This window comes from Ixodes scapularis, unplaced genomic scaffold, assembly GCF_016920785.2.
Source record: "Ixodes scapularis isolate PalLabHiFi unplaced genomic scaffold, ASM1692078v2 PGA_scaffold3__209_contigs__length_174095766, whole genome shotgun sequence".
Taxonomy (NCBI): Eukaryota; Metazoa; Arthropoda; class Arachnida; order Ixodida; family Ixodidae; genus Ixodes; species Ixodes scapularis.
In genome coordinates, this window is record NW_024609868.1 from 46,623,279 (window position 1) to 46,909,827 (window position 286,549).

Sequence of the window (286,549 nt, forward strand, 5' to 3'; positions counted from 1 at the left end):
AAGTTTATTCGGAAATAAGCCAACAAGCAGATATTCCTACCCGTTTGTTCGGCCAAGTACACATTTTAGGAAGCTCGCGCCATCCCTTTCCTCAACTGGCGACGCTTCTGCCTCGAATACTTATCCATTCCCATTGTGTGACAATGCGCAATAGCTTGGGCTCTTCGGGTGTTTAGGAACAATACTCCCTAAGAGAAATAACCGGGAATACGTCGACTATTGCTCTTGGGAGAATAGGATTAAATTGAGTCCGAGGCGGAAGAGAAACGTTTCACGTGACGACTCTTTGTAAGAACGAGCTCCCGTGGCTCGACTTAACATACTGACACGCACTATAACTTCTTCTAAATAAGGAAGATGAACGCCTATCACCTTTCACCTAAGGATCTTCACCGTTGAATGAACAGCGAAACCGGTGAGTCGGCTGTCTTCGAGTCACATCTAAAGAGAGAGAGAGAAAGATAAAACGTTATTAGGCCCAAAGATTATGACCAGGAGGCCTCAGTCCCGGCCCCCTCTGGTAGCGCACTCCAGAGAGGGCTGGATGTATGCAGCGAGGTAAACTTAATCTAAGAGCGTGGTGGCCGTACTCAGCAACTCGGGGTTGGGGAGGAAGGACAGGGAGGTGGGGTTAGGGAGGAGTGGGGGAGGGGGGATGGCAGATCCTTAAGATGTGGTGGGTATATGACCGGTCGTTGCAATGGATGAAGAGGGTAGGATCCTCAGGGAGTAGACTTTGTAGAAGGTAGATGATGGCTGGGGGAAGGGTGTTACTTCAAATCAAATCAAATCAAATCAGTTTGTCTTTTTGCCACAAAAATACATTCGTGACAAGGGCGCTGGAAAAAACGCTGCACGTTTGCAGCTTAACCGGTCCCAGCGCCCTAACAGAAGGGTGCAGCGGTACTGACGTATGAATAAAACAATTAAAAAACTACATAACAATCACAAAAAAGAAGATATACATACACCTAAGTACACACATTTAGAGCTATCAGAAACGTAAATTATAATTTTGCGTTACAAAATTTCTTGTATTATACTATCGTTTACAGAGTATATATCAATGTCCCGAGAAAATAACAAGTTTAACAAGAGCGGTAATTGGTAGCGGTATCTTTGAGTGCCGAAATTTGTTCTAAATGCAGGAACACGCCAAGGGGGGGGGGGGGGGGGGGGCTATGACGCGATGGGTAAATGGACTCGTTCTCTTCTAGTTTAGCGAGGTCTAAGATTATATTAATATTTTTTGTTAAACATCGTTGGTAATTTAAAATCAATCTAGAGGAATGCATATTATATATATCGATGATTTTATGTTTTTCAAAAAGAGGAAGAAAGTGATGATCACGAGGCACATTTTTGATTATTCTAACGGCCTTTTTCTTTAAAAGACGCAATTTGTCTAAATTGCTCTCAGCAGTTGTTCCTCCACACTAAATGGGAACTGCAGATTACAAAATGAAAAAAAGGAATTGTAAATTAATCTTTCGTTGTTTACTGGGAGTATATGCCTGTATTTATTCATAATCCCGACAACTTTAGAAAGTTTTTTTAGGAATGTATGATACGTGATGATTCCACGACGTGTGACTAAAAAATATAACACCGAGAGTCTTAATGGTATCAGCAGATTCTATTGTGCATGACCCAAAACATAAATCGCGTGACCTCACTGCCAGAAGACAGCAAAAGCAGACCTGCTTCATCTTATATGGGATTGCTCCGCATTCACGACCGGCCGGGACACGATCGTACACATCCCTCATTCCGACCATGCAACCCTCGTTCAACACCTCTTCGATCAACCAGCCAATAGACACCTTCTCGCCGCTTTTGGTAGCGTTAGCGGTCTGACCAGGATGGTGTAGGCTGACTAACTCTTTCCTTTCGATTGCTCCAGGATACCCTGCATGACTTAGGTGCTGCAGAAGACACCGAAGACCAAAGACGGCGGAACTGATGACTATTTCGAAAGAACCAGACACTCCCCCCCTCCCCCAACCCCCTTACCCCCCACAGCGGCCTTGTGCCATCCTCCCTCCCCAAAGGATCAATAAATAAATAAATAAAATATTCGGACATATGATCCCGGACATTGAAATAGGACTGCCTTAGTTTTAGCGGTGTGAAGAATGAGAGAGATAATATTTATCCTTCTTTTCTTAATTTATATAGGAAAACGTTTGCTATAAAGTTAAGTAGGCCTTCTTTGGAACTTGAAAAAAATATGCTAGTATCGTCTGCGTACATAATAAATTTAGCGGAAGTTTCGATGCTTACAATATCATTCACGTATATACGAGAAACCATAGAGGAGCGAGATTACTACCCTGAGGAACCCCGGAGTAAATTCGTTCAGTAATAGATGCATAATTTCTAATATGAACACATTGGGATCGGTATTGTAAATAAGACGTTATGAGCGATAAAGTGATACCTTAGAGGCCATAGCGTTTTAGCTTGTTTAGAAGAATTTGGTGATTTATTTTTATTGAAAGCTTTGCTAAAGTCTATAAATATACCCAACGTTAGAAGTTTTTTTCTCAAAATGCTTTAATATCATTTCCTTCTCCACTAGTAACGCAGTTTCCGTAGATTTATGCTTCCTGAAGCCGAACTTAGAATCGGATAGTAGAAAGTACTTTTCAAAAAAAAAAAAATGTAGTAGTCCAGAATGCACAATTTTTCGATCGGTTTCGAAAAGACAGGAAGGATAGATATATGGATCAATAATTACTTTTGTCATTTCGATCACCGCCTTTATGCACTATAGATACGTTCGCAATTTGCATCCTTCAAGAAAATATTCCGGAAGACAATAAAAGATTGTAGAGATGAGTTATACATTATAAAAGCAAGTCAACTACAGATTTTACCGGCCCAATTTGAAAACCATCACAGTCATGGCTGCGACTGTTTTTTTTTTATATTCATGAAAGTAGATAGTACTTCTTTAGTATCACATGGCTTTAAAAACACTGTTTCGTTTGTTCTGCTAATATTATTTGCTGCAGGACTGTTACAAGTACTTCTCCCCACGCTCACAAAATAATAATTGAACTTCGGGTTGCTTTAAATAAGATATGTCGAATAAATCTGCAGAATATCGGTGTTTAGCTCGTTTCAGTTCTGTATTGACAAAGTATCTATTTTTGTTAATTCTAGCAACTTTTTTTTTTGTCCTTAGAAAATTGCAATAAAGAAAATTATTGTTTAATAAGTCTTAAGAGTCGTTTTGTGACCCATGGTTTTTTTTTTTAATTCTTATTACAGCGAATTATTTTGTACGGAAACGAAGAAAAGTATGCGTCTTTTATTATGTATAAAAAGAGGTTATATAGCACTCATTAACATCGGTTTCTCTCAACACGTGACTCCAGCTAATAGCTCCGATTTTTTCTCTAAACATTTTCATTGTTTTAGCGCTAATATTTCGGGACATTACTGGAAGGTTAATAGCCTTGTTACATGGTACATCGTTATTAATGAACGTAACTACAGTGAGATGACCGCTTAACCCATAGCCCAGCACACCAGCACCAACGTAGTCTTCACGGTCCTTAGTTACAAATGAATCGATTAATGTCGACGTTGCGCATGAAACGCGAGTTGGAGAAATTATGACATTACTGGAATTGTTTTATGTCAACAAACTTGGAAAGGCATCTGTGAGTCGGAAAGCTTTGAACATATTTATACGGAAATCACCACCCAGATACAATTTGCAGCCTTCTACATTAGCAAAAGAAATTAACTCCTCCAAAACTTTTATAAACACCGAAATGTTTCCATTTGCCCGGCGATATAAGACAGAGTAAATAGAACAGTTTTTTTTTTTTTTCTAATACAAGGCATTTCATAGTTCGGCATAACAACAGAGTAATCACAGAGGAGCACGTAGCCGGAAGCATTAGTCTGCAGTTACACACCGCCTCCACGACCATAGCCGCGATTTAAGAAAAAATGACAACCTGAAAAAGCAAAAGCATCATCATCGTCTTTATACCAAGTTTTACGTTAACAATATAACGTTAAAAGGAGTTTCGATTGAATCAAAAGCAATGTAATATCATCTCCTTTCGATTGTGCAGACTGTACATCTTTTCTAAATGCAAAAAGCTAGTTTGTGTATTGGTCTGGATTTTCAAGAAATCATTTAGATCTTCTAGTGTGATGGTACCGAGATTTACAGCCATATAAAAAAAAAGTGTACCAAAGCTTTTTTTTTTAGGATAAAAAGATCATATCAAGGTCTTGAAACTAAACATTTGAGAGAAATATCTCTGGTTGGGAAATACAATAATTAAAATATGGCAACCAACCAATCCTAAACATGTAGGAATGAACTGGATCTGTATTTCATCCGCAGGCAACTAGAACAACGCATGCGAGCTATGCTCCCTCACTTACAATCTTTTACTGAAAGCATTGCCTCCACCTCTGTGGAAAAGCAGTTGCTCAGAGTAAGAAATTCTCGAAGCTGATGGAGAGAAAAAAAAAACACGAAAACGATACCACCAGGTTTGTTATAAATCTCTCGTCCAGAAAACTCTCTTCTTGAGAGACCAAGGCTTTGTTTAAGCTAAAGGCCATGGATTCAACATGACTACACTCCGTTTCACCTTATGTTAAACCGCAGCGAAGGCTACAAGCACGAGCTCATAGCGTTGGCAGCTGCCCTTGGTCCACAAGAGCTTGTGCCGCCGATATGTGCTTTAGACTAAAGAGCTCGCGCTTGTAGCCTTTCCTGCGGTACGACACAAGGGGAAACAGAGTATACCACGAGACTGCCTCTGCCGAAAATGGAGGACGGCATCGCGCACCTGAATCCTAGCGATTGTGAGCGGGTGCGGCAAAAGGTGATCGATATTTGATCAAACATCCCGCAGCATCAACGACACAACCTCCCAAGAGAAGAATAAAGTGCGCTCCGGGCGCTTCACGATGATAGAAAGATCGTGCTTCTTCCAGCAGACAAGGGAAAGTCGACCATTGTCCTCGACCGGGATGTCTACCACCAGAAGATACAAGACCTGCTTGACACTTCTGCTTATGAAAAACTAGCAACGCTGAACAAGATCCTTACTGAAATTAAAAAAGAAAAAACATCTAGACTCGAGGAGCCTCCACCTACGCCTCCCTTGTGGATCTGCGCCTGGTTTCTGCGGTCTTCCCAAGATCCACAAGCCTAGCCTTGCTTTTCGGTTCATCGTGTACTTTAGAACCTCACCACTTCGAGCCGTGTCGAACTATCATCACCACACCTTCTCTCCTCTCGTGGGAAAACGACGACTTATATCAGCAACTCCAGCGACTTCATGGAGCGCATCTCGAAATTGAAGGTGAGCGCTGAGGAAAGCCTAGTCTCTTTCGACGTAATCTCACTTTTCACAAGTGTGCCGGTTCCCCTGGCATGCAGTTACAGCTGCCAGGAAGGCTCTCGAAAAAGACAAGGACCTGCACAACAGGACCACCCTTAGTGTGGAGGAACTGTGCCACCTCCTTGAGTTCTGCCTTAGCAACACCTACTTTAGCGTCAAAGGAGAGTATTTTAAACAGGCCAGGCGGAACCGCCATGGGCGCATCCGTCTCCGTTATTATGGCTAACCTGTGCATGGAAGCCACTGAGGAAGAGGCACTGCAGTCATTCGCCACTGCGCCCAAAATATTGGTGCGGTATGTAGACAACTGCTTCTGCATCCTGCAAAGATCTGAAGCGGACAGATTCCTCTCACACCTCAACTCAATCGAAGCGGCTATCCAATTCACAGCGGAACTTGAAAAAGACAATTCCTTGCCTTCTTCCGACGTGCTCGTGAGAAGAGACAAGGAAGAGTTCAAGTTTTCAGTTTACAAGAAGCCCACGCACACTGGACGTTATCTCCAATTTGATTCCAATCACCCAGCCTGCCACAAAGCATTGGTGTTTAGGACACTGCTGTTTAGGACGAAGACTATGTGCTCGTCTGAGGCTGACAGAAGAAAGGAGGAAAAAACCGTCTGTCCTGATCTCAAAAAGAACGGCAACGCGAGCACCTTTATCCAACGCGTTGCCCGTCGTCAAGCTCGAGATCACAGACCCCAGCAACCACGAGCATGTACGCAGCCACGCTGAACCTCGCGCATCTGCCTACCCTACATCAAAGGAACAAGCGAGCGCTTGCACGCGTGCTAGCCGAAGAAGCAATCAACGTGGCCCACAAGCCAATATCCACGCTTGGGTTACTCATGCCCCACCCAAAAGATCGCCCTCCGTAAGAAAAAACGCAGGGCGTCGTTTATAAGACCCCTTGTGCAGATTGTCCACCCACTTACATCGGCGAGACAGAGAGCTTTAATGACAGAATAGGCCAACACAAAAACGACGTTCGCAAGCTCGACCACGAGCGCAGCGCAGGCACTGAGCACTGCGAATTCAAATACCACCGGATTGATTTCGACAATACCAGCATTATCGACGCAGAGACTAACAACCGACATAGGCTTTTCATTGAGTCCTGGCACATTCAAACGACGCCAGGCAACATAAATATAAAGAGTATTCACTGGCGGCCATATCCGTGTGCGCTGCTGCTGAGCGCGTGGTGACGGCGAGCTTCCGCAGTCCTTTTGGAGTGTGCGTTTAGCACCATCAAGGTGGCAGGTCTTAGCAGGCTATTAATGTAAGCTCGCTCTGAGCATGCGCTCTAAACATCGCCCTCAAATATGGCGTCCGGTGAATACCTCCTTAGTGCCTTGGTGCTTTACCATCAGTGTATGTCAACGAGCTTCGCCATATCCGTGAAAGAAGAAGATCGAGAAATGCGCCACATCCCTGAGAGAAGAAAAAGAAGACCGAAAATTGACACTCCTCAACGGCCAAAGTCGCCCCTGACAAATAACCAAGTCGGTTCGAAACGTAGGGCTCCTACATGTTTAGAAATTGGTTGGTTGCCGTATTTTAATTATCAAGGTCTCCTCCACATGAAATTCGAACGATAGGGGCTCCATACGCCTTCCTTGCTAAAATCTTGCAATTTTTCACCCAGACATATCGCCACTGGAATTGACGCTTCCTCGGAACAGCCATTCCGAGCAACCTTTTCATAGAGGGACACAAATGCTCGTTCACATAAACGGGTGATTCTTCATTCAAGCCGAGGTCCTGGCAGGTTATCCGTTTTTGCTTTGCTTTGTTAAGAACGCTATCTCTTTTCTGCCGGCGTTGAAATTGAACTATCACGTTTGTCTTGCTCATTTCTTTAGTCGGAACACGGTGACATACTTCAATATCGGAGATAGCAGTCGGTTCTCGGATTATGTCTCCGAGCTTACTTACTACTTCAGTGACGTCTTCTTTTTCGATTTTGGGGATCCCTTTTATTTCAATGTTACACGCCGCGAGTATTGCTCACATTGGACGTACCTTAGTTCATTTTCTTTCAGCGACATGGCCATCGCATCACATTTTGCAGCCAGTTCCACATTTTTCTTCTTAAGAGCAGTGTTCTCGCTCACAACAGCATCAAGTTTAGTTTTTATGTCTTCCATGTCCTTATTTATGAAACTCATCCCCTCGTTGATATCTTTTAACTCTTTGTTTATCTCACGTAGTTTATTTCGGAAGTCCCTCTCTAATGACTTAAATTCTTTTTTTTTTCATTTCGTCTTTTAGTCCGTGGATTAACTTGATCATGTCCTTTGACATTCTCAAAAAAGAACACAACTATAACATTAGAAAGAATAATGCTAAAAACAGCACACAAAAACAGCAGCAGCAGCAGCTGCTCTGCTGTTTTGGGCGTTGCGGATGATGGTATCTTGGTGGCGTGTGAGGCAGAGCTGGCAGTAATGTAATTATTGTAATGAAATTACAGTAATTTAATTACTTGTTCCAGTAATTAGTAATGTAATTCATTACTTTTTGTAGCAGGTAATTTAGTAATGTAATGAATTACTCCAGCGACGGTAATTGTAATTAAATTACCTAATTACTTTTTCGCACCAGGCATATTTTTGTGTCCACAATACACAAGAGCGCTTTTCTTTTTATTTTACTTTTTCTTTTTCCTCTACACCTTTCCAAAAAATGCTCTTCGGCCGCCGCTACGTTGCTGATGCTCATGCGGCTGGTGCGACTCTCGCGCCCGCCATCAGCTAGACATTTTCTGCCACTCTCTTGAACTGTGAAAACCCGCTCAGCGCGATTCTCTACCTATGTTTTGCTGTTTTGCATTCGACGTTTTCTGGCCCCTCCTGAAAGTTGCCGCTTACTTTTTCTGATGCATGCTGCGTACCCTCTCTGTGTTATCTTCCACTGTGAGAAATAGGGCTGGTAAGTGCCTGCCTTTCGAGCTTTTCTGCTCGACATTCTCGGGAAACGAAGGAGGGGAAGTAGGTCGAACTAAGGCCCCTGGTAGTTGTCCTGGTTGGGGTGGGAAACGGATCAGTCGCGTGCGTTCTTCTGTCCATCGGTAAACATGCAACAGAGAGTTCTAGCTGTGTGCCATGAACTGTGTAAAAAATGTAAATAAAGTTATCTGTAAAAGGAAGTTATCAATAGCTCCTTTATATTTAAAAGTATACAAAAGTAATGCGAAAGTAATGTCATTACTTTTAAAAGTAATTTGTAATGGTAATTAATTACTTTCTGGCTGTGGTAATTTGTAATGTAATTTAATTACATTTCAGCAATTTTCAGCAAAGTAATTAGTAATGTAATTTAATTACAAAATATGAGTAATTTGGCCAGCTCTGGTGTGAGGTGAGGGGGAAGGGGATATAAAGAAAGAACTATTCATCATGCTTAACACTTATGTCGTGTGCACCGGCTAAACGACTCTTCGGTATGCCTCACTTTGAGACGCATAAGGCTGTTGCGGTGTGAACAGAAAGATATGAGTTTTGGTATATATACTGGAAATAAAATAAGCACGAATTACTGCCTCAAGGTATTGGAAAGTAATGCCAAAGTAATTTCATTCCTTTTGGAAAGTAATTGTAATGTAATGTAGTTACTTTCAGTCTGAGGTAATTTCTAATGTAATTCAATTACATTTTCAGTTTTCAATAAAATACTTAATAATGCAATTTAATTACCTTTTAAAAGTAATTTGCCGTTTCTGAGTTGAATAGATGCATCTGCCCTTTGGGCTCCTGATCAGATCTTTGCAAGTATTGGAGAGGAGATCGAAAAGTCACGCCTCTAGCGTGCCGCTAGAGGCGTGACTAGGACGAAAAAGCGTTTCCTTTGTTTTCAGATAAAGCTTCAGAAAACTGGCAACCATGGCTGAAGTGTCGTTACTCTGAAGCGTAGCTTATTTAATGAGTCTAGTGCTTATCGCATAAAATAATTAGCTAACAAAAACTCCTGTTTCTTTGGTATACCCCAAAAGAGTTCAAAATGCACAGCGATTAGATATGTATTCTGACGTTATGGCGTCACCTGAGGTCACGGAAACGTCCCGTGACCACGACGTAAAGTCAAGTTACGTTACGCTACGTCACATGACATTTTAACGTCACGATGCCACGCAAGAAAAACAAAAAACCCCGACCCGAGTTTGGACATTGAGCTCTATTGGATCGCGGACCGGGTGCCTGTCGGTGGCAACACCGGTGGCCATCGCTTGACATCCGGCAATACACGCAAGTCTATGGGAGAAACACACAAAAGTAGAATCATTGAAGCTTCTACGCGGTACTCGAATGCGAGTAATATTATGACGTGCTCCGAGCATTGTGTTCGGTGGTTGGAGATAAAATCGGTATTATGTCAAGCGCTCGAACGCCCAAAAAAAATATCAAACGTGCCAGAGCACCCACGGCTGACCTGGCAAGCTTCTTCTCGTAGTGGAGTAAACAAAGGAATTTGCCGTCAATGAGACTGTCCTCGGGAAAGCCCAAAAGTCGGTGAATCTCGAAAGAAGTTGCATGTTGACAACGGCTTTCCGGGAGTGAGCGAATTTCGTGTAGCAAAGCCTTCATGCTTGTCGTTTGCTAAACCCAACTCGTCGAAACCGCCACCGACTCCGCGGTAACTCTCGGTAACTCCTGTATCATTGAGCTGGACTACATTTTTCGCTCAGAGAAGTCACTCTTGACCATAAAACATTTAGTTATAAGAACTGTAAAGACTGTCAGTTTTGGTGTTTGTTCACAAGCTAGCTATTTGACAGGCTCCCCAAAGAGCATCCACAAAGTTTCATTGTCGACAAAAGCTTAGAAACGGGGGAAACGGCGCTTTTCTCGTTTTTCCTATAGAGTCCCACGCATCTGGTGGTGTCAAGCAACGGCTGCCAGTGGTGCCACTCTAACGAAGAAAGAAATGCCTCGATCCACAATCCAGCCTTCTATAATAGATCTCATGCAGTGGATTCGGACTCGTCACTATTCCACCCCCACAACCTACCGTTGTGAACACACCATGACGCAATCAGCGTGACCTTACCATCGTGGCTACACGTGAGTAAGGACACGAAAATTTAAAAAAAAAACTCCGTGAAGGCTACGAATTTAAAACGGGAGTGCTTTCTAGTTCGACCAAAGTTCCACGAGAGGATAGCATTACAGAGGAGAGAAAGCATGCTCACAAGGCATGCTTTCTGTGAGCATGCTTCCTGCAGCATGACCAGACAATGACGATGCAGTCCGGGACTCGTTTACTGTCTTCCGCGTCTTCAACACTCGACCTTATTTCAAAAAGTCTTGCCGGGAATCTTTCGCACACTTGTTCACAGTAATATCCAGCGGCGAAACCTTAAACAAGAAAGCCAAACATGTTTCTTTACTCCTCGTTTTCACACCCTGGTTTTTCCAACTATGTATGCGTCAGCGAACCGGCCTCTCTCCCGTCGTCCACAATCCCACGAAAAAAAAAAAAGTAAATTAGCCAACAAGAATAAGATCAAGTCACCTCGAGGAACTAACAAAAAAAGGTAAGCACGTTAAAAAAAAAAAAAAAAAAAAACGTGAGGAAAGAGAAAATTTAGGAAAAAAAAAACGAAGACGCCGCCTGGAAATCCCTGTCTCAGTTCCATAGACACGGTCGCATTGTGCTGCCTCCCTTAAAGCGTGCGCGTGCCGCGGAAAGGCTTAATCCCTGTCGCTTAATCCCTAATTAATCTCGACTCAGCGGCCGTCGTCGTCTCCTCTCTTCCTCTCCGACGATCAGCCCCTCCCCTCGCCCCTTAGAAAAGGGGGCGCTTTGAGCGGCTGAAGATAGAGACGCCCTTGCGTACGAGCAGCGTTTCTTTAGCCATCTCGCGGAGTAAGGATATTCTTCAACGCGCTTATAAAGCAACACTTTAATTTCTATATTTATTTATTTTTTTTTAACAAGAGTGGTTTTACTTTTTCTTTCACGAATAATACGCCGAACACCTCCCCAAACAACGTCCCCACCCTTCGCGAGCGTCTTCTCCTTTGTCATAAAAAGATCTCGCTTGCTGCTTTTTATTCGTGTTTTTTTTTTTTTTTTTTAATTTTTATTTGCACGTATAGATATGCTAAACCCAATAAAAGTTTTTTTTTTTTGCCACTTTTATTTACCAAAGCGTTTATTAAAAAATAGTAAAAATAACAAAAAGTGAGTTGCGCTATTTTCTTATTGCTTCCCCCCCCCCCCCCCCCCTTTTCCTTTATTTTCTTGCCCCTTAAAATCGAAAAATAAAAAAAAGCGTTAAACTAAAATATGAAGTGTTTAAAATAACTCCTCGAGAAGATGATGGAAGTGTTGCTTGCGGAACTCAAACGCGACACGTTACGGACACATTTTGGAATTAATTTGCGTGTCGCTTATTTTTTATTCTTTTTCTTTTGCGTGTGTGTTTTGCGTATATTCTGGAGGCAGAAGTTTGACAGATTATGACGCCCCCTTCAAGAATAAAAACAGTAAAAATAATAACGATAACAATAGGGTGATATGTGAAGTGAGTGCTCGAAGTAGAGTGGCCTCGTTAAAGCACCCAATAATACTGCTGTTACCGATAGCGATACATATACAATAGAGCGGCCGATCGGAAAGTTGGAAAAAAGTTTATGCTCAAGGTTGTTTTTTTTTTTTTTTCCCGCATTTTTTCGCATTACATTTGTGTAGGGTAAAGCCTTTTCTTATTCTTCCGTTAGTTTTCTTTTAGTGGGATTAGCGCCCTTTGATCGAACCTTCAACGAACCGGCCACCATTGTCCGGTGCTGCCGTAAGTGATTATTTGAATAACGCCGTATCAAAGAACCCATCGCATCTGTCCCTCTCTCGTTATAGACTTTTTTAAAGTCAATCGAAAAGTGACTCTAGCCGAACTAGCGTCGTCGAACGGACAAGCATGTTAATGAATGTGTTGCGCATAATTAAAAGTATGTATCGAACGGCGACCCTCGACATAGCTGATCCAGGATGACTGAAGGTTTGGTGGCCGGAAGTTATCCAATATTTATTGTAAAGAAGCATGGCAAGGCGTCACATTCAGATATTTTCGAAGGCTTCTCTGGAACCCTAATTAGTATCAAAGAACCTGGCTCCATGTCAGAAAGTTCCTTACAGAGGTCGCAGGAGGTGTTGGTTGTTAACGGAACAAAGGGCGCATGCAATAACATAATCAATCGTATCTGAAATATTACTATATTGATGTTATTCTATTGTGGAATTTCAAATGTATACACTCGCGGACGACGCGAACAAGCCCAGGCGAGTGTGTGGTGCCGAGAACATTATCTAACGGATAAAAGCTGAGTTATCATCCAGGCCAATGTCTGAACAAGTGGCATTTCGTTCGATGCTCGTCATTACTCCCCACTTGATCGACAAACGATCGCTGAGTCAACAACGATAGTAGTAGTGTTCGGTGAAATGAAATAAAAACCGCTTAATATTATTTATCCCGCGAACCTCTTATCAAACCCCCGAAAACTGATCGCTCAACCGGCCGGTCCAATGCATGCTTGATTTATTCCTTCGTCGCGGAACGCCTCTACATTCGGCGTTCAGATCAGCGTTCGAACGTCGTCGGGTGATTTTAATCGACTTTTGCCCCGACTGCCTTCAGACTTGTGTTAAATTAAAACATAGAAATAAAAAATAAAAATAAGAAACTGATCAACTCGGCGACAGATGGTCAAGCGGAGAGTGACGACAAAAATTGAAAAGCCGCCGAAGCCAGGATTATATTAGAAACTTCTTCTAATATATTAGAAGAAGTTTCTATTGTAAACATAGAAATAAAACAGCGCAAACAAACACAAGGACAAGTAGAAGGAGGGACACAGACACAGCGCTGTGTCTGTGTCCCTCCTTCTACTTGTCCTTGTGTTTGTTTGCGCTGTTTTATTTCTATGTTTACAATGCATCACCGACTAGCCCACCTCCAAACATTACTGAAGAAGTTTCTATCGCCCGCCTGGGTTCTTTCGCATCGTCCGCGACGGTATATAGTACAATATGACAGCTGCTAAGCGAATTTTTGGAATCGGTGCGGTTCTAATAACACTGAAGTGATAACGTGTTCCTTGTTTATTTTTGCATGTATAAGTTTTGTTCGTTTCTGTTTATGCGTACATCTTTCTTTAAAGGAGCTGTGCAACGATATTCAGTTGGAATGGTTTTCACTATACACGAGCTTACTGGCACCAGTGGGACTCAAGGATACTCGCACGCAACGCCACTGGCCAAGAAACTCCTTTGTTGCGGTAAAGTTTGTGGAGACTGAAGAAAAGACAGCCGCTTCACTGGTGTCTACGCCCGTTCTACCCGTGCTCGTCCTGAGCGCGCGCTAGCTTGACCCACCTCACGAGCCACCTTTATTGTCGTCCTTTTCAATCCCCACATCATTCCCCCTCTCGGGGGGGGGGGGGGGGGGGGGGGGGGGGCGGAGAGTTTTGTTCATCAGGTGGTTTTCGTTGGTCCCCTCCCCGAGCACACGCCATGATTGTGGAGTTTTTGGCAGGGGGCATAGTGATGCCGTGATTCCAGTCACTGCACAGCCTCCGTCGACGATAGGGTTGTGTTGGGAGCTGTGCCTCGGCAAGCGATGCTATGGTGGCCAGGACAGACGTGCTTTCCTGGTCACGACTCGTCGGTGGGGGGTGGTTGGTGAGGTCGTGGTGATGGGCGGTGGCCTCCCCAAGAGATGGCTTCTATGTGGCGAAAGATCTCTTGTATGTGAACGTAGCTCGACGGTTTAGGTATTATTTTGCTTGTGAGGCTATAGAGTTTGATGTGGTAGTTAAATTTCATCGTCGCTAAGTCTGATGTTCGCCAGTTCTGGTGGTAAGGGTAGTGTTCGGCGCAGGCGTTCGGGGCAGGCACGGCCAACGATAAGGAGGGCGGCCTCGATGTCGGCAGGTGTAAGGGCCCGTGATTCAGCTCGCACCAGCGCCCGCTGGCGGTCTTCTCGGTCGTGGTGAAGTGCTCCTTGATGATGTTGTTCGCATGAAATGAGTGGGACGCGGCAAAGTTCACAGATGTCGGCATATTCTTCCTCGTCGTAGGCGGCGGGTAGATCTGCAGCACAGCGCTCCGTCAGTGTCCGTCGCCGGAAGGGATGGGGAACGTCTTCTGGTGCAGTCCCTTGTGGCACTTGAGGTTGGTGTTCCCAGGCCATCCGGGACGCGAATGTGACCATTCGACCGGCCTCCATCACGCACCAGGTGGCAGCCTCGGCAGTGCGTGGCGGTTGCTGACGGCGGTTATGTCGCCTGGCGCGGCGCGAGTGGCCCCGTGGGTTGAATTGGGGGCGTAGGGAGGATCGGGAGCGGCTCCGAGAGCGTCGGAAGGAATGGGTGTTGCTGCGTCGAGGTGGCATGCCTGGATAGAAAATAACCATGAGCAACAATCTTTCGTGTGGCAAAAATTGACGGGGGACTGTGTTTCTTAGGACATCCCTAAAGGGTGACATGTCTAGAAACAAACGGCTTCAGATCACAAATGTTAACGGGTCCAGTTAACGACCCGTCTTCGACATGTCGTAACCTATACACCAAATGTGATACCCGTGAAACAACTTCCAAGGGACCTTCCCAACGAGGAGCTAGTGATGCCGCGAATCCCTTTGCTGCATTACTAAGCGGGTGCACGCGCCGGAGAACGCAGTCGCCTATTGAAAATTCTAGGGATCTCCTGCCTTGGTCATATTGGTTCCTCTGATCGAGCTGCGCTAACTCAATATTTTGTCGAGCCACTCGCACAGCGTCGGTGATTTTATCACGAAGTTGTTCAGCGAATCTCGCGTACGAGGTGTTTGGTCTTCGATTATCGTCGGAAAAGCTGTTCTCGAGGGGAAATCGCAGCTCGCGTCCGAAGTTTATTTGGGAAGGTGTGAACCCTGTCGTACGGTTCTCCGTAGTTCGAGTGGCGAAAGCCATTTCCGGGATGTAATTGTCCCAGTCTTTATGTCTCTCGGTGTATACCACTAGCATTGCTTTGAGGTTCCGGTTGACCCTCTCAGCTATGTTGGCTTGAGGGTGGTAAGGAGTGGTGCACTTGTGCTGGATGCCCAGTGTTGCGCAACAGTCCTCAAAAACCTTACTTGTGAAGTAGGATGCGTTGTCGGAAATTAATTGGGAACAGAACCCGAAGCGGGTGAAGGTGTCCCTCAATTTGTCCCAAATGGTCCTGGAACTCAGTTGGCGGAGAGGGTGAAGCTCCACCCACTTTGAGAAGTGGTCGGTGACTACCAGGAGATACCTGCTTCCTTTGGGGCTGCGTGGAAAGGGGCCCATTATGTCACATGAAACAATCTCCCATGGATAACGACTTTCCACTGACTGCATCAAACCAGGGGGTTTACCTCCCCTGGGTTTGGCTTGTTGGCAACGTAGGCAACTGCGTGTGTAGCGGAGAACATCCTGGCGCATCCTCGGCCAAGTGGCAACGCGACACAGTTTCTGGTAGGTTTTCTGACCGTCACTGTGGCCCGCTAGCGCACTGTCATGAAAATACCGGAGGAAAGTTTGCCTTAATGTACGGGGTACGACCACACGAAAAGGGGACATTGTAGGGTCGGCTTCGTCTGCCTGCGGTATGTAGCGAAGGAGGAGTCCATCCTCGCTGTGTACATATGCGTCTACCGACCCATACGTCGTGTTTCCATCGGTTTGATGGGGCTGAGTCAAGCACCGAGATACCTTTTGGCACATGTCGTCTTTTTGCTGGGCTTCTCGTAGCTCGTCCCGGCTCACAGAAAGACCCCAGGAGACTTCAGCGTCAGCAACAGCGACGAGTTCCGCTGTGTCATCCGCTTTTCGGGGGGGTAGGGGTGCTCGTGACAGGGCATCTGCTGCGACATTGAACCTTCCCGGTTTGTATTCAATGGAAAAATCATATTTCTGTAAAGCCAGAGCCCAGCGGGCAAGGCGTCTAGCGGGGTGTTTAAGGTTTTTCAGCCATGTTAATGCTTGATGGTCAGTCTGGATGGTGAAGGTCGCTCCATCTAGGTACATGTCAAACTTTCGCAAAGCGAATATTATAGCTAGACATTCTTTTTCGGTTACCGTATAGTTACATTCGGCCGCGGTGAGAGTATGACTCGCGAATGCAACGGGCCGCAACGCTGCGTTATGTTCTTGGAGTAATACTGCACCTATACCGTAATCACTGGCATCCGTTTGGAGGACGAATGGAGCATTGAGATTAGGAAGTCTCAGAGATGCAGTATCCGCAATAGCATTTGCTAACGCTTTAAACGCTTGTTCCTGAGCGGAAGTCCAGGTCCATGGAACTCCCCACAAGTTTCAAGGACAAAAGCAATTATTTTCGTTCAATCTCTCCTTTGCAAAATTTGATGACGTAACGTCTGGATCGCAGAACACCCGAGTGACGATATTTGAATGCTGTTCATAGATTGGACCCGAGCCCTGCGTGGGCACTCGATTTGGGCTCGTGATAATTACTAGCTCGAGAAGCATTCGGGTAGTGGCCCGCGTCCAATCGCTGCAATGACGACAATAGCCGAGCCATAACAATGTCTGGAACTCAGCGCGTGTCCTGTGCTTTGCCAACCCCAGCGCGTGGCTATGATCAAGATTGGCGAATATATAATGGGCTCCAGATCACGTGGCCGCTTCTTCTGGCTGCGAGTTGAGGGGGTGAACGCTGCTCGTTTTTCTTTAATTTTTTTTTTCTGGGACTTCTATTGCGTGAAGTTGAAAACGAACGCGTGTTTCATAGGTCATTAACGTCAGGGATCTGTTCTAAGCGGTATTTGCGCAAAGTACAAAAATTGTTGCATCACCCCTTTAAAGAGACCATGAAGGCAGTTCGAAGTTTTATTCGACGATTGAAATGGATGTCAGGCACGTCTCAGATACTGTTGACCAAATTCTAGCCCGAACAGAAGCTTGGGTGCCGCACCAATCGAGTAAACAGGCGCGGTAATAATAGCGCCGGGAACGATGCCTGAGACCCCACCGAGGCGGCGGCAGAAAGGTGAACTAAAGTGAGCCGAAGCGTGACGACAACGGGATCCTCGTCTGGCGATTGGTTCGAACGCTCTTGGTTTCGATTTTGGTGGTGAGATGTGATGAAAAATTTTTATTTGAACGATGGATAATCTTTTGAAGTTGTAGTTGGGAATTAATAGGTCTCATACCGTGTATAAAAGCATAATCTGAAGCGATCCCTCCGTTTGTCACTAGTTGAACGCATCCCGCACTGCTACCTCGGGCGCGTAACAAGCATCGAGCAACCATGGACAAAAAAAAAATAAAAAAATAGGTACGAGCGTTGGGGGCGGCGGACTTTTGGTTTTGGTTTCGTGCGTCGTCTCGTGTTCGCTTTGCGAACTGGTGTCTCGCCAATCATGCCGCGTTTATGTGCAGCAGTAGGTTGCGCGAAAGGTCGGCTAAAGACGTGCGGTCGATCGGGCGACGTTAGCTTGCATAAGCTGCCAACCGATGCATCGGTCGCCAATCCAGAGTTCTGCGTCCTTAGCAGCATCTCCCGTTCAGTCGGCGTGAGGTCGCTGAACGGGAGCTCAAACTCGTTTGCGAGCGCGGCGTTGTCATCCATTTCTTCCAGGTTTTCTTCACAGACCACCGTCCACTAGAGCGAACCACGGGAACCACACTGAGTGTGCACTAAATCCTACCGATGCCGACAGTGCTCCCTGACGTCACTTCTCTTTCCAGAGGCGAAAAAGGGAAGAAATCTGAATGTTTGTTTCGGTTTCGCAAATTTATTTGCAGGTACAGAAATAAGAGTCACAACGTCCTAGAAAAATTGTATGGCACGCCAGGACCACAATGCTCCCGAAACACCCTCTTTTTTTTAAAAAAAATTAAATTGCCTTCATGGTCTCTTTAAGGCCGGTTCTCACATGCAGTGAAGCGCCGATGCAGCGCTGCTCACGTGTCGTCCGATACTCATCGTCTGCCATGAGCCACAGTTTTGACGGAGCGATACAAAGCTGGTGAACGCTCCCGTCAGCACGTGCTTAGCGCGAGGTCAGCCCTATGCTTGTAGCACTCCGCTGCCTGTGTGAACAGCCTTTAAAGGAGCGATGCAACAATTTTTGTACTTTGCTCAAATACCGCTTAAAACGGTTCCCTAACATTAATGACCTATGAAACACGCGTTCGTTTTTCACCCCACGCAATAGAAGTCCCAGAAAAAAATTAAAGAAAAACGAGCAGCGTTCACCCCCTCAACTCGCAGCCAGAAGAAGCGGCCACGTGATCTGGAGCCCATTATATATTCGCCAATCTTGATCATAGCCACGCGCTGGGGTTGGCAAAGCACAGGACACCCGCTGAGTTCCAGACATTGTTATGGCCCGGCTGTTGTCGTCGTTGCAGCGATTGGACCCGGGTCACTACCCAAATGCTTCTCGAGCTAGCAATTGTCACGAGCCCAAGTCGAGTGCCCACGCAATGCTCGGGCCCAATCTATGAACGCATTCAAATATCGTCATATGGGTGTACGGCGATCCCCACGTTACGTCATCCAATTTTGCAAAGGAGAGATTGAATGAAAATGATCACTTTTGTCCTTGAAATTACACCGCAACAAAGTAGTTTCTTGGCCAGTGGCGTTGCGTGTGAGTATCCTTGAGCCCCAGGTGTGCCAGTAAGCTCGTGTCAAGTGAAAAACATTCCAATTGAATATCGTTGCACCGCTCCTTCAAGGTACGTTTATACTCCAACGCAACGTCGACGGGCGCGCCGTAGCGCAGCGCGCACAGATAATGACTGGTCACTGATATCGAGTTCCTGGTTGCCGGCCAATGAAAGGCGCGCGTTCTGCGCTACGCTGCGTTCACTACGCTCAACGTTGGACTATAAACAGCCGTTTAGTGTATAACATTTGTCTCTCTTAAGTGTATTCGTTACTTTTATTTTACTTTAGCGAATTTCAGCAGCCTATTCTTCGTGTAATGCCATATAGTAGGGCTTTGGAGTTAATAATAAGTAAGTAATCCTTATATTACTTGGTCATATATTGTCCCTTTGAGATATATTTCCCTTATTAGACGGAACAGGCGTCCGACGCGTGTGTAACAATTGTGTCCACTTTCATTTCGCGTTAATATCGCTGCGCATAATTTATTTTAAAAGGAAGAAAGATAACAACGAAATTATCCCCAATCAGATCAAAGCCACTTGCTGCATACTTGTGGTTTAAAAGTTCAAGGACACCAAATATCCGACGAGCCTAACATCCCGTTGATCAGGTGACAGGCGAGACGGATTATCCAACGAGACGGAAGCAACGGAAGGTCCAATCGAGTCGGAATGTCCAGCTTGACTGAATGTCCAACGAGGCGGGAGATCCGAATGAAACGGAATATCGAGCGTGTCTGAATCAGTGTTGGACAAAAGACCCGACAAAAGTATTTAATACCCAATTGACACGACAGCGTAAAGTTACCTTTGGCACAGATACCTGTAGTAAACAGAGCTGATGATCGTAATCACACGGCGCATAAAGGTCACTTTCTCTAAGAGAGGTCCTCTGTTAAATGAAGCTCGCCAAGCTCTCTTTACAGATATTGGAAGTAGCATCGAACACTCGAACTAAAAATAAAAATCACAGATATATAAATATATCTTGTTTAATATATTACAAGAAGTTGAATATATTTCGGTAGTAAATTATGAAATAATTGTGATGGAACAATACATTAACGAGGAACATATACTCCAGCTAGCAGGTAGCAAAGACGGTACGTGGAAAACACGCGCCGACGCTGCAACATGTTTCGTCTACTCTCATCTCGTCTACAACCTTTGTCGAAGTTGTAGACGAGTCGTCCTACTCTCCCGCCTAGGAACTTTTATCCACTATGGTTCCGGGGTCCTTCAGTCAGGTGAACGCGGGCGCAAGCACTAGTGGCGTCAGCACTAGCGGCACCAGGAAGAAAGATGCTAGAGTTCAGTGGCCAGAATCCGAAACCTGGGCCCTTATCGGCCTCTGGGAAGATAACATCGGCAAGCTCTGGCGTCTCGTCGTTGTCCATCCCTCTCGATGGCATGACTGGTGTAACCTTGAGACTCCGACGTGGCTCGTTCCTGCCGGGCACTATTTAGCTAGTTCAGTGAGAACTTTGTGGGAAAATGGAGCTGCTAAAAGATAAAGGTCACCCACCTCGCAATACTCGTAAGCGCAGATGATTTAGAGCCAGTCTGGTGACTCTGGCCAGACGGGTCAGACGTTTTAAAGCAAGACTCATTTAGGTAAGCCTAGAGCCACTCAATGAGTAAGTGAGCCCTTAGAGTAAAAAAATAAAATAAAATAAAGTGCCGCAAAAGCAAACACGAATAATATTTAGGCTTTAAGTGTGATATTTCACACACAATAGTCAAAAACTGCGCGTCAAACCGATTTCGAGGCATAATTGTTTATGACGTGCTCCTCTCGCGGTTTAAAAGGAATGCAATCGACATCAACTGAAAGTGCTTCGTTTATATATCGTGTGATTCAGGACGCCGCTTGCTACAGGTACTTTCAAGGGGCTGTGCAATGACATTGGGTAGGAATATTTCTTACTTTACACCAGCTTCCTGGCACTAGTGGGACCCAAGAATACTCGAACGCAACACCACTGACCAAGAAGCGTCTTCGTCGCGGCGGAATTCAAAGGACGAAAGCGGAGCTTTTCTTTCAGTCTCTCCTTCCAAAGCCGCCTTTTGCTCCTTCGCGAAATTTGATGGCGGAGCTGTGCGGACTAAAGCCCCTCGATGTGTTTGCGCTTGTCTTGCAAGTAGCGTCAAATGCGCGAGTGCACGAGGCCCATGTCTCGAGCGGCCCTTGGAAGCAAATGGCGGCGCACCACTGAAATGAGCGGGCCTTGGAAGCGAATGGCGGCGGAGCACCCGCTCATGGCACGTGTCTCGAGCGCTTCCACAACAATGGTTGGCGGTACTTGAGAAAAACGCTTTTATCAAGGGACTTTAGTGCGGACAATGGCAACAGTACGATACCCGGGAATGCGTCATCGAGCTTTGCGGTGACGATATTCAAAGGCTGCTCCCACAGTGGACGCGAAGACTGCGTACGCATTCGATCTGGGCTCGTGACAATCGATGCCTCGACATGCATTCGGGTAGTGGCCCGTGTCCAATCACTGCAACGACGACAATAGCCGAGCCATAACAATGTCTGGAACTCAGCGCGTGTCCTGTGCTTTGCCAACCCCAGCGCGTGGCTATGATGAACGTTGGCGGCTCCAGATCACGTGGCCGCTTGTACTGGCTGCGAGTTGAGGGGGTGCACGGTGCTCGTTTTTCTTTAATTTTTTTTTTTAACTTCTATTGCGTGGGGTGAAAAACGAAGGCATGTTTCATAGGGCAATAACGTCAGGGATCCGTTTTAAGCGGTATTTGCGCAAAGTACAAAAATTGTTGCATCGCCCCTTTCAGCTAAGGGATCTAACCTAGGGTGCCTCAATGTCTTTCTGTCTAGGGTGATGCCACCCTTTGTAGTACCAGATGCCGACAGCACGCGCTCACGGGAAAAATACAAAGAAATCGACGAAAACAAAATGTCGCCATAGCACAGTCAGCGCCACAAGCGCGTGCAAGGGCACGCTCTTTCACGCGCTTCTGAACAAAAAATAAAAACAAACGTGTGTGACAAAATGGCGAGATGCCACCACCCTAAGCAAAGCGCACATGAAGGCACCCTAATCTAACCTAAAGGTACCTTTACGCTGCCGTATGAACTGGGTATAAGTTAAGTTACTAAATACCTGCTTCATAAAGTATCTAAATTACTACTCAAGTTACTCTCACTGTAAATTATCTTGAGTAGAATACAAAATCTTAGAAATATCATTCAATTACTTATGAAGACACTTCCGGATAGCGTAATTTGTATCGACGTCAGTGACAAACACAATTTGTTTGTCACTGACGTCGAAATCTGGTTTACCAGAATGGTTTATTAGCGCGCAACAACACGAACGAAAAATTTAAAAAAAAGTCATTGTAGGGCTATTCTACGCAGTCCAACTATAACAAGCATGATATTACTGATACATGTTATAAAACATTTATGGGGAAAAAAAGAGGTCGCTTCAGCTATATCGACATTGCTGAATATCACGTCCTGCGGCGCACTTTAGACGCATCGTTTAACTACAATACATATTCCTTATATGGGGAGTTCACTATTAATGAACTTGGGATAAAGAAATGAGTGAATGGATAACAAAGAGAGGCCACGTAATAGCCACGGCAGTGGTAGCACTTTCTTCAAGCAGGTTGCGTTCAGAAAGGCACTCAACGTTGGGGGACGCTTTGTTGGCATTTTGAGAGGTCATTCTGCTCGTAGTTCGTTTCCTCTCCTGTTCCCTGCTCATCAGTGCTCCCTTACAGACAGTGATGCCAGAGCAACCATTGCGGAACTGACGACAAAAAAAAAACATGGACGTTTTGCAGTAGCGTTGTGAAATATACAAGCACAAAAAAGTGTCTTCTTTCTGTGTCCACTTCTCATTTTCTTCTATTTGTTATTTTCTTGACACTGAAGTCTGAATAGTTGTCGTGGGTCGTTTCCCGTTCTGCGTTACGCCTCAATGTGGCAGTATTAGTACCGTAAAAGTACCCCTTCTGTGTGAGGACCTTTTGGGGGAAACTCTAGGAAACAAAAGGCGCCTTTGGGAAGACGAGGGGAAAACCTTCATTGTACGAACTTTGAATTTAAATATGAGTCACAATCAGCACAAACGCGATGTTTTCACGAGGTTAATCGAAGTCACCGTAGCTAACCGGAGCTAGCAACACGATTTGGGTACTACGGGTTTTACTTGAGCTAGTTAGTACATACTTGAATATGTACCTGCAAGTGCTCTCCTAATTTTAACAACATCACCATTATAGGGCGGCACCGGAACGCATATGCACGTGAACTAATTGAAGCTCTGGCCATCGAAGACAGTGCTCAACTGTGTGTAAGCACCCCGTCTATCACAATCCACCCGAAAGAAAAACAATACTTGGGACGTGGCACGAGCCGCATAACACCCTGATGGGGGCATCGCGCGGACATGGCGGATGGCTGTCATCACTAGCTGTAGTAAAAGGGAAAAAAAGGAAGACGAAGTATTAAAGGCAGCAAGTTGATAGTCAGCGGTGTGTATGTATTTTCTCTCACGGTTTTTTCTAATTTGTAATTGTTCAGCTGACCATATTCAACGATTTGGGTGCTCGAAAGGATGTTCCTGTTTGCTCGTTTTCATTTTCATTTCATTTATTAGTTTTCCTTAAGACACACGAGGGGTATTACAAAGGGGGGGGGGGGGGGGGGGGCGTTGGTAAGAATAACAATACAATAATGCCACATGAGAAAAAGAAGAATGAATTCAATGGGCGTATCACAGATGTAGGTAACCAATAACACCTTTGGCGAATTGTTGAGGGTCTGTAATCGTAACAACGGCTTCTGGTAACATGTTCCAATTTTTAATGGCGTGCCACGCCCACGCCGCTTCATACCGAAAAACTCTGAAACTAGCGGAATGTCAAAATTTTAATTGAGATAATGAGCACAAGATACTCGGAAATGTAATTAAAATACAGTATCAGATACTCTGGATCAAAAGTATTTTAAAGATACCAAGATACTTTAAAACGTATTTGAAATACAGTATCTTGAGTAGAATATTTGAAATTGGCACAAATCTGGCCTGAATATACAACATGCGTGAAAGTCCACTGTTGGACTTTCCGTCTCGCTGGGTATTCGGGCTCGTTGGAGATTCCGTCTCGGTTGGATATTCTGTCTCGATGGATATATCCGTCTCGCGCCTGTCACGTGATCCATTGGACATTCAGTCTCGTTGATCATTCAGGCCGCTAGCGTAATTCCTCCTCCGGTCACGGGGCGGGTGCACGCTCAACGGTGGAGACGTCAGCTATATATAGGGTTCCGTGTTTTCGGAGTTTATTTTTCGCCGAAACTTCGGAATTTATCGGAGTTTATTTTTGTTTAATTCTCAATTATTTAAAATTCGGAGTTTAATTTCGCAGTGTTTTTTAATAAAAATAAGTAAATAATATCCGGATGTAAACAAGAAAAACAAAACGCCATTGTATCAATTAACATCTTTTTCAGTTGGATTTGGCGTTTGTGCACCCCTGCCATTGACAACACTAATTCGTCCCACGGCAAAAGTTGCACACATATGAGACTCCGATAAACGTCGATACCTTAAAATAAACTCCTGAAGGTAGTTACTGGGTAGCACTATTCATCTCGTGCTATTCTACGCTACCACGCGGCCGCGCGAGGTAGTGTGGTGAAGGATGTAATAGAGAAGTTTCAACTGTCCCTCTTCCCCACTTTATCCAATCTCAATGGTCCATAGCTTTTACTCTCGCAAAAACACAACCTCTGCTTCCTTTTAGAGAACAAATAGTATGACCCAAACTGGAAGCATAAACAGTGACTTTTGTCGTGACCCGAAGGTACAATGACCGATATTTGAAAGACAACTGTGGTGGGCTGGTGGCATGTTCCCAGGACCATTGACTCTACGCGTTGATCAAACAATTAATTGTAAAATACTTTTGTGTGTGTGTGTGTGTGTGTGTGTGTATGTGTGTGTGTGTGTGTGTGTGTGTGTGTGTGTGTGCGCGTGTGTCTGTGTGTGTGTTTGTGTGTGTGTCTGTGTGTGTGCGTGCGTGCGTGCGTGCGTGCGGGGGGAAAGGGGGGGGGGGGCGGGGAGGGGGTTAAGGGGATTGCCACGTCGAAATTCGGAGTCCACCGCAAATAAATCTGAATTGACCAAAATTTTACCGGTGGTTGTTTTTCGAAGTTTTCCGGATTTATCCGAAAACACGGAACCCTAGCCCTGCATACAAATTTACGGACGGGCGAGTTCACGCGTGGTAAATGCAGGGGTATCGCGCAGTGAGTGCAAGAAGAAAGCCAGGGCGCCAGCTGGAGCAACGCAATTTTCATTCGAAAAGCCGAGAAACGGGCCGTTGAATCGGGTTTACGAGCCTGCATGCATATTCCTGAGTCGAAGACAACACCGTGGCTGCTATGCGGAAAGCAAGTTCGTCTGCTTCTTGCACGGGGGTTGCGATGACGTCAGAACGCCGAGCTCTTATTGGTTAATTGAAACAAAACAGTGGATAGATCTCAAGGCATCTAGCATTGAGGTCTACCCACTATCCTTCAATCAGAGCCAATCAGAGCTCGGCGCCGTACTGACGTCACCGCAGCTCCTGCAAAAGAAGCAGACGATTTGCTTTCGTGTCTGTCCGTCCCTTTTTGTCCCATATAGCTCCAGGGTAACTAAGTCTGTGCTTTCAGCATAGTCACTGAAATCTTAAGAAAAGCAGAGCGTCGCGAGTTCCCGGCATCTCAAGATCTTAGTAGCCAATGAGATTGTGGCATTAGCCAATAAGAACTCCGAAGAAGCAATCTCAAAGCAAGAAGCGTGATTATAGTAGTCCGCCGTGCGTTTCTCGAGATGTCAGGGACAATAAAATGATAAAATTCGTAAAAGACTTCGACGTAGCCTGCAGGGAAGCACCAGAGAACACTACGCTCCGTTTAATTAATTGTTTTGTTCTTGCGTATTATGCGCCCATAATTACTCTTCCGCGCCACCACGGGCTACAGTCCCTCATAAATGGGTTGACCACACGTCCCGTTTTGGCCGGGACAGCCCCGTTGTAGAGGTTGATTTCTGCCGTCCCACGTCTTTTCAGTCTAACAAAGCCCCGATGTCCCGTTTTCTCAGGGGCATGCATAGTAGTCTCGAAATCCGTATACTAAGCGAATGAAAAGAGTTACAGACTTAGCTTTATGAAAATAAACATACTATGAAACAAACCGTAGTGGCATCTACTAATATATTGTGTTCGCATAAGCGTCCGTGTGCCGAAGAATTTTCGTGTTACTGAATTTGACGTGCTTCGGTTCGCAACATTTCTTCCTCATTGTTAAAAAAAGAAAAGCACTTGTGTTCTTATGGGAGAACTTTGGAAAACATTTGCGTGTTTACGCTTATGTGAAGCACAGTTTTTTTCTTATTCTCTCGGTACCCCGTTTCAAAGAATGAAATCTTTTTAACGCTACCCCCCCCCCCCCCTTCCAATCGCAAAATTTTGTACGTGCGTCGGTCCGTGCATTTCCCGCTAAGTTTAGCGGGGACAGTCGTGTCACATGACATCACGTGACGTCGCGTGACCCATACACCTGTGGGCAACTGACAGCACGTGACCTAAACCTTAACCCGGTTTCCTCGATAAATTTGTCGGGAAAATTCACTCCTTGTGGTAAAAACATCAATTCAGCTTTCCCGCTAAATTTAGGGGTAAATCGACGTCACGTAATTTGTACACCAATTCAGTTACGCTCTAAATTTAGCGGGAAAATTCGCGTCTTGCGACCCAGACACCAATCCAGTTTCCTCGCTAAATTTAGCGGATGAAATCGAAGTCACGTGACCTACCCAACCACTCAGTTTCCCCGTTTAACTTAGCAAGAAGGTATACGTCATGTGATACAATGATTCCCTCTAATGCATTTCGCGCATTGTAGGACATTGAAGGTAAAAGTCGCTGCCAAGACTTTTACTCCGAGGATTCTTGGTCACTCTACTATTAAGACCGACGTGGCGTGGCCAGCACCAATCAGCTCCTCATCAACTAGCAGCCAATCAGATTCCAGCAACATCCGGTAAGATTAGTCTAATCAAGACGTATCAATTATACCAGGCTATGCGGGCGACTGTAACCCTTTTAATAGGTGGTTAATATGCACCATCGTGAAATAGGGATAGGCTTGTGAGTGTTTTCTTTTTGCTGTTTTTTTTTCTTTCTTTCCCTTTCCCGACTTTAAAAAAAAAAAAAAAAAAAGTTTGATAAACGTGAAGAGAAAACGAAACACCCTGCAGAAAGAAAACACTCACAAGCATATCGGCACATATCCCACATCCCTGCGCCGGTGGGCGACAGCACGTATCGGACTATACTCCTTTTCATCTCATGTTGTACCGCAGCGAAGGCTAGAAGCGCGAGCTCATAGCGTTGGGAGCTACCCTTAATGCACAAGAGCTTGTGCCGCCAAGATGTGCCCTGAGCAAGGAACTCGCGCTTGTAGCCTTTCCTGCGGTACATCATAAGGTGAAACAGAGTATACCTCCTCATTACCAACACCGGCCACCTCGGAAATACTGCATTGAAAAGCAACCGCGAGCGCGTGACCGCCAGCTGGCCACGCGCTTCTCTTCTGAGGAAAACACGCGTCGCAGCGGTTGGCCTTAATCACGGTGGCCTTAATTAAGTAAACCGATAAACACTAATCAACTCGCATCGATATATGAATAAATAAATAGTCAACCTTCTCGCACGGTCCAGTGGTGCCAGCGTTCGGTCGAGGCTAGTTTGTGGTCCACTATCACTCAAAAAAAAGATTCATCTTTTTTCTTCCGTCTTTTCTTTTTGTGTTGTGAGGAAGGGACGAAGGGGCTTTCCTCGGTCGTGACACCTGATTGATGTCGCGAAGCAAGCGGGCGACGTAGCGGAGCGATAGCGCCTTCGGCGAGGAACAATCAGTGGCTCCCGGAAAGGCGGCCCTCCTCCCCGCAATGCACCTGAAAGGGCAGAGAAGGCGCAGATATGCAAATCAACCGGCAAACGGCTTACCCCCGCTTCTCGTGCCTTGGCGGTCTTGGCGCCGCACTGCAGAAGACGCTGGAGTTGAGGCTGGTTTTGACGTTCGAGACATTTGCGTTTGAGGGTGACCGACTACTTTACTACCCCTCGCGTTCCACTGTAACGCGTTGCGCGGACCTTGGTTGCCATAGCAACCCTCTCGTCTTAAACAATGAGAAGCGGTCCTAACCCTGCCGGTCAGACTCAAAGGCAGGGGTGCTATGTTGCGCTTTTTGCCCTCCCAGGAGACTTGGAAGAAGGAAGTGACGTCAACGACTAGAGCAAACGCAGATTGGATGTTGACAGTAGAAAACAAAATCAACATCCAATCTGCATTTGCTGCGTTGTTGACGTCACTTCCTTCTCCCTAGTCTCCTGGGAGTGCAGAAAGCGCAACATAGCCCCCCAGATGTCCTAACCAGACTTGACTGCATACAAACGCGTTGCCAACATGCCGCGAGTTCATGTCGCGTGCAGTAGGGACCATTATATAAACATTTTTGAAAGAAGTTGAAACTCAATGCCGCGTTTTCGAACGTTTCTTTTTTTTTTTTTTCTTTTTTTATCTGTTGTTTGTATTGCTTAGAAAAATGTGGCGCGGAATTTGTTGCAAGTAATTATGCCTATGACAAGATGTAGGGTCATGTATCCTGGGGTCCCCGGAGAGCACAATGTGCTAAAAAGTGCTAAAAAAAAACATTGTTTTCTTGTGTGCGTGTTTTTGTTGTTGTTTTTTTCCGACGGTCAATCTTTTTTTTTTTTTTTTTCGAACTTCACAATTAAAGGTTGCCAGTAAAATATTTTTTTAGAACCAAGAGGTGTGAGTGCATATATATGGCAGTTAATTTTATGTGAGGGGAAACGTTGGAGGTCATTGTACATGTCTTCTTGAACGCTTTGGGTGATTCCCTTTGCCGGGACGTGCTCAACAATACCATTACAGCATTCCACACGTAGAAATAGAACTGTGTGGAATCAAACATTTAACAATCTAGTACCGATTTTCAACAAAATTGCTTTAGAACTTTCTTGAAAAATCAAAATGGGCAAAAACTTAAAGATTGAAGAGGCAGCGGAGAGTGTAATAGAAGGATAAAGCAGTAACACAGGGTTGCTGCCAGTTCTGGAAACGCTGGTAACTTCGAATTCCACCCTTTTGATTCTTAGCCAAAACGTAAAATAATAGTTGTTGTTTTTGTTTTTTTTTTTAATTTCATAGCTATTTTGTTGTTTGGTATCTGTCTACTGCTGTTTTTATTTCAAAAAGGAAAGTAGGTACAGCGCGTCACCTGTGAGCATTAGTCATTGTCGATTCCTTTCTGGTTCGAAGCTCCGGAAAACTTGTTCAAGTTTTGAAGACAGGGCGGCAGAATGCGGCCACAGCGTTTTCTGTGAATGCATAAGAGTTGTTTTACTCGGTTCCCCATGATGGACTTTTCACCGCTGCTCGTGAGAGCATAATGCAGTCAGGTGAAGTGGGGTTCCAGGATTCTACGGGTGTTAACTTCGATCATTTTATGGCGCTGCAATAATTTTACTTGCAGTCCGCTGCCGTTGTTTTAAATGAGCAGTTCTACGTACAGAAGAATGGGATTTGCATTGGTTCTTTAATGGCACCCATTTTGTGTGACATTTATCTTTCTGCTATAGACAAGCGCATATTGGGGGCTATTGACGGGGTGAATGTGGTTAAGATTTTCCGCCATGTGGATAATTTTTTGTTATTTTGGGAGAATGTACAGCGAACTGTTTGGAGCATGCTGTGACAGAAACAGTTAATTTGTTTAGAGGACTGTCAGGCGGTCTGAACTTCACTTGGGAAATGCCTAATGATGGCAGTATTCAGCTTCTAGACTTGCAGTTCATTTTTACAAAGGATCATCTGTGCTGGAGCTATAATCCATGATCTAAGAAATGCCTATTTTCTTTCAGCAGTGCCCACCCGATGCTCGTAAAACGTGGGTTTTCATCCAGCTGCCTTTACGCAGCCATTACAAAAAGCTGCCAGCATAGACTGCCGATCAGCTTTGATTTGCACGCTTGAAGAGTGCCGGTTACCCGATGTGCTTAGTGTCAAGTGTTTGTGAAAGTCTCCTACAAAAAAGTGAAAGCTGCTTACAACTCCCTGTAACGCCGAATTAGAGCGCAGCTCTTGAGGAGGAGGAGGGAAGGGCACTGGGGGGGGGGGGGTTAAACTAACCAGGGGGGGGGGGGGGTCACGTGACCTTGGGGGTCACGTGACCCCCAATGCCGATGATGTCATCACTGAGGTCACTCATGACGTCATCATTGACGATGACGATGCGGGTACCGATGACGTCATTAGTGACGTCACTGATGACTTCACCAGTGATGATGACGATGACGATGCGAATGTCGGTGACGTCATCAGTGACGTCGCTGATGACGTCATCAGTGATGATGACGATGACGATGCGGATGTCGGTAACGCCATCAGTGATGATGACGATGACGATGCGGATGCCGGTGACGTCATCAGTGATGATGACGATGACGATGCGGATGCCGGTGACGTCATCAGTGACGATGACGATGACGATGTGGATGCCGGTGACGACATCAGTGACGTCACTGATGACGTCATCAGTGATGATCACGATGACGATGCGGATGTCGGTAACGTCATCAGTGATGATGACGATGCGGATGCCGGTGACGTCATCAGTGATGATGACGATGACGATGTGGATGCCGGTGACGTCATCAGTGGTGATGAAGATGACGATGTGGATGCCGGTGACGTCATCAGTGATGATGATGATGACGATGTGGATGCCGGTGACGTCATCAGTGACGATGACGTCATTGGGGGTCGCGACATCGGCGGGGGTCACGTGACCTCAGGGGAGTCACGTGACTTCGGAGGGTCACGTGACCTCGGGGGGGTCACGTGCCCCCCACGAGGTCACGTGACCCCGGTGGGGGGCTCGCGCGGTGCATTATGGGACATTTCCCATGATGCACCGGGGTCACGTGACCTCGGGGGGGTCACGTGCCCCCCACGAGGTCACGTGACCCCGGTGGGGGGCTCGCGCGGTGCATTATGGGACATTTCCCATGATGCACCGCGCGGTTACGCCGACGCCGCTCAAGCCGGAAACGGGCCCCTAAGAGCTGCGCTCTAAAATTAAACGAGAAGGCGGCGACAAATTTCGTGAAAGGACCGACAAGATGCCAGTGCAGGTTGTTCCATATTTCCACAAGGTGTCCCACAATTTCCAAAAGATGGCTGCTTAAAACAGGGTTAACGCTGAAAAATATCTCGTTTGTGTCTTTTAGAGCGCAGCTCTTAGGGGCCCGCTCCCGGCTTGAGCGGCGTCGGAGTAACCAGGGTCACCCCAAGGTCACGTGACCCCCCAAGGTAATCCCAAGGTCACCCCAAGGTCACGTGACCTCCCCGATGACGTCATCGTCACTGATGACGTCACCGGCATCCGCATCGTCATCATTATCATCACTGATGACGTCATCAGTGACCTCACTGATGACGTTCCCGGCATCCGCATCGTCATCGCCATCATCACTGATGACGTCATCAGTGACGTCACTGATGACGTCGCCAGCATCCGCATCGTCATCGCCATCATTGCTGATGACGTCATCAGTGACGTCACTGATGACGTCACCGGCATCCGCATCGTCATCGTCACGGATGACGTCATCAGTGACGTCACTGATGACGTCACTGAGATCCGAATTGTCATCGTCACTGATGACGTCATCAGTGACGTCACTGATGGCATCATCGGCATCGTCACGTGACCCCCCAGGTTACTTGACCCCCCCTCCAGTACCCTTCCCTCCTCCTCCTCAAGAGCTGCGCTCTAATTCGGTGTTACAGGGAGTTGTAAACGGCTTTCACTTTGTTTTTATAAAATTTATCATTCCAATACTTCACTAAGAACAAACTAATGTTAAATCCTGTTTTCATCTCGCCGCGCGTAGATCACCAATTTTAAGTCGGAATTCCTGATTGCATTACCTCAGCCTATTAGAACTATTTTATTCCCAGAACATCTTCAAGGTGTAATCGCCTTCCCGCGCAATTAGTAAACATACCGTCCATTGACCTGTTTAAAAGTGCGGTCACTGCTTACTTACGTTAATATTTTGCTTTGTTTGTTTGCCTTGTTCTATAATTTCTAAACTTGTTAACACTTTTTTTTACATTTTTTGTGCTTGGCTTGAAGTGTTTGTATATTGTTTGTATTCCAAATTTTTCTTGTACCACTCGCGTCTGTAAAGCCTCAGGGCCTTGAGGATACTGAAATAAATAATAAGTAAATAATTATGGTGTTCTCAGCCCCGTTCAAACTTTCAACTGTGCTCCACGATGTCAAAACAAAAACTTGTTTCGTGCTAAAAAAAAAAAAAAAAACGCGTAACAAGATACATCGAACGCGTGACTAAGGTGGTGTCAGAGGGTCATTCCATGCCAAAGGAGACGTCAATTATCGTCATATATTGGATATGCGTGAAAAACAATAATATGAATAAAGACACATTTGAAAGTAAGTATGACTAAGTTTGAGGGCTGAATTATGTTTATTTTTGCTGACATCATGCTCCAAAGTGCCGGGAATTTGAGAAAACCTCCTGTATTTAAAAAAATTGCTGAAAAAACGTTTTTCTTACCACATAATTTTACGTTTGTATGCAATCAAGCATAAATATATTCTATCTTATCTTGAAAGGAAAACACCTTACGCCGCCATTTTGGGTCCAGACAGGCACTCCAAACCGAAGTAAATTTTTAAGATTTCTTGATTTTTTTATTCAACTTGAAATTAAAATTTGACTAAGAAACGTTTTCTACTTATTTTCATAAACCTTATACTCGACGAGGTTGCAGTACAACAGTAAAAAATTATTCGGACAGTTTTTAATTAAATGGTGAATATGACACTTTCTTCAAAAACTGCCCTATAGAGGGTAAAAAAAAAATGCGATGTGAGCAACGGTGCTCGCATTTTCTGAAATAGCCAAAGGTTTAACTGACCCCGTCTGTTCAACATATCAAAAAATTGGAAAAGTACTTTTTGTTATTTTGGAGAAATTATTTTTTTTAAATATGAGGCAGAACGGCATCACCTCCAGGCGTCCACCTCGTCGGCAACGCACGCCGTCGTCTGGTACGGTCGAGTGAAACACTGCACGGGGTACTTAATTTCGTTAAGTATATTTGTATAGCTAAAGCTGAGGATCTTGACATTATAACATGTCTATTTATAGTGACTAGAGAGTGCATTTTTTTTTTCTCTAAACTATATGTCCGGGTGCGCTTGCAAGTTGAATAGCGACAACTCGAAATATTGTTTGGGATACTTTTTATCAAAGCCGGAACAAAGCACATTTGCAGCTCACCGACGTTTTTGTTTCTTATGTAGATAAATATAAAATATAGTCAAGAAATACTACATCACATTTAGAATATCAGTGTTTCATTAGCTTTCAGTTCTTGTCATAGGCTAGAACACTGCGCACGTCTGGAACGTCACGGGTGTGAACCGTCTGCCGCGATGTTTTAAATTCGCATGGAAACCTCTTTCTGCACGATGGACGTGGGTGTTATTTTAGCCACCACGTAATAATATTCTTTTGGCACGTTAATTTCAAGGCTTTAATTCCACTTTACATGTGCTCAGGTGACTGGAGACAAAGCCGTCGTCTACTAACCAAGTTTGTGAACGCAGACGGTTCATCAAAATTGGTTAGCAGACGGCGCGTCTTACCTTTTTGGTCATACTGCGTTTGCTTATAAAAAATGAAATAGTGAACGCTGGAGATCGTCAACGATGCCGAGCGATAACGGTGATTTTCCTCCTTTTTAACGAAAAGGTATTGGGGTGCAAATACATAGTGCAACTGAAATACAGAGAGTGAAACATTAAAAGAAGCAGAACATTAAGAGTGGATATTCAGGCCAACGGCCATTCGAAGGTTATAACACAACAAAAGGATGTTGCGTGTTTACCACTTGTAAAATATATGTCTCCCCTATATAAAAAAAAAGTTCTGTGTTGTGCTCCTATCGAAAACCCCTAAATATGAGTATTCGCCTGCTCTTTCTGGTATATTGATATCTTATCTGAGTGAAGAAAAAAAGAAATGTCGATGAGCTACAAATGTGCTTTGTTTCGGCTTTGATAAAAAGTATCCCAAACAGTATTCGAGATGTCACTATTCAACTTGCAAGCGCACCCAAACATATTGTTTAGACAAAAAAAAAAAAAATATCCCCTTTCTAGTCACTATAAATAGACATGTCATAATGCCAAGATTTTTAGCGTTAGCTATACAAATATAGTTAACCAAATTAAGTTCCCCGTGCAGTGTTTCGCTCGACCGTACCAGACGATGGCGTGCGTTGCCGACGAGGTGGACACCTGGAGGCGATGTTGTTCTGCCTCATATTTAAAAAATAATTTCTCCAAAATATCAAAAAGTACTTTTCTAATTTTTTTAAATGTTGAACAGATGGGGTCGGTTAAACTTTTGGCTATTTCAGAAAATGCGAGCACCGTTGCCCACGTGGCTTTTTTTTTACCCTCTATAAGGTAGTTTTTGAAGAAAGTGTCATATTCACCATTTAATTAAAAACTGTCCGAATAATTTTTTACTGTTGTAATACAACCTCGTCGAGTATAAGGTTTATAAAAATAAGTAAAAAAATTTTCTTAGTCAAATTTTAATTTCAAGTTATCTTAAAAAATCAAGAAATCTTAAAAATTTGCTTCGGTTTGGAGTGCCTGCCTGGACCCAAACGGGCGGCGTAAGGTGTTTTCCTTTCAAGGTAAGATAGAACATATTTATGCTTGATTGCATGCAAACGTAAAATTATGTGGTAAGAATAGCTTTTTTTCGGCAATTTTTTTTAAATACAGGAGGTTTTCTCAAATTCCCGGCACTTTGGAGCATGACGTCAGCAAAAATAAACATAATTCAGCCCTCAAACTTAGTCATACTTACTTTCAAATGTGTCTTTATTCATATTATTTTTTTCAAGCATATCCAAAATATGACGGAAATTGCCGTCTCCTTTGGCATGGAATGACCCAAGAGATTCCTTTCAGTTGCGGCCAAGTTTACATCGGTCAAACCGACCGATGTTTCAATGAAAGAGCGCAGGAACACAAGCTTGCCGTACGCAATAATTCAGGTGGGCTACTTTGCGGAGCGCTCCAAACGATGTGGGTGTGAACCAATGTTTGAGCGCACAAAGTTTTTTTTAAGAAAGGGAATGAGAAGATTGAATGGGAAAGAATCGAAGCTTTCTGTATCAAAAAAAGGGGCTGAAAAATGCGTAAGCATGTCTTCCCTTTATCTGCTGAACAAAGTTGCGTTTCTTGATAGCTGCGTGTGATGAGTGATATGAACCTTTATCTGGCTGCTTGGGGGTTTGTATGAGTTTTATGGACTGACAGTTTGACGATGTTTGGTGTTACATTAAAACAGTTGGAAGTTGGGACTTGTCCGTGTTGTATACGTGTATCTCTTTTCGTCCTGTTTCAGTTCGCGCCTTTTAATTTTTTAGTCGAAAAAAGACAGGAATTCCTGCAAAATTAGAAATATCAAGTTTATTTCATTTAGGTATTATTTGATTTATATCATATTAATTTGATTCAAATCACTGCAGTTAAAGAAAAACGAGACTCTTCTTCACAAGATGTACTTTAAACATGGCGAATTGATTTATGAATCCGTCCACCACTGAAAACAATGGGGAAGGAATAATTAGTGAAATTAAAGGAGTCTAATTGAGTAATATTATGGATTTAAACTCCGCCATACTAAAAAATGCAGGTTGATTTTTTTGTGTAAAAAAACTTAACTTTCTTTTTCTTTCGCGTTTTGGTTTCTTGCACTATGACCTTCCTTTTTTTGTATTTGTTTGTACCCCAATAAGACATTACTTATTTGACGAACGAAGCGGGAGGTAGAAAGGAAGATCGATCAACACTTTGATTCAAGTCAGAAGAGCACCACTTTTTACGTAGGTTCATCGTGCTCTAAATATTTCGTGCTTGATGATTGTTTAATTTAAATACAATACAAATGTGCATAAAAAACAAAAGAAACAATGACAGTCACACTAAAATATCTTGGCGATTATTTGTGCGGGAAAAGTTTGATAAAAATCATAATTAAAAAATCGGTGAAAATCGCGATTTAAATAAGGATTTGTATCAGGCTTTAAATCATCTCGACATTTATTCTCCACCCTTCTCACGCTTGTTCAGCTTCATTTCTTCAAAATTCGATGCAAGAGTCTGGTAATAGTGATAAAAAAAAAAAAAGTTGCCAACATGGCGCCTTTTTTTGCCACAATCCAATTTATACAATTTCACAGATTTTTTTTTTTTTTTTTTTTTTTTAATCTTTAGTTGAAGCATTTGTACCAGGACTTACGAAGTCCTTCGAGATGGGACAAAATTCAGAACGTGATAACAAGGATTCTTCTCGTCGGATGAGACCGGTAACAAGGGGGCAAATATTTAGTCTGTTCCGAATGAAACGCCCATCAGTGGTGCACTGGGCGAAAAGGATCATTTAGAGACGATAAGGCAACGTTGGCAAGCAACGTGAAATCGCGGCAATACTGGCAATAATATAAGGCCATGCCTGGCTAAAGTGCGCGCGACTTTGGCGACCCTGCCTGTCTGGTTGAGCATCGTATACCAGCGTGCGGTCGTATAGCCCCTCTTCGTGATGCACGTTAAAGGCCCCCGGCAAGCAGTCGTACTGCACTGGCTAAATATTTCACCTACAGTGCGGACCAGTGTTCCCATCTTATGTCACACCAGCCTCACGCGGTGTAAATATCTATACCTCGTTTCAGCTAAGACGCAACCGATGCTACAAGCGCGGGCATGTGGCCCTGAACTGTGCTTGCACTGCACGAGCGCTTTTGCATGGCAGATACGCTCAACTTTTACGCTGAACGACCGCGGAGCTCCCTCTTGTAGTTTTTGCTACGCTCACACTTAAAGTGAAACATAGTATAACGTCTAATTTTATTTGCCAACCTGAGACAACGCAGTGATCCCTTTCTTTTCTGTTCTCGTGTGTAAGACTCGGAACGGCATGTGCGTCCATACGTTGAAGCTTTGGACAAACGGTAGCGCCCTCAATTTGAGTAGTATCAAGCTCACCTGACTGGGCCTCGCACAACTTGTGGAGCCTTCGTTGAGCTTTTTTTTTTTTTTTTTTCTGTGTAGTGCCGAAAAACGGAAGAAAAAAAACTTTTGGGCGTTCGAAATAAGCTAGGTTCAACGCCGCAAGAAAATCGAGAGATTCATATTTATGCCACCACCGCTAGAGTACGCGTACGCCACAGCGTTTCTTGATTCACGCTCTTATCATTTTAGCTTTCACCTGTGTTTCGACGGCGTCCGAATTCTTGTTGTTTCTTTGTAGTTTCCTCGTGAAATCGCGTTCTGCACTAGATCAGGCACGCTTCTCTATGTGTGACATTTTGAGACGCTCAAGTGTGTACTACCATAGCCTCCTATATACTCATAAAGACTTTCAGTTTGATGACGGAGCCATAGAGTGCCCGGTCGCAGATTTGGAGCGCGAGGAGCTGGTAGCAGAGAGCATCTCAGAGCCGTCTCGGGGAACCTGGACTTCAGTGCACAGCTTTCGCAGCGGCGAGGACCTGAACCGCACTTGTTTGCTCGGGAGAAGTGTGTTTCGGCGTCTCGCCGCAGCGAGGCGCCAGTCACGTGGCTCTACTCTCATCTGTTGTCTGCCGCTACACCTTTCCATTTCTGCGGCCGCTTCTCGTGACGTTCTGCCAGGCTTTGTCGGTATATAGGAGGCTACTGCCCAAAAGAAGTCCTAAAGCCTGGATCAGGCAGCTGCGTTTGACTGCGTTTGACTGCGTTGAGGCTGCTAAAAACCGGGACATCCCTGCTGCTTATATCGCGTGCCAAGTTGATTCCTTGAATTGGATTCTACGCTTCATTCGAAGCACAGATGTGCCGGTGACTCGGTTCTCGACGCAACGCAGTCAAACGCACTCAAACTAACTCAAACGAAAGTGTCTGAACCGGCCTTAAGAAGACTTTTTCCGTAGCGCGTCCTGGGCAACGCAGGAGGTCTATACCCTATATGATAGAGCGGTCAAAAAGACCGAACTCACCAGGTGAATTCCACGCACGCGTGGCGCCGCCATAATTGTAGTTTATAGGAGGCAGGCGTCAGTTCTCGGGACAGCTCGTGCCGCCTCGTACCCTGCTTGCGCAGACCCCCAGCGGGGTTGTCGCATGGGTAGAAGAACTATACAGTTCCCAATATGCAAGGCGGCAGCGGTGGCGTTATGAAGCTGGCTGTGAGATCGGTCTAGTGGCACTAGTGATATTCATACGCACCTCGTGCACCAATCAAAGTTGTGCACGTGCACTCTTCGTTTCGACTGAAACCTGTTCCTCGCCTCACCTTTGCACCCCCCCCCCCTCTTCTCTTCCTACTATTTCATTGTTTTTGAATGGAAATTTCGTACGTCTGTTGGTTTTAAAAGGGGCACCCGGGTGTTTTTTTAGAAGTCCCCGATTCACCTGAAAATTAGCTAAACACACCAACATATATCGCTGATGTAGTACCCCGAATATTAAGCTAATATATTTTTTGCGAAGTTATTGAATTTACAATTTTGGTCCTCACCGTGTTTTTCAAAGTGAAAGTCTCTACTGGCAGCAATGAAAAAGTGACATGAGCAGAAGGCAGGGGCTCACTTTTTGGACCGTAGAATTTGTTCCAACAGATTCGAAGCAGTTTTATGCTGTCAAACGAATGTTTTGAATACTCGCCCCAGCACCCGCACAACAGCACGCCACAAATGCTCGGCACATAGTGTCTTTTTTTGGGTTTGACTTGCCGATTTCACAATAACTATTCTGAATTTCCCGATACTAAAATAGCATTCCGGAAAGGGTGATTCCGAAAGTGTAGTTAGTCGGGGCAGCTCAAAAAATTATCAAAACACTCCTTAACGTGATTTCTTTTTAATTGAAGCTTTGGACAACGCTAGGCAAAGACCTGTAGCGCTCCCTGCTGACATTTTTCCTGCGTTGGATCAATAAGAGCGACCCACGCGTACCATCGCGCCTCGGTCCTGGCATATGCGTGCAGGTGTATAAACGCGCCATCAAGTGGGAAACCGCTTATGATATCTCGATGCGTGCGAGCAATGAAGCACGGCGGCGTATATATAAGCGAGTGGAGGCGCTGGCTGCCGATAGCCGACGCCACGTCTTCCCCCATAAGAGATAGGTGTTGCGATTGCTTCTTAGAAAAATGGTGCCGCGTCTCCAAGTTGAACGGCTTCTATATAGCCTCGGCTGTTTTGAGAGGGAGTTGTGGTGATAAGCTCCCCGCGAAACTTTGTGCGAAGTCGGTCGTAAAACTGGCTCCTTCTGCGCATTAATAAAGAAACAGACAAAAAAAAAGTATATATATATGTGTGTGTGTGTGTGTGTGTGTGTGTGTGTGTGTGTGTGTGTGTGTGTGTGTGTTATTCGCCGCATCTTGAACACTTGTGGGAAAGTGCAAAATCGCGAAAGTTATACGACGCAAGAAAAAAAATATACAATAATATTTTGATATTGCAATGCCATTATAGTCCCTCACCTTAAGAAACGTGAGAGCCTTTTATAATCCTGACACTTAAATCTTCCTTCGGGGTTCATTCCTTGGCATTTATATCGGCTGCGGATCGTTGATGATATGAGTGGGACTCGTCACGTCCGGCGTTTCTTAAATAGTCAGTGAATATATAATCTATGAAATGCGAGTATAATACCTCCCGCATTTTTATTCCGAACAAAGCGTCAAGCTCACGACAAAAATTGATCGATTGGAAAACCCCTCGGGTAGGTTAGACGCTCAGCTCTATCACGGTTTCGAGATAAGAAGACGATCGAGAATCGTAAAGATTTGTTCAGATAAATTATAACCTCGACTTCCAGATTTCTCCGAATGGACATCTGTTGTCCTGATTTGGGAAGCAACACGCAAAGCTGAATTTGCGAGCTTCCTTCCAAAAAAACACCATGTTTTTCTTCTTTTTTTTTTTTTTATACCTGGTATGTGTATTCGTCTGTCTGCGGCTTTCGCGCATGCGCTGCACATTCATATACTCACACACACGCGGTATTAAACAAAAGCAAAAGAAACAAGAAAAAAGCTTCCGATATGTGAGCGTGACGCATGTTGGAAATTATTTGCAGAAAAAAAATTGGGGTGTGTGTATGTTTATGCAGCCTAGAACTTAGTCTGCCTCAGAGGGCGACTTGTCTCCTAGCTGTAGACGAGAAATTTAACCAGTGCAGCACAACCGCTAGCCCAGGATCTTTAACGTGCACCACGCAGTAGTGATACAGGACCGCACGCCGGTACGATGCTCATCCAGATCGAAAAGGGCAGGGCGGGGATTGAACCCAGGATCCCTGGGTTCTGCGGCGTGAGCTTTCGCTTCCAGTGCTGCAGAGCCAGAGTCACGTTCATTTCCCTTTCGCCACCAACTCAGGATTGGCAGGGAAGTGATCAAGTGCACCGAGCTAGATCCGGCTTCGTGCGGGAAAGCGACCTTGCAGGAGGAGAATTTCGGGCGGATCAGGTTTTTCGCTTTGCGTTTGCGAAAGATACATCCTACACACACAAAACAAAAAACGAACTGTAAGGTTCTTTGACCATTGAACATTATGTGCAGCCACTGGATACAGTATAATTGCGTTGTTTTATAACACGGGCGATGTTTTAAAACATGTTTTCAAAGTCTGGCAAAAAGACGAGACGGAGGACGATCGCTCAGCTCGCGCATCCGGCCGGGCACCTGCAGAAGCGACGGTCGCTTCCCGCAATGCGGCCTTGGATCCAACATGGCCGCCCTGGAAGCGCCATCGCGGTACCCTGCCCCGCAAGGTGGAGCATATACAGTTACTTTAGTGTGCGCTTGCCCACTCGGCCACCGATATCCCGGAAATTATTTGATGTAAACTCAATAATGCGATATTAAATCGAGACTCTATGCATTAGCTTACTCGACCAATAATTCTAAAGTCACTTTTAACGTACTCATATCTTGCTCTCAATGATCAAACCACTGATCTCTATGACTATTTAGTACTTTCTGGATCGTGTTTGCCCAGCTCCGTCTGTGCACGGGAATGTGGCCACGGTCGGCCACCTTTTTGATAGAGTTATATTATCTCTAGCCATCATAGTAATATCCATGGCGGACAGCGCTGTGGCGGCAGGCTGTCGCAAAAATAGCCGTGGGTCTAGTACACTGCACCGCGGGTGATACTTCGCGCCTGATTGCAGTCGCTCGACGAAGCAGATTCTTGAAAGTCAGTGGATGCGATCATGCGACAGAGGAAGGTCGACTGTACCGTAATGTTGTGCGGCGCGCTCTTCAAATCGCCCCGATCGCGAAAACATAAGAACTTACCATCGGTAAGTATTCCGTGTTTTGTGGCTATCCTAGCGCACAGGGATACGTTATTTGTTTACAAGTTTCCACGAAGTCGCCCCGCAACCCTTCAGCTGTGCGTGGGAAACGTCGGCAGGTGCAACTTGGGGCCTTCGGAGACGAGCGTGGTCTGCTCGGATCACTTTGAAGAAAATGGTTTGACAGGACGGAGAAAATTGTGAGCCTAAGGGAACTTGAGATACCCACTATCTTGAACCTGCCTGCAGGCCATAGAGTTATTGCAATGAGCGCTAGAGGCTAAGGTGGCGCTAGTGTGCGGTTGCACTGTGAAGCAGACAGCAACCAGTCTAAATTTGACTTCCTGTAATGCATTCCTATGGGAAACTGCAAAGGCGTTTTTTCTCCGCGCTCGATTATAAGAGCAAATATCGCTTAGTGCTGTGATAGAATAAAACGTTTGGAACATTTTACAATCGGATGTACAAATGCATGTTTCAGTTAGAGCGTTTTTCTTTAGAATTCATGGCGTCGAACGCTGCGCTAAAATAGTCCAAATACACATGTATAATACGCGTGTTGACGTTGCATACTACTATTACAGGGCACGTATTTACTCATATAGTAAATGCTATGAAGCAACGCAGAGGGAATCAGGTTAACAAAACACCAAATGGATGCTAATGTGTGCCAAATCAAACAATCAAAACAGACGACAAGAACGAAGCATGGGGTCATGGGGCGAAGAACACGTACTGGATTAGTAAAAAGCTGTGCATGAATAATCAAAATAAAGCAGTAACCAAGTGTTGTTTTTGTTCTTTTTACTTTTCAATTTTTCTTTTTGCTCCAACTGATAGGTTGCATTGACATATCATGCTGTACAACATAGACCTGGGTCTCAATTTTTGAGAACTTAAGCATCGCTCAGTAATACAAAAAAAAAATGCACTAAATAAATCACACTTTTATGATGCGAATAAAGCTACCTAGTACCTGTTACGAGTAAACAAACTACGCTGATTTCTATTATTCACTGGCGAAAAGAAATATCACGTACTCTTTCCCAAAGGAATACAGAATAAGACTGGAAAAGTAGACTGGTTGCTGTCTGCTTTAATTTGCAACAGGAAGTACCGTAGACACTAGCGCCAGATGAGCCTCTCGCGTTTATTGTGATAACTCTACGCTACAGACCTCGTCGAGGTAATATATAGTACCTCTGCCTCTAAAAATATAATCTTTATGACTGAAAAAGTTAATGTCACGTACATTCAGAATAAAAAAAATATATTCATTTATTTATTAAAATTTAGTCCATCCCATTATTGTTATCGACAATCTGATGTATTCCAAAGGCGAGCACTCGAAAGATTCTTTCAACACCATCAGATGCGTACGTATTGCACAGAAGCTTATAAGTCCCACCATGGTGGGATCTTGCAACCACCATACTACTATGGTGTGGCTACAGGTAATATAACTCAACCAAAAAGATGGCCGCCCGAGGCCGCATTCGCGAAGCGAGCAGAGGCGATCCAGCAAATAGTCATAGAGATCAGTGGACTAAACACTTACTTTTTTTTTAATCTTTAACTTGGATACTCCTTGGAGCGAAGTCGTTTCCTTCAAATAGTTTACCTCCTTTTCGGATATGAAACGTAAATGGCTGGTTACAAAATAAAGCAAGTACCGAAAAAAAAAGTTCAACGCAATATGTACATTCCTAGAAAAATCAAATAAATTAGCTCTACTTCAGGGCTTCCCTATGAAACTGGTGACTGCCACTCAATCCTCTTTTTCTTTTATTTTCTTTTACCTTTAAATCGGTAAATATGGCCCAGATAACGCAATAGTGCATCCACAAGTTTTTACTCAAATATGGAGGGAATGAAGGGAATATATCGCCTCTATAAAAACGTCGTTTGTGGGGAAATCGTTGCACGACATCACAAGCACCAGCGAGCTATTTCGCGCGCTTTCGTCTTGCGCGCTAACGACATTCATTGAAAAAAAAAAAAAAAAAAAAAAGGAAAACAAATATAGAAGCGCTGGAAATGCTACAAGCCGGCCGCGACATATGAAAAAAATAAAAAGAAAATGCGATTAGTAGAATCCTCCGCCGGCGGCTGATTTTGAGATTAAATTATCCGGGTTTCTTTCTTTCCTACTTTATTAATAATGTAAATCTCTTTCGGGATCGTAACAGGAGTGGATTAAAAACAATATCACCCAGGCTGCACTTGCCGCGATAAAACGAAACAAAAGTCTAAAACATTAGAAGAATCCAAAACATCAGGGGGTAATTCGTTCGAATCAATGATTGCTGGAAGAAAACAATAAGCACTTGAATGCGTGTTCTTTTTTCCCCGTATAAGTGTATGATTTTATTGTTCCGTCTTGAAAATGTCGGGCAGACCTAAGACAAAAATTATATTTGTTTTGTTTAGCTCGTCAATACAATTTCAGATGGTATCCTTTCCCGTAAGGCTTCCAGGCCCGCGTCAACACCAAGTTGCGTAGGACACACGCGCGCACACACACGCACGCACACGCGCGCGCGCACGTGCACACACACACACACACACACACAAAAAGAGTACACAGAAAGCGCAATGCTTGTCTCTAGTTTCGGTAATTACTAAAATTGTGCGAACCTAAAGCGGTCATGAAACGATATTGGGTTGGAATGTTCATGGCTTTGGCGAAGTGTATACTCGTCCTAGTCTGACCCAAGTATACTCGCGCAGACCGCCATTGATTCAGAAGCTTCTTTGTCGCGGTAAAATTGCGAGGATACAAGGGGACTATTTCTTTCAGTCTTGTCTTCGCAAAGCTTGATGACCTGATTGCGGGATCGAAACCACCCCCTAACGACAGTCGAGCGATGCTCATGGATTGGACACGAGAACTGCGTGAGCACTCGTCTTCGGCCCCTAATAATCAATGCCTCAAAGGACACTGCGGGTAGTTGCTCGTGCCAGTCTGCTGCGGTGATGAGTGTAGCCCAACTCTAACAATGCCAGGAGCTTAGCACGCGTTTTCCGCCTTGCCAACACCAGAGCGTGGGTATGATTCAAGGGCCACGTGACCGCTTCCTCTCGGTTGAGGGGATGAACAGTGCACATATTTCTCGATTTCTTTTTTTCTTTTTTTGCTACTGCTTTTGTTTAGAAAGGAACACTAAGGCAAGTTTATTCAGTTATTAACGTTAGGGAGAGATTCTTAGTAGTATTTAGCGAAAGCAGAAAAATTGCTTCATGATCCCTTTAATATCTGGAAAAATGTGCCCGTCCGTGTCTCGTGGTCTTTGTGTTTTCGTTGCGTATATGTTCTGCTATATACTTTCGTGCTTTGGCTTGACTTTCTTTCCGCGTTCATTAGAAAAGCATTCAGTTCAGAAGGCGTAAGTTTAGAGACATGGCTGTGAGGACGCGCCGCTGCCGGGGCTGCCCGGAATATTCCGTGTGGTCTGACCGGTTATCCTCACTCGTATAGGCGACAGAGTGACTCTTCTGTGACGCTGTCGGGTTCATATCACATGAGTGAATGGCGTTTTAGCGAACAGCGACATTTGAGCGAATCGACGTTTTAACGAGCGAATAACGCCCCCCCCCCCCCCCCCCACCCCTCCCCCCTCCTTATAGCGGAGAAGGGCGTGTAACCGAGCTTTCGGTTGCACGTCAAAAGATCCCCTGGTGGTCTAAATTAACCCTCAGTCCTCCGCTGCGGTGGCGTGCCAGATGTCCGTCGTTGGTTTGGAACGTAAAACTACGAAAAGCATCCACTGCTGGCAGAAGAAGAAGAAGAAGAAGAGGAGGAGGAGGAGGAGGAGGAGGAGGAGCAGCAGCAGCAGCAGCAGGAGCAAAAAATACTACCGACATTCACATACTTTACGCACACACACACAAAAAAAAAGAACGTTTATGAGGGCGGGAAAAAAAACTAAAAGTCTTGCCGAAACCCGGGATCGAACCAGGGACCTTTAGATCTTCAGTCTAACGCTCTCCCAACTGAGCTATTTCGGCTGATAGAATCGGTTCGAACTTTGCTGCTTGCCATTACTTCTTTTCTTTCCTTCTACGTCAATGTATCTGATACGGGGTTGCGTGTCTTCTCGGCCGGCCGACGCGGATCCAGCGTCGGAGTCGAGGTGTATTTCAACCGTCTGAGCATTTTCTCCGCGCCTCCGTCGTGGAGCTCGACGTCACCGCGCCACCTCAGGAACGCGTGACGTCAGCATTACTTGACGCGCTCTCCGTTAGGGGAACTGCTAGATTGATATTCGGAATTCTAACCACAGTTTAATAAACTGACAACCCAACCTGTATGAACTGACTTGGTCACGGTTGACTGACGCAGCTGAAGTAAGACGAAAGAGGTGCAGCTGGTTTTTCTGTCCGGGTTTTCCACCGATGTGGAGTAGTGAGTCGAGCTATATGCGCTTTGAAGTTCGCTACTTATTATTTTAGTTCTAAATATTGGTGCTGAAAGTTATGAACACGCATTCTCTCATACCGCACAAAACAACCGAAAGACGACATCACATATATCACCTTCACGAAGTTCTCTCGTCCCGCGGCCTCTCTTCCCCTCGGTGGTACGCCGCCATTTTTGAGCGAAAGAGCCGGCCAACGGACCGAATAATTTGGCTAAGCTCGGCACCAGGTGCATTTACGTCAAGCCTTTTTGTCGTAATCCCCCAAGCTAATGCCGGGAACACCATATTCCACTACACTAGACTTTCGATGGCTGCCTTTTAGGATGCGAGGAAACCAGAAAGAAACCTTACTACTATTACCATTTGCTATTACTACTAGTAACTGTTAGCCGCTGAAAGGCCAACGGAACTTCAGGGTGAGATCGAACGAAGATGGAAAAGGAGCGAGAAGGGGAGAGGTATAAGACCCTGGCAAAGCACAGTCCCTTGACTGGTGTTGATTTCGGAAAGCTGTGTAACGCTGCGCAACCTCTCTGTCCACAAGAAGCGTGAAAAAAAAAACTCCTTTTCCTAGAACAAATCACTTTCATCATTTACTTTTTGCTTGACCTCACTGCGCACGACGGAGGTCAAAACCCTAGCCATACATCCACTGATTTTTCATTTCCGTTTTTCCTCTTGCAAACCTTACCTGAGAGGGATCTGCGTTTGTCGCTACAAAAGGATTTCCATCAACCAAACCATTAAAGAAGAAAAAAAAAAGAGTTTTGGCGGCTTTTTAAATAGAACTCTTCCGTCCTCCTCCCTTCCAAAACTTCTTTTCGCGGGGGTCAAGTCAGCCTCAGAGCCTATTCTTAGGCACCGACCGCGGCGGGCGCAACTCCACTTTCTCAATGAGAACACCCCAAGCTGTGCCTTAATTGCCTTCCCTTTCTGGTCCACCTTCCCACTTGTTGTCTTCTGCGCGAAATTGCATTGTTCCTTTTCGTCCGTTCCGGCGATCCCAGCTCCTTTTTTTTCCTTGCCCGCCCTTCTTGCACACCCCAAAGCTGAGAGTACGGTGGTGGCTTCCCGCTCACCGGTCTGATCAACCGCTTTCCTTTCTTCGCCTGACGTCGCTTTCTGCGCATAGTTATATGGGTGGGGCGTGATCACGTGGCAGAAGATCGAAGCACGCAGCGATCCCACGAGCGCATAGCTTCCATCGCACTGTCAGCTCAGGGTGGGTGAACAGAGAGTTGTTCAGGGCGAGGACGTTTCCTCTCTCCCTCCATCTCTCTCTCGTCATCGCATAAATGGAAATACACGGGCCGAACACAACGGCCGTCTTGGTTGGGACCTCCTTTTCTTCCCTTCGCTCCCTGTTCCCATTGTCCGAATTCAGTCATTCAGTTCACCAACGAGAGCTGCGGGAATCAACAGGTCGGCGTATATTCCAGACCCGGGGCACAAGTCGAATGTGGGTCCGCGCCAGCGTACACCGCCATAATGGAAGGTGTCAGCGGCAGCAGGCGACTCTGAAAAGTTTTTCGTCGAGCTGAGGTTTTTCCTCGTTCTGTTGCTCTAACTTTCTAAGAGCTTTTTTTTTTTTTTTTTTTCTTTTTTGTTCTTTTTTTGACTCCTTGTAAGACTTCGTCGATAGTTTGCCGCTTGGTTATTTGGCTTCCAAACCTCACTTCTTTGCTGGCCGGCAGTTTTACCACAAAGAACCTACAGTCAGTTGAGTCATATTTAAAAGAGAGAGAGGAAAAGGTGAACACGAGCTAGTGCTGCAGAAATGTAGCCATATCGCCCCAACACCATGTGTGGAATCGTTACTTTTTTCGTTTTTTTTCTCCACTGTTTATGTGTCATATCGGACGACCCAAGGCTTTGTTCGACGTGGCGCATGCACGCTGTTGCGGCGTCTAAAACTTCTTGTTCATCAGTTTCTTTCTTTTTTGTTTTTCCCCCTTTGCACTGAGGAATAAATGCCCATCTGATAAATGCATCATAGCTCGATGCACCTCCCATGCAAATTTTGAAGCGTTGCACTTTTAGGTTGGAGCAGGGCGGACCATAAGAATCAATATGATTTAAATCAGACCAGTTTAACTTTGATGATTTCAATCAAAATTTTCCAGCAAAAATAGCCCCGAAAATAGTTTTTTTTTTTTTTTATTTACCATTTGTCCACCTTTTTATGCTTTTATGTGCAACTGTCTTTGTAATAAAATCAAAGAATTACTCAACAAAGAAAAACATAGATCAGGCCGAAAACGACCAAATCGGAGCATCGAGTTTTCTTTCTACGTTCCACTTTGATAGTCAGTTACGTAAAATTCTATTTTAAGCAAATCAAGACGCAAAATCAGAAAACACAGACTTGAAAAGTAATGTCTTATCGGCAAATAAGAACGCGAAAGAAAAAACAAATAAACTTTTTAGCCAACTAAAAATATCAAGCTGTGTTCTTTCTGTATGGTGGGGGTTAATCAATAAATAGTTGTTAATTAAACTGCACTTCAAATTTACAGTAATTGTTCATCCGCATTGTTATCAGTGTTCGGACGGATTGATCAATTCATCTGCCATGTTTAAAATTACGTGTAGCGATAAAGAGTATACTATTTTCTAGCTATACAGCGATTTAAATCAAATTATTGTGATTTAAATACAATAAAGATGATTTACTAAATGAATAAAATCGTGATTCTTTTCTCCCTGATAGAAAGTGAGTAACGTAAAAGTTTTTTTTTTCCCCAATAAACCCATTTTTCTCCACCATGAGAAAAAAAAAACAAGAAAAAAAAACGGACTGGGAACAGATAAAATTACGAGTAATCATATACCCAACGTCTCAAAGTGCTAGCCCACTTTTTTTTTTTTAATCTGTTTTCAGAGTTTGGCTTTTTATTAGAGTTAATTGAACTGCTCACCTCGATTTTTTCACGCGCATCGTTAACTATTTCTTTTTTTTTTCTTTTTGGACAATTCTTCATATCAAACAAAAGTATTCGCTTGAAAAAAAACAACTATGCTTTAGTTATATTTACGAACATTATTCACTCTTTTACACCTGTAGGCGCACATTACAAGTGCACCTCCGGGTTCTGGAGGCCATGGGCCGAGAAGTAGGTACAGCGAGGGCAGTCCGGGACGCCATCGAGAGACTGAGATCTAAGAACGGATATGAAGTAATGAATGGGAACTGGGAGGTATATCATAAATTCCCCCCCCCCCTCCCCCCGCCTTTCAGCCGAGGCGGCATCCATTTATGGGGAAACTAACGGGGGTGCGGATGAGGCGAGATCACGAAAACCGTGCAGTACAGCGAAAGCTGTACTGCACGGAGAGGGTGGAAAGAAAGAACAGGGGAATCCCAGCCCCTCTCTCACGTTCTTTCTTTTTCCTCCTCTTGAGCAGGTCGGCATACGCTCTCTCCCCTCTAGCTTCGGCTGTACTGCACGGTTTTAGTGAGACGGAGTGTAGGGCAAGGGCTTTTGGGGGAGCCGGGAGAGCCCTCGTGTAGCTGAGTGTTCCATTGCAAATAGGGAGGGTGGGGGGAAGCATTGCAGACGTAGAACAAAGAAGCAGCTCAATGTAGAGGGAGGGGATATATAGTATAAAGTGGGAAGAGATTGCGGAGCAATTAAATTATGAAGATTCTGTCGTGTATGGATTGGCAGAGACGGAGATATATGGAGGAACCACCCTACTCGTCAGGTTATTTTTGGGTGGGATGCAATCGGTAAGGAAACCGGAAAGGAAGCGGATTGGGTGTGCTAGTGAAAGGACGGGGCTGTAAAAGGGTGAGGGAAAGATGCAGATAACATATGTGATTAAAATGGAAAATTAGAGGTTTTGACACGCTCATTGGATTTGTTTATCTGAAAACGGGGACTGAATACACGAGAGGGGAAAATGCACAGCCTTTGACGTGTACCTCTAACAATGTGGGAGAAATTGGCATTAACCGGGAAATAATTATCTTAGAAGACTTTGGCGTATATACAGATTCACAAGGGAGGATACCACAAGAATTTTACAATGCTCTTGATCTAGTGCTGGTTAACGTCCATGTGATATGCGATGCAAAAATAACGTGGGAGTGAAACAATTCGCACTCAACAACTGATTACTATCTGATGTTTAGCAAATTGCATAACAAATTAGGACACTCACAAATAGGTGACGAAGGCACAATCAGCTTAAGGAGTGATCATGAACGACTGAAAATAACATTTGGTACATCAAAACCAGAATCACAAAATATTGAACGTGACGACACTATACGACGCCCGACTACAAGAGGTAACAGAACGAATTGAAACCATATGGTCCAGACAACCGGAAGGAGAACGGACATATGACGATTTAGTAAACACTTTTAAAAGAGAGTTAGGTAAGTTTAAAATCAAATAAAGAGGAACAAGGAGGAGGAAGAAGAACAGACCGAAAAGCTGGTGGAACAAAGAAGTTGATGCGGGCATAGCAGGGCGACAAGACGCCACATAAAAGCACAGCTGGGCGGGTAAGCAGAGAAAAAAGGGGGAGGGGGGGGGGGGGCACACCCACTGAAGTAGCATTAAAATGGGATACATTTCAGGAAAGAAAAAGAGAGGAATCCGCTCTGATCCAGGCTAAGATTGGTATAACTGGAACACAGTGGAGGTAAATAAAATCGATAGGAAGGCAGTAGAGAGGGCAAGGAAAAAAACAGAAATGTTACATTATTCATCGACTACACAGGAGGGGATAAGTGTAGAGGGCGAGGGGTCAAGGGAATTTATTAAACAAACAATCGAGGCAACATTCGCAGAACTTGATCTGAACGAGATTGGACAGAACCCAGACAACAACGCGACACAAGACGATACCACTAACGAGACAACTGAGACGACCACGGTGGAATGGGACAGAGCAGAAATCAGGAACGGCGACAGGCCCAGATGGCATAGGAATGAGACTGGTCAAGACACTAGGATTAACAAAAAGCAAATTAAAGTTAAGACAGGCAACTGATCAAATAATTATGGGGGACAGGTACAGAATGATTGGAAACTAAGCAGAATAAGATTACTATATAAAGGCAAGGGATAGCGTAGCATCATACCACCCAATAACAGCTACTTCGGTCCTGTACAGACTAGCGATGCAGGTAGTAAAAAAAAAAAAGAATGAAAGAAGGAGCAGAAAACATTCTAGGTGAGCTAAAGAACGGGTTTTCAAGAGACAGAAGATTAGATGACAAATTATTCATCCATAGCAGAGAGGGTAAAAAGAGAAAAAAATGCCCTCTCCCTCTCACCCTCGTGTCGTCTGCTCCGCCGAGTGGGCAGTACCTAGCATCCGGCTGGTGTGCAAACTCAGTTTAAAATCCCGTCATTTTGGAAATTTCAAGCGCAGATTTCGGTATGCCAGTTATCGTGTATTACTATGCTAGATAAAAAAGACTAACAGAGTCCAATTGCGCTGTTATCTGCGTGCAAACAAAAAAAAAATAAGGAAAACTGTGTCAGACTGGCCGGTCTCTCCGGCGAAAAGTGAATCCGGTTGCTGTACCTTTTTTTACTATACAAAGTTCGTACTGGTGTAGGCCTTTAGCGACGATGAGTGGATGTCTGAAATAATAAATAAAAACGCGCCCTCCTGCCGCAATACACGCAGTAGTTGAGGGTAGTACTGCCGGCTGACTCAACTGCTATTTAAGTAACGGAAAAAAGATATGTCAGTTGGTCATTTACCGAAGTAGAACAACAGAGAGCTCTAGGCTGATTTTGGAGTAGCCATAACTATTCCAAGAACGCGGACCACTTCACAACGGCAGCCACGAGCGGGAGTTCATGTTCCGTACAGCCCGCCGATACAGCCCAAAGATGGAGAATGGCAACCTCCCGTTTTGACGTCTGCTAGCGGAGTCGGGCGCGTGCCCTCTCTCTCGTTTTACCCCGCCGAACCCGCTGAATTTCCCGGATGTATGGAGAGGGCGCTGATGTCGAACAAAGTGGTGCCGCCCAGGGAGTAAAATAACCTTTATGGGTAGCATTTTTAGAGATTAAAATAATCGTACGACATTGTAAGTAAAAAAAAAATAACTGGTACACCTGAGGTAATATTATTTAGATGCATATTAGATTAGGCTTTTACAACAGGTATACAAAGTAATAAGGTTGTTATAAGACGGGACGCAGAAACAACTGAGCCAGCAGCAATAAAAAGAGAGCTCAGGCAGGGTTGTCTGCTATTCACGGTTGCCAGGTACTCTTAGGTTAACCCGCCAAATAATTGTGAGATATAGGAGCCCAAAAAATAGCCAAATGTCGGGCTATAAAGATCGCCCAAATAGCCCAAAACATAAAACTTTATACAAGGTATTTGAAACATCCCTTTGAAACGCTGATGCATGCATTTTCAAAAGAAAGCAAAAAGAAGAACAAACATTATCAGTTTTCAAAACCAATGGTGGAACACTGGGAAATCATTGCTGTCAGTGGCAGATTCAGAGGGGGGTCAAAATCTCCTGACCCCCCCCCCCCCCCCCCTGAATTGCGAATCTGGCAAATTTGGGCCGGGAAAAGGGGGGGAGGGGGGGGGGGGGACAGGTGTTTTCTGAAATATCGCTGCCTACCCCAGCACTAAAAACAGCTGCGTCCGCCTTTGACTGCAGTACTAAATTGAGCCCAAAACCAAGTACATAAAAAAAAAAGAAGGTCGCGTCTCCGCGATCAATACCAATAATGGCGCCCTATTGTATTTTCAAGCCTTTGATTTGTATATTTTTCTCTCCTGCTTTCTTGGGTTGATTGTAGTGTTCTACGTGGCTCAGAAACTTCAACGAAATAGGCCGAATATGATTCGCAATATCCGTAAATGACAATCGCACGTTTGTATTTTGACTCTGACGGCTGTATTTTTCGTTATAAACGGCCCACACTGGCAAGCGCTCGGAGAGCAGCGAGCGGAGACACGTCACATCCGGCGCAATCGTGACGTAGTTTGTCTCGGGATGGGTAAAGCTGCGGCGAGGCTGACGTCGTCAGGATGCCCTAGCCGTTCCAGTTACCGAAGTGGTCGAAGCACGCCAGCGATCGAGCAATCGCAACTAACCGCTAAGCTGCTTTTGTGTGAATTTTGAGTGACGGGTTAATCTTCTATAACCTTGTAGAGGGAGAATAGCGACTTCTGGGACCATACCTCGGCAAACCTCACTCATGAGGGCCCTCACTCACCCTCACTCACCCTCATCTTCACAGGTGAGGTGAGGGTGAGTGAGTTTCTGAACCAGGAAAATTCATGAGTGTGAGGGTGAGTGAGGGCCGTGAGGGCCGTGAGGGCTGTGAGGGCGGTGAGGGCCGTGAGGGCTGTGAGGGCGGTGAGGGCCGTGAGGGCGGTGAGGGCCGTGAGGGCCGTGAGGGCCGTGAGGGTGGTGAGGGCCGTGAGGGCGGTGAGGGCCGTGAGGGCCGTGAGGGCCGTGAGGGCCATGCAACTCGGAGCAATTCGAATGCGTTTGAAGCGGCTGCATCCAATCAGGGACGCAAAATTTTCACGTGATACCTCGTGCCGGTGATGATGACACCGAAAGACTTGGTTCTGGTTTGAAATCGATCGTTTTTTTTTTGGAAATAAACTGTTTCAGAAAGGTGCATTAGTATTCTTAACGAGATTTAAATGCATAAAAACACGTTTATAACGCGTAATTGTGTCTAAATAGTGCAAGAAATATAAAATTGTATGATGACGATGGCAAATTGCAGCAATTCGTTGCTGCGTGTGATCGCGGGCGGCCCGCGTTGCTGGTGTAGCGACGTAAAGTTTCTGGGCGAAATTGCCCCATCTGAAGCTGGCCTGAGTGGCGTGAGGGCCATCAGTGCGTGAGGGGCGTGAGGGGTGTGAGGGCCGCAAGGGCGGTGAGTGGCGTGAGGGCGGTGAGTGGCGTGAGGGCCGTGAGGGCGGTGAGGGCCGTGAGGGCGGTGAGGGCGGTGAGTGGCGTGAGGGCTATGAGTGAGTGAGGGCTGTGAGGACGGTGAGGGCCGTGAGGGCCGTGAGGGCGGTGAGGGCGGTGAGGGCCGTGAGGGCGGTGAGGGCCGTGAGGGCGGTGAGTGGCGTGAGGGCCATGAGTGAGTGAGGGGCGTGAGGGCCGTGAGGGTGGTGAGTGCGTGAGGGCCGTGAGGTTCAGTGAGGGTGAGTGAAGGGCTGAAGGTGAGTGTGACTGTGAGGGTGAGGGTGAGTGAGGGGCTGAAGGTGAGTGTAGCTGTGAGGGTGAGGGTGAGTGAGGGGCTTAGGTGAGTGTGGCTGTGAGGGTGAGTGAGGGCGACCTAAAATGCCGACCTCTGTCTGGGACACACAAAAGAGAGCTCCGTCGAAAGTGGAGTTCCTCCCTCCCCCCTTCTCTTGTACTGGCCGTAGAGTTGTCATGATGACGTCGAAACAATTATCGTCAATACCTGTCAAGGTCCCTAGACGGGCATTACAAACGAGGCTTTAGCAACATCCACCAGGTGCTCTCTGCTAATCGTTTAATTCGTTTTGAAATTATTTTTCGCGTCTTTTTTAACAAAATATTGGTGTGTCCGACGTGATGCTGCTCCATCGAACACGAAGGGCTAACACGCGCTTTTGTAATTCGCTAAAACGTCGATTAGCTCAAATTGCCGCTGTTCGCTAAAACGTCCTTCGCTCATGTTATATACAGGGTGTCACAAAAGAAAATTTACACGGTCTTTTTTACCGCAAAAATAAACTAGGCATCGCCGAACGCTCATTCTCCGCCCAAAGGTAGAGCTAGAGGTCACAACCAGATGCCAAAGTTTCAGCCCGATCCGATAACTTAATCGAAAGTTATAAGTGATTTTCTGAAAATTTCAATGGGAAAATGGTGGCCGACGGAGTTTTCGAACAGATGGGGCTCTATGGCACCAGAAACCGAAAACGAGCAAAAATGGGCTCCATTTTCCCATTGAAATTTTCAGAAAATCAGTTATAACTTTTGATTAAGTAATCGGATCGGGCTGAAACTTTGGCATCTGGTTGTGACCTCTAGCTCTACCTTTGGGCGGAGAATGAGCGTTCGGCGATGCCTAGTTTATTTTTGCGGTAAAAAAGACCGTGTAAATTTTCATTTGTGACACCCTGTAGAGCCATTTCCCACCGAGTTCGTTGTTAGGGTAACGCCGACAAGGTTTGACCAGAGGAATAGCAACAAATAATGTTATTAATCCTTTTTTCCTTTTACGATCTTTCAAAGGTTATTTTGGTGGTTTCCCACACCGTCTAGTGAAGTTACAAAATTGCACAGCGGAAGCAAATGGACCTTTTCCGCATACCGACGGCACCAGGCGGTGGCTGCACGAACTAAAAATCGAGGTGTGGGGGGCCGCGAGGCCCTGCCACGTTATTTAAAGTGAGGACATAGAACGAGACAAGCGAACGACGTGTCTGCCTGTGATGGCAGACACGTCGTTCGCTTCAGAGCATTCTCTTGCACGCGCTCTCCGAGGCGCGTGCGCGTGCTGCGCCTCGAGCCATCTCTTTTATTTTCATGAGAAGAATGGACCTGTGGGTGCGTTGCATCCTACAGATATGCCCCCCCTTAGCGAGGAGCCCCGACGAGCGATTAAAGAAAACGAAAAGAACAACGACAACACACAATTAGGGCGCTAGCTCTGGCCATGAGTTTGTCCAATGAACTTGAGCAGACTTCCTGCGACACTTCGGACTTTCCTCGCGCGTCTCACATGTGATGAGGTTCACGGGTGCGTGCTCGAGATGGGCTGGCTTTAGACGCTCGAGAGCGATGGTGTCTCGTCGTCCATTGATCTGTACAACGAAGCCACTTGGCTTCTTTTCCAGAACCGGGAACGGTCCCATATAGTGTGGTTGGAGCGGTTTCCGTCTGGCTGTTTGGCGCACGAACACATGCGTTGCACTGTGTGTCAGAAAACGATGTTTATTGATTCGATTAGTGAGCGGATTACATGTTGCTACACTGGCTACGCCATTGCTGGATCTCTGTCTGTGGCTTTAGCTCGGCTTGGCTTTCTCGACAGTCCAGTGTCTTTTGCTTGGCTTGGCTTCCTTGACATCCCCCTTTTTTCGTTTAGAGATCAAGCCTGACGACTGGTTTGATTATGCGACCTGATTTGGTAACGGTGGTTGAGTCTGCCGGGTTCTCTCGCTGGGGGCTGGGGCATACTCGGCTGTCGGTCACAGGCTGTGGCGCATGTGGCTCGATGCTGGTAGTATGAGTTTTTGCAGCGTGGTGTAGCTCAGCCTTAGTCGGACGAACAAAGGACGTATTGCGACGGTACTGTCCCTTTGGCGTCTGTACTATCACAGACCGAGGTTCTTCCGAAAGACGTACGACTGTTCCAGGAACCCATCTCCTGTTTTCTTCCCAAACTTTGACTTTATCGCCTGGGGCCATGGCAGGGGCTCGTTTGGAGTGCTGGTCAGCGTAAGCCTTCTGCTGGTTGCGCTCGTGACGCAGCTTGTCCGGCACGCTTTGGATTATTTCGGGCTTTAGTAGCTTGTTGTGTGTGGGAACTGGAGTTCTTGTCCTCCTGCTGTACAGTCTTTGTGCAGGTGAACCCAGTTCTTCACTCCTTGGCGTGTTTCTGAAACTGAGGAGGGCCATTTGTATGTCGCTTCCATCCAGAGAGCATTTTCGGAGAATCCCTTTTCCAGTCTGAACGGCTCGTTCGGCAAGACCGTTTGACTGCGCATACCTCGGACTTGAAGTCACGTGCTGGAAGCCCCAGTCTCTGCTAAAGTTCTTGAATTCTTGTGCTGCGTAGCAGGGACCGTTGTCTGTTTCAATCACTTTGGGGACGCCATGAGTTGCTAGCCACTCTTTCATGACGTTTACAACTTCTTTTGACGATTCTCCTGAGAGCTTCTTGAAGTCTAGGTATCCAGAGTAAAAGTCAAATTTGGGGGTTTTACGTGCCAAACCAACGATGGGCATCTGGCACGCCCCAGCGGAGGACTGAGGATTAATTTCGACCACCTGGGGATCTTTTGACGTGCAACCGAAAGCTCGGTTACACGGCGTCTTCTCCGCAATAAGCCTCCGTCAGATTGCGGGCACCTCGGCCGGGATTCGAACCCGCCACATGGGGATCCGTAGGCCGACGCTCTCGCCTCGGAGCCACCGAGGCGGCGGGTATCCAGAGTAGCTGTCGACAATGACAACGTAGGACTTTCCTTCGAAGTTGAAGAGATCTGATGCTACTCTTTCCCACGGGAGGTCTGGTATTTCTTTGAGATGAAGTGGCTCTCTCGCTGGTTTCTTGTCAGTTGCTTGGCATGTGGCACATCTTTCCACGTAGCATTTGATGTCTGTCGTTAGCCCTGGCCAGTATACAGTCTCGCGGGCTCTCTTTAGACAACTGTTTATGCCTAGATGTCCCGCGTGGATCAGGACGAGCAGTCTGTTTCTCCAAGTTTTCGGAATGACTATCCGATCGCTTCTGAACAACATGTCTTCATACACAGCAAGTTCATCCCTAAATGACCAATACAGCTTCATTGGGTCACTGAGCCCTCTTGTGGTGCTTGGCCATCCTTCTTTCGTGGCTTGGATCACTTCTTGGATTTCTTTGTCTTGGGCAATGTCCCTCTTTAGTTCTTCCATTGTTTCAGGTGACATGGGTACAATTGCCATCACTTGTATGTCATCTGTATATGCACCTGCCGACTCGTTCTTGATGCAGTCTCTGCTCAGTAGATCTGCGATCACGAGTTCTGTTCCTTTCTTGTAGACGATTGCTGGTGCGCACTGCTGTACGTCAAAGAGAAGTCTTTGTAGTCGAGGAGGGGCTTTGCTCAGCGGCTTCTTTGCGATGCTCTCGATCGGCTTGTGGTCAGTCTCGATGGTTAGAGGTCTTCCATAGATATATTGGTGAAATTTCCGGCAGCCGTATCGGATCGCTAGTGCCTCCTTCTCGATCTGAGGGTAGTTCTGTTGTGCTTCCGTCATTGCTGCTGAGGCGTAGGCAACAGGCTTTCCTTCTTGTAGGAGAACAGCTCCTAGGGCTTTTGAGCTTGCGTCCACTGAAAGGGTCATAGCACCATTAACGTTGTAGTATGCGAGTGTTGGTGCACTCTTCAGCGCTTGCTTGATTTCGGTCAGTGCCTTGCTCTGTTCCTCTGTCCACAGGTACTCAGTGTCCTTGGTGATGAGCTTTCTCAGTGGTGCAGTCTTGTCCGCAAGGTTGGGCACGAACTTCTGGAGATACTGGATCATCCCTAGCAGTCTCTGTAGCTCGGTCTTGTTCTTTGGTTCATTTAACTGGTCGATGGCGGCTACCTTTTCTTGGTCGATCTTGAGTCCTTCTGCAGTGATTTCGTGACCAAGAAACTTGACTGCAGGCTTGTCAAAGACACACTTGTCTTTGTTGAGTTTAGTGCCAGCTTCTTTCAGAGCATCCATGACCTTCTTTGTAGTTTCTTGCAGCTGTTCGCTTGTTTCGGCATACACCAGGATGTCGTCCATGGAGTTGACGGCGTTCGGAATCCCTTCCAGGATTCTGCTGATGACTTGTTGAAAAACTTCCGGTGCTGTGGCTATGCCAAATGGAACTCTCTTAAAGCAGTACCTGCCCCACGGAGTGCTGAAGGCTAGATACTTTTTGGTGCGCTCTGACACTTGCATTTGCCAAAATCCTTTCTTGAGGTCTAGCAGAGTGAACCGCTTGGATCCTCTGACATGCGCAACAATTTCTTCCAAAGTCTTGAGAGGATAGTTTCGTCTTATAAGAACTTTGTTCAGTTCCACTGGATCGATGCAGATCCTGATCTTTCCTCGCTGCTTCACAACAACCATTTCACTGCAGAATGGAGTTGGTTCTGTGATTTTTTCGACGATTCCTTTCTGTTCCATGCTCGTGAGCTCTTGCTTGACTTCATCCATAAGTGCATATGGGACCCTTCTTGGTGGCTTGTTTTCCAGCTTCTTGCTTGCTTCCTCTTTGACATCGGCATCATAGACAAAGTTCTTGATGCAACCGATGCCTTGAAATATTTCGTCATCTTCTTGCGTTGCTTGGACTGTGTGCACTCTCTTCACGAGGTTGAGGAGCTCGCATGCGTTCTGACCCAGAACTGGTGTCACGTCAGAGTTCACGACGAAAAACTTCAGTTTCGCCGGCTCATCACGGACAGTGCATGCTTCTCTCACCTCACCGATCACTTGCATCTTGTGATTGCTGTATGTTGCGATTCTTTTGACTGGCGAAGGAAACACTTGTAGTCTCATGGCTTGGACGTTCTTGTTTGGGAGGACGTTGCATTGCGCTCCTGTGTCCAGTTTCATGACAACTTTAGTTCCACACTTGAACTGGATCTCTTCTTGCCACACCGTCTTGCTTGTCTTGGTTCTCAGCTCCGACACATACATTTCTTCTTCAGGGTCTTCGTGGTTGTCGATGGCATGGACCTTGTGTTGCACCATACTTCTGCTTGATCGGCACACTGCAGCAAAGTGTCCTTTCTTTTGGCACTTGTTACACGTCTTGCCATACGCTGGACATTCTTTTGGTCTGTGAAATCCTCCACAGAAGCTGCATGCTTTTCTTGCCATTCCCGAATTCGTTGGCGCTTGCTCTTTTGTCTCCGCGACAGTCTTCTTTCTCGGTAGCTGCTTTGTCTTCTTCGTGACGGCGTCGACGGTCCTCGTTTCTTTGTTTACGATTTCTTTGAGCTGCTGTGACGCCTGTTCGCTCGCTTTGCAGAGATTCACGGCTTTCTGCAGGTCGACAGTCGGGTCGCTTAGCAGTCTTTCTCTGACATCGTCATTGGTGATGCCAACGATAATGCGATCGCGTAGTAGTTCATCAGTCAGCTCACCGAACTTGCATTTCTTTGCTTGTAGCCTTGCGGCCGTCAGAAACTCGTTGAAAGTCTCGCCCTCTTTCTGCTTCATTTGATTGAACCTGTACCGTTCGTAGGTGGGGTTGACCTTCGGGTGGAAGTGCTCTTTGAACCGTTGCTTTACGATGTCCAGGTTTTTCTTGTCGTCTTCGCTCAGTGGGAGCGTTCGGAACACGTTCTGTGCGTCTGGGCCGATGACAGTCATGAAGTTCGCTACTTGAACTTCGGGAGGTTTCTTCTGTAACTGGATCGCTGTTGCGTACCATTCGTAGCTCTGAAGCCAGTCGTCCCAAACGTCTGGCGACTGCGACGACAGATCAAGAGGCCTCGGCGTCTTTAGACCACCTTCCATAGTTTCGGAATCGGCGCTCACGTGCGTCGGCTTGTTTGTATTGTTTTAACGGCGTCTTCTTCGCTCCGTCGCTCGAATCAGTGGCTGTATCGTTTCTGCTGAGGTTCTTCTTTCTTCTTCTTGGTAGATCCCGCTTCTGTCACCATGTCAGAAAACGATGTTTATTGATTCGATTAGTGAGCGGATTACATGTTGCTACACTGGCTACGCCATTGCTGGATCTCTGTCTGTGGCTTTAGCTCGGCTTGGCTTTCTCGACAGTCCAGTGTCTTTTGCTTGGCTTGGCTTCCTTGACACTGTGCAAGTCCTGAGAGACGTAAGGAGTCTTGGCAGATACCGCGCGCGTAGGAACTGGTCGTAGGTCTGCAAAAACCTCCTTCAGCTTTGTGGCGTAGTCTTCTGGCCTCGTGTTTGGAGACGGGTCGACCTCGAAAAAGTCCGATGGTAATCGGAGGGTCGTCCCATAGACGAGTTCAGAGGTTGCACAGCCGAGGTCCTGCTTCAACGCCGTTCGAACTCCGAGTAAGACGAGTGGAAGCTGTTGTACCCATTCCTTGGAGTTCGCGTGGGCCATGAGCGCGGACTTGAGGTGTCGGTGGAAACGTTCCACCCGGCCGTTAGACTGCGGATGGTATGCAGTTGTCCGAGATCTCGTCATGCCTAGGATTCGGGACAACTCGGTGAACAAGTTGGATTCGAATTGACGCCCTCTGTCGGTGACGATTTCAGATGGGCATCCGAAGCGCGCCACCCAGGACGAGACGAATGCCTCGGCGACGGTGGCTGCAGTCATGTCGGGCAATGGTGTAGCTTCCGGCCACCTTGTGAAGCGGTCGATACAGGTCAGGATGTATCGTTGCCCTTGAGATGTCGAAAGGGGTCCGACCAGGTCGATGTGGACCTTGTCGAAACGGGCATCTGGTGGCAGGAAGCTCGTGGATGAAGGCACGGAATGACGGTGAACCTTGGCTCGTTGACATGCCAAGCAGGTCCGCACCCAGTCACGCACGTCGGACTTCAGCCGAGGCCAAACTTAGCGATTGGCCACTAGCTTCTGTGTTGCCTTCACGCCGGGATGCGACAACGAATGAATGGCATCAAAGAGCGGCCTTCGTAGCGCCATCGGAACGAATGGGCGATGCGTTCCTGTGGACGTGTCGCAGACGATGGTGATGCCTCCTGGGAACTCAACATCCTCTAGCTGGAGAGAGTTGTTTGATGTGCGGAGCTGCTGTAGCTCCTCGTCGGATGCCTGATGACGAGCCAGCAACGTGATGTCGAGTTGCGGAGCAGGCGAAGGTACGGCGTCAATTCGGCTCAGTACATCAGCGGGGACGTTTGATTTCCCTTTGATATGCCGGATGTCCGTCGTAAACTCCGACAAGAAGGCCAGCTGTCGGATCTCTCGAGGGGTATAGACAGAGCTTGAGTTGCGGATGGCGTAGGTGAGTGGTTTATGGTCCGTCCAGATGACGAAGGGGCGACCTTCGACAAAGTGTCGAAAGTGCCGGACGGCCAAGTACGCTGCGAGCAGTTCTCTTCCAAAGACGCTGTAGCGGGTCTGGGCGGGCTTTAACTTCTTGGAAAAGAAAGCTAGGGGCTGCCATTCACCGTCCACCTGTTGTTGTAGGACCGCCCCAACAGCCGTAGCTGAAGCATCTGTCATGATCGAGGTTCTGGCATCGTGTTGTGGATGTCGCAGAAGTACAGCGTCTGCAAGTACAGTCTTTACTTCGCAGAAGGCTTGCTCCGCGTCTTCACTCCAAGGCAGGTTGGTAGTGGCACGTGCAGTCTTTGCTAGTAGAAAATCAAGAGGCTGGAGTAGCCTCGCGCAGTTCGGAATGAACCGTCGGTAAAAATTTACCAGGCCGAGGAACTGGCGAAGCTTTGTGATCGAGCTAGGTCTTGGAAAGTCCCTGATCACTTGCACTTTCGACGGCAAAGGTCTGATGCCGTGTCGGTCCAGTCGATGTCCCAGAAACTCGAGTTCTGATCTCCCAAACTCACTTTTTGCGGCGTTGATGATGATGCCGTGGTCTGAGAGTCTTTGGAAAAGAAGACGGAGGTGGTTGGTGTGCTCCTCCTTTGTCGAGCTAGCGACCAACAAGTCGTCAACGTAGGCAAATACGAAGGGAAGCCCGCGCGTGACAGCGTCGATGAATCTCTGGAATGTTTGAGCCGCATTACTGAGGCCAAAGGGCATGCGGAGAAACTCAAACAGACCAAACGGAGTTGTAATAGCTGTCTTTGGGATGTCTTCGTCAGCGACTGGGATCTGGTGGTACGCGCGGGTAAGGTCAACTTTCGAAAAAATGGTCGCGCCTTGGAGGTTGACAGTAAAGTCCTGAATGTTTGGGAGGGGGTATCTATCGGGCACTGTGCTCTTGTTCAGTGCGCGATAGTCGCCACACGGTCTCCAATCTCCGTTCTTCTTGGACACCATGTGTAGGGGAGACGCCCAGCTGCTTGACGAAGGTCGGATAATTCCAAGCTCGAGCATGTGCTCAAATTCTTCGCGAGCGATGCGGAGTTTCTCTGGAGCCAGACGACGGGGTCGGAAGTGAACCGGTGCGCCCGTTGTTTCGATGTGATGGTGGACATCGTGCGAAACCGGTCTGGTCCAGTCAGGAGCTCGCGTGAGGCTTGGAAAATCCTGGAGAGGAGGTCGGAATGGCCCGTCGATGTTAGAGCAGACTGACGCGAATCCTGCGGTGTCATTTGTTGAGACGCCTTGCACGGAGAGTCGCGTTGTGGAGTCGAGCAGACGTCTCTCCTTGACGTCTACAAGGAGGCTGTGGTGTTGTAGGAAGTCAGCGCCGATGATCGCGTTGCCTACGTCTGCGACCAGGAATACCCATCGGTAGACTCGTCTGAGGCCAAGATTTATGGTGATGGACCGTTCCTTGTAGACGGGGATCGACGAGTTGTTCACAGCCCGAAGGTAGTAGATGGGCGTCTGTGATCGATCCGCGCGTTTTGCAGGAACAGCGCTTACCTCGGCCCCGGTATCGACGAGATAACGGGTTCCCGTAGTCCTGTCGGCGATGTAAAATAGGCGACTTCCTGGTAGGTTCTGACTACTCGTTGCCTCTATCGGTTTGCTCCAGGAGCAGGGACGAAGGCAGTGCCGAGCGTCGGAGCCAAAGCGACGATGGTATACGCAGACGTCCGCTGAACTTGCGGAGCGGGAACGGTCAGCATTTCTGCAACGAGATGTTGAACGTCCACGTCGTTGTTGAGTGCGTGGACGATCTCGCCGGTGAGTTGCCGCGGTAACACTCTCTTCCAACCGCTGGCAAAGCCGCTCGAGGTTGCCGTCAAACGATGGAGTGCCTGGCGGGGCAGGCATAGCTTCGATCACTTCCGTCTTCTGCCGCCGATGTAACGCTGGCGACGGGTGTAGTGGCAACTTCAATAACGGCGTCTGCCAGGGCTGCGAGGCCTGTGAGGTCGAGAGCCGTAGCGGTGGCCAACACCATCTGGACGTTGGTTGGGAGGCGCTGAATAAATAGCTCCCGCAGCAGAGCGTCGCCGACCGTGTTGGCGCGATCTCCAAGGAGCTGAGTCATCCGCCTTAGCAGCTGAGACGGACGTCGATCGCCGAGTTCTTCCGCCGAAAGAAGTTCTTGAAGGCGGGAGCGATCTGATGCCTCGGTTCTCTGCAGGAGAGCCGCCTTCAGCTGGTCGTAGGAAGCTGTGGCCGACGGTTGCGCAAGGATGTCGTATACTTCGTCGGCTGCTGCCAGCGACAGCGCCGAGACGACATGATGATACTTGCTCTCCTGGCTCGTCACACCGCTGAGATGAAACTGGGACTCAGCCTGCAGGAACCAGACCCTCGGGTTTCTGTCATAGTACGGCGGAAGTCGGACTGCAACCGATGAGATGGAAGCCGGGGATCCGGCTGCTGCTCTTTGGGGTTCGCCGTTGTCCATGGTCCTCGACCGGGTCACCAAATATGTGGGGGGCCGCGAGGCCCTGCCACGTTATTTAAAGTGAGGACATAGAACGAGACAAGCGAACGACGTGTCTGCCTGTGATGGCGGCTTCAGAGCATTCTCTTGCACGCGCTCTCCGAGGCGCGTGCGCGTGCTGCGCCTCGAGCCATCTCTTTTATTTTCATGAGAAGAATGGACCTGTGGGTGCGTTGCACCCTACAGAGGAAGTGACCTACTCGCGCTACCAATCGATAATGGGAGCTACGCTACCAGTTTCTTCGCTCTCTGAGCTGCTGCGAGTGCCGAACAGGACTTTAAAGAGGGGGAAAAAAAACACGACCCAAACGCCGTGATTTTCTTTCCCCAAGCGGCGGAAGTCATGCCGACTTCCGCCGCTAGGCATCGGGCGCTCGCGCGTGCGCAGAATGCGTCTCGGAAAAGGTCCATTGGCTTGGAGGGGCCAAGAAAGGAAAAGATTTACAATAGATATGTAAGGGTAATGTGGAAAGGAATCATGGTGAATCATTAAATGTTTTTAACGCTGCCTCCAATCCCAAAATCTGGTCCGTCCGTTCGTACATTTCCCACTAAATTTAGCGGGGAAATGGGTTCGAGTTCGAGTTCTCTCCCAGAATGCATCGCGCTCGCAGAGTGTTGCACGGAGAACTGGACTCAAACGAACACGCCAAATGCACCGAGTGGAATAGTGCAGAAGACTGAGGCTCCCGCCATCTATGTTGCAAAAAAGGTACCAACTTTAAACCGAAACTAGTGCATTTCTGTTCGGAGTGATGAGTGTGAATGCGAGAGTGCAGGCGCTACCAACGTTTATCTACAAACGTTGGTCGCTGCAACCTGTAGTTTATATTTGCGATGACTTCAAGCAACTCGGCTGTCGAAGAGATAGTTACAGACGGCGTAAATTTCCGCAACCAGCTGTCTACAAAGCAGCTGGTTGCGATCTCTATAACCGCTTACATTGAAGAAAATTGATGATGCTGTCCGAGCAGAAGCTTGATTCGTTTGAGCATGGTATTATGCGTGAACCACTAAAAGGGTACGGCTTAAAACTAGTTTGTTGAAACAGCCAGCAAAACTTTTCGTGGGACTTTCGATGTCGATCGTCACTACAGGTGGATCAGATATTAGACTTGGCGAGGGCGTCGAGAACGAGAGCTTTCTTGTACGAAATACGACAGGGCAAGTTAGCTGACGTAAGTAAATGTTAAACAGGAAAATGTTGCTCAAGCCTAGGGTAAAGTCACTATGTTTAACTTTCTCTGATGCTTATTGGGCAGTCACAGGTTTCTACTGGAGGAGTTTGGTCGACAAATGTTTAATTTTTCACCCGCACACGGATGGTGATAAACATCTCGGGGGCCGCTGATGCGTTTGTTCTTCGCACCATGGCATATTTCGGCGTCTGTACGGCAGCAGAGCGACTTAAAACATGCAAATGAAGCACAGTTTGTCAATTGCTTCCTTCATGAAATAACAGACACCTGCAATTCAAGCTCACATTTGATTCCGTTGCCTGCGGGACGCGATTTCTATCAGAAAATCTACTTTTTTTTCCTTTCGGTTCCGCGACACATCGTAGCAGACGTAGCAGACGAACCCTCGTCGTCTGCTCCCGCTCCTCGCCGGAGCGAGGCATGACGGGATTGCATTTTGGCGCACTCCCGATTTTCTCGGTGCAGCGAGTGCATGAACTCCACCGCACTTGTGGTGTGCCATCGCTGAAACGAACTCGGGGAGTGCAACCACTCGTGGAGTGCCGGCTGAAACGAACCAGCTCCACGCTGCAAGTGGGCGCGTGTGAGTACGAGTGCCGTGAAACAAACTCGCTATCAGTTTCCCAGCTAAGTTTAGCGGGAAAATCGGCGTCACATTACCCAAACGACCCAAACACCAATTCAGTTTTCCTGCTAAATTTGGCAGCAAAATAATGTCATGTGGCCTGATGTCACGTGACCTATAGACGAATTCAGATTCCCCTCTAAATTTGGCGGACAAATTAATATATATAACTTGACGTCACGTGCAACGACGTTTTCCCGCTAAGTTTAGCGGAAAGATTGACGTCACCTGACACGACGTGACTTGACCTATACTATACAAGACAGCATATAGTCCCTTAAAGAATTAAAATTATTACTTTTTAAGCACTGTATTTCTTGTATTGTAGAACTTTAAACATAAAAGTCGCTGCCAATTTTGTTTTTAAATTTTTGGAGTAGGTGGCGCAAGCTACCGCCCTTTATGAATATTACAAATTGCCGTTAACATTTATTCATCCATTAGAGTCATTCATGCATCCATTCATCCAATGCCCAAAATGGCGCTGGCTATGTCGTCCGCTCTCCGAGCATCGTCCATCAACAATCATGCGTTTACGCGTATATTAAGGTAAGATCTCATTGACTATGCATCACTGTCTTTATCTACAGTACTGCAAGTGCACCGAGCACTGGTGTCGGCAGCTGTTGCCTAATAGACCTTCAGAAGTGAGCAAACTGCCCGCTTGTTCAGAAAGGGAACCAACCCGTTCACGGTGTACAACCACATATTGTATTCGGTACGACGGCACATCATGGGGTTAAATTAGTAATTGGTTGTAAGCTTCGTCTCTTTTGTACCTGCCGGGCCTAGCGCCACACAGTAGTGCCCTGTAGTGCGCATTGGCTTTATTCGCCATCTCAGTGTAACAAACAGTTTACAGATTTGGAAAGCTTCCTGCAGTGATTGCTGTCTTCCCCCGTGCTTGTGATAGTTGGTAGTGAGGACATCAAACACGCACAATTTTTTAATGTTTACAGAGAAAAACACCAGCCATTTGTGAAAATAATGCTTTAAGGTATCTGAGCCCACAACAGTGTGGCTGTTTCGCAAGCAGCTTTTTGCAGACGTATGTTAAAGGAGTCACGAAACGATATTCCAACTTTTTCCTATTAGCTTTCCTCCGCAACTCCTAAACCGCGCGGTGTACCAAACAGTTTAGGAAGACAGAAAGGGGGGAGTCCCCTCTTGCTCGGAATTTCGTTTGTGTACCCGGACACAGCCATTCCCCCCCGTAAAAGATTAGCCTGTCGCTCAAAATTCAGACAAAAGTTGCTTTCCCCACCCCGTTCACCCCGAAGCTGACAGCGCTGTGGAAACTACGTGCTCCTTGGGCCAGCCACACTTTTGCCACGTGATGACACTCTCTCGCACATACCCACGCGCAGAGAATGAGGTCAGGTGATGAAAGGGAGGCGGCTGATTGGTCCGGCAAGCACGCAGCTTCCACCGCAAGGTCAGCTTAGGGGTGAAGGGAATAAGTGAGGTCTGGTGTCTGGACCCAATGACGCGCTTTGGGGACCGCAGATGTATCACAGTCAAAAGGCAGAGGTTTCACGAAGGGAAGGAGGTACGAAATAGTCTGCTGTGTTTTCAAATTTTCTAAAGTCAGGCTTTTGATTTTCTACCTTTTCTTTTTTGGCCCACTGAACCGATGTGCTATTAGTAAAATCGCAATCTAAACTGATTTATCCCAGCCCAAAGTGTGTTTAGTGGGCCCTTTAACAACGACAAGCTTCCTTTAGAAAACTGATGACCGGACAAAAACTGACCCAACAAATACCGACCCAGCAAATACCGGCCGGACATAAGTTCATTGAAATTTTCACGGACCCGGACATGATCTTACCGTTCTTCATAGTAAATCTAGACGAAATTTCACTGAACCTATGCCTCTGGCAGGCAAGCATTTGCGCGGTCTATATTTCCAACCAATTTCCAGATAATTAATACTTAAGACTCGGCTCTGGCAGCAGCGATTGTTAACAGGTAGAATTTTAATTTGAACCGATCTTGCTGCCCGGGCTTGCAGAATGTAATCAAACTTAAATAGAATGGATGCACTCTGATTGCATTGGAACACACTCCTACAGGTACCACAAGGGGGCTATGTTAGACAAATGTTTCGTTTCTCCTTAAAAGAAGCGGAAGTGACAGAAATGACGATCGCATCCGATTGGTTAGAGGCTCAAATGACGAAAGTTCCCTCTTTCGTCATTTGAGCCTCTTACCAATCAGACGCAATATTGTCACTTCCATCTCATTTTAGGAGAAACAAAACATTTGTCGAACATAGCCCCCCAGGAATTGTATAATGAGATGGTACAGAACAGCGATAAAGTAGCCTCTTAGCAGAGTTTCGGCATTGCTTGCTAGTTCTCTTGTTTATCGGCAAAAAGCTTCTGTCCAGCTGAGGTCTTGGCTAGGTCTCTTAATAAAACATATAAAGCATCAGCTGTCTCTTCTTTTGAGCTCATGCTGCCAATTTTTCTTACCTTCATGCTTTATGCAGTGTGGTTATGCAGCTTAAAAATTGGGATTATCTTTTTCAGCTTATAGCTATCATAAGGAAAAGACAAAACAAAAACCAATTTGCATGTTTTGTGACGAAAATTCACAGCGTGGTGAGGTGTGTCATGTCAAAACATGAAGTCCAAGTTTCTCATTTATCTGCTATGATGTAATATGAGAACCTGTTCAATGTGCTTTTCATTTCAGGATTACGTGCAGCGTGAACGACTCCGCTCACGAGAATGCTCGGCCATTTGCAACGCAAAAGGTCAGGTCCGACATAGCACTGCCTTCCGCACCCAAGCGCCCTCCCTCTGGCTACATCCTCTTCCTAAACGATACCAGGAAGGCCGTCATGAAACAGAACCCCGGTAACAGAAAATTGAAATATGCATCTTCTGCATCCAGTTGTTAGGCAGTTGTGTTGAAAGGCAATGAGTGCGCGACACATTTAGCTTGTCGGCACCATTGTAATGCAGATTGGCATTAGGTATCATCAAGGTTTGCCATTAGGTTTAGGCCACATGTATGTACATTGCATACATGTGGCCAACACGTGCACTGCAACAGCGACATGTACAGTGCAACATATGGCTGTTAGCTCAAACAAACAGTTGCCAGTTCTTTTGGTTTTTCTTTTCTCGGAAATCGAAGGGCTGTCATCATAACTAGTGTTGTGGTGACAAGTGCCAATCTGGGACAATTATCTAAGCGGTAAAGTTTGACGTCTGCCAATGCTAAGTAACATGTGAATAAGCGCCGATGCCATGTTTGGGCTAACAGTCACGCAGCATGCTTCTGCGCCCCGCTGGCCGGTTTCGTGCTATGCAAGCAGAAAGTGAGGGAGAGGAGGAGACGAGAAAGTACGGAAACGTCAGATCGCCGAGCTATGTTTCGAATCATTAGTGGGTAGGCTCAAAGCTAGCTGTCTTCGTCTCGACCGCACTCGTCGAATGCCGACGTTTGCGCTGGAATGCATTCGACGAGCGCAGTGGAGAAAAAGGCAGCTAGCCATGCATCTTCCCACTAATCGTTCCAATCAGAGCTGGGCATTGTGACGTCCGTGCGCTTTCGTCTCCTCCCCTTCCTCACTTTTGCCCGCATAGCGTGACAGAACAAGAATGGCAGGGAATCTCTTAGGGATCCCCGGCCTCCCTCATGTGCTCGTTGCCTCTGACTGTGCTTTAGCTATGCGTGCGCGCTTGGTGTCTGCCAGACTCCAAAGTCTCCATTCTTGCTTGATGCGAGTGGGCAGCAGCTGATGGCTCGAACTTCACAATAGGAGATGAGGTGCTAAGTTGTTTTGTATTTGCTGTAAAAAAACGATAGTTTATAAATTTGCTAATTTTTTTTTAATTTTGGAAGAGATTTTATTTTTAGGATATAATTTGATTACTGTCATGGTTATTGAGACAAACCTTGATGTGAAGTGGTGGTTCAGACTGGGACCACTTTTTTTTTTGTGAGGGGTTGCGAGCAGACAATTAGTACATCGTCTGCAAAATGAATCTACTGCTGTCCAGAAGATTGCTGCGAATACCACCAAAGCAACTTGAAACTATGGGGTCTAATACAGAAAATGAAACCCCGTTTTTCGGCCCGCACAAATCAACTGCTTTGCATTGAAGAAAGCTGAAAGTCCATTGGAATATGATGTGGGCAGTAACACACTGCGAATGCAACTTTTGCAGCTCTCAAGCCCACTGAGGTAGTCAAAACGCTGGCAGAAAAATGGAACATGGCTGATGAAATTACGAAGAAGGTAAGGCACAACCGCAGCCTCGGAAAACTTGGTCCAGCGTAACTAGTGCCTGGTACTGAGCTGCGTCCTCTTTTCTACAGAAATATGAAACCCTCTCACGAGAGCGCATGGAGGCGTTTGCCAAGGAAAAAGAGGCTTACACATCGAGGCTCACTCCACAGCAGAAGGAAGCACTGGCAGAGCTGTCGCTAGACAAGAAACTTCGTGTGAGCAAGAAAAAACTGCATGAGGTGAGAGAAGGGCTGCATACGTGTTGAAGTTTCGATAAAGATTGAGTAGGAACTTATGCACTGCGCATTTCCAGGGAATAAAGTGGCCATGTGTAGACCAACACGCGGCCGTGACGTCACGCAGCTGCGGTGGCGCTGTCAACGACACTGCGCGTGCGCAGACGATTCACTTCACGTGAATTCGGTTTCTGCGCACGCGCAGTGCCCACACCTGGTGTGGGCAAATGAGGGCTTGTTTGTAAACAGCGTGTCGGTCTATAGGTATGTGAGGTCAGGGGATGAACAAATGTCTTGCATGATAATCGGAAACTGAATAGAGTAGGCTGAAAGCCCTACGCAAGGTTATGTGTAGGTGTTTGCTTTTCGGGTGTTCTCAGTTGAAGCACCTAAAGCACGGCTTGTGCACATTCTCACTGCCAAAAGGTGTAACCAGTCAACTTGTACTCGTTTAAAGGGGGAGCAATGCTCAACACCTCAAGTGGCTTGTTTAATCTCTCATACGCAGAAACTAAAGGAGTTGGACAGGCCCAAGGGTGCCAGGACAGCATTTGTCCTTTTCTCCTCTGCCATGAGGAAGCAGCTGCAGGACAAGACTCCAAAGGTGAACAGCACGTCCCTGGTGACACCAGGCAACATCCAACAAGGCCGTCGGTCGTTTATACCTGAAATAGTTGAGCAGTTGCCACCAAAGTCGCCGTGCCATTGCACACTAAGTGACTTCATAGTGGACTGTATGATTCAGGAGGTACTTTAGCGTAAGATAAAAGCTTGATGTCTGAAAGTTTATCTTCAACTGAAGGAAGCAAGCAATAACCAAGTTGTAGTTAACTACTGCCATCTTCCCATGTTTTCTCTAGCAACACAGAAGCTGCTATGTTAGAGACCATGCCATTCTTTGTTTCGCCTTACGATAGATCACAGCGGACGCTGCAAGCCATCCTAATCAATCCTGCACTGTGAACTTTTCACATGACTACTCACCCTGTGCATTGCTGTGCCCCTTCAGAAGGTTACGTGACACTTTCACGGCGTTGGATTGGAAATTCTATGAGCTGTAGCGTCCTCTGCAGTTCATCGTAAGTTAAACCAGAGTTTAGCAGCTTTATTTTGTTCACAAACACGCGTGTGCAGGGCAGCAGTTTGTAGCAAAAAAGTGGCTGCTTAGGGCTTGTTGGGTGATCTTGTTGCCGACCCGCTTGCAATGGCTGCCTTGGTTTGCTAGCAACACTGCACCGCAGTTGGCTGCATTTTGCACATTGATCTTTTGGTTGCTCCATGTGCCATACCCGTCTCTTCTCCAGCACGCATTTGGCAGCAGTATTGCTTCTTGGATGCTTGGGAAAGCGCGTAGTGAGAGTACTGTCCTGACGGCACAGGTAGGCGCCTGCTCAGCAGCCATTTTTAGATTGTTGTAGTCTAGCTAGATGCTTGAATTTAGTTGACAGCAAGCTGTACAATGAACTATGAAGCTGTACTATACTATTAAAAATAATGTTCCGCAGAGGCAATTGCAGGGAACACGATCTCGAACGTCTTAGTACTATTCTATGCTTCTTGGACGTTTAGAAAGGCCTTGTCACTTGTCCTGGACGAAATTTTGTTTGTTTATGGTCGCATGAGTAAACATTTTTGTTGTGATAGAGCTGTGGATTTAATGAGGCTGTCTTTCTCGAGATCTACGGCAAGTGTGACAACTAAGCTTACAAGATCATACACCAAAAGCCCTTTAAAAACCAGTATACAACCATAACAGAGGATGTTTGCTCGATTCAGAGCAGACTAGCCAGAGTTCTGGCTGGGTACAATGCTAGTGTCGGAACCGTATGACTAAAAACATTATGTTTCAAACATTGGGTACAATTGCTAGTTTCTCGCATTTTGTCTAAGCACTTATCATTGGCACTGTCCCATTTTGTGGTTCTAGGCCAGAAACTCGGTGCAGTTTATGAAGTATCAGCCACACTCTGCAGGCTTGTTCACACACTTGCGACTGCTTACGACCGTGTGCCTTAAAGCATCTTAAAACCTCTTGTGACAAGAGAACACTGGCACCATCTGTTGGGTAGCTATGGAACACTTGCAGTTACCGTATGTTGTTTCGGTGTACTGCATTGTCATACCATGATATCTGATTGTTTGTGCTCATGCGTGCCTGTCTGCCAGGCACGTAGCCGGGATTTTGTTTCAGGGGGGCCCGCCCATGACAAAATGCTGTATGAGGGGGAGGGGGGAGAGGAGGGTCCCAGCAAAATCGAAGATTTCGGGGGGGGGGGGGGGGGGGGGGCTACGTGCCTGCTGTGTGCCATCGCATATGCTCTGCTTAGATAAACCAGAGCATTGTCCCCTGTTTGTTCACTTCATTCCTGCTCTTGTAACCTGACGACCTGACTGTGTCAGTAAAGCAGTAAGCCCTGGGGCCCTGCTGACGTCTGTTGTATTTCGCACCACGTTATAACCCTGTATATTTTTTTTTCTTCTTATCATTCTTTCTTTTTTGAAGAACTTTTGACAGTGTTATAAACAACCGTTTCCCATAGACGGTATGTATGTTTGATCTCACAGATACTGCAAAACCTTCGCCTTAGAGAGATGTAGTTGCATGGTCACCTCATACGTGGCGCCGGCATGCCATTGTGTTTTCTCGTCATAAGAGATCGCAAAGACTCGGTACTAAGCAGACGCAAGTGTGTGAACGGGCACCTGAAGCTTCCAGGAGGAGCTATGTTCATTTCATTGAAGAGGCTATATGTTACTACAGTGTGTGGTATTGTACTAGAATATTGCACAAAGATGCCAGCAGGGGCACAAATGATCACCACCTTAGCAAAACTTTGTAATGTTAGTGGATGAGTTAGTATATCAATCTGTTGACATTATGACTCTGTATTCAATTTGAATAACCCGATACGGCCTTTCAGCGACACGCCTGTTGCTTTGTACCCAGGTTACCTCCTGGGGCTAGAAGTTACCAGTGACACCAGGAAATTGAAATAATGCTAAAAAATATATTCTCGTCTTATTTCCTTCAGACCTCGAAGCCTAATAATCTATGTGGTATGTCAGCTCCTGGTCTGATGACTTGCTTTAGGGATCCTTCGACTAAAATGTAAAAATTGACCCCTTAGCCATTTTTTAATTTTGTTTTTTAATTTTTGGTAATTTTGGACCTTAAACTGCTTTTTTAGTTTTATTGCCTGTGTGGCCCAGGACGCACGTGTCTCCAGCACCGGTCGGCATTTTTAAAAAAACGTTTGCAGTAAAAACAATGTACAGTATGTGCTGCCATGTCTCGGCAGCACTGCAAACTAAGCTTTGAACAAGGCTGGATCTTTCAAGACAGCTGAGGGGTGAGTGAGGGTGCGCGCATGAGCTACACTCATCCTAAACGGCTTGGGGACAGCTTCAGGTGGATGAGCTAGGCTCGTCCAGAACTGTTAAGGGGTCAACACATATTCTTTTATTTTTATTGGTATTGGATTTGACAGCCACAAATCGTAAGTTTGCAGAGCATAGCTGCACCTGTGCTGGGGTACATCTGAATTCGCAATGTATCCTTGCTTTACTTTGCAGGAGATGATGATCCACCTTGCCACTTTGTGGAAGCAGTTACCAGAAGACAAGAAACAGGTCTCTGCCATCTCATTGTAGCCATTCGAAAAGTACTGTCGGGTGCTTCTGCAAATACTTTCAAAAATCCTTACAAAAAAGCAAATATTTTCGGGAACAAGCTGCCAACCACTGGGGACATCAGGGATTGCAAAAGACACACTAATTAGCAAAATAATTACTAATTATTTACTACTTAAAGCGATTGTCCAGTCAAAAGCGGAAGTACTTAAGTTTTTGCACTCTTTACATCAAGGGAGCCTTGATATAGACAAACATTGTTTTTATTTTGATATATGATGTCCTAATATTAATTAAAGCTTTCATAAGCTTAAGAAACTACACCCTGAATTTCGCCAGCATCAATGGCTGACATCCATAGCTGCTGCGTGACGCAAAGGATTGTCGGATGGTCGAGATAACAAGCGTTGGTCGGTGAATGTCTTGTGTTTTGTTTAGAATTATGTAGTCTCCTAGGCTGTACACCGCTGAAATATGTTTCTTGTGAGGCAGTTCTCAAGCATGTGCAAAAAAGTCTGGCCTTTTAGTAGGACTTTACTTGAAAACAGCCATTAGATTCGGGCAAACATATGCCGTTTTGTGCATACACAACTGCGACGGCCACCGATTGGACAAGGAGCACTTGCAAAGAGGACGATGCAGATTTTGCCCCTGAAGCGACATCTGGGTCCACGATGCGGCATTTGGGTCCACATGTTAGCGGATCCACTGGATCGGTAAAGCGGCTGCGGGTCGTTCCCTCGGAGGCGATGCCTGCAGGTCGAAGGAAAAGGCGAATCATTCAAAATGCTTTTCATATTTCTAGATCGTCACTTGACTGGGACGAGCTTGGCAAATCGTAGCCACGCTCCATTTTCATAGGCGGGTTAAACAGAATCGGGCTGCTCGTGTGCTAAATTTAACTTGGCAACGTTTCAAGATGGCTTAGCTGTTGGTTTCGGTTTCACTGCATAATCAAACCGATTCGATTTGGGCGAGGAGTGGGTGGACATAGTTGAATATCGTTGGCACAGCGTCACACCTCAGCTTACAAACCTTCTGTCCGCTTAGAGCTCGGCTCATAGCTCTCTTCTGTGAAATGATTGCTGCATAAGCAGGATCTCGATCTTGACGGGAACCCAGTGCTCTCTACATGCGGCGACGATCCATTTTGCTCGTCACTGTGCGTCTAGTCGTGGATTGCTGGTGCTGCCCGTAATGTGTGGCACCCAACCGCGCGACAAAAATCTCACCCTTCACGAAACGAGTCGAGCACAAAATAAAAATGAAGCACGCTGCAGCATTCACTCGCAGGCAAACGACGAGAGGGAAATGCTCGCGTGGCGTTATGTGACGTCAAAGCTTCAATATTGCCTACAAAAGCACCGTCTACACTAGGATGCGATTAAAGCAGTTTAAAATTCGATTACTCATGCAGAGGCGCATATAAAATACAGATATTGCACGGACGATGCATTTCGAGGCAGTAATAATATTGAATTGTTTTCTTGAACACAAAATTTTACCTGGCAATCCCTTTAACTTTTGAATTAGTGAAAATAAACACATGGTTCTAATTAAGAACTTGCTGAGCGTTGTCGAAAATGCCTAGATCAGTCAATTTTTAGAAAGACTTAGAGGACGTGTGAAGCGCGAGGGTGCACTCAAGCTTTCGCTTGTGCAACAGGCGGAATGGCTGGTGATGCGAAAATGTGGGCAGTATGTAAGACGATCGTCTGTGCTTTTGTATCACCAGCCTCCCGCCTGCTACACGAGTTGACACTTTAGTGCATCCCACTCTTCCCAAGGTTCTTCGAGTCGTCCCAAAAATGATTGATAAAGAGGTTTTCAATGACGTTCGTTAAGTTTCTAATTGGAGCCATATATATATTTTCACGAATTCAAAAGTGAACTAATAAATATAGGTAATCATTACTAGTGATGGGACGAATCACCGGAGATTCAAATTCGCCCAGATTCTGAAATTTCCGAACTTCCCGCGACGAATATTCGGCAGAGTCGGAGATTCGTCGCTGGTTGCAGATGGCAGCGTGAGCCTTCTCGTAAACCTCGCGAGTGCGGTCAGTTCTGTCTCTTCTAGGTACTGTTAATGCATATAACCAGATTTCGTCTTGTTTATATCAGCGTATGGTATGTACTGTACTGTTAGTCTAAACCCTGGCACGCACCCAGGTCCAGCTGAGCTGATCGGTGTGATTGACGTAGGCCTAACCAATCTCGATTGCTGTGCGGTTTCGCGGTGATCGGTAAAACGTCAAAAAGTCAAATTGGACGTTTTAGTGATTTATAGAGCGTAAGGTTGGTCTGCCAGTAGGGGCGACACTGGTTTACACTGTAGATGAGCAATTTTGCCAGTGCAGTACGACTGTTAACCCGGGGTCTTTAACGTGCACCACGCAGTAGTGATACATGACCGCACGCCGGTACGATGCTCATCCAGATTGAAATGGGCAAGGGTAGGGCTCGAACCCAGGATCCCTGGGTTCTGCAGCGCAAGCTTTTGCTCCACGCACGTCGAGCTGGGTGTGCGCTTCAGCCCACTCGGCCACTGATTCCCCTTGGTAAAATGTAGCGAAATGCTATGTTTTATACATAATGTGGCGCAACGCACAATAAATATATTCAGGTAAGGAACTGATTCGTCTCCTTCTCTAGAGCTGCATATGTCTGTACCTTTAAGGCATGCGAGCGAGATGAATGTTGCTCGTCACAACTTCGACAACGTACCGGCACCGGTGGCGCAGAAAAACGTCGCACTGTCGTTTCTCCGTTCTCGGCAATAAGTTTTGTGTACGTGAACTTTACTTGATGAAAAAGAAACCCAACGCAGGGGTGTCCAACGTAACTTTATTGTTAGAAAACAAACACTACCTCAATCGGATATCATTAACCAGAAAGACTAATAGTACGGCGCAAGGAATTTCAGATTGTTTCTCGTGTTTCGATAGCAATACCTCAGTGGACTCGCATTGAAGATAATCAAATCAAACATACTCACTTGTGTGGTGTGTGCCACTATGACCGTAATTATGAGCACGAAATGAGCCTGTGCCAAACAGCACGTACAGCATCAATCTCTTTTGTCGATGAAAACATGGGCTTGTATTTCCACGTGCACCAAGCATGCCGATTTTTGTCGTAATACGGAACCGAAACCAATTTTCCTGCGATGTCTGGCTACCGTTCTCGACAAACATCCAAAATAATATAAACAAAGCCGAACACTTTATTTATTACTACGATAATATATTACCTTAGCATTTTGTGCAGTTTGTAGAATTTAGTGAATTTAATATCACGAAAAGTTGAAACACTCGTCAACGTAATCTTGCAACCATGTCAACGCTCCAAATCTTTCCAAACTATTCCGAATCGCTTGAGATTCGGCTACCCTTCCGAATCTTCAGATTCGGCTCCGAATCTCAATTCGGATAAAGATTCGTCCCATCACTAATCATTACTCTCGGCGTATTTTATCTTTTGCTGTCCCCAGAGTCCGCCGTAGCTGACAGTTTGTTCCAAGCACTCTAGTTTTAGGAATTTTTGAAAGCCTTTGCAAAAATATTTGGTGCAGTCAGTGACAGATTAAGAACCCAGTTGATGCTCTGCCTTGAGCACAAGCTTTTTGCCTTTGATAACACTTCATTGCATGCGCCGTTAATGCCCGGTGGAAGGCAACAAGGACGTGCTGGAGGCAGAGCCTCTGTGGGTCTCTTAACCCGTCGCCAGTTATAGTAGTTTGTGTACTGTGGCATCATTTCCGACAAAGTCGCATCTTCATGAAGCGCTTTGTGTGGACTTGTGCTCTCTTGCTTGGAAGATCCATTCGCACCAAGAGTGCTTCTCGCAGCTTCACCGGCCAATGAAGCTCGATAGCGGTCGGTGAATACCTTCCATAAAATTGCTAGATCATGTCAGCTGTGGATTGCTTGTAGAGGTGTGTAAAATGGGCGGTATTTAATTTATGCATCTAAAAGTGCCCAAAGGGGGAGTAAAAAAATGAAAGCCGTGTACAATTCCCTGTAACGCCGGATCAGAGTGCAGCTCTTGAGGAGGAGGAGGGTGGAAGGGTACTGAGGGATAGGTGACTCCTCGGGGTCACGTGACCTCAGGGGGAGGTCGTCTGACGTCAGGGGGGTCTCGTCACCTGAGGGGGGTCACGTGACCTCAGGGGGTCGTGTGACGTCGGGGGGCTCATGTCACCTGAGGGGGGTTATGTGACCTGAGGAAGGGTCACGTGACCTCAGGGTGGGGTCACATGGACTCAGGGGGGTCATGTGACCTCGGGGGGTTGTGTGACGTCAGGAGGCGTCGCGTGACCTCAGTGGGGTCACGTGACCTCGGGGGGGGGTCACGTGATTTTGCGGTTATGCCGACGGCGACGCCACTCAAGGCGGAAACGGGCCCCTAAGAGCTGCGCTCTCAAAACAAACAAGATCCTACCTACTCAAATTGAACACAGAAACGCACCATACATACAAAAACAATATATGATGTCTTATATGCACAGAAAGAACATATACCAGTAGCTGCACACTGAACTAGCAGCTAAAATTAAAATATATAGATCTTTGCTTACACTTCCTGAGTTGTCCACAATAAAATGAAGTGTGCATTGCAAAGCTGATTGCACCACCAATTATAACTCGCAAGACGGTAACATGGAGCACAGGACTAATGCAATTGTTTTATCGTGTCATTTTTTTGCTATCATGTAAACCAGCATGTTTGTAAAGTACTTTGTGCACTTGAGCGAAACTGATCCCTGTCTCATGCTTTACAATCATGATGTGTTTATTTTGAGAACCAGTGCGGAGCACAAGTTCCTCTGCTTCTTGCGGTGACGTCAGAACACCGAGCTATGATTGGCTTTGATTGAAGGCTAGCGGGCAGACCTCAAGGCAGCTAGCATTGAGGTCTACCCACTATCCTTCTAATCAGAGTGAATCAAAGCTTGGCGATTTGACATCACTGCAGCCCCTACGCAAAAAGCTGGCGAACTTGCCCTCCGCATAGTTGAGCCATAGTGAAAATATTGTTTCATGGTCCTTTTAATCAGCAAAACAATAGTACATGTCTTTCTTCTCATTCATAACTTTGGCCCCTGTGCAGAAAAGCATTGTTTTGAGCAGTTTTGAGTAGAATAATAGTTTATAACAATAATTGGTTGAGGATTACACACGTTTTGTTGCGGTTGTGTTCAGCCCTACCTGAAGCAAGCCGAGGGGGACCGTCAACGGTACACCCGGGAAATGCAGGCCTGGACCAAGCGTCTGGAGGACCAAGGACAGCGGGACATCCTGGAAGACTTGAAGCAGGACATCAAGGATATTAGGAAGGGGAAGTACAGCCTTGAGCACAAGGTCAAGACATAGCTGCAGACGCATTGACAGCAGAATGGTGGCTGAAGATGAGGTTGCCTTCCTCTGCAAGATTGAATGCAAGATTTTTTTTTTAAAACGAGATAAAACGAGAAGTGTTTCAAGCTTGTAGCACTGAAGAATAAGACTCCTGGTTAGCACTTTCATTGTGTTTTGTGACTTTCTTTGAAATTCTGAGATGCAAGCAGCGCACTGTGTGTACGTTCTGTACTGAAGACTAATTGAAGGTGGAAGGTTTGCAAAGGTATTTTCACTGCCATTTATTTTCATTGTGTTTGGTTGCTTATATTCCACCAAATTGTGGATTTTATAAGATGCTGAATTACAATCCTCATCCTTACTCTGAATGCCTTGCACTTACTACTTGTTTACATTTTGTATTATATGTATATCCATCGGTGAGAAATAAAGCATTGATGTGTTGATTTACTGGCTACAGTTCACTTCTGTTCGCATCATAAAGCTGCAGTATAACCTTTGTAGATTTCCATATTCGACACTTAGTAGCCGAGCCCCGAACACACTCCTTGACTTGACAAGGACTGCAAAGGTGAACGCGTTGTTTGCATTCAAAAAAAAAACAAAAAAAAACGTATAGTATGTACCCTAATTTACTTAATGTTTTGTGTCTTTCTTGGCTCACGTTTAATTAAAAATCGCGCTGTTACTCAACAAAATCCTGGCAGCGCTAGTGCTAGCGCTGGAAAAATAGTGCTGCCCTCTCTACATAGGTTTAGAAACTAAACATGTAAACAAACCAACGAGGTTGAAACAAACTCGCAAAATTATGAGCGTGGCTTCCCTCACGAGGTTCGTTTGAATGTCTTTGTCGTGGCATTCGATCAATTCAAGAGCATTTTCCCGGCCGTGTAAATTTCTTTCAGAGCATGGGCACATCTGGTCCAAGAATGCCTCTTACGGAACGTTCGCTGTCTCGCGGCCAGAAAGGGAACACCGGGACTCGCCGAGCTTCCTCAGCCACCGAAGAAAGCACTTTCCGGCTACCAGATGTTCACCAAGGACAAGTGGACGTTTCTGGAAGGGCAATGCAAGGGTAACAGAGGATTACTTACTCCCGAAGGTCCCTTCAAAAGTTACGTGCAGCTGCGAGGGGGTGCTCCCCCTCGCTGCTGCACGTGAGTTTGGAAAGCGCTTTCGACGGTGCTTTTCTTGCCCCTGTAAACAAAACGTTTTGAAGAGCTCTCGTGCCTGTGCCTATTTAACACAGTTTGGTGAGCTACACCTCGATTAGGTGTACGGTTGTGTCCAAAGTCGTCTGTTGGCCTGCTTTCCAAATGAACGGTTCGAGGGTATATTTTGGCTTTAAAAGCCCTTGGGAGAAAGCAACGACATTTTATGTTTCTCTCCGCTACAGTTTTTCGCCTTTCCCTCATCTCCTCAAATATCTCTCACTCCTTCGTTTCGATACCGGTGCCACCCAAGTTCCAGCATTCGAGCCGTTACTTTTTGTTTAGGAGCGCCGTCTGGCCGCGGAGGCACGTCAGCTAGTACTGTCGGAGGCACTTCGACTGTTTTCACCTGCAACCAGCAGACAGTCTGACAGATGAATTGCCACACGTAGCCCCACACCGGTGTTCTCGCGGAAAGGGGTTAGGGAAAGGAATTATGGTGACGAACTTGACTTTTGGAAACAGTTCTTGTATGAAACTGGTCGTCCAAGGTAGGCTAGGATGATTGGCTTTGAAAGAACACCAAATCGAGGGGTGCAGGCTGATAGAAGTGGTTGTCATTCGTAAGAAAGAAGCATATCATAAGGAAGAATTTGTGAATGGATAAAGTGGGAGAAATGGACAAGGACAAAGAGTTTTTTTTAGCAATGTACAGGTCCCGTCAAAGTAAAACGGAGCGCCGGATCGGCGACCGAACTGCATCGCCGCGCTATCTAGCAGCGCCGGCTGGAACTGATAGGCTACATCTGCGCATGCAAACGTGCCTTCCGCTGGGGCCTCCGTTTCCTTCTTCCCACCCACACGTTATCAATGGTTCGAGCGGCGCAACACTCTTCCTAAAATTGATGCCTGATAGCACAAGGAGCGGTGCTCCTCGACAACACTGGCCCCTCTCTCCCACTTGCCTTCGGTGTTACCTCCCCATGCGAGCCCGAGCCGAACACCTAGCGGTGTTTATCGGAACAGCGTTTGGCAGCTCGAGAAGCCGATAATGCGAAGATCAAACAAAAAAGACGGAGGACACCGCGAACGGCAAGCGCGCATGCGCAGACGGCACCTATCAGTTGCAGCCGGAGCTACTAGATAGTTTAGTAAGGTACGTTGTTGGGCTAGTTGGTTCATCTTAGTAAAACATATAAAATATGTTTTACAAGAAGTATAGACGCTTTACAGCATCTGTGCATGGGCGCCGCCAATACTGACCTTCAGTTTTTGTTCCCTCTTATTCCGTTCGCTTCACTTCATCATTACCACAGCAGGACAGGTCATTGCCATTTTAGATGCTACTGTGTTCTTGTGCCCAGCATAGGCCCTTGTGAAGACCCGTCAACGCCCGCTTCACTGGCTCGGCATTTCGGTAAGACAAGGGAAGGGCGGCTATGGCGGCTCAATCTGGCGCGTGGGTAAAGCGTCTATACAGGACAGGTAGCGCCTGTCCTGTATACTTCCTGTCCTTGTCTTTCTGTTGCGCTATTTTATATGTTTTACTACTAGATAGCGTGGCGATGCAGTTCGGTCGCCGCTCCGGCGCTCCGTTTTACTTTGACGGGACCTGTACATGAGTGTTGACGCAAGATTGAGAAAGCGAACAAGAAAACACTGATTGAAATATTTCGGCAATAGTGGGGAGTATGGGACAAAGCATAAATTTGCGGGTTTTAGGTACCAAGCCAATGAAGGAAAAAAGGACTAAAGAATAATTTTGAATCTATCAACAACATCGCATAACTACATGGGGGTCGTTTGATGTGCAACTGAAATCTCGCTTACATGGCGTGTTCTCTGCAGTCAGCCTCCGTCAATTGCTGGCACCTTGGATGAGATTTGAATCTGCCAACTGGTGATTTGTAGATCGACGCTTTGTCTCAGAGCCGTCGAGGTAACCGAAAAGTATGGGAGGTAGATATGCAGACCATGGCGATAAAAATACTTCAAGCAGTGTTATGTTGCACCTCCGCTGCAGAGCCGTTGTGGCGAAGGTTGGCACGCGACTCTCTCTTCTGCCACCAGAGCGTGCCATCAATGCCGAGGAGAGGGGCTTTACGAGGATGTCCTTTCGTCAGCGGCAGTAGCATGTGCTGGGCTGCAACTCTGCGCAGTCTCCCGCGGTTATCATTTTGTTTTTGGCTAGTTTTGTCTTCCGAAAGGTGCCACCAATGGAGAAGAAGTGCTACATGCCATAGTGGAACGCAGGATACAAAACTGGGAGGACGCTTAAGCTTCGCCTTTAAGAGCGGAACGTGGTAGTGTTATCGGGCCTCGTTTGCATCCGCTTCTCATTCGCTGTGCAAGCGTACCTTTCATGGCCTGGTCACTAGCGTGTCTGGTTCGCAACCGAACCCCACCTAAAATTTTTAAAATTTTTCTTTAAGGCAAGTGAATTACAAACTGAAAGCATTTGAGACATGCAGCGACCTTTAATTCCCATTACATATCATGTTTTAATCACTTTCATTCCACGCGTGACATCCCGTTTTACGTGAGCGTTGTGGGTTTGAAATTTCTGTGCGAGGTTATCTGGCTGTAACGTCATGACCCTATTGACCAATCAGGATTTTCCCATCACGCCACCGACGCCGGCTTTTCTGTGACGCAAGCTCCTCAATGCTGTAACATCAAAATGTGAATGGAGAAGCTGTCTCTTTTTGGTGCTTTCAAAGAAGAGGACCGCCTAAAGGCATGGCATGGCGTGATCCTGTGCAATGACCGGCTGCTGCAGCCGACAGACTTTGTCTGCAAGTGACATTTCGAGTTGAAGTTTGGGAGCAGATTGTGTAAAGCCGTCTATAACAACAATGTCCACTTCGCAAGACGAAGTGCCAACAAAGTTTCCGTGCTATCCCTACTACTCAACGAAGAACGAGAAAGAACCGCCCTCACGGCCCTCACCGCCCTGACGGCCCTCACGCACTCATAGCCCTCACGCCACTCACTGCCCTCACGCCACTCACCGCCCTCACGCCACTCACCGCCCTCGCGCACTCACCGCCCTCACGCACTCGTGGCCCTCACGCCACTCACCACCCCTCACGCACTCACCTCCCTCGCGGCCCTCACATCTCTCACGCCCCTCACGCACTCATGCCACTCAAGCCAGCTTCAGATGGGGCAATTTTGCCCAGAAACTTGATGTCGCAACACCAGCAATACGGGCCACCTGCAATCACACGCAGCAACCAATCGCTGCAATTTGCCGTCGTCATCATAAAATTTTATTTTTCTTGCACTATTTTTATGCATCTAAATCTCGTTAAGAATACTAATGCACCTTTCTGAAATAGTTTACTTCCAAAAACGATCGATTTCAAACCAGAACCAAGTCTTTCGGTGTCATCATCTCCGGCACGAGGTATCACGTGAAAATTTTGCGTCCCTGATTAGATGCAGCCGCATCAAACGTCTTCGAATCGCTCCAAATTGCTTGTTTATTTCGAGCCGGACTCAATCTCAGCAATTCGTGTCGATCTAGGGAAAGCTAGAGAACAACCCGCCATCAACACCAAAATTGGTGAGAAAGATGCTGCGTCTGAAGGGGGATTCACGCACTCACCGCCCTTACGCACTCATGGCCCTCACACCCCTCATGCACTCACCGCCCTCACGGCCCTCACTCCTCTCATGCCACTCACTGCCCTCACGCACTCATGGCCCTGGCACACTCACCGCCCTCACACCCTTCACGCACTCATGGCCCTCACGCCACTCACCGCCCTCACTCCCCGCACGCACTCATGGCCTTCATACCCCTCACCGCCCTCACGGCCCTCACGCACTCGCGGCCCTCACGGCCCTCACTCACCCTCACACTCATAAATTTTCCTGGTTCAGAAACTCACTCACCCTCACCTCACCTGTAAGGTGAGGGTGAGTGAGGGCCCTCATGAGTGAGGTTTGCCGAGGTATGCTTTTGACACATCCAGTTTTACTTCACCTGAAAGTGCGAGAGTTGTACACCATCACTTTTTGTTCGTCAAAGTAAAGGATATTTACTTTCATGTTAATGAATTAGTTATTTGTTCAATAAACAAAATTTATAGATCAAAGCACATTTCTGCTGCATCCATTTCTGCCTTTTCTGTTTGTACACCTGAACTAACATTCATTGAGTCATGTGAACAGGTCAACTTTATGAAAGAGTTTCCATTGACATTCGGGCTTCGTGAAGCGATAAAAAGCAGTAGCACGCCAGCTAAAAGCTCTTTTCATGCATTAGTGCGTAAGTGTGATCCATGATCACGCTTCCACTCTAAGGCCTATCATAAAAAATATGCTAATAATGTGCCTTTTTTTTTTCTGCTTTAAAGTATGCTTGTTTGTGCAAACGTGGGAAGGGCGTTGCCTGTTGTGGAATTGGTGTGCACTTAACAAGCAAACGGACTTCAGCGTCCCATCCCTTGCGAGTGCGTCAGAGTACTTTGCATGCCAATAGTGTGCTTGAATCTGAGTGCCTGCCCTCTACACACTCCAACGTTTACCATTCCACAGCCCAGTGCGCAATCTCAATAGCCCAGCAAATATGAGTTCCTCACTTTACAAAGAAAGAAAGCATGCGCCATACGCAGAAATGCTGGAAATGACACGGGCCAAAAGCTCTTCTTCGGAAGAGCTAATAGCTTTGCATAACATCAGGAATATCCACCGCCGCATCAAAGTGCCACGTTTAACTGTCACGTTCAGTTTAGCACGTGCAAAGCTTCGCTGCAGTCGCTAAACGGTTAACTCCCCACGCAGGCATCAACGACCGTGGCGCCATCTGGTGGTGAGCATGAGAAATGGGGACGAGAGTTGGATGGCCCTGGAGATGCCGTTACTCGACTTGAGCCTTTTTACACTGTGGTGCAGACTATTTTAGCCTGGAAAATGCATGAATTATTCAAGATGGATATTGCCAGAGAAAATATCTGTGGCAATTTTAAGGGGAGCTTGTTGTTGTTCAAGGGAATCCAGGACGGGAGTATTGCGAAATAAGACATACAGAGCTGGATATCAGGAACTAGACACGGTGTGTGGAGACGTCTACAGTTGCCAAAGGCACCACTAGGATTTAAGGACAATGAGCAAAAAATAGAAAAGGAAGAGAAATAGGGGGAAAAATAAATAGTTTTTTTCTTCCTTTCAATTTGTGGGGTGGAAGGTGCATGGGCATGGTCGTGAAAAAGTACTGTTGAAAGGTTGAACTTTAACGTTTTGTAAGTTGAGTAAATTAGTCTAAAGCACATGCATTCTGTGATATGTGCTTCATGCGCTATACTTACAGGATCGAAAGATGGTCAGGAGCGTGTCAAACTAGCCGCAATGGAATGGAGGGCTGCTGACGCAGAAACAAAACAGGTTTGTAGAAAGTGTTTTCATATTTTGAGTCGTGTCATGACCTGTTTTTCCTCTATTTGCCTTACCCAAATTGGCATTCGTTTTACGCTTCCAGAAGTACCTACAGCTGGCACATGAAGATGCGGCGAGGTATGCCAAAGAGTACAAAAACTTCATATCTGGTCTTTCTGCCGGAGAGCTGCTGGCTTTCAAGGATACCATTGCACGAGCGAAACTGGCAAGGAGCGAGCGTCGCCTCAAGACCGTAAGGTCTTTTCACAACTACACTCGAGGGTCAGAAAGGAAAAAAAGTATTTCGTGTCACATACATACAAATAGTATTGCAGAAAGTGAAGATTGAACCCGAAGCTAGTTTTAGCGGTGACAGAGAGGCATATTCCTTTCTGCAATCATGAACCTGCTGCTGTCACTGATTTGTGCTTTGATAGCACAAAACTGATTATTTTGTTTATGGTGCCATAGCATTCTTGTTCCACTCGTGACTTATTCTAGCCATCTGAGAAGCTTTTACAGCCAGCATTTGTGTGTGATTTATGGCAGAATTTTGAAACAATGTTAGTATATACAGCCAGTATCTCCCAAACACTATCCCTCTTTTCCTTCACACATTACATTGCATCACAGTACAGTTACTTCCAGTTGACTTTTGTCATGCACATCAATCAATGTAGGCTGCCAGCCCTGGACTTGGGTGTGATACAATATTGGGCAATGACTACCTTATTTATTTAAACATACGGTAGAATGCCGCGCATCCGCCTATTCCACACTAAGCGCCCATTCCCAAATTTGAAAGATCTGAGAAAATATGCACAGTACATTTATATAGAAAACAGATGACCGGAATAGCGCCCATCCCCCATTTTTTTGCGATTATCTCTAAAGTTTGAGTGGGCCCTTGCCCTGTATTTTGCGGTAGGTTAATGTGTGTGTGTACATGCATGTGTGTGTCTGTATATATATATTTATTTTGCTCTGCTATTTAAAATTTAAGATTAAACTAGTATAATCATAACTAGTATATATATATATATTTATTTTGCTCTGCTATTTAAAATTTGGGATTAAACTAGTATAATCATAACTAAAAACAGTTGACCTGCGGTAGCGAGCAAAATTTCTGAGCCCTTCAAACTGTCCAAGAAGCTCTGCCACGTGGGATGTTTTTCCTAGCACGTTGGTCTGAAGTAGTGAAGCTTGACGCACATGCACCAGTACGAAGCGGTGAAACATTATGTGAGAAGTCTGGAATTCTTAAGACATTATATTTGCAATTTTTAAATGTGCAGAAAACTTTGATACTTCAAACAGCAAAAGTGCACCACGAATCAAATTGCAAACGCTAATTGGAAATAATGAGAAACGATGTTAGCCCAGCATTCAGCATTGTTAAATGATGAGAAGTTTTGAATATTTGTACACCTCTGCCGCAAACATTTTCTTATACAGACCCGGTGCAATATATAACGGTACTTCTATGAATATGAATCAGATGACTTACATAGCTGATGCTGACAATTATGAAAGTTTTAAAACACATTTAAAACATAAATCGGAAAGTAATCGGGCATGGTCACTAGTCAAATTGTTTCTGGTTTGAGCTTGCACTTGAAGAGCCATGCACTACTGTAAGATACCGGAGGGGCACCCACCCACTTTCACTTAAACTGGGTGGGCGCTTGAACGAGGAGGGCACTTCACAGTATTTTACGGTAGCTTATGCAAATAAACGACGAGGTTTTAAATTACCGTCAATCACATGTGAAGCCATAAATACATTTGTCACAGCTCTGCTCAAAATGTGGTGAATTTATTCTTTAGAAACTTCGCAAGCTGGAGAAACCCAAGGGACCCAAGACGGCGTTCAATATCTTCTGCCTTAAAATGAAGACTGATAACAAACCCATCACGGTGGGTACAAATTGGAAGTGATCATCCACTACGCCTGTGACCAAAACGCTTTGTGTGCCAGAAAATAGTGAGAATACAGTCTCAACATATGAGGGGCTGCAAGAGTCCACCCTCACTGGAAAAACCTGGCGACAAACCTGGAACAGCACGAAATTCTTCCCGATCGTATTAAGTATTACTTACACTAGTTATGTGCGGTTCATGTACTAGTAGTCACTTTCACCTGAAGAACGGCAGTAAAGAAAGTTTGTCTCCTCACAAAGTGGCACTGATATTTCGCTTTATATTAGCAATGTACAATTCTTGCGTGTGCAATTAAGATCTGTTATTTATTTTATTAAAACATGCCTAGATGTATGACACAGAAGAAGAAAAAAAAGTAATATGTTTATTTATATCAAAATACTGCCAATCCCTGTTGGGAGTTTTTCAGGTATTGGGACAAGGCAAATATAAATAGATTGAAAAACAAACGTTATATCTTTCTTGAAACAGGAATCGCATATCATTTCATAAATTGACAAAGTAGATGGGTTTCAACTGCACCAATAAAGAATTCAACACTTGCTAACTAAAAAAGTGCCTTCTAGACTGTCAGTCTTGTATACCTGAAGGCAAAAATGAGTATCTTAAAGTGCTATTATTAAAAGAATATACTCAACGAGTGCTTTGCTATACTTATGTCCAGTGGCTCTTGCTTCCAATAGCTTAATATACTTGTTTTTATCAATTTTAAATGTTGTTTAGGAGGAGGAACATAAATTTCAGTTGACCCAGTGCTGTGCAATCATAAATAGTCAATAAACCAGCATATTTTTAGTTATGCTGCCAACTGGGAACGGCTGTATTTGTGGTATGCAAATCTGACTGCCTTTCTTTGGACATCTTTTTATAATGCTTACATTCTTCTGTGCATGTGGGAACCAGGATATATTCCTGTATGCTAGTACTAGGGGGCTATGTTCGACAAATGTTTCAATTCTCTTAAAAAGAAACAGAAGTGACAATATCGCGTCTGATTGGTTAGAAGCTCAAATGATGGAAGCTCCCTCTTTCGTCACGTGAGCCTCTAACCAATTGGACGCGATATCGTCACTTCTGTTTCTTTTTAGGAGAAATGAAACATTTCTCCTAAAACTGGATTGAAAATTTCCTTTCAAACAGAACTCATAACGTTGTTATAGACAACAATTGTTTGTCACAAAAACTTGTTAAATCGGGAGTACCGCAGGGAACCGTGCTGGGTCCATTGTTGTTTTTAATTTACATAAATGATCTGCCGGAGCTTCTGAATTCCACTATTAGATTATATGCGGACGACTGCATGATTTATAGAAAAATAATGAGTGTAACCGACTGTACCCTCTTGCAAAATGACTTGTTACAAATTCAAGCATGGTGTCGAGAGGAAAATGGAGATAAAAAAACATTACTCAGATTGACTATTCACTTTCTACCATACCAATTCAAGCCGTAACATCCTACAAGTATCTTGGCATCAACTTTAACCATAACTTATCATGGGAGCCTCATATAAACTACATATCTGCGAAAGCAAACAGAAGTTTGGGATTTTTAAAGCGCCATCTCTATAAGGCCACGCAAGAAACAAAACTCATCGCATACAATTCTTTCATCCGTCCTCAACTCGAGTATGCATCCATTGTCTGGAACCCCCATCAGTTGTATCTGGAGGAAAACTTGGAAGCTGTGCAGAACCGGGCTACACGTTTCATTCTCCACAATTATCAGCCTACAAGTGTTACCGAAATGAAAGCAAAATTAAACCTCCCTCTTTAAAAACACAGAAGAAAAGTATTGCGTCTTACCCACCTGCACAAAATATATTATAATTTTCCCTTAAAAAAAGATGAATACTGCCCTCCGGCCACCCACATCTACCCCCGCACTGACCACCCACTCATAATTCAACTGACTACGCCTAGGACAAACCTATTCAAATTTTCTCCCTTACAATTGGCTATTACTGACTGGAACAACCTCCCGGAACCTATTGTGAGCATCACAGAATGTAATAACTTCAGATCTGTCATTTCCTCTCTCGTTACCACCTAAAGTCCTGTTTGCATGTGTTCATGAACATCCTAGTCTTTTTTTTTTGTTTGTGTTATTTTGAGTGTTTAAATTTGCCCCCCCCCCCCCCCCCTCCCCTCCCCTTATGTAAAGCCCCCTGTGGGCATTTAACGGTTAAATAAATGAAATGAAATGAAATTTGTCAAACATAGCCCTCCAGACGCACAAGAGTGGTGTATGCTAAAAGCTTTACTTTACCAATGTGCATTCCAGCTCAGGTTAGATCCTAAAATAATACCAAAATACTTGTATTCAGTGACCATGCACAAGTCTGCATCATTAAAACTGTATGTAAGCTCAAGCATCTTTTTTTTTTTTTTCTTGTTAGACATAAAACATTTTTGTCTGAATTTAGAGTCATTTTCCAGTTATCACATTAATTGGCTATCCTCTTTAGAGATTCATTTAGTAGAATTTGGTCAGCTTAGCTTGTTATCTCACGATAGATAATACAATCGTCCGCAAAAGGTTTTATATCAGCACCGATGCCATTGACAATGTTCTTTATATAGAGCAAAAATAAAAAGTGGTGCCAAAACAGAGCCTTGTGGGACCCCAGGCTTTACCTCAAAAGGTTGCGAAGCGTGTCCGTCATAATATACAAATTGAAACCAATTTTTTAAATAGTTCTCAGTCCAAGATATACTATGGAACCCTCAACCATAATGTGCATCAGTTTTTTTTTTTACGTTTACCATGTGAAACATGGTCAGAAGCTCTGGTCTAAAAATAATACATCTATCTGGCTTCCGTTTATACCAGTTGGAAGTCATGCAGAGTCCCGACCAGCTGTGTGACAGTTAATAATCCACTCCTGAAACTTTGCTACTGCATGCATAAAATATTGCATTTCTCATGAAATACTGTCATGAATTCAAGTATATCTTCAAGGAACTTACGGCATGCACATGTAAGAGATCTGACAGTCAAATCATGTAAGAACCACTTTGAACAACATATGCTCAAAACTTATTGTTCTTAACGTGACGAGTATGGTGGATGATGTAAAGTTTTCTAAATAAATAAATAAAAAATATCTGGACCTTTTGTTTCCCAGGAAAACATGAAGGAACTCGGTGAAGCTTGGAGAAACATGACAACTTTGGAGAAACAGGTAACCAACCATAACCAAGTAACTTCAGTGGGTTTCTATATCTTACTTGTCAATGCGGAGAGCACATTCGTCTGTTTCTTGCGCAGGGGTTCCGGCGACGTCAAAACGCTGAGCTCCGATTGGCTAGATTGGAAGGATAATGGGCAGACCTCAAGGCAGCTAGCATTGAGGTCTACCCACTATCCTTTCAATCGGAACTTGGTCTTCTGACGTCACCGCAATGCCTGCGCAAGAAGCAGAGAAACTTGCTTTCTTCATAGACCTTCCACTAAATTACCAAAGTGAAAAAGAGTATGTCGCAAGTGTAGTTGCATGCACTGCACATGGTGGCATTTGCAGCAGTAATTGTTCTGCAGCAAAAACCTAAAACAAGTGGCATTTTGCACGTGCGTTCGTCACTGCATTATCCAATTACTTAGAATCTTTTATATTGATAGGGCTAGTGCGTGCAGTGGATGTACCTATGTTTCCACCATACTGCTTGGAGTTTGGGTAATTTGTCATAACGTCTATAGGACTTGCACATAAGAAGAGTGAAAATGCTTGTTAGCCGATGATGACCCCAAAACCAGTAAAATACAGCTGGATAGACAGCTGCTTGTTCGACCCTAACCCTTATATCAAGCGACCCCATAATCAAGCGCCAATAACACTCATCACCCACCAAATGACTAAGCGCTAAGGCAAGAACAGTTTTATGAATGCATAGAAGCAGAAATCTCTGGTGCGGCGTTCAAGCCAGCGTCCAACAAGGTCGGAGCAGGCGCTTTTGGCGGAAAGCGTGTGTGCTTTGCTGCCATTACGACACTTTTTTTTTGTTTGCCTTTTTTCTTACTCGTGCCATCTGTTCGAAGGAGATGCTGTCGGCATAAGCTACTCTGGTTGATTGCGTTGCAGCATTTGCTGTGCTGTGTCTTCACCTAAAGAGTATCTTACACTGCAACTAGGGACATCCATTGGCTTTACATACTGGAGTCAGCAGAAATGCCTGCAATCATATCGGTGCATACGTGATGAACATGCAAGACTAGATTGGCATGTTAATGCGTCGCGATAAGCGCGGGACGAGATATAAACATGCGTGTCTGGGCAACGGTATGACTCGCAAGCCATCGACAGCCTTTTATTTGAAGCTTCAGCGGTACACAGAGCCGACTATTGTTGCTGAAATCGAGCTGTGCGTGCAAAGGCTGGTTCACACATTTGCATGCGAGTACGGTACAGTGCATTGCAAATGCTTACGACAAAAACAACATTGGCACCATCGGATAAGCCCGGAACACAACGAATCTGCACCCATTTCTTAAATTTTTTGCACATCGATCTTTCAGAAGGGGCTCAAAATATTTACGACAATGTTATGCGACCCTTTCTCGTAGACAGCGCCTAAATTTGTTCTCGCAAGGACCGAAACATCTTCCGTTGACACTGACGTGGGCCGTTTCGTGCTACGTCGTCGAGGCTAACGTAGCTTCCGCAGTGCTCCAACACTGCTAAAGCCAACGTTTTTAGATCTATCCGTTAACAAGCTCCACGGAAAAGCGGCGTTCCAAGACGGTTCTTCTTTGTGCCGGCATGCGAGCAGATAAGGGCAGATAGCATACCTAGCGCCACCAGAGTCAACGCCTCCACGTGCAACGGTGAAGGACATCTTTTCAACGTCGCTCTTTTTGCGTAAAGTATGGCGCAAACCTCATGTTTACTATAAAAACCACAATAAAATCTCTTTCCACCTCAGGTAATGTGTATCCGACATATCTCCAGTTTCGCCGTGTCTGTCCATAGGGCAGGCTGATAGTGTAGCAAGCGCCACCGAGCGGATGCGCCGCAAAAAGGCGACAGCCGTTTTCGGAAGCTTGTCAGCTGACTGAGGTCTAAGAACGTTGGTCGAAGGTGTGGCCAACATGTACCGGGATTTCTCTCTTTCCTATCGGCACTAATAAAAAATAAAAAAAAAAACGTTGGTCAAAGCTAGTACTTTCGTCACTCGCTGTTGCCACCCAGGTCTATCAGGAGCAGGCCGAGCTGGACAAGCGGCGTTACCTGAAGGAGATGACGGACTGGGAAGTTCACCTGGAGGAAACGGGAAATGCCAAGGTCCTCAGCCAGCTGTCCACGAGCAGAGCGAGGGCGTCCCTCTATCCCAGAACAAGACTAAAGACCGGCGGTAGAGACGTGGATGATGTGGAAGAACAGCCACACTGACAAAACCCCAGTGTGCACGTAGCCCAACCCGACGTTTGTTTCTTTAATACCACGGTCCTATGGCGGCTGCGTTTAATAGGCGGCAAGTTTTTATCGTTTAAAATATATTTGAGAAAAAGAATCTGGTCGCTCTCTCTTGCTCAACAATATTAGCGGCAGGCGCTTCTCTAGCTATCATCATCATAATTTGTGACATAACAAGTGGGACAGACCGCACAAATCTTGGATTCCTCAGCTCGTCAGCTCGCTTCATGCGCTGTTTGAGTAACGTGCTGCAAAGCCTGTTTCACGTGCTGTGTTTATTTGGTGAAGTGATATTTGTAGTAGGGCCAAAGAGTGTAGCCGTGCTAACAGACACTTTTGGTGCTGAGGTGTCAAAGCGCTCGGATGGTCGTATGCTAGTACTCTGTGTATCCTGTTGGTTCCAATGTGTTCTGTGAGTGCTGGTCTCTTATTAGTTCCAAGTTGATTTCTTTATGAATGTTGGAAACCAGTAAGCAAACATTTTCTAAAAATAAATGGCAGAAAGCAGTGCTGGCTGGCTTCTGGAGTTGTTTCAACTAAATCCTTGCTTTTTCACCCAGTGCACGTGAAATGTGCGAGACCCCCTCGCGATCAAAGTCTTCAATCTAGTAGTAGGCAAGCCTCGCGATCAGTCTTCAGTCTAGTAGGCAAGTCGGCAATACTTCAGTGTCCCAAAAAATGAGGTATATGCTATGAATTACTACTGTTTGTATGTTTTAATTTTGGAAACCCAAATGCGCATAATGCGTGATGCGCTTCTCAGCTAGCAATTTTGTATTTGTAAACAATTCTTAGTAAAAAATTGGATAAAAAAATTAACCAATGGCCTGACTTTGCCGGGCCATGTCGGACAATTTAAGAATTTATGACAATTTCTGCTTTTTCTTTAAGCAGAAGTCGCAATGTGACAAACGTTTTTGCCACATATTCGATGCAGGAGGAGCAAAGTGTCAGTTGCTGACGAGCATTTGCTCGTCAGCAACTGTTGAGTCACACTCGCATAAAAGCATCGGTATCGGCATGCTCAATTTAGCCAAAACAAGTGTGCACTGCCTTGCAATACAACTCTGCACGCGGGCACAGCTATGACGACAGCACGTCATTCACTCTGGTGAATGCAAAACCTTCTTCTACAGCAGCCTACTCGGATCCAAAGAAACAAGTCGGAGAGGCTGTGAATAGCCCTGACGCACACCATGCAAGCTGTAATGTGAAGCTCCAGGTTTGTTTTTAAACATTTTAAAGTTTTTTTAATACAAAAAGCAACTTCGAGGCACTGTTATTCATTAGAAAGATCACTCACAAAAAAACGTCATTCATGTTTCTTTAATAAATAAACCGTTTTTAATTGGCATAGATGTGAACTGACGAAGCCACTCTGTGCTTCGACGTAGTACGTCGTTTAGATAACTCTGAACGCCTGATTTGACCGGACAGGTGCCCCGTCTAGACGATCCAGTTTTTAGTGAAAGTGAGGTGGGGTTTTCTCAGTACTTTTGTGGTAATAACAAACTATTCTTAAACTAGGTCTCATTGAAATTTTAAAATACAAGAGATGTTACAACAAACTAACTGCTTTCCAATTAAAAAAAAAAGAAAAAGCAGATCAATATCGACAAGGTAAGGAGAACTGAGAAGATTCTTTTGTACAAACATACGTATGAAAATGATGCCATAAAATTTTGTGATGGCTTAGTTCACATTATTTGTTAGCCCAAAAATTAATTATACTAGCCTAAACTTCCTCTTTTTGTTAGCACACTAGTGGGCATGCATGAGACTGATGGTGCAGAAGTCGTAGTGATAGTGGTAAGGGGTCATTGCCGAGACCGCTCGTGCAAGCTGCTGCGGGGTGGGGCAGCAGCTGCTTCGCAAGAGATTTGCTAGGATTGAGACACTGAACAGTATGTCTACTAGACACCACCTTCACCCTCTCTTGTACCATTGGAAATGTAGTGACACCTGCATCGAAATATGCCTCGACCACTTTAGATTAACAATTATTTTTTCCGCTGCGGAAACCAGTCACTTGGAGGTGGGTACATATGGTCTACCTTCTCGACAGACTCCCCCCGGAGTCGAATCCCCTGCTTTGCGTGGCAGCCTCCCTCTTCATGGCCTGCTGAAACCACTTTTTGGAAGTGCCTCACACCCATTCCTGGACAGCTGCTCCCAGCTTTTCAATTACCGAGAAATGGCATCCTCGTGCTACCGAACAGGTGGCGGGAGGACGCCGTTTGCCACTGGGGGCCCGGTTGGACCTTACACATGCATGACCAAACACTCACAGAATGCACACAATGCAGCAATTGACAGGCACCCGATTTGGTTTGGCAGCCTTTCTGATGCGTCGTACGGCCAGTCGGACGTTTGGTCGTGCATAGGTATAGCCTGGCTGGAAACTAAACTATTGCGGTAGCTCGTGGCTGAGCACCTTAAAAAACAAGGCTGTTAAAAAAAAAAAAAGTGAAAAGATAAATTGCACACATTGCACCAACTATTTATACACATGTTATTGATTTTGTGCCTTTCACAACACCCTCACTGCAGCTAATTGTGTAAGGAAAACTGCAGGTAAAGCAAAGAAAGAGAACAAGCCAGCATTTGTTGTTCCTAGGAAGCTTTACTTTTTTTTTACAAGGCTGTACATGTCTAGAAGTTTCTTCACCCCCTGCTTATTTCAAAAAGAGCAGAGGGGATGAAATCCCCCGGGTTCACGTGGGTCCACCAGACTTCGAGAGCTGCCTCTTTTTGTGCAGTCAATAAATAGTGCAAAGAACACAATTGAAAGAATCCAAAGGCTCGTCCGACAAACTGGAACCAAAAGACGTTCGTGGCCAAGCAACCAGAAAGCGAAGAAGCACTGATAAAACTGGGACAAATGTACATTAACGCGGCCAATGAGTGTTTAAAAATCACAGTCCCTGTAGCCTTTTGTCCTCATCACTCACCCCACCGTTGCCCGTTCTGCACCATCCAAGTCTTTTTGGGGTATCCGAATCCTGCCCACATGCTTTCTGCAAGTCGCGCCAAGGGCATATTCTTGCACAAAACCCGAGGAGGCACATATGACTTCCGCTCCGCTCCTGCAAGATTTCTCGCACATAGGAAGGGTAAAGATCTAAGACCCGTACGTTTCCGCAGTAAGACTTCAGATTGCAGCACCACTACTCAAAGGCTACTAACGGGCCTCGAAAATTGAATGCACCAAATGTTCCTTTCGGGAAAAGAGGAAACAAGCAAGGTGTTGGGTCGATGCACTAGTACGGGTCAACGAAATGGTTGGGGGTTGTCAACCTGCTCTTCTAGTCCGTTTCCTCTGCCATGGCACACACTTGGTGCACACACACACCTCAGGACGCCTGGATGCGAGGAAAAAAGATTGCAACCGCTCTTTCGATGCGCCGGACCACTCTTGGGGACCCCTCTCTCGAAAACCGTGCCTCCCGCCGGAGGTCGGCGTCCACGCCCCAAGGCCGACGTGTCCTCCGCAAGAAGGCTGCACTCGCGACTTGCCGCCCCGACGCACGTCGATGGGTCGTTCGATTGAAGGCAGGCGCACGGCCGCAAGTGCAAGTTCGCCCCTGCGACGAAACCGGTGGCAACTCGGCCGCAGGTGCTGCCCTCAGCCGACCCAGTCGTCCCAGATGACGTGGAACACGACGAAGGAGAACGTGTAGACGGCAAAGTCCACGGCCACGTCGGTGAGTAGCTGGAGGCAGGCTGTGACGCGCGACGTCGTCTTGGGGGCTATCCCGCACAGCATCAGGGCTGCCGTCAGCAGGGACAGCGGGGAGCAGAGCAGTGCCGCAGGGCCGCGCTGAGGCGTGCTTGCCTGTGAGCAGTAAGGAAGGAGGGGGCTTGAGGGCACTGGACGTGATACTGGGTTCCCCAAAGTATGGTTGCTAAATGACGCCCGAGGCTGGTTCACACACTTGCATACGAGCGTATTCAAGTGCATCACCTGGAGTACAACTGGCAACTGTCGCAAATAGGAAATGCACTCACCGAAGCCTCGGATGTAGCATTGGGAAGCTTAGGCAATTTCGCCTTGCTCTGTCGCGGAGAGCTTTTAACGTTTCTAAAAGACGGAAAACCGTTCCCCGCGATTTCGGTAGACCGGCAACGATGCTCATGGGTACCGAGACGCCGGAAGCATCGTCGCTGCTGAGCATAGCGTGTGCGATGGGCTCTACCCCTTCACGCCCAATGTGTGCACAAATATGTGCCTGTGAACTAACAAACAAAATGGCTGGTTCACAGATTTTGCTTTTAAGTGTGGTCGATTTTGCAGCCACTGTGTGTATCCGCTATTGAGGAGAGAACACACTGGCGCCATTTGTTGGGTAGTCTTGGAATGTTTCCAATCTGTGTATGTTTCCTGCATCATTCAATTTCAACGTTAAAAGAGATAGTGCGCCGCTGCCTCGATGGGTGCTTTGTGATTCCCGGTAGGAACTAGGTTGTGATGTGAATGTGCCTTTTGTAAAATTTCACTGTGCACGGTTAAGGGGAGATGCTGCTCTTTAGGAAAAAAAATACCAAACACACTTTTCAAATTTTTTTTTTTTTTTTTACTGCCATGTAATTTTTATTTCGTCCTTAAGTATTTTCGAGAAAATAAATTTTTTTGTCTTAAAATATTGATGTGAAAACACATTAAAATAGGTCTATGCATTTCTTTTTACCAATTTTTCAGAATAAGCTACTATTTACACACTACTACTTTATGGAAGCCATATCTCCACTTGCACATATCATATCTTCAATATTTTTTTTATCTCTGGTAGGTGCATCTGCAAGCTATTTCAAGTGTTAAATATGGCATCAGTTTTTTTAGATGGCTTTTGTACATCTTGCCATCAATAATTTAGAAGCTGTTTAAAAAGATAAAACCTATAAATCACCTTAAACCTTTCATTTATACCTTGTTGAATTCCATAGACCTTTTTGTCAACAGAGATAGGCTAATTTTACAATTTCAGTATTTCAATTTGTCTCAATCCTTCTGATAATTTTGGAAAATAACTTTCAATATTAACAAAACTGTTTAGGCTATGTCAAAGCCAAGTACATATTTGTAGTCAACATGCTAAGACAAATGAGCTATGTAAATTTCAATTGAATGGGATCACAAGTTACATAAAAAAAAGCTCTACAAGCAGTGTTGCCCCTTAGATGGGTAAGGAGAAAAAATAAACGCAAAAAAAAAGGAACCCTTTCACTGCCACCCCCTGCTATTCCCAAGTACTCCTATACTTATTTTGCATTTTGAGCTCACTCCTGCCACTTCCAAAACAACTCGTGTAAAATTAAAAAAAAAAAGTATTTTTTGCTTAGAAAGCAATGGCTGTAGCACGGTCACGCAATGCGGGTGGAAATGAAGTCATAGGAACAATCTACTAAAACTCTCTATTGAATGCAACCACACCACACCCTTGCTAAATTACTGGCACAAAATAACCTCTAAAAAAAAAAAAAAGAAAAAAAAAAAAAGAAAAACAGTGAAAGGGGCAAAAGTAGTGATGGGACAAGTCTTTATCCGAATCTGAAGATTTGGAAAAGTTTGCAAACATTTGGAGCGTTGCCATGGTTGCCACATCACGCTGATGAGTGTTTCAACTTTTTGTGATATTATATTCACTAAATTCCACAAAGTGCACACAATAATAGAGAGTTTTAGTAGATCGCGTTTTCAGGCCACGCTAACCATAGCGGTAGCTCGCGCTGCCACTTCGATGCATGCTCTGAAGCGCGCGCTCGTAGCGGTAGCAGGCCTTTGAAAACTATCTACTAAAACTCCCTATTGTTGTAATATTATAATATCATAGTAATAAATAAAATGTTCCTCTTTTTTTATATGATTTTGGATGTTTGTCGAGAACGGTAACCAGACATCGCGGGAAAATTGGGTTCGGTTCCGGATTACTGTTGATTGATTGATTGATTGATTAGGGGCTTTCTGGCGCAACAGCGACGTGGCCATACTGCGCCAAACTTAAATATTTATGCAAAGCAAAGGGTGTTATTTAATGTAGAAGTAAAAAGTCAGATACTCTGACAGAAGACAAAATGCTGAGAAGAACCTAATTACCTGTGGTGATCACATACTATAGAAAGTGCATGTTGGAAAAGCTAGAACTTATGCAAAAAACCTGTTTTCTCAAGGAACATAACAACACGTTCAAAAGGAATAATCGGCTGCTCGCTAAGCACTAGTGCAGGATGAAATGGAATACAATACATTGCGAATTCCGGAAAACAGGAGCGTCTTTCTTGTGCAAGGGCAGAGCAGAGACCAAGAATATGCCAGACCGTCACGATCTCACCACAGTGTTCGCAAAAAGGTGGATCTGCCCCATGCAACAGGTAAGCATGGGTGGCATAAGAATGACCAAGCCTCAAGCGACACAGCAATATCTCACGAGACCGGGTTTTATGGGAAGAGCTCTCCCATATCCCTAAAACAGGCTTGATGGAGTGCAGCTTATTGTCATGCTGTTGATTCCATTCTGTTTGCCATTTTAGGAAAATTGCTGCCCTAAAAATAGGTTTCAGGTCTTGATGTGGTAGCTGCAGACGTGTTTCCGGCAAGTTTTTGGAAGAGGCCGCAAGCCTGTCAGCCTTCTCATTGCCACTGAGCCCAACGTGGCTGGGTACCCAGCAAAATATGATGTCATGCCCCTTTTGTAGGCCCTTATTTATTTTTGCACGCACAAGCTGGACGAGATTATGCTTTGAATCCTTTACAGAGCTGATTGCAGTTATAACACTTTGAGAATCAACAAACACGACTGCCTTCATTGTATGGCTTTCTATAATATAGTCCACTGTTGTTAATACACTTTGAAGTTCTGCAGTGAATATACTAGCAACACTGTTTAACCGCTGAACGCTCGTAAATGATTCAGAGTACACAGCAGATCCAACAAAAGAGGGGGTCTTTGCCCCGTCGGTATAAAACTGTGAATAATCTCTGTATTTTTTTAGTACCTCATGAAACTCCCGCTGGAGGATTATTGAAGAAATGTTGTGTTTGTTGAACCTGGTGAAACACCAATCACAGCTGATTGGCAGCAGGTCCCAAGGCGCAACAGTGTCGGTCCTTTTGAGTAAGCTTATGTCATTCAGTTCGAGACAAAGAGATTGACGGATGTCCTTAAGACGAAGACTGAGCGGCCGTACAATACTAGGCTTATTTTGAAAAATAAGGGAAGAACTAGAGTCATGCACACAGCGGTATGTTGGATGGTCAGGGTCGGACAGGACTTTGTAGGTGTAAATCAAGCTAATGTATTGCCGTCTTTTTTCCAGCGACATCTGATTTGTCTCTACATATAAACTGAGGACTGGTGATGTCCGAAAAGCCCCTGTGGCAAGTCAAAGGCCAAGGTGGTGAACAGGATCCAACATCTTGAGTGCCGATGACCTTGCCGATCCGTAAACTACTGCTCCATAATCAAGGTGGGACCTGACGAGGGAGTTATACAGGTGCAGCAGACACTTCCTGTCAGATCCCCATGACCTGTGTGACAAGACTTTAAGGATATTAGCGGCCCTTAGGCATTTAAGTTTTAGCTGTTTCAAATGTGAAATAAAATTTAGCTTCCTATCAAAAATGAGTCCTAAGAACTTGTGCTCATTTCGGATACTTATGGGAGTTCTATTGATTTCTAATGATGGATCCAGCGTTATTCCACGTTTTAGAGAGAATGGTACGCACACAGTCTTCTCAGGTGAGAACCGAAAACCACTTTCGTCGGCCCACTTACTCATTTTATTTATTGCGAGCTGCAGCTGGCGTTCACAGCTAGAGAGATTGCAAGAAGAAACCGATATTTGAACGTCATCAACGTACAAGGAGTAAGACACAGTGCGTGGTATTACCTTCGAAAGAGAGTTGATCTTCACAGCAAATAATGTAACGCTCAAGACCCCCCCTTGTGGCACCCCATTCTCCTGAATAAAAAGGTCTGAATATGTGGCACCTAGTCTAACTTTGAATGTTCGGCCAGACAGAAAGCTTTTTATAACACAAAGCATGCGACCACGTAAACCACATGCGAACAGGTCCCTAAGTATTCCATACCGCCATGCCGTGTCGTACGCCTTCTCCAAGTCAAAGAAGACTGACACGCAGTGCTGCCTGTTTACAAAAGCGTTACGTATAGTCGTTTCCAGGCGCACTAGGTGGTCAACAGTTGACCGCCCTCCACGAAAACCACACTGGTTCCGATCGAAGAAACCTTGCATTTCAAGAAAATACACCAGTCTCCTATTAATCATCCGCTCAAATATTTTGCCAAGACTGCTCGTAAGTGCAATAGGGCGGTAGCTGGATGGAACTGACCGAGTCTTTACCAGGTTTCAACAGTGGGATAACATGGGCCTGCTTCCAGGCTTGGGGAAAGCATGCTTGCGTCCACAAATGATTAAAAAACCAGAGCAAAGTTTCCAGAGATTTTGGGGCCAGCTGACGAATCATCTCGTAATGAATCCTGTCAGGGCCAGGGGCCGACTGCCTCTTCAGACTAAGAGCCAACCTAAGTTCGTGCATTGTAAAAGGCTTGTTGTATCCGGCAGTATTTCCTCCAGACATACTAATACGATGGCATTCTGCACGAGACTTAAATTGTCTAAATTCTGCCCGGTAGTTATCGGAGCTAGAAGCATTGTGGAACTGCTCTCCAAGGACATTAGCCACATCTCTAAGCGAGATTGTAGGAGAATGGAAAAGAGGAATCACAAAAGCATGATAATCACCCTTGATTTTGCGGTATCGATCCCACACTTCCTTGGACGAGACAAAACTGTTGACAGAAGAGACATATTTCATCCAAGTTCCTCGTTTAGCTCGTTTCCTCGTCCATCGAGCTTTTGCTTTTCTCCTTTTGAACTCAATTCTATTGAGAGGAGTAGGGTACCGTCTGAACGTATCCCAGGCTTTATGCTGTTCTTTTCTTGTAGATGCAGTCTTTGTTCCACCATGGCTTACACCTCTTCGGCATATTTTCAGAAGTCTGCGGAATAGCCTCAAAAGCTGCACTTAGAATATGTTCGGTGACATATAATGTGGCATCCTCTGGAGACAAACTTGCCAGGAGTGAGGCATTCAGCGTTGCCTTTAATTTAAAAAGCCCCCAATCTGCCTTTTCTAACTTCCATCTAGGAACGCGCTTTAAAATGGTAGGAAGTGCGACATTGCTTTTTAAAATGACCGGAAAGTGGTCGCTCCCAAAAGGGTTCTTTAAAACGTTCCAAGAAAAACAAGGAAACAATGAGGGTGACGAAATAGACAGGTCGATGGATGTGAAAGAGTTATGAGGTGCACTGTAAAATGTTGGTTCTTTGTTATTTAAAAGACACAAACCTGAAGACAGTAAAAGACGCTCTATGATCTTGCCACGAGAATCAAGTCGGTCACTGCCCCACATAGGATTGTGAGCATTAAAATCGCCTAGAATTAAAAAGGGTTCTGGCAGTTGATCAATAAGACCTTCGAGTTCATAAATATGAAGTGGAACTTGTGGGGGAAGATATAATGACACAATGGTAATGAGCCAGTCAACTAAAACACGGGTTGCCACAGCTTCAAGTGGTGTACGAAGAGGGACCTCAGCACATGCTACTCCTCTCCGCACAACCACAGCAACACCACCAGAAGAATGGGCTGACAAACGATCTTTCCTAAAAACACGGTGACGGCGTAAAATATCAGTGTGAGTGTTCTTCAGATGGGTTTCCTGCAAACAGACAGCAATAGGCTGCAGCTCGTCCAGAAAATAATGAACGTCATCTATGTTTTGTAGTAGACCCCGGCAGTTCCACTGCAGGAAGCCAACATGACCCATTTGTTTGCTTGCTTAAGATGTAGTTAAAATGTGGGGTTCGTAGCTGTGACCAAATGGACAAAGGTTAGCTTGGGTTAATTGGGGCAGTGACACGTGGAGGTTTTTTCTTCTGACCCCCTTTTTCAGGGGCAGATTTTGTGCCTCCCTTGGCAGGTGGAGGTGGTTCTGTCAGATCGACAGATACCTCCATGGCCACCTCCTCCCGCTGGGAAGTGGAAGGAGTGGGTTCCTCACTGCTGTGAGAGGGAGTGGTGTCTAGCACCACTCGAGGCTTCGGGCCAAGACGATGAGGCATCGTCCTGGCACGTAGAAGTTTTGGCGGGGCCGCTGGGGTCTGGGAACCCACAGGAGCCTCGCTGGGGGTTAGGGGGCTGGTGGAGCACCCAAAGTCTCGAGGACTGTACTGAGTGCCCACCGATGCCTTGAGTGGCGGCGCAGCCCCCCTGGCTGCCGCCTCGGCATAAGTCCCTCCTTGGAGGAAGGAAAATCGTTTCCTTGCCTCAGGGTAAGTCAGGTTCTCTTTTATCTTTAAAGCTAAAATCTTCTTTTCTTCTTGGAACTTTGGACAGGCTCGGGAGTAGGTGGGGTGGGAACCAGAGCAGTTGATACACTTGAGAAGTGTACCTTCGCATGTGTCGGCTGGATGGTCTGTGCCTCCACATTTAGCACACATTGTTTTTCCACGGCAGGGTACCGAGCTGTGGCCAAATCTTTGGCACTTGAAGCATCGCCTTGGGTTAGGTATATAAGGGCGCACCTTGCAGTGGAGATAGCCTGCTTTAATGCTCTCAGGCAGTACGGTGGATGCAAAAGTGAGGACCAGGTGTTTTGAGGGTCTCTCCTGTCCATCCCTGCGTATTGAGATTCGTCGCACAGCGACCACTCCCTGCTCGGAAAGGCCCTCCAAGATTTTGTCCTCGCTAGATTCTAGAAGGTCCTCCTCTGAAATGACGCCCTGGCAGCTGTTCAAGGTGCGATGTGGAGTGACAGATACTTTATAATCCGAGATCTTGTTTAAATCTAAGAGAACCACACTCTGAACTCCGTTTTGTACTTCAACAAGCAGGTCACCAGATGCTAACTTCTTTGCTTTAAAGTTTTGACCAATTAAGTTTTCTAGAGTCTTTGAAATAAGAAAGGGTGAAAGCTTGGCAAGTGGTTTTCCATTTTGTTCCGAATGCATTACCAGAAAGCGGCCGAAGCTATTCTGGGCTGTAGCTGATGAGTCTTTGGTAACTACTTCGGTCCGGACCCTTTTCAAGGTCCGATCGGGGGAGGTTTTTTGCTTAGAACCCATATGAAGGGCAAAAACTTCGGCATCCGTAGCGCACCACCCACCGCGGAGTCAAACAAGGGGATAGGTAACATCTCATAACAGGTCTGGCTTGTCTGAGTATGCTACTCTACCAGTGCTACTAGGAAGCTATAACCAAGTGTGGATCAAGAGAGAGTTCTGTCGCCACCCAAGGTTAGCCCTTACCGCCAAAGAAGGTGAAAACGAAGAATATGAGAAAGGAGGAAAGAGAAAGAAAAGAGGGGATAGTAGAAGAAATGGCGACTGACTGCATCATCCTGGTCGGGCCAAGCCAGGACACCCGTCTACAGGAAGCAGGGGCCAAAGTGGTGTGTTGCCTCGCCCGGGGGGCCCCGAAGGGTCCAAACCTACCCCGGGCTCAGCTCAACCACCAGGATGCCCTTTTCCCTGGACACGGGCTCGCCACGCACAGCCAGACGTGGGTGGGTCTTAGCCACTTTTTACTCAGGGTCTGTGGTGTCGCCAAAGTGGCTGGGGTCCGTGGTGACGCTACTCACCAAGCACCTAGCACCTAAGGTGCAGGCGCCCCCTGCGGAGCTCGGGGTCCGTGGAGACGCCACTCTCCAAACACCTGCTTTCACAGGTGCCCCCTGCGGGGGTTCCGGATTACGATGAAAATAGACATGCATGGTGCACGTGGAAATACAAGTGCATGTTTTCATCGCCGCAAGAGATTGATGCCATAAGTGCTGTTCGGTACAGACACATTTGGTGCCCATAATTACGGTCATAATGGCACACACCACACAAGTGAGTATGTTCGATTCAATTATCTTCAACGTGTCTCCATTGAGGTTTTGTTATCGGAACACGGGAAACAAACTGACACTCCTTGCGCCATACTATTAGGCTCCTGTACTGCATTTGTGCCTGTCTTGTTAATAATATCCAATTTAGTTAGTGTTTGTTTCCAAACAATAAAGTGGCATTGGACACCCATGTTTTTTTTTTTCCATCAAATAAAGTTCATGTATACAAAACTTGCTGCCGAGAACGGAGAAACGACAGTGAGACGTTTTTCTTCGCCACCGGTGCCGGCACGCGGTCGAAATTGTGACGAGCAACATTCATCTCGCTCTCACGCCTTACAGGTACAGACATATAAGCAGCTCTAGAAAAGGAGACAAATCATTTCTATGCCTGAATATACTTATTGTGCGTTGCGCCACATTATGTAAAATGCAGCATTTCGCTGCATTTTACCGATTACCGCGGAACCGCACAGAAACCGAAATGCATTGGTTAGGCCTACGTCAACCACACCGATCTGCTCAGCTGGACCTGGGCACATGCCAGGGTTTAGAATGACAGTACAGTACATACCATACGTTGAAATAAACAAGATGAAATCTGGTTATATGCAATAACAGTGCCTAAAAAAAAAAAAAAAAACTGATCGCATTTGCGAGAGGTTATGGACTTGCGTCTCTCGTCTCAATAAATTGTGTTTTCGGACTATGGTGGCTTGGACATCATTGCCCAACCTGTTCTTCCGCCGTCGCGATGTGTCACTAAGAAGCGCAGAAAGTACTCAACTATGACGCTAAAAAGGAGGGCTTCGATTCTCAAGCAAACAGAAAGTTGTTGAACGCAAACAGAGACGTAACCAAAAATAAGCCACATATGCATAACCTGAAGCAAGGCACTTTTTACGGCTTTTTTAAGCCCGCTTAGACGTAATAAGGGCAAGTTTCTTAATATGCTGATTTTTTGGACTGCTCTATTATTCGGACGTTTTTTCCATCCCTGCGAAGTTAGAAAAACGGCGACTGTAAATGCAAAATTTTATTTTATTTTGAATAAAGAAAAAAAAAAAAAACAAGCACAAATAATGAACACAGGTTGTTAAACATCACTGCCTAACACATACACTTGCATAATAGCCACAGTTAAATTATGAAGACTTTACTGCTATGCAAATATTAAGAATCACAACATTTCCTTTTTTTATTTTTAATACATTAGGCACACGGCTGCACTGCACCGAAGCGAGTCGCAAGATCGCTGTGTCAGCTCCGCGGGTGTTGCTTCTCTGCAGTGCACCGGTGCTCATGGAGAAGTGCATTCAAGGGGGCTAACCCACGGCGATCAACACTTTGAAAAGTATGAACATTGCAGTTTGTTTTGAAGCAAATATCAAATAGCGTATTGTTTGAAACTACTACTATTCGAAAATTTGAATATTCGCGCAACCCTACTTTTTGCGCATTGTACTGAGGCATCCGAAAAAGAAAGAACAAGTGTATGTACTTTGTTCATTTTCCGTGGCATCGCCAACAATGCCACGTGCCAGACACCTTGTTTCCTTTTCGAGGACAGCTCCCCTTTGGCGCAAACACAGAACAAATGCAGCTTTTGGAGCACCATGTAGCAGGTTATTCTGGTGCAGTTTGGCACAAATGGTGCAGCAGTTCTGCCACTGAGCTATGCTAAAGTAGGGGATAGCGCATCGTCTTACAGGGCAAGAGGTCGGTGGTTAGCTTCCCGATGAGGGACACAGTGTTTTGTTAAAACAACTGGCCATTTTATTATATTTTTGTTGCAACAACTTGCAACGCTCTTGACTTAGAAAGTAGTCAAGGGCTGCTTCCGGAGTCAAGAGCGTAAAAAATTCTCGCGACAAAAATATGATAAAATGGCCACATTCCGTGTTAAAGCTGTTATTTTTTAGCGGACTCACAAGTACTTTCGTAAAAAGTGAAATGGCACAATGGGGGTTATTGTGGCACTTGTTTTAATAAAACAAAGGTAGTGGACGAAAGCCAGATTGCTTAGTTCCGCAAGAAAGCGGTTCAAAAGGTAAACCAGTCGTAGCAAAAAAGGTCGAGAAACGAATTTTTGCGGCCCACTCAATTGACGGCGGAACAAAATAAATCCTTCTGTAGAAGGATTTATTTTCAAAACAAGAACAAAATAAATCCTTCTGTTCTTGCTCGAGAATTAGTGAACTGTAGCTGTTAAGAAATGCTGCTCAAACTAACAAATTGCCCTGAATTTCAATTACAACAATAACAGTTGTTTCTTCAACCAGAAAGTAAGACTATTTAATCAACCAAAGAGCTGAAAAACAACAGCACACCGACCTTCAGTAAATTGTTACTGATTAAGACAAAAGAAATTCAGAGGCTTACCTTTGTCAGGGATGTTGGGTAGCTATAAATGGCTGCTTCGAGAAGGCAGAAAGGCAGTAGTATTGTCTGCAAGTAAACCAGTAGGTAGTAAGTGCCACCATGATAACAAAGTGCCTAGCATAGTCACATTTAGCACACATTTTTAGACTTTCCCTTGAATGGATTCGTTAATACGCCGAAACTTTTTCAAGGACCCAGAAACTAAGAAGTTTAGCATTTCAGGAGCAACATTGTCACAAAGGATAGTTGAGTGCACAACACCAAAAAGGGAGACTATTTTTGCAAAGGTCACAATGCAATGATGCGCTGTTTTGCACTCCCAATTTTGCAGTTTTCGCTAGGCAGTCCAACTTTAGAATATGTAACTACCATTGGCCTCTGCCCCTGCCTCCAAGGGCACGAGTCCGCCGAAAAAGCCAAATTGCCAATCATAGGTTCGTATAACATTTTTGCTTCTCAATCCTTCAAAGTCCTTCTCAATGAGACACAGAAAAATTACCCGGCAACGCTTGAAAGTATTTACCCGAACAAAGCTAAAGCAACGAGACTAAGCATAATAATTCTAACAGGCTCAACAGAAGCCCTCCAACTCAAAATGTCACATTCAGCTATGAAACGTTTTCAAGTTCTTTCTAGCAGCCTCAACCACCTTCATGTTTTGTTTGGACTTCGCGTCCAGCTATAATAGTTAAAACTGAAGGGCCTTCGAGGGTTGCCCAGAAGTATGAGAGTTTGCGAAGCCGTAGAAAATGGTGATTTTGGAAATTTAAAATGGGATTTCAAGAACCTACTAAACATGGCCAGAGGAAAGCACCACATAGCCCAGGCTGCCTCCCACCACAGTACAACCTCTCTTTAGTAGACCAGTATGGCGATGAAAGGTTAGTGTGCTTGTACTATTGCAACTCACTATGGGCACTTGAGATACCAATTTAGTCACACTACTAAGGTAGTGAAGGATTTTTCCCGAAAAAACCTATGTTACCTGAGAGAAATTCTACTGCGCATAGACCAACACTGTTAGCATGAACGTGAAACTGCCAATTCCTCTTTTTTCTTTTTTAGAATCTAAAGGTTGTCGTCGTAACTATACTACCCAGTGTGGTAAAAAGTGCTCTTTTGGGGCACTAACCTAAGTGTTAAATCTATGCTCGTGTCTCTGACTGGCGAGTTTACCGTATCCTTATTTGTAATCTGTCGATATCTGCAAGGGGGCGTCGTACATGCGTCACGCCGTTGCCCACGGCAATCCTGAACGGCATTGGAACGGACACTCGTTCTGTGGCCAGACGATCAACGGAAGCTACAGCAAACGCAAGAAATGGGACACTGCAAGCACGGCGACCTCCACGTCCACTCGCCTCACTCGCCAGCAGCTCCACAATCAGTCGCCAGCATTGTGACCACCGACAGCTCGACACACTCACTTCTTGTACGTAGTCTGTTCCCACTTCGGGGCCGCTTCCTACGGTATGGGACGTCAAACACACCGGCAGAAGACACATTTTGGGCACCATAGCAAAATTCAATACCTGCCAATACGCTCAAAGTCAAACTTGAAGGATTTACACGCCAAACCAACGAAGGTCGTCCGGCACACTGGGGCAAAGGACCAAAGATTAATTTCGACCACCCGCGGATTGCTCGACGCGCAATTAAAGTCTCGGCCTTCTCCGCAACAAGCCTTAGCCCGACTGCGGGCACCTCAACCGGGATTCAAACCTGCCACTCTGGGTTCAATAGGCCGGCGTTTTGCCTCGAAGCCGTCAATACCCTTTCGAAATAATATATCGCATTCGCGTTGACGGCACTGTGTGGCGGTCGACGAGACGCTGCGTCCAAAGAAAAAAGTATCGGCCCTGCCCGCCGTGCTCACCTGCAGGCCGGACCAGGCGGTCCCGAGGGCCAGCCAGAGCCGAACGCAGGTGGCCATGAGGCCGAGCAGCCAGGCACGCACCAGGCTCGGCCCGCACGAACCCAGACAGTCCAGAAGGAAGGCCAGGGGGCCGCCGTCCTCACGCGAGTCCTGCTTGCAACGCGAGTACGACCGGGACTCGGTGTCTGACACCTTCTTGGGGAACGAGTAGGAGGCAGGGCGCTGCTGGGGCGCCGACGAGATCAGCCGGGGCATCCCGTTGGCCGTCTCATCCAGGGAACGCGTCCGAGACTCCCCCAACAGCGACGTGCGGGGCGGGGTGCCGGATGCCAAAGACTCTGGGAGCGTCTCACCTCTCCACAGGTCCGTCGGACTGGCCTGTAACAAGACGAGTGCCTCGTTATAGTCACAGATGGAATGAGAATGTAAGTGTGCGTCTTCCGAACGTCTAGCCTCCATCACATGCAGCCAAGGCTCGCCGTGATTTGGCTGCGTGTAATCAGATTCTGCGTGTGATAGGAGGTGACTGATTCTGAACAGATGTGTCCGGGAACTGCCTCAATCGTTCCTTCATATTTCCATAAATAAAAATGGCAATTTCAGTCGTATTGCCTGAGCTGCTCGGGCAAGAGGCTCCGTCATGGGTACAGGGCATATCTGTACGTGGGCACTATACTTCGTTTCAGCTTCCGTCCGAGAGCAGCCAAAGCTATGTGTGGCCGGAGCCAGTCACACGCCGGCAATAGGTCATGCGATCTCGCCTGCACTTTTGTATCACTCCGCTGTGCCGCAGGTCGTTCGCACCACCCATGGTCGCCAAGTTTGTCGTCCGCTACAGGTTTGAAAAGTGCCCTTTCACGTTCTGAAATTTAGTCACAGGGGATGTCAGTACGTAGGCTGGCCGCTGGCGTCTGTGTCCGAGCTTTTCACCTGTTCGGCATAGTTTCAAGATGTAAGTGCACTTTGCAAGGTGCCCGATGACCCGGCCGTGATTAAAATGGAATTAATGCAAAGGTGCAATGTTTTCTTGTATTGTCTGGATATACCAGGGCTCGAGGCACAATCCTTTTCACCAGCTTCTCGGTGTTCAATGTGATCGACAGGCAAAGGGGTGCCCTGATTTCAACGCGTATCAGTGAACTGTAGTGGCCCGGACGCTTTTCGTGTTTAGACCGCACTCGCGGTACTACGCGGCCGGAGTCTCCAGCCGAATTTGAAAGCAGACATTCATCACGACCTCTCACGCCTGACGCCCAAACGTTTTTTTGCGAAAGGACGTTTTGAAGCAACTCAGTGAGGAAACCAGCGAAGCGCATGATTTGGCCATTACGGGAACGAAATCACACAGAAAAACCAAGCGCAGCAGCCGTGCTGCCAGCGGATGTGCATGTTTTCACCAAACCACATGCATTTACATACATTAATAAAAACATAAACTTCAGGTATTGTATTCCCTTAGTTGCAAATCCTTCTCAGCAGTACACATCTTGAATATTGTGCAATGTTTATGCACAAAACAGTTATTTTAGAAAAATTACTTTTTCAAACTACTTTGTGGTGCGTAGGAATGCTCTTCTCAAAGTTGCAAACCGTCCCTCAGCCTTTGGATGCGCTCGGACGGAAGCTGAAACAAGGTAGTGTAAGCTGTGGGCAAAGCAACTTATTGTTCGACGACGATAACCGTTGGCCCTTACTGGTGTTAAGTGAATGTGAGGGAAGTGTTTACCCACTGCTAAAGCTACTTCCAATACTTCTGAGCATAGGCTTGCTAACAGCTCCCAGTTGATGCATTTCAACAAACACACTTGTCATTCTCCACAGACAATACAGTAGGCTCACAATAATCCAAACTCGGATATTTTGTACTTCCGGTTAGTTCAAACAGACATGAAAAATTTTGGTTGTCCCGCTATGTTTTTAATGTATTAATAAGCCACTTAATGTGAACGGTGTTTTCGCTTAATTCATACTTTTTTGTTCTCGTGGCCCAGTTGAGTATGCTCCTTTCCGATGACCGGTGCACCGCAAAGAAGCAATACACACGGAGCTTGCTTTCGCAAGTGTTGCTTCTCCGCGGTGCACCGGTGCTCGGAAAGAAGAGCACTCAACGGGGCTCAAGCGGGCAAACATTAGCGGAAAACAGCATTCACATTATGTGCTTCAAGACTAGCAATGATGACCAAGACGACATAGAGGACGAGGAACAGCTCACTGACATCATGCTTTCTGGCCTTGAAGCACATAATCTGAACACCGAGCTGGCAGTATATGCTAGTCTTGACGACGATGTGTGTGTTTGTCGCGATGACTCATTAGAGGACATAGTGCAGGAAGTAATGCCAGCACAGTGCAGCAGTGAGAGTGAAGATGACAATGAAGAAAGGGATGACCCACTATCAACTGTCACACCCACAGAGGTCTTTGAGCACATCGCTCAGCTTCGGAAGTTTTTGTCTGCAAAGGAAGAGTCCCGTAAAGAGTGACTTGCATTGGCTGTTATTCAAAATTTTGTTTTGAGATCTTATGTGCTGACGGAACAGTCCACAATCGCCAACTTTTTTGCCGAATGAATAAACTTAATGTCACAGTTCTTTCACCAATGTGTTATGCCTGTGCTTGCTTATAATTAGGCCTATGTAGAGGAAACTGGCAAAATTCTATGTGTAGCTATCCATGTAACAAATCATAATGTTGTCTAGTATCATATTTAGATAAATTTTTTATAATTCAAACTTCTGATAATTTAAACTAAAATCTGTGAGTTCCTGGAAATTGAGTTAATGAGAGTCTACTCTATGTCGCAGTACCCACACCTTGGATGACGTAAGTAGAGCCACTAACACGGTGTGAAGTAGCGTGCACGATACATCACTGTGTCTTTTTCTGACCAACATTTGAGTACAGCACTAGTGCAAAGTAAAAGCTTGAGCCTTACTTCTCACTCAGAAGTGTCAATCTAACGAAAACATAATTCGAACCAATGCTCGAACCAATGCCTGCGACATTTGTGCCCTTCACCCTTTACGAGAGGGGGCCAAATGACGAGAGCATCAAACTTTGCATGTGACAGAAAATCAAAAGTTCCCCCGATACTTTGGTAATTCAGCTGACGACATACATGGTTTGCACACATATGTACTTCTCATACTTAATGTACAACGCTATCCAACCTAGCATGTGTCCCAATCTAGCGCTTCATTTGTACATGCACTTGTGCAAATGTAGGGTGACCACCTCCCTGCTAACGAAATGCGGGACAGGCTGACCCGGAGGAAAGGGGGTGGGGGTGGGGGACGGGACGGGTTGTAGTTGTAAGAGAAGAACGGTATCACATTTCGACTGTGGCAACTGCAAAAAAGAACTTAGTGCACAGTTGAGCTGGTGGACGTTTACCATGATGCTTTTTAATCCGAGACGGACAGAAATTGCGAACCTTATGTTGTTGTTGACTGTTGCGAGTTTCTTTTTGCCTTGTGTAATCGTCTTCACTTAAAAAAAAAAAAAAGAAGAAAACTTTCTACAACATTTTTTTTTGCACTGCCGCAGCACGATTCATTACAATAATTTATTTACTTTTAACTTTTGGTGAGCAATTTTAATCTCGCAATATTTTGTCACCAAGGGAAGAGAGGCACACAGCGGAGCACGTCAGTCCTCCTACTATGGTGTACCATCGCGATTCACACGTTTACCAGCGACCTCCGCGCTTCCCCGTGCCCCATTTTTCGGCAAAGCCATGAGATCTGTGGTAAATTTTACGACAGTGTGAAATGTGGGACATTTTGAAGATTTTGATATTTCTTCCGGGACGCGGGACACAAGCCCTCAATGCGGGACAGACCCGCAAGTCGCGGGACGGGTGGTCACCCTATGCAAATGAGAAGCTAGATAAAGCCACACGCTCACGCCAGTTACTTTGTCGGCACAGTACACCCAGTACGACCCTTGCACCATTATCTCGTGCTCTTCTTGGTCGGCTGGAATCCCATATTTTTTGCCCTTGCTCGGCGCCACAACAATTCCACGTGCAAAAACACCAGTCAGTTCTTCCACCCGGATTTTCCCTTCAACGTTTGGTGGCCCAACTGCAGTCAACAAACCTCCAAGTCACGGCAAGACCACAACCATAGGTACGACCGATTGGCTTAAAAACAGGGAGGCCTTGTTACATGCTCAGATTTAAAAAAAGAAGCGACACTTGCCTCCCCAAAGGAATAAGACCGCCTGGACTGCTCCTCTGAGGCAGAGAATGTAGCCTCGAATGTAGAATGTAGCCCGGGAGACCGGGATGGCACCTCCTGCTGTTGAGACAGCCTTGGGCCTTGTGCCGATAAGGGTGGGGTCCCATCATCCTTTAGAAGCTCTGCAGAAACACACGGTCAAAAGCTTGTCACGAATAACTGTGGGCCATTAGGATTCATACGTAACATCATGACGCAAAGGTTACATCAGCCTCCATTAAAGTTGTTATAAAACAGTTTTCAAGAGAGTATACCCCGATTTATGTCCCTTGGGGTTCTGGTTTCCAGACTCTATTTCGCCAAGTTTCAGAAACACAAAATCGGTGTCATAATCTGTACTGGCGCGCAACACAAAGAAATAACTGCCTACACGTAAGAAAGCACCTGCATTTGCCTCTGCCGCTGCTTATCATTCGTTCCGCTAGCGCGCCCAGATATGCTAAACGCGCTCTCGTACCGTCTCGTGACGGCGAGTTCGAAAGGGCCGGTCGCTACGGCGCTCGATCCCGGCGTCATTGCCGCTCGTCAGCACATCCGCCCCGTGACTAACATGGCCCGCTCGAACGGCACGCACCGCGTGTCGCCGGACGATACTTTGCGTCGATGGCAAGCAATAACAAGCAAGAAATAATCGATACTTTTTTGTATACACGGTGTGTACACCGTTTCGTTGGCGTATCTCTAGGCAGAACCTCGTCGAACACGGGGCGAGGGGAACTATTCCAAACGCAAGAGTACAAAGAATACGACCGACTCGAATCAACCAGCGGGTGGTTTCATCGACCACGATTAGGTTTATATCGGAAACGATTCAAAAACCGCGACCGGCACGTCATTCTTCGCGAAAAGAAAGCTCGATTCGTTAGATGCACTCTCACGCTCGTTACGATTGAGCGCTTTCGAGGTGAGCACTTCTTGAAGATATTTGCTTCCATTTCGTGCCAGATGTACGAATCAATTCGCAAAACAGCCCAGATTTGTCATGTAACACACTATGTCGATGTGTACAACTCTCGTCCCGGCTTTAGGCTTACATCTGCGCCGAATGACAAAGAACCATCGCGAGGTAGACGTTCAAGAAAGGTATAAAGGGTTACCCGTGCTATCACGCCTCTCTTGTCCTACGATTTTCTTCCATCGGGCGTCAGAGTTTTCCAATATCTTCTTTTTCCGAATCTCTCGCCTGCGCGCAATCTGGTCAACGTCCTCCATTTTTCTTTCAGCGCTCGACGCGCCACCATCGGCACGCGACCACGCGACTTTTTCAAAGGAAACTTAAAAAAAAAAAAAAAAAAAGTTGTAGACATTTAAACAAATGTATTGGTGAAGTAGTGGATAATATGATTTATAAATTAATTAATTTAAATAATTTAAAAAAAGTTGTTTTAAGAGTGCGCTCGTTTTGCTTCACAAATTAAGCTTTAACATAAATATACTTACACTATGCGAGCGAAAAAGCATTTGTTGTCCAAGGTTTTGGAGTTTTTGCTTTCTTTCAGAATCAATTTGCTTACTGCCCTAAGATATTTTAACAAATATTCCGGGTTAAAAGTATTTAAGAAGACTAAAGGATTCGAAGCCAATGTTGGCCAAAGCAGGTGTGCTCGTGTAACTCTCAAAACTCGCGTCACCCTAGCGTCACTCACTGGTTCAAACGAACGCGCTCCCAGGTGGGATCTCAGCAGCACTCAGCAGAAAGAGGAAAGAGATAGCAGACGCGCTCGAATCATCCGTGGGTAGGGATGCGGCGTTGCCTTTCTTGAATATTTACGTCAAAACTAGGCCCCCAGGACACAGCTGATCGCGTCGATCAGCCCACGCCCAGACTGACCATGTCGGACAAAACGGCCCTGCGATCACCGAACTTTCTGCTGAAATCCTTCTTCGCTGGAGGTAAGCGCGCTGTTGTAGTGAGCTCGCACGCTAAAGTAGGTTGACACGGCGTAACATTCTCGCCCAATTCGCCGCAAGTTCACGGCCGCGCTGAAGAAAAAAGAGATGCTGACCCGAATCGGTCACTCGGCATTCCACTGTCTTCTTCCGAGGTCAAGGCTCGCGGGCATCCCTCGGGCTTTCCGTGCGGGTAAAAGCCATCGGCAACCAAATTCTGCATGCGCCACACCTGTATACGGTGCCAATGAAAGTAGCTAGCTAGGCGCGAAACAAAACAAAGTGTCAACCGTAGAAAAGCAGGACATCTCTGTTACTGAAATAAGAGTTAACGGGCAGGCGATGCTTTATTATTTTTAAAAATCCCGGAAACACAGGAAACAAAAACGGACAGGACAGCAAGAGTATCAAACACAGCTGTGTTCGAGACATTGTTCTGTAATAATTTCTGTTTCGTGTCTCTCGCGATTTTTTTTTTTTTCCTTGCAATTATTTTTTATATTAGTGCGAAATGTTTTCTATGGTACTGTTTCAAAAGCATCTGAGGCAAGCGCGGGTTTGGAGTTGAATATACCGGGTGTTTTTGCGAAGACTTTCAAAAATCCTAAAAATTAGGGCGATTGAAAAAAAAAAAAAAAAAAAAAAAAAAACTCTCTTCGGGAACAAACTACCAGCCACGGCGGACGTCAGGAATTGCCAAAAACCTACTAATTGGCCAGATAATTAATTAGTGGAAATAGACATATGATTCCAATTAGAAAGTTGTTGAGTGTTATCGAAAACCACTAAATCAGTCATTTTCTGAAAGACTTTGAGCGCGTGAGACGAGTAGTAGCGCACTAAAGTTACCACTCGTGGAGCAGGTACAAGGCTAGCGTTTGCGGTAAGGAGCCCGCGCGATTTTTCCGCCTCTTATCTAGCCCCAGCCTTGTACCTGCTCCACGAGTGGTAATTTTAGTGCGCTACTACTCTTCTCAAGCGCTTAAAGTCTTTCTGAAAATGATTGATTTAGTGGTTTTCGATAACGCTCAGCAACTTTCTAATTGGAATCATATGTCTATTTCCACTAATTAAAAAGTTAATTAACAAGTTTTAATTATCTGGCTAATTAGTAGGTTTTTGGCAATTCCTGACGTCCGCCGTGGCTGGTAGTAATTGTTACCGAAAAGAGTTTCTTCTTTTTTCAATCGCCCTAATTTTTAGGATTTTTGAAAGTCTTCGCAAAAACACCCGGTATATAAACCTGCGCCGTTTTACATCGACTGCACGTCTGTACGCTCCGTAAGCTAATTCCTGCTCACCGCTAGCTCGGTTCGATCGCAGTTATATCTCGTTGTTTGTTATCCGAAAAACCGCGCCAATCACGTTCGATCGGTTTGGACGTGTTAGCAGAGTTGTGTGTTACAAATATTTCCTCGTACAGCATCGCTGCAAATAATTCTGACCAACCATGCGGGTTTTCCGCCATTTTCCCATTGTTTCTTTTGTGTGTGTGTGTGCAGTTTTGGAAACGTTGACTCTTGCGTAGGAAGACACATCGGTATGAAATATACGTTCATCGGAATTCCCATCAACATACTTGTGTGCCCTTCAGTGTGACAGGTCGCTCTGTCTTTCCATAGCTAGCTGATAACGGCGAACGATGTGCACGTGCTGCATAAATGAATAAATAAAAAAAAAAAAAAAAAAAAAGAAAATGGGGGAGGGTGGGGGGCCCCATGAGCTGATGGGCTGTAAACATGACTACTGCAATTGATGGCTAAAGAGTGTCATTTGAATTGCACAATTGCAACACAGAGAAATTGATGGAACCCAGTTTACACAAAAGTTGAAAGCCACAGCTAACGAGTTTTATTCTAACTCCTCATAACCACCCACAAATAAATATACTTTGTCATATTTAATTTGTACTATTGAGGTGGATTAAGCAAGCATGTGGACATCCTTGGGGCGTCACACACTAAACTGGTTTCAGAGCTCTTATTTTTTATACTTTCTGCTGCTTTAGAGGACTTTGCAAGAGTTTCAGATAATTGGCTAACCAATTTGCATTTTTTTTTTTTTTTTTTTGTACAGGTGTTGCTGGCATGTGTGCAAAGACGACGGTAGCTCCCCTGGACAGGATTAAAATACTGCTGCAGGCACACAGCTGCCACTACAAGCACTACGGTACTACAAGGCTGACCCATTTTAAACTTGCTAGTAGTAGTAAAATTGACCGAATGAGTGTTGCATGGGTGCTGCAGCGATTTCGTTTCTTTGTGCTTAGAATCTAAAAGTATGCCGTTCTGAATCCTCCTTCACGTTTAGTTTAAAGAACATAAGATATCAAATCAAGAAGTACCACCTCAAAGTAGACTTCATGTGTGCGTAGGCCCACACTAGCCTCCTTTTTGTATTGCGAGAGCCATTAATGGCGAAAATGCTGTGATAACAGTGACAGCCTCTGTTAGCACCTTATATGTGTAATCTTTTCCATGTGCCCTTTGTCTATCTTAACACTGTCTTACCTTTTTATATAAAAAAAAAAAAAGGTAAAACAGACAGGGCATATTAGTAGATACCTGGGCATTTCATGTAGGATCTTGGCACTTTGCTAAATTTAGAGGGCAAATGCACACATGTAGTCTGCAGTAGATTGTGGAGTGCCTAAACTGTTGCCGCAGTTCACTTGCAGAACTTGCAATTAATTTTTTTTTCTCCTTTAATAGCCATTTTTGTTTAACTACCAGTCACTTGTCCACAATATTCTCAGTCAGTGTTAGAAAATACCTCCTCAAAGTTTTCTTTGTGCCAATTTGCATGGGTTGGCAGATCTTAGAACCTTGTTAAAGTTAGCTTCCAAGCTGTTCAGCTCACAAGGCCTGCAGGGTGCTGTTGTCATGACATATATAGTTCAAAGCCTGACCTGCAGTTTTTTCCAACACTTCTTGGATTATTTCATCTTTTGAAGTTTGTGCACAAGGGGCTTGCTCTGGGAGGCCCATTCACACAATGACGACCGAATGTGACAAGACCGGGTTTTAAGCCTCTTGCGTTGTCTTACGACCAGATATGCAGCTATGAAGCTGGTCGGGTGAGCCATCGTGAAAGGCTTAAAAAACAGTTTTTAGCCTCTCCCGTCCCAAGAAGTCACAAGTGTGTGAATGGGCCTTATATCTTGTTTACTAACTTTCAGCAAAAATGAAAGGTTTTCAACAAAGCCAAACATTCTGCAGACTGACCTTCAAGTTTGTTTACTGTACCTTGCTGCTTTTGTGGCCATTGTTGGTTATTCCATCCCCTGAAGTTTGTGCAGCAGGGACTTGCTCCCTATATCGTTCAAGAACATTATGCAGAAATTAAAGATTTTCAGCAAAGCTGAAGATTTTGCAGGTCAGCCTCTTAAGTTCCCCTTTATCAACCGTACTTGTCGCAGTGGGGATTCTCCCACCACGCCGTTTTTAGCGCGACATACTGGCCTCTCTTTCCCCAGGAGTCTTCTCGGGGCTCAAAGGCATAGTGCAGAAGGAGCAGTTCTTGGGGCTGTACAAAGGCAACGGAGCCCAGATGGTCCGCATCTTCCCCTACGCCGCCGTCCAGTTCCTCTCCTTCGAAGCCTACAAACGGGTGAGACGCTCGCTTCGCCAAGCCCACGAGTTTAGCGTGCAGCATGGAACCCGCATGTATACTTTGTTCAGCCGCAAGTCGGAGCACAGTTGAAGCTCGAGAGCATCCAAGAGTGCACACACATACTAAACGCGTTGCGGCCCATTCACTGCACTTGATTGGCTTTAGTGGATGGTAGCAGACGGGCAGGAGGACTACCGACACCATGGTGTTGTGCTTTTGGAGCTGGTTCATTGGCTCCATCAGCCTGCAGTGACTTCAATATAGAACAAAGTGAAGTCACATTCCTGTTAGGGCAAGAACCAGCTGGGTTTTCTGCCCTGCCATAAAAATAAAATGTTGTTCCTCTTTTTATACTACTTAGATGGTGCAGTTCAACAATTAAAGTTATTAATGTAACTGAATTAGTTTGTAATTATAATTCATTACCTACGAAAAAACTGGTCTTTTTTGGCATTATTAAGTGAAAAAATGAGACGTTTGCAATTCTCTGTAATGCCGAATTAGAGCGCAGCTCTTGAGGAGGAGGAGGAGAGGAGGGCATGCCCCTCCATAGCCTCCTCTCCTGCCCCCCTCCCATTTAGTGGGAAATCTCCTTCTGAATTTAGCAGGGAAAAATTCCCACTAAATTGGGCAGGAAAATTTCCCTGCTAAGTTTGGCAGGAATATTTCCCCGCTAAATTAAGTGAAAATACTTCCTTGTTAAATTTAGCAGGAAATTTTGCGCTATATTTAGCAGGAAAATTTCCCTCCAAATTTAGGCACAGTGTTACGTCACATGTGAAGTCAATTTGTGAAACATCCCATAACACAACGTGCGGTTACGGCGACGGCGCTCAAGCCAGGAACGGGCGCCTAAGAGCTGCGCTCTAAAAGTTTGTGTGACAATTAGAACTGCTTTTGTAACAATTTTGTGATGCTGAAGCTCATTCCTTAGTTAGTGAAAACATAGGAAGCACAGCGTCAAGGTGGGTAGATCGGTTAGTCGATACATTTTCGATTTTGTTAAAGCGTCACAGCACGCAGAAAGGAAACAGACTGAGTGCTCTGCACTACTTGCTTTTATGCCAGGGAAGGATGGCAGTCTTTTTTTTTTTTTTTTTTTCAAAAAGTCCTGGCGATATAGCCAAATGATAAAATGACCTATTTCTATGATGCTTCAAACTCAACACCCATCAGTCAGTAAAAAAAACATAGGATGTGACGAGCCTAATGCTGCATAATAAATTTTGATGTGTCAAGGAACAAACAAATTCTACCTTTCATTGCAAAAGAAGTCTTTTCTAACAAGTGCCGTTTACCTTGAGCAGCGAAAGTAACTGTAATTTAATTCCTCTTGTGCTGTCCTAACGGTAAACGCAATTCTTTGAGGGCAATTCCCACGTGCATGTCAGTCATCATGACACTTCACAAATGACTACTAAAGAGTAACGGAAATAAAAGTGTTCTTACGGAAACCTAAACACAAGGAGGCAGCTTTGGTCGCCTGTTGTGCCGTAATGCGCTTTCTTGTACTTCCCCGCAGGTAATCCGAAACTCCTTTGGAAACACGTCGCACGCGAGCAAGTTTGTGGCCGGATCCTGTGCAGGTGGGGTGCTTGTGCCATTACTGCCATTGAAGCAGGGTGATGCACGAGATGCCATTGTTTCAAGGCAGAAATTAATAACACTATTCTAGAAAGGCACTGCAGAATAGTTAAGGGCAATGCAACTGAACATATAAATAACTTAAAGTGTCTAGTGTTACTGGTAGGTTTTTTCCCGGGTTATTATCACCTAGCGAGATGTAACCTGAATAAAATGAATGCTATCTCAGGAATAATTTGTAATGGGAGCCTGGTGTGATGCACTTCCCTGCCAGTATCAGCATTGCATTCAATGTGAGATACAGCTTTATTGCGATTCCAAGCAAGGCGGGTTAACACTTCGGTTTGCTCCTTGCAAAGCTAATTACTTTTTTGGAATTTGCTTAATCTTTTTAAAATGCATTGAACGACCACGCTTCATTCATTAGGTTTCCATTAAAAATTAGAAAGGGCGCTTTCAAACTTGGGACATGCACTGACCTACCAAGGACGTGCGACATTTTATCCAGGATATGCTGCATGTCCAAAATCAAGACACTCCCCACTAAGGTTCAAAGCACAGAGAGAAGATACAGTACCGTGTCCAAACAGCCACTAGCATTTGTTTCACTTGCAGCTTAAATGCACAAACATCAAGCAGGAAAAAGCTAATGACAAAGTGGAACAGCCTTGGAAGAATAGAAATATGTATGATTGCTAAAAGCAGTTACCTCCAGCCTCTTGTTCCACAAGAACAATCATGTAATAAGGCCTGCTATGCAATGAGGCAACCAACAATGTGTTGCATGACACAGAAGGAAGTCAAGGGGATGATGGATGTACGATGCTATGTATATAATTCTTGCATCGTGCGATGCAAGCATGACAACTCTCGCTCACTAATCAATCGACGACCTACGACATTATGCTCCTTTAATTTACCTGCGCCTCCTGCACCGGTGCAGAAAAGTGTAGGGAAGTGTACTTCCGGTATGTGTATTGAGATACCACCGGAAGTACACTGCCCTACACTTTTCTGCACTGGTGCAGGTAAATCGAACAAGCCTATTATGTCGGACAGGCCCAGCGTGTGCCTTTGAAAGGCAATAGGAAACACAATATCGGATATCACCCGTCAGGCACATAGCCAGGATTTTGTTTCGAAGGGGGGGGGGGGGCACCTAGGACAAAATGCTGTATGAGGGGGAGGGGGGAGAGGACCCATGCAGAATGGAAGAAAGGGGGGGGGGGGCATGGGCCTCCCCCCTGGCTACGTGCCTGTCACCCGTGAAATAATAGAATTTCATGTATGTTAGCAACAGTACTGACCTTAGTAACGGTTTAGCAAGTGCTCGTGTTGAACAATAGCAGATTTTGTATCATGTGTGGCTTGTACATGCTTAGAAAGCTTTCTTTTTTGCTTCATAGTTGTCACTGCAAGGCACCATTATCTGTGTACCATATTTTTTATACACGTTTAACAGTTCAAATTTAAAAAATTTTATAAAATGCAAAAATAATTTTTTTTTTAGTTCAAATTTGTTTTTGCGAAAATATGGTACAATGTTGCAAGCACAATTAACGGCGTTTCCATTTTCCAATTGCAGGGGTCACGGCAGCTGTCACCACCTATCCTTTAGACATGGTCAGGGCCAGGCTGGCGTTTCAAGTGAATGGCCAGCACGTCTATTCTGGGATCGTCCACACCGTGACCTCCATCGTCAGGACGGTACGATCTCGCCGCCAGTGTGGATTTTACTAGCGTGGATTCGCAGCACGTCCGCCGGCGTGGCCCCTCGTGACAATTGCCGGGTCGCCCGTTTCTTTTCAGGAAGGGGGCGTGAGGGCTCTGTACAAGGGCCTCGCACCCACGGTGCTCGGAATGGTGCCTTATGCCGGTGAGGCTCAGATATTGTAACCTCCAGTCACAGGCGATCTCCGTATGACTAGACATAAGCTTTTGCAGTATACACGCAGTGTCGACGAGAAATGGTTGCTTTTAACTACGTCAGAATTATTTTGAGCACATAGTGAAAAGAAAAAAATGACATATTAAATTTGTGCGGATCGGAGGCAGAGCGGATCGCTGTTGCACTCTCATTGTAAGCGGTTACACACGGTTGTAATGCAGTACATCATACTTGAAAGCAAATGTGTATACCAGCCTTAACGCCTATTCATATTGTTTGCATCATCCTCGTTGAGGGGTTAGATCAAAGTCCACTAGGGAGCAGTCTGTAACTTCCTCAGGGGAAAGTAATGCACTGCTGTCGCTTTAGAAGTAATCGATAGCGAAGTGAGCGAGCGCATTGGTGGGGGACATGTGTGTGTCCTCGTGTGCAGGGCTGTCCTTTTACGTCTTTGAGCGCCTCAAGGCCCTCTGCCTGGAGACGTTCCCCACCAGCTGTGGCCGCCCCTACCCCGGCAACACCGGGAACATTGTGCTCATTGTGCCCGCCAAGCTGCTCTGTGGCGGCCTGGCCGGAGCCATCGCCCAGACAGTTTCGTGAGTTGCCTTCTCGATGGGATTTGTCTTTTCTTGTCTCGAGCTGTTTTGAGAGGCCGGCCGAGTTGGGGGAAAAGCTGATGGGATCCGTTTAAAAGCTTGCAATTTTTTATTAATACCGAATTAAACCTAAAGTCTGCTAGAGCTGCGAATAGTGCCACCATTCAATCGGTTGGATGGTCAGAGGCATGCGTGATAAAAACACTTGCTTTAACACCAGCTGTACCTGTTGGAGGATATAGCGCAGGGGTGGCCAGGCTGACCCAACCTAAGAGCCGCAAAACGAAACCACAAAACTTCCAAGAGCCGCATGGAAGAAGAAAGGCAGAAAAGGGGGGGGGGGGAGGGGGGGGCAAACCGGCTCGCGAGCCACATCTTGGCCACCCCTGATATAGCGCAACGTAGAGCTAGTTCACATATTGTTTTTTTTTTTTTAGGTGAGTCGATGTGAGAACCATTGTTTTTTTACATTCACTTTTACATAAATTCTTAATTTTTCATTCACTTCAGAGGTTCTATACTACACACTCACCTGTATTCACCAGGCGCAACTAGCGCCGTTTTAAGGTTAGTAGCACCACTAAGTAGTCGCGAGTGAAAAACTAGAAATCCGCGACTAAAAAGCGATTATGTTCTGCGATATTCACGAGCGTGAAGCGAGCAGGTGACTATTTAGTCAGAACTAACAGGCGGAAGTGACGTAAAAAAATTCGTCACGCATATGCATACTGAAACGCCGCTGCGTAAATGGGTATTTTATCGTATAAAAACTAAACTTTGAATGTTTATCACGGAAGCCGCATTGCCAGCGCCATAAACAAATAAGGAAGCGCCCGTAAATGTGTTTTTTTCTCGTTGTCCAGCGCCCTGCTGAGATCTATTTAGCGGTATCTCTGACCGCTGAACATGGCTATTTACACATTATTTGCTCCTCCAATTTTTTTCTAGATGTGTACGGCAGCATTCAGAGACAGTAAGTGCTTCGTTAGCACTGGCATTCAGCGGTGATATGAGTTGGCCGTGGCGCTGAGCTGCTATTCACCAGCTAAACTGGCCCTACCCAAATGACTAAGATTTGTTAGTCGACTTCTTAGTCGCGCAGGGCGACTAGGCCCTAAACACGACCGGTGAATACCAAGCGCTCACTTAGCGGCGACTATCGCTTGCCACGTGATCATTTTAGTCGATGACGTCTCTAATCAGTGGTTAAACAGGCGCTAATCGCGCCTGGTGAATACGGGTGAATGGGACCAAGCAGAACCAAGGGACCGAGGCAATGTCTTCTGCCATGATTGGTAGGCGTCGCACCACTGACAGATCGCAGCAGACAGAATTGTTTTGGTGCCTTGGTCCCACCATTTAGCATAGGGCACCTGTTGCCGCTCCAGTATACTCCTAATACATAGCTCTCTGCCATCTACTAACCTCCAAGATGCTGCCACATCCTATGCTTTCGACAATAATGCATCAATCCATTATGGATCTTTTTCGTGAGTGTTTGGGAAATCAGGAAGCACTTTCGGTGCTTTTCTAAAAAGACATTTATTACACTTGTACCATTCTTTCCAATAAATCCAGAACAAAATTACGGCGTACCATATTTACTCGAGCAATAGCCGCACTATTTATGAACAGGGCCCTTGTGTCTACTTCCCGCAAAGCATATATACGGCCAATCATCGCGTTGCGCCTAAATAACATAGCGAATAACTAGATAGAGAACATGAGTCTCCATACAAATGCAATCTTCACAGATGGTATCTTCGCACGAAGGCGTTATCTTTGTCCTGTAAACGGCTGGAATCACGCTGTCGATCGCGGTGATTGGAAATCCGCGTGCTTCACGGAAAAGTAAATACGGTATTACTATTACAATTGAAACTGAGGACTAAGCTTGAGCTATGGTGTTACTGAATGCCAGTAACACCATATAAGTACCACGGCCGCACCTGCCACCGCTATGCGTTAGCAGTGGCAACGTTGGGAAAGGCCCATTGCAATATATCTATACATCTAGGGTGCCAGAGTAAAAGAATGGGAGTCTTTCAACTTCCTCTCCAATACAAGCCAACATTTGACTCATGGACGTCTATTTTACACGTGAACTTACGTGCCACATACATCCCGAATGGGAGCCGGAATGATTCGTCGCTTGAAGAGCAGCCGAGGGTCGCACCTCCAAAACGCCGTTCAGACAAGTGCCGTTACTCAAGGTTGTTTTGACTGCAGTTACCCACTGGACGTGGCCAGGAGAAATATGCAGCTCAGCATGATGTATCCAGAGATGAACAAGTTCAGGTGGGACAATTTACCTATCTCTGTATCTAATAAACTCGGATGTGCAAAGAATGTGTTGCAAATGAGCTGGGCGCACACCATCGCGTCACATGACACCCTGCAACTCGACACCAAGGTGTCTCGACTTGCCAGCATCTCCTAAGGCCACGATGTCACACAACACCCCACCGTCATAGGCCCTGTCGGGCTCTGTTGCTTATTCTCTTTTTCTTGCAGGTGGTGACAGTGCGCAAATAGCCTTCAATACTCAACCACTTCCGGTCCTGAATGCAACGGCGGCGGGTTTTGTTGTATTTGCGAAATCAAATATACGTGCCATCTTCTGGAAATGGCCACTTATAGCACTGTCAGACTTAATCCATTCTTACGATAAAGGATGACGAGTCAAATATTAGGAAATATACTTGAACCGGAAGTGAGTGAGTTATTTGGCCGCCGAGTTTGTTGCCAAACAGAAAAGGCTGAATATGACATCGACCTGCACGGGTCCAGCGTAACGAGTCGCTTTTCTCGCTGAACCCATTCCCGGTTCACGCACTTGCAACTGCTTACGACCAAATGCCTTGGAACTTCTTCGGATCTCTCGCAACAGGACAATGCACTGTTGCCGCCTATTGAATAGCCAAGGAGCACTCTGCATTTCCATAATATTACTTTTTTTTTTTCGTGCATCGTTCTTTCTCCCTTGGCTCGAAAAGCTCTTGGCAATGTTATAGGCTACCGTTTCTCATAGGCAGCACGCACATTTGATCCCGCAAAACCTTTCCCCTAGTGAAATGCAGTTCCAGCGTCGCCTCATAAATGGCATCAGTGTTTTTAAGATTGCGGGAACTCGGCCGTAAGCAAACCCAAATGCGCGAACAGGCCTTGCCACATTCCGCGTTGAAACGACGACCGTAACCGTGGCTCACTTGTACCCTTCCACCCCGCGTCGCCAGCAAGGGACTGCTGAGCACGCTGGCCCTGACGTTCCGCGAGCACGGAGTGTCCAAGGGCCTGTACCGGGGCATGACCGTCAACTACGTCCGGGCCATCCCCATGGTGGCCGTCTCCTTCTCCACCTACGAAGTCATGAAGCAGCTCCTTGGTCTGGACACCGGCCTCGACTCCTGAGGGCCCGGCAGTCCTACAAGTCCCACTCCTCTCGGCGCAACGTTCCCGCAGTCTGAGGGCGCCGTTACCTCGGCTGGCGGACTTGCCGCTTTTCTTTTTCTCTTAGTAATTTTTTTTGCATTTTTAATGTTGGGCCGGTTTGTTGCACCTTGTCCATCCTTGACTGCCAGAAATGGAGGACCCCCTAACTGCCGACACGACGAGAATGGCGGGGCATCTTTTTCCGAGGCTTCCGGAATGCACTCCTGTGCATGCACACTTGGGACTCTCAGGATTCCGAAGTATTATCGAAGCTAGGAAGCTCTTGCTGGAATAGGAAGCTCTTGCTGGAAGCGCGACAACTGAAGGCTCTTTTTGCTGTCTTCATCCCGTCGGCGACTACGGCTGCGTTTCAGAAAAGGGATGTCTTCCCTCAACGACCGTCTTTTCACATTCGAGATTTTAGGAGGCCGTCCCCGTCACCTCGAACGTCGGCCACATTGTTAGGGCAGTGGCAACTCCGGCAGCCGTACAAAAAGCTCTTAACAGATCTGTTTCTCTGGAGTTCCTCCCCATTTTCACATTCTTTCCTTTCCTTTTGTTGCATTTTTATGTGTATTGCCTTATTTTGGTTGAAAGCAGAGAGCAAGAATGCATTAATGTTAATCAGTGGTGTTGAATATACTGCAGTAGGCAGTTTTCAAAGTTTGTTCCCAGAAACAAACTTCGAGAACGGCGAGAGTTGAAAGCCTGCGAGCATTATTTTAACATCACACGGAATGTTTTTCGACGCCTTCTTATCTATGCCTCTTGAATTTGTTGCTTTATAATGCATTGTGATCTTTTGCATAAATTCTCATCTGTCGCGAGCACTCGTGCTTTGCGTTGGAATGTTTTTACCTGCACAAAAAATGACAAAATATTTGAGACTGAATTGGGCTTTCGAGACAATGTCGGCTACCTTCACACTCTGATAATGAATACTTGCATGTACTAATGTCTTAATTATTGGAGGAACAATTATGTTCTGTCCACTGTTTGTTTCACAAGCTCCAAATCTATGTACTTCTGCATTTTTTGCGGGGGGAAGTCATCTATGTACCTGGAAACTTTTATAACTGTACTCGGGAGAGTGCATTATGCCGCACTAGGACAAACGTTTCTGTTGTATAGCATTTTTTTTCAGGAAAGACCAGTTGGCGTAATAATGTAATACTTTTTTTATTGTTCACTCAGGCATACTTGTGTTAAATACTAAGCTGACTTGCTTCTGTAAAAAAAGCAATGCTGTACAGACTAATATATATATATGTTTGAGCTTGTACAAGGTTTAGGATGTACAGTGCATTATAAACATCCAAATAACCATTGAAAGTTGCATAAAATAAAAACGGTGAGTGTTCATCACCAAGCAAGTGCACACTTAGATATAAATTACTAACTCGTTTACCAGATAAAATGAACTGTTATTTATATTGGGCGTTTTGCCCGGTATAAAGAGCAGCACTATCCGTTTTGTACAATAACCAGAGCATTTAGGAACAGAGATGCAATAAATATTTTTTGGAGAACACTCGTGACCTGCTGTTGAACCCTGCCTTTTTCCAGCCAAAGCTAATAAACACAAAAAAGCGCCGTGTTGCCAAGTCTTTGAGATCGAGCGACAACAGTGATATTCAAAGTCAATGGCTAGGTCATTTCTGAAGTATCTTTGGCTTGTCCTACCAAGCTGCTCAATTTGGGCCTCAGCTCTTGGCTTCTAAGAATGCGTGGCAGGACCATCCCACTTGAGGTCTTTAGATAAATATGAGATAAACCTTAACAATATTTGACAAAAACGGCTTGCAGGACGTGCCTGACCATCCACTGAAGAAACCTTAATCTTTTACAAACTTCACATCCCAAGTTTCTAGGGCAGCTTCCTCACATGAAAGGCACTTTCTTTGGGCTATGCTGTTTTTGGAGCCAAACCCCCTGCCTCCTCCTTGTAACGTCATGTGCAAAACAAGCTGTTTAAGCCAGGTGACTGCAAGTTTTAAAAAAGGCGACAAGAAGACTAGGTAACTTTTCTGGAGGTGGGAGTGGTGATGGTAAGAAATGTTGGCGTCTCCAGACTAACGGGGTTCCAGCAAAAGAATCGTTCAAGAGTCTCGGAGCTTTTAGCAGCAAGCTGAGACATTTTCAAGGACCCAACTACCACAGCACTTCCTCTTTTTTAAAGGATACTATAGCACATGACAATGACGAGGACATCTTCCCGAAGTGGCGTTTAAGTGCAAACTTTAAAATACCTCCTGTAGTTTCTTTTACTATTCTCACTAATGCTTAGCAGTTTCTGTGTTCCATATTTTCCTGATGCTCCAACATCACAGTAGTACAGGCAACACGACTCGCTACCTCGCCGTGTTTTCAGCACGCGTCCACCAAAATGTCAAACTGTCGACCGCGGCTCCAAGTTTCGTTCCTTCGTTCCTCGTCAACAAAACGCCTTATTGAATCAAATTCGAAAATTTTGAGAAAGTCCGAGAACCTGTGGAAACCCCGATAAAGATAGGAAAACGCAAAGTTTTGGAGAAATTGGCAAAGGAGAAAACCGTAAAAAAAAAAAAAAAAGAACCGTTAACAGGCCCATATAAATATTGCACAAACACACACACCCTGCCTCACCGGTCGGGCAGCTCGGAAGCCCGCAAGACGGGGCACCGAGGACGGCCTTCTTTGGCACCGACCCATTGACGGATCATCCAGTTCTCGGAAGTGCCACGGCCAGAGATTGGTCACTGGGGGACGCCCACCGAGACCTGCCAGACCCGTACCAGGCCGTCCGTGTAGCCCGCAAACAGCGTCTGCCCATCTGCCGACCAGGCCAATGAGATGCACTGGGGCAGTTCGGCCCTGGCGCTGGTTGTCAGCACCTCGGGACGCAGCTCGTCCACCTGGCTGTTGTCCTCCAGATTCTGTGGGGAAGCAGAAGGGGAACGCTAAGCAGCAGCATGGGAGGGGGAGGACAAGGATCACTGAACGTCCCCAGAATACCGAAACTCTCAGGCTCAATGGCGTCAAGGTGGCGGCTCAATCTTTTTTTTTTTCTTACTGTGGTCAACGCGAGCATTTAGAAAGCATGTTTCTGCGTAAAAACAAACGAAAAAAGCTCTTTTTGTAAGAACTTTTATTGGAGATTATTAGTACAGAATGACAGGAGCGTGACGTTTTCATAAAATTCGAATTTACAAGGTTTTGCGGTACAATTACTATTGTCTTTATACCACCATGTCTCACTGGTAATTTCAGGTAGCGTGTCCCTATCTAGGCACGGCCTAACTTCGGTGGCAATTCGCAGTGCGTCCGCTTGGAAGATGGGAGTTGGCATACCTGAGACCCCTTCCCCCGTATGTTTCGGTGCCAAAATGGCCGATCAAAGCCAAAATACAACAGTCGCAGCAGACCCTATCGGATGCGATACTCTGGAAACATTCAGTGACTCTAGAGGGGACAAGAGTGAGAGAGAGAAAAAGAGAAGGAACTACTACGTGACAAGATAAATCAATAATACATCTCTCCTGTCGAGCATTTGGCCGAATGGCTCTCTACTCCACTTTGGGGTAAAGAGCCACCTAGCTCTTTGCTTTGGTTTGAAGCCCACGCTGAAATCGCCAATGTGCTTGAGCACATGGTCACAAAACCTTGTCCGACGCATTTAAAAACGTTCGCAGAACAACTACCTTTGGCATAACAATGCACAAAGGTCCGAGCCCTTGACGGTTGCGTGCACATTACCGTGCTGCCCTTTCTTTCTTCGCTACGAAATGGAACCTTTTGATCACACCTCCTAATTTTGCCGATGCACCATCTATTCTTAAGGGCGGACTGCTGCTCAAAGAGAACAGCCCCGACCTTATATTTACTTTCTTGGCCTGCACACAAGGCCAGGGTGTCTACCAAATTGTTTTTTTCAAATTCCCTGACTTTTCCAGGTTTTCCCAGACTATCTTAATTAAATTCCCTGACCCACACCCAGAAACAACTACTGACACCAAAACGCAATATATTATAGATAGACACTATTCACAATGTAAAATATTTTATTTAAGTTAAATAAAGCAACTGTCTTCACTCTTGAAGATGTTTGGAATACAGCATTGACCAGGGCTTACTGTTTCAGGGAGTTAATTTCTTCTTCAAAACGAGAAGCCTGCAATTGCGCTTCGTTTAGGACCCTTTGCTTCTTTTGCTGAAGCTCCTTGACTAGAGTGGCCACTCTCTTCTTCCTTTCGGCTTCTGATGCATCCAATCTTTCTTGCCTCTTTTCTTTGTAGCTCCTCCTTCCACTGGGCATTGGCACCACAAACCATTTGCAGCATCCTGTTTGTAAGATCAACCTTGGCCACCCCTCCCATTCTGACACTCCATCATAGACCACTCTTTGGGCTATCAGTGACTCTTCCTTGAGGTTTTCGACAAGGCACCCCTTGTTCACAGAAACCCCGTTCCACAGCTGCGTTGCCATGAGACAATCAGGGTATTAGCTTGACAAACGAAAATAGCTCTTGGTGGTCCCGTGAACACAACTCAAACCAGAGGGCGTCCAGCCTCTCCTCTTTCCTGTCAAAGTCCTTCAATGCCGCCTGTACAGAGCTGGGTGAGCATGTATCTACATAGGAACGGTGGGTCCGCTCTGCTTCCAAGCCAGTCATGCACTGGCGCTCCGTTAGCACCTCCATTGCAATGCACAGTTGTTTCTCACCGACCTCCGGGGACAACGCACTAACCGGATCCAGGGATGGGCAAAATACATGCAAATATGCATCAAAATACAACTACAAAATACTTCGTCAAAAATGTATTTAATTACAAATCTAATTACATTTCCAAAAAAGTATTTAAATACAAGATACAAATACAACCAAATGTATTTGGTCTCCTCCAAATACTTTTCCAAATACATTCCTCAAAATCTGCGTCAGCGACTTCAGGGCACCTGCAACGGGTTTCTGGGTATCTCATCATAATTTTGCATTGCACACTCAGGAGTTAGTGTGCGAGGCTCTAGTAACGTAATAGAAATATAATCACAAAAAAAAAATGTAATCAGCTTGGACGTAATAGGTGAAAAAGGTACAGAGCCTCAAGCAGCTTTTTTTTTTTGTCGATTACATTTTGGTATAGACCAACAAAGAACCGAGACGACCAAGACGCGCAGCACTAGCTAGAGAATTGTTTATTGTTGCAACTCGCACCAGTTACAAAAATCTGGACGACCCGCGCATTTAGAATGTTCCAGGCGGAAATATGGAGGGAAATCAGGCTGGAAAGCTCACAAGTTGTCACAGGCACTTATTTAGCCAGCCTGCCTGTGAACGTCGATTTCATCACTATTCTTGCCCTGGACTAGCACCGTAATCGCAAAGTCACTAAACGCTTGTGCTTGATTGAGAGACACGGCATTCGGTGCAGGACATAGTTTTCTTCCTGCTCTGGACAGTGACAATAAATTTGAGGGATGTATTTTCGCCCACAAAATTGTATTTAATTACGATTGTATTTGAAATACCCACGTTTTAGTATTTAAATACACCTATTTAGTATTTAAATACACCAGCCACCTTACTGAGCAGAACTTCAACGGAAACAGAGCACTTCCCGTGAAGTGGATGTAGTCTGACCGACGTGCCGGCACACACTTGAACAGGTTATAGCTCCCACGAAGAAACACTACCAGATCCCAGTGCGTCGCAGCGTGACCTGCCTTGAATGCACCGCTGACGACGTGGGGTCCACAGCTTCCAATGTCCAGGATCTGGTGATTGGTGTCGGAGGCTCTAAGTTCTTCTTTGAGGGACCTCAGAAACTTCAAATTTACATTGGGTCCATCCATTGACACTTGTAGTATCTTTGTCTGCTTAATGACTTCTGTGCCTTTCCTGAAAGCAGATGCGAGCTCTTCTGCGCAGATGTGCCCCAGGAAACACGAAGTTAGGTAGCGTGTTTTTACAGTGGCGTCAGTTTGGTCCCAGTACCTGACCAGTACATCCATTTGTTCTCTCTGGGTTACTTTGTTCAGTGACTCATCAAAAGCAACCACCAGATGTGGCACGCTAAAGAGGCTTGCTAGCAACTTCTCTCGAAAGTATGGACCGATACCATGACATATGGTTAAAGCCCCTCACTTTATGCGGTGGAAAATTTGAAATACTGCAAATCCAGATAGAGGAATCTGCAAAATTCTGCTGTAACATTGAACAGACATAAGGTACATGTAACAGTTTATTTATTGAACGTTATTAAACACTTCGATGCTTGCTTGCATCAAAATAAAAGGAAGCTGTTGTGACTGAGCTTTAAATGATGCTTGGTACTCTCTTCACTGAGGGAGTGTCGCTTGTGAGACACAGTGTCACCGTATCGACTGAACGACCTTTCTGCATAAACTGAGTTGATTGGCATTGACAGGTATTTAAGGGCAATGGAAGAAAGTGTTGGAGTCAGGGGTTCCATCCCTGCCCAGAAAGCCCGAACATCAAAATCTTCACCTGGCTTTTCTTGTTTAGAAAGAAGTGGTGCTAAATCCCTGTCACTTGATTTGAGTTCTTGGGCGGACTTCAGGTACACTTGCCATTCAGCAGCTAGGGCTAGTGAGTCCTCGCCAAGTCTAGGCACACTTGCAAACTCTGATCTCTTCTCCGAGAGACACCCGATTTGCAGAGGATCCAAGCACCTCACACTCTTGAAGAACTTCCAAGTGTCAGACTTCTCCAAATATACTAAAGCTTTGCTAGCCGCTTTACTCATTGCAGCCTTCATTTTGTTTGCAATCTGATGGGCCTCGTCGTATGCAATGTTTTCTTTCTTCAGCTGTGTTTCAAAATCTTCCTGCGCAGCTGCTTCCAAATACCCCCAGAGTATAAAAAAAGCATTGTACGCTTTGTGGCAGGCTACACGCTGACCCTCTGCTGCTTTCAGCAGGCTTGCAACTTTTTTGCCAAATACTGCAATGCATCGCATGCTGTACTTAAGCTCGGTCGAGTGTTCATTCAAAAGTTCCAGAAGAGAATCAACACACGCTGCGTCTCCATACTTTTCATAGACTTGCCTTAGCAAAGAAGGATAGTGCTCAAAGTAAGCAGAATGCTGCTCAACAACTTCAATCCATGAATTCCACCTACTTTTGACAGGTGCTGGAGGTGTTTTGGCACACTCAACCTCACACTTCTCTAGGTCAGCTTTGTAGAAAGCTCTCTTCCTACTCAACAGACGAGAGGCCTTCTTCATACAGGCGACAAATTTGTCCACCAAAGGAAAAGATGCCTGCAATGTGCTGCCGACAATGTTTACTGTATGGGCTACACACGTAATGTGAACAGCACGCTCGCAAAGTGGCTATATGCACTCCTTAAAGGACTTCACCATATAAGCAGCGTTATCGCTTACAAAGCCCGTCACAATCTTGAATTCAATTCCGTACTTCGTCAGTGTCTTCGTTACAATGCGGCCTATCACGGACGAGTTCCCTTCATCCACGAATTTAACATCCACCAGCACTGGTTGTAGCGAAGCACTCACACTTCTGGCTGACTGGACGAACAGCACGTTCACAACCGATTTTGATCGGTCATCGGTGGTTTCATCATTAACTACCGACACCGTGGTACCTTCAAACATAGCTTTCAACGCTGTCTCATGCTTCTCCAACAATTCTGGAAGTCGTCAGCGGAGCGCATCAGATCCAGGCACCAACCCGCCGTTCCGAACGTGTGTCTGTAGAAACGTTCTCAGTTTTGGATTGTCCACCTTCTCTAGGGGAATATTCGCAGATATCAATGCATCCAGGAATTTGAGCACAATGTCGTGCCTAGCCTCGCCAGCGGTCATTGCCGATTCCAGCGTCTGCAGTCGACTTTTCTTTCTCGGCGTTCCTAAACCCCCAGCGACGTCTTCAGATGGTTCTTTGCCACTTTCTCGCTTGGAAGAGTCTCTTGTTTCGTCCTTCTTACGATGACGGTTGCTCTGGATGTGCTCGTCAATAGTTGACTTGCGACGATTGTCAACCGCTCTCGCGCAAGCTCGGCAAAAAAGGACTCCTCCATCTTCGTAAAAGCTAGCGTGCTTGTATTCTCGAGCACATTCTTTGGCTGTCTTTTTGCTTAAATGAGATCCTAAGGGAGCCATGTCGATCACGAACTCGGAAACAAAGCAAAAACGGAAAAAAATGGCGCACTTTCTGTTGCGTCCCGTTGCGCAAACGTTGGATGGATTGATGACTACGGCTACGGCTGAGCCCTTTGACTCGGTTGGCGGCTGCGCCACCTAGGCATTTTTCTTTTAAGGTTAGAATATTCGAATATAAAATTAAATTTCTTCGACAGTAAAGGCGACGAGAAAATATAAATTGTTTTGTCATTAACTAATAAGAAGATACTACTTTCCCGTCACGTTTTGCCACCTTTCACCAAAACTTTCTTTTTGAAAACGTGTAGCACCATCTTTTGGAAGAAACAGCCCCCAAAAATCCGTTTTTTTAATTTTCTTTTTGGATTTCCGCGAAAAAACGTTAATTCCATGATTTTTCACGGAATCGCAGAAAGCTAGGGCCTCTACATATGGTGTATCCCACTTTGTCTTTTCCAAGCTGCATTTTTCTGGCGGTCTCACACGTGGGGAACATCAACGGAAACAGCGAGGCAGACGCTGCCGCTGAACGGAAAGATCCATGAGTTATTATAGTGTTCAAGCACCACACAATCTCGGCCTTTGTGACTTCATCCTTCAATAAAAATCCACTCACCGACGTCTTCACAGACGGACTAAGAGCTTCCGTGGCGGTGGATAGACGCATTGCCGGAGCGCTACAAGCACTAGTGCTACCTCCGGACAAAACGCCTGTTGCTGTCGCGGAAGGCAAGTCCACAGTTGACGCAGTCTTGAAAAATGATACGACTGGGGTCCGGGAAACGCTTTGCAGAGATTTCATAGCAGCTTGATGTTTCTTACCCTCAAAATGACTCGTAATCGCACGTTTCCCCATGTTGCTCAGGGAGAACTTCTTGCAGCACATTGCGCAGCGGGCACTATTTGGATCGTTTGGAACTGGCTGAATCCAACTCGCATTCGTGGAAATGTCCAGGTTTGTCCAGCCGAGGTTGAAGGAGCACTTCTTCGACTGCGACATAGTCACTTTCACATGTCTCCACTTCAGGAAAATAACACAGTAGAACGCCAAACCCAAAGCCACAAACGCCAGTGGCAGAGCTCGCAGAGTGCAGGCGTTCAGTTGCGTTTACGGGGACCGAAAACATATCTGACAAACGAATGGATCGCTAGGCGCGCGCCATATACGGCTCTGGCACGCGCCTCTCAGAAGGTAGATGAAACGACGGCTGTTCTCTTCTGAACGAGTGGTGACTCGCGCCACCTAGTATCGGCTAGAGTAACTGTTTCTTCTGCGTCACAATAACGCCAGAGCGTACTAGAGCAACACCACCCGACAGTCCCGACTAGAGTCACGAACTAAGCAAAATAGCCGCTGCCACTCCGCTTCACTAGTAACTCTTTAGCCCACAGCGCTTTAGGCGTCATACTTGTGTTGCTACTCTAAAGTGTAGCTTATTTAGTGGCTCTAGAGTGTACTAGAAGAACGATGAACTGCTATGCCCTGCACGTGCTCTTGTGTGAAACGCAGCGCGTGGAAAGTTGGCGTGGCGGCGCTGCGCCTAGGGTGCCTTCATAAGTCGCACCTGGTTCGCGGTAGAGTGCCTTCATGTTCGCTTTCGCTGCGTTAGCGGCATCCTCCAGCGTTCGCATTGCGGCTGGCTCACAGCGCGTCCAGCTGCGTGTACCGGCGTTCACCAGCGTTTGCAATAGCCGCACTCCACGTTGCCGCATCGCGTCCCAAGCTAGCTCGATCGCAGCGCCGCCACGCCAACTTTCGACATTCAGCACTTCAACCAGACCCGGCGGCTCGTCTCATTCAGATGTTTCTAGCCGACTGTAACAAAGTGCAAATCACGCGCAGATGTCGCGCCGCCGCACTTAACTGCGCTCGTGGCTACGCCTGCCCGTGCCTGCCGCTTCTAGCATGAGTGGGCGAACGTGAGATAAATTCCCTGACCTTTTTTGGAAATTTCCCTGACAATTCCGTGACTTTTCTAGGTGTCTTAAAATTCCCTGACAATACCCGGTTTTCCCGGTCAGTAGACACCCTGAAGGCTCACCCATATCTTGATGGCAGACCCGGTGGCCACGCAGAGCCAGTAGCGGTTGGGGCTGTAGCACAGGGCATTGATGATGTCCTGGTTGTCGCGGGTGCACTTGAGCTCGCTCTTCTCCAGGTCCCACAGGTTGGCCTTGCAGTCCTGTGAGAGAAGTGCATGGCCCCTGGCACAAGGGACCCAGAGAGGCCGGCGACCAAAGTGGTCGCAAAGGGAATGAGCAGCCCTCAGCATTGCAGGACACAGAGGCCGGTCGACATAGTAAATTCCGATGCAATGAGTCATCATCGGGCATCTCGGTAGAAGCCGAATTGGGAAGTAACTAGGATGAGCTCCTGACACCTAGTGTTCTAAATACTGTAAATTACTTCATTTTCTTGAGGAACCAATTTTTAGAAATTTTGCATTTTGAAAAATATTGCAAAAAGAATGTCACGAGAATATATCGCACGATGGTAATGATTTCACAGCATGCAACTCCCATAGCATGCAACTCCATGCAAAATATTTTGGAAAACCGCACTTTGCAAAGGTTATGATATATTGACCATGTGAAAGTAAAGAGTAAAGTGTATGCATTTTACTGCCAATTTCGCCGAAAATAAGGCAACCTACGACAAAAATCGAAATCAAGCGTGGCTGCATCTGCCCGGTCCGCGGGTTGAATGATCAACTTTCAGGCGTTTGGTAATAAGTTTGCAAGATAAATTATGATAAGCGGTTTCTAGTTTATTTCACTGCATACTACTGCTATCGGTGTTGACTTGGCAATCGTTTGCCGACCAAGTGGGGAGTAATGGAGTCGAAGAGCCGCTAGATCACACAATCGATGATGACCCGGCTTTCTGCTGCTAGATACAGTGAAACCCATTTAGAACGAACCCACGTACAGCAAATTATTGACGATATCGAACTCACGAAAAATTTAAATAAAAATGCATGTAAAAAGTGTGTTTTATAACGAACAGCATATTGGTTATATCAAACTTTTCACCCCCGGGAAGGCTCCCAAAAACGCGAAAACAATCGTTTTCTAGCCTGTCCCGCCTCCCAAAAAAGAAGTAGGAAAGAACGAAAATTCCAAAAGCTCAAGTTGCGAACAAAATTGAGCGACGAGAAGTAACTCAGAAAGGGAAAAAGCTAAAAAAAAAAAAAGAATACACGCTGCACGCACGCACAGAAAGAAAAAACGCTTTCCATCCCAAAGCGTTTGACCACAAAGAGAAGCGACTCAAAACAAAAGATAAGACTTAAAAAAAAAAAAAAAAACTGCGCGGCATGCAAAAAAAAAAAAAAAAACTTTTTAGCACATTGTTACAAGGCGGAATGAAGAGATGAGAAAGAAAGAGTAGCTCTCGCTTTACAACAAACTCATCGAGAAAGTTCGTTGTAAATGTTTTTTTTCTTTTTTTTTTTGCTATATCGAACTACTTGCTATATTGAACTGATCGTAGCGCTTCCTGCTGTTCGTTATAAACGGGTTTGACTGTAGCACCGGAGGTCTTCAGAGCCACGTGCTCGCCTGGGCCTTTTCACATCGTCCGCGACTGTACCATCAGCAAGATGCACTTTTTGTCCGTAAGAGTTTCTTCAATCAAAACAAATATCCAGTTCAGTGACCACAAATAATGCAATGCCACAATAATGTGAATAACCACCTATTATACTTGGGTTTGTACCACTAAACCTCAATTATAAACACAGGTATGTTATCAGGCTTAATAATTTAAAAATTTGCCCAAGTGCTGCTTTATTCATAAATTCACTAAAACAAAATTTGGTGAAAGAAAGCAACCTGGTCCGTAGACCCCTTTAATTATTGGGAATGATTATGGTACTCACACAATACATTTCGGCAGACTGTTTTATGATTAGCAAAATGTGCAAATATTAAATCGCTCCAACACACCACCTCATTTCTGATACTCTCAATACTGATAGAAACAGTGCATTCAGGTTAGTTTGGAGAATATCATAAAGAGAAATCCGTAAACAAAGAAAAACAGGCTTGATCATGCTGACAAATACCAAGGAACACAGAATGTGTCCAACACAAACCACTCCGGTCTGGTGCAAATTTTTTTTTTTTTTTTTTATAATACACATTTTTTTAAGTGTTCTTATTTTATTACTTCATGTTTATTAACTTTATTTTATTGATTTATTTTTCTTTTGATGTTTACGTAATTTTTTATTAATGTATTTTCTTCGTTGATAATTTTTTTTTTTTTAATTTTCATTTATCTTTAATATTTTCACCCAAAACCTGCTGCTCTCACCAGCACATTTGCATTTAAATGAAAATAATTTTATCCTTTTAGACTAGTTGTGCTAAGACCTCATTGGCTACGATATCCTACTGCCACCACAGCAACCCAGGTTCGATCCCTGCCGGGGCTCAAACTTTATTTATTAACTTTATGCAAAGTCTGAACGGCAAACGAGAAAACTGTCGTGAACGAGTGACATGCTGGGAGCATGTCACTCGTTCACGACAATTTTCTTGTGGGATACACCCCATAAAACACATCTTTTGTTGATAATATCTGATTGTCCAGTTGCATTGCTGCCTGTGTCGCGGGGCAGATCTCGAGCACAAGAAACGCTAGTCTAACAGCTATGCCAAAGCCGCAGGCGCGCCAAGTGATCGAGTGGTATTTGCTGTACGGTGATCAAACATAGGTACGCATGCACAAAGCTCTACCCATAGTCACTCGCAACGTTTTAGTTTAGATTACTTCGACGCTATCATACATCGTAGCCGATAATGAAAGTATGAGGGAAGACAAAGCAGTTGCACAAAGTGGCACCGGCATCCCTAGGAGGCGTCCGGAGTTTCGGTCAAGGGTCGTAAAGCGTCGAGCCACGTGCTCGGTGCGGTACGGCTCGTCAGTCCACTATGATGAAGGTGCACCGATCGTCGCTCGCAAGGAGGTCCCTTCCACGCGAGGGGGCAAACGGGATGCACGCACCTTACCACCTGAGGCGCACAGGGTCCCGTCCGGGGACACAGTGACGGCGTTGAGGTATCCCCCATGTCCGTACTCGGCCCGCATCTTGCAGTTGGTGAGGTTCCACACCTTTACCTTGCTGTCCCAGCCACAGGACACCACCGTGGGGTCCCCGTGGTTCGGGGAGAAGCGCACGCATGACACCCAGTCCTCGTGCTGGTCCTCCTGAGCAATGCACCCTCCCGTGAGGACTTCTCCCGAAGGCACGACGTATTCGCATGACAAAGTTTTTCTCCGAGGAAAAGATTAAACGCCACTGAGTTTTAAAGAGCATGTTCGCTAATCCATCGAGCCCGCGGAGAGCAGCGGAGGATCTTCAACAGGCTTGCAGAATATTTGTTGATCGGTCGGAGAGACCGGTGCCCTCCTTTTGGCAGTGATGCGATCGATGCGCCAATTGTGCTAAACTGTGCCAAGGGGCTAACCCTGCTACATTTTGCCAAAATATAGGTAACCTGCGCCAAGCCTGCGCCACAGATCCAATTTCGGTCACATTTCAAAACTGAAACTAAACCGAGTACCGTAATTGAGCACGCGTGAGCTAGGTGGTGCAAGCTGCCACCCGACACAAAGTACCCCCCCTGCATGGTTTTCCCGCCGTCTCGCGTTTCGCACTCTTGTCGTCTTGTAAGTCTTATCTCGCATCTTTTTAAAAAAATTTTTAAAGATAGATGCCGGTGTGTGCGGACGCTCCGACGCTAGCATGCCAAGTACCAGCCATGCCGTCATACTGTGAAATGAAACCACGTTTTCGCGCGGCTGGAGTTTCTTTGTGAGCTGAAGCGCTTCCTCCTGAAAGAACAACCGTGGGAAAGCTATATTTGGTCCCTGCCTGCCAATCACAGTGGTCGTGCGATGTTGGGTGTTACCGTCCCCACGTCGCTGCAGATATGGCGCTCTCTAAACTGAAACGTAAGTACCGCCGCATGTTCATCAACATTCCTGTTCACTTAAATAAATGCTACTACAAAAATCCCTCTCTAACTCAAAGACTGCTGTGCCGAAGAACTGATTACCTAGGTTTCCTCAGTGGGCTTTCTTTTGAGAGGGCCCCTGGTAGGTGAAAAATCTGCTGCGAAAGAAAGTTGAAGAGAGGTGAGCTAAAGCAAAGAGGGCAATGTCTGCATGGTGAACCCACACAGCACACTTGTTTGTCTTGAGCTCAGTCGTTGCACAAAGTGCTCCAAGAACTTTTTGACCCTCGCTCGTGTCCTGCATCAATGCACTCAGGTTCTTTTTTTTTATGTGCTTAGCTTGTACCTAGCTTGCCAGCTTGGCAAGCATGTGCCGCTGAAGTTTTTTTGTCGTATGCTGGACAGTTACATTTTGCATGCAATTTTGGGAACCAGTTGGAGACGGAGCAGAGTGGCATGGTTTCGGTTTCGAACAAACAGCCACTGTTTCCGCTCGTGCGACAAAGCCCGTGCAACTGCAAGCCTGCCGAAGTTGCCCTTCAGTGCATGCAAACATAATTGCACGACAGAGACACCAATCGGGACTTTTGCAATCCATTGTTTTACGTTTTCGTACTTTTGATGAAAATCTGGCACATCGGGAACCAATATAAGGTGGCAAGCAGTTTTTCAGAATTGCTCGGCAACGCCTACAGCACTGTACACTTGTGGGATGTCTCGGCAGTAAAATCACAAGCAGCAAGTTCCATCACAATACATTGCAACACAACACAAAGGGCCCTTCGTTTGTCCAGCACTCAAAACAAATATTTTTATTTTTATAAGAATATCTGCTCCAAAAGCCATTTTTGCTGCTCCGAAACACTGTTTTGGCTGCTCCAGAAGCCACTTTTGCTGCTCCAAAACACTGTTTTGGCTGCTCCAAAATGGCTTAAGCCAATCACATCATTGTTTTGGGGAAAGATTACGGTCAGCAGTATTAAGCTGTGGGGTGCCTTTCTTTTCTTCTCCCTGCCTCTTGTTCAACAACCACTGGAAGGTTGCAAACTTGTTCCCAAAAAGAAGGACACCGTCAACAATGCTACGCGTGACTTCGTCGTGTGAATACTCGTTCGGATTTTCTGAACAGCTTCCTCCTCATTGCGGTGATTCCTCCTCGCTGCTCTATGACATACTCAGTTTTCTCCAGAGATAAAGGTCTGTCTAGCGAATACACCACAAGATTGAGACAACGTACATCGAAAAAACTGTTTCCTTTGTGTTGATGTAGATAATGCATAGTCCACGCTAAAGCTTTTCTATATCCTGTTCACCTCTAAGTTGAGACTGCAGTCAAAGCTACATGCACGAGCTAGCCCAAGCTCCTGGCTTTGAGACATGCATTTCTAGTGCAAGCACTTGTTATGCGGAAGAATGCTTCAAAGCAGTTACCTTGAGCTCTCGTGCTTCTGGCATTGGCTGCAGTCTCGGCTTAGGGGTGAACAAAGTATAGTGAATGCTTGCAAACTACCGGGGAAGAAATTTGACCTCATGATGGCAGACTCTGCAGCCTAGCCTTTGGTCCACATGCTGCTGAGCCATGAAGCATGTTTGTTAGTGATGGGTTGGCATGTCATTTGCCTGTAAAGCAAAGCAGCCACGCTGACTACAGTTCAGCCCCTTAATGGCCAAGCAGTGTTAGTGAAAGCAAGCTGAAACTTACATGACGTTTTATGTCAACCTACCGGCACAATATATGTTTTGTGGTGCACAGGGGCCAACCACAAACTATGCACTCAACCTTTGCTGAACAGCTGTAGGAGCAAGCAACGCTTCAAAGCTTGCCAAACACAAGTGCAGGGTGGCTCAGTAAGCACCCTGAAAAACGCTTAAACGACTCACTTGTTAGGGCAATGGCAGGTGGGTGCAATAGCAGGACATGTTAGAAAGCCGGTCATTGCGGCAATGGTCATGGGGACGGCATCTGCCAGGAAGGGAAATGCAGAGGAGCACTTGGCTTGGGCATGGCAGAGATGCAAGGCTGCTGGTATATATTATTTTGCAACTGTATCATTTGTCAGTAGCCTAAGATACGCATGCAGGAGTGACTTTCAAAAGCTGGATGGTAGCTTGACACGCAGAAACCACGCTTTATGCAAACACACCCCTAAAAAACAGATCCACTCAATTTTAAAAAAATTTTGTTGTTTTCATATGATGGTATCTGCTGAAATTATGCTCATTCTTGACTTACACATGATCACAAACCCAAACTTTGACTGCAATGGTCAACGCTGACATGTCAACACTGATGATAGCAACCCCATGGAAAATACAAGCATGGCCATGTGACCTGCCACACCCAAACAATGTCTGAAAAACAGGCTATGCTGAATCATAACCAAACTGTCTGTTGTCCAACTTTGGTCTTTAAGACATTTCGAAGCAGAAACAAGCAGCAGTAATAGATAAAATGAAAGTGTGTGAGCTGGTAGTAATCTTAAGTACTTTTTAACAATTTTAAGCAGAGGTGTTTGCAAATGTGAATCTCGTTTTAAGCACGCTTGAAAGAAGGATTGCGAGGTACATGCAAGCATGCTGCAATGAGTATGTGTGCTCTGAAAAATATATCTTGGGTGCCATGTCTAATTTCTGGCATAACCAAAGAGTTGAGTGCAGTGTGCTCATTATTTTTAAGTTTATGTGTTTCAACAGTTTTAGTTAATACAATTGCATGCATGTTTACAAAACACCATAGAGCTCTTTGTCAGGTTTTACGCTTAATCATTAATGACCTCTCCATCACACAGTTGACCGCTGCACAGCCGCGTGCAACAGCTACTGCAGAGCATTCTGATGAAACCGTGGTTTTAGCTCGTGATTTATTGAAGTCATTGGCAGGCGAAACTCGAATTCTTTAAGTAGTACTGTAAAACCCTTCATTTTCGCGGCACCTATTTTTCGCGAATCGGTCACGGAGGACATAACCATGGCGATTAAATTTTGCGAATTCCAGACGCCTGCATTGAAACTCTTAAGGACTGAAATTTTTGCGTGCTCTTAAATTTCGAGAATTTTTCCATTAGCGAGAATTGTGGGCTCGCACACACTAAGGGGTTTACAGTAATTGAGATCCCTGTAAAAACAGTTGTGCAACACAAAATTTTGAAAACACGATGGACAAATTAAGTGTGGCTAACCCAACGATAAGAATGACAATAATTCCCAGAACCACCCTTCTTGAAAATAATTATCTGCAGTCCCCCCATAGCAGCAAGAATGATTAATCTGAGAATGTACGCTTTGGTTAAGGCTATGCAGTGAAATCCGTGATGATGTTCAAAGGCAAAGACAAGAGAGCATGGCACCTAGCCTCGAGATAGGCAAACTTTGCTGAGAAGTCATTGTTGGACAGCAAACACTAACAAGGCTGCTTCATAGCCTTCTAGCGGGAAGACGTTGGAACGGATCGACAAGCGGCATCAGCTCAGAGTTTCCAATGCTCACTGTTGCGAGCCTGACAGTTTGAGCAGCCGTCTGCTAAGACTATCGGCATTACATTGTGCGACGCCGAGCCATCTGCCAATCATTGAGGAAAGAGAGAACCGCATTGCAGCCGCAAAAGAGTTATTGCACAAACACAGCCCATTTGGCCCAACTAAATAGATGATTGACATTTTCGCACTGCTTATAGGATGTTTTCTATGACTTTCGGTCAGGATTAAGGGTTTGAAAACCTTGAATTTATGGCGATATTGCCGCACCAGTTGGGTAAGTGGAGCTTACCTTTATGGTGTACTTGCATTCGGCCAGGGTATTCCACAACTTGATGGTCTTATCCCGAGACCCAGACACAATCTGGCGGTTGTCAGCCGAAAATGCAACGCTCAGAACGTCTTTTTCGTGTCCCTCGAAACGACGAGTGCTGCTGCCTCTGTGGACGAGACGGCAACCAAAATTGTTGATTTGCTCTGCATGTCGCATGACATTAAAGGAGCTGTGCAACAATTTCTGTGCTTTGCTTAAATAATTTGGGAGTTGGTGTCTCAACCTTTTTGAATTAAAGAACAAATACTGCTTTTGCCTGCATGTCGTAGTTTTTATTTTAAAAATGGACAAAGATTGAGGTTTTCGGCACCTCTGAACTCCTTCACCCCCTTCCAAGTCACTGTGACGTCAATGAGAGACGCACAGGGTTCCGGTGAAGCTCTCTCTCTAGAGCCATCAGTGAGCAGCGAGAGCTCACCCGCTCGCGACTATGTGACCATGTGTTTGCGCAGCATGGTTAACATGGCAAAAGGAGGAAAGTCTCATCTGGGTCTGCCCATCCCCATCCGGCTCTGCCCCCGTCCCCCTCCGGCTTCTGGCGGCTGTTTGCGGTAGTAGAGAGAGCCGACGATTTTGTTGACTTCGGATAGATGGCGCTACTAAAACTCCATATAATAAAAGATTTGTCGATGATACCAGGTTTTTAATGCATTTATATTTATGTTGGAACGACAAGGTTTATTAAAAAATTACCTTTTATCGAGGAGGTATTTACACAACTTGATATCTTTTTACAAGTCCCCCATTGACGTCATGCCGCATGGTTCTCATGGTAGCCACTCGCGGATGCAGGTCGGGAAATATTCCAATTTCTGCCTCCCGATTACACGGCGGAATTGCAACGTTTCGAAGGAAGGAGATGTGTTTTCTGTCCTTTGTGAGAAGAAAAATATCAAAAGTAAAAGATGCAAATTCTTTGAACGTCACTGTTTAACTATTTTTTTTTTCCTTGAAGAAAATTAAGGAATCAGACAGAGTATTAAAGGGGCACTAAAGTCGTCCTTTTGTGGTGACTACTCAATCTAGATGCTCTAAGCATCTTAATAAACCCGAAACCAGAACCGCGTGTAGCTTATTTGCTTGCTAAAAGCGTGTTCAAAAATCGGGACACGCCCTTTTTGAGAAGAATTTTCTTCAGAGTAAAGTGGTCACCGAAGGGCGCTTGTCGGTGAGCTGCAAGCGATGGCTTTGCCCGTGGTGAAAAAGAGGAGTCTTATCTGAATGTGTACCTATCACAGTCTATTTGAAAAGAGTTACAATAAAATCATTCGGAATCTGCGCGTATTTTAGGGTTTTCATTGGTCCACAGTCTAGTCCGTGAGAAAAAAAGATCCAGATGTTTTTCTCTTGCCCCGAGATGAAAAGGTGGTTTTGTAAACATAGGACTTGGTATATGGGGGAACTAACACATTTTAAACAAAATAATATCAAAAACTACCTTTTTTAAAACTGACTTTAGTACCCCTTTTACGGTCATTACCTGGGGCGTCCACTTTTTGATGCACGCATACAGAAACAAAGGGCGCTATTTTGGTGGCAGTTTTCAATACTGAATTGTATAAACTGTGTTATGAATGTGACCATCAAGTTTTAGTCGAAGGCCAACCACTCGCAGCAGCTGAACGCCTGTCAAGTTTGAGTCAGACACTACATTAATATGAATAAAACCCAAACAGGAGGCGCATCCTCCTGGCAGTAGTGTTTTAGGAAGCTAAATAATCAACTGTAAATATGGAACACTTGTGTATTTAAAACGGGCAGAAACTACAGTGCCCGATTTCTCACACTGCGAGATCCCAGAGGCGGAGTGTCTTGTCCCAAGAGCAGGACAGGGCGTACTGGCCGTCGGAAGACAGCACCACATCCGTCACGAAGTGCCCGTGACCTCTGAGCCGCCGAGTCGCAACACCGTAGCTCGCATCGTCCCGAGTTAGCCTCCACAAGATCAATGTTTTGTCTGAAAGAAGAACCAGTATTACTGAAAGGCGCCGGCAAGCGTGTCACTATAAAAGGCGGCTGAATTTATGGGCTTACACATCAACCGACAGTTTAATTTCAATGATTGATCGGATGAAAACTGAAAGTAAGATTACCGCACCCCGAGACGAAGACAGTACCGTGTCAGGAAACTTGGGGTTGGTGGCGATCTGCGTCACCCAGCCATTGTGGCCTCTTAACGTCCCTCTCAGATGGAGCTGTTCAGTCATAATGCCGATTAATTTGACAGTTTGCGCCGATGCAATCGGATTGATACAGGCTCCTGAATTAACCAAGCTCCGCGATGCCGGCCATCTTGAATAATTACGTCATTACGCAGCGATGGCGATCTTGCTGCTCCTCTTGTGAAATTGTGATGTCGGCGCTCGGCTAAAAAGCCTAAAAAGAGATCATACATAGGCTCAGGGCCGTAACCAGGGGGGGGGATAGGGGGTTCTGACCCCCCCCGAAATTTTTTTCTGTGTACGGCCCTGGTCGGTGCACTTGTAGCCAGCCGATTTTAATCTCCACCTCTGCGCACGCGCAGTGGCGCCGGTCGGCTACCGGGTACCAAACCGGGACCGGTTCTCCGGTTTGCTATAACTCTCCATTATGTGCCACCGATGCACATGATTCATAGGCGAAAATAAGACAATAGACATTTTCAAAATGGCCGCCGTTGTCCCCGAAAACCCCCCCCCCGAAATTTTTTTTCTGGGTACGGCCCTGCATAGGCTAGTGTGCAACGCTACTGGCGCGAGCGCGTGGCTTCATCTATGGTTTTGTTTGCGCGAGAACGCGTGTCAATTGATCAACGAGATCAAGCCCCATGCTCGCGCCAAAAGCTGAGACAGCGTTTACCACCAAGTATGAAAATCGGGTGGGCCAAATGGGTTAACATTTTTGTAATGAGCCGCCGCAGACTGTCGCCACTGTCGCCGTGGAGCGGCGTAAAGCGGAGCGCGGCGCATGGGTTAACGCGCACCTGGCGCACCCCCGTTATTCGCTAAAACGTCGATTCGCTCATGTGATATGGACCCTGAAAATCACTGTGAGACACTCCCAACCTCGTTGTACGCTCCGCAGTCCAAAATCGGAGGTCTACTCACCTGTCAATCGAAGATCCGTAGCGAAAGAACACGGAAAGTGCCCAGTTTTTTGTTGCCCAAGCAGCTTTACCTTCAAAACTCGAATCCTCGCAAAGTTTCTTGTCAAACGCCAATTCTTTTCCACGTACAAGCTCACTGGTTTTACCTCGAGTCGACTATTTAATCACCTTGAAAGGAAATAGTCGGAAATACCAGTCATCCATTAATTAATGTATTTGCAATAATGAACACGGAGCTGTTCTAAAAGATCTGTACATAGCTCTGAAAACGAGAGGTGAAGCCCAAGCATACCTCGGCAAACCTCACTCATGAGGGCCCTCACTCACCCGTACTCACCCTCATCTTCACAGGTGAGGTGAGGGTGAGTGAGTTTCTGAACCAAGAAAATTCATGAGTGTGAGGGTGAGTGAGGGCCGTGAAGGCTGTGAGGGCGGTGAGGGCGGTGAGGGCCGTGAGGGCCATGAGGGCCATGAGTGCGTGAGGGGCGTGAGGGCGGTGAGTGGCGTGAGGGCCATGAGTGCGTGAGTGGTGTGAGGGCGGTGAGTGCGTGAGAAGTGTGAGGGCCATGAGTGCGTGAGGGCAGTGAGTGGCATGAGAGGCGTGAGGGCCGTGAGGGCGGTGAGTGCATGAGGTGATGTGAGGGCCGTGAGGGCGATGAGTGCGTGAGGCCCCCTTCAGATCGAGCATCTTTCTCAGCAATTTCGGTGTTAATGGCGGGTTGTTCTCTAGCTTTCCCTAGATCGACACGAATTGCTGAGATCGGGTCAGGCTCGAAATAAGCAAGAAACTCGGAGCAATTCGAATACATTTGAAGCGGCTGCATCTGATCAGGGACGCAAAATTTTCACGTGATACCTCGTGCCCGTGATGATGACACCGAAAGACTTGGTTCTCGTTTGAAATCGATCGTTTTTTTGGAAATAAACTGTTTCAGAAAGGTGCACTAGTATTCTTAACGAGATTTAAATGCATAAAAACACGTTTATAACGCGTAATTGTCTGAATAGTGCAAGAAAAATAAAATTTTATGATGACGATGGCAAATTGCAGCAATTGGTTGCTGCGTGTGATCGCGGGCAGCGCGTGTTGCCGGTGTTGCAACGTAAAGTTTCTGAACAAAATTCCCCCATCTGAAGCTGGCCCGAGTGGCGTGAGGGACATGAGTGCGTGAGTGGCGTGAGGGCGGTGAGTGGCGTGAGGGCGGTGAGTGGCGTGAGGGCGGTGAGTGGCGTGAGGGCGGTGAGTGGCGTGAGGGCTATGAGTGCGTGAGGGCCGTGAGGGCCGCGAGTGCATGAGGGCCGTGAGGGTGAGTGAAGGGCTGAAGGTGAGTGAGGTGCTGAAGGTGAGTGTAGCTGTGAGGGGCTTAGGTGAGTGTGGCTGTGAGGGTGACCTGAAATGCCGACCTCTGAGCCCAAGACCTGGTGCCAACAGCTATTTTGGTCACCCTCAGAGCTGTGGCAGGAAGCCCCTTTACATACAGATGTTCAAATCTTACTGGCAGTAGCAATTGTTAAAACATATATAAATCAAATTTGACAAGCATACCAAATGCTTCTAGTTTAGTGCATTGTATCCAGCCTGTCCTAGACAATCCTTTCAACACAGCAGATGATGCTGAACTTTTTGCAAAAGATTGACCCAGACAGAAATGAAACAGAACTTTATTGGGCAGCAACCTTTCAGGCCACCTTCTGGGCCAGCTCCTTCGCTCGTGCCCTCTCCAGCTTGGCGATGCGGGCAGCAGACTTGTTGCCCATGACACCACCGCCCCAGTGCTTGCGGATCTCCTCGTAGCGTTCGTTGAAGTTGGTCTTGATAGCTTCCACCAGCTTGGACAGTGCAGAACGGTCCTCACTGCAAACAAGAAAATGAAACCTTGAGAGAAGAGCTCCACATTAGGAGCACGAGTCAGTGCCAGCAAATTGACTGACATGTGGAACTATGGCATGACCGAACCTGACAAGCCCTTCACCCAGACAGAGGAAAGCATTTGATGAAAATTTTACTTTGGAGCCTTCTTTATACACCCTTTAACGACATTCAACTAAAAACAGGGGCTCAGCAAATTCCATGGCACACCTTGCTCAGAGTTAAAAAGCTCGTAATTTAGGCATCACAGTTTGTCAGGATGCAGTAGAAAACTCATCCTTGCAAGATTGGCCTAGAACCCTCGAAACAAAAAAGTGCTACTATACTCAGTTTCACAATAACTTGGCGAACCATAGAGGCTGCGGCCTGTGCACCCCAATAAAGAGCACCAGAGCAAGTGGCGTGAGAAAACTCCATGGCGAGGCCACGGAGTGTTCGACAAAAAGTAGTTCTAGGTGTCCTTTTTGTAGTTCTGTACTTCGTCTCACCCTGCCATGGACTAACCGCGAAAGCTGTGCTAGCGCGAGCGGCCAGCTTTGACTGCCTTGACTAGAGCGCTTGCTGCACGAGCGCTCGTGCAGCTGCCGCGGCTTCATTCAAAGAGACTACATCGCGCATTAAGCACGCGCGGCTAACAATAGTCCATGCTAAGGTGAGATGAAGTATAGGTATCCTTTTAATTTAATGGCAATTGAACACATCTAATTTCAACTCTACTGCAAATACAAAAAGAAAAAAAAAAGTAATAAAGGGTGTTGGAGTAACAACTTTCAATTATATTTAAAGCAAGAGTGACACCACATCCACATCCGCTCCAGATTTTTCTCCTTGTAGAACCCTGGCCGTTGATTGCAGCCGTGTATCTACCGCTCCCGCTTACCACATTGCCTTAGCATTAGCACCTACCACAGACTCAAGGTTCAACCGAGTGTATGGTTCTCATGAACTGATCCTGAAGAGCTCTGTACGCAGCAGACAGCAATGTTGAGGCAGTGGACATTCATCCAAAGTTGGTTGGTATTGCAGCAGAGGACTCTTGCCTAGCAGACAACAGTCTGCTCCCTGGCGCAGTGACGCATGCTCCTATGACATGTCACGTGCCCCGCACCTACGCTCAGACATGGGGCTATAGCCTCCACAGTTCGCCAAGTTATCGTGAAATGAAGTACAGGGCATCCCAATATTGTAAAGCAAGATGCAAACAAAAAGAATGTCACAATATAAGGCAAAATTCTAAAAAAAAAATAAAAAAATGTGCAGCTTAGATATTTAGCAACATTTATTAGAAGACAAAACGCAACTCACGGGTTGGTCTGGGCCAAGGCGAGGCAACTGCAAGTCTTTCGGCGCACCACGCGGCCGAGCCGCGACTTGTTCTTCACGATGCAGTAGGGCACACCCATCTTGCGGCACAGGGCAGGCAGGAACAGGACCAGCTGCACGCACAAAGTGTAAACACGTCAAGAAAGTGACGAAACAAGGTTAAAGCAACCAACCAGCGAAGAAATCTCAGAGTTAAAAAGCTCGTATTAAATGAAGCATCACAAAGCTTCAGACAGTGGGTATAGGCTCATCATGAAAACCGGCTGGCCGACCAACAACGCTCGCTATTGCTACAAAATCATTGTGCTGGACAAACCTTAGGAAAAAATTAGAGCACAGCATGGAGGGCAAGTGCCTGGAGTGCATCTACGACTGGTGCGAGATTCTAAAAAGCCGTCCCTCGATGTCCCCCAGTCATTTTAAAACAGTCGTGCTGGTGCCCATTGCAGTCCGAGTGGTAGCACAGCAGTGGAGGCGTAAGCGGCACTTTTGTTCCGCCGCAACTGCTCGGTACCCCGACACATGACAGAAACCAAAGCAGACGTGAGATGGGATACCTTCGCCAGCATTTCCACAACACGCTTGATGCATCGGTGGGACACTGGTTAAATGCACCAGTCAAAAACACGTTCCAGGCACTATAATGGTAGGAACCTTGAAGTGTGCTCAAATGGCAGCAGACTCGCCTCAATGGGGTCCACATCGTTGGCGATCACCACCAGCTGGGCTTTCTTCTGCTCCACGAGAGAGGTGACGGTGTTGGCACCCTGACGCACCACGGGAAGACGACGTGTGGGTACGTCCTCTTTGCCCTTGGCCTTCTGTTCCGCTCGCTGGAGCAGGCGCTGCTTCTTGGCGGCCTTGGTCTCGGGCTTATACTTGTCCAGCAGCTTGAACAGACCCGTGGCTGCGGGAGAGAAGCCGAGCACGCTGAGCACCGACCCCTCCAGAGGAAAACGGCAAACGTGCCCCACCCATAAAAAGACAGACAACTCGTCGCAGAGAAATAGGTGCAGCAGTGCAGATTGTGAGCTACACCATTAAAATTCCATCTTTTGGATGGAGATCGAGCATCCTTGACAATGACTCCCATTTTGGGGGGCACATATGCAATTGGGTAAAAAGCTCTAAAACAGTTACTGCTGTTTCATGCTGCAAGAATGGACCTCTTGGCGAATATGAGCTGCCACCTAGACACGCGACTGGGTTCGAGGCTAAATGGCGAGAAAACAACAAGCACGCAAGGCCTCTCCCACCCGTTAAACGTCAGCTACATCCCGTTCACCCATTGAAGCGCTATGACCTAGATATGGCTCCCCCAAACTCGCCTTTGTCCCCATCGTGCGTAATCTTCCGCCCCGAAGTCGACATTGAAACCATCCTCCCTATCTGCTCGGCCAGAAGGAAGAGAGAGAGAGAGGGTACTGGAACAATTTACTCTCGAACCGATGCTTCTAGAAAAGGTCCATTGTAGTAGGGACCACTTATAACAGTCCACCGACTTGACAGTTGATGGCGCGAAAAATGCAGTGCTGCCTGTCACGTAACGATGCAAGCAGATCTACATGTAGCAGCAACAATACCAAAATGCACTACCTATCAGAACCAAGCCCAGAAGAAAAGGGCAACAAAAGCACCAGCTAAATATACTCAACAGATGGGCAAGGTGTCGGCTCAGAGCAAGGATGAACCATATCCACAAGTGTGAACTGTATCCACATTCAGTTGAAGAGATTCAGTAAACCATCATTGCCGAGCACCTTGTTTCAAACTTCTAGCAGCGTGCACTACAGCATGGCAAGGGTAGTTTCTGCCCAAACTACACAACAAATCCTTACCCGTCTGTCTGTCCAGGCATTGTGTGAACTGGTTGATTGGAGGTGGCACCTTGATGCGCTGGTACAGGATCGCCCTCTGTCGCTGGATGCGGACATACTTGGGCCACCGTACAAAGCGGCTCAGATCACGCTTGGGCTGGATGTCCTGGCCTGGAAGCAGTCACGTATGCGGCCATGTAGGCGCTGCCACAATTAATCTCGCTACTACCAACTAGAAAACCAATGGCCTAATCATGCACGTCCAGCAGAGCCAGCCAGCCAGAAGCTAAAAAAACTGCTTGGTTTTATGAATGAAGTAAACGTTCATCAGATGCAAGATATACACAGATCAACAGTTAGAACTTAACTGTAGCATACCTTGTCTTCCTTGGCGAATTTCAAATCATCCGTTTGCAGCAGATGCTTTGAAAATTCAAAAAGCAACGCAGTCGCTACCCCGTTGCATTTTGAACTCGAAAGAGCTATCTACTACGCTAAATTTTCTAGCTATTAAGACATCACGAAGATAATTACTTGAACGTCATATTCCAGACTGCCACGCGGATGAGTCCAAAAACTGGAAATATGGAAATGTGCCTACCTGCTCCGTTCGCTAGGGCCTAGCCTACCACGAGGCATCATAGGCCGTATGCCACTGGCATTCTAGCGTTCACTCACCAATGCTGAAATTTCTCGGGCGTTTTTCGAACAGAGGGTTTACTGCTTTCTTCTGTTCGGGTTTCTTGGCGGACAGAGGTGCTGCCGCGATCTTCTTCTTGCCCTTCTTCCCCTTGATCTGTGAACAGAGAAATAGCGATCAGTAACCGGCGACACACTACAAAGGGCTAATCAACGATGATGCAGAACTAGAGTGACACTCACCTTCCTTTGCACCATTATGGCTGTCTAATGAATGCCAAGAAGATATTCAATGCTTCAGAAAGGCGATGAAGACGGATTGAACTCAACCACAAATATCTCTCGCCGGGAAAGGAAAGATGGCGGGCGATGCCGACAGCTTTTATTAGCTCGGTTCCCTGGTGGCGTATTGTTTAGTGTACTTCAGAGACATATTTTTAAAGTTCTCTTACAAAATACCGTAAAAAAATGAAATTAAAAACGTGTTACTTAAAGTCATTACGTAATAGAACTTTATGTTTTATAAATTAAATGTCCTAAACGTTTGGTGCTGCCATCTTCAAGCGAAAATCGGGACTATATACGAATGCCGGAACACCAGAGAACGCATCAAAACAGCGGCATTCGGATGCGGCGTCTTGTGGTTTTGTTGTCGACCTTTCTGAGCTTTTGGGAGTGTTTGTGGCCTGTGCACTGTCAGTAGTAAACTCTCAAGGAAGGAAGAAAAGATCGACCCGCATGGCCCAGCCTAAAGGACTAAGCCAAAGCAAGGAAGCTCTGCTCAAGTCCTACACCAAGCGACTGAAGGATGACATGAAGTCCATGATCGACAACTTCACCGAAATCATAAAGTCCACGAGGGTTCCACTCGAAGAGGAAGGACAAGTGCTCAGACCGTTACAAGTGACTCAGGATCAATACGAGATGCACGTGCGAGCTGCCAACATCGTAAGTCTGTTTTGTCACCTGTCTTCCGTGCGTTCTTAGTGGCGGATCGAGTTTGGGTGCTCAAAACGTGGCATCTTTTCTTTCTTAACCAGGTAAGAGCCGGCGAGTCTCTCATGAAGTTGATCTCGGACATCAAGCAGTACCTGATCCTCAACGATTTTCCCTTCGTGAACGATTCCATAGCGCAAAACAGCCAGCGCTACTGCTCCGTACAGATGGACTGTGATCAACGGCTCATGTCCTTGCGTGACGACATGGCTGCCGAACTTTACGATCTCGAAGAAGAGTACTATTCCTCTTGTTACAAGTAAATAAACGGCGTTAGTATAACCAGTATAATTTCAACCTTCATCGTCTTAAACAGTTCTTTCTCCCCCGTAAAATAAGTAGGATAGGTGGCGCGAGTTACCGCCTTTACGCTGCCTTTACTCAGCTACATCATCCATCCACCCGTTGGTGCCGTTGGCGCGAACGTGCCGAAAGTGGCGGTCGGTCAGCTCGGTCGGCGCGGTGGCGAACCAGGCGAACTCGCAGCAGCGGAGAAGTAAATGAATAGCGACACTGCCAGCGGTTAAACGGGAACAGTACAAAATGCCTCAAGAGTTTCACGTATTAAGGTGTTACAAATGCGAATGCTTTCAAGTACAACAGGTGAAGAAAGCGAAGAAATGGATATGTAAGCTCTGCGGTGAAAAGCAGTCTGTTGTGCGGGTAAGTTCTCGGGGTCTTTCTCTGGAACTTCAGCGGTATCGCGGAATTAGAATGATGGAATCATTCCGCATTTTCGCGACCCTGGAATGGATTGAGAATGAAAAGGGCTCAGTTCTTATGCGAGCTGTGTCGATTATCATTAGGGCCTACGGGCTGGTGGCGCGATTCGCTAGCGCAGGATAACTGCCTCTTGAAACAGCATAATTGGGCTGGAGGTGACTGACGGCTTGATTGTCTTACTACAAAAACTGAATAGTTGTAGACAGACAAGGTGTCGTTCCTGGAGCCTCGACGCGACAAAGCGGCTGTTGTAATGCGCGATTAACATGTAGCTTTTAACCAGGGTGTCTTACTGAACCCGAACCGAAAACCGGAGCAAAACCATTATTTTTAACTGACCCGGAACAAAACTGTAACCCAGATCAAACATCTGATATTGAACCCGAACCGAGGCGGAACCGTAATTTCATGCGGCGGTTACTGCTTCATACATGCCTTGCACTGATGTCACATCATCTATTTCGCATCACAACTGAAGAAAGAGGGGAAAGCTGCTTTAGTACAAATTCTGAGTGACGGGTTAATCTTCTAGTAGAGGGAGAATAACCGCGTCTCCGCATATCTGAACATACAAAGGAAAGTCCCCATGAGAAAAGGGTTCTTCCTTTGCCCCTTCTCTTGTGGTTGGGGAGAGCTGACGAAATGACTTCAGATGCAAGTCATGTATTGGAAACGGTTAGGCGTAATAAAATGTGAGCCGCACCTTCTTGCGGGTGGCGAATCCAAGCCAATTAAATATTTGCGATGGTGGCATCAGTGGCTCAGTTTTGATTAAACAAACGGCAGCGACAACATGTAGACCGCTAAGAAAAATTTGAAACAAAAAGGTATATTTCACGTCTATGTGCAGCACGAATTGGCGTCGGTGAGAAGGTGTACACTTCTATACTTTTTTTCCCCTTACCATGGACTGCAAAGGATGCTACGAGCCACCAGAGCCAATCCATAGCTCGGAGGGTGTCATGTGTCCTTCCGGTTGGGCGGAGCGACGCGGGGAGCGCGAAGTCACGAGACAAACTATAAACTATGGATTGGCTCGTGTAGCCCGTTGTGTCCATCGCAGTGATGCGAAAGACTAGAGTTGTTCCTTGTGTGCATGTGTATTTTATTTTCTTGCTGCTAAGCAATTTTTCCGAAGGAAGGAGAAAATTAACAAAATAACAAGTTGACGGCTGTCAGCGCTTTTGTTCCGCCATGATCAGGAGGCAGCAGGAGGCGAAGCCACAACAGTGCGGCGCCGGTCGCCAGTCACCCAAGTGCACTGAACACTGGTTGAAGAATTTTTTTTTGTGTGTGTGCATTTTCTGGAAACAAGAAGTCGCCGTTGTTTCTTTTTCCTTTTTTGTTTTGTCTTAATCGTCTTCCGATTGACCTTCGCTGTCTTTCTTCTCTTCAACTCAGTTGTTTGAGCAAGTTGTTCAGGCGTGCGGCGTGGGTAGTTTGCCGTTTCGATCCGGGTGAGCATCGTACTGGCGTGCGGTCGTGTATCAGTACTGCGTAAGCCTGTAATGACCCCAAACTAGCAGTCCTACTCCAATGGCTAAATTTCTTATTTACCCTGGGTAACGGTTATCACTGTGCATACTGGCTGATTGACTTCACATGTAAGTACAGTACTTTCGTAGTTTCCAAGCACCTGCATAACCACGCAATTTTCATAAAACTGTGTTTACGTTAAAAAGTCACGACCAGAAAACGAAATTAAGCATATATTTGTTTTGCGGTCCTTGTTCCCTCAGCACGGCTTCTGATGACATGTTTTTTCTTTAAATGCAGACGACGCCATGTTGAACACAACTTTTCTTGTTGACGACCGGGGAAGGGGGGGAGGGATATTTTTTTGGAGAATCGGTTTGAACTTGGGTGTGCCTGGTGGAATCGGTAACCGAACCATTATTTCGAAAGTATTACTAAACCTACAGAACCGAAAAGAGAAAAATGCAAAGCTACTGAACCCGAACCGGAGCAGGGTATTGACCGGTTTGACTCCCTTCTTTTAAGTTGTAACCCAGCCGATGTTCAAGTGTTTGAGTGGAACACAAATAATGAATTGGAATGAATATGTTAACAAATCACAGGGACTGTTCAGCAAACTTAAAGGTTTACGTCCTGAAGCAAGTTCCATAATATGGTGTTACATTCGCTTGTGCTGGCACCGTTTACTGATTGCTCTTGTCAGCAGTTTTCTGTTCTTGGGACTGAAAACCGCTGGCTTTGGGCCAGGTATACGTGGCATCGCTTCTAACAGCGCATTAGTCGTGTTGTTGTGCAAGTACTCGAAACAGAGAGCAAGATAGCTTCTTCCACCACGCACAAACTAGACATTTTTAAGGCTTTACCAAATAGACCACACGCTAACCATGTATCTCCGGAGGGTATACATTAGCTTGCATTGACGTCACATCAGCCGCCATCGCTCCATACCATGCTCCTGCTTCAGTACCTTCTGTAGGATACATTTGGCACCATCGAATTTCTCTTCTCGGCGAAGCTTGCCGAGAAAAACAGATTCGATGGTGCGAAATGTATGCTGCGCAGGGTACGTAAACAGGAGCATGGTATACAACATTGGCGGCTGGAACGGTGCCATATGACGTCACTTGCAAGGCATGTATACTGTCTGTTTGCGAGGAAAATCAGTGGTTTTAATTTTTAGCGTTTGTTGCGACTAGCAAGCTTTTTACGCTTGATTGCACGATTGATGTCTGCAGTGGTACCAAGTGTCACGAAGCGCTTTGTGCGACCACCCATCGTTAATGAGGGCTTTGAGGAAGCTTTTGCATACTTTTTCAGTCGTCTCCACGTTTGATGTCAGCAGCTTTATACTGCTTTTTTCTAGTAACACAATTTGGGGCCCTTTTTTCACGTTTAGGAATTAGAGGAATGGAATTATGGAGTTCAGCCATTCCAAGAGTGGGAATGGGCTCAGTGTCTCCGTTCTGAAAAGTTGACAGGAACGGAAATGTCGGAAACTCTAATTTTTCGGAAGGGAATAGGAATGAAAGGGGGTGCCTGTTTTGCAACACTGTAATGGTTATTTCCAATTGCTGTGTGTGTGTGTCTTTGTGCGCAGGAGTATGGCAGGGGATCTGGGAAAGACTGCAGGATGCAAGTCCAAACCCTCAATGCTATGAGGGCAGATCTGCAGCCCTCTGGGAACCTGTCTGAGATGGCCAGAAAAGAAAATAATCGAGTGGGTCAAAATTCTTGTTTTCCTTTGATTCCAGTGCATATTTGGGGGACTAATTAGCCTTTTTTTCTAAGGGAATTGAAAAAAACGCGCAAGAAGTCCCTGTCGTCGACGAAAGTGACGCCTGCAGTGCGAGACTGTCTGGGGTGAGCAAGTGGGCCAAATACACCAGCGACCCTAATTTCACCGTGCCTGACTTCAATGCTCGGAGCGGCTCAGTGCCCCAAGAAAAGCCCCAGACAGGAAAGGATGAGGGAGGGCCATATGAGAGTTATGGGCACCCTGGTAAAAAGCTGGAAACAAAAGTCAAGTCTGACCATTCAACAAGGCCTTTGCCGTATGACAGCCTTCAAGCTCTCCCACTTGCAAAGAGGGTTCAAGACCCTGTAAGATACATAGATCAACAGCCAACAAACCTGCTGCAGTTGAGGCCAGCCAGCATGGTCTTCAAACAGCAAAGTGCGAATGGCTTGGAAACTGAATCCAGCAGGCGTCCTGTGTACTCTCGTTTGGGAACCACTCAGCTGAGTGACAAGGATTTCAGCGTGGACTTCTGATTTTTTTTTTTTTGTGCAAACTTCATGAAAGATGAACCTGGCAAACTGTCTGTCATCTATCTACCTTCTGCTGCAGAAAGTTTTGTATGTTATTGGAATGCTGATATTTTTTTTTCTCATTTTATTGACGACAAGGTGGGTGTATTGTGTGCAGTGCTTCCACCTTTGGGCTTTAACATTGTCATAACCATGTTCATTCTTGGTATTCTAGTCAGCCGTAAATACAATGCATTGGTGCTGATGATTGTCGTTGAATTTATTGTATCACATCATGGGACATTTTGCAGTGAAAACATCTTAGAAAGAAATGCTTCCCATCTTCAGTTTTCAGAGAGGTACTAGTACAACAAACTGCGACTTCCGAGACTGCCTCCATGCGTTGCACTTTGTACGCCAAGAATCTCGGAAGTCATAAACGGACATATATGGGACGTCACTTAATGGCGGCTGCGATTTTCTGACGTTTTATGTGCAAATTGTGGCCCTTTAGCATGTTCTTTAATATAAGCATAGCAGAGGTTGCAAGAGAGAGCTCCATGTTTTGAATGGGCCTGCCGAATATGTGTGCTTGTGCTCTACATGATTAGTTCAAGGCAGTGTACTCGCGCTTGTGGGTGGCGTTGGAATAGATGGAGGTTGAGAGGGGAGGGAGCCAAAGGACAGTGCTGGGTAAAGTACATATAAAAGTAGTTGAAGTAAAGTACAAAGTAAATGAGAGGTTATGTACTTGAAATAAAGTGGTAAGTACACTGGGCGCAATGAACTTGAGGTAGAGTGCTTTAGGTACAACATACTTTCAAAGTAAAGTCAAAGTACTTTTAATGCAATATTTCATGATGTCTTCCAATCCCATATACATGTTTTTTAAACTGATATGTATTGCCCCAGCGAACCCGCAAACAATTGAAGGCAAAACAGCATATCGAAATCAGGCATACAGCTCAGTATCCGTTTCAGTAAAGAAAGCCACGAAAAAAACCACAAAACAAGCATCTAAACTACATGATGGATGATAAGGCGCGTGTGAGCAATAGGTACACCCTCCCACGCGTTCCGGTAAAAATTAGGTTTGCAGCTGCTTCGAAAAGGGTTGATGTTATTCGAATCCCTCGTGTGAAGTGCAAACCGCATAATGGATGGTAACGGCTCCTGCGAACAATGCGAAGCACGTTCCTTTTCCCCGCGTGTGTTTTCGTGTCGGCGTTCTCACGAAAAAAAAAAAAAAAAAAAAAAAAACTCAGAAGATTGCAGTGAAAAGTCTAAACACCCAGCGGCGTAGACTTTCCATTTTCCCGAGGGAGGGGGGGCTTTTCCGCGCAATTTTTTTTAACACCGGCAATAATCAGTAGTTTATTTTAGGGGGTACATTTTACAGCGTATGTATATCGCCATGTGTCCGTCGTTGTGTTTCAGTGTCAATCGCCGTGCAAGCGTAGCCGTGTGTTCATCGCCGGTACCACGGCGCATGCGCCGGCGAGCACAGATCTGAAAAACAAAAAGCTTGTGCCAGCTGCGAGGTTGTGGGGGTAAAAGCCAGGCCCCTGTGCTTCTGAAGCAGTAATCCACTCGGCCACGGGTCTTTTCTCTTTAATGCATGGAAATAAAGCCCGCGGCTGCAGAATATCGGATCAAACGCTCATTAACAAGACAACGCACAAAACAGTTCGAACTCAACAGAGACTCAACGCTCATTAACAAGACAACGCACAAAAGTGTTCAAACCAAGCGGACGTAAAAGTGATCGATGCCGCGTTACTTTCTCGCCAGAACTGGAGATTGAAGCTAACGAAAGCACGCTGGGATTCCATTTCCCACGTATTCTGTCAGTAAAGGCAACGTGGGCGTTATTTTGTTCACATGCCACTACTAGAAGCTCGTTACATGGCACGGTAAGGATCATAACCCGGGGGGGGGGGCACGAGCTTTGATGCCCCTAACCATATAAAGAACGATAAGAAGGTCCTGAAAATAATGCGAAGCACGTAGCGGTCACCGCATACGTTCCCGGTGAAGGTTATTGTTGCACGAGCTGCCGCGGCGACAGCAGCTTGCGACGTGGAGAGCGACGTCCCTAGCCTTTCATACGTACAAGAAGAACCCGCCTATACCTCGTTTTACCTTGCGTCCGCACGCAGCGGATGCTATGAGCTCTCTTAGCCAATCCCGTTCTGGGGACGTGGCCCGTGATACGCTTTCCGCGCGTCGCTGTGCCGCCTTTCTAAGGCCACGTGACACTCACACGGCCTCCGACTGGCTCGTAACATCCGCTGCGCTTAAACGTAAGATGAAACGGAATATAGCAACTGATTTGATTGTTGCTGTAGCACCGCAATGAATAGGCCATGCATAGCTAGGACTGCCGACTCGCTGAGCAACCACCTTCACAGCGTGGACTGGAGCCTCAATTTTCCTATTTTGTTTTGTTCGATCGCAAAAAAAAAAAAAAAAAAAAAAAGGTTATACTTGATATGAAAATTTCTTGGGTTAATTATTATGAACACCGAGCTTCGTAGTTTCTTGACACGCAGTAGCACAAAACTTGCCTGTTTTAATATTCGTAATTTGCATCTGATAACCAGGTGATTCCGAGAGTTGAACAAGTTGAACGTACTTACCTACTACCGTCACACGCCACATGGCGCTCGCCTGCTAGTCTCGCTCCTCCTACCTACCACGTTCCCCTCACTGGTTCGAAGCCCGAAAGGGATGTGGGGACCGAGATAGCACGTTCAGTGAGCACTCCAAGGCACTGAGGGAGCCTCGGATCATATTGTACAAAATGTATCCCGGCTGAAAAGAAGTTGTTGCGCAGCCAGAGGGAGAGAGAGGGACGGGCTGGGGGAAGGGAACCGAGATACTTTTGTTTACAGGGGCAAGTCTACAAAGGCATGCACAATATGGGAAGAAGGGACGTTGGAGCTCAACCTGTGGATTGCCTTGGTGGATTTGGAGCGATCCAGAAGCGCTCCACGCTAATGCCTTTAGTGCGGTAGATGCGAGCCCACACTTGCACCCACAAGGATATATATCAACAACGAAGCGCTCTAAAATCTATCCGAATCCACCACTGGAATTAATTCCCCACAAGTCTACAGCTATATGGAGCGAGCAGGATCTATAGCTTTTCGACTCGAAGAAGGGTACGCTCGCTTGAGCCCGCGCTCGGTATTTTCATGCCAAAACCTCCTCCACCGGCGGTTTCTGAAAACGGTACAATGAGTCTGCCGAAACTGAAGGCAAACGTCCACTACATGTAGGAAGGGCGCATGCATGATAGCAGATATAAAGGACAATTCAAAATATCCATAATCCTCAAAGTAAAAAAAAAAAGAAAAAAAAAAAGAGATTTGCCTAAATAGACATAAGCACGCACATTTTTCTAATTATTTCCTGAGGATGCAAGTGCCTTTCTTTGTTGCCAACCAAAGCACGTCAAATTTAGTAATATACAAATATACAAGAGTTTCCCGCACACACGTTTATATAAACACAATGTATTAGCAGATGCAACTACGAAATGTTTCATCGTACGTTAATTTTCATAATGTTACGTCTGTAACAAGTAGACATTATTTCGGTTTTCTTCCATTCGCTTAAAGTGCAGTATTGAACTTTTTGTATAAACACAGTGTATTAGCAGATGCAACTACGGAATGTTTCATAGTATGTTAATTTTTATAACGTTACGTCTGTAACAAGTAGACATTACGTTACGTCTGTAACAAGTAGACATTACGTCACGTCTGTAACAAGTAGACATTCTTTCGGTTTTCTTCCATTCGCTTATAGTGCAGTATTTAACTTTTTTTTTTTGCAGGCAAAATGTTGGCTTGGAGCAACCATTGACCCTTTTGAAGCAGATCCCGACATGTATTTGCACATCCCTTTAAAATTAAACAATAATTGCATCACTAAATGAGCCAATCTTTGATAAGGCTTTGAGGGTTCATCTTTGACATCGAAGATTTTTACTTATTACCTTTTGTAATTCTAAGGTCTATAAATAATCAAAAAGTACAAAATGAAATAAGGCTCGGTGTCAAAGTAGCTTCCGTTTAGAACGGAGATTAGCGGAAAAAAAAATTATTGAACAATGAATCGTAGCAAGATACTTCAGTTACGATAAAGTGTATTTCCCACCCCCTATTTTACGCTCAGAATCAATGTAACTGGTCAATATCATTTATGTAAAATTCCTGAAAAAACTAGCATATCCGCTAAAACGTCGATTAGAGAAAATAAATTCCACGGAGTTAGGAGCCCATTTGATTGACTGCTGCACGAAAACTACCCTGTCTACTTACTCAAATATAGGTCCGCGTTTCTTGTTTGGTTTTCTCTTCGCGGCACCGCTGTTTAAAATTAGAAATTTACCTACAATCAAGACCGAAAAAGGTTGACATGTAACAGTACAGAGCATAATTTCCGAGCCCACCGCGCTTACCCATGGGTATTCCCCCGCGCAACCTACTTCTCCTAACGCACCGATGCGAGGTGGTGAAGCTCGATGCACATGCGCCTGTGCGCGAGGGTGTGAAGCTTCACGTGAGCGGCGATTGTGCCACGACGTGGAGGAGTGTGGCTGAAATGAAAATCAAGTGACTTTTACAGGAGTATGAGACCCTGGTTTCGTCTTATCACAGCAGCTGCCATACCACCACTTCATTAATTTTTCCCGCGACTTCTAGCTCCGTGACATCGACGACGTTATCGTCTGGAAGATAATCTGAACTTCCAGGCGGCTGGCCTCGTCATCATCTGAAGGCGTGGCCAGCGCGGTAGACGAGCAAATTTTAGTTACAGCGAGTACATATGCCGTAAAATATATAAACGTTTTTACCACTTTTCTTCTTTTCCACTTTTTTCAATATCGGTATCGACGGATATTAAATTCGCAGGTGTAGTGTAATTTTGAGCAAAAGTGGTATTTTGGTGCAACATGTGGCAGACACAATTTGTCGCAAATGGCGCAGCACTTCCATCACTGCTTAGTACTAGTAAGGTTCATGTGGTGGGAAAAGGCGTCAGTAGTTGAAGATTCTCTCCCCGATCGCGGCTGGTATCTTCGATGGCGAGGCAGTGGCAGCGACGACGATTTGATGCTTTAACTATACATTTATTAACAAAGGGCCGGCGGACGACACACGTCCGCGACCAGCTTCGGGACTTCTCCCGCCCAAACTCCCCCGACCCCGTACGTCCGGGGGTCCGCCTCCGTCGCCCAAGGGGACACATTCCTTCCGTGCGGTGGCGCCGCACGCTCTCGCGAAGTACTGCGGAGTTGTCCCATGCCCTTTCCCGTGCGTGCACCAGCAGCCCCCCTCTCCTCGAAGAGAGGGCCCTCTTGGCGCCGGCAATGCCGACGACCGGCTAACAATAAACGAAACAACTATTTAGGAAAAACATACGCTCGGATCCTTGCAGTACTCATTTAACAACTACTATGAACGTTCCCATGAAAACGGGACATGAGGCTTCGTTAGACCAAAAACGTGAGACGGCAGTAATGAACTTCTAAAACGGGGCTGTCCCGGTCAAAACGGGACATCTGGTCACCTAGGATACATACCAAGTTTTGCCTTGCGCTCTCTTTATGTAGATTGTGAGTGGAGACATTCGGCTGTATCGTATGTGTTCAGTCCTTACACTTTCGCCTCATCTCCAGTCTCACCCTCAGGCCGACACCTGGGCGAAGTGTCAAGTTAGGCACCACTAGTGGGACAGGATACTGGGATTCCTCGCACGGTACGAGCTTGAAGTCGCGCAAAATTTTACAGATCGACATCTTAAGTTCGATCAGTGCGAGCCGCCTCCCGATGCATGTCCTGGGCCCTATCCCGAAGGGAAAGTACGCCATAGGATGGCGTTCCGGATGGCCTTCGGCGAACCTCTCTGGAAGGAACCAAGAGGGTTCGGGCCAGTATTCCGGATTTCGGTGGATGTGCCAAGCTGGTGCGATGAGCGTGGTTCCTGCTGGAATGAATTGACCCATGACTGGTTTGTCCAAAAGACAGGTCCTAGCTACCAGCAGTGGAACTGGTGGGTACAAACGAAGAGTTTCGCGGATCACCATGTCTAAATGCTTAAGGTGATGGACGTTGTCAAATGTCAGTTTGTTCGCGTGCGAAAACAGGTCCTCCATTTCGGTGTGAACCCTCTCTTGTTCTTCTGAATGCATAGCGAGAAGATATAGGGCAAAGCCCAGTGTCACTGCCGTGGTCTCGAAGCCTGCGAGGAGAATGACGATGGAGTTGGAGACGAGATGACGGTCCTCGATGAGCAGACCGCTTTTGTGAACGTCGTAAGCAGCGTCTTCGGTGCCGGCCTGGGCGTCGAGCATCATCTGTAGCATGTCCTTCTCCCGGAGACTTTGATCTTGACGTCGACACTTTACTGTGTCCCGCACGTTTTCACAAATACGATTCAGGAGATTGCTGAAGCTTGTGAGTGGGTAGAGAAGTTTGAGGACCGCCCTTATCCCGGGCAGTGCTAGTGAGCTTTCGACAATTGCTTTGTCTAGGTCCTCCAACAGCCTCTTGACTCCGATGAGTAGGGGATCGTCTGTCTTTTGTTGACAGTTCACCTGATGGAAGAAATAGCGCTTCAGTATTTCATACACAATTTTTTACCTAAGTGTCTTTGCTGTCGTTGAATTTGTTCCCGAAAACAAAATAATAAATTATAATTTATCAAAATAGTTTAATTTTCACGTTACGCATTTCTTTCACTTTCTAAATGTCTTATTTCGGATCATAACCTGACTAGACTCCGTGTCACTAGTTGCGTGAAGTACAGACGAAGGCGACGCCAGGTGAGGGGAGAAAGAGCAAGCACTAGGAAGGCTGGGGAGGAGGAGGGAAACGTCCTCTCCCCTTTAACTGTCCTAGTGCTCTCCCTTTCTCCCCTAGCCCCCCATTGCCATCCTCTCCTGTCCTGCCTTCCTAGTGCCATAGCCTTGCTAGTGCTCGCCATTTCTCTCTTCGCCTGCCGTTGCCTTCGCCAGCGTTGCAGACTAGTGACACGCAGTATAATCAAGGTCCTTCTTTTTGTCTTCATCCTCTAGTTTACTCTTTGATCAATCTCTACCACAGGCTGTCTCTACATGTGTTCATCCTTTACCCTTTTTTCCCTTGCAACTAACATTGTCTTTATTTTGCTATCCGATTCTTGCATAAATTTGTTTTATTCAAATGTTCATCTTCTACCGTGTACTTCTTGTCAATTTTACTCTTCGAATAATGCATTGATACTTCGACTTCGTTGAACGACATAACTATTGTAGAGTCACTCCTTTGATGAGCTTGCGATTTTGTAAAAAGCCGCCTTCCCGTTTTACTCAACAAATTCCCAAGTAAGTTGTCCTTGCACTGCTTTTTTTGTAAATGATGTCTACATACGACCTTTGTCAGACCGAAAATGGTATCTTTTAAGCATAAAACTATACATACAAGCATGTTTATATATCGTTTCTTATTGTTTAATATCTGAGAGTAGTGTATTCTATTTTTGCATATTTTACACGAGGTAATATTGCGGGGCCTACCTTCCAGGCCATGGCAATCTTAGTGATGACGTCCAAGGAGTAACCCTGCGCCACTTGCAGCAAATCGACAGGCTCACTTTGCTCGTGATGCGTCTTCAGCACCCTGACAAGTTCCTCGGTGCATCTGCTTACAATCTCGGAGCAGAGTTTCACCTTGCCCGTGGTGAAGCTGGGATTCAGCACGTTGCGCACCTTCTTCCACTCTTCACCTGTAAAATAGTTTTTTTTCTTGTATACGATTTTACGAACGCTCACGTGCGTACACTTCTGGTTGTCTTAAAATCCGTGCCGAGAGATTTTACGAATTGCTAATCGGCACCAACCGTCGGTGCCTTGTAACTAGCTACAGGCAATCAGTTTCTGTCTTACCCGTGGCTCGACGTCAGTCTCTCGGGATAAAATCATATATCTCTTTGCGGATATTCGCCATGAGGCTGTCTTGGACAATAGGGAATTGTAGTTGACCGTTTTTTTCCTCCGGTACGGTATCCGCGAGCAAAACGCCGCAGCTGCGCATGCGCGCCGTCAGCCTTATCTGCATAGTTCAAGATCTTGTGGCGGATTACGGAGCGCTATCCGGGTGCTTAGCGGGCTGCGGAAACGGTCTACTACAATTCCCCAACAAAGAGTTTTAGGGAACCGTTTTTGCCCATCCTTTACGGCACGATGAGCCCTACGTCACGAACTACGCATGCGCAGTTCTTACTGGACGGCCCATCGTACCGTACCGGATGGGCAAAAGGGTTCCCTAAAATTCCCTAATATCCGCCGCATTCACTGTGCGTGCTAAGTTTATGTCACATTCAGTTGGGGCGCACGCAGCACCGAGAAAGTGCTGCCCCCAAGGCCGCGCCACCGCGCGGGTGCAGCGTATGACGCACTACCAAGTGAACACGAAGCATTCCGCCTTGCAATACGCTTGGCGCGGTCACTTCAAGGGCAAAGCATAAACGGGTGGACCACTGAACAAAATCCGCCGCGAGTGCGGTGGCGGCGCGCGCCATCTAGCGAGAGTCTCCCGAGCCGCCATGTTTACCGAGACGAGGAACACGAAGCGAGGGAAAGAAGGGGCCGAAGGAGGTGGAGAGCGGTAGCTCAAGGCCGCGCCGGCCCGCAGTGCGCGAAGCTGCACGGTCCCCTTTCGACGGTGCAGCTGGTGCAGCAACGCGCCGGTGTCGTGCGCCGCACCAAGTCCCAAATGAACGTAGTGCAGCCGCACCGACACGACCATGTGAACGCGACGCGTCCGTCGGTGCAGTGCGGTGCAGTGTGGTGCGCCCCAATTGAATGTGACATTAGTTGGTGACGGCAAATGCACGAAGACGACGTGCGCTACGACGATGCTCTTTTGGTGACACTCGATTGGCACCACATCGGTTCGTAGCGTTGGCTGCGGTCGGATCGACTTCAAGATGCAACGGAACGTAGACCACATTATGATACACCTTTGCAAGCGGGATCCCGTTGTGAGGTTATTATAATGTTAGCTAGAGGTTCAATTCGGCTATGCGACTTCCGGGAGGCAAATTGAAGCAGACAGCAACCAGTCTACTTTTGCGGTGCTCCTGTGCATTCCTGTGGGAAAACGCGCGTGAATTTTGTCTCTTCGCCTGAAAATAACATGAATAACTTCTGTTATTTTATTGTACCGGATAGTATGTACTTTTATTAATATTGTGAAAGTGTAATTGCTTTAGTTACAGCATTTTTCTTTACCACTGAGCGATGTTAAACTTCGCTATTTTTCAGACACAAGCCTCTGTTCAAAAAGTACAAAAAGTAAGGGCGCAAACGAGCTGGTGTACATTGCACATGGTTCCATGGCAGGTATGTAAAAACGAGCGACGATTCTAAGCCAAATAACGAGCGAACTGGATGGAGAGTGTGTTCATGGTTCGCTAGCGTTCCGGTGGCGCTTATATATTACTAATATGCCCGTCCTATCACTAAATTAAAATTACTCCGTCGTGTATCTTTACGATCGGTTAAAGAAACATTCGAACCTAAAAAAACTAAAGAACGTGGGCTAGGAACGGTGTGTATTTTTATTATTTCGTATGTCGGGAAGTTTTTATCAGGCACCTGTTCCCCGGCTTCTCCCTATCTGCAAAGATTTGAAGCGTGCGGATGATGATTTTAACCCAGAACAAGCTAGCATCTTCGCGCGTATTCATGAGCAGAAAAATAAAGCAGTACTTATTTATTACAAATCGAACTATATTACGTGACTTTCAATTTATTTTGATCGTCTGCATGCACAAGGAGTTTTCCACATGTTCTTCGTTCGTTTGGCACGTATATCCCCCATGCTGGAAAGCGCCGACGCCGTGTTCGCGCTAACAGGGTCCGACAGTGCACAAAATTGCATATACGAAGCCGTTTTAGCACAGTTTTTTTATGCAACGAATTTCAAATGAAAACGCCATAACTGGCCAATTATTTCGTCTACGTGACTGAGAAATGTTCCAATGTACCTAACACATACGAATTATTCGTGATATCTGGCCTTAAAATCGAACTCAGAGAGAAAATGCACTCGCTCTTTCCCATAGAAATGCATTACCGGAAGTCAATTTCCGACTGGTTACTGTCTGCTTCAATCTGCAGCAGCACACTATAGCGCCAGTTGAACCTCTAGCGTACATTATAATAACTCTATGGTCTATACTAGGGGTGTCGCGAACCGGCGGAGGTTCGAGTTCGACCAGGTTCGACTTTTTCGAACTTTTAGTGGAAAGTTTGACGAACCTTGTATTGAGATTCGACTCGTATGGGCATGTGCGACAGGCTGGCCAGTTGGCTTCGGATTGGATGGTGATGGCTAAGCGATGAATTAAGGGCAGCTCTGATTGGTTATTTCAGTTAATACAGTGCAAGAAAATTAAGTTATTAACTTTTTTCTGTGATTAAAATTAGTTTATTTTAATTGCAGCTGCTCACAAAATTAAAATAATCCTTTGCATAAAAAAAAAAAAAATTCTCCAAACCTAGACATGCTTGTACCAAGGTCTGGTTACACTGTCCACAAAGTTGAACCGGTCGAATCTGGTGAAAATTTTGAAGGTTCGTCGAACCGGTCCGACTTAGTCGAACCCTGAAAGTACGACCTACAAATCCGGTTTGACAAAAGTTCGAAAAACCCTTGTCTATACTGTCCAACCAGGACGTTCGCTGCTTGTTGCACAATGTTGCTAAACGTCTCTTCCTGAAGCATACACCACTGAGCGCAGAGACTAAAATGATTTTTAAAACATTCATCTGTTGTTTTCGACTGCGAAAGAGCACAGACCATAAAATGAAATACCTAATCCAAATAATAAAAAAAAAGCCAAAAAAAGCCTGAAGTCTCAAGGCGTTTATCAGAAAGCACCAGAAGCCGCATGGCCATCGCGTCAATGATGACTGCGCTTGCGGCAGCTCTGGCTTCCACACTAATCTTTATGTCTAGAAATCAGTGGGTTTCCACTAAGGTGTCGCGAACTTTTGTGGAACCGAATTTTACGGTCAAACTTTCGGGGTTCGACTAGGTCGAACCGGTCCGACGAACCTTCTAACGTTTCACCACATTTGACCGATTCGACTTTGTGTACAGTGTGGCCAGACCTTGATACAAGCATGTCTAGGTTTGGAGATGTTTTTTATGCAAAGGTTTATTTTATTTTATGAACAGTTGCAATTAAAAAAAAACAATTCTAATCACTGAAGAAGTTAATAACTTAATGTTTTGTGCTGTATTAATTGAAATAACCGTTCAGCGCTGCCCTTAATTCATCGCTTAGCCATCACAATCCAATCCGAAGCCAACTGGCCAGCCTGTCTCGCGCGCGTACACGAGTCGAACCTAAGTACAAAGTTCATCGACTTTCCACTAAAAGTTCGAAAAAGTCGAACCTGGTAGAACTCGACCTCGGCCGGTTCGCGACACCCCTAGTTTCCAGTAGGGGTGTCGCGAACTTTTGTCGAACCGGATTTTTAGGTCGAACTTTCGGAGTTCGACTGGGTCGAACCGGTCGACGAACCTTCGAACGTTTTACCAGATACGGCCGGTTCGACTTTATGGACAGTGTGGCCAGACCTTGATACAAGCATGTCTAGGTTTGGAGAATGTTTTTTTATGCAAGGGTTATTTTAATTTTATGAACAGTTGCAATTAAAAGAAACTAATTATAATCACCGAAGAAGTTAATAACTTAATTTTTTTGTACTGTATTAGCTGAAATAACCAATCAGCGGTGCCCTTAATTCATTCCTTAGCCATCACCATCCAATCCGAAGCCAACTGGCCAGCCTGTCGCGCATGCGCACATGAGTCGAACCTCAATACAAGGTTCGTCGACCTTCCCACCAAAAAATTTGAAGAAATCGAACCTGGTCGAACTCGAACCTTGGCTGGTTCACGACACCCCTAGTTTCCACGACGTGCCCCTTGCCCACTCAACGTGGCGAAGCGGAAACGTTACGTGGCGCTAGCATCGCTAACAATGGCAGCGCACAGGAGCCTATCTTGGAAACGTGTACAGAATACGACAAAGCAACCTTATATATATATATATATATATATATATATATATATATATATATATATATATATATATATATATATATATATATGGGTGGTTTCATCTCAAATCGTGCAGGCAAAAAGGGTTTAAGTGTGTGCGGAAGAAAGATTGCCGAGAGGTTGGGCGACGCGAACCGGTGTCGCATCTTCAGATATGTGGACGACTTTCTTGTCCTCGGCAGACCCGCTGACGCACCGAGCTGCGGGGTTGGAGAAGTGCTTGACATATTTAGGTTATGCGGGGATGGGTTGTCGTTCACGCATGAAGAGCCAGTGAACGGGCATATACAGTTCTTGGACCTTAGGCTAAGTCTTGAAGAAAATCACATATGCTGGACATATGAGCCACGCTCTAAGAAGGGTATCCTTCCGTTCAGCTCGGCCCATTCGGAAGTTGTAAAAAGAGGAATTGCATCTAGTTGTCTCGAGGCGTCACTAAGAAGATCATGTGCACACACCGCTCAAGCGAGCTTCACGAGAGAGGCAGCGAGGTTGCAAAAAGCGGGCTACCCGCAGAGAGTTCTGGTGGATGTAGCGGACACCCTAATAAAAAAAGTTCAAAGGCACACGGAGGCAGCCCCGTGAAAGAGCAGCAGTGAGGCCGGTGGTAATCCCCTATGTACACTCACTAACCCACAATCTTAAAAAGGTTGCTGATAGGTACGATGTGCCTATTGTGTTCTCCGCACCAAACAAACTATCGAGACTGTGTCGCAGAATCAACAATCCCCGTGAGTCAGCAGATCCTTGCAATACGAAGCACCGCAACAGGTACACGGAATGTGCTACGGGCGTCATATACGAAATCCCCATGTCATGCGGATCATCGTACTACATTGGCCAAACGGGCAGATGCTTTAATGATCGCGCCCGCGAACATGCTGCGGCTACACGGGCTACCCCGTCGGGACACCTCGCCACGCACTGCAGCCGTTGCTCCTGCACACCGTCATTTAGTGACACGAGGTTTTTGGCCAGATACGCCGATCGGATATCGAGGGAGCTGCACGAGGCCTTCGAAATAAAAGAAAAGGGCAAGGACTGCATTAGTGACACGTCTGTGTCACTATCGGCAAAAGAGCACACTTTTCTACGAAGGGGGCTACACCGGACGTAGTATGACTGTGTAGTATGACTGTGTAGTATGACTGTGTAGTATGGCTGTGTGGTATGACTGTGTTGTTTTTTTCATAAACGCTAGTTGCGAGTGCTCCTTGTTCACGTCTCCTTTCTTGTATCTTGTCCTTGTGTATTTTCGGCGCCCTGAAAGTTATCATGAACCAACTAGCCCAGATTGCCATTCTAATGCAAAAATGGTACTTTTTGGTTTTTGCATAATATTAACGTAAACGTACCGCAATGGGTATTTTATACAACCAAGTCATTTTATAATAAATATAAATAGCGTGTTTTGGGCTCTCCGTGGACATAAAAAATATCGGTGTAACCCAAGTAGATCGCCAGTAATTAATTGTCAAAGTTCGTCAACAATTGACCGAGGAGGCGTTTTTGACATTTTTACAGAAAAAAAGCAAAAAGCCTAAAATTATTTCATGCTATTGGAGCCTTTTAAATGTGTCCACAGAGTGCTTCAAAAAAGATAATATAATGTGGACTGAAAATCCATGGCGGGAGATTAAGCGAAGCATCCGACCCACGACGGGTGTGAAAGACACTGCTTTTCGCCACGGCCTCTTTAAAAATTCATAAGTCGAGAACAAAAAATCCGACGAACTTGCGGTTTGTGTCGACTGCGGTTTTAGAAACGGCGCCATAACATATATTTTTTTCATCGAAATTAAAAATTCGACCCTTTTTGCCTGCACGATTTGAGATGAAACCACCCATATATATATATATCTGTGTGTCGAACCGAAAAAAATACGGGTTCGGTTACGGTTCAGGTTCAGGTAAATTTATTTTGTTCCGGTTCAGTTCCGGTTCGATTAATTCGATCCGCGAACCGGTTCTCGAACCGGTTCGGGACGCTGAACCGGTTCGCGAACCGGTTCGGAAATTATAAGTGACAAATTGCAACATCAAAATAAATTACAAATAATACATCTGAAATCAGCACATACGAAACGGGATACATCGTAGTGTAAGTCTCAGGGATTTCTACCAGGAATGGTTTCTTTATGTGCACTCAAAGGTTACCTCACCGACGTTTACGCATTCGGACTTCATCTAATTGGGTCCGACGCAGTAGCTGTAAAATCCGCGACCTCCTTACAAACCCACTTACAAGTAGAACTCGCTAACTATCCCGCCACCTCGGCGTGTAAGCAATTGAAAGAACAGTGGGGAGAAAATACAGCTTTCTTTATTTGAACTAGCCTTTTTTCATTAAACGAGATACGGAATATGAAAAACACTCCACCGAACGCAACGCCAGAAGGACGTAATATGGTAAATAATATTAAAATAGAAGAGTTCGCTGTCTCACAATTATGTTAGCTTCGAAGTGTTTATACGAAACCGGATGCATTATTATCAAACTCCACAGCCTTTTCTTTTCTCATTCCGATGGAAGCAAGCTTCAAGAACTCGCGCGTTTTAGAAACGTGTTATGAAATGAGCGCACAGCAGCATTTAGGATTTACGAGATTGTAAGAAAATAAAATCCCGTGACGCGATTTTTTTTTTTTTTTTTTTTGCACAGCCTTTTAATTTTCCTTTTTCCATGCAAGCCGCGACCAGCGCAATACTGGTTCCTATGTCAAGATTCATGGATGCAGCGTTTATATTCCTAAGACTGAGTGGAGAAGAAAAATATGTAAGCGAGGTGTGTGTCAGTTGACGGCACTTAAAAACAAATGGCATTGATAGCACATTCATTGTCAACAGCGCGTGGCCGAACCGTTTTGACATGAGCCGGTAACCGTTATTTTTTTTCCGGTTGAGTTCGGGTTCATCGCGATAACATTATAACGGTTCGGGTTCAGGTTCAGTTCCGGAAAAAATACCGGTTCGGTTCCGGTTTTCGGTTTGGTTCGGTTCCGGTTCGACACCCTGTTATATATATATATAATAAATTGGACAAGACTGCACTTTTAAAAGTGTATTAATGTCGGATAAACGCGCACGAATATTAATGCGCCGATACGCGTCGACAGCGGTATTTTCTCACGTAGTTGCGCCATGGCCTTCCTTCCTCCGCCATCGTGACGTGCGTTGGACGTGCCCACTCGGAGCGCTACAGCCTTCTCTTCTAGGAGGTGTTGGTTCGGGGCGGCCGATGCAACTGCCGAATCTCTGCGCTTCGGCCGCGGGAGGGCAGGTCAGCGGCCGCCAAGATGCACTTGGATAAGGAAACAAAACCAGAGAACGCGTAAAAAAAGAAGGGTTTTTCGAAACGTCATAAAATGACGAACGTGCTTTATACTTGTCTAAATAAGGGTCATATATGGGTTTCCAATTAAGCCAAGTAAGCTTCTAAGTGAAACCATGCTTTTAAACTCAATATTACAAGAAATAGTTACGCGAAAATAATTAACAAATTAATTATCCCCGAACTTCAACAATATTCTTTAAATGGGCCCCTGGCCCCAAACCAAAACGTCCCAAACTTTTTTTTTTTTTGTGCGATACGTTGTTTTGGCAGGAACGATTTGTTCCGCGTTTCGCTGATCACCCTGTATATATTTATATCTATATATCTATATATATATCTATATATATATATAGTGGTAGGGTTGCCTTGCTGCATGCCCATCCGCGAGGAACAACACGAAGCCGGGGTTTCCAAAACGAGAAACTACATTTATTAAAGTGACATCAGAGGGTTGTTAGTAATGAAGGATAATAATGCCGGGCATTCGACCTACGCGTCTCCGTGCCGCCGGTCCGTCTCCCCCCTTCTGTGGGCGTGTCCCCCTCTTGTATACACTTGCGCGCCTGTCCTTCGTGAGCTGTTTGCGCGCCCCGGACGTTCTTTAGTCTGGGTAGTCAGCAGCAGCCTCTTGTGGTGGTGGTGGCCGACACTCGTTGCCACTATATATATATATATTGTGACGTGAATACTTCACGATGTCCCCTTCATCGTCTTTCAGCATGTTGGCCGAGGAAGACGAGGCGCGCGTGCGCTTGAACTGGATGCGCGGGCAGAGGCGCGCTCAATGCTTAAAGTGGCCCTCCGGAGCGTTCTGCGATGGTCTATTAACGGCGGTAACTCAATCTACAGGCCCTAAGGATCCTAAAAATCATAAAATTATGGTCATGCGCGGCGGTTCCCTACTAAAATTGCTATCAAAGTCCCCGGCACGCCCCCTTTTCTGAGATGACCCCGGAAAACGGGAGGGGCATCTCTTTACGCGTCAGCCAATAGCAAGCGAAGGATTCCGGCGTCACTGCGCGTCACCAACGCAGCCGACCGCCGACCCGTGGAGGAATCTCTCGAACACGCGCGGACCGTCGTCAAGGGACCCGGACTTTGTGCCCGGCAGTCGTCGTTCGTCGCACCGCACCGTCGCGCTGCTACTGCAATACGCAGTCGCATTCCACAGATGACAAGGAAAAGTTTGATTCGTTGACATGGAAGGATCGCAAAGCTGGCTTAGGAGTCGGGATTCACGGGACGAAGGAACATATGTCCCGCAAACGCACGCCTGTAGACGCCCCGGGAAGCAGACGAACCGACGCGCCGACGCATCACCCCCATAGCAACAAGCTTGCGGGGAGAAAACATAGTTCGCTGGTTTTGGAGCGATAATTGCGGACTATGTTTCCCGCACCACAATCAGTTTACGTTTTTCTCAAACTCTAATTTACAACAAGCTTAAAAAATGTTGCAATAATAAAGTTCGCATTCACCGCGAGATGCAGCATTCCCATTGGTCAAGTTTTAGCGATGGGCAGGGAATGGGGGATTGTCTTCCAAGAGAAAATAGTCCCGAGATATTTCTTCTGCCATCTGCTTAAATAAACGGTTTTGTAATCTAAAACTCTGTATACATATTAACTTGCACCTACTACGCAATATAACAACATAAGCAGACGTTCGCAGAAAGCTCCGGAGGGCCCCTAAAAGTGCGGACATAAAAACGGTCGTCGACTCTCGGTCTTCGTCTCATATTGGTGGAGGTACGGTTTTAGCCCATCCCCGTCCCATCTTGCGAGCGCTGGTCCTCAATCCTGGAGTTGAGGAACCGCAGACTGCCAACCACTATGACATCAGAGACAACATCCAGCGGCACCAGCTAGAATCACCAGTCCATCGCCACAGAAGCGCCAAGGCAAGGCAATAACCGACCGCTGATTGCTACAGGAACTCCAAGTCAAGTCAGTCCTGCCGGCTGCTATATTACGTCACGCCAGAGAGATCCTAAATTCTTCACCAGTCTCGGCGAAGACGAAGTAGACGAGTGGCACGATTTATACAACCGCATAGGACTACACAACCGCTGGGAAGACGCAACAAAGCTTAGCAATATTATATTTTATTTTACCAATGTCGCGAGAACGTGGTTTTTAAATCACGAAGCTGAGTTTTCGACCTGGGAACGATATACCAGCCGAGCAAAAGAAGTATTTGGCCACCCTGAAAACCGACGAGCCACCGCGGAACGACACCTCAACGGCCGTTTTCAGCAGCCAAATGAAAGCTTTACGGCCTACATCGAGGATGTGTTAACTCTATGCCGCCGTTCCAGCCCGAATATGCCAGAGGCTGAAAGAATCCGCCACCTCCTCAAGGGAATTGCCGAAGAGGCATTGACCTCGTTCATCCTCCAGCCTTCGACCACCGTCACCGCAATTGTCGACGCCTGCACTCGACTACAGGAGGCCAGACAGCAGCGTCTTCTCTTCCCTTACCACACAGGGCTAGTGGGAGGACAACCGATCTCAGCATCACCCTCCTTTACACTGACACAGGAGTCACTACGTCTGTTGATAAAGGATATTGTTAAAAAAGAACTCGAGATCTATTTTCTCTACCATCAACGCTGCAAAAGCCGCTTACTGATATCCAGCAGATGATCCGCGATGAACTTCATCAGAACGGCATCCCCAGTTTGCCTGGTCCAAGCGCACGAATTGACCCAAGACAGCTACTCCGAAATATTGGCAACCCCTAGCATCCAGCAGCCAGCGAACGTGCTTCCCTACCCTTCACGTCCAGCTGCACCAAGCTCTGAAGAACCACAGAGGTCTTTCGTCTTCAGCCCCGCAGTTGCATCTCTCACAAGCGCCCAAGCACCACCTTTGACCCCGTGGCGCCAGGACCAAAGTTACCAACGACCTTACAGTCAGCGACCAATCTGCTATTACTGCGGCATCATGGGCCATGTCGCTCGCCTTTGTCGGCGCCGACGTCAAGATAACGAGGCTCGGTACCACTACGAGAGCTACCAGCATTCTTCTAGAAGGGACAACTCCAGGGACTATGATGACGGTTTCCGAGGCAGGCGTCGCCGTCACTCGCCGCCGTCGGACACATATCGACCACCGCCCACCGACTCACCCCGACGTCGCTCCCCCAGGCAGCACATAAACGTGAAGAAAACGTCGAAAGAACGTCGAAGACGTCTGTAACGTGACGTCGTACAATGTCGAAGGTCCGGACGTTACCTTCCTTCGACGTCGATGAAACCTTTAAATATCCGCGAGAAAAGGTGCACAGAAGGTTGAGAAAACGTTCCCAATGACGTTTGTCACACGTCACATGCACGTCTCAGTGGGCCGTTGCGTCCTCCTTCGACGTTTATCATACGTGTGTTTACGACATCCGGACTACCAACGACGTTTATAGAACGTCGAGAAACCAATCCAAATTACGTTCCTAGGCGTCGTGGGGATGTTGTGTCCACCCCCCCCCCCCCCTCCGCCCCGAATTCCGGAGAAAAGCTCACCGGAGAAAAGCTCACCGGTGAAAAGCTCACCGGAGAAAAGCTCACCGCAAAACCGGCGGATGTGGAGAAAAGCTCACCGGCCATTGAGCGTATGCGGAAAAAAGCTCACCAATTTTTTTCTTCTTTTTATATAAAGGCAGTTAAATCATGCGTAACCTATATCAATTTATTAACATTAAAATTCGTCAGCTTTTTAACAAAGAAAATATCCTTTTTCGTAATGTTTGTTAAGCTTATTGGGTATATTGCTCCCAAATTAATAATTGCGGGCTACTGTTTTCTACGGCTTGCCCTCTACACAACGAAGCTAACTGAAAACTTTATGCACTTGAAGAACAGGAAAGAGTTCGAAAACTTAATAATGTCTACTTAAAACATAAGAATCAAAACTGTAGATGCCGAAAATCCAAAGTCCACGCGCAACAACGCGGTGCGTGAAATTCTCTTTGAAGCTTTTGTTCACCTTTGAGAACAGGATAAAACAGTCAGTAGGATATCGAGGCTTCTTTCTTCCGCGGACATGCACGTTTTCTAGCCGTTCGTGCTGATGTTTCCACTCGTTGCCTTTGTCCGATAGTGCCCTTCTACTGCGAACCATCCTTCAGAGCTGCACACTCTCAGCGTTGTTACTCGTGACCTATATAACAAGTAGTCTTGTGTAATGTAGCGAATAGCGCAAGTTGGTAAACGTTATACATGATAAAAACCGCTCAAACGATGACGCCGGAGTGAAGACAACAAACACGACAGGACGAGGCTGTTCTCGCAACTAAAGCTTTGTTAGTGAAATTAAAAGAAAGAAAACAGCGTAGCCGACACTTATTACATCAACAAACACCTACTTATCTATTAGGCACTACACAATATTTGCAACTGAAACGAACCTCTTTATCTGGTTTATCTGACAGAGCTACCGAAGGCGCACTGTCAGCTGTCAATAAATTGTCTTTTCTTACCAATGTACGATGTTATGATTTTATACCCTTGCGGCTTCATTTATATAAAGAATGGGTGATTACTAATTTCTGAGGAATTAGTAAATATGCTTAATGAACTTCAAGAATATCACAAAGAAAGAGGACATATCTTTAATGAAGTGACGAATGCGAATTGTGTTAAATTGCCACGTTTGACGCAGAATCCGCTAAGTTGAAAAAAAATTCGGTGAGCTTTTCTCCGCATCCGTTCAAAGGCCGGTGAGCTTTTCTCCGCATCTGCCGGTTTAGCGGTGAGCTTTTCTCCGATGAGCTTTTCTCCGATGAGCTTCTCTCCGGTGAGCTTTTCTCCGCCGCCCCACCCACGCACACACACACACACTCAAAAATTTACTTTCGGAGTATTATTGCGAAGGCAAGTTGCCCTCATGCAAGTACAAAGAAAGTAACTAAAACACAGGTTTGGTACGAACTGTTTATTTTAGCAATTTAAGACACGAGATGCACTATGGAGCGCCGCCAAAAGACGTCCTTGGATGTGGCAAGCAGAGGTATATAAAACAAACAAATTCACGAAAAGAAATGAACAAAAGACGATGTCACGCGGCACGGAATGTTCCACCGCTTACCTTGTTCTGATTCTGATTAATGCGTCGACGCGTGTGCTTTAGGGATTTCTCCCCGGCACGCGCGCTTCACGAGGTAAAAACGCGAGGCTTTTGCACATCGCAAAGCCTGACGTTTTCCTCGTGGGATGCGCGTGCCAGGGAGAAATCCCCGGGATTTCTCCCTCGTGTGAATACAGCCGCCCCATCGCACATAGCTGGTACTCTCGCTGCGTGCACGGGAGTGGTTTCAGAAGGGGGATCCCGTGCGCTGGGCGTTCTTGACTGGGATCGTCCGAGGTGTCTGAAGGGCCTTGATCGGAGACTGGACTTGACGCGCCATTATCTGCACTGCCCCTTCTTTTCCGGGGGGCGTCATTCATATCCTCACAGGCACCTTGACCCGAGCAGTAATGCGATTCAACGTGTGAAGCGTCATGGCCTTGAAAAAGGTCCGCGAGCCGTGACTGAACACGACGGCGTTTTTGGCGACCACCGACTTCTTCATAGGGGCGACTTGAGCGACTCAGTCTGGACAGCATTATAGAGAAATTGAATCGCAGCACATCCACTGTATGCATACTGGAAGAAATCACGGCGACAAGCAGCCAGTCTCGTAGACCCCGTAGGCGTGACGGCCGGTCCTAGTGACTGACTGTCGGAAAAAGCTGGATTTCTCTGGGCCAACGTAAAATTCAGTGAAATATTTTGGGAACGACTGAGAAAATACGTGCACCCGGAACTAACGCTTGTCGATTGTTCGTCGCCCCTATCTTCCCCACCTTTCTCTCTCGCCCTCTTCTTGCCGAATTTCCCGACGCATCGCATGGGGGCTCTATGGAGAGGCCAGTGGCATCTCGTCTGCCTGCCTTTAAGCGCGAAACACATGTACGACGAAACCGAAACCGCGTTGACGCCAGCTTTTTTTTATTTATTTTTTTCCCGACACGTAGGTGCGGGCTGGACTTGAACGCTTTTTGGACCGTCATCTGGGCCATTCAACGCTTGGCATCATGAGTGCCAAACTGTTGACAGTATCTATTGGATTTCGTCATTGCCGGGCATTTTATTTTTTGGAGTAGTGTTCAAAAATGCGCAGGTGTGCAGTGAAATTGTGCTCCGACATAGTGTGTGCCGGCGTTCGATTTTCGTTGGGGTACGTTATCAGTGCCAAAGAAAGCAAGATCTGATTCCACACTCACATAACAAGACCGCGCTCCGACCTACCGAAAGCGCTAATGTGCTGATGTGCTGGAAGTTGGTGTTGTGGATGAACTGTGATGTTGATGCGAATTTTGTGGTTGTGCGCAAGGGAGCATGAGTAACAAAACACGAAGAGAAATTGCCGATCCTTAAAACAATGATAGGTTGTCGCGGAGCAGTATGGATGCTCCTAGGAAATGATGCATGCCTGAAATCACCTGGAGAGGGGATAGTGTGCCGACGCGCCTGTGGCGCGTCCCAGGACCCAAGCAAGACTACAACGCACGTGCAAAAAACAAGAATGGCACAATTCGATCCGTTCTAGACGCCATGGGCTTCACTTTCATTGGCTTGATTTCGCAAATTAAAACCATAACAATATTTTAAACAAACCAAAAGTATAGCAAGCACATGTAAAAGGAATGATATTCCCAACATGCCTTCATATTATTTCTTTTCCTTTAGTGCACATTGAGTTTTGTATATGCCCTCCCTAGCGTAATCCCATGTGAAATTAATAGTGTTTTGAAATAAATAAATTATTGTATAAATAAATAAGTTTCTCAAGCTCTTAAAAATTAAGTGTGCTTACAGCTCTTGAGCAGTGTCCCCTTGACCACAGCTGTAATTAAGCTTTTAACAGTGAACACGTATTATACGTGTTTCTGCGGCTGTAGATGGAGCTGGAAAGGCTAAAAAAACACAAAACAAAGCTTGTGGCATGACCTCACCAGGGCGTCAATGACAAGACAAAAATGAAACGTAATTTAAATATGTCCTCAACGTTGAACAGAACGTGAGTGGTCGACGTTGCCAGTACGTCCTGTATGACGCTTACGACAGTTAGGTGTGAACGCGACGTCGCTGAAACGTCACTGACGGGACAATAATGTAACGTCACTATATGCACCTTATTTTAACGTCAAAGAAACGTGAGTGTTCGACGCTGCTAAAACGTCTTGTCTTGACGTCGTGGCGATGATGACAACGTAGAAGTTGAAACATGACGTCGCCAGGACGTCACGGACAGGACGATAATGGAGCGTCATTTATGAACCTCACTTCAACGTCAAAGAAACGTGAGCGTTGGACGTTGCCTAAACGTCGTGCATTGACGTCGTGGGAACGTTGACGACGTTTGAGTTGAAATGCAACGTCGTCACAACGTCACTGATTGGACTCTAATGGAACGTAATATAAGGACGTCCCCTCAACATCGGAAAAAACGTGATCGAAGTCACGCGGGACGTCACGGACGTCAGGGACCTTTTCTCGACGTTTCCACGACGTTTTGTGCTGCCTGAGGCTTCTCCACACCGCCGCTCACTCTCTCCTATGATCCCAAGGTCAGCCGAGCGTTCCCATCCGGGAAACTAGCCGGCGCAGTTTTCGGAGGGGCAACTGCGGTACGTAATACCACCGGACACCCTCCGATTGGACCACCGAATGTTGTAGAATTTGTGGTTGAAGGACTCCATTTACACGCGTTGGTCGATGCGGGCGCCGCAATCTCTGTCATACGGGAAACTATATGCACTCAGCTTCGTAAGGTTAGGAACACCTCCATTCGTTCATACACTACGTGGTGCTGCATCTGAACTCATTCGCCCCAGTGGACTTTGCACACCTCGTGTTTGCATTCAGGGTTTTCGTTATCACATTCCGTTCACAGTATTGCCGTCATGTAGCTACGATTTAATACTTGGTTGGGATTTTCTGCGGTCCGCTGATGCTAAAGTCCACTGCGACCCTCCACAACTCTCACTGGGAAACGCGACTCACAGTTTGGGTTCTCTAACAATCCCTAATACAAAATTGTGTATTTCAGAAGATGTGGTTGTACCTGGCCTGTCATCGTCTGTAGTCACAGTAGTTTCTCAAACTCCACTATCGGGAAGTGTATTCGTAATGCCCCTCTCACGCGTCTTGCTGCCTCGTGGTTTAATACTTCCGCACTGCGTCTCCATGTCTCAGAAAGGAAGGATACACATTGCAGCTTCTAACGTCACATCTCAACCCATACTACTTCCTACCGGGATGGCAATTGCAGAAGCAGAGCCCCAGAACTCACTTGATATAGCCTCCATTCAGTGCGCAACAACGTTGCCTCCCGCGAAACCCTCCACATTATCTGATAATTTATTAGAGACTATTGACAAGGATTTAACTTCAGACCAAAAGTCGCGTCTTTCTGAAGTCCTTTCCACATTCAGATCCTCCTTTGACGTTCAGACGTCAACCTTAGGCAGAACTGCCAGAACCCCGTGTGTCTCACACGCCATCCAAACAGCCGAAGGACAAATATCATACGTCAGCGTCCTTATGGTGTGTCTTTATCCGAACGACGCACTATTGATGGAGAGGTAACAGCCATGTTGGACAAAGGCATAATTAGACCGTCATCCAGTCCTTTTTCCTCTCCCGTGATTCTGGTTAAGAAGAAGGATGGTAGCATTCGCTTTTGCGTTGATTATCGGCGTCTTAACGCTATCACAAAGAAAGACGTGTACCCCCTTCCCCGAATAGATGATGCACTTGACACGTTGAAGGGTGCAGAATTTTTCTCGTCTCTTGATCTACGATCTGGGTATTGGCAAATTCCTCTCAACGAAGAAGATGAAAAGAAAACGGCTTTCGTTACACCTGACGGTCTATTTGAATTTAATGTTATGCTGTTTGGCCTGTGCAATGCACCTGCTACGTTCGAGCGTATGATCGATAACGTGCTACGGGGACTGAAATGGCGAACTTATCTTTGTTATTTGGATGACATTATTGTCTTCTCTCGTACCTTTGAGGAACACTTAGACCGTCCCGTCGAGGTTCTTACGTGTCTGAAAACGGCAGGATTGCAGCTTAACACAAAGAAATGCCATTTTGCTGCTTGTCAAATTAAGATTTTGGGTCACCTGGTTAGTAAAGAGGGCATCAGATCTGATCCAGACAAGGTACTCGCTGTTTCGGCATTTCCGACACCGCGCAATGTCAAACAGGTCAGGAGCTTTCTTGGGTTGTGTTCCTACTTATGTCGTTTTATTCCCCAGTTTGCTCACATAGCTGCCCCTCTTATACCCCTGTTACACGGGCACTCTTAACCGCGGTTAACTCAGCGTTAACTGCTGTTACGCGGCACCACAGTTACCGCACTATACCCTCGGACAGCTATTTGAGACGAAGTGAAGAGCGCGCGTGCACTGCTTTGATGAGTGCTCAAGATGCTCAAGCACACGTTCTCCCATAGCTTTGACTGCATAGCCGCAGAATGTTGTCCGCAAATATTGTGCGCTAACTGTGGCTTAGTGTGACTGCAGTTAAGAGTGCCCGTGTAACAGGGGTATTACTCGTCTTCTTCAAAGTCATGTCTCATTTGTGTGGTCCCCCGAATGTGAACGCGAGTTTAGTGCCCTAAAGTCAGCCCTTAAGTCCGATCCAATACTTGGCCACGTTAATGAGGTAGCACGAACAGAGCTACATACAGACGCCAGTGGCTACGGGCTCGGCGTCGTTTTAATTCAGCGTCACTCCGAAACGTCGCACGAGTACGTTGTCGCCTACGCCAGCCGTTCTCTCTCCAAAGCAGAGAATAACTATACAATAACCGAAAAAGAGTGACTGGCCCTCGTTTGGGGCATTAACAAATTTCGACCTTACTTAAGGCCTGTTCACACATACAGCGGAGCGCTAAGTTAGCGCTACGTGAGCGCTCCAAGGAGCGCTCATATGGCACTTCCTAGTGCGTGACTTAGTTCTAATACAACGCGCGATTAGCGCTTCTGTAGCGCCTTGTTAGCGCTCCAGTAGCGCCTTGTTAGCGCTCCAGTAGCGCCTTGTTAGCGCTTCTGTAGCGCCGTGTTAGCGCTTCAGTAGCGCTTCTTGCACCGCGGTGCTGCGGATTAGCCCGTGCACTGCGGTTCCGGTTCCTGTGGTTGGGTGTGCATCAGCAGCACCAGGGCGCACATGTGGGATGCTGAAATAGAAATGCGACAAATGCTCTTACATACGCGATTAGTGTATATGTGTGTGGACGGCTTAACGCCCAGAAGAGCCTTCTGGGTGGGCGAAATCTTTCGCCACCGAGATATTGACGGGTACCCGGCGAACTTTGTTCCCAGGGTGAGGAACCGAGGCACAGAGCTCTTTCGAAGGCGATTATTTTTGCTGCGTGTCTTTGAAATCAGGGTCACGCATATCGAATAGAAAGCGATGAGGTCGTACCCAATCAATTAGTCGCTCAAGGTCCATAACTCTGGATCGCCTGCCCGACCCTTTGCTTGGAAAGGGGCTGTTTTACTTCCTCTTCTTTCAATGACAAAGGAAAAACAACAACAAAGGAATCGCCGTGCACGCGCTGTTTTGCAGCAGCAAGCACGGCACAAGGAGCGTGAGAACGCTAACAAAGCGCTTCTGTAGCGCTAACAGAGCGCTAACAAAGCGCTTCTGAAGCGCTAACAGAGCGCTACTGAAGCGCTAACCAAGCACTACATCACGCGCTAGGAAGCGCCACATGAGCGCTCCTTGGAGCGCTCACGTAGCACTAACTTAGCGATTCGCTGTATGTGTGAACCGGCCGTTATATGTCTGGGAGAATATGCTTCCCACGACGTGTGTAATAAGTTATGTAAAAGCGACAGGGCAACGCTTGCGCATATCGCGTGGGACTGCACCAAAAGAAGACGGGAAGCAAGCCAAGAGGCGGACCTTCCACCGGAACTCAAAGACGCCACTGAAAGCGAAAACTACGAGGTACAACTACAGGCCGTCCAGCAGATCGCGGCACTCCTAGAGAGGCAAAGTCCTCGGAAGGTGCTAGCGACGACGTGAGGCCGCGTCCGGTAGTCTAGGGCTACTGCTGCAGGCTCAATAAAAGTTCTACACACACACACACCTTACTTATATGGACGCCATTTCACAATCGTCACCGACCATCATGCCCTTTGTTACCTCTCTTCACTTAAGAACGTAACGGGACGTCTCGGTCGATGGATACTGGCATTACAAGAATACACCTTCACAGTTGCTTACAAATCTGGTAAGAAGCATACGGACGCAGACGGAGTCTCACGCTGTCCTGTTGAGGGTCCAGAGGAACGCCTAGATCATATAGATGACGCTTTTGACTTAGCTTTAATTACTACAACCTCATTCTCAACCGAACAACAGAAAGATCCTTGGATTAGGGGAATTGTTCGGTATTTAGAACGACCAACCAATCTCTTAGATAAGACTCTTCGAAAACAAATGCAGACCTTTTCATTGCGTGATGGAATCCTTTATCGCCACAATTTTTCTCCAGATGGCAATCGATGGCTTGTCGTTGTTCCAACGCACCTCCGGCCTGGTCTTCTTCGCGCTTTCCATGACGACCCTACGGCTGGCCATATGGGATTTGCAAAAACATACGCACGTATCAAACATCGTTATTTTTGGCCGAAACTTTATGACACTGTCTTTAGATACGTGCAGTCATGTCTCCAATGTCAGCAACGCAAGCGCCCCACAAGCGGTCCCACAGGATTGCTCCAACCCTTAGTCTGCCCAGATCGTCCGTTTGACCGCGTTGGCGTTGACCTCTTCGGACCATTCCCAGTCTCTTCCCAAGGGAATCGTTGGGTAGTCACTGCGGTCGACTACTTTACCAGGTACGCTGAAACGGCTGCACTCCCAAATGCGTCCGTTGAAGCTGTTTTCAGTTTTTTTATTACCAACATCCTGCTACGACACGGTGCACCGAAATTTCTTTTAAGCGACAGAGGCCATCAGTTCTTATCCCAAACCGTAGAGGCCATCCTAAAGGCTTGCAACGTCGTACATCACATTACCTCCCCCTATCACCCTCAAACTAACGGACTGACTGAACGCTTCCATAGGACCCTCGCGGATATGATAGCAATGTACATCGCTTCTGATCATAGCAATTGGGACACTATATTGCACTTTGTCACATTCGCATACAATACCGGACAGCAAGACACCACTGGTTTTTCTCCCTTCTTCCTTCTCTATGGACGAGAAGCATCGTGCAACATGGACACTATCTTCCCTTATTCAGCGAGCGATCAGGACGCCCTTCTCATGCAGCTGACATGCCGTGCCGAGTAGTGCCGCCAACTGGCTCAACTGCGAACTGCTCAGCAGCAGCATACCCCCAAAACTCGCTATGATTTACGGCATACAGCCGCTACTTACGCACCAGGTGACCTCGTCATGGTGTGGACACCCATCAAGCGACAAGGCTTAGCAGACAAGTTCCTACTCAAGTATGTCGGGCCATATCGCGTCATCAAACAAACGACACCAGTCACATGCCATGTCCGAACCACTCTCACCACCATCCGATGCCCGCTTCCGAAACGACGACATTATTCATGCAAATCGGCTAAAGAAAAACGATCAGCCCCAGCCAACCCCTCCCAAGCACTAATCTCCGAGATGCTCCTCACCATACAACTGCAAAACACCCATACCGCCTTCCTGTGTATAAAGACGCTTGCTGCGTCCTACTTCACCAGACACCGCCCCCAACCAAGGTTGGGGGCGGTGTAATTGCGACGTGTATACTTCACGATGTCCCCTTCATCGTCTTTCAGCCTGTTGGCCGAGGAAGACGAGGCCCGCGAACTGGATGCGCGGGCAGAGGTGCGCTCAATGCTTAAAAGTGCGGACATAAAAACGGTCGTCGACTCTTGGTCTTTGTCTCAATATATTGTTAGGGTGATGCTGTCGGCAGCAGAAAGGACAGGACAGTACACGATGATCGAACAAGCATACGATTTATGGAGGCCGAGTCGGCCCGCGGGGCCTGGCGCGAGAGGGTCGTGCGCGCCACTGCCCCATCGTCGTCTTCACCTTCCTAACAGTACTCCCTCCGACGAAAACGGCCGACCCGGCCGGTGAATAAATGAACACATGAAGTACACGTACAACACCACACACACAGAAGAACAAAGGACAGCTGCCGACAGCGAGGGTGAGGATGAAGATGGAGACGTTGAATTTCGGCCTCTTCCGCAGCGTCACAGACCTCTGCACCAGCCACACGACGGCACGGTCCGGGCTGGGGGACTCACGTCACTGAGAAGCGTCGGAACGTCGGGGGCTGGGGATAGGGGCAGGGGATCGTCTGTCGGCTTCGTCTGGTGCGGCTTGCCATGGCGTCTGGGCGGGGGCTGGGCGAAGGAGCCATGGGCTGGTGTTTGGTCTGCTGCTGCGGATGACTGCCTCAACGAGGCGGGTTCACAGGATCATAGCGGCGCCGATGTTCAATGAAGGAGATGAGGATGGCTCCGCACCTCCACCATACTGTTAGGGTGATGCTGTCGGCAGCAGAAAGGACAGGACAGTACACGATGATCGAACAAGCATACGATTTATGGAGGCCGAGCCGGCCCGCGGGGCCTGGCGCGAGAGGGTCGTGCGCGCCACTGCCCCATCGTCGTCTTCACCTTCCTAACAATATATATGTATATATATATATATAAACGAATTTGTGCAGATGAATTAACCGTACTTAATCCAATGAATTAAAGAATCCAAGTTTTCAGGAACCCGCCGAAAGCCAAAAAACGGCGGAGCCAGGATTTGAACTCTGGGCCTCCCAATGTCCGGTCGGGTGTGCTAACCACTACACCACTCCACCTTTTTTTTCTTTATTGCATGGAAAAAATACGACAAAACCAAAGTGCCTATTTGACGTTCAATTTGCGCACTGTTCACTCATACTTCAAAACTCTTTGATGTCTCCCAGGTTAGTAAACAATGGTAGCCAGTCGGGTGCGTCTGACAGGGTATCATACACACTTTTGACACGGAGTACAAGGTCAATGAAATGCAAGCGTACAGTTTTTGGGTGGACGTTTTCGTTTCTAACATCAAGACGGGATTTCCACATGCTGTACAAAGACAGAAGAATTACAAGGTCATAAGGAAAGGTATCCCCAGGTGAAACAGGTAAGAAACGAATCGTGTAACTTGTAATATCAATGTCTTTCTTTAGAGTGCGCTGCAAAACATCCCAAAAGAACACTGCATCCCAGCAGTGGATAAAAGCGTGCTCTACTGTTTCAGGTGTTTTACACAGGGTACAGTTTTCTGACCATGGTACGAATAGTCCCTTTTCTTGTAACCACACTTTGGTAGGCAATACGGAGCAATGCAGTTTAGAAAAAAAGGTTTTAGCCGCAGCGGGAATGCACATTTTCTTTACCCGACGTAGTACATCTTGGCCGGGGTTATTATCAAACATAATGCGATACATTGGCGCCGGAAAGATGACACCTACTAAATCTCTTGTTAACTTCTGTCGTCTTATAGTCGTTAGATAATCTCTTGAAAATCTTACAGACAAAAAATTAAAGGCATCAACTACTTCTTTCAGGTACCCTATCAGCACACATGTTGGGCTTCCGGCGGAAGATACAATAAAATCTGGAAGAGAGGACGCCAGTCTATTTTGTATGACTTCTCGAAGGAAGGGATGTTCTTGGTCTCTAAGAAAAAGAAATCGTGAAACCAATTGGCGTATGAATAAATGAGGAAGGCCAAGTCCACCGTCAGACACACGACGAAAGAAGTTGTCGCGGCGCATAGGTTCCCAAGAGGACTTCCAAACGAAAACGGCAAACACTCTGTGCAACTTTTGAATATTAGTCCGTGCACAGTGAAGGACCTGCAGGACATACCAGAGCTTGGCCGCTAGAAATACGTTACAAACTGTCGATCGTGCAAATATTGACAAATTCCTGTGAGACCAACTCTTGGCTCGCCTTTCTATGGCAGTCGCAACTTGAGACCAATAGAATGTGCTGTTCTTGAAGTGTCTCAAGGGCACTCCCAGGCAATTGCAAGGAGTGCAACTCCACTGAATGCCTTCATATTGCTCTGGTGTTGTGGCCCAAGCACCATGCCAGACTCCTCTGCACTTTTCGATATTTAGTGAGGCTCCAGTAGCTTCGCAAAAGCGGCGTGTGAGCTCTATAGCGTGGGTCACGCTTTTCTTGTCCCTGCAGAAATAGGCTATATCATCTGCGTAAGCCTGGACTTTAATTTCTGTTTTGCACAGAATGTAGCCCTGTACTTGCTTACTTCTCTCTATACTTTGGCACAAGGGTTCAAGGTATAATGTAAAAAGCAAGGGGGACAAAGGACAGCCTTGCCGAACCGAAGAACGGACTGGAATATTCGTTGTGACGTTATTGTTTATGACTGAGCTCGTGTAGCAGTTACTGTAAGACATTTTAACACCTTGAAATATCGTATTTCCAACGGCAACATATGAAAGAATTGTAAAAAGCACGTTATGACAAACACGGTCAAATGCTTTCGCGAGATCAATCTGAAGTATTGCAACTTGATTACTGGTGTCGGTTACACATTCCAATACACTCCTCGCAATGTGAACATTTGTCTGGATGGCTCTACCACGAATGCCACATGTCTGGTGATTCCCAACTAGTTCGCAAATGACACGTTGTAATCTATTTGTTAACAATTTCGCGAATATTTTGTAATCTACATTGCATAACGTGATTGGTCTATAGCCGGTTACATGTAAGAATTTCTGCTTGTCATCAGTCTTTGGAATGAGAATAGTATGTGTACGCAGAAATGAAGGTGGGAGAGAATTAGTTTCATAGGCCTCTTGAAAAATCCCTAGCAAGATGGGACATAAGATAGTTTTACGCAATTTATAAAATTCTGCAGTAATGCCATCTGGACCTGGTGTTTTTTTATTTGGAAGGGCATCTACGGCCTTTTCTATCTCAGTCATGCTGGAAGGTTCCTCCAACTCTTTTGTGCACTGTTGATCTAACTGGGGCAGTAGAGATACCAGTTTTTTCAGATATTCATTATCTTTCGATGTTGCATTATTGCCAAAAACCTCCTTGTAATGTTCACAAAACGCATTCGCTATAATCTCTTTATCTTGGATAAGTACGCTATTTTGTTCTATTTCATGTATTTCTTTCGACATCGCGTACCTTTTTTCCTCCTCCATTGCATTTTTTTTTTGGCTGTTCTCCCAAGAAATATTTTTCAGCACGCGTGCGCACAACCGCGCCCTGGTAACGTTCGTGATAAAATTGATCTAATTCAGCTTTTATGCGAGTTATATCTTCTACACCTTGCCCAGGATATTTGCATTCGAGCTCAACTAAGACTCGTAAATTATGCTGCAGCGTCTTTTCTGCCTCAGACTTCTGAAATTTTGTAATACTACCTCTCTCAATTGCCAGCTGTTTGAGTTCTTGCTTGAAACGCTCCCATTTAACAAATATATGCTCAGTTGTGTGTCCTATCTGCTGAAGCAGATCGGTCGTACTAGCCAGAAACTTTTCATCTTTTAGCAGTTGGTTATTAAGCTTCCATAGCTTCCAGCTTGTATTTTTATTTCTGCGTTTATGACCAACAGTTAGTGATACCACGCAGTGATCTGTAAAAAAGACTGGGTCTACCGCGTAACCATTTAAAGTTTCTATCAGTTCTGTGGAGCAGTAAATTCTATCTAGCCTTGGGTGAGATGAATTTTGAAAATGTGTGTATGGAAGCTGTTTTCTGCCAAGCTGAACTGTAGCAGCATCGAAAAGATTGCTTTCATCAACTAAATCTAGCAGCAGCCTTGCGCTCTTGTCAATTCGCGCTTTAGTTGGAGCTCTGTCAGCTTCATCGCAAACACATTTGAAATCTCCTAGAAGAACCAACATCCTGTCACAAATTAAATAAGGCCGGAGATGGTGAAAAAACGTTACTCGGTTAGCAACGTCATTTGGCGCATAAACACATATGACTCTCCACCTTGTGTCAAAAACTCGAAAATCGCACATAATGAAGCGGCCACAAAGGTCTGTTGTGACCATTAATTCAGACAGGTGAAAAGACTTTCTAATGTACAATAAACAGCCACCAGAAAGACGAACAGCATGGCTCACGCATACTTCGTAGTCTTGCAGAAAATATTGTAAGGCACGTTCTACCTGTTCATCAGTCGAAAGCTTTGTTTCCTGGATAGCCAGAAAATCGACTTCTTTATCTTCAATTAAGCGTTTTAAATGATACTGTTTTTTTTCTAGAATTAAAACCCCTTTAAATTTAAAGTCGCAAAGCGAGAGCCATCTACTAGGGGAAGGTGAGGGGGAGTGGGAGGAGGAGAAAGAAGGGAGGGGGAGGGTTTTGCTTATACATGAATGTCTAGCGTGAAAGGGTGGACTTTCGCTTACTCGCGACGGTGCCAGGCGGCACCTCTTTTTTTCGCTTGCTGTCATTAGCGTCCTTAGTGCTGACTGTTGTGTCCATTTCGGTTGGGGGCTCCTCTTTGCGATCCGATGACTTGTGGTCTTCTGTTGTATCTGCTATCTGCCGAGGTGCTTTCGACGTTTCCTGGGTGTCTTCCTGATTGGCCTCCTGGCAAGCTGTTACAACTGCTTGCGTGGTCGTGCTGGCTTGACTCTCAGAAAGTCTTTTGTCAGTTGTGGCCTTGCTGTCATCAGAACTCGGAGGCACGGGGTCTTTAGGCCTCTCTTGTGAGGGAAGAACCTCACCGCTAGCGTCTACCACTTCGGTGATGTCAATCAATAGTTCCGAATTGGCGTCTGGTTCGATGAAAGGACCTCGTAGCACGGTTGCATAGCTAGAGTAGCACTCGTCACTTTCATGACCAAATCTGTTGCAACGTGCACACTTTGGAGTACGACACTGTCTACGGATGTGGCCGACCTTTTTGCACCGTAGACATAAGGGTGGCCGTCCGGTCATGACCACAAGACGCTGGGAACCAGCGACTTTGAGCAGATGAGGCACGTTTTCCGTTGTCGCTGTGTCGTGTAGAGTCAGACAGACTTCTCTGTTCATTGTTTCCATATTCTCCATCCCTGGAACTCGCCACTTTTCTCGCGTCACGCTCCGCACAGTTCCACAGGGCGCCAACGCCTCAGCGATCGTCTTATCTTCTAAATACAGTGGCAGCCAGAGAAGCTTGATCTTTACATCTTTAGAATTCGGATCTATTATAAGACATTTCTTTCCTTTCACGTTCAGTTCTTTCACCGCTTTCAGCCTTTCGGCGGCTTCGGGGCTTGCCAGCGTTGCCATCCAAAAATGGCTCATCTGAAACTGCCCCAGGGACAGCACTTCACTCAAATCGATTACATCTTTCAGTCCATCGCGAAAGTCTATCGCACGGTAGGGCCGGCCTGTAAGGTCAGCATGGAGAAAGACGGAGTTGAGGCATAAAGCTCCCTGTGGGAAACGAGGAAGGAGAATCCTGGATAGCTAGGTTCGACATTGTACATGTACCTTTTTTTTAGTACACGGAAGTGACGTCATCACGTCTGATTGGTTGGAAACAAAAGTGACGTAATTTCCCTAGAAAAATGTGGGCGGAGTCGGCAAAACTGGGCGGAGTCAGCTACCGGATGTGACAACAAAATGACGTTTCGTTTTGTACCGAGTACGTTTCAAAAGGTACTTGCTCGGAACTAGGTGTCATTGGCAGCATGTTTTCGGCGGCGAGGTGCCGCCGTCTCGTCACTTCGACTTTTTCTTTAATGGAGCTTTTTTTTTCGCCAGAAAGGCTGTATCGGGAACACCGCGATGCATTCGATCTCCCGGAGGAGATCTTTCGGAAGCAATACCGCCTGCCCAAGATCGTGGTGCGGGGGTTGTGCGACGAACTTCGCGAGGAACCGGAGGTGAGGAGAGTGCGTACCACGTCATGACTGTGGAGCTTCAAGTGTTGTGTGCACTGCGCTTCTACGGCACGGGGAGCTTCCAAGGCATGGTGGCGAGCGACGAACACGTAGCGCGGGACCAAAAGACAGTCAGCGTTGCGGTCCGCGCCGTGTTCGTCGCTATCGTGCGTCGTCTCGGGGTCCAGCGTGGCTGGATCCACTTCCCCGAGACGCCGAGCGAGAGGTTCGACGCGGAGAAGGGCTTCAGGCTGCTCGGCAGGATACCCGGCGTCATCGGTTGTGTGAACGGGACCATGGTCTCTATCGTCGGCCCGTCCAAGAACGACCCCACCGTCACGAAGGCGGCGTACTGGTGCCGCAAGTACTTCTACGCCCTCAACGTGATGGTGGTAAGTACACTCATGTTACGTTGTAAAAACGCGCCCCAAATCTGTAGAAAAAAAAAACGTATTCCCGATACGGTTTAAGTATGCCGTTTTATGACTGCGGGCTGTGGGGTCTCACGACTGCGCGAGCGTGTGCTCTACGTAGCATGTGAGCCGTGACACTCTTCTCCCAAAAATAATACTTGTCTGTTAAAACGTGCAAGCTTCCGTAAAAAAAAAAAAAAAAAAAAAAACACACATTATTTTTGTTTCAAGGTAGTTAGTTGTGCCTTGCATCCAGGAAGGTGTGTTGACATGCCTGTGTCAGACAAAATAACTTAAAAGGTTCTGAAATTGCGACTGCTTTGTGAACCATAAGTACAATCTACTACTTGTGGATTCAGGTAATTACATGTCAATATCTCTCTCACTTTCAGGTGTGTGACGCCGACTGCCAGATAATGTGCATCGACCCACGGTATCCCGGGTCGGTGCACGACTCCTTCGTGTGGCAATTTTCATGGCTCCGAAACCAACTCGAGCAAGGGCAGGTGCCACGCGACGGCCGGTTCCTGCTTGATGAGCATACTAAATTCATTCCTTACGCACACGGTGGCTCCCGCTGCTTGAAAGCCACAGTACCACACGTACTGTGCTTGTTGTGAGGCACACAGACACAGTTGCTGGAACTCCTTGAAGTGAGACAACACCCAAAGTTTGGGCATTAATCTCTGTTTATGTCCACATAACTCTCACACTCTGCAGGCTACGAAAACCACACTACACCAATCTCACGACAGTGATAGACTATGCAAGGCATGCGACCGCAGTGCGAGACGCTGTCCGGTTCGGCCCACTCACTGTTACTGTCTGCCTGTACCCTCTTGCTGGTTGGTTTTTGCATGAAGTTGGAGCTCTTTCACTGATACCTGGGGGCTCGCCTGGTCGCTTTGACGGTCGTCAGTTTTTACGGAATGGGATCAATTCCTCCTTGGCCACTTGGGGCTCGCCAAATCTGTCCTCGGGTCGTCTCTGTCCCACACACTGGATTCTTTTCCCTGACCCTTCTTCTTCGGTCTGCCTATATAGCTCCTCCTATTAGACCCTCCGTGTCCCAACAGGACCTGACTGCTTTCCAATTTAACCACCCCCTCTCTTTTCCCCATCTCCAACTCCACCGAGGATTAGGAAAGAGGTTCGTCGAACTGGCGCCTTATCCCCTTGCTTGCCAAAGACAAGGCCAGCGTGTTCTGCTCTGCCCGTGCCTAAGGTCACGGCCACACTCCCAAAAGCAACAGAGCTTTTATCTGTCGGATGCAAGGGCCTAATAATGCACTTGCATACAACACAGCACCCCTAAGGAATCGTGCACACATCCCATACAACCCACCAGGAAAACACATAGTTACATGAAATAACAGGGAGTTTGCAGGCAAGCTGATGCTAATTAATCATAATGTAAACTGATATTGTAGTGCAGAAATATTAACACACTTTTAAGTCACACTTAAGTTACATTATAATTGACATAGTTGCACACAGCTGTTTTCTTGCCTTTTATTTTAAAAAGTAAAGAATGTAATATGTTCCATCCTCTACATGTGCAGGTGACAGCGGCTACCCCTTGGAGCCTTGGCTCATCACCCCTGTCCCCGGGAACCACGCGACCTCCACCGCTTGCGGCCGGTTTAGTAAAGCGCATTCCTCGATCAGGTCTGTTGTGGAGCGCTGCATCGGGCTGTTGAAAAACAGATTCCGGTGTCTGCAAAGGCACCGGGCTCTGTATTACCACCCTTCAACAGCCACCGCCATTATTTCGGCATGTGCAGTGCTCCACAACATCTGCCTTGCATCGAGCGAGCCAGAACCGGAGTCAGACTCCGACCCTGAAGAGTCAGAGTTGGAGTCTGAGCCGAGCTCGGACGGTTCTGAGCCGAGCTCGGAGAGGTCAGCGTCGGCTCCCGAGAGGCTGGCTCCTGCCGGCCCTCCGGTCGGCCTTCCGGTCGGCCTCTCGGACAGGGGGAAGGCTCTGAGGCAGCGCCATTGTCGCCCGGTTCGGAACCCGCCGCAGACGTGCCCGTGCGGAGCGCCACACGCAAGGGGTCCGCCGCCACGACGGTAGTCCCGACCACCAGGGGCACCGTCGGGAAGCCCCTCAGCGCCCTCGCTGCGGTGGTGCCCAGCACGGACGCCGCCAGCGACAGGGAACCTCTTGCCACCACGACTGAGGTCCTGACCACCAAGGACCCCGTCACATCCTTGCTCTTAGTGAAGCCCTCCCCGTGGAAGCCGTAAAGTGCACACTTCGCTTCCTGCTCCACAGTCATGGCCGTCCACAAGCTACATACTCTCTTCAGCTCCTACACCTTGTGAAGTTCGTCGCACAGCCAGCGTGCTGCCTCCGGATACGTGTCGAGTGCATCGCGGTGAAATCGATACAGCCTTTTTTTTATTTTTATGAGCAGAAGGCACGAGACGCAGTCCACAGTGACAGAAACATGGAGAATAGAAGGGTAGGAGAGGGCATGACGTCAGCCGCGTAGCCTCCACAAGCCATGCTCCCTTGACGCCTCGCCTCTTTCTCATTTTCCTCCTTACTCTCCTCACTTACCATGCCAACGTGACCACATCACGTGACCGTAGCTAGCCTTCGTCTTGCTATGGGGTACAAGAATACACCACAGTCTAGCCTTTGATCTGATAAAACCTACCGGACGGAGCGCGCGCAAGCCTGCAAGGAGTCCTTCTACAATCAACCATCCATCTCACACGTGACATGTCACGCGCACCAATCGCCAGACAGATCTGTGGTCACGCTGGGCACAAAATCGTTTAAACTTTTTATGACTAGGCTTCACCAATATTGCAACGTGCCCCCTCCTAGTACTTATAACCTCCTTGGACAGAAAAGGTTCGGAGGTTTAGTTGCCAGACCAACAGGTCATCTGGATTGCCCCTGCAAAGAACTCAGAAGTAATTTAGACTACCTCTAGAAAGAAATGCTTGCTTTTGCAGAGATTGCTTTCTTAGTTGCTGATTGAACCAGGGATATTGTTGTCATGGACATTGTTTCATTTTACAAATGCTTCAAAGCGCCTTGCCTTCTACTCCATTTTATTATCTCTTTTATGGTACTTCATCAAAGTTAGGTGATTGTGTTATCTCAAGACAGTGCACATGTAGTTTGTTTTGAAAATTGTTTTATTTCTTAAAGAAAAACCTGTGACTTCATGAATAAAAGTGTGATAACATGGAATGTAATATTTCATTCTTGGAAGTAAAACTGAGCATCGACTGGAACCATGTAAGCAATAGGGCAATCTTAAGTATATATCACAGATATCTTGTTGAACACTCTGGTCTTATTTGAGCACAATAGTTAAATTTCGAAAGGAAAAAAATATATATATATATTCTCTGACTAGCATACCACCATATAAACACTGGACCACTTTGAAAGAATTATCACAGATGTTGCGCCAAACATTCTTATTTGAGCACAGCAATAGCAAGTTCTCGAAAGATAAAAAAATTGTTTCTAACTAAAGCAGCCATCACTCGCGCGCTCCCCGTTGGTTCCGCCGACCCCTCGCTGCCCCCGGCACACCCGGCTCCTCGTGGTTCGACATTTTGGTTTGAAGAAGGCGCGTAGCGCACATCCCGCATAAGATTGGAACAACTTTCTCTCCAATTAATTCTTAAATGTATTGCAAAAGGGTACAAAAAAGCGGTTTGTTTTAACAACGCCCAAAAGGTTTTGATTGTTTTTCAATACTTTTACCTGTACTAGAACAGATGCGACGGCCAGCGACGCACAGGATTGGTTGCCGTTCCTTCGCTAAACGCAGGAACTGCTCCCCGCGTCGTAGTAAATCCTACCCCGTATCCCGCGCGTAGGGACGCCTCAGGGAATGCGTAGCTACTTCCGCTCGTCGGTGGGTGGCTCCGGACGTCGCTGAAACGGGTGACGGGTGTCAAGTTTGCGATGACGTAGCGGCGTCAAAGTGGGCAGAGCCGCCACGTGAGTGTTGCTAGGATACGCTCCTCCTTTGCATTACGTCACTTCCATGTACCTTTTCTCAAATGTCCAACCTAGCGATCCAGGTACTCATCTTGGCTTGTCGCCTGCGCCCGGGCGTCCCCTGGGCCTACGGGTACTGTCGTTGAGTTGTCCGGGTACATCCTTTGAATGTCGTTATTAACGGTTAGACCTGAAGTAGAAGGGTTTCCTCGGCCTGAGGCCGATTGTTGATTTTCACTGGAGAACATGAAAATACGTCCGTTCGAAAACGGCGTCTTCTTCTTTCTCCACTACACCACTCCACCTTGGCTTTCTGGCGTTTCCTACCTGCCTTATTAATGCACAAGAAACGAAATGTATCCAATCGGAGGTGTTCTGGAAACACACGCCGCCGCGTGGAACGCGGTACGACGCTTAGTGTCACGTGGTACGTGCTCGTTTGTGCTCCAGAAATCCTCCCACTGTTTGTCTCGCCCCGCGTACATGTAGTAGTATTCTTTGTTTATGAGCTTTCGAGACACGGTATTATCATCATCTGCGAGAATCAAGAGCCACGTTATTAAATATACAACACGGGCACTTCACACCATCGTACGTCGAGATTTCAACTGTGTTTGCGATGAAGCTGACAGAGCTCCAACTAAAGCGCGAATTGACAAGGGCGCAAGGCTGCTGCTAGATTTAGTTGATGAAAGCAATCTTTTCGATGCTGCTACAGTTCAGCTTGGCAGAAAACAGCTTCCGTACACACATTTTCAAAATTCATCTCACCCAAGGCTAGATAGAATTTACTGCTCCACAGAACTGATAGAAACTTTAAATGGTTACGCGGTAGACCCAGTCTTTTTTACAGATCACTGCGTGGTATCACTAACTGTTGGTCATAAACGCAGAAATAAAAATACAAGCTGGAAGCTATGGAAGCTTAATAACCAACTGCTAAAAGATGAAAAGTTTCTGGCTAGTACGACCGATCTGCTTCAGCAGATAGGACACACAACTGAGCATATATTTGTTAAATGGGAGCGTTTCAAGCAAGAACTCAAACAGCTGGCAATTGAGAGAGGTAGTATTACAAAATTTCAGAAGTCTGAGGCAGAAAAGACGCTGCAGCATAATTTACGAGTCTTAGTTGAGCTCGAATGCAAATATCCTGGGCAAAGTGTAGAAGATATAACTCGCATAAAAGCTGAATTAGATCAATTTTATCACGAACGTTACCAGGGCGCGGTTGTGCGCACGCGTGCTGAAAAATATTTCTTGGGAGAACAGCCAAAAAAAAAAAATGCAATGGAGGAGGAAAAAAGGTACGCGATGTCGAAAGAAATACATGAAATAGAACAAAATAGCGTACTTATCCAAGATAAAGAGATTATAGCGAATGCGTTTTGTGAACATTACAAGGAGGTTTTTGGCAATAATGCAACATCGAAAGATAATGAATATCTGAAAAAACTGGCATCTCTACTGCCCCAGTTAGATCAACAGTGCACAAAAGAGTTGGAGGAACCTTCCAGCATGACTGAGATAGAAAAGGCCGTAGATGCCCTTCCAAATAAAAAAACACCAGGTCCAGATGGCATTACTGCAGAATTTTATAAATTGCGTAAAACTATCTTATGTCCCATCTTGCTAGGGATTTTTCAAGAGGCCTATGAAACTAATTCTCTCCCACCTTCATTTCTGCGTACACAAACTATTCTCATTCCAAAGACTGATGACAAGCAGAAATTCTTACATGTAACCGGCTATAGACCAATCACGTTATGCAATGTAGATTACAAAATATTCGCGAAATTGTTAACAAATAGATTACAACGTGTCATTTGCGAACTAGTTGGGAATCACCAGACATGTGGCATTCGTGGTAGAGCCATCCAGACAAATGTTCACATTGCGAGGAGTGTATTGGAATGTGTAACCGACACCAGTAATCAAGTTGCAATACTTCAGATTGATCTCGCGAAAGCATTTGACCGTGTTTGTCATAACGTGCTTTTTACAATTCTTTCATATGTTGCCGTTGGAAATACGATATTTCAAGGTGTTAAAATGTCTTACAGTAACTGCTACACGAGCTTAGTCATAAACAATAACGTCACAACGAATATTCCAGTCCGTTCTTCGGTTCGGCAAGGCTGTCCTTTGTCCCCCTTGCTTTTTACATTATACCTTGAACCCTTGTGCCAAAGTATAAAGAGAAGTAAGCAAGTACAGGGCTACATTCTGTGCAAAACAGAAATTAAAGTCCAGGCTTACGCAGATGATATAGCCTATTTCTGCAGGGACAAGAAAAGCGTGACCCACGCTATAGAGCTCACACGCCGCTTTTGCGAAGCTACTGGAGCCTCACTAAATATCGAAAAGTGCAGAGGAGTCTGGCATGGTGCTTGGGCCACAACACCAGAGCAATATGAAGGCATTCAGTGGAGTTGCACTCCTTGCAATTTCCTGGGAGTGCCCTTGAGACACTTCAAGAACAGCACATTCTATTGGTCTCAAGTTGCGACTGCCATAGAAAGGCGAGCCAAGAGTTGGTCTCACAGGAATTTGTCAATATTTGCACGATCGACAGTTTGTAACGTATTTCTAGCGGCCAAGCTCTGGTATGTCCTGCAGGTCCTTCACTGTGCACGGACTAATATTCAAAAGTTGCACAGAGTGTTTGCCGTTTTCGTTTGGAAGTCCTCTTGGGAACCTATGCGCCGCGACAACTTCTTTCGTCGTGTGTCTGACGGTGGACTTGGCCTTCCTCATTTATTCATACGCCAATTGGTTTCACGATTTCTTTTTCTTAGAGACCAAGAACATCCCTTCCTTCGAGAAGTCATATAAAATAGACTGGCATCCTCTCTTCCAGATTTTATTGTATCTTCCGCCGGAAGCCCAACATGTGTGCTGATAGGGTACCTGAAAGAAGTAGTTGATGCCTTTAATTTTTTGTCTGTAAGATTTTCAAGAGATTATCTAACGACTATAACACAACAGAAGTTAACAAGAGACCTAGTAGGTGTCATCTTTCCGGCGCCAATGTATCGCATTATGTTTGATAATAACCCCGGCCAAGATGTACTACGTCGGGTAAAGAAATTGTGCATTCCCGCTGCGGCTAAAACCTTTTTTTCTAAACTGCATTGCTCCGTATTGCCTACCAAATTGTGGTTACAAGAAAAGGGACTATTCGTACCATGGTCAGAAAACTGTACCCTGTGTAAAACACCTGAAACAGTAGAGCACGATTTTATCCACTGCTGGGATGCAGTGTTCTTTTGGGATGTTTTGCAGCGCACTCTAAAGAAAGACATTGATATTACAAGTTACACGATTCGTGTCTTACCTGTTTCACCTGGGGATACCTTTCCTTATGACCTTGTAATTCTTCTGTCTTTGTACAGCATGTGGAAATCCCGTCTTGATGTTAGAAACGAAAACGTCCACCCAGTGTTGTACACGTTCCACAAAAAAAGGAACGAAAGCTCGTTCCTCGTTCCTTCTGATTTTTGGAACGCGTCCCCGTTACAAGTTACATCTGTGAAAAAGGAACTCGTTCCCGTTACAGTTAAAAAAATGGAACGTATCGTTACATATACGTTACATTTGTATTTTGCTAATGACTATTTTTAGTTAAATCAAGCAGAGTTTCTTTTAACTATCCCATTAGTAGTCAACATACGAGTTTGTATGTCGTTATGGAAGGGCAACGGGAGAGGAAAGCAAGCGGAAGCAGGGTTTCATTTGTTGATACATTCAAGTTAAAAATCTCAGCTTTTAACCATAATCATGTTTGTAGTGGACGATTCAGACGAGCCGAATTTACTTTTACCCAACATTGTACGAGCGTTTTACAACAACCTCACACGTTTTAATTGAACTAAGTTCCTTGTTCGCATTTAACAACAGTTGCTTCTTGATGTTGCTGTTCGCAAGACGAGTAAGTCGAGGAGAGGGTAGGGTTTTGGAAGGTCAGTCTTGAAAACTACAAATACTTTTTTGTACGTTGGCTTTGTTGTTCATTTTGAAGGTGGGGGAGAAAAGAAGAAATAAAGTTTTTTTTTGTTTTTTTTTTGTTTTTGTATTTTTTAAGTGACTAATGTTCAGGATACAAGGGTGTGTTCGATGTCTGGCAGAATGTGATCTTGTTGTAACTGTAGGTCTCGTTATGGAAGTTCACAAGTGGCTGTAGTCGGCCTTAGATTTGTGGGTGTATGAGGATTCGTGGAACCAAAGAAAGTAGCCGAGTTCGAAACAACCCTCTTTCTTTGTCTTTACCTACGACTAAAAGCCTTGCTTTTTGTACCGCAGTTTCGGACACTCAAAAAAGAACCAACGTCCACCATCTCTCCTGCACCCAAATCTGTTAGCAACTGAGGTCGGCATTTTAGGTCGCCCTCACTCACCCTCACCCTCACAGCCACACTCACGTAAGCCCCTCACTCACCCTCACCCTCACAGCTACACTCACCTTCAGCCCCTCACTCACCCTCACCCTCACAGTCCCACTCACCTTCAGCCCTTCACTCACCCTCACTGAACCTCACGGCCCTCACGCACTCACCGCCCTCACGGCCCTCACGCCCCTCACGGCCCTCACGCCCGTCACGCCCCTCACCGCCCTCACGGCCCTCACGCCCCTCACTCACTCATGGAGCTCACGCCACTCACCGCCCTCTCGCCACTCACCGCCCTCACGGCCCTCACCGCCCTCACGGCCCTCACCGCCCTCGCTGCCCTCACGCAATCATAGCCCTCACCGTCCTCACGGCTCTCACCGCCCTCACGGCCCTCACGGCTTTCACGCACTCATAGCCCTCACCGCCCTCACCGCCCTCACCGCCCTCACGGCCCTCACGGCCCTCACCGCCCTCACGGCCCTCACGGCCCTCACCGCCCTCACGGCCCTCACCGCCCTCACGGCCCTCACCGCCCTCACCGCCCTCACGGCCCTCACCGCCCTCACGGCCCTCACGCCACTGACCGCCCTCACGCCACTCACGCACTCATGGCCCTCACGCCACTCAGGTCAGCTTCAGATGGGGCAATTTCGCCCAGAAACTTTACGTCGCAACACCAGCAACACGCGCCGCCCGCGATCACACGCAGCAACCAATTGCTGCAATTTGCCATCGTCATCATAAAATTTTATTTTTCTTGCACTATTTAGACACAGTTACGCGTTATAAACGTGTTTTTATGCATTTAAATCTCGTTTAAAATACTAATGCACCTTTCTGAAACAGTTTATTTCCAAAAAACGATCGATTTCAAACGAGAACCAAGTCTTTCGGTGTCATCATCACCGGCACGAGGTATCACGTGAAAATTTTGCGTCCCTGATTAGATGCAGCCGCTTCAAACGTATTCGAATTGCTCCGAGTTGCTTGCTTATTTCGAGCCGGACCCGATCTCAGCAATTCGTGTCGATCTAGGGAAAGCTAGAGAACAACCCGCCATTAACACCAAAATTGCTGAGAAAGATGCTCGATCTGAAGGGTGCCTCACGCACTCACCGCCCTCACGGCCTTCACACCACCTAATGCACTTACCGCCCTCACGGCCCTCACGCCTCTCATGCCACTCACTGCCCTCACGCACTCATGGCCCTCACACCCCTCACGCACTCACCGCCCTCACACTACTCACGCACTCATGGCCCTCACGCCACTCACCGCCCTCACGCCCCTCACGCACTCATGGCCCTCATGGCCCTCACAGCCCTCACGGCCCTCACGGCCCTCACGGCCCTCACCGCCCTCACAGCCCTCACGGCCCTCACCGCCCTCACAGCCCTCAAGGCCCTCACCGCCCTCACAGCCCTCACTGCCCTCACTCACCCTCACACTCATGAATTTTCCTAATTCAGAAACTCACTCACCCTCACCTCACCTGTGAAGATGAGGGTGAGTGAGGGTGAGTGAGGGCCCTCGTGAGTGAGGTTGGCCGAGGTATGGTTAGCAAGCGAGGACCACACAAAATAATCCATAAGATTAGTAGCCAGAAAGGTAACGAGATCCTGCACTTCGTAAAGATACTGTTTTTGTACTTTCAAAATTTGCCTGTTCGAAACAAAATAAAAATTACCCCACTGGACGAAAAAAAGGAACGTCGTTACTCTTTTCGTTCCAGTAAAAATGTAACGCATTCCCGTTCCAGTTCCCGCGATGCAAATTGGAACGGCGGCGTTCCTTCGTTCCTTCTAAAAGGAACGCGTTCCAGGAACGCCGTTCCTTGGAACGCCATTCCGTACAACACTGCGTCCACCCAAAAACTGTACGCTTGCATTTCATTGACCTTGTAATCCGTGTCAAAAGTGTGTATGATACCCTGTCAGACGCACCCGACTGGCTACCATTGTTTACTAACCTGCGAGACATCAAAGAGTTTTGAAGTATGAGTGAACAGTGCACAAATTGAATGTTAAATAGGCACTTTGGTTTTGTCGTATTTTTTCCATGCAATAAAGAAAAAAAAGGTGGAGTGGTGTAGTGGTTAGCACACCCGACCGGACATTAGGAGGCCCAGAGTTCAAATCTGGCTCCGCCGTTTTTTGGCTTTCGGCGGGTTCCTGAAAACTTGGATTCTTTAATTCATTGGATTAAGTACGGTTAATTCATCTGCACAAATTCGTTTATATCCTCTTCGGAGACCACGTACGATGGTGTGAAGTGCCCGTGTTGTATATATATATATATATGTATATATATATATGTATATGTATATATACATATATATATATATATATGTATATATATATATATACACCCCGCTCCTGGCCCAATTTTACGCCAGCTCTCTTTTCCTTTCCCTTTCCCTAACTTTAATGCAATAAATTCAATAATCACCTTCTCCCCTCTTCGTTCACAATATTACGACGGCTGCACTTGTCAATCTTCACGCATTCCCATTATATATATATATAGAGAGAGAGGTAGGCGTTTATTAAACAATGATGTCAACCAGCGCCTGGTGCTGGTTTGCTACATTGTGAAATGAACGGAAGCGAAAATCATAAAGATAGAAGAGAGAAAGGTAAACAGAAGAAGATAGAAGAGAGAAAGGTAAACAGAAAAAGATAGAGGGAGAAAACACACAAAACCAAAGTATTAAAAACTAAAAAAAGAAAAAAAAAAAAAAACTAACGAAAATGTTTCACTGGAAATTGTCATCGGCCATTGCTGTTCATCTACTCCCCTACAGTTTCTTCTGTAAGCGAGTAGCTGCTAGAAATTTCAGCAGAGCTTTCGTAGCTTTATACCCCTCAGCAGCAGAGATCCATGAACCAAGCAGAGTACGAATGCTTACGTCTTGTTCATTTTGTAGCCTCAGGTCTGTCTTCATAAGCTCTCTTTCACGGCTGTAGTCCTTGCATTCACACAATACATGTTCGATGTTATGGGTGACTCCGCACGAAGCACAATCAGAAGACTCAGCTCTACCGATTTTATAAAGGTAGCTGTTGGTGTATGCCACATTCAGTCTCAAGCGATGTAGGACCGTCTCGGCTGCCCTTGGTAGTCCCCGAGGTGCCCGAAATCTAAGTTTGGGATCGATATTGTAAAGATAGGAATAATGATATTGAGGATTTCTCCAAAGGGAAGATGCTATTTCTTGGCCTATATCTCTAATTAAGTTATTTACATCTGATTTAGAAAACGGGATTGACACAGTAATAGCGCTCTCATGAGCGTTTCGAGCGGCTCTGTCAGCGATAACATTTCCGGTTATACCAGAGTGACCAGGAATCCACTGTATAATAAACTGGTGCCCTTTGCATGAAGCTTGGCGAGTTGCTTCCAGAATATCCTGTGCGAGTTGCAAGTTCGGGCTACATTTCTTCATCGTAGAGAGGGTGAGTAGAGCAGTTTTAGAGTCCACAAAGATAGCCCAAAAACTAGGACTCTCGGCTCCCACGCGAGCAACAGCTGCTCGAATTGCTGCGAGTTCCGATGCTGTTGATGACGTAACGTGGCTCAACCTTGCTTGTATGCATGCGTCCAGAGACGGAATATAGGCTCCCAGGGTCGATGATGCTGACATTGTAGATCCGTCGGTGAAGACATGTCTAAATGAGGCATAAGTTCGGTTTATGTATTCCAGCACTGTCTGCGTAATCACGGGGGTGGGCATTGTTTTCTTCGAAGCGATTCCCGGAATACTTGTTCTTATTTCTAAGTGAGGGTACCTCCAAGGTGGATAGCTTGGAACTACCGCAGCTTCGAAAGAAGTTGGGATGTAATCCTCCAAGAGTGCGATAACTTGTGCAAAGCCAGATGATGGTCTCTCTGTTACCATATTTGTGAGGTGATGCTTATATGTACGAGATTTGTGACGAAGATGGGCTCTTAACGTTTTTTGCGTTCTTAAAACGGCCGGTGAAATCGCTTCTGCTTCCGCAAGAGATCCCAAATTAGAAGTGCCTTTAGGAAGCCCTAAACATGCGCGGAGAGCTTGTGCTTGAATACTCTCGAGTTCTTTTAGAAGAGTACGTGAGATGTTATGCATAGCAGGCAGGCTGTAGCGCAGAAGTCCGAGAAATAAGGCATTATAAAGGGCAAAGAGTGCGGAGACAGAGCATCCCCATTTGGTCCCACTAATCATCCTGATTATATTGATGAAAGAGGAGAGCTTCTTTTTAAGGCGTTTTACATGGGGGCTCCAGGTCAGCTGCCTATCGAGAGTGACACCCAGGAAGGTATGTTGCGTGACATATGGAATTTCCTTTCCGTCTATTTCAATTGGGTATTTGTCCGTGTGTTTTTTTGTGAATGCCATCGCTGCTGACCTTTCCGGCGATATGTGCAGACCTCGGAGGTGTAGGTACCGTGCGGTAATGTTAATGGCTTTTTGTAGTCTTGCTTTGTTGATATACAGAGATCTACTGCAAGTCCAGAAGCGGATATCATCCGCGTATATAGATCAGATAAAATTAGCGCAAACGACAAGAGAAGAGAAAGGTAAGACAGGACAGGACAGAGCGCTACTCACAACTGACGTTTTAATAGAAAAGACAAGAAGGAAGTGAAGCATTTTTTTAAAAATGCTTCACTTCCCTTCACACTTCACAAAAAAAAATAAATAAATAAATACAAATAAAGAAAAGGGCCCCTTCGGTGACCCTTTCACCAAAAGAACTTCATTATCTTGGACTCCACCAGTAACGATCCATACGCCGCAAGAAGTGTGTAGTGTACATGAAGATAGAATTTTAACTTTTGTTTCACATTAGGTCCGACGAAGTGTTCAACATCTGAACGTTCTAGCTTAGTTTCTGAGATGTTTTCTTATTTATTCTTCCTTTAGTACAGCAACCCAAGGTAGTCACGATTTAGGCGTTTTTCTTCTTCTTTTAGAAAGACAACCTAGGGCGCGGGCGTATTTTCGTTGGGTTTTCCTCTTCCTTTTAATTTTTAAAAAAATGCTTCACTTCCTTCTTGTCTTTTCTATTAAAACGTCAGTTGTGAGTAGCGCTCTGTCCTGTCCTGTCTTACCTTTCTCTTCTCTTGTCGTTTGCGCTAATTTTATCTGATCATGTCTAACCAACTAGCCCAACAGATGATATTGATGCGTATATAGACACGTGAACGGTTTTTGGGAGAATTTTCGGGAGACCTATGAGAGAAATGCTGAAAAGCATCGGGCTGAGGACGCCTCCTTGTGGTACTCCCCTAGTAATATGATGAAGACCGGTGTTGCCGTCCTGTGTCGATATGTAGACTTCTCTTTCTTTTAGGTAATTGGCTATCCATTTGTATACACGTCCTCCAAATCCAATGGCCTTCATATCTTGAAGAATAGCGTTGTGTTCTACGCAATCAAAAGCCGACTTTATGTCCACAAATACAGCTGTTGTTTTTTTATTTACTACCTTCATTTGTTCAATACTAGTTACTAATTCAATAACGTTGTCAATGCTGCTTCTTCCGCGTCGAAATCCATTCATAGACGAAGGATATAGATCTCTATTTTCTAGATCCCATTCCATACGGGTAAGCAGCATTCGCTCCATTACTTTGCCTATGCAACTTGTTAATGCTATCGGACGGTAAGAGTTAATGTCCAAAGGAGATTTTCCAGGTTTTAAGATTGGTAGAACCCGAGCAATTTTCCATTCCTTCGGTACAGAACCCGTTTCCCACGAGGAGTTAAAAATGTGTAGCAGTGCGGTCCTCGCCCCCTCCCCCAAATGGCGTAAGGCTGAATACCGTACACCATCCGTGCCTGGGGATGACCTAACGTTAGACATCTCGAGCGCCATATCAAGTTCCTTTAAGGTAAAACATGCATCGATTGCCTTGCATACACTTACGGATACATGTCCCTCCTGCGCACTGACTTTGTCATGGGGCCTTGAGGAGCTGGAAGTGATCTTGGTACAGAACTCTTCAGCGACGACTGTTTCTGTTACTTGGCGACTCAGACTGATGGCGCAGAACGGGTGAATTTGCTGTGGCCTTGCACGTAGGCCTCGCATTATTTGCCATGTTCGATCGAGTGGTTTTCTCGGGTCAAGGCTGGAACTAAGTGACCTCCAGCGTCTTTTGGAAAGTTTGTCCAGGTGGCGTTGAACACGCTTTTGCGCTCGCCTAGAAGCCCGAACATCCTCAACATTCTTAGGCTTCCTTGCCCGGCGTTCTGCTCGTCGACGAATGGCCCGAAGACGCTCATATTCACCATCGACTGCAGTATGAGGTTTTGTCATGTTGACTTTTTTTGTCGCCTGAGAAGTTGAAGAGGTTACAGCCTCTGCAAGACCTTTTGGCTCGGTTACCGCGATACATGCGGATTCCATTTTGGTTTTAAACAGATCCCAGTCAGTATAACACATTGTGGTACGCCGCTTCGTGCAGTGCATTCCTTGAATCGTAGTGTATGTAGGAACATGATCGCTACCGTGTGTTTCAATATCAGCAAACCACGTTGTTTCCCCAGAGAGGGTTGAAGATGCGAACGAAACATCTAAAGGACTACTCATAGATGCCCCTCTGAAATACGTCGGACTTCCGTCATTGAGTACTACAAGATCATGTTTTAGAGTGAGGTCAAATAATGCGTGTCCTCGAATGTTATTCTTTTTACTTCCCCATGATGCGTGGTGACTATTGAAATCGCCCGTCAGAATATGAGGGGATGGGGTTTGCTGTAGAATAGTATCGAGCCTTTGAACGTCGAAGGGTGCTCGAGGCGGAATGTAGCCAGCAATAACTGTGAAGGAAACTTCTGCTTTTCTAATAGTTGCTGCGATATACTCATTTGTAGGGTGTGGCGGGATGTTATGTTGAACAAATGTCAGATCCTTCCGAACGCCGAGTAAAACTCTGCTGAGTTCATTTCCTCCTTGAGAATGATACAGTTCATATCCTGATAACCTGGTGTTGTGAGACACTCGCGACTCTGAAATCGCAATAACAAGAAATTGATATTTAAACACAAATTGACGAAAGTCCGCTAGTCGGTTTCGAAGACCTCTCGCGTTCCATTGAAGGGCGGTGGCTTCACCACGAAGCTTCTCTAACGACACCATAGCTTGATAAGTGGAACTATTGCATCGATTACAGTTAGTAGTGCTTGGGATAGGGGAGACTCCCATGTGCAAAGGATACTACGGATGACATTGACGATTGTTTGAAGCTTGTCCCCAGTAATAGACGGTTGATCTTTGGCTGGTGCCTTGGATTTGTCCTGCCTGGGTTGCCTGTTTTCTTTGACTTCTACATCAGATTTCGAAGCTGAATTGGGGAGTCTGGGAAATTCGTTTTCATTCTTCAACTCCAAGGTGGATACTTGGGCGTTTCTTGGCTTCACATATGTTTGGATTTGTCTAGCGTTTGACAGCTGTGTTGACGAGGAAGGTTGTAAATCTTGAATTCCCTCCTGTAGAAGTTGGTGAGCTCCCAGGTCTTGTTTCGTTTTTGTACCATCTGTTTTAGAGCGACCTTGGGACACTTTCTCCTTCGATGACAGTAGGGCCGCTTTTGCTGTTGTGTACCCAACTTTAGCTTCGCTCTTGTACTGATATATTTTCTTTTCCCTTTGGTACACAGGGCACAGATGCGATGTCGAGTCATGTGCTTTACCGCAATTTGTGCAGAGCAGGTCAGCCGCTTCACACTTCATACGGTCGTGTGCTCCTCCACAGCGAGTGCAGCGCACGTCGTTTGTGCAGGCAGTTTGGACATGTCCAAAACGACCACATTTCCAGCACTGACGTGGTTTCTCTATGTACGGCTGCAGCTTGAACCTTGTGTATCCCACGGTGACATATTCTGGTAGTGCGTTCGTGCTGAAGACGACTTTGACAGACTCAGATTTACCCAGTCGAGAAATGGAGATGACGGGTACAGTTGCACGGACTGCCGATTGTAGCTCGGCTTCGATAATGTCTGCTGGTACCTGGTAGATCACTCCGGCCGCCAATTCCCGTGGAAGTGGTTCATAAGCGATGACAGGTATTCCACCTAATGAGGTGAGTCCAAGAAGCGCTTTCGTGGCTTCAGTGTTTCTTGTGTCAATCGCCAGCACGTTGAGTCTTCGATTGGGCCTAACCAAGATGACCCCATCTGGAGCAGTCATTTCAAGTTTCTCTGTAATCTTCATCGGGTTAATTGTTGCAATCATGCTTACTGGATCTTTGGGCTTGATTATCACTGTAAGGCGGGGATGAGCCTGGGTCATGGTTTTGACTGTCTTACTGCTGCAGTCTGAGCTAGTAGATGGTTTGCGTCTCTTTCGGCCCAGGACCATTTGATATGGCTCTGAATTCATATCTTGATCATCAGAGATACTTTCGTAGTAGGATATGGTGCTTGAGGAGCTCGACATACCCGTTGAATCCTGTTCCATTTCGGTTGGCGTGGCAGCTTGGCCGGAAGGAAGGCCCTCCGCGGCCATGGTCGATGAGCGATGCGTCAAATTAGAAGATCGTATGGTTTTTTTCTGGCCCGAGCAGTGAGAAACTTGATTAAAATCAAAATATAGCGAGACGCCCACAATAGCAGTGAAAACAGAACAGACTTCTTCTTCCTCCGCATTATATATACGGTGCAGCCTGTCCCTATGGGAAAGAGTGGTTCCCTAGATATCTTGGAAGACGGGCTTTTTCCGACATTTGCAAGCTGAGATGACGTGCCATGTCACTGCCGCATGTCGGAATAAGCGCGGGCCTCAAATCAGCAACGGTTGTCGACTACCAAGTTAAGCGAATTCGAAACTAAACAGTACACAGAAAGCTGGTCAGAAATTGAGTCCGCCGAAACCAGTGGCCGGGATCGTCTAATCGGTTAAGGCGTCGCCCCGGACAGGCGAAAATTGCGGGTTCAATCCCCGCTCCTGGCCCAATTTTTCGCCAGCTCTCTTTCCCTTTCCCTAAATTTAATGCAATAAAAGCATTCATCACCTTCTCCCCTCTTCGTTCACAATATTACGACGGCTGCACTTGTCAATCTTCACTCATTCCCATTATATATATGGTGCAGCCTGTCCTTATGGGGAGGAGTGGTTCCCTAGATATCTTGGAGGACGGGCGCTTTCCGACATTTCCAAGCTGAGATGACGTGCCACGTCACTGCCGCATGTCGGAAATAGCGCGGGCCTTAAATCAGCAACGGTTGTCGTCTACCAAGTTGAGCTGGTCAGAAATTGAATCCGCCGAAACCAGTGGCCGGGATGGTCCAATCGGTTAAGCATTCTACTTCCGGTGCTCGTTGGGTGCGGACGGTGGAATCATGAGCTCCGTCGGAGCGTTTCCAACGGCCGGTTTCGGCCGCGGTTTTCTTATGACGTTCCCCAAGACTACAAGATTCTTCTGCCACCCCTGACTTCAGGTACCGCTTCTTTGAACTCTGTTTTTCTTCACTGTGACGTGTCTGAGCGGCCATATCGACTCGACGATTTTCGCAACGAGATAGCGCGGCTCGCCGTGCTCAAGGACATTGCAGCGCTCGGCGCCTTTCACATGAATCATGTGTGGATGCTTACGTTTCACTCTTCAGCTGCAAAACAGAAGCTCGTGAAGGAAAAACAACTTAAAATTAAGGGGAAACTTTGCCTCGTCATCGATCCGGACACCAGCGACGTGAGCCTCAAGCTTCACTTGGTGCCGTTTCACGTGCCTGACGAATTCGTCCGGAGGGCTCTCGAACCCTACGGGAAAGTGCTAGAAGATGCGCGAGACAAAGTGCGCTCAGGTTTTTTTGCGGGGATAGAGACGAAGACAAGGCTCGTTCGCATGACGTTGAAAGATGGTGTAACCAGGGAGAGCCTCCCGCATCAGTTGAAAATGCCCGGAGCGAGCGCGCTGGTTCTGGTGCCGGGTCGAGCGCCGTTGTGCCTCAGATGCAAGAAGACTGGGCACATTCGCAAGGATTGCCGAGCTCCAGGCTGCCTGGAGTGTAATCGCTACGGGCACGAAGCCTCCGACTGTGTGCGCACGTATGCGTCAGTCACTAACGCGGAGGTACCGGAAGAAGTTAGCGATCACATCATGGAAGCGGATGAAGCAGAGGCAACCTATGGCACCGACATTGCTAGCACTTCAGCTGACCCACTGCCACTGACAGCGACTGACACGGCAGAGCAATCACCAGTAGAAGCAGCCCAGGGAAGGCAAGACGGCACGGACACCGAGGGCCCAGTCTCAGGAGCGCTCACACCAGGCAACCTCAGCAGCAAGGAACAGTCCTCACGAAATTTGGAGTTAAACGAGGAAACAACTGCACCAGAAAGCACGGCCACCTCAGTGCAAGAAGTCGACACTGCCAGCACTGTGGAACAATCCCAAGCAGACGCAAGGGACGGCCTCCCCGGACCAGAGCTCTGCGACTGCTCTGCCTGCAGTCAAATCCCCGACAAACCATCACGCTGTGAGTTGAAGTGGAAAGACACCGCTTTGCGAAAGAGCAGATTCGACCCAAAGCCCAGAAACACCCCGGACGACCGCACGGGAGGTCACTCAAAACAGTAAGCCTTTCTCCTTTATTATTTCACCTCGCCGTAGATTTAAATGCGAGGGCCGCTCAAAGTAGCCACATTCAATTGTGTCAGCTTGATAGCACGGAAACGCAAACAGTGGCTCCTAAACCTACTATTGAAGGAACGGGTTGACATAGCGTTTTAACAAGAGACTAAGCTATCAGGCGAAAAGCACAATGAAGATATGCTATCTTTTTTGAGCGGCACTTTCTTTTTGTTTATTCGAAAGCCGTCGGACACAGTGCTGGCACAGCGTTCCTTCTTCGAAAAGATAAGGGTTTCCAAATCGCTTCGGAATGGGAAACCGACTAAAGCGACCGTATTTGCTCCATCGATATTATACATGACGATGCGCTTGTAAAACTAGTGGCAGTGCACGCGCCAAATGAAGCTGCGGACCGCAAGGACTTTTTCAGGAACTTGCGGCAATATTTAGATACGCCATGCCCCACCATTCTGGCAGGCGACTTTAACTGTGTGCTGAGTGGTAAAGACTCTTCAAATGGCCTTCTGTTGGACTCCAGCCGTGTGGAGCTGCGTAAGCTGTTGCGTGATTACGATTTGCACGACGCAACAGAGTCCATTTCGGCAGCTGCGCCGGGCTTCACACATTGGCAGGCGAGCTCGCACGCAAGGATCGACCGGGTCTACGTGTCCAGCGAACTGGAAGCCTCATTAGACGGTTATGAAGCGCTGCCCGTTGCCTTCTCCGATCACGCGCTCGTAATCGTGCGTCTGGGAAAACACACCAAATCGCGGCGGTACAGGTCCGACTGGAAAAACTGGAAAATAAACGACAGCTTGACAGAGGATGAGGAGCTGAACAATAAAATTAAGCATGTCATTACGCAAGCAGCTGGATTACAACATGTGGACGCTGCTAGTTGAGAACAGATGAAAATAAGCCTAAAAATGGAGATTATACAACACAGCCAAATGAAGGCGCGTGAACGAAAAAAAGATCGACGCTCACTTAAAAGATGCCTTAAGCGTTTAATTGAAGAAGAAAACGTGTCCCCTGGACTCTTTACGGAAGACATCCGCAACTGCAAAGAGCGCCTGCTGGCCATCATGGAAAAGGACTATGAGGGAGCAATGATTCGGTCGAGAGTTCTCGCCGTGGAGAAAGATGAAGTGCCTGGAAAGATTTTTAAAACGAAAGAACGGCAGCGTGCTCAATTTAATAAGATCTCGCAGCTTCAAGTAGGCCCGGAGACTGTCTCGGAGCAGGCCGCCATAGAACAAGCGCTTCACATGGCTTTTGAAAAGCTGCTGGGAGTAGACAGTTTTCAAGATTTTGAACTTTTGCAAAGCTTCTTGGAACAGATGCCTTCCATCCCGGCGGACGTTAGGGAAGCCATAAATGAAGACATCACCGAAGCGGAGGTTGCCAGCACGATAAAAGAGCTGTCTTCTCGGAAATCTCCTGGCGTGGATGGCCTTGGAGCGGCGTTCTACAAGAAGTTTGCAGATCTATTGGTCCCTCTTCTCTGCAGGGTTTTCTCCGACATCCTTGCAGGAGATCTTCTCCCTCCATCCATGCGGCAGGCGATGGTAGCCCTCATTCCCAAGAAGCGCTCTCCTCACAGCTTTCCGAGCGTTGAAGACTTCCGGCCAATAAGCATCCTCACGACGGACTATAAAATTCTAGCAAAGATCTTAGCTAAGAGGTTTGACCGGGGCATTCGTTGCGTGGTTGGGGACCATCAAGCTTATGGCATTCGTGGTAGAAGCATTCAGGACAATCTGCACATGATGAGAGTCATGTGCGAAGACGCATTAGTGGAGGGCAGCCCCCTGGCCGCGCTCCAAATGGATCTCAGCAAGGCCTTTGATCGTGTCTCTCACTGGTTCCTCTTCCGGCTACTGGACCATTGTGGCATAGGCGAGGCGCTCGGCAGATACGTCAGGATCTGTTACAAGGATATATCGACCAACATCAAGGTCAATGGAGGCCTCACCAAACCTATCCCCATCCGCTCATCGGTTCGTCAGGGCTGCCCTATGTCGCCGGTGTTGTTCTCACTCTATCTTGAACCCCTGTGCCGGCGCATCATCAATGACAGTGCCATCAGAGGATTCAACTGGGCGCCAAGTCTACTAAAGGTACTTGCATACGCAGACGACTTAACTCTGTTGTGCTCCTCACGCAGTGAGGTGCAACTAGCGCTGAAGCACGTTTCGGACTTCTGCAGTGTGTCGGGTGCTCGACTGAACGAAAAGAAATCAACCGGTGCGTGGTTGGGAGCCTGGGACGCTCGCCCTGAGAGCTTTCTGGGCATCTCATGGAGTTGCGCAGTGACAAACTATTTAGGCATAAGCTTGGCCCCCGAGTGCCTCAGGACTGGGGACTCGGGTATCCATATGAAAAGTTTGCATGCCAAAGCACAGGACTGGTATGGGAGATATTTGTCTTTATTTAACCGTAGTAGGGTCTGCAATTCGGTATTTTTTCCTACCGTGTGATACGCGGCACAAGCGATGCCTTGTAAGCTTATTGATGTTCAGAAAGTGAACCGGTTCTGCGCTGTGTACATATGGGGCTCTAAGTTCGAGCGCATGCGGCGCAGCAATTTGTTCCTTTGCCGGGAGAAAGGTGGTCTCGGTCTAGTGAATGTTGAACTGAAGCTCCAAGTGCAGAGATTTATCTTTTTTCGCAGTCAACGTAACGAGCATTTGCGGAAAGCCATTTAAAAGCATGGCGGAAAATGCACAGCTCGGTGGATGCCGGTACCTAATGAATGGTCCGAGGGAGTTTGCACGCTCAAATTCTATAAAGAAATTGGGCGCGCATTGAAAACCTTTCACGCGATGTTTTCGAACGAATACCTTGCAAAGGTGAACTATCGCAGATTGTACTGGGATGCCCTGGAGCTGCTAACCCCCGTGCCCATGTACCGAGCGAACCTTCGCGGCACATCGCCAGTGTTTTTAAAAGGCTTTCGTTCTACCCCGTTAAGACCGGCACAAAGGACTTTTTCTTTAAGTTTCATACCGAGGTTTTACCCGTCAAAACCTGGCTGGACAAGAAGGGCTTCTTTGTGCCATGGTCAACGAATTGTGCGCTATGGAAGACCTGAGACATGTGTTCTTTGATTGCACCAATGCTCAATTGTTCTGGGCCCAGCTTAGACAAACGCTTCAGGCCCAGCTCTACCCAGAATGGGAAAGCTGTAAATTTTTGGAGTTTGGCAACGGCACAAACAGAAGCTGTCTCGAGACGCTAGCCCTCCTGGGTCTCCATGCTATCTGGCGCTCAAGGACAGATCACCTCCTGGTTGCAGTAGGTGGAAAACCTGCTTGGCGTCATTTTGTTGATGACTTCCAGTACGTTTCTTCAGTCCTCAGTGCGATGGAGTGGACAGGATATGACGACTGGAAGGCGTTCCAAAAGCGTTTGTCTTGGCCGAGTTTTTGAGACTTTTTATGGTGCCCACCGGGGTCGCTTCTGTATGTGGATCGATGTAACCGGTTCGTGGTACCGATACTCTCCGAGGACAGATTGAGTGTCAAATGTGCTCTGCCTCTGCCACATGAGTTCTGGTTTTAGAGCGCAGCTCTTAGGGGCCCGTTCCCGGCTTGAACGGCGTCGCCGTCGGCGTCGGCGTAACCGCAACCCTCGTAACCCTCGTGAGGGTTACGAGGGTTAATCTCATGAGGGTTACCCTCACGAGGATCACGAGGGCCACGAGGGTTACTTACCCTCGTAACCCTCACGAGGGTTACGAGGGTTAGTTACCCTCAAAAGGGTTACCTTCACGAGGGTTACCCTCACGAGGGTTACTTACCCTTGTAACCCTCACGAGGGTTACGAGGGTTAGTAACCCTCGTGAGGGTAACCCTCGTGGTTACAAGGGTAAGTAACCCTCGTGAGGGTAACCCTCGTGAAGGTAACCCTTTTGAGGGTTACGAGGGTTAGTAACCCTCGTGAGGGTAACCTTCACGAGGGTTACCCTCATGAGGGTCACGAGGGTTATCAGAGCTACCCTCACGAGGGTTACTCACCCTCGTAACCCTCACGAGGGTTACGAGGGTTAGTTACCCTCACGAGGGTCACGAGGGTTATGAGAGTTACCCTTACGAGGGTCACGAGAGTTGCCCTCACAAGGGTTACTAGGGTTACCCTCACGAGGGTCACGATGGTTACCCAGGTCGTGACCCCCCCTGGGGTCACGTGACCTGGGGATACCCCCCGAGGTCACGTGACCCCCCGTTGACGTCATAGGCACTGATGACGTCGTCAGTGACGTCACTGATGACGTCACCGGCATCCGCATCGTCATCGTCATCATCACTGATGACGTCATTAGTGACGTCACTGATGACGTCACCGGCATCCGCATCGTCATCATCATCACTGATGGCGTCATCAGTGACGCTACTGATGACGTCATCGGTATCGTCACGTGGCCCCAGGTCACGTGACCCCCCCGACGTCACGTGACGCCCCAAGGTCACGTGACTCCCACAAGGTCACGTGACCCCCAAGGTCACGTGACCCCCCCCGCCCCCCGAGGTCACTTGACCCACCCCCCAGTACCCTTCCCTCCTCCTCCTCAAGAGCTGCGCTCTAATTCGGCGTTACAGGGAGTTGTAAACGGCTTTCATTTTTTTTTTAACATGTACATAGCATCACAAAGTTTAAAAAAAAAAGTGTGCTGTTGTATTGATGTTTGTATGTGCGATGCCTGTGAATGGCGCTCAATGTATGTTCACCTGATAAAAAAAAAAAAAAAAAAAAAAAAAGTCCATACGGTTAAGGCGTCGGCCCGGACAGGCGAAGGTTGCGGGTTCAATCCCCGCTCCTGGCCCACTTTTTGCCAGCTCTTTTTCCCTTTCTCTTTTCCCAACTTTAATGCAATAAATTCAATAATCACCTTCTCCCCTCTTCGTTCACAATATTACGACGGCTGCACTTGTCAATCTTCACTCATTCCCATTATATACACGTTTGCAAGTCCGGCTTCAGGGCGCTGCCATCTTGCCTGTCTGGGGTGCGCTTGGACCAGTCATAATCCGATTACGAAGCCTTGCTAAGGCGTCGTAATCGGATTATGGCCGCTCCCGAGAGCGCACCCCACTGAGGAAGATGGCGGCGCCCTGAGACCGGACTTGCAAACGTGTATATACGGTGCAGCCTGTCCCTATGGGGAGGAGTGGTTCCCTAGATATCTTGGAAGACGGGCCCTTTCCGAGATTAGCAAGCTGAGATGACGTGCCACGTCACTGCCGCATGTCGGAAATAGCGCGGCCTTAAATCAGCAACGGTTTTCGTCTACCAAGTTAAGCGAATTCGAAACTAAACAGTACACAGAGAGCTGGTCAGAAATTGAGTCCGCCGAAACCAGTGGCCGGGATCGTCTAATCGGTTAAGGCGTCGCCCCGGACAGGCGAAGGTTGCGGGTTCAATCCCCGCTCCTGGCCCAATTTTTCGCCAGCTCTCTTTCCCTTTCCCTAACTTTAATGCAAGAAATTCAAAAATCGCCTTCTCCCCTCTTCGTTCACTATATATATATATAGATATCGTGGGATTCGACTTGCCTTACTACGGAGTGGTCGATGCCACTCTGTAGCTCGATGTTGAGCACTGCTACGGCCGGGTCCGTCCGGAGGCTGCCGTGGACTCCGAGGAGAGGAATCACTCCGGAACGCAAAGATTCTGAAGAAGCAGGTTGATTCGGCTTCTGTGCCACCACGCTATGCCCGTCGGCAAAACTATTAAAAGAAAAGAACAGAAAAATGTCGGCGCTGTCGCATTAGACAGATTCACCTGGAGGGGGCCCACGCCGCCGCCTTAGGCAGATTCGTGGAAAGGGGAAAGCTCCAAAAAGAACGAGGCTCTGTGGCCCAGAGCCTTTTCCGACGAGAGACCCGGCCGCCGTTTGCGGCCGCTTAACTAGCCAGCGGAACATGGACGCGCCCGGTGTAGGTGGTGTGGCTTATCCCGCAGATGGGCCGCGTCCATAATGATTTCCAAGGGTGCGCCGGAGGCACATTCACCCAAAACGGCGAGGGTAGACACGTCCTCTTCGAGGAATGCGGCCTTGCCCCCGCATCCGGGATGACGTCTCCGTACCGCTCCCACGACCTTCGTGTGCTAGGCCTAGATAGGGAGACGGGCAACACGTGGTTCCCACAATATACGTACTTGACTTTCGTGTTTCTACATCATGTGCATACATTTTCTTGCAGCACCATGGCGTTAATTTGAAATTATAAAAAAAAATTTTGGATCCTCTTTAAATTTCTTGCCGCGCCTGTAACTGAAGTCACAGTGCGGCCGACGCTACGAGCAGAAAAGGCAAACCAAGCAGTGGTGAAAACAACACGTACTAATGGCGTTCGTTGACTTTTTTGTGTATGTTATAGCCAGCTCGTACAATCGATCCAAGAGTGCATCGCTACCTTGCGCTTTTAGTTTGCGCCTGTGTATTTGTGTAGTGACTTCCAAGCGCCAGCCTTGTACGATGCTCTGACTGGCGCGAATGGGAGCCATAGATTCTAGTGAGCGATAATAACACTTAAACTAAAATCTGGACGGCTTTAGTTGTTTCCTCAAATATATAAGAAATACCAGGCTTAAGGACACTAAAATATACATTACACGTGTGTTGAATGAATCTTCAGAGGAGCAGTCACTTCAACTTCAAAGAGCGCCCAAAGGGTCGACAAATCACAAGGGACCATTTTGTCCGGATTTACGTTTGGGACCATCCTGACCGGGAACATTTTGACCGGGACTATTTTGTCCGGGACCGTTTTGACCTATGCCCCTTAGACTCGGTTTGAACAGCGTTCAAGGCACTGGATTTTTTTCTTGCCATCTGAATCGAGCTTGCTTTTTGCGCAGTAGCAGCGCATGCAGACCCGAGAAGTCTTCCGGGAAGCCACTGGATGCTGAAATTTTGTAAATCTAGTTGATCAAGCGTGCATATGTCCTAGGATCAATTGCCTTATTACTGAGATTCTATTCAAGGCGGTATTATTACAACTAACTCAAACACACAAGAAAGCGTGAACCAAAACATCGACGGGATGCACTAGGAAGCCCATCTGACGCCCGACTTCCGGGACAGGTATCGAACTTCCGGTGGCTTCACTTGAGCCAGGCTCGGAGGGCAGCTATTCGCCACACTTTATCCATGGCTTTCTATGAGACACGTGGAGATTCCATCTGTCCACAATGCGGGTGGAGACAAGCATCCACGCAAACGGCACAGAGTAGGGGCAAGGGAACAAAGCACGTGCTCTGATTCCAGGACGCGAGCGCTGCATTGACGCCTTCCGTGGCTTCGGCCTCGCGTGCGCATTCGTTTTGCTCCGAGCAAGTGTAAAACAAAGCGTAGCTCTGCTTTTCACTACATCAGCCGTGTCGATCGAATCTCGAGGCGAATAGTAGCAGTGGGTGTAACCGGCACGGTGGTGTGACCGCAACCCTCTCAACTCGTGTAGCCATGTACACTTCCTCATCTTTCACAGCAAGGTGACCGCGAGCGGATTCCCGAAACACGTGTAATCAACGCTCAGAAAACTAATCCACCCTCGCTCTTAATAAACTCATTGTACCACTCCGTCGCATTGTTCTTCCTCTGCGCCAAGGAAGAAAAAATAAACATTTCTCCGAGCATGAAGAATGAACGGCAGTTCTAAGTATTGTCGGAACGGCGTTCCAAGAAACGAGGTTCCTGGAACACGTACCTTTTTGAGAGGAACGGAGGTCCGTTCCAGCTTGCGTCGGTGGGACTAGATCGGGAACTCATTGTGTTTTCTATAGGGCCGAAAACAAATAAGAGGAACAAATGTGATCGTGGCGACTCGAGACGTCGTAGGTCGATGTAGATATTCTCACTCGCTCGCGTTATTTCATCTATGCGGATTATCTAGCGCGCTAGTTTATTAAAACATGCACATGTCACGATTAATCCAGTACGATAATTGATTTAAATATACGAATGTAACGTCTATACGACGACACTTTCCAATCTTAGATAGGAAACGGGAACGCGTTCCGGGATTGAGAAGGAACGAGGGACTAGCTTTGGTTCCTATTTTGGAGGAACCAGTACAAGACTGGTTGTATTTCACTCACGACCTCGTCAACACAGCACGAAACTCGTACTGGGGGGGGACCAAAACAAACCGGACACATCATTCAAGAAGGCATTCGCTTGCCAGTGACCCTAGACAGAGTTTAACTTTTTAAAGCATGAAATGCTATTAAACACTAATCCCCAATCCCAAAATTTTGTCCGTCCGTCTGTCCATCCGTCCTTTCGTTCGTCCGTCCGTCGGTCTGTGCATTTTTCGCTAAATTTAGCAGGAAATTGACGTCACATAGACTCATTCAGTGACCCGCTAAATTTAGCGGTTAAATGTACGTCGCGTGAGCTATATTAATAAAATGATAAAATCAGATTTTTCAAGACCGTGACAACTGTTTAACGTCTTCTAAACGAATAAAACTATAGCTCTTAAAACAGCTCATCCCGCCTTATAGAAATTTGAAGGATAAAACCCGCAGCCAATATTTTTCTAAAGCGCACGCTTTATTGCTTCAGTAATAAATACGAAGGGTGATCAATAAGTTATACCTCCTAGACTGTAACTTTTTTAAAGAATGAAGCATACTTTTTAACGCCAATCCCAAATTTTTGTCCGTCCGTCCGTCTGTCCATTTTGCGCTACATAAAGAGGGGAAAGTGGCGTCCAATGGCGTCACCTGACGTCACGTGACGTATACACCTTGGAGATATTGAGGGTACGTGACTTATACGTTACTCAGTTTCCCCGCTACATTTAGGGGGAAATTCGCGTCTTGTGGCTAAAATATCAATTCAATTTTCCCGCTAAAGTTAGCGGGAAATGGACGTCACGCGAAGGATACAACCATTCAGTTTCCCCGCTAAATTTAGCCGGAAAACACACGTCATGTTGCACACTAATGCCCTCTCCAGTTTCCTATTATGATGGGACTCAAAGAATAAAAATTGCTGCCAACCTTTTTTTTTTCTTCTTTTTTTTACTTTTGCCAGTTTTTCCTAAGTAAAACACACAGTGCGTGCCAGGTTCCGAACGTCTCTTTGGGCTCCGAAGCCAATTAAATTGCGACATTAGTAGATTCGAGCGGCGGACAAATCACGCAGCGCGAAACGTGAACATAAAGCGCCGTTCACACTCTTGCTCCGAGTACGGCCGAGAGAGACCAGACCGGTTTTCAGTCCTCTTACGACGTCTTAGGACCAGCTCCGCAGCAGCGCGCCTGGTCCTAAGACGTCGCAAGAGGCTTAACAACCGGTCTGGTCTCTCTCGGTCGTACTCGGTTGCAAGAGTGTGAACGAGCCTCGATAGGGAATTGTAGTAGACCGTTTTTCTCCTCCGCTACGGTATCCGTGAAGAGAAGGCCGCAGCTGCGCATGGGCGCCGCCAGCGTTGTCTGCATAGTTCAAGGTCTTGTGGTGGATTACGGTGCGCTATCCGGGTGCTTAGCGGGTTACGGAAACGGTCTACTAAAATTCCCCAATAATAAATTACACCCGGCGTTTCCGATACCTATGCGGAGCGCAAGTTCATCTGCTTCTTTCGCAGGGGTTGTGGTGACGTCAGAAGGCCTAGCTCTGATTCGCTCTGATTGGAGGATAGTGGGTAGACCTCAATGCTAGCTGCCTCGACGTCTACCCACTATCCTTCAGATCAGAGCCAAACAGAGCTCGGCGTTCTGACGTCACCAGAACCCCTGCAAAAGAAGCAGACGAACTTGCGCTCCGCATAAAGGTGAAATAAAGTGTTTACTGAGACAGGGATACGGCGCTTCTGAGCTGAGCAAGCACGAGTAGCGTCTGCTTCATTACGTTGGAGTTTGGTACGTGCATGACCTAGTAAGATCCTCGTGGTACAAATTTCGTTTTGCATATTTAACGATTCGTTTAGTAATCGCCTGTTTTTAATATTCTCGACTGTTTGCCGCATCGACACGAGCAACTGTGTGTACTACATAAAGAGAGTATAAAAAAAGAATGAAAACGTCTAGGAGTAACATCAGTTGTTTCGAAGAAGTTTAAAAGAAAATATCACATAAAAAGGCAATGCGTAGTTCATTTTTTTTCTTCCATTGTAAGTTTTTAATAAATCCAAGTAATAACATTTCAATTCCTGGGTCCTGGGACCTTGATTTGCTTCGTAAGCTCATTTCTGATAGAAACAACTGTATTAAAATTAATAAGGGTAAAATGTCCATGATGCTACTCCTGGTCGAACATTAGCTCGAACGCTATTTCATGAAAAAAAGATCAGAATGAATCAAATTAAGAAGTATTACTGATAAAGTGCACCAAATGCCAGGTTCACGAACGTACGTGTGTTATGTTCTCACAACCCCATACCGCCAGGTAACCGATCATATTTGCAACATTCTGACATCGAGGGTTAGAATAGCGGGCCTCAGATGGGGCTGCATCACAAACGCGTTGCTACCGTGAAGGGGCGGAGGAGGAGTAAACTTTTATTGACTGCAGGAGACGTTTGGTCTAGGTGGGGCCCTTGGTCCAGGGCTCCAGTGCTCTCTGCCGCAGCCTTCGCCCTTCGGAGACACATGCGCGTAACCTGCTCTATACTCACAAAGCCTGGCAGTTCGACGACGGAGCCATAGAGTGCCCGGTCGCAAATTTGGAGCGCGAGGATCTGGTAGCAGAGAGCATTTCTTGTCTTTAACGCAGCTTCTGCAGCGGCAAGGATCCAAAACATGGTCTTCAAACCCGACAAGAAAAGAAGCGGTAGCGCGAAGAACGCGAGGAGCACCAGCGTACATTCCATCGCTCGGGAGGAATGTGTTTCCGCGTCTCGCCGCAGCGGGGCGTCCGTTACATGCCTGCCTCTCTTCTCATGCGTTGTCTGCCGCACTACCTTTTCACTTTCGGCGGCCGCGTCTCATGGCGATCTGCCAGGCTTTGTCCGTATAGAGGAGGCCATGCATATGCATACGGATTTCAAACGGTTGAGAATGTAAAACTTTGGTGCAATCGTGTTTATTTCCCTCGTAGGTGCTCGACCAGTGGGTGCAAAAGTACGGTAAAGTCTTTGGGTTCTTCATGGCCGAGCACCCTTACATGGTTGTCGCGGACCTCGACCTGATTCACCGGTGTTTCGTGAAAGAATCGGCCACGTTCCAGGATCGGCCGGAGTACGTCATTGACGTCGAACCCTTTACGAGCTGCCTGCTTTTCCTTCGAAGTGAGTGCCCTTCCAGTGTCTCACGACCAAGGGCCGCGCTGTCGTATTTTGCGTACAAGCACATTCCGCCCAAGTGATAAAGATGTGTCGTAGCCTGTGTGCAGGCAAGAGTGGTCAGATAAGTACGGTCATAGGGGTGTCAAGCCTTTGTCATTTTTTTTTGCATTTTCAATTATATTTTTGTACGATGCAGCAAGACATGTCCACGCAACGGAACGGACCCTATTTCAGCAAAAAGAATTCTTGTATTTGTAACAAAAAAAAAAGAATTCGCGTCTGAAAGTAGGTGGAACAACGATTTTCCAAATTGCGGGTAGACGCAACTTTGAGGGCCGCAGGAATAAAAAATAAAACTTTCTATAACTTAAATAGGTTTATATATAAAGTAAGCCAACTGGTATACATGAAGAAGTAAGAATTCTTATTTAAACATAAAAGAGTTGCGCAAGAGGCCAAGTTTGTAATCTTAATTTAATATAAGATTACAACTTGGCCTCTTGCACAACTCTTTTGTGTTTAGGCATTTTTCGGAGATTTTTTCAACACATCTTAGAACGAGGATTTTAAGCTGAAACTTTTTGTACAGCGTATTTCATGCCTTGTTCCCTTTTAACCAAAAAAAAAAAAAAAAACACGTCAGCGCTATACAAAGTGTCTTTTGCATTGTTCCTGGAAATTTTCTAAATATCGAAAAAGTAAAAGTGTTACATTTTTTTTGCGGCAATTAAAAAAAAAGAAGCAATAATTTTTTATATTTTCTAAACTTTTCCAAATGAACCATTGAAAACAGTTAATTCCTAATCCGTACAAACATGTTGTATTTTGTTGTTCTAAATTAAGAAAAAAAATATAAAATGAGGATATCCCAAGCTCTATATGTTGCAGTCGCTTCCCGTTGGAGGGTTTCTGTTTCGACGACTAGTGGCGCTGGAGCACTGTATACACGCCGTACTTGGTCGAATTATCTCTTAGACATCATACAACATACCAAAAATTTTGTGATTTCGTTGATATCGCCTATAAAGAGGGATATTTGCGGCGCATTCGACCCTTAAAGAATAAAAAAGAAAAGAATAAAAAAAAAATACTCCGTACAAAAGTTTTAGGCTTAAAAACTAAATTCTAAATGTGTTGAAAAATCTCCGAAAAATGCCTAAAAATAAAAGAGTTGCGCAAGAGGCCACGTTTGTAATCTTATTCAGTTGAAATATAAATCTAAATAAAATAAATCTGACTACTTCATGTAGACCGTTTGGCGTGCTTTATACACAAACGTATTTACCTAGTTGAAAGTTTAATTTTTTTTTTTTAATTTATGCTCTGTTTAAATTTGCGTCTACGCGCCATTGGGGAAATCGGTGTACCACCTCCTCCCAGGCGCGATTTTTTTTTTTTTTTTTACAAAACAGTGAAGCTCTTTTTTTTTTGCGCAAGCAAAGTATATCTTTTGTTGTGTGGACATGCTTCCCAACCTCACATAAAAATGTAACTGAATGCAAAAAATAGGCATGGCGCCCCTATGACCGTCGTTATGTGAACACACCCTATACGTGTTTATCTCGGCATAAAAAGAGAAAACGTTCAGCATGCCGCAAACGATATGTACGCCATACTGGAGCTGGTAGAGACTAGAGTATAGACCAGCACGCCAGAATCAGCGCTTCCTGTAGTCTTCATGATCAAACATAAGTATCATTGACTGGTTCAAGCTATCATATCATCCCCAGCATTCCTGGACACCGTCTCCTTGCGCCCTCTCTTGGCTATTTTCAACAAAGCGCAGTAAAATGATAATTTCAGCCAAACTACTGCAGAAATCCTTAAGTTCCCCGGGATATCTATATAGGGCACTAATACACTCTTATTTAATACCTACTTGAACTTCGGGATAGTATAACTTTTATTCCTGGGCCCGATATAATATTGTTGCATTGGGTCTATGGGCCACTTTGACAAAATTTTTAATTTCTTCTCACTGAAATGAAGAATCGTAAAGTTTCCGAGGAATATAATAGCTGCCGACTGATAGCACACACGCAGTTAAAATTTCGGTATTTTAATTAATACTTTTTATTCCTCGACACTTTCAAATTCGGCCCGCTTTTTACCCCTGTAAAGTTAGCACCCCGCCGTGCACCAAAAAGCTTGCAGCCAAGCTACCTTTACATAGGCTTATCGAAAAAAAAAAAAAGATTTGTACGATGCGTTTGTGACAGCATATTGCCTAAGAATGTGGGGGTTGTAATATGACGATATAATAATTAGATGTTTAAAATCAAAATTGGTGCCCTGGATTTCAAATATAAGCAATTGTTATGTAGGATCAGAAACACTTGCATTGTATATATTTTTCTTTGAATTTGCCTGTGTACGTAAAGATTTAGCTCGGTTACAGACACAAACTGAACAAAATTCTTTCAGGCGTGTATAACTAGAAAGAACTAGAAATATAACTAGAATGGCGCGCCGCTGGCCGTTCGATTGTGTGTATTTTTATCTATCTTATTTTATTTATACATATATACGCGTATATTAAAAAAAACAAACAAAAAACAAACAAACAAACAACGACGTTGAGAGGATGACACACCGGGCGACTGCGATGCCTCAATCTGAGCCCTGGTTCCTCGGAAGCGGCAGCTTCTACTTTGACTGGGCTACCCCCTCGGAGCCTGATGCTTCGACCCCAGCGGACCCCAGTAAGCAACAGCACCATCATGTTCCTGGGGCTCCTTCATGTTTAAAAATTCAAAAGCGCAAACACCAAAAAAAGAAAAAAAAAAAGAAGAGGGAACAGGAAAGAGCGCTTTTCCTGTCCCCTCTTCTTTTCCTTGGTGTTTGCGCTTTTGAATTTTTATACAATGTGTAGCCAACTAGCCCAACCGTTAATTTTGGCTCCTTCATGTACCGATCGAACGGCGCGCCAGATCCCCAAGGCTCGCAGCTGACCAGCCCAACCCACCTCCACGAAATCTGGACTTCTGACAATCGGACTGCCATCCTCCCCAATACCAACAATCGATGTCGTCGTCATCATGCATTTATATACTCATCACATCATCATGCTCACTAGATGCGGCACCGCGTGCCTCGACGGTACGGGCTGCTGCCTTTCCGCGGTGCCGCGGCTCTCCAGAGCCTAATAAATAAAGGCTAAAAACTAAGGACCAAACGTAAAATGCTTTGCTGACCAACAGCCGGTAGCGCCTTAAAAGAAAAAAAAAACAACAGTGCTTCCTCGTTTAGAGTATACAAATTCCAGAACTACACCATACTAGTGGCGCACAACACTGAAATAACACACGCAATGCAGAAACAAACAGATTGTCCCTTGAACGTCAAATTACAGAATACACATAATGGGAAAGATTTTTTGTATCTAAAAGCCAAATTCAGAAACCTAAACTAAACTAATGTTTGCTAAAACTCGGGGTATATCGTGTGCATCGTTTCGAAAAAGTATCAAATAAAAATGAAAGCCGTTTACAATTCCCTGTAACGCCGGTTAGAGCGCAGCTCTTGAGCAGGAAGATGGAAGCGTACTGAGGGACAGGTGACTCCTTGAGGTCACGTGACCTCAGGGGCTCATGTGACCTCAGGGACTCACGTGACCTCGGGGGTCACGTGACTTCGGGGGGTCACGTGACCTAGGGGCTCACGTGACCTTAGGGGGGTCACGTGACCTCAAGGGTGTCACGTGACTTCAGGGGGTCCCGTGACCTCAGGGGGTCACGTGACTTCAGGGGGTCACGTGACCTAGGGGTGTCACGTGACCTAAGGGGGTCACGTGACCTAAGGGGGTCACGTGACCTCGGGGGGTCACGTGACCTAGGGATGTCACGTGACCTGGGTGGGTCACGTGACCTTGCGGTTACGCCGACGGCGACAGCGACGCCGACGCCGCTCAAGCCGGAAACGGGCCCCTAAGAGCTGCGCTCTAAAACACCACGCAACAGATTTGACGTTGTTTCACACCTCGAGACAATGGCTTGCACTGGCGCACTGACCGCCGGCGTAGCATAGCGCGTAGTCGTGAAATGTCTGCGACTGATGATGCTGATAGCTTATTTGCCAAAAAATAAAAATAAAAAAAGAAGACTCGGCGCGGGCCTCCCCTCCGTCAGGGCTAGATTCGGCGCTGTATATATAGGCGTTCCGTCTAATGCAAATGAGCGGAGTGGAATGCGTTCCCCCTAGTAAAGTGTTTGGCCAGACGCAAACGATGAAAAGGATGGAAGGCGGAGAGATGCACAGGAGAGGAGGTTCAGATAGGCGGTCGCGCGCTTCGAATTCTCCGTTTATATTGCTCTAGGTTGCCTACATGTCTGTCTGTCTGAGGGTGAAGACATCCATTGTTGCCCTGAATGTGCCAGCGCGTGACGCTCTCGCGCGCTCGGCGCGTGACTTGGGCGGTAAAATGGCGCCTATGCATTAGCCAAAGCTACGCGCTCGAGCCGAGTGACAACAGATTGCGCGCGCTTCAAAATGCATTAAAAAAAATGAAAGCCGTTTACAATTCCCTGTAACGCCGGTTAGAGCGCAGCTCTTGAGGAGGAAGATGGAAGCGTACTGAGGGATAGGTGACTCCTTAAGGTCACGTGACCAGGGGGTCACGTGACCTCATGGGGTCACGTGACCTCAGGGGCTCACGTGACCTTTGGGGGTCACGTGACCTCGGGGGTCACGTGACCTGAAGGGTCACATGACCTTAGTGGGTCACGTGACTTCAGGGGTCACGTGACCTTAGGGGGTCACGTGACCTCAAGGCGGTCACGTGACGTCTGGGGGTCACATGACCTTAGGGGGTCACGTGACCTCAAGGCGGGCACGTCTTCTGGGGGTCACGTGACCTAAGGGGGTCACGTGACCTAAGGGGGTCACGTGACCTAAGGGGGTCACGTGACCTCAAGGGGGTCACGTGACTTCAGGGGTCACGTGACTTCAGGGGTCACGTGACTTCTGGGGGTCATGTGACCTAAGGGGGTCACGTGATCCCCCCGAGGTCACGTGACCTGGGTGGGTCACGTGACCTCGGGGGGGGTCACGTGACCTCCGGGGGTCACGTGACCTCCGGGGGTCACGTGACCTCGCGGTTACGCCGACGCCGCTCAAGCCGGAAACGGGCCCCTAAGAGCTGCGCTCTAAAAAACGATTGGGCGGAACAATGGCCGAGATGCCACCACTCAAGCAAAGGCGCGCGTGTGTAGGAAGGCACTCTATCTTGCTCAAGGTTGATACACCACGTGTCGTCAGAATCGGGAACAAAAACAGCGTGTCTCAGAAAGCTGGCCATGTGATTATACATTAAACCGAGAGGAAAAGGCCCAACGGTCCTCCCATTCATTTCGGCTGCTTCGGAACGGCTGGGCAAGACGAGGGAATCGGTGGTTTCGGTGGGCCCCATATATTGCCGGTGACACTTCAAAATGCACGAAGCAGAAAAGTATATTTTGCAAAGTCTCTACCTTTTTTGTTTTTGTGTTTTGTTTTTAATGCCCTTATTTGTAGAAAAAAAATCGACCTCGCGCACTGTATGAAAAAAAAAAATTGACGCACACTTTTACAACTTTAACTAGTCGCAGCAAAACAAGCAAACCCAACCTATCGTCTTTTTTTCTTTTTTGTTACTCTTTATTTGTCCATTCCCTCGGGATCACCAAGGTCAGCTTTTACGATTCCCCAAGTTCTGCTTCCATCTTTACGTTCCCGTTAGTACGTACCACCGACCCTCCGAACAAATGTGTACAGGTCCGAGAACGTGCCGGCTCATAATAAACTTGGAGGGCCTAAGTCTCAAAGAAACGGACACGTAAGAAAATGTGTCATTATGTTGTCGGTATAACGGGGTGAGTGCAGTCCCATTATTTTTCTGTAACCGGCGTGCAAGTATATATATATATATATATACGTGTACAGAATACAACAAAGCAACCTTATATATATGTATATATATACAGGGTGTCACAAAAGAAAATTTACAGGGTCTTTTTTACCGCAAAATTAAACTAAGCATAGCCGAACGCTCATTCTCTGCCCAAAGGTAGAGCTGGAGGTTACAACCAAATGCCAAAGTTTCAGCCCGATCCGATAACTTAATCGAAAGTTATAAGTGATTTTCTGAAAATTTCAATGGGAAAATGGCGGCCGACGGAGTTTTCAAACACATGGGGCTCAATGGCACCAGAAACCGAAATCAGGCAAAAATGGGTTCCATTTTCCCATTGAAATTTTCAGAAAATTACTTATAACTTTTGATTAAGTCATCGGATCAGGCTGAAACTTTGGCATCTGGTTGTGACCTCTAGCGCTACCTTTGGACGGAGAATGAGCGTTCGGCGATGCCTAGTTTATTTTTGCGGTAAAAAAGACCCCGTAAATTTTCTTTTGTGACACCCTGTATATATACAGGGTGTTTTTTTTTTGTTTTTTTCAAGCTTAACAGATTTGTTTTAAAAAAGCCGTAAAAGTTACACTTATGCCGCTTGTGGAGGTGAGTTATACGGCCAGGGAGACATTTATAGCGGGCTAATTGTAACGATCAGTCGTCGAATTAATTAAAATTCGTTAATTAACTTTTTAATTAATGAAAATAGACATATGGTTCCAATTAGCAACTTGCTCAGCGTCATCGAAAACCACCAAATCAGTCATTTTCAGAAAGACTTTGAGCGCGGAAGAAGCGTGGTATTGTACTAAAGTTACCGCTCGTGGAGCAGGTACAAGGCTGGGGCTAGATAAGAGATGGAAAAATCGCGCGGGCGCCTTATCGCAACCGCTAGCTTTGTACCTGCTCCACAAGAGGTAAATTTAGTGCTTCTCACGCTTCTCACGCGCTCAAAGTCTTTCTGAAAATGACTGATTTTGTGGTTTTCAATGACGCTGAGCAAGTTTCTAATTGGAACCATATGTCTATTTTCATTAATTAAAAAGTTAATTAACGAATTTTTATTAATTAGCCGACTGATCGTTACGATATGCCCCCTATAATATGTCCCCGTGGCCGTATAGCTCACCTCCACAAGCGGCGCAAGTGCAACTTTCATGGCTTTTTTTAAGCAAATCTGTTAAGCTTAAAAAAAAAAGCAAAAAAAAAAAAAAAAAAAACACCCGGTATATATATTGTCACGGGTGGTGACCAAAAAACAATAAATAAGCAGGAAGAAATAAACGTTTAATGTGGCGAACTTGTGCCAAAAATAAAAGGGTACAAAAGATAATAACAGAGCGTCGCGGGCGTCGAAGTCGGCGTAGCAGCAGAGTCGAACGCTGGGGCGAAAACTGACTGTGGCTCGCCACGCGGAGCCCCTTATGTACATGCGTGGGCTTCTGGAATAATCGGCGTAGAAAGTTCGACGCGTAGAACATTCAGATCTCGAACAAGATTCTCGAATTTACCAGAATACTAGTCTGCAGGAATAGACAAAAAGATGCGCCGCTCCAAGGAATTGAACCCTGGCCCTTCGCGTGAGAGGCAAGCGCGATAACCGCTAGGCCACGGCCGCGCTGCCTACTTGGCGCGCGGCATTACTCCCCCCTTTAAAAGTGCATCGCCCCGATGCAGTGCAAAACAAAACAAAATGAAAAAAAGAACGACAAACTAAAGAGTCCTTTGGAGCACATAAGGTCCGCAGTCCTATCGAGCGTAGTAAGGCTTCAGGCGCACGACGTGGACGACCTCATGTCGTGGTGGGCGGCGTGATGATGTTCTTGTTCCGTGGGGCATCACCTCGTAGTTCAGCTCGCTGAAGCGACGAAGTACCTTGTATGGTCCAAAGTATCGTTTCAGCAGTTTCTCACTGAGGCCGCGGCGACGGATGGGCGTCCAAACCCACACCCTGTCTCCGGGCTGGAAGTGGACGTCCCTGCGACGAAGGTTGTAGCGGCCCGCGTCGACGCGTTGCTGGTCTTGAATCAGGAGTCGGGCGAGCTGGCGGACTTCTCCGGCCCGTTGAACAACCACCTGGGCGTCGTCGCTCTCACTGTCAGCTGGCTCATGGGGCAGCATCGCGTCCAGCATGGTCGTTACTTTCCGATCATGTACCAGCTGGAAGGGTGTGAATCCAGTGGTCTCTTGAACCGCCGTATTGTAGGCGAACGTGACGTAGGGCAGCACCTCGTCCCACGTCTTGTGTTCTACGTCGACGTACATAGAGATCATATCGGCGATTATCTTGTTGAGCCGCTCCGTCAGCCCGTTGGTCTGCGGGTGGTACGCAGTTGTACGACGATGGCTGGTGTGACTGAGTCGGAGGATTTCTTGGTTCAGCTGTGCCATAAACGATGATCCGCGATCTGTAATCAGGACTTCTGGAGCGCCGTGCTGGAGGACGATGGACTCAATGAAGAACTTGGCAACTTCCACAGCAGTTCCCAAAGGAAGAGCTTTCGTTTCGGCGTACCGCGTGAGATAATCTGCGGCGACGATGATCCAGCGGTTTCCCGACGTCGAAGGCGGAAAAGGACCAACTAGATCCATTCCGATCTGCTGGAAGGGTGCAGTTGGAGGAGAAATGGGCTGCAGGAGTCCGGCCGGTCTCGTCGGAGGTTTCTTGCGTCGGTGGCACTCGTGGCATGATCGTGTGTATAGGAGGACGCTCTTGGGGAGCTTGGGCCAGTAATACTTTTCACGAATACGGGCCAGTGTCCGCCTGTAACCAAGGTGTCCAGACGTCGGGTCGTCGTGGCAGGCTAGGAAGATCTCCTCTCGAAGGTCACTCGGGATTACCAGCAACCACGGTGTGTTGTTGTCGGCGAAGTTCTCTTTGTAGAGTACACCTTGTCGAATGGCGAAGGTCGGCAGTACTCGTGAGAAAATACGGGGCACGGTACTGCCGCGCCCTTCCAGGTGCTTGATTAAGGCGCGCAGCTCCGGATCGTCTCGTTGACATCGTGCCATGTCATCGGTGTTCACTGCCCCTAGGAAGCACTCGTCATCATCGTCGTCGCTGCTGCCGGAAGGTGTTTCGACGGGGGCCCTGGACAGGCAGTCAGCGTCGCTGTGCTTGCGTCCTGACTTGTAAACCACAGTCATGTTGAACTCTTGTAGCCGGAGGCTCCATCGAGCGAGGCATCCGGACGGGTCCTTGAAGTTCGCAAGCCAGCAGAGCGAGTGGTGGTCCGTCACTACGCAGAACGGGCTTCCGTACAAGTATGGACGAAACTTCGTGATTGCTCAGACGACCGCAAGGCATTCTCTCTCAGTCGTGTAGTAATTTCTCTCTGCCTTGGACAGTGTCCGACTTGCGTAGGCGATGACTCGCTCGGTGCCTTCTTGTACCTGAACTAGTACCGCGCCAAGTCCTGCGTTAATTGCGTCAGCGTGAATCTCGGTGTTCGCATCCTGATCAAGATGTCCAAGAACCGGAGGCGTCTGGAGTCGTCGCTTCAGCTCGTCGAATGACTGCTGCTGTTCCTCGGCCCATTCGAACCTCTCGGCGTCCTTCGTGAGGTTTGTGAGCGGTGCGGAAATCCTTGCGAAATCCCGAACGAAGCGACGATAGTAGGCACAAAGTCCAAGGAATCTTCGCACGGCCTTCTTGTCTGTCGGCGCTGGAAATGACGCGACGGCGCGAGTCTTCTCAGGGTCTGGGCGAACGCCTTCGTTACTAACCACGTGACCTAGAAACTTCAGTTCGTCATAGGCGAACCGACACTTTGACGGCTTGAGAGTGAATCCAGCGGTCCGTATGCCTTGAAGAACAGCTCGGAGCCGTCGCAAGTGCTCGTCGAAGTCGCTGGAAAACACTACGACGTCACCGAGGTAGACCAGACAGCTCTGCCACTTCAGTCCTGCCAGTACGGTGTCCATGACGCGCTGGAAAGTTGCTGGAGCCGTGCACAGTCCGAAGGGCATCACCTTGAACTCGTAAAACGCATCCGGCGTGACGAAAGCTGTCTTCTCTCGGTTCCGTTCGTCGACTTCGATCTGCCAGTAGCCGCTCTTCAGGTCCATCGATGAAAAGTATCGGGAGTGGCGCAGCCGGTCTAACGTGTCGTCGATGCGGGGGAGTGGATAGACGTCTTTCTTCGTCACTGCGTTCAGCTGCCGGTAGTCCACGCAAAACCTAAGCGTTCCGTCCTTCTTCTTAACCAGTACGACTGGAGAGGCCCACGGACTGCTTGAAGGTTGGATTATGTCGTCGTTCAGCATCTCTTGCACTTGCTCCTGGATCACCTCCCTTTCTTTAACGGAGACTCTGTACGGCGATCGATGCACAGGGCGCGCGTCGTCCTGGGTAACGATGCGGTGTTTCGCAACGGCGGTTTGGCGCACCCTCGACGACGTCGCGAAGCAGTCACTGTATTCGGCGAGAAGGTCGCTTAGCTACCGTCGTTTCGGGCCTGGAAGCTTGGGGCCAATGTCGAGCTGCGCTGGCGCCGTAATGTGTTGCTGAGGTGGGAAGGATCCTTCAGCAATCGCGGCGATTTCGGCGGAGTTCCGAATTTCCTCGACGTTGCCTACAGCGGCACCTTTAGTGAGGTGTTGCGCTTCTTGTCGAAAGTTCGTCACGAAGACCACGGTGCACCCATCCTGAAGTTCAGCCACTCCTCTTGCGACGCCTATTCTTCTTCCTAGGAGCAATTGAAGGTTGCCTTCAAGAACAACTTCGCCGCAGGTATCGGCATCAGATACTACGGGTACGGCAACACTTGATCGCGGCGGCAGGTTCACGTGGTCGGCAGCGACTCGGACGGCGACTGACGCTGTTTGAGGTTTCTCTGAAGGCGGAACAGGTGTCTGCAGCGTCAATCTGTTTTCTCCAAGATCGATGACGGCGCCGTATTCACACAAAAAGTCCATGCCGAGAATGACGTCTCTGGAACAGTCTTGTAGAATGACAAATTTCACAGGACACGTCTTGCCGTGAATTTCGACGCGAGCGGTGCACCTTCCGACAGGCGTGATGAGGTGTCTCCCGGCGGTTCGTATTTGCGGTCCATCCCACGGCGTCGTGACTTTTCGAAGGTGGCGAGAGAGCCTCCCACTCAATACTGTGTAGTCTGCCCCGGTGTCAACGAGTGCCGATGCGTTCTGGCCATCGATAAGAACATTTAGGTTGTTGGACACCGTTGCAGGCGCGTCGATGCAATGCGGGGCGTCGGGAGAGTGGGAGCGCTCCGGCGTTCTTGGAGGCTGCTTGCTTCCGTCGTTTTCGGCAACGTCACCTCCAGGTGTTGCCGCACTCAGTTTTCCCGACGACGCAGGGGAGACAGGCTCTCTCGGCGGGATCGTGGCGCTGGGGAGGCTGAACGTCGTGGCGATGGGGAGCGGGCTTCACGGCGGAAAGGCGACACTGGGGAGGGCGAACGTCGGAGGTACTCCTCGATGTCGCGAGGGCGTTCGCCGTACCTCGGGCGTGGATCGTTCGGGTGGAACCCACGCAGGCCCATTTGCCGGTAGGGACAACGGCGGTAGATATGGTCGGCCTCCCCGCAGTGGTAGCAGATGGGTCGTCGATCCGCTGTCCTCCACATGTCGGTTTTCCTTGGCGCCTGCTGTTCTCGGCGGTCGTACTGACGTACTTCGTCGTTGCGTCGGGGGTACGCCTGCGTTGGTGGGTCTCGTCGTGGCGCCACCGGGTAGTGTTGAGCAGTTGGCGACGGTCGTCGGGCCACTGCGGCGTAGGTCAGCGTCGGCTCATCGGCTGCGGCCACGCTGGCAGGAGTCTCCGGTTGAATTGCCGGCTGAACTTCTTCGCGTACCACTTCGGCTATCGACAGCGAAGCCGGCTGGTTGGCAGCAGGCAGTAGCTTCCTGAGTTCTTCCCGGACGACGTCCCGGATGATGTCGCGGATGTCCGGGATGCTGCAGCTGGACGCCGAGAGGGCAGCGAAGCCGGGAAGTCTCTGGTAGTGTGAGGCCCGTGCGTGAAGGGCACGTTCAATGTTGGTGGCCTCAGTAATGAAACCCTGGACGGTGGCAGGCGGGCTCCGCACAAGGTTCCCGAAGATGTTTTCTTTCACGCCGCGCATTAGGACCCGCAACTTTTTCTCTTCGGGAGCGTTTGGGTCGGCGCGGTTCATGAGGCGGAGAACGTCTTCGACGAAGCTTGTGACGCTCTCGTTTGGCCCTTGGTGTCTTGCTTGGAGGAGTTCTTCGGCACGCTGTCGTCGCTGCTGGTTGGCAAAGGTGCGTCGCAGCTCGGCCTGGAACTCTTCCCACGTCGAAATTGACGCTTCGTGGTTCTCGAACCAGGTGCGCGCCGTGCCTTCCAGAGCGAAGTAGACATTCTGAAGGCACTGCTCTGGTGTCCATTGGTTATGGCGGGCCACTCGTTCGTAATGCTGTAGCCAATCCTCCACATCCTCATGGGCCTCACCATGGAACGGCGTCGGGTTGCATGGGGCGACGGGCATGAAGACGACGGATGGAGCGGTCAAGGCCTGCGGCGACTGGTTGTTCATCGTCGTCCTGTTTGACTGCTCGGTCCTGGGTGGCAAAGGTCCAAATTCCGTGTGTAGGCCTTGAATGCGGCGACTTGATCGGGTCTTGGTAGTGTCTTCGTCGGGTCGTCGGGGGCTTGCTCTCGGACTTGCACTGCGGGCCCTCGGAGAGGTACGCTGCAGGGACATGCGGTACCCCGCACCTCCACCAAAATGTCACGGGTGGTGACCAAAAAACAATAAATAAGCAGGAAGAAATAAACGTTTAATGTGGCGAACTTGTGCCAAAAATAAAGGGGTACAAAAGATAATAACAGAGCGTCGCGGGCGTCGACGTCGGCGTAGCAGCAGAGTCGAACGCTGGGGCGAAAACTGACTGTCGCTCGCCACGCGGAGCCCCTTATGTACATGCGTGGGCTTCTGGAATAATCGGCATAGAAAGTTCGACGCGTAGAACATTCAGATCTCGAACAAGCAACAATATTCTCGAATTTATCAGAATACTAGTCTGCAGGAATAGACAAAAAGATGCGCCGCTCCCAGGAATCGAACCCTGGCCCTTCGCGTGAGAGGCAAGCGCGATAACCGTTAGGCCACGGCCGCGCTGCCTACTCGGCGCACGGCAATATATATATATATATACGTGTACATACTACGACAAAGCAACCTTATATATATATATATATATATATATATATATATATATATATATATATATATATATATATATATATATATATATATATATATATATATATATATCAGGGTGTCGAACCGGAACCGAACCGAACCGAAAACCGGAACCGAACCGGTATTTTTTCTGGAACTGAACCCGAACCCGAACCGTTATATTGTTATCGCGATGAACTCAAACCGGAACTGAACCGGAAAAAAAAAAAATAACGGTTACCGGCTCATGTCAAAACGGTTCGGCCACGCGCTGTTGACAATAAATGTGCTATCAATGCCATTTGTTTTTTAAGTGCCGTCAACTGACACACACCTCGCTTACATATTTTTCTTCTCCACTCAGTCTTAGGAATATAAACGCTGCATCCATGAATCTTGACAAACGCTGCATCCATGAATCTTGACATAGGAACCAGTATTGCGCTGGTTGCGGCTTGCACGGAAAAAAAATTAAAAGGCTGTGTAAAAAAAAAAAAAAAAAATCGCGTCACGGGATTTTATTTTCCTACAATCTCGTAAATCCTAAATGCTGCTGTGTGCTCATTTCATAACACGTTTCTAAAACGCGCGAGTTCTTGAAGCTTGCTTCCATCGGAATGAGAAAAGAAAAGGCTGTGGAGTTTGATAATAATGCATCCGGTTTCGTATAAACACTTCGAAGCTAACATAATTGTGAGACAGCGAACTCTTCTATTTTAATATTATTTACCATATTACGTCCTTCTGGCGTTGCGTTCGGTGAAGTGTTTTTCATATTCCGTATCTCGTTTAATGAAATATTCTTTAAGGGTCTAATTTGAGTTACCGAAGGCTAGTTCAAATAAAGAAAGCTGTATTTTCTCCCCACTGTTCCTTCAATTGCTTACACGCCGAGGTGGCGGGATAGTTAGCGAGTTCTACTTGTAAGTGGTTTGTAAGGAGGTCGCGGATTTTACAGCTACTGCGTCGGACCCAACTAGATGAAGTCCGAATGCGTAAACGTCGGTGAGGTAACCTTTGAGTGCACATAAAGAAACCACTCCTGGTAGAAATCCCTGAGCCTTACACTCGATGTATCCCGTTTCGTATGTGCTGATTTCAGATGTTTTATTTGTAATTTATTTTGATGTTGCAATTTGTCATTTATAATTTCCGAACCGGTTCGCGAACCGGTTCAGCGCCCCGAACCGGTTCGCGAACCGGTTCGCGGATCGAATTAATCGAACCGGAACTGAACCGGAACAAAATAAATTTACCTGAACCTGAACCGTAACCGAACCCGTATTTTTTTGGGTTCGACACACTGAAACAAACATTGTTTTGTTCTTACGATCGTAGCACAGTCAGCGTAAACGGGCACTTTTTGTATTTTACGTAGACGTGGCATTGACAAACATCAAGCTTACCCGTTCAGTGTTAGCTCCAAAGTGACTAATTTTCACCACTATAGTAAATTTGATGATAATCCAATAATATAAAAAAATCACAATAACTTGAAGGTCGATTGTTCGTACTCACTGTGTTTCGTATTGTACGTGCCTACATTAGGACGGACGATTTTTATTTCTAAAGCCTTTATACGCTTTTAAGCACTTTTTTGTCTTAACTTGTGAACTGCACTGTTTTTTTTGTTTTTTTTTTCTTAGAACGGGGCTCTTTTTTTTACTTGGTTCAAGTTTGGGTCTAGATATCCAACGACGGGATGTCCTTGAAGATTTTTAAGATGGCAAGTACTCTTTGTTGTATTTGTATTTCTAATTTAAATACTTTTGATTATTTGTAATTGCATTAGTAGTTAATTAACGTATTTCGTATATGTATTTGGTTACATTTTTGCACGTATGTTGCCCATCTCTGGTTCACAGCAAAGGTGTGTGTTCACACGACGGACCTGTCCTCGGAGAAGCTTTTACAAAATCCGTGACGCCACTTTGGCTGGGCTTGCAAATCCGCCTGAGGGATCTTTTGTGTCATGTTTACAGATGTCATGACGCTTCGGCGCGTCGGTTTGGCCCTAGCTACTACTTGCTTTGTTCTTTAAGTATGTGTATTTATAACTGCCAAATGTGATTGCTAGTACAAAAACAACACTAAAATATTCATAAAAATGCAGAAATAAAAAAAAAATGTGAGAGATAAATTGCATGCAAGACCGCTGACAAAATTAGAATGTACGGCAAGGATGTTGCAACAGAAATTAGAGGGTACGTATTCCGATCTTGCATGCATATTTATTTCCCAGTATACAATTGTATCTTGAAAAATAAAAGGAATAGATATAAAAAGTCCGACGACAAAAAATACAAAACAACAACAACAACAAACAAACAAAAAACCTATGGCACCCATACAAGCGTTGGTGAAATTTTCGGTTTACCCCGAAAATTTTACAAGCGATACCTAAAATTTCACAGGCGCTTGGAAAATGAACCAACATAGAAAATGTATCACTATAGTATAGTGATACATTTTACAGGCTGTGTGGTAAAGTTACCGGTGTGTCCATAATAATTCACCAGATAGTATGAAGTATAGCAATTGAGACCTATTCTCGGGTTTTCTTTATCTAAAATTGACTTCTTACAATTGCCTCCGCTTTTGAACAATTTATTAAGAGTTAAATCGTTTTATTAAGACCAGTGACAAAGCGCGTGCGATTTTTTTTACTTTATTTTCACTTTACTCCATTTATTTTTATTTACTTTAAGCAACCAGTATGCAAAACTCAAAAGTAATATCCAGTCTACCACTGCTTTGCGAAAAACAAAATAACAACAAGGACACGACAGTTCCGTCATGTGCTGTAGTAGGGCATGCACTTGGGCTAGTTGGTGATTCATAGCTTGAAGGGTGAAAGCGCTAAAAACCACGGAGAAGTGAAAGAGACCAACACCACAGAGCGCTACCTGCAGCTGAAGTTTACTCAGTCATGCGCCTAAAGCTAAGTCGCGTTTCTTCTTTCAAGGTACGGTTTCATCTCGTAAACTCGTAGCAAAATAAATAACCCAAATGACAGCCGCCGTCCCAATAATAGTTGTCTGTTCTGGAAAAAGCGTTTTTGCAGAAATCATGGTCAAAGTTCGAACTGTGTGCAGCGGACTCACGTTATTTGAAGAACCAATGTCCGATCGATGTCCCTGGTGCGTCTGACAAGACAGATTAAAACGACGGAACACGGGTGCGCGCGAGGACGAAAATAGAAACGATGAAAGAAGGAAGACGTCTTGAGAAAAACACCGGCCTGGCCAATAGCCGGACGATCAAACCGGTCAGATGTGGAAAACATTCCATATTCATAAGTCGAAAAGGGAGGGTGAAAAAATCAAGACTGCTGAGCAGAAATCTAAGCATGCGACCAATATCGTGCTGCGTCAATAACCTTCGTCTTCGCATTACAAGGACTGGTATGTTTACAGTGAACCATTTATGTCAAATTCCTTCGGTGGATTCGGAGTGATCGAAATGCGTTTCCTGCTCGTTCCTTCGTTGCGGTAGATGCGAGCGCGCGTCAAAGAATGTCTGCTGGCACGAGCTTTAAGCATCGTCTGTGCTACTAGCGCTAAGGCAATATTTTTTAGCGGCTTTTGTATTTTACCTGTGAGTGCGTACACTCGGCATCGGGTACTGGAAAAAGTGGCATCACCATAGTCAGAAGAACATTGAGGTACCCTAGGTAACGTAACTTGTAATTAGTCGTTAGTTGTTTATACAGAGTTTGCCTGAACATGGCGAAACCGTTACCCACTGTAGATAAGAGGTTAACCAGTGCAGTACAACCGTTAGGCTGTTGACTTTAACGTGCACCACGCAGTAGTGATACCGACCGCACGCCGGTATGATGCTCATCCAGATCGAAACGAGCAGGGGTGAGGATTGAACCCAGGATCTTTGGCTTCTGCATTGCAAGCTTTCGCTCCACTTTGCTCAGAGCTGGTGTGTGCTAGCCCACTCGGCCACCGATCCCTATAACGTAACTTGTATGATTGGTTGATTGAAATCGTGTCTTTATTGATGAGAAAGGTTACCCTTCCTATGGTATGGTGAACCTGAGGCAGGAGGGAGGGGGTTGTGAGGGTTGTAGGGGGAGGGGATTATGATGATAATTAGGTAGGATGAATTGATGGGCCCTGGATGTCCTGATAAAACGCATCAGTGAATCCAGGATTTGCTTTCTGTGTTGTGCCTGTCTTTTTGGGTGGGTCCAGGCTTCTAAATTCTTTGGTTTCGCCTCACTCGTTAGAGAAACCCATGAGTCTTGTCTGAATTTCTCCAGACTCTTGCAGATCCATAGCATGTGTGTTGTTGTCAGCAACGCTCCTGCGATGCACTTGTTGCACACAGGGTCGATGTCTTCATTTCCTTCCTTTTTTGTAAATGTTGCTTTTCTTGCCGGTGATAAGGCTGTACCGGTCCTGATTCTTCGTAACCATACATTCTCCCACCTCGTGTACCCTTGCGGGATTGGGTATTCTACTGTCAGTAGAATTACCAGTCTGCTTGTTCAAAGCATGGTAGTCCGTGCAGAGCCTGAAGGTCCCGTCCTCTTTGGGTGCGATGGTGATAGGTGACACACAACCGGAAACACCGAAGGTCTGATGATGTCTACATCTAGCATGTTTTGCAGCTCCTGCTTGAGTCACACCTTCGTCTCTCTGGTCATGCTATAGGACTTTTTACGCACCACTGTCTTGTCAAAGATGTTGAAGGGCACCGTGAATTCGGGGGTAGTTGGAGGGTAGCTGCCAATGCTGAACAATTCAGGGTATAACTTAGGAATGTCTTCAGCTGCAGTAATAAGCTTCGGCGGCGGAGTACCTAGAGGATTCCAGGCCGAACATCTGCGGTCAGCCGTCTTTTAGGCTGTGACTTTATCATCCCAGTAGATGTTCATTTTAGAGCGCAGCTCTTAGGGGCCCGTTTCCGGCTTGAGCGGCGTCGCCGTCGCCGTCGCCGTCGGCGTAACCGCGCGGTGCATCATGGGAAATGTCCCATAATGCACCGCGCGGGCCCCCCACCGGGGTCACGTGACTAACCTGAGGTCACGTGACCCCCTCCTCGAGGTCACGTGACCCCCGAGGTCACGTGACCCCCGCCGATGTCGCCTGACCCCCCGATGACGTCATCGTCATTGATGACGTCACCGGCATCCACATCGTCATCATCACTGATGACGTCACCGGCATCCACATCGTCATCGTCATCATCACTGATGACGTCACCGGCATCCACATCGTCATCGTCATCATCACTGATGACGTCACCGCCATCTGCATCGTCATCGTCATCATCACTGATGACGTCACCGGCATCCACATCGTCATCGTCATCATCACTGATGACGTCACCGGCATCCACATCGTCATCGTCATCATCACTGATGACGTCACCGGCATCCACATCGTCATCGTCATCATCACTGATGACGTCACCGGCATCCACATCGTCATCTTCATCATCACTGATGATGTCACCGGCATCCACATCGTCATCGTCATCATCACTGATGACGTCACCGGCATCCACATCGTCATCGTCATCATCACTGATGACGTCACCGGCATCCACATCGTCATCGTCATCGTCACTGATGACGTTACCGACATCCGCATCGTCATCGTCATCATCACTGATGACGTCATCAGTGACGTCACTGATGTCGTCACCGGCATCCGCATCGTCATCGTCACTGAGGACGTCATCAGCGACGTCACTGATGACGTCACCGACATTCGCATCGTCATCGTCATCAACACTGGTGAAGTAATCAGTGACGTCACTAATGACGTCATCGGTACCCGCATCGTCATCGTCACTGATGACGTCATCAGTGACGTCAGTGATGACATCATCGGCATTGGGGGTCACGTGACACCCAAGGTCACGTGACCCCCCCCCCCCCACTGGTTTGTTTAACCCCCCCCCCCCCGCCAGTGCCCTTCCCTCCTCCTCCTCAAGAGCTGCGCTCTAATTCGGCGTTACAGGGAGTTGTAAGCGGCTTTCATTTTTTAGCAGTTTCACGTCTGGCCGTGAGAGTAGGAAGTCCTAATCCACTCCACCAATTACCAGAGCAACAACTTCAATATGCTGACCCTCGAAGTTAACGGTGACAGTTGTCCATTCCTCATAAAGGTTTTTTCTGCCATCATAACTTTTAACTTGAATTGTTTTTCCTAAGTAGGTCTTTAATACGCCTGTTCTTGTCTTGTTGATGATCGATATTGAGGCGCCGCTATCAAGAAGTGCACGCGTCCTACGACAATCAAATGAACGGTGATATGTGAGAGGCTCGAAGATAAGTACAAAGTCTCATTTGGCATCTTTGGGTGGGACTGACTACCCTCCTTTATTCGTTTTTTGTTTCTTGTCCTGAACCTCCCGACTGCTCCTCGGCATCCGTGAAGCGGACCACCTGGTTCTGATTAGAGTTGTAACTTGACTGTTCTTACGGACGCCTTTGCTAACTCACATCATTTGGTGTTGTACGCTGCATTACAGCATGTAGAAGATTTCTATTTAAGGCATGGCTGGAGTTTGATGTCATGGGCGCGACAGCTCGAGGTGGAAACCCTCTGTCGACGGGGTTACTGGAGATGTTGATGTCTTGCAAGCTCTGAAGCAAGTCTTCGACGGATTTGAAATTTCGAGCTTGTATTTGTTTTTGAATTTCACGTGGACGTCCATGAAGTGTTAATGATATTATTGCCGACTCTGGCAGGTGGGGTTCGGCAAGTTGAAAGAGCTGTCTCTTCTCAAAAAAAAAAAAAATAATATTCGACGATCAGACCTGTCTTGTACTTGTAGAAGATACCTTGATCCCATCTATCTACAGGATTCCTTTTGAAACTGGTGAGCAAACTTGCCCTCCAATCATTCCAGCTTGCTTCCGGGTGGTCCACCAGGCGAAAGTCAAACTACTTCTTTGCGACGCCCGTCAAAAAAAGGTGTATGTTCTTGATGCGGTCCTGCTCTGAGTTGCAGAAGTTCTTCCCTAAGGCATACTCATAAAAGTCAATCCATCCTTCCGGAATCGATAAATATCCGTCAAACATGTCTGGCTTCACACTTTCAAATCTAGGTTTCTCCTTTTGTTTCATAGAGGATACGATGTCTTGCGTCAGCTCATTCTGCTGGGTTATCTGCTGTTGCTGTAGCTGCAGGGCATCATTGCCGTGCTCGAGGTAAATACCGAAGTCTCTTCCGATAATCTCCGACATGGCTGTAGTACCATTCCTTTGAAAACTGACACTTGCAGGTTTACCTTGACGGATCTGGAGCTGAGAAGTTCCGTGGTTGACTTCTTTGAACTCTGTGTGACCAGCTTAACCAACTCTGGTGTACTGATATGTCGAGGAAGATTGATTGATTGATTGATTTCAGTTTTATGGCGCGAGAGCTACCGGGGCCAAAATGCGCTAAGTGCAGAAACAATAGCAGAAACAAGGGTTGAAGAAACAGAGCTATATTAGCTGATGATCTAATAAGACTATGAACATGATATTTGCTTCTTGTGGCAGGAGATGTTGAATCGAACCCTGGCCCCGAAACCCGAAGCGCTGATGTTCAAACAACAATCCTAGCAACTGTGCACAGAATTGAAGAAGGCCAAACACAAATTCTAAGTGAAATGAGACTACTGAAAGATAAACAGAAAACCACAGATACTAAACTGCAACAGTTATCGGACAAAGTGACAGCAATAGAAGCCGAGCTTGCGCAGTTGAAGTCCCAATCCCCCTCTCTCTTACCCGCTGAAACCATCCCGTCATTGGAATCTAAAATTAGTCATGTACAGGCTAGATGCGACGATGCAGAAAACAGACTTCGCCGTTGTAACATTTTGTTTTACGGTATCGATGATTCTGAAAACGAAACGTGGGCCATGAGCGAGGGAATCATTTTAGAATTCTGCATGCAAAAACTTAAACAGACCGTTAGCTTCGATTGTGTTGAGAGGGCCCATCGCCTGGGACGTTTTTCAGCGGGAAGAAATCGGCCAATAATCGTGAAGTTTTCCCGATTCAAGGAGAAAGATCGCATCTTAATGTCCGGTCCATTGCTTAAGGGGACACCTTTTGCCGTAGGGGAAGACTTTTCTTTGGATGTTCGTATTGCTAGAAGAAAACTTCTCCATTTTGCAAAAGAAAGAAATATGTCTTACAAGCTGACGTTTAATAAGCTGAAAATGGAGGACAGGATAATTGTTTACAATCCCCTATCAGACAGTGTAGAACAACTGACAGCATAACAGCGAATGAAACAAAAATCTAAGCCCTCCTGTCCTAATCGGGTCTTATCAAGAATCTCGGATAAAACGCGCAATGTTTCATTTATGTTCACTAACATCCGCAGTGTAATCCCTAAACATGATTTAATATCATCATATTTGTACGATAACGATACCGACGTTGTAATCCTAACAGAGACTTGGCTTAAACCTGGTATACTTGATAAGGAAATATTTGACACTTGCGCAGACTTCAACATTTATCGCCGTGACAGATGAGGGGAGGAGGTATCTTGATAGCTGTCAAAAAAGACATTCCCTCGTGCATAATAAAAATTGATAAAGACATCGAGATGCTATGGATCTGTCTTCATACTTCATTCAAGAAAACCATAATTGGCGTCTGTTATCGACCACCCAACAGTGACTCATCATTCTGCGATTCGTTTCACGATAACTTAAACCTGATTCATTGCGACCATCCAAAAGCCGACGTATTTGTATTTAGTGACTTTAACTTTCCATCTGTCGACTGGTCGACACTATCATCCCAAGATAACACTTAAACAAATTTCGTGGATATATGCCTAACTTTCAACCTCGTACAAGTCGTATCCGCCAGCACGCGCGGCAACAACATTCTCGACTTAGTACTAGCATCAGCACCAGACGTAATCACTTCCTTGACCTGCTGCGACGGTTTCAGTGATCATAAAATTGTGGATCTGAAATTAAACTTATCTACCTCCCAAAAGCTGCATACTATTAAGCTGATAAGAGATTACAGCAAGGCTGACTATGGCTCAATTAATAAAAGCCTCCTGCGTTTTTGTTCTTCATTCACTGCCGGCTTTCACACTCGTACAGTAGAAAATAATTGGAATATGTTTAAAAATAAATTATCTGCGCTCATCAGTGTTGCCAGATGGAGAAAAAAAAAGTCAGCAGATTGATCCCCAAAAAGTCAGTAGATTTGCACAAAAATCAGTAGATTCCACGAAATATGTGTTTTGCCATGTTTTGCTATCTCCATTAATACACACTTAAAGAAATAGTATAGAGCAACAAATAACATGGTAATAAACACAAATAAAAATGAAAGAAAAAACAAGACCAGTTCTCAAGTAACTCTATATGAAGGACAAATTAAAATGACACCATAAATGTTTTTGTTTTAGTCATTATTGACTGTTTCGAGGATTATTCTTTAGAATCGAGACTGAGGCACTTTTGGGATCACAGATGAAGGCGACAGTGCGACGTCCACCTGTCGCTATGATTGAAACAAAACCGAAACAAGACGCTCCGGCAAGTGCGCGCGAACATGTCCAATGGAAGTCCTCTGCATGCTGCCATCTTTCCTCACTGGGCTGTGGAAGGTTTTTGAAGCAACGCTGTTGGTCCGGAGCACTGTTGAGGCTACGCGTTGTCTGCTACGGGCTTATTTCTTTTTCGCCTGACCCAAAGTTTGCGTTCAAACGCGGCGAAACTTCATTCGTTAGCTTTTTAAGCCACCGAGGAATAGGATTATATCATTTTCTTGCCACGGCCTGCCAAATAAAAGAAACTAACTGAAATTTGGATGTCGATCCCATGCATTCCGCCGAACGAATGAATGAAAATCGCGGCTCTCTCCGCTCAACTCGAAGCTATTCTAGTAGATTGTATAGGAGCAGCCGAGAGTTCAGGCGCATGCGCAAACACCTCTCGCTCTGCGCCGCGGGCTGATTGGCTCACTCGGGAGAGGGACGTTACGGCGAGATCACAGACTAGCCAAACTCTCTCCATATATGGCTCTGGCCCGGATGTCACCGTCGAACCTGCCGAACCTGCTCTGGGTGAATAGATAGATGAATATACGACTACGTCACTCGAATAGGACGGGCTTCTGGACCATCTAGCCAGTGCTTCGTTTTTAATTCTGGGACATTATGAGTTTCCTTTGGTGGGCGGCACTGGGAACTGAAGGGGCCATATAATAAATTTTTAATATGTTTACTAAAAAGAAAGTCAGTAGATTTTCTTGTTTTTCAGTGAATCAGTAGACCCGGAACGGAATCAGTAGATCTACTGATAAATCAGTAGACCTGGCAACACTGGCGCTCATTGATGCTCATATTCCCCTTATTTCAATCCGTTCCGACGTCAGTCAGCCCTGGTTTAATAAAGTACTAAAAACGCTTCGTAATAAAAAGAAAAGACTATTCCAAAAGGCAAAACAATCCAATTCTGATGCATTGTGGGCGAGGTACTCTAGCTGCGAAAAAGAATATATTACCTGTCTAGAAAACTCAAAGAAAAAGTACTTTAATTACTATTTACCTGCTCTACTTAAAAGCAATCCAACTAAATTCTGGAAAAATTTATCGCCTACCGAGTCTCATGATAAGATATCCCTTAGCGGCTCTGGCCAACTCGTACCCGACGCGAGCTGCCCAACAGTCCTCAATACTTTCTTTACGTCTGTTTTTACAACCGAGGACCTAAGTAATATTCCGTTTGTACCAGAGCTAGACTGCCGTTTTATGGAACCCATTTCAATATCGCCTGCAGGAATTCTAAAACTGATCAATAACCTTAAAATCTCAACATCCGCGGGCACCGACATGATTAGCTCTAAAATATTACGTAACACTGCTGAGGTATCATCAAATATACTTTGCTTACTTTTTGAACAATCATTATCTACCGGATCCATCCCTTCTGACTGGAAGATCGGGAAGATCATTCCAGTTTTTAAAAGTGGCAATGAAAACTCACCAAATAATTACCGACCCATCTCATTAACGAGTGTTGTCTCAAAGCTATTGGAACATGTTATTTTCTCGAATGTGATGTCCCATCTTGACCAAAACAACTTTTTTTACAAGCACCAGCACGGATTTCGTAAGGGGTTCTCATGCGACAACCAACTCCTTGAATTCACTCACGACATACATAGTAACATGGACCTCAACACCCAGACCGACGCCATTTTCTTAGACTTCTCTAAAGCGTTCGACCGCGTGCCCCACTGCCGTCTAATATCTAAACTCTCCTCACTTCGCATTGACGACTTAACTCTTTCCTGGATCCGAAACTTCCTCTCCTTAAGACAGCAGTTCACCACAGTAGGTGATTTTTACTCGGAGCTTTTCGATGTAACCTCCGGGGTGCCGCAAGGTACTGTCCTTGACCCTCTTCTATTTCTAATATACATTATTGATCTCCCGCAGTCGCTAACATCCTGTGTACGTCTTTTTGCCGACGATTGTGTACTGTACAGAAAGATTAACAACCCTGACGACCACTTACATCTCCAAACTGATATTGATCGAGTAGTTACCTGGTGCCACAAATGGCAAATGACCCTTAACACAGCAAAATGTAAACTTGTTTCTTTTACCCGTAAACGCACAAATTCAGACTTCACATATTTACTCAACAATTCGCCCATCATCGCTGCTTCCGCTTATCAGTACCTCGGTGTCGAACTAACTTCTAATCTTTCTTGGGTTTCTCACATTACCACGATAACCGCTAAAGCATCCCGTACCCTCGGTTACTTGAAACGCAATCTTAAATCTGCGCCCTCTCACCTCCGCAAATTATCCTATGAAACCTATGTTCGCCCGAAATTAGAGTACGCCTCCGCTATCTGGGCCCCTTACCAAACCTACCTTATTAATCAAATTGAATCCATTCAAAACCGTGCAGCCCGCTTCATTTCTTCATCATATTCGCGTTTCGACAGCGTGTCACTAATGAAGCAAAATTATTCTGTCTACTGGAAACTCGACGTAACATTTCTCTCCTATGCTTAATTCACCGATTATGCCACAGCCCCGCTGGGACTTGGTTCTTGCATCTGGAACACCTGAACAAGGAATCACGTAATTTTAACACTAAGAGTTTTAAGCGCATCTTTGGGACATCATTGTCATTCAATAATTCTTCCCTGCCACGTGCCATCAAGCTCTGGAATGATCTTCCCGAGGCCGTTGTTTCAGTTTCCGACCCAGCACTTTTTCGTTCAGAATTAACCGCATATATGTTAGCCAATTAAAAATGTGTAACGATGTTATTTTCTTGCAAACTGGTCACTGTGTCTATATTTTTACTCGAAATGTTAACGGATGTGTGTATTATTATTATTTTTTATTTCAGTATGTGCTTTATGTTACTCAGCTGTGCAAATATTTAGTTTATTCTGTTGCGCGCAGATGTGTATTGATGTTTGTATAGAGTCGGCGTGCTCCCTGCCATTCCTTCTTTGTGTTAACCAGATTATATAACCCCCCCTCATGTAATGCCGACAGGCCTTTGAGGTACTTTGAATAAATAAATAAATAAATAAATGAGTCGTGTATCACATAAACATGAGTTGTGGGTATAAAAAATTACGATGTCCATGAATTTTAAGATTACTCACTGACCATAATCTACAACATTTTAAAATATCTACAATGGGAGTGATATATTTTACGAATAAAAGTTACAACCGGTGTATGTAGCCAGTTACTTGAAGAAATTCTAAAATGCGCCGAAAAGGGACTGGAGGTTGATCACCGAGAAGGAAGGCAGGGTGAAACGGGAGATGATATTTAAGAAGTTCTGGAAAACATGCCCGTCGCTGTTCATGTAGGTGCCTGCAATTCCACAAGATGTGTAATACAGTCACTACTTTGCCGCAGTGCTCACACTGTGGAACATCTTCACAACAAAGCAAATGCAGATGTGTCAAGCGCGAGTGGCCAGTCCTCAATCGGGACATCAAAACTTCATGGAAACGATTCTTGCGATGGGAACTTTCCCATACCTCCAAACAAGGTTTGATAACGTCTAGTTTATTGTCATTTTCCCTATCCCATTCTGACTGCCATACCTTATTAATTGCTCTTCTGAAAGCTGGTTTAAAATCTTCATATGGCAGTTTAAGCGATATTTTAATGTTATCCTTGATAGAGGCGGCTAGCTTATCTGCCCCTTCATTACCGATAATTCTTACATGGCTCGGTACCCAGCAGAGTTAAATATCGAGTCCAAGTAGGAAAGCAGGGTGCATCTTTACGTGCGCTTGTGTAAGCCAATTTTTTGTGTCGGTAAGAGAGCAAACCGAGAGCAGGGCACTCTGAGAGTCAACAAACAAAATAGCTCTCATCACATGATTCTCTAAGATATGTTCAAGGGCATATCATTATACCATAAAGCTCAGCAGTAAAAATACTTGCAATCCTATCAATACGTCTTGCTTTCTTGTACTGTGGTGAAAACACTGCAGAACCTACGTAGGATGAGGTTTTTGGCAACATCGGTGTAAAATTGTAGGTAAACTTGATATTTCTCCAGCAGTGTTAAAAACTTATGCCGAATAACAAGAGGTTCGACTGATTTCTTATGAAATTTGGCTAGTGACCAGTCGCATGAACCTTTTACTGCACTCCAGGGAGGAATTCTCTCGACCCTTGTAATCATGCTATTCTCAGGGATTGTAAGCTGCAGGGAGGTTGAAATACTTTGAAGCCGAAAGCTTAATGGTCGCACAATGCTTGGCTTATTTTCAAAAAGTCGTAAAAAAGAAGTCTGTACACAGCTAAAGGCGGGATGTGCAGGGTCAATTTTAACTTTGTATCCATAACAAAGGGTAAAATTTTGTCTCCTTTTCCCTAAAGAAATTTGATAAGCATCTGCATACGAGCTCATTACAGGCGAAGTCCGAAAAGCTCCTGTAGCAAGTCGAAGGCCAAGATGATGGACAGGATCTAGCATTTTAAAACAGATTCCCGTGCTGATCCATACGCAATTGCACCGTAGTCCAGGCGGGAACGAACCAGGGCATTGTATAATAGGATGAGACATCGCCTGTCAGACCCCCAAGAGATGTGGGAAAGTACTTTGAGGATATTAGACGCCTGCAGGCACTTCTTCAGTTCCTTGATATGGGCCAGAAACGTAAGTTTCTTGTCAAAAACAACTCCTAAAAATATGTGCTCTTGCTTTACAGGTACAGATATACTATTGAGTTGTAAACTGGGCTCAGGTGAGAGGCCACGCCACAGTGAAAAGGGCACGCATACTGTCTTTTCAGGAGAAAATCTAAACTCATTTTCATCGGCCCATGTACTCATTTTATTTATAGAGACCTGCAGTTGGCGCTCGCAACTCAAGAGGTTACAGGAAGAAAAGGAAATCGTCTACATATAAGGAATAGGAGACAGATGGTGGTATCGTTGCAGCCAGGCTGTTTATCTTCACTGCAAACAGAATAACGCTCAATACACCCCCCTGGAAGACCCTTTTTTCTTGAAGGAAAACATCAAAGAGCGTGGAACCAAACCTAACCTGAAAAGTTCGGTTAGTAAGAAAAGTTTGTATGCAACGCAGCATTCGGCCACGGATGCCATACATGTGCAAGTCCTTGAGAATCCCATAACGCCAAGTAGTGTCGTAAGCCTTATCTAGGTCGAAGAGTACCGACACACAGTGTTGCCGATGTACAAAAGCTTCACGTATGGAAGTTTCCAGGCGAACAAGATGATCTAAGGTTGAACGACCCATTCTAAATCCACATTCATTCGTATCTGAAAATTTGGTAGCCTCCAAAAAGTGCACTAGTTGCCTATTTATCAGCCTCTCGTACGTTTTCCCGAGACAACTGGTCAGCGCAATGGGACGATAACTCATAGGCAGTGAAGACTCTTTACCAGGTTTCAGCAAGGGAATTATATGCGCACGTTTCCAGCGCTGAGGAAAAACAAAAGCTTCCCACATATGGTTAAAAAAAAGTCAAAAGATGTCCTAAGGATTCACGAGACAAGTGCCGCAACATTTCATATTTAATTCTGTCAGGTCGAGGTGCAGATTCCTGTTTGGTTGCAAGGGCCACCTCACGTTCACACAATGTGAAATGCTGATTATATTCTGGAGCATCTGATCCAGACATAGCAATAGGCTGCTTTTCCGCTATAGCCCCGAATTTCTGAAATTTGGCAGTGTAACTGGATGAACTAAAAACTTCCTGAAAATAATTTGCAAGACAATTTGCCTAGCCCTTTAATGTTGGCACAGCTGAGGGTAAAGGAGGTATCCTAAAAGAAAGATTATTGCCCCGAATTTTTCTCACCCGGTCCCACACCTCTTTTGAAGTAACAAAACTGTTCACCTTGGAAACAAACTTCATCCACGAACTCCTCTTGGCTTGCCTTTTTGTCTAACGAGCCTTTGCTTTATTTTTTTTAAAATTCGTTCTTGTTCCTGGTACTTGGGTAGCGACAAAAAGTGCCCCACGCCTTGTTCTGAGACCTACGTGTGGCAGTACACAGCCTGGTCCACCAAGGCTTGCACCGCTTCGGAAGATTCCACGATGTTTGTGGAATAGAAATAGATGCTGCATTTATGATTCGGTCAGTAATGTACAAAGTTGCATTCTCAGGCGACATAGATAAAAATTCTGTAGAGTCAAGTACCGCTTTAAACACAAAAAGAGCCCAGTCCGCCTCATCTAACTTCCACCTGGGGATGCTGGTTCAAAGAGAAGGGAGTGATGCCATACTTTCTAAAATCACAGGAAAATGGTCACTTCCAAAGGGATTGTCCAAAACCTTCCATGAAAAGCATGGAAGTAAGGATGGTGATTAAAGAGACAAATCTATGGAGGTGAAAGTATTATGAGATGCACTAAAAAAAGTTGGATCACTTCCATTTAGAAGGCAGAGGCCAGATGATGACAAAAATCGTTCAATGACCCCACCACGGGAGTCTTGGCGGGCACTGCCCTACATGGGGTGGTGCGCATTAAAATCTTCTAAAATTAAAAAAAAAAGGTTGTGGAAGCTGGCTAACGAGTCCTTGAAGGTCCTGTAGATGCAGTGAAATATTTAATGGTAGGTAGATTGAAACCAGTGTAATGAGGCGGTCAAGAAGAACACGGACTGCCACTATCTCCAGCGAGGTCGTGAGAGGAACTGGAGCACAGGCTAGACCGTTCTGGACAACAACAGCCACTCCAACAGACGAGTTGCTAGATGATGCACGGTCCTTTCTGAAAACTTGATGGCGGCGTAAAACTTTTGCACGCGTGTCCCTAAGATGAGTCTCTTGCAGGCATATGGCCACAGGTCAAAGCTCATCGAGAAAAAAATTTATGTTATCAATATTAGAAAAAAGGCCGCGACAATTCCACTGCATGATACTATACTTTGCCGTTTAGAGAAGAAAAATGTGTATACACGAAAAGCGATTTAAAAGATAGATTTTAAGGTTTAAGATCTATCTTAACACGTGGTGTGCTCTGTTTTTTAGGAGGGTCTTCCTGCCTCCAAGTGGGCTCACTGGCGACAGAAAGAGAGGACTCTGATCCTGAGAGGGGAGCATCCTCCTCGGACCTGGGCCCACTTTCGTTCATGGACTCGTCTGTTGCCGCCGGCAGCTGACCCTTGGAGGTCGACTGCTTCGGCGGCTCCCCGGGCTTCCTCTGGGGAGCAGAGGTGCGAGGGGGTAGCCCTCGGCCCTTAGGGGTCGAAGTGGCAGGTGGAGCAGGCAGGCAAGTAGCCAGGATTTTGTTTCGGGGGGGGGGGGGGGGGGGGGAAGGGAGCTCATCCATGACAAAATGCTGTATGAGGGGGAGGGGAGAGAAGAGGTTCCAGCAAAATGAAAGATATCGGGGGGGGGGGGGGGGGGAAGGGCCGGGCCCCATGGGCCTTTCCCCTGGCTACGTGCCTGGGGGTGGGGGGGGGGGGGGGGGGGTCAGCTCCTGCCCTAAGGTGGATACTGAGGACGCAGCATCGACCTTGCGATTCGAAAGCGGTGCCACTGGCAACGCTCCCGAGGACGAAGGAGACCTCGACGGGAAGCGCAGATCGTTCGTAGATGTCTGCGTTCCAGTCGAAACCATTGGCCGTACCGGTCCCCTGCGTACGGCCTTGGCGTAAGAGCCTTTAGAAACAAAGGCGAAGCGCTTCTTTGCGTCAGCGTGTGAAATGTTTTCGGTAACCCTCAAGGTGAGGATTTCTTTTTCTTGTTTCCATAATGGGCGAGATCGGGAGTACGCTGGGTTCTTACCACTACAGTTAGCACAGTGGAACTCATTCTCGCACACATCAGCGACGTGCTCCTTGCTAGAGCACTTGGCGCAAGTGTCACTTCCTCGACAGTTCCGTGACCCATGGCCAAACCGCTGGCACTTAAGACACCGCTGATGGTTTGGCATATAGGGGCGGACGCGGCACTGGAGATATCCTGCCTTCACAGCTTCATGAAGTGTGATTGACTCAAATGTTAGGATGATGTGTTTCGTCTTGCGTTCAAGACCATCGCGACCATACGCCGAGCAGCAATTACTCCCTGTGTAGAAAGGCCCTCAACTACTTCGGTTTCTGTACTCTCGAGCCGGTCGTCTTCTGAGATCACCCCTTGAATTGCATTAAGTGTTCTATGAGGTGTGACGGTGATTTTTAATCAGTCACGCAGTTTAGTGCTAATAGTGAATCACTTTGTAGCTTACTGTGTATCTCCACCAGGAGATCACCAGATGCCATCTTTTTTGCATTGTAGTTCTTCCCAATTACTCCTTCGAGAACTTTTGAGATGAGGAAAGGGGACATTAACTTGCCAAGCGGTTTTCCTCTTCCGATTGCATGACAAGAAACTTGGGGAACTTTGAAAATGTGTACGTTGGTTTTTCTGCTTCGGTGCGGACCCTTTTTGGGGCCCGATCAAAAGGTTTTTTTGCTTGAGAACCCATATAAATGGGAGAAAGATTCAGTGCCCCAGTGCACCGCCCACCACGGAGCCCAACAAGGGGGTAGGTAATGTGGCACCATGACAAAACAGCACACGACAAAACAGCACGCGACAAAACAGCACGGTCAATACAGCACGCGCCAAAACAGCACAGCGTCAAAACAGCACGACGACAAAACAGCACGCGTCAAAATAGCACGCGACAAAACAGCACAGCGTCAAAACGGCAAAGCGACAGAAGAGCACGTGCCAAAACAGCACGGCGTCAAAACAGCACAGCGTCAGAACAGCATAGCGTCAAAACAGGACATTGACAATATAGCTAGGGTTTGGCGTTTTCGGTTTTTATTATTTTGAAACTCGGCGTGCATTTTTTTGGTTTCTATTCCAAGCAGATATTTTCGGTTTATTGCTGAGAATATTTGTAGACGCATAAACTTTTCAGCTCTTTTCGGTTTACTGACGAAAACCAGTATACTGACGAAAATGCAATATTTAAAGGCGTTTGTTTAAAATGAATAGTGAGTAAACCAGGTACTGGATTTCTTATTTATTGCTGTCTGTGGCAGCCGACGCAAGCTGTTCTGCAAGACGCGCTGGGGCCCTATCGTAATCTGACATTATCGTCGTGTGCTCGTATATGTACGCAGATTCAGCATGAGCTTTACTACCACTTCGGTCGGAGAGGGAAATATCAAAATACAAAAAATTTGCAAGCATTGTACTCAGTGCGACTTTCCCCCATTTTCACGACTGCGAGAGGTGGTTAATTCGCGCAGACCAAGAAACGATAATGCAATATATTTATGACCTCCTCTAGTAGACGGAAGCTAGGGGTGTTAAAGAATGTGCTACATTTACGGATGCCCTTTAATTTCATTGTACAGTTCACGATTAAACTCTCTTCTTTGAATAAAGAATTCGGCACAGAAATTTCTATCAGGTGAAAAACCCAGATTTCGTCTTGACGACCATTACGTCGGTTCTACTTTCGTTGAAAGTTGAACCAATCTCGGAGACGAGCTGAAGACTGCTAAAGGAAGTGGTAATACGGTCAGTAATGAGGCACATTCGCCCACCCATTCCTCCAAACGCCCTCGAATACTGACCTTTTTCAGTTAAAACCGAATTTGTAAAAAAGATTTTGTCGTACTTTCACCGGTTTTATCCGTTTCAGCCGAAAACGCTGAACCCTAAATAGAGCGCATGGAGTTAAAAAATTCATGTCTCAAAGTATGCACTGTAAAGGAATGGAGGGTATAGGCCAATTCCTCGAAAATCAACTCGTCGACGGCCAATATGTCGAATCCGTTCTCATGGAAGCAAGTGAGTGGGGAGTATACTCGATGCGCACATGAAGGCTCCGTGGGCAGTACCGAAGCCCCCGCTGGTGCGTATTATGGCTATTTCTCGAGCAGGTCTGCTAATATTGACGCTCAAGTTTGCTGGTGATGTCGTCTACAATAAATGAATCAATCGCACCGCAATGTGTTGTTGTTGGTTGTTAAGAAAAAAAAAAGTCTGTGCGACAACGGTGTGCTTTGCCCATGCTGTACGGCAGGAGCATTGAGGCTATGGCATGTTTCTGCTTCACCGGTTTCCACTCGATCGAGGCCTTCGTCGGCAATAATTTGTGAATTTAACTGAAAACAACTTCTCGCCTGCAAGCTGCAGCCGCGTGTTTTCGGGACATTTTGTTCACGGCGAATGAACCCCGCAGAATCGGTGCCCATGGTACACCTTGGATTCGCTTGACATTAAAGTTGCCTTATCTTCCCGGTTCTATCAATGCATCTGTAATCGGCGCATCTCCCGCTTTTTAGGGGGGACGTTTTACGCTTAGGTGGTAATTACGAAACGACGAGTACTCTCACCGGACCCCCGCAAAAGTCCAGACGACGCGGCCAACATCGACGCGAAGATATCACCTCTATCTACCCAATCTCCTCAGAGATCAGCGCAGTAACTACTGCTAACTTCGTTTGTTTTTAGCAATAACATAGCAGCACCAGTCGGGACACTTACTTAGCAATGAAATAGACAATAAATTTCTTTATAACCTAGCGACAATTAATGAAAAAGTTAAGGAATTTCGAAAATATTCGCGCAGAGGGAGGTGAAGAGCGCGCTCGAAGTTGCTACTTGCGTGCTGTTTTGTCGCTGTGCTGTTTTGGCACGTGCTCTTCTGTCGCTTTGCCGTTTTGACGCTGTGCTGTTCTGTCGCATGCTATTTTGACGCCTGCTGTTTTGTCGCCGTGCTGTTTTGACGCTGTGCTGTTTTGACGCGTGCTGTTTTGACCGTGCTGTTTTGTCGCGTGCTGTTTTGTCGTGTGCTGTTCTGTCGCGTTCCCAGGTAATGTGCCATAGAAAGATGGGCTTGGCTGACACAATTACCCTACCAGTGCTGCCCGGGCACTATACCCTAGTGTGGTTGCAGGGACAGGAGTGCTATGTTGCGCATTCTGGACTCACAGGAGACTAGGGAGAAGGAAGTGACGTCAACGACACAGCAAACGCAGATTGGATGTTGACAGAAGAAAACGAAATCAACACCCAATCTGCATTTGCTGTGTCGTTGACGTCACTTCCTTCTCCCTAGTCTCCTGGGAGTCCAAAAAGCGCAACATAGCACCTCTGGACCTGTTTCCACTCAAGGTTGGCCCTTGCCGCCGAAGGAGGTGAAAAAGGAAATAAAGAGAGTGTAGAAGAAAAGAGAAAGAGGTGGGAGGAAAAGTGAAAGAAGGAAGAAGGGGGTAGAAGAGGCGACTGACTGAATCATCGTGGTCGGGCCAAGCCAGGACACCTGTCTACGAGAAGCAGGGGCCGAAGCGGTGTGTCGAGGAAGATCTGTCGTGGCATCATCTTGAACATTGTAACTCAAAAATACAATTACTTTAGTAGAACTTGGATCTATGTTTAAGGTTACCCACATTCTGCTGATTCTGTCGGCCGCGTCAAATGTGTAGTGGTCTACAAATTATTGCCACACTGGGGAAGCTTATGAGACCCATTTATTTTATCTTACTTCTTTTTTCTCCCCACCAGTTCTGATCGTTGTCGTCTTCTTTCGCCACCAGGCCCACTTAGAAATTCAAATGAATTGACTGACATTTTGGAGGCTCATCATGGGAGGCGTTTTTCGGTGTTATCGATGGACATTAAGGACTTGTACTGTTCCCTTGAAAAGACTCGGTTAATGCAGAGAAAGGGGGGGGGGGGGGGGGGCAGGGGGGCATTCGAGCTGAATATCGTTGAGTTACAATCGGGCTCAGGTATATCGATAGAAATCTGAAGTCAACGGTAGGGGAGCACGAAGGAAGGAAGTATATACAAATAGAAGGTGTTTGTATAGGATCATCAGTCGCACCGATTTTAACCGAAGTTTACTTAAACTCTTTGGATTGTGCAGTGCACAATAATCTACAGGGGTAATCCCCCGGTATGGCAATAGTGAAAGGATATGCAGATGACATGCTAGTATGTACGTCATGGCTCCCGTAGGGGCCTATACAAGATATATAGTGATCATAACACAGGATAAAACCGCCGTCAATTCGGACGAGCTTGGGCGATCGGTGCAAGACATCTGAACGTGGTTCAGAGTCAGCTGTGGCTTCGTTTTAAAACGAATCGCCGCAGTCCCCGCCAGGCTACAAACTTCGAAAGAATTACAGTTGGCGACAGGTTAAAAGTTCAGGGGAAACTCCTCCCACTTCTTTCCACAGGGCGACCTCTTCTCCAGTGTCCTCTCCGCTAAAGTGGAAAGGGGTGGGAGGAGCCATTACGCCTTCCGCTCAACTTGTCTGTTTTAAGATTCCAAAGAAGAGCGCCACGGCGCACGCAAAGAACATCATCGAGATCGCAAATCCATATGCTATCATGCTCACTTCAAGCAATGTTATGTGGTTCTCGAAGTTAATGTCTGGCGATGTTAGAGGTTTGTTTTCAGAGCTTTTGAAGAGTGGCACCTCGTTTTAATCTTAGTTGTGACGATACAAGCCTGCAGTTCTAAAGTTTGGAGTAACGTTTCGAATGCGCTTTTTACGTTCCCTCACGTTACTAAACGGCACTATCCAAGAAAACACAGAAAAAAAACGGATGAAAGGAATGCTTTATTGGCGTTTTGATAGGACGCTTAAGGGCTGTTTATACTCCGACGTTGAGCGCAGTGAACAGAGCGTAGCGCAGAACGCATGCCTTTCATTGGCCGGCAACCTGGAACTCGATATCTGCGACCAATCAGTATCTGTGCACGCTGCGCTACGCCGTGCCCGTCGACGTTACGTTGGAGTATAAGCGTACCTTTAGGCCACAAGCTGTACATTTATTTTGTTGGCTTTATTTTGTTTTATTTCAAGCACATGAACACATGCTGAAAGACACTAGAATTTGAACATGGCTCGAGCATGATCTTGCGCTCCAACGACCCCATTATTGTCGCGTATAGACCATTTGCTTTATTACCCAAGCATCAAGGAGAATGCAGGCCGGGATTGGTGTTCCACACGCCACACGCGCACGCCTTCCCCGTTTAAAAGATTCGAAGTAAATAACCAAACCAAAGCGTTGACGAACGTGCTTGCAAGATACAATTTGTTTTAGGTTTTTGCTTTAGAAAATTACTGCTGAGGCCAGCACGTGCGTCGCCTGGAACGCCGCACGTCGAATCTCGTTAATTCGAATCTCGTTAATTCGTTAATAGTCGAATCTCGTTAATTCGAACTCGAGGGGGACCGAAACTTTGTTCGAATTAAACGAAGTTCGAATTAACGAACGCTCATTAAATGGAGTACTTAGGTGCAGCGCTGCTTTGGGCGGCGCTTGTGCACTGAGCTAGTGCATGAGCGACGAGTTCCAGGACATTTATTTTCACCGATCACAAAGAGAACATTCCTGATGCGTGCCTGTGCGCGGTTCCTCAGTCGTGAATCAACAAAGATCGCTTGGAGCTTGGAGACCAGCTCTAACGCGGCATCCGCTTTCTCCTGGCAAGAGAAGTAGCGCGCTGTGGTGTCCAGCGCTTCGAGTGCTCTTCGTGGTGCTGTGTTTCTTCGCTATTTCCATTTTAGAAAGTGCGCCTTGGTCAACTTCTTGCAGTACCTTTACCATCGTCTTGAGGTCCTTTAGTGGGCGGTACGTGCCCCGGCTCGCCATGACGCTTGGAATGGAGATAACGTCAGTCGCGCCAGTGACGTTCCATACCACACCCAAGAATTCCCTTTCGTGGGTAGAAAACTTCCCTATTTGGGGCACTTTTTTCCTGCAAAATTTTTAAATATCTCCGCATAATTCCCTGCTTTTTATTACCTTTATTTTCGTATCAGCTGATTTTTGTGGTCATGCAGGACACTATGCGCGCATTTTACCACAAAAGCTACGTGAAATTGCGTGTTTAAAGAGAAGGAAATGTTACAGCACTAGCGAAAAACAAAGTATAACTTTTCGCTATATGGATAATGGAACTGGGATTTCAGGTTTCCAGAAACATTTCCAGTTTTATAGGTGAAAAATAATACTAGCTTTTTCGTAGGCTGTTCAGTTGATATTTTTATTAACAAAATAATATAACTTTTAGCAGTGTTTGGTAAAGTACATCTATAAAGTACTTGGTGTAAAGTACAAAGAAAATGAGAGGTTATGTACTTCAAGTAAGGTAATAAGTATATTGGGTGCAATTTACTTGAGGTAAAGTACAATAAATATCACATACTTCCAAAGGTACAAGTACTTTTTAACACAATCATTCATGGGAGTAATCGAGGGTGAATCGGTTATTTTCTAAAATGGCGGCGAATGTTGGATTAAGTCAAGTGGCCATGGAGTGCAAGGAGTAGTCGTTTCACCCTAGCTGACAAACTATTTAGCACCAGCAACCTATACGGAACTTATTTGCATCCGGTCTTATAGCCACCATTACTTCACTCAAAGAAATTACCGAATGAAATCTTGAGAAACGATAGCGTGTTTCTTCATAACAATACACTTTTCTTTTTTTCAAATTCGGAGAATATATTTTGAAGTCGGAAGTTGTACCTTTGTTCAGAAAGTATCAGCAAAAAATTGCTTTAAATAAAGCACAAGTACAGACTTGGAGAATGTACTTTAAGTTAATTACAAGTTTTCTAAACCTACTTGGAAAAAGAGTCGTTCAGACACCCTTTTCTTGCACCACAACTTTATTTCTTTTCTTAAAACGTTTAGATTACTCGAATTTTTTTTGTGTTTAGTTCCCCCTGGAGTTTTTCCCGAATTCCCTTGTTAATTCTTAAAATTCCCTGCAAACGTTTTAAAATTCCCATTTCCCTTATCACCAAAATTGAGACCGGAAATTCCCTGAAAAAGGGAAAATTCCCTGCATGGAACATCACTGAGTCGCGCGGCCACCGAAACACGTCGAACCGCAGCAACGCGCGAGGGCAAGGCAAGAAACAGAGGCCGGATTCTCAAAGCGAACTTAAGACGAAAAAAATGCGTACTACAAATTTGAGAGAAAATCCGTATTCACGAAACGAAATTGTCGTAACTTTTGCGCAGGTTACGACAACATCCTACGACAGCTCCGAAGCTGTCTTACGCACTTTCTACGATCGAATTAACGTGGCCGACAACGTCGCTCAGTTGCTCGGTCGCGACGACCCAAGGGACATTTATTTTTCTACCTGCTCTTCTTGCGCGTCCCGACTTCAAGCAGCAAGAAAAAAATGAAGAAGTACTTGAAACCGACCACGACGAACATGAACGCTGGATCCACAGACACCCGGAAAAGGCAACAAAGGCGACGATCCCACCGACCAAGCGAGCTCGGCAGAATATATAGGCCTAGTAGGCACTCCGACCCGTTCCGGCGCAGCATTGCTTAGACGGTCCTTGGCCAAGACCGTCTGCCCACGACCGGCTGGCTTGCTGAATGGAATATGCCCGCGCGACCCTTGTGGACCCTCCCCGTATGAATAGTTTGATAGCTGAACTAAATTTCAGAGGTCAACCGATTCCCCTTATTATCTCGATCACCTTGTTTTCCGAGGCAGCGGTGACGAACGCTGTCGTCGAAAAGGGACTCCTCGATTCTATCTCCTTGGTTTGTGTGATATAGAGCTCAAATAAACGCCGTATGGATTACCTTCGCAACACGGTATGTACACTTTGTTATTAGTATGCCATTTTTAACTGTCGAGCTGTATCAGTTTATGGGAGCTACGTGATGCCGGTCCAACCTTTCTTTGCCGAGTGTCACGTCAGTATCGAGTTGCAATCGTAGAAGATCGGTCCCGAAGCGCTTACCGAAACGCAGTCTGAATCCAGCACTTCGATCAAACGCACGCGTCCGCTCAGAGTGTGAACAGGTATTTGCGTGACTCTTGCTGACACTCTCGTAGTTCAAACGTATCTTTTTTAACGTCGGCTCACTCCTGCATTTCCGAGGCCGCGAGAAACGCCGCGGCGGTTTGTTTCCTTCTACGTCGCTTTGCAAACGACTGGCACGGGGCTTTTACCAACGATGACAGTTGTGTTGACTTCGTAGCGATCGAGTTTGTAGCAGTCAACGAAGCGTTTAAATCGTGTTACCACTGCACGGACACGAACCCCAGACAAGCGGTGGTGGAAAGGTCGCCCGTGTTTATGAGAATCAGCTTGAACACTACACATTTACACACAGACAGAACAGGACATACACAGAGCTGTCTATCAACGAGTAATTAGCCTGTGTTTGTTATTAAAAATCCACGTGCTAGAACTATGCCTAGCTCTCTAATTGGTTGTTCGTTTTGCCGAAGACGCCGTTGCCATAACAACAGCACCGGAAGTCATCGTTTCTCCGTAAGAGGTCGTAACTTTCCTCCTCTCACTTAAGTACGCGTTTGTGAATACCGTTCTCGCCTCATCCTACTATGATCGTAACTTTACGAACTTCGTAGCTAAGTTGTCGTAGGTAAAAGGTTTTTTTATGAATCTGGCCTCAGAACTGTCGCACTCTCGCCGAAAACACGCCGAAGAGCAGCGGCGCAGCGAACTTCAGTCGGGCGCCCACAGAAAACACGCCGAACCGCAGCAACGCGCGAGGGCAAGGCAAGAAACAGAACTGTCGCACTCTCGCCGAAAACACGCCGAAGAGCAGCGGCGCAGCGAACTTCAGTCGGGCGCCCACAGAAAACACGCCGAACCGCAGCAACGCGCGAGGGCAAGGCAAGAAACAGAACTGTCGCACTCTCGCCGAAAACACGCCGAAGAGCAGCGGCGCAGCGAACTTCAGTCGGGCGCCCACAGAAAACACGCCGAACCGCAGCAACGCGCGAGGGCAAGGCAAGAAACAGAACTGTCGCACTCTCGCCGAAAACACGTCGAAGAGCAGCGGCGCAGCGAACTTCAGTCGGGCGCCCACAGAAAACACGCCGAACCGCAGCAACGCGCGAGGGCAAGGCAAGAAACAGAACTGTCGCACTCTCGCCGAAAACACGTCGAAGAGCAGCGGCGCAGCGAACTTCAGTCGGGCGCCCACAGAAAACACGCCGAACCGCAGCAACGCGCGAGGGCAAGGCAAGAAACAGAACTGTCGCACTCTCGCCGAAAACACGTCGAAGAGCAGCGGCGCAGCGAACTTCAGTCGGGCGCCCACAGAAAACACGCCGAACGGCCGAACCGCAGCAACGCGCGAGGGCAAGGCAAGAAACAGAACTGTCGCACTCTCGCCGAAAACACGTCGAAGAGCAGCGGCGCAGCGAACTTCAGTCGGGCGCCCACAGAAAACACGCCGAACCGCAGCAACGCGCGAGGGCAAGGCAAGAAACAGAACTGTCGCACTCTCGCCGAAAACACGTCGAAGAGCAGCGGCGCAGCGAACTTCAGTCGGGCGCATACAGAAAACACGTCGAACCGCAGCAACGCGCGAGGGCAAGGCAAGAAACAGAACTGTCGCACTCTCGCCGAAAACACGTCGAAGAGCAGCGGCGCAGCGAACTTCAGTCGGGCGCATACAGAAAACACGTCGAACCGCAGCAACGCGCGAGGGCAAGGCAAGAAACAGAACTGTCGCACTCTCGCCGAAAACACGTCGAAGAGCAGCGGCGCAGCGAACTTCAGTCGGGCGCCCACAGAAAACCCGTCAACCGCAGCAACGCGCGAGTGTAAACGGAACTGTCGCACTCCCGCCGAAAACGCGCCGGAGGGTGGCGACGCAGTACCGTCATAGAGTAATATACACAAGGTAAAGAGCGGACACTGCCATAGGCCCCAGCGGCCCAGATAGAGCAGTGACAACTAGCGCTCTTAGCGGACGGTAGGAAACACAATCTGGTTCCGGTTCTGGTCAAGTTAGTTTTGGTTTCGGTTTGGGCATTTTTGTTTTGGTTTTTTGGTACCCTTCTCCTTCTCTTTTTCTCTCTTTCTTTCCTTCTCGCCTCCCTCCTCGCTAGGCTCTCGGGAGCTCCTTGGCTCCGGAGCCGATGATTCTTTTTTTTGTTGTTGTTTTTATGTTATAAGTTTTGCAATATACGATATAAGTTTTGCAAAATGTGTAATGTGTCGAATAAAAGTTCAACTTATTGAACAGATTGAAGTACATAATCGCCACATTGACTCCTGGCTGGTGGAGCATTTTGGGAGGTTTTGGGGTCAACAACAGTAAGTGGTTTGAAAACATTTTATTGGACCACATTCATATGTACATTATTTACTTCAGAAGCTCTGTATGTTTTATAAGAAATAGATAATCACAAAAATAAATGAGTATGAAGGAGTTCGGCATATCGTACACTTCGTAATAGATTTTTAGCGGAGTCAAGTTTACAAAAGCTTTCCACAGGGAACATGCTGAATGATCCATTCACCTTCACGCCGACTCGGGCACGGTAAGTAAGTGCAGAAATAAACAAGACATCGCTATCATTACCAGGCGAAGCACACACCGGATAGTACAAATTCCAAATTACCGGCTAATATAAAACACGAAATGGCATAGCCTGAAACTCGCTGCGGGTGAGCCATTACAAAAAACAAAAAACAAAAAAACAATGAGAACTCTATTCGGAATCTGACAAGATTCAACCATAGATATTCAACCATGATTCAACGTCCCTAAACATTCCCCGAAATACATTTGTTCAGGACAGGAGTATTACTTCAGAAAAAAAACGTCCAAAAAATATAAACGGGTACAGAAGTGGACACATTTTCTTCCAAACATCTATGCCTCTATAAACTATTTTCTATAGAAATTCTGCAGAAAGTGGATAAATATTTGTGTAAGGGGGCCGTGATACACATTTCCTGGAAATAAAGAAAACACATGTTTGGAGTGCAAGCTACACTGCCCAATTAATAAGCAATTTCTGTTTTTGATTTGGCAACCGCCTCTGTTAATACGCTATTAAGCTATTAACAGTTAAACTTATCAAGTTGCTTACTAGCAACCGAAGAGTGTAACCGAACTTTGTCCAAGTTCCGGTTAAGGAACCGAACATGCCAACACAAGCGTATTCGGCAAAACATTTTTAAAAACCTTTTGTGACACTCCTCTGAGCAAAGGCTGAAGCCACCCAGCTCTGAGAGTGTGTGATACAAGGCAGCACACACTCCTCTAACATGCGCTACACTCTCTATTACGGCAAGAAAGTGATTTTCTAGTTTCTGAATAAAGTTAAAGGCAGCCTGTGATGGTACTACTAGGTTTCCGAAGAGTTTCCCAGGCACGTGGTATGCTTTAAGCATAAGAAAATACTGGTGAGGCCTGGTCAAGTTGTCAGACTCATCCTTTAGCAGCTTAGAACAGCCACAGCTGCGGGTTGTCTGTTCAAGGAAAAGTTTGATCAAATAGCCTCCAACGTAGTAAGTGCACGAGTCGTCAATTATATTAGACCTGATGTCTGATGCCAGCTCAGAAATATCTTCTAGTGGCGGGAAGTTATCAACTGGAAAACATTCCACATTGTCTGCAATGGAACTTTCATGGTGCGAAAATATTGGCAACTCCTTGAGGAGGTCAGCCTTTTCATCCTCTACATTTCCATTGTTAGAGAGTCTGAACAGTTTTTTTATCCCGATGTGTTTCAGTCCCGAGGTGAACTGATTCACATTTGGGTTTGTATTGCAGCCCAGCATTTGTCTTATTGCCCCAAAAATGTTCTCCAGTGGGTCTTGCTGCAGGCGTCGAGTAAGTAAGAATTTAAAGTCATAGCTGTTTGAAAGCTCATCCCAGAGCATGAGGACACTCCTTATTGTAACTTGCCACCCTATGGTGGTTTGTGGCTGCCTCCTACTTTGGAACTTCCATGTTGAAATCCATGCGAGTTGTTGGTGAAGGAAATCGAGTATCTCAGATTCTCCTTTCAAAATTGCATGACGCAACTTCTGCCCCGTCTTCTTGAATTGCGAGCTATTTAAACAATCAAAAAGTCTGTCCATTCTATCACAAAAATAGGCTGTAGCCATGGCTGCCTCAGGAAGCTCCTTGGCATAAACAAGGGATAGAATGGCAAGACAGACTGAGGCACTCAGGACCTGTGTGGCACGCTTTACTTTCATGTTACTGAAAGGTTTTTGAAAAATGTGCCTCTCAGTAAGTTTTGGAGCCAATCGCAACCTCATCTCATGAGTAGAACGATAAAGTTCAACAATATGGGACCATTCAATGACCTCATCCCCAATGCAAAGTTTGTGGGCTTGGAGATTGTTTCTTGTTGTTTTGATGAGGTGCGGAACATCAAAGATAAAGTAAACACGTTCGTTGTCGACTTCAAAAAATGGCTTATCAGCAGATACACCAAGTTGGTTGGCTAAGCTTACGTTTGAAGCCCCCTGATCACAGACCACGGCCTTCACAGTGAAGTCAACAGTCTTAAGCTCTCGAATGAGAGAAATCAGGAGGCTCCGGATAACAGAAGACGGTGTTGAAGTGTGCCCAACAGTGTATGCGAGGGGCTGAACCCACCTCCTGGAAATTCCAGAGAGCACAACAACCAGGGCTCTATCTGCAATGGTCGAGGTTCGTTCAACACCGTCATCTGTAAATCCATGGATAATGTCGTGTGCAGAGTCGTATGTCAAGTTCTTCTTCAAAACAATCTCATCAAAAATCAAGGTGCAGACACGATCACGTGCATTCCAAGACCGCGTTTGAGATTCGATGGAGGACATGACACCAGGTATAATACCAGGAGTCATTTTTACGTTCGACAGCCACCTACGCAGTGAACGCTGAGTGGGAAGCGTTAAATGTAACGATAGAAAACGGTATGCCTGTGGGCCATGAAAGTTCAGATGCAAAGCAAACTTCTTGAGCCACAGTGGAAACCGTTTTCCTCGTCCCTTGCGCCCTAATTTTACATGTGACGAGATAAGTCCGAAAACCTCGTCTGTCACAAACGGACGCACCATTTCAAGTGCTTCGGCAGCTGTTTGAGGCATTTGCTTCTGTTGCTTGCGCAGTCTTGATATTGTCTTTCTGTAACTGGAAACCTTCGCTTGTAGGCGTTTTATGACGTCCCTGGGCCTCCTTGAGAGCTTGGCGGAAGCAGGTGTTGAACGACCAGAGCCTGCCAAAACAATACCGAAAGCACATAAGTCAGGCTACACAAAAATGATAAAAGTAGAACCCGACAGAAACGATACCGCCGAATACCGACCACTTACCCATGCTGCAGTATGTGCCCCCTTCCCCCCCCCCCCCCCCCCCCCCCGCCACTTTCGAAACGTTTGCGAAATAAACAAAGCACGTATCAATGTCCAACTCCAGACTTAAAAACCCACCCACCTAACATAAATGCTCATCCGCTTCAGCTGCTTCTCCAAGCACACCAATGTAAAAGGTGAAGCTCGACACGTGCACGGGCCTCCAAAGTGGTGACCCCCTTCCCCCCAACCTTTGGCTGTTCTGCAATTTTGCTTTCGGGCATAAGAAGCATACATCTCTGCGTTTTTCATGATTATCTCCAAATTGTGAGTGGGCATTTGCTCCGCATGTTCTGTTACCACTGTTTATACACAAATGGCTGCTATCAGAAAAAAAAATAAACTAGCTTTTAGTCTTTCAGCTGCAATAATTTCACCACAAAAACTGTATTAACATAAATTGATGAATCTTTCAAATATTGAATAATCGCGTAGTCAATCACTACGTTCAACAGGGTCATCCAAAATGAAAACTGTATGTAACAGGATTGGCAAATTACTACAGTAAGCACAGATTACTAGGAAACCACCCCTTTTCAGAGCATTTCACGGTGCCACACTTCAAAGCTTATGTTCCCCGTCACCTAGAGCCCTGTAGTGATGTTCCAAGTTATTAAGGCCAGCACAAAAATGAAGTGACAAATAATGTCACCTAATTTGAAGCAATGTGCATACTAAATGCAGAGGTACTTAACACAATTTTGCAGTGCTTAAATCTGTAGAGAAGTCAATTTATACTCACAGGTTCCAGATGATTCAGAATAGCCAACAGACGAAGATGGAGTGCTGTGGTCCAAAAGCTGGCCAGGAGAGCTGGCCATCCCCATTTGCTCTGGAAAATGTGTCACTGTTAAATACGAATGTTTGCATAAACCCAATTTGTGTAGGAGATTTATTTTACCACAGGCCGCTATGGAATGTGACGCGCTGGTACCCTCCAGTGAAATACCACAGGGGCTTGTCGCCATCGGTTGTTCTGAAAAACGGTTGCTTGTCAGATATGAGCAGCTGTTTTAAAAGAAATTATCTCACCATGAGCAGCTGCCGAAGGTGATGTTCCACTGCCTTCCATTCGAACATCCCCGGGGCTTGGTTCCGCCATCGGCTTTTCTAAAAAGGGCTTCCTTGTCAGATATGAGCCGCTCATTTAAAATAAATAATCTCACCAGAAGCTGCTGTGGGATGCGACGTTCTGCTTCCCTCCAATGGAACGTCACAGGGACATGTCGCCACCGGTTCTTCTGACAAATGTTTGGTTGTCAGCTATGAGCAGCTGTTTTAAAAGAAATGATCTCACCATGAACAGCTGCCAAAGGTGACGTTCCGCTGCTTTCCATTGGAACATTCCCTGGGCTTGGTGCCGCCATCGGCCCTTCTGAACGACATTTGCTTGTCAGGTATGAGCCCCTGTTTTAAAAATAAATGATCTCACCACGAGCAGCTGTTGAAGGTGACATTCCACTGCCCTCCAAGGGAACATTACTGGGGCTTGGTGCCGCCAGCGGTTGTTCTGAAAAACGGTTGCTTGTCAGATATGAGCAGCTGTTTTAAAAGAAATGATCTCACCATGAGCAGCTGCCAAAGTTGACGTTCCACTGCCCTCCAATCGAACATCCCTGGGGCTTGGTTCCGCCATCGGCTTTTCTGAAAAGGGCTTCCTTGTCAGATATGAGCCGCTCATTTAAAATAAATAATCTCACCAGAAGCTGCTGTGGGATGCGACGTTCTGCTTCCCTCCAATGGAACGTCACAGGGACATGTCGCCACCGGTTCTTCTGACAAATGTTTGGTTGTCAGCTATGAGCAGCTGTTTTAAAAGAAATGATCTCACCATGAACAGCTGCCAAGGGTGACGTTCCGCTGCTTTCCATTGGAACATTCCCTGGGCTTGGTGCCGCCATCGGCCCTTCTGAACGACATTTGCTTGTCAGGTATGAGCCCCTGTTTTAAAATAAATGATCTCACCACGAGCAGCTGTTGAAGGTGACATTCCACTGCCCTCCAAGGGAACATTACCGGGGCTTGGTGCCGTCAGCGGTTGTTCTGAAAAACGGTTGCTTGTCAGATATGAGCAGCAGTTTTAAAAGAAATATCTCACTATGAGCAGCTGCCAAAGGTGACGTTCCACTACCCTCCAATGGAACATTCCCGGGGCTTGGTGCCACCATCGGTCCTTCTGAAAGATGTTTGCTTGTCAGGTATGAGCCCCTGTTTTAAAATAAATGGTCTCACCATGAGCAGCTGTTGAAGGCGACGTTCTGCTGCCCTCCAATCGAACATCCCCGGGGCTTGGTTCCGCTATTGGCTTTTCTGAAAAGGGCTTCCTTGTCAGATATGAGCCGCCAATTAAAAATAAATAATCTCACCATAAGCTGCTGTGGGATGCGACATTCTGTTTCCCTCCAATGGAACGTCACAGGGGCATGTTGTTGCCACCGGTTCTTCTGAAAAATTTTGGCTTCTCAGATATGAATACCTGCTTATAAAGCTTCTGATGGAGAATTCCTGCTACAGGCGAATGATAGGTTAGTAGTGTTACCTTTCAAAGGAACAGAAAATATTCAGCACTCTGAAAGGGCATTGAAATCCCTTAGTGATGAAAATTAATGTTGAGCAATATTAATCAATGGCGAAACACAGGATCCGGCGGGTCTTGAAAAGGCACTTAGGAATCTCGGAATATCTTAAATTTTAACGGCCCGGTATGCTAATGTATGAGAACATAACAGCATGGGCAACTAAAGCTAACCTTGTAAACATGAGTGTCAGGAAGATGACTCAGACGGCATGAGTCCTCTTGTCGAATTGGATATGAACAGGGGAACGTTGACCTGCCTTATCTTTCATTTATATCACTATTGTATGCTACAAACCTAGGATGCCCTGTAAGAAGTCATACTGCACTGGCAGAACTGCCCTTCTTGATTGCAGGACACAAATTACTGTATTTCAATGCAGCTAACCTTGTGCTTTAAAACAATTTTCCAACAAACTGGGACGGATATTGGTTATGGGCAACAGTATGCGCAGGGACATTACAGGGATAATGTACAAAAATGCTAAATGAATTAGATAAAATATTTAAGCACAAACTAATAATAAAAACTAATTAAATCAGATTAAAACTTTTGAGACTGTCAAACATCGTTGACAGCATGCTGGCAGCTGGCATCAGTGACGTAGAGTTGGTGCTGCCTAAAAGCAAAATATAACAGAACTCCGTACAGACTGCAAATAAAGATTATGTTACCTTGGGCTGTTACAGATGGCCTAAGCATTTGCGGCCGAACCGTAGGGATAGCCGTTTTGGTCAGCCTTGTCTTCCCAGGATCCAAAAAGTCCTTGGCTGTTAAATGCTCACTACACAGGCGATACCCCTCATAGAGCTCCTTGGCTGTCTTTCCTAGGAGCTCAGGACGTCTGGCGTACTGTAGCCATGCTTTTGACCTGCAGAACATTGTATATACCACCAAGGTTACACATACTGTAAGGGTCAAATAAACTCCAAATATATGAGCCTCAATTGTTTTTAATGTTTCACTGCCGTTTGGTATGGCACCTCTCAGCAAAGTGTTCACGTTCTGAAGAGTTTGTTTTTCTTCTTCATGCTACTGTACAGTGCAATACAGCTAAACAAACAGATTGCATACCCACCAGGGTATGCAATCAATTTAGGCCCGAGGCAAGATAACCTTAAAATGCTGAAAGATATTGGTGTCCATAAACCAAATTGACATGGAAGAAATCGTTTTTGCTATAGTTTGTTGCAACCTAAGACCGAAGGGCGAGGGTAAGACGGGCCGGGGAGGAGGGAGCAGACGGAACGCTGGAGAAGAAAGGGGAAACCTCCTTCTCTCCTTAGCGTTTCGTGTTCCGTCTGCTTCCTCCTCCCCGGCCCGTCTTACCCTCGCCCTTCGTTCTTAGGTTGCAACGGACCATAGTTCTCATTTCAAAATGTTATGCTTCGATCAAATGTTGTAAGGACTGTCTTAGAATCTATACGTACCTTGGGTCACGTGGAATTCGAAAAAACTTGACATGTGGCTTCTTTGTTTTGCCATTGTTGGCACACCAGACCACGCAGCAGTAGCTTCCGTAGGACATAATCTGGGCCAGCGGGGGAGGGAGAGTTTAACATCTACTGAAGCCTAGCCAATGGCGCGTTCCTTTAGTTCAACGGAAGGTAGCACAATAGCGGCTGGTGAAAAAATGAACTGATGGAAATTTAAACAATGTCACAAGATATTGCCATGACGCAATGTTACAATAAACCCATGACACGTATTAACACAGACGGGTGAAAGAAATATTGTGAAGTTTGTGAAGTTTACGCAATCTTCATGCATCATAATCGAACGCAGTGTCTAGAGTGCCATGCCACAGCACTCCAACCAAGTGTTCAAGTGACGTCTGACTGGTTTTACCCAACGTTCGAATGTCATCCTTAAGAGTAAAACAGGAATTTAAGCATAGTACAGCGGTACGGCCAAAATAAGTAAGACTAATCTACCTCTACTGTTTCTGGTAAATTGGCCGTCAATATTTTGAATTTTGCTTTCTTACATAGAAAATAATGTCAGCGAACCATAGACCTAAATTTCGAGCTCCATTTGGTGATGTAGCGATGTAGTGGGAACCATGTTTGAATAGTCCTCCGTACATTCTCAGAGTGTCCGAAAGTTCCATGGATGTCCTATCCTGGATGTCCCGTGGACGTCCATAGGATATATATGCTGCTTGGGAACTTTATTAAATATCTAAATTTGATACTGCGTCTCGCAGTTTTTTTCCCCCGAAATTCTATGCATGTGTTTGTCGTCGTAACTGCAGCATACTGCAGCTCGTATGGCAGTACACACAAGTCATGTAGCTCGCTTGAGCGACGTTCGCTGTTTCGCTTCTTTTGCACGTACTTTATGTGATAAATCAAAGCAGCGACGCGCCATTGAAAGAATGCATGTCAAAATATCAATATGACTCAATGGACACCTTGCCCCGAATTCGTCGCACTGCGAACGACTGTCGACCCAGCTTTAGTCAGTGAATTAACTTCAATCTATGACGGCATAAGTCCTCTCAACAGCAATCCACAGATGTCTGATGGCACTTGAACACGCATGAACAAAGCTCTGCCCGAGGGGCGTCGGACGGCAACCCAGACTCAGCAAATTCAAAAGCCAGCTTTACAACACAGTCGAGAGACAAATGAGCAAAACGACTTACCTTTTGTTTAAAAATCTAGGTCCAGGCAGCCCGACGGAAACACGAGAAGCTCAAGCCATATCAAGCCGCTCAGCTCTACAAACTCACGCCGAGCATGAGAGCACGCGGCGGTCATTCGTCACTTTGTTTCAAGCAAAGTCGACCGAACACGCTGTAGCATAAAACGGAGAAGAACGGCACGGACGGCACGGACGGTACGGCACAGACGAACGAAGCACGGACCGCACGGACGAGCAGAGGTGACGGCGTGCAAGCAGACAGGCCATGGCAGGCGCCATTCATCACGTGGTTTTTGTGACGTATTCGATTAACACTATTTAGTCGTTTTAAGTACTTTAAAAAACTCTAAAGCATAAAAATTTAGAAAATAAATACTTTTCAGAGAGAAAGCTGTAATTAATATTAACCAAATTACGGAAAAGCGCCACGTAGCGGAGGGTATGAATCCTACTATCTGGGCCGCGAATCGGCTTCAGTGTCCTCTCTTTACGTTTACTATATTACTCTATGGTACCGTCGTACCAGTCGTACCGTCACTGCCGTCACCGTCCAAGAGAGCACCGCACGTCGCAGCATTCAGGGTTTAGGTCACCACGTGATCGGTTGTCATGGTTACTTGGAGCTGGAGACGTTGGAGGCGCTGCCGCGTGAGTTAGCCCGCTCCTGAAGGCATGCTCGGCCGCGCGGGATGTTCGAATCAACCGGGTATTTTTGCCCATTGAAATACATATAGTGTAGTCCGGACCACAGCGTCAGTTCGAATAAACAGAAAGTTCGAATTAAGCGTGTTCGAATTAACGAGATTCGACTATAGCAAGGGCTCTATTGCAGATGCCGAAGCCAATATCACTATGGTCGCGTATTGTGGACGCGCTCGCGCCCCTGGCCGAGTGCAACTAAAGCCCCTTCATGTTTTAAAAGTAGTGCGAGGTGCGTCGGTGCAAGAGGCATGTGGAAGTGCAGACCTTGGGAAAATCATGGCGGCACAGCGCAGCACGGAACTAAATTTCAGACGCCATGTTCTTCCACGAAGTTGCGCGCGGCACGCTTCTCGAGCATTTCCATAACAATGGATGGCGCACCTTTTCCCAGGATAGAGGGGCTTTAAGTGCAACGGGCGTATACCACCGGTGGTGGTTTCTGGTATAATAACTAAAACAAAGACAACAACAACAAAAAACTAGGTGATGACCTTCAAAGAGACATTTTACCAGTTACTTGCGTTCATTGAAATACACCACTTGCAACCTCTGCTCCGCGACGCTGGGGTCAATGCTCTGCCGGTTCGAGGAGGCCCAATGCATAGAAGGATAGCGAACTTCTTCCAGGACGGAATGCGCAGAGATGTCGGCGCATCACTCGTAGATGAACTGTTCGCATCGAAACGATACCTATAGGTTCTTCTTCGGGCCGCCTCGAGAAATATGCTTGGTGCCGCTCGTCCTACCTTAGCCACCCTCGTTGCAAGGCTCTCCTTCCTCGTTTCCTCAATAACTGTATAAAAGTCCGGCTTCTTAGGAGCATTACTGATTTACTCCTATATGTGTCGAATTAAGATATATGTAGATAAAATTTAGAAAAGGCTACGGTTTCTTTTTTTAATACTTTTTTTTATGACGTACACGTTTTAAACACGGAAAACATTGTTTCTTCCTTCGTCGGCCAAATCTTGTAAGAATGGTACACCGCATAAATAATGCTCAAAACTTACTTTTTTTTTTCTTGATGTGACACCAAAGTTATACTTCACACATGCCGCAAACCGTGACGATTCGGTGAAACCGTTCTCACGAGTTCCTGTGCAATTTGCGCGCGCACGCGCTGTTGTGCTGGCGAGTTTGTTTTGGGGTGAACCGTTCGCATCGAAACGACTCACTAAAATGCTTAACGACTGCCTAAGAAACGCAGGGCGGGGCTTATTATGTGGACGCTGTTTGTTTAGTGATTTGTCCTTCGGCGTTCTTAATGGCTGCTGCCGCAATCTGGTAAGCTGCGGAGCAACAGGTGGAAAGAAATTAATTACTCTTTCATATCAAACGTAACCAGTTATATTATCAATAAAGATAATAGAATGGACAGGTCTTATAGACTTCCAGACTTCGTTTGGCCTTTGGTTTCTCTGCGCTTTTTCTTCTCGGACGTTGAAAGGTATATCGGTGGCGTGTTTACACACTTCCCACGGAGACATATCTGTAGAAGAATGTAAAAGGGTAATAACTCAAGAAGGGAATCATGGGATGCATAATATAATGACCCGGAGCAAAAAACAACAACAACAAAACAACTAAATGTATGACAGTTTTTTTTTTTCGGTGTGCATAGTTTACGCAAGGACAAAATAAGTTTACACACGGGTTGGTCCCGAACTCCGAATCACATTTTTTTCAGGCAGATTTTCTTTAATTTGTGAAGATTTTTGATGATTCGTGAGCGATTGAAAAATAATATACTTGTGGCAAACAGACATAATGGAACATGCCATTTTATAGTTTTGGAATGAGTACCTCGATCTTTGCATATCCCTCGTCAATAGAATATGTTAAGCGCAAGTTCATTTGCTTCTTTTGGAAGGGTTGTGCATGGTTACGTCAGAACGCCGACCTCTAATTCGTTCTGAATGAAGAATAGTGGGTAGACTTCAAGGCAGCTAGCTTCGGGATCTACCCACTATCCTTCAATCAGAGCCAATCAGAGCTTGGCGTCTTTATGACGTCATCACAACTCCTGCAAAAGAAGCAGACGACTTGCTCTCCACATAGATTTCGAAAGTGCTCGCCATGTATGATTTGTTCGCCCTTAAATAAGCAGAGACTGAAGCCAAGCTACACGCGCTCGTGCTTTCGTGATTGTGGCATTGGCTGCAGTCTCGGTCGACTTTACTAGATTAGCTCAATCACGGAACTGTCCATAGACACTGCTTTCACGAGAAGTACCAACGAGGTAGAGGGGCTTAGAGCGATAAACCGGGGTTCCGGTCTGCACTCGAAAGTGACCCCCCTAAGGCGGCTGCCATTGTACGCAAATTTGACCACTCGTCACATGACCAAACCAAAGACGTGACGTCACAGGAAAGATGGCAGCGCCCATGCAGCGGCTGGCCCCAGCTGGGCCGGAGCATTGGCCGGAGCTTGTCGGATGCTTTGTTCGTTGTCGTTCGTCTCGGCGAGTTGATTTTAGACGCGGAAGCCGTCATATGAGGTTGTATGAGGCCGGTTGAAAGCGACTTCAGAGTTCGTGGCGTCTGACGTAAGTATAACGTGAAAATACGGAGGAACCGTGTGCATTTTGCTAGTGACCGACGGGGATATTGCCACGAAGGAGACAATCGGCCCTACATTGCACGGACCTCGGATTGATTCGGACACCGCGAGGATAAATTTTAAGGCGACGTTTCGGTGCTCTCGTTGACCATCGGAACCTTCGAGATCTGCAGTAAAGCGTGTGCAATATATTTGGATACACAGTTTAGCGACGGAAATTGCGTGAGTCGTGCTTGGGTGTGTGCAATCGTGGTGCCGCTTCGTTCAAATGACCGAAGGCTCACTTTGGTTGTGCGGTGCACCGGAGAGCTGCCTTGCCGCTTTTAGTTCCCGTGCCGTGCTAAATGATACTGTCTTCTCAAATTGTTCCGGCGTAGACGTGCACTTTCACGGAGCACAGGTGTGCGGCGCGCCGAAGAGCTGCCTTCAAGCTGGTAGTTCCTGTGCCGTGTTTTAGGTGATGCTGTGCTGCCTACTTAATTGTTCTGGCGTAGACGTGCACTTTCACGGAGCACAGGTGTTGCAGTTCGTATTGATTCCGCTGGTCTGTCGCACGTTTCGTCGACACCGAAGTTTCATCAACACTCGTTACACGAATTGCAAGCTGTAGGGGCGTTTCATCGCGCGTGTTACCTACCCAGTCCACCCGTTCACGCCGCTTTGCGACGGCAGTCTGCAGCGGCTCATTACCAGAAAAGTGGTCCCGCATCGATTTCAGTTCAGCTCGTCCACGGCAGTCGCCAGACCCCGAAGGAGAGGATTTATTCGGACAGAATGCCACTAAAGCAATGCAGCTTCTTTAGTGGTCAGGATAGACTCTTTTCTGTCTGTTTTGTTATATTGTCACGGATGCTTGCTCCAGTCCTATTTTCTATCAATATTTACTATTCTGGAATGTTCCAGGGCCATGCTCAGCTGTGATTGTATGTTCTGGTGGAGGTGCTGCGCACTTTACCGATAGCCCTTTACTCTGCGTGGACCCTGGCGGCTCCTTAGCCGAGTTGCCTGATGACGAGACACGGGTGGCACATTATTCCGAGTCTTAAACCCCCGGCGAGCCGTGAACCAAGTCCGATCCCCAGCCCGGCAGAAAAACCGCAAGATGAGCGAGTACCACAAGGACGAAACTCGGAAATACACCACGAAAAACTTGAAATCCAAGCCAGTCGCTGCTACCAGCAAGAACCACAGGATTTAGGTCTTTTGCCAGAAAAACCGAAGCTGACTAAGCCAACAATGACAAACCTGTAGCAGCAAACCACGTCCGCTCCCACCATCGTTTGCATGCCCGTCGAACATCATACTCTGATGCCCTTTCACGCAAGGTGCATAAGATGTTGAGGGCTGGATTGAACAATATGACCGTGTCGCCCGCCACAGTGGGTAGATGGACAACCAGCTCCTGCAGAAACTATATTTCTCGTGGAAGAAACTGCGAGGCACTGGTTTGAGAACCACGAATCCTCCTTAATGTCGTGGGAAGTTTGCAATGTCGAGCTGAAGTGCACGTTCATCGGCCAACGTTGACGAGAGAGAGTCGAATTCCTGATTCTGTCCAGGACACGGCCCCAACAAGAGCATCACCACCTTCGTGGAGGATGTTTTGCCTCTGATCGAGCACCCACGCCAACCCTGATGCTACAGAAGACAAGAAGCTAAGAATCCCATGTCCCTCATGCGAGGGACAACACCTTCGGCAGCCTTGTCTGCAACTTCACGACAACAGTCGAAGGGTTCATATCAATGAGGCTTCCAACGTTGAATGTATACATTGCAGGCCCGAGCCTGTCACTATCAACAACTCCCCAGCGTCTCGACTCTTGAGTCATCCAGCTGCAACTTCGATGCCAGCCCCCCAGGCATACGTGACATCATCCACAACGGTATCCGGGAAAAGATAAGGAAGCTAGTTCCTGCCATCAGTTGCCCGGCTTTTATTTTGATCGCCGAGATTGTTTCAGAAGTTCGACAGGCATTTTAACTGGAGACTTCTTCGAGCGAAGCGGCATCTGACGAACCGAGGGCGACTTATGCCACAAAGTCACAACGACCACCACCGGCTACCTGTTACTATTCAATGCCGATTCAACGAGATACCCCAACGCTGAAGCATTCCCGACATCGGAAAGAATCAGTGTAGGTCCGCACTGAACAAAGTACACCGAAGAATACGGAGGTACTGCGAATGATCGACCGAAAACCTCTCTGCTACCACTGCATGAGGCCGGCCATGTCTACTGGAGGTGCCCGTACCAATGAATTGGCTTGCAAGGGTTCATGCCGAACGACCCTCGACCACGTCTCGACGAGCGTCCGCGGAAGATTGAGGATTATCTTCGGCGGTCTTTGTCCCTGGTGCCGACATTACCCCGAAGCTCGTGATCTACTTCATCTGGACGGGAGATAAGCACGACAAAGCAGGTGAGCGGCAATGAAGGAGAGTTGATCTGGTGTCTGTTATCGTTCAAGGACAATACCTAATAATTTTCTGACACTAATTATCTGTGTCCACGCCACGAAGCACACAATTTCCAACTTTGACGGAGAATGCCGCTCAGCGACTTAAAGAAATAGAACGGTTGGTTGCTCTCAAAAGTGGACTGCAAGCATCACGAGACTTCACTTTGCCACACAAGACTTACACAAGTGGCAGTGGTCGTGGGATCCAGGATGAATCTCCATTACGAAATGGAAGTGAAATGGCTTGGACAGCAAACAAACATTGTGGCTAGCTATCAAGTCAACGTTACAGCAAAAGGCACAGCCACATAACCAATACATGCCCGAGCTTGCTACATTGATGCAGAAAACTACCAGGAAAATTTTGCGGATTAGAAGCCAGCCCTGCAGCTTCAGTGCATCAGGTGTCAGTGGCCGCACATGACGTATGATTACAAGACGACATGAGTCGGTCAAAGTTGCTACTCGACCAAACTGAACACCGACGTGCCAGGAGCGTCATCCCACAACAAGGTCCCCAGGTATTACGACTCAACGCCTGACAGGAGACTGTCGCAGAAAGAACTCGTTCTGGAACCATTAACTAAGAATCAATAATTATGTAATCCAGTGGAAATAAACATATTTGATACACTAACCAGATAAACATATTTCCGCTTGCCTTTACACCTCGAGAGTTTATACACCAAGAATTGTGTTCACCGCACGCGCAGGTCCTTTTAAAGACACTCGCACCTCTGACCCCTCAATATTAATTAATGGGACATACCAGACTGGCAGACTTGTTGCATTGGGCTGCACCCATTCCACTTTTCCTGAACATGTGGCACATCCAAAAACCAACTCCAGTGATGTGAAAATGTTATTTCTTAATTTATCCCTTCAGGGGCCTTCGTAGGCATTGCAGAGAGGATACTTAAAACTACACACATGATAATAACATTAAAGCGCACAGCTGTAACTTGTTAATTGCAAAAATAAACACACCTCTGAGCATATACTTTAAAAATATGTGTTGATGCATTGTTATATAGCAGGACACTTCCTATACGTATGACACAATAGACCCTTTGCAGAACCCCATCAAGCAACACACTGTTACCATTTTTTTTTCGTGTAAAGCACACAAATGGGCCCCAGTTCACGTCGAATGCTAATGCAGCATTCGAGTCCAATAGTTGCTGAGCCGAGTTCACAGTGATGGCGGACATAACATTCTTGTTGAACAAATGACCAAGGTATGAAAGCCTGGGGCAATTAGAGTAGTAGCTACTGTAATTTGTTTCATGAAATTTTGGCAAACGGCAAAGGCTACAGTCTCGGTGAGCCAATATGCACGTTGGAGAGAGGCACATGAAAATGTGTCATTCAAAGTGCTCGTCTGCACAGATTTGTCACACACCTTCGCTCTGTCTCTCTGATTGGCTCGAGAGGGTTGTGGCGGTTACCCTTTTCCAGGTTAGAATGATACAAAGTATAAGCAACCCACACTTTTCAAAAAAGCCTATTGAAGAAACCGAAAGGAATGGTCAACATTTTTCAACAAGACTGCTCTTCAGGCAAGAGATCAACACAAATATGAATCATCTTATCCAGGTATTAAAACAAGTAAATAATTGAACGACTAATACAATGCACTTTTGATGAAAAAAAGTATTGCTGCAATAAATCCTACGAAAGAGAAAAAGGTGCAGTTAATCTATGCATACACCAAAACAGTAAAACATCAAAAAAAATCGCAAGGGTGCAGGCGAGCTGGTGAATATTAACCATGTTGAATTAACTTCAGAGTGGGGTAGAAAATAAACAGCAAAACGTAGAAGGGACAGAAAATAGACAGGACGACGTCTCAGGCTCAGACGTCGTCCTGTCTATTTTCTGTCCCTTCTACGTTTTGATGTTTCTTTTCTACCCCAGTCTCAGGTTAATTCAACATGACCAAAACAGTTGTTCTTATTGCAAGTCAAACAACTTTGAAGCAGGTGCCTGCAACGATTTATTCATCCCCACACTCAATAAGACGTCATGCTCGTAACTGAAAATAAGTGTGCACTTCGCACTCACCAAAAAAGGAAGAAAAGCGATCGAATGTAGAATCGACGATTAGCACAAAGGGTTAAAGATCGCAGGAGCTTCCTCGCTAAAAGTTGGTGTGATTATGCAGTTACCTAGGGTTGAAACAAATTCCCCTAGCCCCTACATCCGACGCACACATTTCGCGTCGATTCTCAGTCATTCTCACGTTCAAACAAAGCTAAGAGAATGCGAAAATTTTATGCTAAAAGCACTCAAAGTTCTACCGATCCTCGAACAGATCCCGAATCCGAGCACCGGTACAGCGACACGGCTGATGCTGTCTCACAGGTGTTAATATCCAGATGATACAGAGCGATCTTGCGCAAAAAGGGTATAACGTTTCATTCCTTCATATTTTCACATTATACCTGCGTCAGCGAGCACGAAAAAGCCCGAAATCATCGGAAAGCAGCTGCACATCACGGCTGCCGCGCACCGAACAAACTCGCATCCACCAGCTCTGGGCGCTGCCATCTTACCTGTGACGTCACTGCTCTTGGGAGGTCACGTGACGAGTGGTCATGTTTGCGTAAAACATGGCGGCAACCGGGGGGGTGCCACTTCCGAACTTCCGGTTTATCACTCTAAGCCCCTCTACCTCGTTGAGAAGTACCCACCTCTCCAGCCATGACACGCCTCCCGCATAATCTCCCGTCGTTCGACGCGCCACCGTTCTGTAGACGGCCGCTATTGTAACTGCATGTGTTCTATGGAATCATGGCCCCCGAGAAACGACGCGCGGTTTCGGAGGCCGCAATGGAATACCTATCTTTTAAAGTACAGCCAGCATAGCGTCTAGGTGGCGTACCACCGTACTCTACGAAACGCACCGTTTCGAGGCGAAAAATTAGATGGCGCTACAAACGACAGGAGGCTGAAGGCTCCACGGTGTGTTTGTCTTTGTCTTGCAAGACGCGTCAAATGCGCCGGTGCACGAGGCCCGTGTCTCGAGCGGCCCTTGGAAGCAAATGGGGGCCCAGCACTGAAATGAGCGGCCCTTGGCAGCGAATAGCGGCTGAGCACCCGCTCGTGGCACGGGTCTTGCGTGTTTCCAAAATAATGACTGGCGGTACTTGTAAAAAAACACCTTTATCAGGGGGCTTTATGGGAGGCGGACTGAACGGGTTGGGGAGTGCAGTGTGTGTGTGTGTGTAGGGGGGGGGGAGGGGGGGGTTAACTCCCCATCTAGTAACATTCTTAGGTTTTTAAAAAAAAATGAAAGCCGTTTACAACTTCCTGTAACGCCGATCTAGAATGCAGCTTTTGAGGAGGAGGGAAGGGTACTGAGGGCAGGGTATACCCATTCCTCTCTCCTCCTCACTTCCTTATCCTGCCTGCTACCCCTCCCTCCGAGCGGCGTCGCCGTCGGAGTAACCATGAGGTCACGTGACCCTCATGACGTCACGTGACCCTCGTGACCTCACTGTGGTCACGGGACGTCATAGGGGTCTCGTGACGTCGCCGGGGTCACGGGACCTCACTGCGCTCACGGAGATCACGTGACCTCACGGTTACACAGATTTCGACGATGACGCCGCTCAAGCCGGAAACGGGAGCCTAAAAGATGCGCTCTAAGAAAAAAAAAAAAAAATTCTACGTTGGGGGTGAATTTTCGAGTATTTTTGTCTTGTAAATTTAAATATCTCAAGCGTTCGACTCGCACGCATGCATAGATTGTTTTATGGTTCGGCTATTGTCGTCATTGCAACGATTCGACACGGGCGACTACCCGAATGTTGGCGAGCAATTGATTATCACAAGCTAATTAACTGCTCACGCAATGCTCGGGCTCAGTCTATGAGCCGCATTCAAATATCGTTTCTGGGGGGTACTGCGATCCCCCAGCTACGTCATCAAGTTTTTACGAAGAAGATATTGAAAGAAAACGCTCGCTTTTGTCCTTGAAATACATTGGAACAAAGGAATTTCTTGGTCAGAGGAGTTGCGTGCGAGTATACGAGGGACCCACTAGTGGCAGTAAGCAAGTGTAAAGGGGAAAAAATGAAAGCCGTTTATTACTCTCTGTAACGACGAACAAGAGTGCAGCTCTTGAGGAGGAGGAGGAGGAGGAGGAGGGAAGGGTACTGAGGGGAGGGTATACACCCCCTCTCACCTCCTCATCCTGCCTGCTACTTCCCACCCCAGCGGCGTCGCCGTCGCCGTCGCAGACGGCGTAACCGTGAGGTCACATGACCCTCATGACGTCACGTGACCCTCGTGACCTCACGAGGGTCACGTGACGTCACCGGGGTCACGTTACTTCACGGGGGTCACGTGACTTCACGGGGGTCACGTGACCTCACGGTTACGCCGACATCACTCAAGCCGGAAACGGGCGCCTAAGAGCTGTGCTCTAAAAATTACGAGGACACCTGAGCACTTCTTATGAGTTGTGAATGCGAAAGCATTAATGCCGTTCTCCGCTCCCTTAGTTCGTCTGCAGTTTATGTGCGTGGACGGTCACGTTTTGCTACTGCCGATGTTGCGGCCGCCGACGATATAGATGCTTCTGGCAACGCAGCGCCGGCAGGGTGTGCTGCGGTGTGCCGCGCAGACCGTCCTGGCTCGCTGGTAAATGTTGCGCCGCTGGGTAAGGCAGAGGCGGGAGTGAGAAGCTTGGTGCGGCGCGTGCGAAAATCACGTGTCCTCTCCTCCTCATCATCATCGCCCTAGCTCCGGGTACCGGTTGACGACGTTAGACCTCAAAGCGTAACGGGAGGCCTAACGTTAGGCCTAACGTCAGGCAAGCGCATACCTTCGCTGCGCCGCCTGCAGTTCGGTTGGCTCCTTAGCAGCGATGACGCCATTGGTATGGAACCACATGACGCGTCGCAGCCAAAGGGAATTTAGGTGCCGTTTTTCGCTGTACAGACAACGCCGGCTTCGCTCTATAAGACAGTCAATGCTTTGCCATTAAAAGATTCCAAGCAAATATCGTTGCACGGCCCCTTTAATTTTTAGAGCGCAGCTCTTAGGCGCCCGTTTCCGGCTTGAGCGGCGTCGGCGTCGCCGTCGGCGTAACCGCGCGTAACCCTCGCAACCCTCGTGAGGGTTACGAGAGTTACTCTCACGAGTGTCACATTCATGAGAATCGCGAGGGTTACCCTCGTAACCCTCGTGAAAGTAACCCAGGTAACCCTAGTAACCCTCACCAGGGTTACGAGGGTTAGTTACCCTCAAAAGGGTTACCCTCACGAGGGTTACCAGGGTTACGCTTACGAGGGTTACGAGGGTGAGGTGAGCGGTGAGAACAACGTTTATTTAAACCAAGGACAAACGCCAGCCCCCAAAGCGGGGGCCACGCCGATCACGAGGGTAACCCTCGTGATCCTCGTCAGGGTAACCCTCGCGAGAGCAACCCTCGTAACCTTCACGAGGGTTACGAGGGTTACTCTCACGAGGGTTACCCTCCGAGGGTTATAAGAGTTACCCTCACGAGGGTTATGAGAGTTACCCTCACGAGGGTCACGATCGAGAGTTACCCTCGCGAGGGTCATGAGAGCTACCCTCACAAGGGTTACTAGGGGTACCCTCACGAGGGTTACCATCACGAGGGTCACGATGGTTACCCTCACGAGGGTTGCCCTCACGAGGGTTACCCTCACGAGGGTCCGGATGGTTACCCTCACGAGGGTCATGAGGGTAACCCCCTTATGTCACGTGACCCCCTGAGGTCACGTGATCCCCTTAGGTCACGTGACCCCCCTTATGTCGCGTGACCCCCCGAGGTCACGTGACCCCCTAAGGTCACGTGACCCTTTCATATCACGTGACGCTCGGAGGTCACGTCGTCCCCCAGGTCACGTGACCCACCCCCCAAGGTCACGTGACCCCTAAAGTCACGTGGTCGCGTGACCCCCTGAGGTCACGTGATTCCCTGAGGCCACGTGACCCCCTGAGGTCACGTGGCCACCTGAGGTCACATGACTCCATGAGGTCACGTGACCCCCTAAGGTCCCGTGACCCCCCTGAGGTCACGTGACCGCAAGGAGTCACCTATCCCTCAGTACGCTTCCATCCTCCTTCTCAAGAGCTGCGCTCTAACCGGCGTTACAGGGAATTGTAAACGGCTTTCATTTTTTGAGCTACCCAAGCTAACCAAATTTTCGGAATCACCGGCCCCTACCTCTCCGATTTGCTCTTTAGTATCGCGAAATTCAAAGTAGTTATTTTGAAATCGGCGAGTGAAAATGATGCCAAAACCAACATTCAAATATACCCCCCTTTTCAGTGCCGTGACGTCAGGGAAAGGCAGGCTTGAAGCTCGAACGGGCAATCTAAGCATGGACCATGCCGAGCATTTGTTTCGTGCTGTTGCGTTGGTGCTGGAGGAGCGAATTCCAAAGCATTCATTTGACACCATGAAACTGCTTGTAATCAGTTGGGAATAAAGTCTACAGTCATAAGAGTGAATCCTTTCCTTCCGCTGAGGTCACTTTTATTAATGCGAAGGCATAAGCTGTCCCATGGAGCGAAGAGCTGTAGCAGCGAAAAACGGCACCTAAGTACCCATGAAGCGAGCGAAACCGCACCAAAAAGTTCAAGAATACCTAAGCACATATGAGCTGTGAATGCGAAAGCATGCCGTCTGCGACGTATTGCTTCCGCCTGGCGTTGTCGAAGGGCATCGTTTTCTTGCAGCCTGAGACGCTTTCAATTGCGATCCGCTTGCGCCTCGCGCTTTCAGGAGGCTTTGTTCTGTCTCCTAGGGCGTGCGTCCGTCCGTCCGTAACATTTGTAACGGGGGGGCAGCTTGCGCCACCTAGCCTAACGTTTCGTCATCTCTTCTTTTTTTTTTAATTTGTATAAATTTTGTTCTAACACAACCGATCGCCTCTTCGAATTGCGACCGTCAGTGTTTCCTGATGGACTCTTGAAAATGGTCTATTGTACCGCACCAGGTGGCAGGGCTGCAAGTCGGCATTATCGGGAATTATGTTCATCTCTGCATTTGTAATTTTCAGGTGTGGAAGTGGTGGAAGTAGGCGAACTTCGATACGCTTTCGTCGCTTAAATATGGCGTTGTATCCGGAACTTTCCTTGTCATTATTTTTAACACATAGGTTTAGTTACTCAATGATTATTTCTCACAGTTTAGTTGATGTTTCTATACGGGAAAATTAAAGGAAAGGTATCTGTCAATCCTCTGCGATTGTACCTACAAGCAGCTCCCCCCTTCAGTTTCTCACTTAGAGAACTGCTAGAAGTTACATCAATAGGTTTTCCTGCTTCTGATTCTAACTGGAATTTTATGTTTACTTTGCTTTACACTTGCTTTTATCTATTTCTTGTTGTACAGTTGTAGCTTGTTAGTGCCTCTTTCCGGCAAAAATGCTAATGTACGATCGCCGACCCCCTTTACAACAAAATTACCGCTCACCCTCTGCCCCGTCGCCCCTTACACGTACACACCAACTCCGGTGAGAGCGCCCTCCCCCCCCCCCCCCCCCCCCCCCATCGTTCCTTACATCCACGTAACCTCCGGCGACGCTCTTCCTTCACTCCCCCCTGAGGCATCCGCCGTGGCGAAATACCCACGTGGTGGCGCTGTGCGGACACGCTCCCTCGCCTCCCCACTGCCGCCGCCCAGGTTCTGTTCTCGCGCTCTCTCCGCGCCTCTACAGAACAGCTCGCGGATGTACTTTCGCTTCTTCCACCGCAGGCGCGATCACGGGCGTTCCAGTGATCGCGCCTGTGATTCTTGAGGTAAAAACGAATAGGTTTCGGTTTCGTATCGGGCAAGGTCGACCGGGTTGAGTCGCCATGATGGCGTAATTCCTCTTCCTCGTAGCAGGAAAGAACCGCGTGGCATACGTGCGTTGCGCGCCTCGGCCGCAGGGTCAACACAACGCCACCTAGAATATTCAAAGTCTCCACATCGCGTACTCTCCCTTCATGGAACGTCATCACAGTTGGAGGGCGCTAATTCGGCTGTCTGGCCCGAGTCCGACCTTCGACACGCTGATAGAACACGAGCCCCGGCCAAACACTGACGCAGCACTCGTGCCCAATCACAGGCCTCGATCGATCTGACTGTCATGGCGGTAAGGAGTCCTGCTTATCAA

General features: G+C 46.5%; 10 protein-coding genes, 2 long non-coding RNA genes, 2 other non-coding genes and 3 pseudogenes across 16 annotated transcripts; 6 read left to right on the top strand and 11 right to left on the bottom strand.

Moving 5' to 3' along the window:
• Positions 1-45,491: 45,491 nt before the first annotated feature.
• Positions 45,492-45,564, bottom strand: Trnaf-gaa. Its single transcript has one exon. It is a non-coding gene; the product is annotated as a tRNA-Phe (tRNA).
• A 10,913-nt stretch (positions 45,565-56,477) lies between these two features.
• Positions 56,478-60,470, bottom strand: LOC121046740 (uncharacterized protein K02A2.6-like). The gene is made up of 2 exons (XM_040501302.2): positions 57,099-60,470; positions 56,478-56,572 (listed from the first exon to the last, which is right to left on the bottom strand). The coding sequence occupies exons 1-2, from the start codon at positions 60,178-60,180 to the stop codon at positions 56,478-56,480; spliced, it is 3,177 nt and encodes a 1,058-aa protein (XP_040357236.1). The 5' UTR covers positions 60,181-60,470.
• On the bottom strand, positions 60,416-64,189 carry LOC121837178 (annotated as a pseudogene).
• Positions 64,190-64,837: 648 nt separating this feature from the next.
• LOC115328990 (transcription factor A, mitochondrial) lies at positions 64,838-79,893 on the top strand. 2 transcript variants are annotated; one of them, XM_029990464.4, is made up of 9 exons: positions 64,838-64,866; positions 66,423-66,527; positions 68,676-68,839; positions 70,160-70,230; positions 70,311-70,460; positions 70,966-71,061; positions 71,762-71,836; positions 74,031-74,087; positions 79,292-79,893. In XM_029990464.4, the coding sequence occupies exons 1-9, from the start codon at positions 64,853-64,855 to the stop codon at positions 79,460-79,462; spliced, it is 903 nt and encodes a 300-aa protein (XP_029846324.3). In that variant the 5' UTR covers positions 64,838-64,852; the 3' UTR covers positions 79,463-79,893. The 2 variants fall into 2 exon arrangements, with proteins under 2 accessions (XP_029846324.3, XP_029846325.3); XM_029990465.4 differs by lacking the exon at positions 71,762-71,836.
• Positions 79,894-80,195: 302 nt separating this feature from the next.
• Positions 80,196-94,285, top strand: LOC115328992 (transcription factor A, mitochondrial). Its single transcript, XM_029990466.4, has 7 exons — positions 80,196-80,278; positions 80,353-80,522; positions 85,916-85,989; positions 86,084-86,233; positions 87,811-87,900; positions 91,052-91,108; positions 93,113-94,285. The coding sequence occupies exons 1-7, from the start codon at positions 80,256-80,258 to the stop codon at positions 93,311-93,313; spliced, it is 765 nt and encodes a 254-aa protein (XP_029846326.2). The 5' UTR covers positions 80,196-80,255; the 3' UTR covers positions 93,314-94,285.
• Positions 94,286-95,940: 1,655 nt separating this feature from the next.
• Positions 95,941-115,009, bottom strand: LOC115328993. The gene is made up of 5 exons (XM_029990467.3): positions 114,849-115,009; positions 113,713-113,873; positions 109,511-109,888; positions 107,635-107,700; positions 95,941-97,172 (listed from the first exon to the last, which is right to left on the bottom strand). The coding sequence occupies exons 1-5, from the start codon at positions 114,961-114,963 to the stop codon at positions 96,963-96,965; spliced, it is 930 nt and encodes a 309-aa protein (XP_029846327.2). The 5' UTR covers positions 114,964-115,009; the 3' UTR covers positions 95,941-96,962.
• A 438-nt stretch (positions 115,010-115,447) lies between these two features.
• Positions 115,448-129,342, top strand: LOC8034440 (graves disease carrier protein). 2 transcript variants are annotated; one of them, XM_029972914.4, is made up of 9 exons: positions 115,448-115,644; positions 117,718-117,810; positions 119,117-119,250; positions 120,776-120,839; positions 122,423-122,544; positions 122,647-122,713; positions 123,159-123,321; positions 125,551-125,619; positions 126,558-129,342. In XM_029972914.4, exons 1-9 carry the CDS (start codon positions 115,584-115,586, stop codon positions 126,730-126,732), a joined length of 948 nt encoding a protein of 315 aa, XP_029828774.2. In that variant the 5' UTR covers positions 115,448-115,583; the 3' UTR covers positions 126,733-129,342. The 2 variants fall into 2 exon arrangements, with proteins under 2 accessions (XP_029828774.2, XP_029828775.1); XM_029972915.4 differs by lacking the exon at positions 115,448-115,644 and adding an exon at positions 117,052-117,181 and having other exon boundaries at positions 126,558-128,291.
• Positions 127,914-146,965, bottom strand: LOC8041651 (receptor of activated protein C kinase 1). The gene is made up of 6 exons (XM_029990469.4): positions 146,747-146,965; positions 146,434-146,605; positions 144,607-144,754; positions 139,889-140,092; positions 136,920-137,060; positions 127,914-129,668 (listed from the first exon to the last, which is right to left on the bottom strand). Exons 1-6 carry the CDS (start codon positions 146,853-146,855, stop codon positions 129,489-129,491), a joined length of 954 nt encoding a protein of 317 aa, XP_029846329.1. The 5' UTR covers positions 146,856-146,965; the 3' UTR covers positions 127,914-129,488.
• Positions 132,974-134,917, bottom strand: LOC121046739 (annotated as a pseudogene).
• Positions 146,966-149,379: 2,414 nt separating the features above from the next.
• On the bottom strand, positions 149,380-153,879 carry LOC8041652 (60S ribosomal protein L7a). Its single transcript, XM_029972910.4, has 6 exons — positions 153,626-153,879; positions 153,422-153,539; positions 152,765-152,914; positions 151,613-151,833; positions 150,909-151,039; positions 149,380-149,588 (listed from the first exon to the last, which is right to left on the bottom strand). The coding sequence occupies exons 1-6, from the start codon at positions 153,638-153,640 to the stop codon at positions 149,414-149,416; spliced, it is 810 nt and encodes a 269-aa protein (XP_029828770.1). The 5' UTR covers positions 153,641-153,879; the 3' UTR covers positions 149,380-149,413.
• LOC8036018 lies at positions 149,814-149,888 on the bottom strand. Its single transcript, XR_003917412.2, has one exon. It is a non-coding gene; the product is annotated as a small nucleolar RNA SNORD36 (small nucleolar RNA).
• Positions 153,880-153,959: 80 nt separating the features above from the next.
• On the top strand, positions 153,960-154,664 carry LOC115328983 (mediator of RNA polymerase II transcription subunit 22). Its single transcript, XM_029990450.3, has 2 exons — positions 153,960-154,330; positions 154,423-154,664. The coding sequence occupies exons 1-2, from the start codon at positions 154,121-154,123 to the stop codon at positions 154,639-154,641; spliced, it is 429 nt and encodes a 142-aa protein (XP_029846310.1). The 5' UTR covers positions 153,960-154,120; the 3' UTR covers positions 154,642-154,664.
• A 119-nt stretch (positions 154,665-154,783) lies between these two features.
• LOC8027636 (MRN complex-interacting protein) lies at positions 154,784-159,089 on the top strand. Its single transcript, XM_029990472.2, has 3 exons — positions 154,784-155,041; positions 158,175-158,294; positions 158,366-159,089. The coding sequence occupies exons 1-3, from the start codon at positions 154,922-154,924 to the stop codon at positions 158,846-158,848; spliced, it is 723 nt and encodes a 240-aa protein (XP_029846332.2). The 5' UTR covers positions 154,784-154,921; the 3' UTR covers positions 158,849-159,089.
• A 4,854-nt stretch (positions 159,090-163,943) lies between these two features.
• Positions 163,944-210,500, bottom strand: LOC115313905 (cytochrome P450 3A5-like). Its single transcript, XM_040211355.1, has 4 exons — positions 209,394-210,500; positions 169,140-169,179; positions 166,392-166,600; positions 163,944-165,431 (listed from the first exon to the last, which is right to left on the bottom strand). Exons 1-4 carry the CDS (start codon positions 210,498-210,500, stop codon positions 164,484-164,486), a joined length of 2,304 nt encoding a protein of 767 aa, XP_040067289.1. The 3' UTR covers positions 163,944-164,483.
• Positions 210,501-211,563: 1,063 nt separating this feature from the next.
• On the top strand, positions 211,564-212,543 carry LOC115328649 (annotated as a pseudogene).
• Positions 212,544-268,667: 56,124 nt separating this feature from the next.
• Positions 268,668-269,076, bottom strand: LOC121837054. The gene is made up of 4 exons (XR_006078087.1): positions 269,032-269,076; positions 268,898-268,975; positions 268,763-268,840; positions 268,668-268,706 (listed from the first exon to the last, which is right to left on the bottom strand). It is a non-coding gene; the product is annotated as an uncharacterized LOC121837054 (long non-coding RNA).
• Positions 269,077-270,820: 1,744 nt separating this feature from the next.
• LOC121837055 lies at positions 270,821-272,880 on the bottom strand. Its single transcript, XR_006078088.1, has 3 exons — positions 272,689-272,880; positions 271,472-271,572; positions 270,821-270,912 (listed from the first exon to the last, which is right to left on the bottom strand). It is a non-coding gene; the product is annotated as an uncharacterized LOC121837055 (long non-coding RNA).
• Positions 272,881-286,549: the final 13,669 nt, after the last annotated feature.

What these genes read in the sequence shown, in the direction of transcription:
- LOC115328983 (XM_029990450.3), top strand. Translation starts at nt 154,121, where the DNA reads ATGGCCCAGCCTAAAGGACTAAGCCAAAGCAAGGAAGCTCTGCTCAAG. An exon ending in ACGTGCGAGCTGCCAACATC is followed by an intron (nt 154,331 to 154,422) that starts GTAAGTCTGTTT and finishes TTTCTTAACCAG; the next exon opens with GTAAGAGCCGGCGAGTCTCT.
- LOC121046740 (XM_040501302.2), bottom strand. Translation starts at nt 60,180, where the DNA reads ATGGAAGGTGGTCTAAAGACGCCGAGGCCTCTTGATCTGTCGTCGCAG. An exon ending in GCCGCCTCGGTGGCTCCGAG is followed by an intron (nt 56,573 to 57,098) that starts GCGAGAGCGTCG and finishes CCTCAGTTTCAG; the next exon opens with AAACACGCCAAGGAGTGAAG.
- LOC8041652 (XM_029972910.4), bottom strand. An exon ending in ATGCCTGGACAGACAGACGG is followed by an intron (nt 151,834 to 152,764) that starts GTAAGGATTTGT and finishes TCTCTCCCGCAG; the next exon opens with CCACGGGTCTGTTCAAGCTG. An exon ending in GCCTTGGCCCAGACCAACCC is followed by an intron (nt 149,589 to 150,908) that starts GTGAGTTGCGTT and finishes TCTTGTTTGCAG; the next exon opens with TGAGGACCGTTCTGCACTGT.
- LOC8034440 (XM_029972914.4), top strand. Translation starts at nt 115,584, where the DNA reads ATGTCGGACAAAACGGCCCTGCGATCACCGAACTTTCTGCTGAAATCC. An exon ending in CTGCCACTACAAGCACTACG is followed by an intron (nt 117,811 to 119,116) that starts GTACTACAAGGC and finishes CTCTTTCCCCAG; the next exon opens with GAGTCTTCTCGGGGCTCAAA. An exon ending in TGACCTCCATCGTCAGGACG is followed by an intron (nt 122,545 to 122,646) that starts GTACGATCTCGC and finishes GTTTCTTTTCAG; the next exon opens with GAAGGGGGCGTGAGGGCTCT.
- LOC115313905 (XM_040211355.1), bottom strand. Translation starts at nt 210,500, where the DNA reads ATGGCCGCGGAGGGCCTTCCTTCCGGCCAAGCTGCCACGCCAACCGAA. An exon ending in GAGTCGAATCTCAATACAAG is followed by an intron (nt 166,601 to 169,139) that starts GTTCGTCAAACT and finishes ACTATTTTACAG; the next exon opens with GTGAAGAGTGGAAGAAGGTG. An exon ending in AGATTGCCATGGCCTGGAAG is followed by an intron (nt 165,432 to 166,391) that starts GTAGGCCCCGCA and finishes TTCTTCCATCAG; the next exon opens with GTGAACTGTCAACAAAAGAC.
- LOC8041651 (XM_029990469.4), bottom strand. Translation starts at nt 146,855, where the DNA reads ATGACTGAACAGCTCCATCTGAGAGGGACGTTAAGAGGCCACAATGGC. An exon ending in GGTACTGTCTTCGTCTCGGG is followed by an intron (nt 146,606 to 146,746) that starts GTGCGGTAATCT and finishes TTCTTCTTTCAG; the next exon opens with ACAAAACATTGATCTTGTGG. An exon ending in TGTGCGCCTCAGGTGGTAAG is followed by an intron (nt 137,061 to 139,888) that starts GTGCGTGCATCC and finishes CTTCTCTCACAG; the next exon opens with GACTGCAAGGCCAACCTGTG.
- LOC8027636 (XM_029990472.2), top strand. Translation starts at nt 154,922, where the DNA reads ATGCCTCAAGAGTTTCACGTATTAAGGTGTTACAAATGCGAATGCTTT. An exon ending in AAAAGCAGTCTGTTGTGCGG is followed by an intron (nt 155,042 to 158,174) that starts GTAAGTTCTCGG and finishes CTTTGTGCGCAG; the next exon opens with GAGTATGGCAGGGGATCTGG. An exon ending in CCAGAAAAGAAAATAATCGA is followed by an intron (nt 158,295 to 158,365) that starts GTGGGTCAAAAT and finishes TTTTTTTCTAAG; the next exon opens with GGAATTGAAAAAAACGCGCA.
- LOC115328990 (XM_029990464.4), top strand. An exon ending in GCGTTTACGCGTATATTAAG is followed by an intron (nt 66,528 to 68,675) that starts GTAAGATCTCAT and finishes TTTTCATTTCAG; the next exon opens with GATTACGTGCAGCGTGAACG. An exon ending in TGCAGGACAAGACTCCAAAG is followed by an intron (nt 71,062 to 71,761) that starts GTGAACAGCACG and finishes TCTCTTCTCCAG; the next exon opens with CACGCATTTGGCAGCAGTAT.
- LOC115328992 (XM_029990466.4), top strand. Translation starts at nt 80,256, where the DNA reads ATGAGCGTGGCTTCCCTCACGAG. An exon ending in TCTGGAAGGGCAATGCAAGG is followed by an intron (nt 80,523 to 85,915) that starts GTAACAGAGGAT and finishes CTATACTTACAG; the next exon opens with GATCGAAAGATGGTCAGGAG. An exon ending in CTGATAACAAACCCATCACG is followed by an intron (nt 87,901 to 91,051) that starts GTGGGTACAAAT and finishes TTTGTTTCCCAG; the next exon opens with GAAAACATGAAGGAACTCGG.
- LOC115328993 (XM_029990467.3), bottom strand. Translation starts at nt 114,963, where the DNA reads ATGGAGGACGTTGACCAGATTGCGCGCAGGCGAGAGATTCGGAAAAAG. An exon ending in GGTCTTATTCCTTTGGGGAG is followed by an intron (nt 109,889 to 113,712) that starts GCAAGTGTCGCT and finishes GTCTTGTTACAG; the next exon opens with GCCAGTCCGACGGACCTGTG. An exon ending in CCGCCTGGTCCGGCCTGCAG is followed by an intron (nt 107,701 to 109,510) that starts GTGAGCACGGCG and finishes GTTTACTTGCAG; the next exon opens with ACAATACTACTGCCTTTCTG.